The sequence below is a fragment of the Syngnathus scovelli genome, chromosome 3 (genome assembly GCF_024217435.2).
Source record: "Syngnathus scovelli strain Florida chromosome 3, RoL_Ssco_1.2, whole genome shotgun sequence".
NCBI lineage: Eukaryota > Metazoa > Chordata > Actinopteri > Syngnathiformes > Syngnathidae > Syngnathus > Syngnathus scovelli.
Window position 1 is genome coordinate 19,338,702 of NC_090849.1, and position 244,254 is coordinate 19,582,955.

The 244,254-nt window shown below is 41.7% G+C and overlaps 16 protein-coding genes across 37 annotated transcripts; 8 read left to right on the forward strand and 8 right to left on the reverse strand.

The window, feature by feature from the left end:
• Positions 1 to 19,904: 19,904 nt before the first annotated feature.
• On the reverse strand, positions 19,905 to 167,476 carry fbxl17 (F-box and leucine-rich repeat protein 17). The gene is made up of 11 exons (XM_049763597.2): positions 167,097 to 167,476; positions 165,724 to 166,227; positions 165,231 to 165,611; positions 165,036 to 165,158; positions 164,673 to 164,930; positions 164,468 to 164,599; positions 119,014 to 119,121; positions 109,637 to 109,767; positions 68,285 to 68,361; positions 35,106 to 35,248; positions 19,905 to 21,827 (listed from the first exon to the last, which is right to left on the reverse strand). Exons 2-11 carry the CDS (start codon positions 166,204 to 166,206, stop codon positions 21,690 to 21,692), a joined length of 1,974 nt encoding a protein of 657 aa, XP_049619554.1. The 5' UTR covers positions 166,207 to 166,227; positions 167,097 to 167,476; the 3' UTR covers positions 19,905 to 21,689.
• Positions 167,477 to 167,976: 500 nt separating this feature from the next.
• Positions 167,977 to 169,843, forward strand: prxl2c (peroxiredoxin like 2C). Of its 2 annotated transcripts, none has more exons than XM_049763623.2 (6): positions 167,977 to 168,237; positions 168,451 to 168,519; positions 168,925 to 168,978; positions 169,056 to 169,161; positions 169,233 to 169,367; positions 169,575 to 169,843. In XM_049763623.2, the coding sequence occupies exons 1-6, from the start codon at positions 168,052 to 168,054 to the stop codon at positions 169,682 to 169,684; spliced, it is 660 nt and encodes a 219-aa protein (XP_049619580.1). In that variant the 5' UTR covers positions 167,977 to 168,051; the 3' UTR covers positions 169,685 to 169,843. The 2 variants fall into 2 exon arrangements, with proteins under 2 accessions (XP_049619580.1, XP_049619579.1); XM_049763622.2 differs by having other exon boundaries at positions 167,986 to 168,237; positions 169,504 to 169,843.
• A 510-nt stretch (positions 169,844 to 170,353) lies between these two features.
• On the forward strand, positions 170,354 to 180,047 carry cdc14b (cell division cycle 14B). Of its 15 annotated transcripts, none has more exons than XM_049763609.2 (16): positions 170,354 to 170,784; positions 172,044 to 172,134; positions 172,549 to 172,624; positions 172,812 to 172,946; positions 173,027 to 173,103; positions 173,254 to 173,320; positions 173,390 to 173,540; positions 173,616 to 173,846; positions 173,925 to 174,063; positions 174,431 to 174,593; positions 174,672 to 174,766; positions 177,687 to 177,734; positions 177,818 to 177,940; positions 178,491 to 178,626; positions 178,961 to 179,029; positions 179,141 to 180,047. In XM_049763609.2, exons 1-15 carry the CDS (start codon positions 170,673 to 170,675, stop codon positions 178,985 to 178,987), a joined length of 1,671 nt encoding a protein of 556 aa, XP_049619566.1. In that variant the 5' UTR covers positions 170,354 to 170,672; the 3' UTR covers positions 178,988 to 179,029; positions 179,141 to 180,047. The 15 variants fall into 15 exon arrangements, 11 of the variants coding, with proteins under 11 accessions (XP_049619566.1, XP_049619570.1, XP_049619574.1 ...); XM_049763613.2 differs by having other exon boundaries at positions 172,854 to 172,946; XM_049763608.2 differs by having other exon boundaries at positions 170,361 to 170,784; positions 177,815 to 177,940.
• Positions 180,048 to 180,088: 41 nt separating this feature from the next.
• LOC125994331 (intracellular hyaluronan-binding protein 4) lies at positions 180,089 to 184,671 on the reverse strand. 2 transcript variants are annotated; one of them, XM_049763620.1, is made up of 9 exons: positions 184,526 to 184,671; positions 182,709 to 182,949; positions 182,118 to 182,244; positions 181,656 to 181,802; positions 181,515 to 181,586; positions 181,365 to 181,442; positions 181,068 to 181,242; positions 180,573 to 180,761; positions 180,089 to 180,454 (listed from the first exon to the last, which is right to left on the reverse strand). In XM_049763620.1, exons 2-9 carry the CDS (start codon positions 182,941 to 182,943, stop codon positions 180,389 to 180,391), a joined length of 1,089 nt encoding a protein of 362 aa, XP_049619577.1. In that variant the 5' UTR covers positions 182,944 to 182,949; positions 184,526 to 184,671; the 3' UTR covers positions 180,089 to 180,388. The 2 variants fall into 2 exon arrangements, with proteins under 2 accessions (XP_049619577.1, XP_049619576.1); XM_049763619.1 differs by lacking the exon at positions 184,526 to 184,671 and adding an exon at positions 183,046 to 183,195.
• On the forward strand, positions 184,211 to 188,165 carry znf367 (zinc finger protein 367). Its single transcript, XM_049763621.2, has 5 exons — positions 184,211 to 184,752; positions 185,452 to 185,602; positions 185,730 to 185,849; positions 186,035 to 186,173; positions 186,255 to 188,165. Exons 1-5 carry the CDS (start codon positions 184,480 to 184,482, stop codon positions 186,511 to 186,513), a joined length of 942 nt encoding a protein of 313 aa, XP_049619578.1. The 5' UTR covers positions 184,211 to 184,479; the 3' UTR covers positions 186,514 to 188,165.
• A 1,166-nt stretch (positions 188,166 to 189,331) lies between these two features.
• ccl27a (chemokine (C-C motif) ligand 27a) lies at positions 189,332 to 190,560 on the reverse strand. Its single transcript, XM_049763627.1, has 3 exons — positions 190,397 to 190,560; positions 189,802 to 189,919; positions 189,332 to 189,722 (listed from the first exon to the last, which is right to left on the reverse strand). Exons 1-3 carry the CDS (start codon positions 190,458 to 190,460, stop codon positions 189,614 to 189,616), a joined length of 291 nt encoding a protein of 96 aa, XP_049619584.1. The 5' UTR covers positions 190,461 to 190,560; the 3' UTR covers positions 189,332 to 189,613.
• A 955-nt stretch (positions 190,561 to 191,515) lies between these two features.
• LOC125994335 (vasotocin-neurophysin VT 1) lies at positions 191,516 to 193,594 on the reverse strand. Its single transcript, XM_049763624.2, has 3 exons — positions 193,237 to 193,594; positions 192,185 to 192,389; positions 191,516 to 192,086 (listed from the first exon to the last, which is right to left on the reverse strand). The coding sequence occupies exons 1-3, from the start codon at positions 193,510 to 193,512 to the stop codon at positions 191,950 to 191,952; spliced, it is 618 nt and encodes a 205-aa protein (XP_049619581.1). The 5' UTR covers positions 193,513 to 193,594; the 3' UTR covers positions 191,516 to 191,949.
• A 658-nt stretch (positions 193,595 to 194,252) lies between these two features.
• ubox5 (U-box domain containing 5) lies at positions 194,253 to 198,715 on the reverse strand. Of its 2 annotated transcripts, none has more exons than XM_049763607.1 (7): positions 198,474 to 198,715; positions 198,098 to 198,161; positions 197,220 to 197,321; positions 196,469 to 197,163; positions 195,792 to 196,318; positions 195,488 to 195,661; positions 194,253 to 195,163 (listed from the first exon to the last, which is right to left on the reverse strand). In XM_049763607.1, the coding sequence occupies exons 2-7, from the start codon at positions 198,149 to 198,151 to the stop codon at positions 194,937 to 194,939; spliced, it is 1,779 nt and encodes a 592-aa protein (XP_049619564.1). In that variant the 5' UTR covers positions 198,152 to 198,161; positions 198,474 to 198,715; the 3' UTR covers positions 194,253 to 194,936. The 2 variants fall into 2 exon arrangements, with proteins under 2 accessions (XP_049619564.1, XP_049619563.1); XM_049763606.1 differs by having other exon boundaries at positions 198,290 to 198,715.
• Positions 198,716 to 199,109: 394 nt separating this feature from the next.
• lzts3b (leucine zipper, putative tumor suppressor family member 3b) lies at positions 199,110 to 208,503 on the reverse strand. Of its 4 annotated transcripts, none has more exons than XM_049763632.2 (10): positions 208,357 to 208,503; positions 207,005 to 207,104; positions 206,820 to 206,949; positions 204,469 to 205,394; positions 203,715 to 204,185; positions 203,479 to 203,646; positions 203,286 to 203,414; positions 202,918 to 203,109; positions 202,339 to 202,569; positions 199,110 to 201,685 (listed from the first exon to the last, which is right to left on the reverse strand). In XM_049763632.2, the coding sequence occupies exons 4-10, from the start codon at positions 205,273 to 205,275 to the stop codon at positions 200,759 to 200,761; spliced, it is 2,925 nt and encodes a 974-aa protein (XP_049619589.1). In that variant the 5' UTR covers positions 205,276 to 205,394; positions 206,820 to 206,949; positions 207,005 to 207,104; positions 208,357 to 208,503; the 3' UTR covers positions 199,110 to 200,758. The 4 variants fall into 4 exon arrangements, with proteins under 4 accessions (XP_049619589.1, XP_049619590.1, XP_068506300.1 ...); XM_049763633.2 differs by having other exon boundaries at positions 208,333 to 208,475; XM_068650199.1 differs by lacking the exon at positions 208,357 to 208,503 and adding an exon at positions 208,112 to 208,260.
• sprb (sepiapterin reductase b) lies at positions 208,146 to 209,472 on the forward strand. Its single transcript, XM_068650200.1, has 4 exons — positions 208,146 to 208,282; positions 208,345 to 208,576; positions 208,889 to 209,176; positions 209,318 to 209,472. The coding sequence occupies exons 1-4, from the start codon at positions 208,184 to 208,186 to the stop codon at positions 209,470 to 209,472; spliced, it is 774 nt and encodes a 257-aa protein (XP_068506301.1). The 5' UTR covers positions 208,146 to 208,183.
• Positions 209,473 to 210,236: 764 nt separating this feature from the next.
• On the forward strand, positions 210,237 to 213,988 carry smyd1b (SET and MYND domain containing 1b). Of its 2 annotated transcripts, XM_049763637.1 has the most exons (10): positions 210,237 to 210,380; positions 210,930 to 211,106; positions 211,174 to 211,387; positions 211,703 to 211,833; positions 211,940 to 211,978; positions 212,357 to 212,552; positions 212,942 to 213,034; positions 213,105 to 213,268; positions 213,428 to 213,596; positions 213,812 to 213,988. In XM_049763637.1, the coding sequence occupies exons 1-10, from the start codon at positions 210,259 to 210,261 to the stop codon at positions 213,974 to 213,976; spliced, it is 1,470 nt and encodes a 489-aa protein (XP_049619594.1). In that variant the 5' UTR covers positions 210,237 to 210,258; the 3' UTR covers positions 213,977 to 213,988. The 2 variants fall into 2 exon arrangements, with proteins under 2 accessions (XP_049619594.1, XP_049619595.1); XM_049763638.1 differs by lacking the exon at positions 211,940 to 211,978.
• Positions 213,989 to 214,759: 771 nt separating this feature from the next.
• LOC125994340 (fatty acid-binding protein, liver-type-like) lies at positions 214,760 to 216,118 on the reverse strand. Its single transcript, XM_049763639.1, has 4 exons — positions 215,961 to 216,118; positions 215,717 to 215,889; positions 214,933 to 215,022; positions 214,760 to 214,844 (listed from the first exon to the last, which is right to left on the reverse strand). Exons 1-4 carry the CDS (start codon positions 216,025 to 216,027, stop codon positions 214,794 to 214,796), a joined length of 381 nt encoding a protein of 126 aa, XP_049619596.1. The 5' UTR covers positions 216,028 to 216,118; the 3' UTR covers positions 214,760 to 214,793.
• A 1,554-nt stretch (positions 216,119 to 217,672) lies between these two features.
• Positions 217,673 to 218,977, reverse strand: LOC125994541 (isotocin-neurophysin IT 1). Its single transcript, XM_049763885.1, has 4 exons — positions 218,824 to 218,977; positions 218,633 to 218,757; positions 218,277 to 218,481; positions 217,673 to 217,993 (listed from the first exon to the last, which is right to left on the reverse strand). Exons 2-4 carry the CDS (start codon positions 218,750 to 218,752, stop codon positions 217,848 to 217,850), a joined length of 471 nt encoding a protein of 156 aa, XP_049619842.1. The 5' UTR covers positions 218,753 to 218,757; positions 218,824 to 218,977; the 3' UTR covers positions 217,673 to 217,847.
• A 1,414-nt stretch (positions 218,978 to 220,391) lies between these two features.
• On the forward strand, positions 220,392 to 226,369 carry znf366 (zinc finger protein 366). The gene is made up of 7 exons (XM_049763823.1): positions 220,392 to 220,558; positions 221,650 to 222,573; positions 222,681 to 222,848; positions 223,208 to 223,358; positions 223,439 to 223,630; positions 224,826 to 225,000; positions 225,432 to 226,369. The coding sequence occupies exons 2-7, from the start codon at positions 221,657 to 221,659 to the stop codon at positions 225,899 to 225,901; spliced, it is 2,073 nt and encodes a 690-aa protein (XP_049619780.1). The 5' UTR covers positions 220,392 to 220,558; positions 221,650 to 221,656; the 3' UTR covers positions 225,902 to 226,369.
• Positions 226,370 to 228,330: 1,961 nt separating this feature from the next.
• Positions 228,331 to 232,769, forward strand: mrps27 (mitochondrial ribosomal protein S27). Its single transcript, XM_049763816.1, has 11 exons — positions 228,331 to 228,464; positions 228,718 to 228,795; positions 229,180 to 229,250; positions 229,338 to 229,396; positions 230,003 to 230,117; positions 230,354 to 230,432; positions 230,850 to 230,965; positions 231,073 to 231,175; positions 231,273 to 231,415; positions 232,119 to 232,280; positions 232,357 to 232,769. The coding sequence occupies exons 1-11, from the start codon at positions 228,392 to 228,394 to the stop codon at positions 232,606 to 232,608; spliced, it is 1,251 nt and encodes a 416-aa protein (XP_049619773.1). The 5' UTR covers positions 228,331 to 228,391; the 3' UTR covers positions 232,609 to 232,769.
• Positions 232,770 to 237,723: 4,954 nt separating this feature from the next.
• On the forward strand, positions 237,724 to 242,203 carry ptger4a (prostaglandin E receptor 4 (subtype EP4) a). Its single transcript, XM_049763807.2, has 2 exons — positions 237,724 to 238,767; positions 239,473 to 242,203. Exons 1-2 carry the CDS (start codon positions 237,964 to 237,966, stop codon positions 240,007 to 240,009), a joined length of 1,341 nt encoding a protein of 446 aa, XP_049619764.1. The 5' UTR covers positions 237,724 to 237,963; the 3' UTR covers positions 240,010 to 242,203.
• Positions 242,204 to 244,254: the final 2,051 nt, after the last annotated feature.

Genomic DNA, 244,254 nt, shown 5'->3' on the forward strand with positions numbered 1-244,254 from the left:
TTCTGTTTTCCGACAATAATTAGCTGTGAGAATTAAATTTTGGTCCGCTTAAGATCATCAAACAGACTGGGAAAGAAGCAAAATGAGTGCACAAGTAAGTGGCTTTGATATGTGATATGAAGTGGTGACTAATACAGATCAATTATAAACTAAAATAATCAAGGAACAGCAAGAAGATTAACTATTTTATTTAAAGTCAAAAATAAATTTTTTATAATATGACTTAAAGGTTCCATTATGTGATTTTGTATAGGTGGGCATTGTTGAATCGAAAAACCTTGTTTACATTTTATCGTAGGACTACAATAAAATGTAAACAAGGTTTTTTCGATAGCTTGAAGAAAGCTCGACTCGTGCTTAGGGAAAACTGCATATAAAAAGCGCTGCATTTTGTTTGTTTGTCTTTGATTGACTTGATTAACATCAAAAACACAAGCAAGGAAAAGCTGTGGAACGACATAACCGCACTCTCTAACTGTGAAAATGAGCACCACTTCATATAGCCGCGGGCACTTACTGTAGATGCCACTCAGGATAAACAAAAAGAGGCAATAAAACATCACAAGATTTTTAAAAAAATCAAAAAAACTATATGATATTGTCATACGCTGCAACACTGACTCACCATGGCACTAAAATTGCCACCAGAGAGAAAATACGTGCTATTGGAGTCATTATTTCCATTGCATGCAACTTAAGATGGAGTCAAAGTGAGCACAAGCCTGTTGACATCCATTTGCCTCGAGGGCCATACGTTAGCGCTCTTGTATACGCCAAGTCGGAACTAGCCTGAGTGTTATTAGCAAGCCTGCGATGTTTGCTCCGAGCGGAATAAACACTATAGGCTTGTGGATAAATCGTGAAGCTTTTATATCCCAACTCAACTCATCCCGCACAGTTTCAGCGTCTCTGGGAGATCAGTTTGTTATTCTGTAGGAAGAAAATGCTTCACTCTGTCTATTCGGTCATCTTTTCAACACACGGCATTTCATTAAAATAGCAACAAAAAAAATAGTTCTTGCTCATTTGAATAATATGAAAAAAGCCAGAGTGAGGGCCCCCACTCTTACAGTGCTGTATTAACCCTGGGGTCAAAACATGTGTGTCATATTAGTGTTGGTGTGTGTGAGCTCTGTTTTCATCATTGGTGTCCCTATTATTTAAAAAGAAACATGATTATCCCAAGCACCACATGAAATCCAATGCAAAAAAAAAAAAAAAAGAAATCCACATCCAAGTTTACTGCAACTAATCCATTCAAATGGAAAACAAAAGGCCGGAAAATAAAAAGTCTTTTGAATGTGTGTGTCTGGTGAGTGTTAATGTTTCTGCATGAGTGCGTGAGTGTGCATGTGTCTGTTTATTAACCTTACGCCCTCATCTCTGCTTTATGTCTTTAAGGTCCCAGAAGCCCAACGGTTGGCCAATACACACACCCTCACGCACACACACACAAAACAACACAACGCCTGCAGAATTCTTTTACATAAAGTCTGTTGTAATTTTATCCAATCAACTTTCCAGACAAAAGTGTAGGAAAGGAAAGAAAATATAGAGGTGTTCCTTCACTTTGAGGCTACGATATTGTGTAGTTTTTTGTTGTTGACAAATGTTCCGCAAGACATTGGAGTATGTGTGGGAATTTTTGCCCATTCATCAACCTTTGTGAGGTCTGAGTTCACCCTAAATGGGCGTGATGGTACAGTTTGGGTGGTTTGGGGGTTAAGGTTTAGAGGTGAGGTGTTAGATCACGGGTTAGATTAAGGTTAGCGTTCCATTGTAGAAGTTAGTTTCAGGACTTTGGGTAAAATGGTTTAGAGTGGGTGGAGGAGTTTGTACAATGTTATGGGTTATGTGAAAGGATGAGGTCAGTGTTCGGATTAAATTCAAGGTTTGGGGTTAGGGGTTGGGCTGGGTTATGAATGTGGTATTGGATAAGTGTTAAATTACTGTAGGGTTCGGAATTAGGGTTTGGATCATGTGTTTGGGATGGCGTGACGATAAAGGTCAGTGCTTAAGTGTTAGAGGTTTGCTAGATTCAAACCATACAAATAACTACCGAATGTTTGTCCTAGAATATCCAAACAACAATTTGTATGTGTGTGTGAGTGTGTGTACATGTGTGTGTATACACAACACAACGCAGTGGAAATACAAGTGTAGTGTACTGGAAGTTGAGCGATCGACGAGTGAAACAATATGAACAGATGGAAACACACAGATGTCTATAGATTCAGAGGTTACCATCAAAGCATCCACTCCATCGTGCCCACTCCCCTACTGGCAAGGCAGATGGTCTTAAATGGCTTTTGTTTGTTAGACTGACAAACACCCACCGACAAACTGTTGCGTTTGCCCCCACCCACATCCGGACCAGGTAACGTCGATTCACATCCATATGTGGCACTTTTACCTGGCACTTCAGTCACGCATGCTAATGACACTTTGTCTTAGTCGGGAAAAAAAAACATTGAATGTCAAGCACATAACGTGATGGAAAGTTGGAAAATTATACATGTGCTGTCAAGAAAAGTTTCACGCAAATTGATTTTCCAGGTACTGCTTTGAAATGAGGAACACGCATTTTATTCACAATGGCAATCTGTAAAAAAAGAAACCGATTATGTAGATTGACAATGTGCTTACAATTCCCGGTATTGCATGCTCGTACTGCGAACTTCTCCTCACTTGCATCTCAAGGTAAACTAATTGAACCGCAGTTGATTTTGTGTTCTGTCAGAAGGGTTTGCAAAACAGTTCAGAACGTTGCTGCAATAAAAATACTACAGCCCAGGACTGTTTTGTGGGAATGTGCATCCAAGCGCACAAAGCAGATCAAGGCTGAATGAGTTGGAAAGGCTTTAGAAACATCAAGATAGCAGAATCACAAATCTTCTGTCGGTAAATGTTGACTTCAGTATGGGCTATCGTACGAGAGACATGCACGTTAAGGTATGTTCAGTGAGCTCAGGCTTGGCTGGTCGGGGGTGAGTGGCGAGTTCAGGGACAAATGCCAAAACTCATTGTGATTTCTTCCAGACAATCACATGAGCAGAATCACGTTGCCAAACAAAACTGCAACTGGATTGCATCAGAACGAATCAACAGATTATGCTTTATGAGAATGTTAAAATTCATTTTTCGGAAACTAACGGTGATGACAGTTAGCAGCAGGTCAGCTTTGGTCAGTATCACAAGGCAGATCTCGATGACCTTTGACACACTGCTTCCTTAAATTGTCGTCTATGATTAGGTTGGTGGAGAAGAAGTAACAGGAGGGGTGAAGGACTGAATTGTTGCAAGTGAAAATGTGTTATGTTAAGCTCGGAATCTCCCATTAGGTGGGAGGTAAAAGGGCAATGGGGGCGGAGCTTGGCATTTGCTCTATGTGGCAGCATGTCAGGTTACTGCGCCATTCTATATTCTGGGAAATTTCTCTCCCCGTTGGAGTAGTGACCTGAAGCCACTGGAACCAGTGTCACATGGTAGCACGGGACACGGCGGCGACGGGGCATAAGTGGAGCGAGACGGACGGGCATTGACTCAGCAGAAGTTTTTCCAGGGAAGAGGCGGGATTACACAGTTTGAACAAGAAAGTTAAAAGAAAAACAGCATTCACTGCAATCCTCTACTCAAGCTCAGGTTCTGTTTTCATAAATGCTTGTTTGGATGGTTATGCAAACGCTGCTGAACTTTTCTTAGCACTGCGTGAAACTGAAAGACTAAATCAAATTTGTCCAAAGTAGCAAGAATCATTTGTGTCGTGCTACCCCGAAAGCCAACGCAAGTTGTTCTTCGGCATAAGGCCGTGCCTTTGAAAGCAATTTGAGTAAATCAAAGTTTTATGACTGTGTCGGCGTTACAAGCGAGAAGTAGTGTAGGCTCACCTTGCGAGGTGGCCTCTGTGAACCTCTCACCTTCTTCTCTTCTTCACTTTCACCTGCCTTCCTGCTTTCCTATGCTCATAAATATTACAGCTGCCAGATGGCGTCTGTCGCTTGCACAACAACAGCGAGGCAGGCCGTTCTCTCGCTACCTGCAATTACGACCTAGCCGCAGAGTGAAAATCTATATTAGGACAGACCAAACTTTTAGTAGTTAGCCTGTCGAGCTCCTGGCGTCGTTTCAAAATGAGTTCCTGCAGCTGAGCCCTTCATCATTTTTCATAAGCTAAACAAAGATATGACTTTACAGGATTAGTTTGTTTTCTGCCCCCTTGGCTTACATGGCAGATGGGAAGTGGGACTGTTGCGTATACGGACTAATACCCACGCATACAACCTGTAGGATAACTTTTATGGAAAAAAATGGCAAAACTTTCAAATCAAAACTTTCAACGTGCACAAGCTTTTGAGGTGGAATACGCACTGCAGCAATTTTGGAAACCTTGGCAGTTTCTTAAAAAATTATAATACCATCTAACATCCATGCTAATTTCTATTTGCCAGTCTATGGTGTTTCCCATTTTATTTTAGCAATAAGCTAGTAGACTTTGATTGAACAATTTGTTGTCTAAATGTTCAATGTTTAATTTCCTTTACTCTTATTTGTAGAACGATGTGAGTGAGAGTCTTCTTTTCATTTCCTGAAAGTCATGTTATATTATCTCCCATATCTTGACAACGAGAGAGTGAGAACAGATGCTAAAGAATACTTTTAATAATGTGTTCTAATACGTTGAGGGTAGATTGACATGTCTACAAAACGTGTTCACGGAGAAGAGCTGGATACATTTACACTTTTAGTAATTTTGTTTGAAGAGATCTCAGATTTTCACAGTTGGTAAGTCCATGACGGAAGGTGATTCAGTGTCCATAAATAAAGTCATGCAGATGAAAACATTCAAAATATACTACTTAAAGAATAAAAGAAGAGGGAAGGCCGAAATAAGAGTGGCATTAAATAAAACCTGGTTCAAAATAAAGAACTGTTTAGCTAGCGTCCAGTCACCATACAGGAAGTGTTGAGACAAGGTGATTGAGTAGTTTTCGACTAACAATGTTCCTCCCCCAGATAAGCCCAAGACTCATCCTTCAACTCGCTCGACTTCCCCCTAAGACGGAGGCATTATGAACGATGATGTTATAATTATGAATGCGAGTATTTTTACACAAAGGGACAAGGGCAGAGCGGATCATTAGCGCCCATGTGCAGGTTGCGGGCACTTCGATGCTGTGATGCAAAAGTGGAGCAGACAGATGGGCAACGCCGCATCAGCAGCAGATGAGAGTCGATTGCAGCTCAGATAGTCGCTGTCATTAATCAAACAATGGTCGATAGCTCGCTGCACGGCCTTGATGGATCAGACGCATCTTCAAGTCTGCAGCGTTGGCCAACTCTACCAATTTTATCTACGCTGCATAATAGTGTAATTTTCCGCATTCATTTTTAGACCAAACATCTAAGGGTTATTCCTCCATTTTTATTTTTAAATCCTTGTCACAAGCTTTTTTTTCCTCAAGTGTGTGGTGGTTGTCAAATAATTTCGAAGCGCCCGGCATGTTTCGCTCATTGATTTTTGAGGAAGGGGATCAAGACCAGAGCGATACTCTTCAATGTGTGACGGATGGACTTGTTTGCGTTTGCTGGTGTTATCCTGACCCTGCACAGCTTGTTCACGTTGCAAGTGAACACACTTGCTATGATGCTCGCTCACAAGAATTGTTGGACTCACATACTGTAAACGTCTGGAGGGTCAGACCAGTGTCATCCTCCCCATCTTGTTTTCTTTCTCTCAACTTCCTGTCTTGAACCTCCCCTCAATCTCTGGCCTAAAGCTGCAGGTCAGTTTCCCCTCATCTCATATTCTCCCTCTCCGCTACTCCTGACCTGAAGGCCTGAACTTCCGCTGCTACTCGCCATCGCTTCTCAGAGACACCAGCTGCGGTTTTAACAATGGCAGTACTGATGAGAGCCCATAAAGAGATTCCCCACAGAGGCACTGTAAAGGGGAATTCCTCTTTTATTTAAAGCTATTTCCCATATCCTAAATTCCATGGTACAACAACTTTTCATTATTCTCAAATCTCGTGCAGCACAAATTCCGCTCACACACTATATCAAACATAGTAACCCGCCCGATTATCACTGACGATATGTTCCAGAGTGGACCCACCTGTAATCAGTGAGAATCTGCAATGGAGACCATAAAAAAAACATGCCGTTTATCCTTCTTTTCCTCCGTTTTCCGTTGAAGAGGCCATGTGTGCTCGTTTCAAGCTGTATTTGTCATTCCTAGTTGAAGTTTGCTGTAAAACAGACAGAAAACAAAAGTTAATCAAACATTCGACCGGATCATAAACTGCAATTTAGTCTAATGAAAGTCTGATAGCTTAACGCTGACGTATAAAATGAATGCCATTAATCAATAACTGCAGTTTTTGAGATCAGAGACAACTTGGTTTTTGCTGATTTGATTCTAATAATTTTATAACTACATTTATACAAGTTGCAGTACAAGTATGTAAATATATTGGTGAGTAATCATAAAATATTGGTGAGTAGTAGTGAGTAGCACTTGACTATTTTTGAGTTTCGAGGACTTAAAGCATCTCTATAGTAAATGACACAAGACTTTTTTTCCTGTTTACTTCGTGTTTCTTCTCCAGCTGCGCCGCGCATTTGTCTCGCTGAGTGTTTTTCACGCTCTGACTCCAGCAGCGGTCCGGTCAGGCCTCGACCAGGCAAACTTATCACCCGGGCCGAACCATCTCCTCTCCATTACGCCACAAACAAATGGTTCTGTTACACCCATGTCTGGGCCCTGATTGCATTTCTCTTCTCATCCCTCACAGCGCCAACATGTGCCCTACTCCACCGTGATGTCCTCAGCTCCTCCGTTTTGTTCACCTCACTTTCTCTTCTACTTAGCCCTCCACCCCCTTGCTTGACTGCCTTTACTTGACAAATGAAATCTCTCTTTAACACATCTCTACCAAACATGTCTAATATTGTAATTGATCACGAACCTACACAGGAAATTGCTTCCAGACTTTTTTGTTTCGACATTCCTGTGGACAGGGAAAACCTTCTCCACAATGTCTTCGGGTAGGAATAGGACATATTTGATCCAACGGATTGCATTAAAATTAATAATGTAACCACAGGATATGCTTTTTAAGCAGAAACATGATGATAGAGAAGCAACATATATGTCTAAATGGACTTGTTTACTCACAAACTAAAGGTCCACTGAGTTTGAAAAGCAGAGATTTGTTCCTGTTGACACAAATCCGTCGATAGGGCCTTTTAATCAAACATTCTTTCTAGCTACTTTGAATGCCGTAAAAACAAACATATTGACTCAAATGTCTCCCAGCAAAGGACAAGGTGGAAGGCGATGACAGACGTGTACAGTCAATTTAAGGGATGTGTGCTGAGCTCCACATTGGATCAGTCTCGGTTCTGTGAGGCTGCATTAATGATCGGGCAACGACGAGGATTACGATCCGTGTGCCCCCCCAAATTTCTTTGTGTAGGTACATCGATGTGTGCGTGCAGCAAACACAGAGGTTCAATCACGGCTATGTTTTGTACGCTCTTCGCCTCTCAAAGGAGACGGACAACCTCCACAAGCACGGACGAGAGTGGTAGAAAAGCATTGTGGGAGGTCACCAGGGTTAATACAATATGGGACTGAGAGTTCTAAGGGAGGAATGTAAATGTTGTCTCCAAATGTCCTTCAAGTACACGTCTTCTGAAAAAATGCATGTTCCTTGCAAAGCGTAACATAAACTACTCAACACTTGTTTTATACATTTAACTGAATTGCAACAAGTTTAAATTTATACAAATAAGATCAGAGCAATGCAAGGAAATAAAGATCTGAAGGTCTGAAAAAAAACAACCGTCCATCCGTCTGTCCGTCCGTCCGTCCGTCCGTCCATCCATCCATCCATCCATCCATCCATCCATCGAGTTTGTTTGAATAAACTGGATGAAGGTATTAAAGTGACTGAAAGAAATACATTTGCTTCTCAAGCGCCAAGTCAGAAAAGAACAGTGGGCTATGAAATAATCTCCATTTTTTTCATCAGTGCGCTATTCATACTGCTCACAGCGGCCGTCTATAGCCTGCGGCAGGATTCCAATGGACTTGCCACACCACGCCAGGGAACTGCAAGTTCATAACTCCAATGACGCACGACCTGTGCGAGGTTACACTGGCTTTCCATCCAGCCATCCATTCTATATCCCCTACAATCTTTCCGGTTGCGGGCAGCTGATGTCTACACAACAGTGACAATACCTATCCAGAGATATTTTTTAATTAATATTAATTGATTTTTCGGTATTGGAGCCATTCAATACTGTCTCAGTCGGAAATTGAAGAAGAAACCCCAGCTGTAATATTCTGCTAACTTGTCAAGATAGGTTATAAAGTAGATGCAATTTTACTTTCAGTTCTGAGATAAGTCTATAATTTCATCTTTTTTAAATTGTGTGTCAGGTCGTCAGGTCAGCGCTTGGCCAAAACATGGATTTATGACAAATCCAGTAAACCTCAATTATTTGTAAGTTTTCCAGGTGCTGTTAATAAAACGTTGTTACCTCATCACAAAAGCATCCTTCACTCTTAGTGAAGTGAAAGCAGCCCACATTGCTACATTTACATTTGACACACTGGAGAACCACATTGATTCCCCCATACGACTCTTGGCGTGCAAATAAAAGGGGCCGTTTCCAAAACAAGAATGTTTTTTTTAAATAAGGACATGTTTGAATTCATCAATATGCAGCTTTAACACCACAACACGGCTGCTGCCTCGCAGGAGAGGTCACTTTGAAGTGATTATTGTGGAACACGCTGTGTTTTATCTCCACACCAGCATGCCCGCATCACGTAACCACAATCCGCCGGGGTGACCAATTTGCAGGTCGAAACACGGCACAAGAAACACGCAAGTTATTTCCACTGAAGCATCGGTTTCACTGGGACTTCGTTGAAAAGTGCAAAAGAAAATCTGATTGCTATCCGGGATGATCCATGAATCTTCTGAGTAATACGTTGGGAGGAGCCCTTCTCCTTCAAACACGACTGTGAAATTGTTAAAATAAGAATGAAACAAATTTGTTATGTATATGAACTGAATTCCCCCAAAAATATCTGCCCGAGTTCAAACAGTCCACTTCATCATTGCGATGATGTCCCCTGGCACACACTTGGCAATGATGACGATGGACATGATGGTAATGATCTTGATGATCATGAGCTTTTATCGGCGCTACTAATAATGGCGCGTCCTTTACGCCCGAAGAACATCATTGAAGAACCAGCGGCGGTATCAGGTTGACACCGGGGGTTCGAACCAGCGTGCGGCCGAGTGCGACGTGAAATCACATCAAGTGGAATGGATGCAATTGTGCTCATCCGTGCACGGGCTTCCCGCCGCGTTCCCTCGTGAAGGGCATCTCCGAGTGTTAGGCGCCGAGTGTCAAAAAGAGTCGATGACTTTGTCTCTTTTGAGTGATGAAACTCGCCGGGGTTTTCGAAGGAGAAGCGTCAATTTAAACCTGGCTAATTCTGTCCGAAAGTGAAACATCCACTTCAGTAGATGTCTTTGTGTCATTTTGTTTGTGACGACTTCTTTTCTTGGCATTATTCAGTGGATGGAACCAATTTCCTCATCCATCAGGCGCCGGCAGACAGGGAAAAGAGTAACAGTGGTGGGAAGCAAGCTCTACCTTGTCTCCTTAATTAAAATAGCACCTTTTTGGAATGTGAGTCAGAATCCGGTCGATGGCGGTCCACCGCGGCCGAATATGAAAATTATTGATCTGCTTTTTCCGTCCATCGCCTTTGAGCACAACCGCACTGATGTTTTCTGTTGCACGCCGTCAAAGTCGATACATTTCTCCTTTCATCACTCGGACTCTTGCAAAGAGAGAAAAAGTCACTCCTGTCATCATGGAGAGAGATTTGTTATCCCGCCAGCTTGTCGGGGGAGGTCAGGCGGATCATTGCGTGGAGGGAAAAGAAAAAGGAAGCAAAAAAAAAAAAAAATGGGGAGGCGGTGAGGTTTCGGGTTAGACGGCCAGAGGTGAGAGCCAGTTTGCGGTAGGAAGGAAGGGCCGAGAGAGCGCTGGAGTCCAAAGAAGTACAAGCCGTGGCCGCAACCTCAACAGTCTGGCCAGAAAAGGTCACCCTCAAATTTGTAAAAAAAGAAATAGACAAATGTTTTAGCTAAGCTTGCTTTCCAGGAAGGAGGAACTATATTTGGTCATTAAAGTGCAAATCACCTGACCATTCAGCAAAGGGCAAAATAAAAATGTATAATTCAGTGTAGTAGAATTTAAAAGAGCCAAATGATAAAATGCTTCAGCAAAACAGACCAAAGTTGTGTTTTCCTCTATTGACTCATCTCACTTTCCAGCTCATTCTGTCTCTCTTGGCAGCAGCTCGATCCCAGAAAACAACGGCGTCCTCACTGTGTGATGTCACAAAGTGAAGACACACCCCCGTACCGCCCCTGCAGACTAAACACACGGCCACTTTCTCGGGGCAACTATCCCCGCAACTTGAGTTCACATGGCCTGTTTTAATTTTGCTGCAGCAAATAAATCACAAAATGTTTCACATACTCGTCATTGCCGGTAAATGATTGAATTTTCGATTTCGTTTTGGCTTCTTTGTGAGTGGTCACTGAATGCATCTCGAGTGTGCAGCGGCAGGATTTTAGTGAACCAGACATCTTATTTCCAGCTTTGAAAAATAGCCACAAAGACAAATCATATTTTTAAAAGTATGAGAGTCTTAAAGGTTGAGAAACTTTTCTTCTGTATGATTCTAAACTATTAAACAAAACAAGTCAAAGACCCACAAGATGCACAACTTGTACTACTTTGCACAATCCCCCTGCTGAACCTGGCCGATCTTGGATCAGAGTGAGCGTGTGTCCACAGGGGAGTCCCTCTGAAAGAAAGGAAGCAAGAATACAAAATACTGGCAGATCACGAGGAAGCTGCTTGCAAAAGAAAATTGGAAAAAAATTGGAAAAAAATCACTTGGCTGTACAAATGCTGCATTGTTTTCACCCACGCTCACTGCCAGCAACCACTCTAGCTTTAATACAGCCTGATTATTCTTTGCGGTCTATCAGGTCTTAGCGAGTCGGGGTGGTGATCAGAAGAGAGGTGCGTTTGTGTGGACAGTTAAGTATCTGGATTAACCAACAGCCACAGGTCTATCGATGCCATTGGACTGATGAATGGAGTCCTGCACAAAGCTGTGTGCGCAACAGCCTTCTCGCGGCCTTTGCACAAGACACACTTTGATTAATTATCGGAGTCTAAGTTGGCTTGATTTTCAGGAAATGTGACCTGGAAAATAACCTATTATCTTTCAAAAGTGATAAATCTTCACTAGATTATAGGTTAAATCAAGACGAATTGTTCGGGTAGGAGTTTATAATCCTTGTGTCACATTTTTTGCTCTTGCAAAGGTATTTTTGTTCTAGAATTGCTGAATGATTTGAGTGGTTGACGATAATGATTAAAAAAAAAAGAGGGAAATTCGAAATACGGAAAATCTAAACTATGAGGGAGCCAGAAAAAAAAATCAATAGAAATAATTTAAAAGTGAGTCCTTTGATGATCATTTAAAGAAAAGCACTACTGATTCCCGTAATTTCACTGGATGTTTCCTCCAACATCCCGTACTTAAATGCAATTGTCTTTTTTTTTTTTGTAACCTCAGTCAGCAACCCGAAAACAAGGCTCGGATTACAAATGTTTGTTTCCATGTTGCTCACCTTTTGCCTGAACTCAAGTGCAATCCACTTCCCACTCACCACCAACCGCGGCTTCCCAACCAGCAAACTTGCTCAACCTCACGCAGCGACCTCTCTTCTGACCTGCCTTATCTGTTGATTAATTGGTTAAAGGAGAGATGAAATGCCAAGCAGCCATCCTGGAAACAACGAGGACAAGCCAATGAGATAAGAGACCGGAACGTTCCGTAAAGCTGAAATAATGAGCTGGTGAATGACAGCCAGATGGGATGAATTCATCTTCGTTCATGGAAACATTCTGTGACTGTCCATCTCGGGAAGTTACCGTAAACATTCCACATGAACAGCACCTGCCAAGCAAAACCATCAGGCCCGTCAGATAATGATAGTTTAATGACTCCAGATTTTGTATAGATCTTAAATTCAAACAGTGGAACGTAGCTTGCTCCTCAGTTCCTATTCCACTTATTTGTGGTCCAAAAGGTAATTTCCAATATTCCTGCACACATCCATTTCGAGCTGTATTGTGGAGCGCTCATTCAACCGTAATGATTCAATATCAAAGACCTACTCAGGAGTTTAATATCCTTATAATTCTCATTAATAGAAATTAAAGCCATTCGATTTTGTAATCAATGTTGGTTTGCTCATGATGGTAGAACCCAAATCCTCCCCAATTAGGTTCCAACTCAGATGACTTTAATCGGACATTTTCCCTATAAGGAAAAAAAAAAATGCTCACATTATAATACAAGATTAAATTTGAGATTGAAAGTACAAATAAATACGAACGTGATCCCCAAAAAATGCTGACCTGTATTTTGTACATGGACAAAAAAAAATCTCTAATCTGCAAACGTCTTTCACCACGCTGGATATAATTATGCGTACAAACCGGTTCCTAAAATTTACAACCTCAGCTTTTTTGTATCAGACATCTTTCAGAAGAAATAGTTATTCATTAAAGATATGACAGTGGCAACTGTTTTTATTTTAATAAATGATTACAATCACTATAATGTAAGAACCAAAGGGAAGTAATAAAGTGACGATAGCAATGACCTCAAAACGGAAAAAAATCCCCTCAAGTTTCCCTTTCCTATTGTTGTCTGTTATTGAGCTACAAACAACAGGATCTTTAAAAATCCGTAAGAATAACTGTGAGGAGATACGCTGTCAGTTTTTCACCACCAAATTAACTCCCTAGTTTTTTTTCTTTTAAATGCTTTTACAATGGCGGTCTTCTCGACACTAGTCACGTTGACACTAAACTCGGAGCCAGCATATTATTGGCCATGGAGAAAAACAGTGCAGCCTTCTTTTGATCGAGTTCTTTCCTGCTATAAATGGACACCATTAGACGGGAGTAAAAATAAGTTGGATGTCACGTAGATCAGCGCTACAGTCACCAGGCCATGCACCTACAGTACAAACAATACACCAACGTAACGACTTTCCTATTAAGCAGACAGAGGCAACGTTGAGAAAGAATGAGCTCAGCTGTCACAAAAGATTTTTTTTTTTTCTGGCTATTTCTGCACCACGTCGCTCTGGGAAAATGGGGCTTTTGACTGGAAGGCTGTTCCTTCAACTCCCTCGGCTGAGTACATGAGGGCAGAGAGAAAAGAAAAGCACCAGCACATTCCCATGTAGCTTTGGTGGAAGTGACCCTGAGTGAGGCAATTAACACCCGGCTGGCCAAGTATAGGAATGCTCTGTGAACAGCAGCCGGGGAACCTTGGCTCCCGGAGGCGTGAACGCGTGGAACTAAATGTGGGTGAAAAGGGGCCTCTCTGAAAAGCAGTCACACGTGTTATTCGGCCAAAGCAGACAGCCAAAATAAAGGTAAATTATTTTTTTTTCAAAGCACATGATTGCTATAGACGCATGCTAAAAGCCTTGAACATGGTCAAAAAGATTTATTTAAAATTGTCTGGCAATTAACATTATTTTCCAAATGGAGAATGTAGGGAAATGAAATTCTTCCATTAGCCTCACAGCATAATTGTCACTGTTAACAATCTGTTTTGAAAATTCTCAGAAATACAAATCTAATCTAGTTCTCAGAAAAACAAATCTTTGTCCACAGTCAATTCTCTAAATTAAAAAATAAATAAATAACATTTTCATGAACTTTACACAGAGAAAAATTTCTTCAGCAAACATCTTCAAATTTTTTAAGTTATAATGGCAATTATGCTAAAAGTGAATCATCAATCAATGACTCATATTCCTTTCAGCGACTAAATTTTAACCTAATATTTGAGGGCATGAATTATTTTAATTTCAATCTAAGTCACATGATGAACCATAAAAACACTAATATTAAACAAACTACAAAGTGATTTTTTTCCCCTCAAAATGCAAACAAACTATTTTCTTTCTTCTGACGAGGTCCTTGTGAACGGTGATCATTAAGTACGTGAAACTTTGGAAAAATCCCGTTCTCACAAGGTTGCGCACAAAGAGGGAAGCCGCAAGTTTCACATGACGTGCAGTTGGATCGCTGACATTTTCGTCTGGATTTCTGCATATTAGCCACCTTGGTCTCATAATGTTTCCAACATAAGCCAAAAAGGCGCATAGCAATGAGCCTCATTATTGCACAGGTCAGAGGAAAGAGCAGAGAATCGTACAGCTTGTTAATTCCACACCTCTGTTTTTTTCCGTCTGATTTTTGAGTTGTTGCCGCTCTGATTTTCATAGCGAAATTTCACACAAATGTCCAACTCACGGTTGTATCATCAGCAGACAGCCGTGGCTTCTTCCTAACCTTCAGCCCCCACCTTGGGAAATCACCCCGAGCCTGTCCAGCCAACAGGCCGTGAAATACACACCCCTGGAAAAAAAAAAAGCGAGGTGGGTGTTTGGGGGCGTTCAGAGAGGTGGTGAGTTGTGAGCTTTTGGTGATGGAAAAGGAGCAGGGAATTCTGGGAGGCAAATGAAAAGTGGAATGTGTGCGTGATTGTTGTGCGAGCAGCGAGCCGGGTCGATTGGATGCTTTGAGTGGCGAGAGATGGAATTGAAGTGGAATTAAACGGACACTGGGACCGGAGAAAGGAAGGAAAGGGGGAGGCTGGGCAGGCTTTGAAAGGAGGTCCACTGGGGTGGGTGGGAGGCGCACGCTTGGCCTTGAGGCTGGAGCCCCGTCACGCCTCACGTCCCGGCGAGCCACTTGGGCCCGTCGCTCCAGAGGGGAGTTGGCCCGACCTTTGTTACGCCGGAGAAGTGGGGAGTGACGAGGCATACCGGCATGTCTGACATGTCAGAGCAGTTGGCCGGGAGACCCCGACGCCACTCGGGTCTCGACCTGACCATCTGTAGCTCCTGAACAGGCAAGGATTGTTTTAATTGATGAAAACCACACGGAGGATGTAAGATCCACGGAGCAGACAAAGAGACGTCAGTGAAATCATGTTGAAGAAATGTGCGTCATGTTTTTCCAGACAACATACGGGGCAGACACCGTGTCCTTGAGGGAACGCAATTGGGATTGTTAACGTCTGTGTGCAATGAAAAACATCCATCCATTCATTTTCTTTACCGCCTCTCCTGTTCGGTCGGGGTCGCAGGGGAGCCGGAGCAGATGCCAGCTGACTTGAGGCAAAAGGGCGACTACATCCTGGACGGGATGCCAGTCACTCAAAATCAACGTTAAAACACTTGCACAGAGCATGGAGCAGATGCAACCACCTTTACGTCACTCACCAGACCATTCCCTTAACAGGCACATGTGTCTTTTGGTTGAATTACAGTTAATAAAACCAGGTCGTATTGATTTGATTGGAGGATTTACCCTTCCGTTACGGGAGTTACGAATCATGCCCAAAGATGTACATTATAAAACATACAGCCGTCACTTTCTGTGGGCATTAAAAGCAGGATTGCAGCAGATGACTTGCAAAAATCTAAACTAGGCTGTCCTCAAATTCTTTACTTGTGCTTTCAAACTTACACTAGAGAAGAAGGGTGGAATTACACCTGATACAATTGTGAATTTGATAGAGGAAAACGATTTGGGAAAGAGTGGAAACAAAACTTAGTAATTCTTAACATTCTATCGTCACGTTTTGGGACACCTTGTCTTTTTATCCAACGCAAAGAAAAATGTGTTCCTTAAAAAATCGATAACAAATGTAGTAGTATGGTAGCTCTACGAAAAAACGAAAGATTCTTCTTTGGTTGGGGAGCTGAAAGACAAAACAAATTAAATGAAAATATGATCATACCCGAATTTTGCACTGCTCACATCCCTGCTCGGATGTATTCTGTTCCCAAAACAAGTTCTCTTTAATGACATCAAGCCAGAGGGGAAGTGATGAAATGGTGCAATTACGGAGCCATTAGGGCTATTCAGGAGAAGGCAGGTGTAAAATTTCCAATCTGTGCACCTGCTGAATCCTCAATGTGCTCTTGCGGGAGTTTCCTGTTGGGAGGTAGGACCAAAAATATCGACAAAAGACAACATGCAATTCATCTCCAGCATTCATCCAATTTCCTTGAGTCAGTTTACAGTGCAAAACTGTATAGACGCTTAGTAATTCCAGGCAAATGTGATGGACTAGATGTTTAGAGATTGGGAGGAGGAATCCCAAGATATTCTTTATTTGATACGGACGCAGTTAGGAATTTGCAAACAATGGCGTAGGGGAGTGTGGGAATTCTTAAGTCATCTCCTGTTGGGCTGAAGATTCATTTTCATTTCCCAAACAGTTTGTGCATATTAATATTCATGAAGTGCTTTGAAAAGCGATGGCGGTCAGTGATGAAAATGGGTTGGCACCCCCCTGCAGATATGGGAGGGGGTGGGTGTGATGAGGGAGGGGGGGGGGGGGGGGGGGACTTTGTTGGATGATGAAATACTCCCAATCCACGACCTTTCCGTTCTAAAGCAAAGATTTGCACAATTAACTACTTTTAAATGTCATCCTCCTGCCACATCTGCATATCGACGGTGAAGCTCGCATGGAAATGAGGCTGTTGCTAAAGAAAGCTTTTGTCTTCCTGTCCCATGTCGGGATTTCTTTTTACATTTTTTTTGCCAGGATGTAAATGTAAAAGTGTGGATATCCTTCTCATTAACCTTTGCCTCAAAGAAACTAGTCGGAGCTCCACCCTAAACGCTGCAATTAACTCCCTTGAGGGTGACAGAAAGAGCCGGACAATGAACGAGAAAGTGGGCAACGTGGGGAATCACAGGGACTTCATTATTCTCGTGGACACATTCGAACATTTTCTGCAGTCGGCGGATCTTATTGGGAGGATGTTAAAAATGGAGTGGATTAACAAAGCTCATTTATTTTTTATCTTCAGGAGGATGAATCGGAGCCCGGCTTTCATCGGGGGCCTCGGGTCAGAAGGCAAACCGGGTCCCGGTCTGTCACGTTCCAGTCCAATTTCCAGATGCAGTTACTGGGAGGCAAAGTCATTCCCAAACTTCCTCTCCCCAAAAAGCAAGCAGCTGATGTAATTCAAACAAACTCCAACCGAGCACTCTGTGGGTCCCCTCGAGGGCCGGAACAGCACACGCTCCTTGAGAGTCATGAATATCTTCTCTGGGTTGGCTCTTGCAGTGTCAGTTACAAAGTCAACCCATTAACATCTTCACAATTCCACGCTGCACTTTGCCCGATGCAGAAAAAACAAGAGGCAATATGCGAGAAGGTGAGTACCAGGGAGCGAAAATACCTCATGGTCCTCTGGGGACTGAGGGTGAGAACAGTTTATGATGATAGACAGGAAATATTTTTCCTTTATATGTTGCAATATTGAGGCTCTCGGAGCACTGAGGCGAGACTCACCCCCACGCAAAAAAATGATTGACATAATTTCCAAGAGAGATGAAGAATCTGTTGGGAGGGGTCAAGGGTGACGCGGTGGAGCTGCCAAAGGAAAGTTCAGTCAGTGCGGAGTGATGAGGATGAAGGGAAAGTCTTGGCGTATCGGGCCCGCCACAGTCGGCCGATGGGACGGTTAACGTAACAATGACGGCCAGGAAGGTATGGAGAGAAAACAGACGTATTGCTGTGGAATCACATGGGAAGAAACATGAGAACTGCTGATGAAACGTAAGGCCCAATGTCTTAAACCGTCTTCTATACCACCATGATCAATTCTCAGACCAAAAACTGTTCATCTCCAATTTCCCATCAGGACAATCCACTAGTGAGAGAATACACAATTTAGCACCCATAGTATTCGGGATCTTACCTCAAGACTACAATTCATGTACATATTTTATTTTACAGTACTCTAACATCCTTACAGGTCCAACATGATACCCATGGACCTGCGTGGTCAGTGTCAGTTCATTAAAAATGCAACAAGCCCATGTATATTTACACAGCTTAATTACAACTCCCGCTCGCATTTCTACCTCGCCATGTGACATTTCCTCCGTTACACTCGCAGTCCCTCAAAGCGTCCGACGCCTCCTTCCACCTTGATGAATATTGCAGAGGTCCGAGGAGTGCGAAGCATTGATGGAATCCACCTCAATCAGCCAGGGGAATCGATGGCATACACTCACATTTGCAGTGGGGCTAATTGGCAGCATTAAAATTCACCAAGCTGCATAATTTACCCAAGAGAGAAATGGGAATGTGGTGCAGGGAGATCAGCTCATTTGTGGCAGAGACATTAAAAGCCCTGTCGCGGTGAAAGGAGAAGGCCTTAAACAGATGAGGAGGCAAAGCCAAAGGCCAGATTATTCATGTCTCAGCTTGTCACGCCTAATGAATGTACAAGCCATCCTAAGAGTTTTTTTTTTTTTCTTTTTGCAGAAAAGACATTAAACCCTCTTTAACAGGGGGGGAACATATTTGACCGTGACTGTCAATGACTGCCGATTTTCTTTTATACACCACTGACATTATTGCATTACCACACGGAACTAATACACTAATTCAGCATTTACTTGTGGACTGGATCTAAAATGAAACATTCATTGCTGGGAAGATACAAGTTCCTCATCGTGTCTGATGCCATACCTCCCATTTTGTCGGCGTAATACACGAGTATGGACGAAACAAACAAAACAAAACAACTGTGATTGAACAGCAGTTTTTTTTTTTTTTTTAATCTTTTATGTGGACTGATTGTGCTCTCCATTTCATTTTAGAAGTGAAGCAGATTGAAGGAGACAAGAGATTTTGTTTTGTCAATTCAACAAAAGGAACCAGGAACGTTTAGGAGCCCATTGTGCATTTCAATCACTGTGAAGTCGGGTTTAAATTTAGCTCCAGAATTGTTTAACTAACTTTGAGAAGAAAAAGCCTATAGTCACGGGGGAGTGCTTTAAAAGGTCTGGCATGGTTTGAAAAGTTTTGTTTGTATATGTACAACTGTCATGATTGATTTTCAAAAGAAAATAATTCCATTAAGAGACTAAAAATCATAAAAATTAGACTGCAAGCGTCAGGGTTGTTGAAGCTTTTTTCTGTTTTCCCCGAGCACTAGTAGATGGTGAAAAAGTAAAGCAAGACTGCAAAGACAAAAAAAAAAAAGACAGCTGGAGCAGCTCTGACCAGTGACCACATAAACAGCAAATGGTTGGACCGGCTCAATGTTGTAACGCACCAGTGGCCTAATTTGTATAATTTCCTCGGAGGTCTTCATTTGTGGCACAAACAGAACCAGAACAGAACATTTTAATCCACTCTCGATTGAGACATCTGTTTAGTCTACTGTACTACCCAAGGACTTATTCTGGTAATTTGCTAAACTAAATTCGGCATTAGCTTAGCAGTTAGCAAAGCATCTCGTTTATTTCCGTTCGTTTTTTTGCTTAAGGCATATTCTTAGCTAGTCTATCACATAATATAATGATTGGTTGGTAGATTTATACAATCTTCTGCTGAAATTGTACAACAGAAACTTTGTTGAGTGCTATTTGTATATTAAGTGACCTTTGGATGTAATGGCCGACATGCTGGTGTCCTCATTAGCATTTTATCTGCTAACACTGAATCCTAATGTTAGCGTGTCGCCCATCATGCTCATTATGGTCAAAAAATGTAATTGGAATAACGAGTCAAGGGGAAGGCTGCAGCCAAGAGCTGTCACCACTTTATGGAAAATAAGAGGGAAAACATTTTCCTGCTGTTTTAGATATTTGGCGTCACCTCAATTTCACACGTAAAGAAGAGGAATGGGTGGTGGGTGCAGGGGCAGGGCTTGAAGTTGTAGTGTTTTATTCATCTTTATGCAAATCCAGTCATTTACGCTTGCCTTAACAAATCAAGAATCAAGTATGTCAACATCTAGCGAAGGAGAAAGTGCAGATGGGGATTACAAAAGAACAAAACCAGACACAGGGAGCAGAGCCCTGCGACTGCTACGTCTACAAATCCTGACAAGGGGAAAATCAACTTTTTAGTTGTGTGAAATCTTCTTATGCTGTACAAAGTGTTGCTGTATTCAAACTACATTGTACTGTACATTTTTATACTCTGGAAAAAAAGAAGAAGCTATTGTTGCAAGCTGGGTGACTCATTGGAGAGGAGGCCAGGGCCAACGCTAAAAAAAAATACCCTGCTTGTCTGCACTGAACTTGTTTGATGAACAGTAATCCACTCTCCACTACCAACTTTGGGTCCTCTATCGCTCGGAGGAAATCCCTCACCGAACTGCTACATAGCTAATGTTACAAGTATATGCTAAAAATCGATATAACACTAATAAGTAAACTGCATGTATATGAATATACCGGGCCATACAATGGGCGCCATATGATATTTGAAAACTCGTGAACGATAAAGATTTTTCTAACACTTCATGAGTCAACTGACTTAATTGGGTGTTTGTTAAGGCATTTCCCTTCCTGGTGCTTTTGGGGTACACAGTGAAACCTCCAAAGTCCGACAATTCAGAATTAGACTAACGTGTTCGGATTGTCATCATGCAAGATGCCACAATGGAATACAAAATAAATGGTGACATATCCTGAAACAGATTGATTCAATTTCTATTTGCTTTTGAACTCCGAGTCCAAATAGTCATGCGACAGATTGCGTTTGAATTTAGAGGTTCCACTGTAACCCTCAAACTTGACGTTATAATACTTTTATCCTGCTTTTCTAATTCAATTCATGTGAATAAAACTAAAGCACCGTTCCCATGTCATGCAGAGAGGTTCGGTCCAATTTGAGATGGTTTTCAGACAGTCAACTCAGTCAGACGCCAATCTTGATCTAAGATCTAATCATGCACTTTTAGAGAAATAATAAATGTGGTTTCCTGCTATTCAATGGCCTAGGAGGGAAGGAGGATTGGGCCGCAACCCAAGCCGGCGTGTGCCGCATCAGGACAACGTTTACATGTAGCCTCGATAACCATCTAAACACAACGAAATCCACAAATCCTTTCACATCAAACTGCACGAGCAAGAAAGTCAAGATAAACATCACGTGTTTGTCAAAAAACCTCAAGTGAGCTGGAGGAGGATGTTGTCGTCACGGTCGTTGTCCGTATTCGCTCAGTCTGTCTCGCCGCCGCCGCCGCTGCAGTGGGCGTCGCCTCGTAGGAAATGAACGCGTCGCTAGACTCGACTTGGCGGGATAATTGTTCTTTTCTAAACCGCCACTTTTATCAGTCATCTTTGTGTTTGCTGCGCTCAATCTTAAACGTGCAAAGTTCAGAAATCCTTAAGCCCGGTAAGACATCCCATGGAGCTTGACTAACTCCTTGTCGCTTTCTGACTTGAGAACGATGGTACATAGTACGTTTCATTCAGTTGATGGATTGATTATATGCAAGAGTTCATTGTGTGTGCATGTGCGTGTGTCCGCATGCATATTTGAACAGTAAATGAAAACCAAATAGGATTGAGCTGAAAATATGGTGCATGTGTCAACGTTTGGAAGAAAAATGCTGCTTTTTTTTCAATATATGTGTGTGTGTGTGTGTGTACACTTGTGTGTGCGTCATTATGCATACATTATGTGTCTAATCCAGCCACAGCTACAAGGCGTTGGAAGCACTTGGGCTCCAGCCCATCTGATAAGCTCTCTCCAGGGTCCTCTTGCAGTCCTGCATTACGGTGCTGAATACAATGTGAGGGTACTGGACCACCAGCCTCTCCACTGTCTCCTCGTTCACCTGCAAACACGGCGACGACTCCAGTTAAACAATGGGTAGTGATAAGAAATGCCATTCAAATCCTGTAGTTTGCTCGTGATGGCAGTTCATAACAGTCTTTGTGGTATCAATATTTTTTTATTAATCATTTTTTTTGTCACCAAAAAAACCACCTTCATGGATTACAACCTAAATGCGGAACAGATTACTTGATTAATTGATCATTGAGATTTCTTGGCTTATCTGTCTTGTCAGAAGTGGCTAGATGGTATATACATGAATGTAGTATTAGCAGTTGCTCGCCAAAAGACGTTTATAATAAGATCCATGTCCCAGTTACACACTCTGCGGTAAATGGTTCTGTAGTACGGCTCTAATGAAGCCTTCATGCTCTCAGCGGCTAAAAATCAGCACATCAGTTCTGTGCCAGTCAGAAAATCAGCAAGAGGAAGGAACACTGCGAGAAACTGACAAAGAGCAGAGGCACGGTAACCCCGGAGACCTCGAGAGGTTAACCTTAAACCACCCGGAACCAAGCCCTGCCCGCCAGCCAGCATGACACTGTCCAGGGAAAATGATGTATAAATACTCACACACATGTTGAGCACAAAGTCATCCGTTGTTAGCAAAGCACCACCGCTGGACACATTCTCACTGCCCCCCCAAACACCATTGTTTCATTAACAATAATAATAGAAAATCACCATCAAAATAAATAAATAAATACACCAATGAATAAATAAATAAATAGATAAATAAGCTAATGGAAATGAGCATATATATATATATATATATATATATATATATATATATATATATATTTTTTTTTTTTTTTTTTTTTTTTTTTTTCCGGGCTTAAGTTAGATTTTTGTACGTACGTAGTATAGTCTGTACGTACGTATGTGAGTGACGTCAGGGGCTGGAGCTTGGTCGGTATGTTAGTTGGTAAAAAAAAATGAGCCACATACTGTATGTTCTACTGTCAGCAGTTTCGACACCCTTTCCAGAGCAATTTTAAGATTAAATGTCAAACTTTTGCAGCAACATGACATCAGCGAGGTTGCTAAAGTCAAATTTTTCCTTTTCAGTGATGGTGCATCTATTATCAAAACCATACACTTATTGATTTTCAAGACACAAAAAGTCATTTATAATGTGTCGTATGCGTGGGAGAAACTGAAAAACAGAAGACAACTGAAGTACATTCCAATGATGAATAATTAAAGCTTTTCTTTCCAACTTTTAGACGCTGGTTTTGGGTGTCTTGAATTTTCACTGAGCTTGTCATTGATGTGGAGCCACTTGGATCCCATTTATCAAATGCAGCAACCGTCTTTAATACGCCGCAGTAATGGAGAGACGGAAAAAGAAACACAAGCGAAGCAAAAGGCTGAATTTTAACACCAGCCAAAGAACTTTCGTTTATTATGACAATTGGCTAAGCCTCATTAGCAGCTCACATGACAACCTGATTGCCTTCATAACATATTATACTGTAGTCCCCCAAACCCTCCCCGGTTTGTTAATCAGGGCTTCATTACAATTAAAACACATTTGAAGAATAGACATGTCAAACTGATGGGAGGCCAAAACATTCATTAATGTTCATTGCCAACAAGACTCCCACTAAATGTCTCCCAATCAAAACCCAGAACCGTTTCACTAATTACGGGTTACGGAGATGTTAAATGTTGATTGAAACCATGAAATGTTGATGAAAGTGCAATTGCGCTAAAACACAAGTCTGAAATTTTGCCCGACCAAAGCTCGGGATTTTATTTCATATTTAGGTTGTTTTTTTTTAAATATACAATTTGAAGACTTTTCACTTTCATACTATCGTATATGTATATATATATATATATATGTGTGTGTGCACACACACATGTATAAATATATGCATAGTAAAAGCTGGCGTAGTATTGCACAGACTTGCTTAGAAAATGATGACTCAGCGGATTCTTTTCAATTTTGTTAACAGGCAAAAGTGCTCTCAGTGATATTTTGTTGCTTGGCAACTTTAAGCTGAAAACCAAAGTAATAGGGGTCTCTGGTGCATCTCTCTGACAGATATTTTTCCCCCCTCCTGATCCCGTACTGTACAGTCCTTCAAAGTCTGCTGCCAAGTCTGAAGGCAAGACACATGATCCAGCATATCCCTACTCAGGCATCTGGAAGTATAGCCACGGCTATGTGGAGCGAGGCCTATACTTATGATATTTTCCCCCATTTTAACTTCAAAGATGGAAGTACGTAGATCTGAGTCGTGCGTAATGCGTGCTGATGGGTAATGTGATGTTGTCAGAGTTTACAAGACGGCGGGAGAGGGATGGAACAAGACTTGTCAAGGTCTGCTATGCGAAAAGCCGACTTCCGTCTTCTTTCAAGGTGATGGACGCCTCCTTTCTGATATGACCTCTACCCATGAGCAATCTCTTCCCTGGCAACCTTGTAGTTCTTTTAAGACTACTCCTGATGCAGATGCACTCCATCACCACATAAAATCTGCATTTAGCAAAACCGCCGGACGGTGCCTGGATGCTTGCTGCAGTAAAAAACTTGTCGTAAAGCTGACTAATGTAGCAGCAGTTTGCATTCTCACAGGGGGGGGGGGGGGGGGGGTAGAATATAGACCTAAATATAATCAATCGGTTACACAAACACTAAGTTGAATATCATATTAGCATGCCTCCGAATGAGCCTTTCAGAAATAAGAGAATTGGGAATTAAGACGTATATAGGAGTTGTAGTAAAGTGTTTTTCCAATTTATAAAAATCTTTTTCATATTTATCCATAGAATGGTAGTCAGAAAGACTACTTTCCAATACTTTATAATGTTACACAAGGTTGTGGTGAACCACACAATGTGTATCCAAATAGAAACATTTCAAGCACAAATTGAACTGTTCTAAACGGTTATTTTACTATGGGAACAAAAATATGCCTATGTAGTGGAAACAGCTGTGCAGTTGCTATTGATATTGACATAGATATTGCCCCTTGTTGCGAAATTGACTTTTTTTTGGAGGGGGGTAGAATCTTGTTAGAAATGCAATCGAGAAGATGGCCTCCTTTAAATACTGTCCTCTGGGTCACTTTGTTCTGTGTAAATCACAGTTGAAACTGGTTTGTGTGGCAGGTCAAAGGGTCAACCACAAGCTGAGACCACATGCGGGGATCACAGTTTGGATGCTACCAAAGTGTCAAGGCCTCTGCTTTTACTGAATTCATTATGTTTTCAATTAGGCAGCTCTTTGTAGAAGATCTTTTATTGTGCTTTGAATAGCTTCGAAGATAATGAATGGCAAGCTCACACCATACGACTAAAACTAAAATATTGGCTTTTGTGTGATTTTCAAAGCAGAGGTGCTGCTGACTTTGTAAAGACGGCAATGTCTATTATACAAAGTGTGCTAGATTTGATTTAAAGTGATGAGCAAAGTCCTGTTGCTAACAACCTGACATCTGATAAGCAAAATGTCAGTCACAATCCCAGCACCTAACCACAAAGTAAAACTGCTCTTATTTTATCATTCATCGTACTTTTGTTTTGGTTCATCTTCCTGAGCCACCTGGCAGCTATTGCTAGCCCTGGGCAAAAATAAAGAGAGATGAATGCCCCCTGGCCTCTGCCCACTTCAGTGCAGAGAATGTATTAGTCAGCCAGAAAATACATTTGGGGGTGAATGTTTAGGGAAGCCCGTTTAGGGAGCAGATTGTGGAGCGGGTCAAATTTAGAGCTTTCTTTAAACTGCTAAGAAGAAAAGCTCCAGTTGAACACTTTGCAAATCAGTAACAGAACAAATGAGAAGATAGTTCTTTGTTTAAGATAAGGGAAGCAAATGGTAAACAATGTAAAGAGAGATAAAAATGTTGCTGGAAGTTTAAGGAGTTCTTGGATATATTAACTATCACTGCATTGGCTGAGAGTCTGTTTGGAAAAGTCTGAATGAAACCAATTTGAGTTTGTCTCAGAAGGCTGAGCAAGCCTCACAACAATGGCTGTTAAAAAGCAGGTCAGGTGCTGCTGGGGACACCCGGGATGGGATCTGGGACCTTTCAACACATTCATAATATCATCAGACTGCTGAACCAAAAAGCAGAAACATGGTGGAAGAAAGAGCTTCTGGAGCACGGGTTTGTCAAACCACTACTCCATCACACGTGACAATAGGAACAAAAGGAATGCGGCTAAGGCAAGGTCCAATTCCTCATTAAGCTTGCTTTCGCGTGAAATCCAATTAAAAAAAAAATACACAACACAACTTCAATCAAAGAAATTAGACATGCCAGCATTTGTTGTCAAGTTAAAACACTTCCTGGCTGGATTTAGAAGATTAAAAGACACAAAGGGCAAAAGAAAAATATGTTTTCACATGTGCGTGCATGATGTCAAGTATAACAAAAAGAGGTCGCGGTATGTCCATTTGGCTTCCATTAACCAAAACCGACCATCTGATTGCTGTCGGCTTCTATTTATACACGTACATGTTGACTTAGGGTATGTTTTGACCGAGACTTGTTTCAACTGGGTTCAACATTTCATAACAAAATTTAGGGGCTCATGATTATGCTATGATAAAAATGGACACATTAAATTGCTGTCAAAGGACGACATAGCGTGGAAGATGTATGTTGACAGCGACATTCAAATTGGTGAAACAGGACGGTGTAGTTCAGTTTTTGAGTCTTATACGCGATGATGTGATTGGCACTACAACAAGGTCATAATCAGCCTGTTAAATTCCGTCAACTGAGGGTGAGCACACGAAAAAAAAGTGAACCAGGAGCAAAAATTCCTTGGAGGCTTATACTGAGGTTGGACACGAATGGAATTTCTTAAAGACAATCACAACAGAGCTACTGTTTAATTTTTACCTCGAAGGAACGGCTCGTTCTCTGGAGTAAATAAAGAACAAGGACAAATCGACCCTCGCCTTACAAAGAGACGCCATGATAAAAAATTCATGCTGTCTCTTTAGAGAGAGGAGAGCTCTGATTAGATTGGACCAGTCAAAGTTAAAACAAGGTGGGGTGCAATCATTATTGTGTCAATATTTTGATGAGTCTACCTGAGGAATGCGAGATGATCAAATGAAAAAAAAAAAAAAAAGGAGCTAAATTCCCAACTTTATGTTTTTGGGGTTAAACTGTTCCCTTTTCCAAATGCCAGCTGCGTAGTCATGGGTTCTATTCTAACTTTTTTTGCACACGCATCTTTTTGCCTCTAGACGGCCATTCATAATGCAAGGAATCAAACGAAGGCTGACAAGTTGCTTGCCTGAAAAGTTTCTGGAAGCCCCCCTGGATGTATGAAATATGTACGGACACTGTTTCCAGAGGGGGACTGCTATGGCCATTAGCATTAAAAAGCTAATTCATCACCAACGCAGTAGGACGCGACATTGGGAGTCTAAGGTTGCCTGCCGCCTCTTGTCTGAAACAAGGCAAACTTCAGTTATCGTCCACAACCAAATTGAGATTGGCGAGACTCCTAACCGCACTGAGCCGTGTCTCCTTTCTGGCCATGACGCTGTGAGATTACGATGGCCTCTGTGGAGATGAGTATACAGCGATAGATGAGGAAGAAAATGAGGTGCCAGAGAAGGAAAAAGCTTAATTGAATGAATAAATGATGTGGGCGGAAAGCAACAGGCCAACAACCTCGAATGTCATTGCATGAGCTTAAGGGGAAATACGGTGATGGAATTACACAGGTGTGTCAGGAAAGGCTCTGGACGTTATTTGTTGAAGGGCAATTCCCTGTGTGTGAACCCCGTCTTATTTTATTTCACCCTCTCTGCACTTGCCCTTTAGAAACAAGATGACTGGATGATCAGGAGGAGGCTTCAGTTAAAACCGACACTCAATACAGTTCCTCCGTGCGGGATGAAATTCAAAGATTACAAGGAAAATCATAAATGGCAAATGACCGCCTCAAACTGTGAAGTCTGTTTTGAAAAAAAAAAAATGGTTTGAGCGGAAAATAGGAAAGCGAAAAGCCCGTCGTCCAAATTCACTACCTTTGCTCAATTTCCCTCGGTTTCACAAGCCTAATACTCGGCACCCCTGCTGTTCGCAATAACAACACTCATCAAAGAAAGTTTGGCCTAACTCTCATTTCCTAAACGAGAGTTGAAATGGCTTCTAACTCTTCACAATGCTTCATCTTTGTTTTTCTCGCTACAAACCTCCAGGCCCCGAACAATTAGGCCCTTGTTTATGTCTGCAAATTGCTATGTCGTGCCTATCTGTGTGGAGTCCCTGGCAGCTGGATGCTCCACTGGAACAACCATATTGATTGGGATGTCTGCTCTTTTAACAAGCTCTGTCTGCTTTGCCCATCTGGGGAAGAAAGGGAGGGCAGATATGCTCATACCTGTTCCCCAAACACTGCTCCGCCTCCGTTCAGGTAATGGCAACATACTTCCAAAGTGCTTACGCAAAACACTTAAGGGGGACGAGTCAGCTTATACGCTATCGTTTGCTTTTACTTGATTTACTTTTTCTTGATTTCTGTCATCTGCCAACTCCCTCCGCCCCCTCATTTGACTTTCTATCTCCCTTCTTCATCATTCCCATTAAGGTGACAACTCATAGTACTGGTCCACCCCGATGGTCCCGGCACTAGTCAGTGCTATTATTTTACTTGTTCACATTCATGCTGACTCGGCGAGTCCGTTTCCTAACCCAAGCTCCTCATTTGTTTTCACTCTAATGAAGTAGTGGAAAACGGGGGGTAACAGCGAGGGAGAGAGTGTTAAAAGAATGAGAGGGAAGAGCGGAGCGAAAGTTGACAGGCAAAAGAAGGGGTGGAGAAGAAGCGGACACCGGAGGGAAAGAAGATATGGGGGAGAAAAAAATAACTACAGTACATATATGCGCAAGCTGCAAAAACATTTCGAAAGAAAACATTCCTCTGAGGCCGAATGAGATCAAAATCCCTAAAGTGATACATCAGCAGACAATGAAAGCTCCACATGTTCCCAGGATAGCCACAAGAGTCTGTTAGAGGAAACAGAAACTCATATTCACTTGCCGACGTTGGACTTTCAACTTTGTTCCATCGGAATGCAACTCGATGCTAATAATTTACGTTGGATACCCGCAAGTTGAATGTTAACATTGGATTCAATCTGAAAAGTGGAAAATTAAACTTTTGCCATCATGAAAACAAAAAAGAAAAATTCATGTGAATGCAAAAAAGATAATGCTGTAACGTTGTCATCAGTATGGGTATAAATGATTACATGTCCAATCACCATTTTGAAGGTGGATTTAAAAAAACAAATTTTGTTTGTGTGTATTCAACAAATCATCTGGATGGTCCAAAGCTAGCTCTGTTCCAAATTAAAATCTTCCATTTTAATGTGCATGTGACCTTGCAAGACATGCAGCACAGTGAGCCCTTTCGGGACTAAAGTGAATTTTCTCTGATCACATAGATCCAATTTTGCACTGAGACTTTTTTTATGAGAAGACCATTTTTCAAATGCTGTGATATACTTTTGATAGATTTCTTTAACACACGCCTCGAGGCATATAAAACAACCCGTGTCGATTTGAGGAGTGCGGTGACAGAATTTACAGGACTGGCCTGCACTCAATGTGACTTTGCAGAACATCAACCAAACTCACCTGGAAACGTGTCATTGTGAGTGGACGTGTCAATTTCCTGCTAGCCAAAAAGTTCTATGCTATTTACCATGATGACATGTGATGGTGTCTCAGTACTTTGAGCTAATGTTGAAATAATTACCCCAAAAGTATCGTTGAGACAAAAACACAAGTTCATGTGTATATGTGGAAGTGCAGACAGATGAATTCCGCCCACACAAAAGACCTAACAAAAAAATATAAAGAAAAATCTGTTTTCCAGAACATTATGCCTCGTTTTTGTGAAGTCTTAGTTGAACGACATCAAAAGAGCGGGACCAATTTACAGCTGCGAGTAGACCAAATGAATTTATTTGATTCTGTTCGGGTGGATCAATGGCATTCTTGTCAGTGCACGGTGGTTGGGGGGCCCTGGAGGCAGAGGTGTAATCATCGGAGCACGCCATGTGCAAAAGCCTGAAGGGTGCCTCTAATTTCAATGCGCCATTATGAGCTGTGTTCACAGCAAAGAGCGCAAATTCCTCACACGCTCGCTCACACAAACGTCACATTTGTGCACGTTGCGGCACAAAAGGAAATCACTCTGATGGGCAAGTGTGTGTATGTGTGAGGGGTGGGAGGGCAGTAGAAAAATATCAGAGGCTGCATTAACACCGTATATGGTCAGCTACGGCAAGGAGCGAGACAAATTAGCTACATAGTCTGACAATCAAATAGACTTGTGGCTTGTGCTTGGTCAGTTTTGAAGGGAAAGGGGTGGGGGTGGGGGTCTTCATATGAGTCCTTCACAATTCCGACTGCCTGGGAGGCAAACATATACAGTACGGAAGCACGTTTGTATAAAGTGTGACGGTTGGAAATCGATCCTTCACACTGCTCGGCGCAAGGAGCGCCAGCTGGATCCTGTTAGCAGTTCCTAAATGAATTCTACACTCTCGAGGTCCTGTGACATTCAGCTGGTGCATTAAAATTCCCGGCCATTTGACAATTCCAAACAAATTTGGGGGTAGGCCCGAGCAAGGAGCTGACTTGGCTTGTCGGCACTGCGCGTCAAGGTTATCGCAAGATTGTATTTGTCCAAGACTGACAGGACCCACTCGGAAACTTTACTCCACTTAAGGTGGGAGGGAAAACGGTGAGAGAGACTGCGAGAGCCACGCGGAACTTGCAAAGAAATGCTGAGCTTGTTTTTGCGAGTTCATTCCATTTTGTAACATTTATTTATCCTACATTCATGCAGCTTACACTTCCTGACAGGAAACCTCGCAAAGATAAACGTTAGTTTAAGATTATTTCGAAATTTCCCAAACAGTGTCAACATTGTTTTGGGGAGAAATAACGATCTGCCAGGCAAGGCTGCAACAAATACGCAAAGTGTTTATAACATTTTTTTTTTTTTGCCGTACAAACACTTATGTTTGGCACGCAGGCTGATATTGTTTACGATGTATGTTGGTTTCGACAGTGACGGCGGAAGGATAAATAAATCGGTGCTTCCTCAAGTGCGGCGAGCTAAACAAATTTGTGCCGCCCGACCTGTTCCCTGTCATACGTTGGACCATTTAGAAGAAGATTCACATTCAATTATATCCGCATTGTATCTAAATCTAATGCCATCACCATTTTAAAGAAATGATCCAAAGTGAGGCTGTTTTTGCTGGCCTCGCTCCATGCATGTTTAATCTCGTATGATGTAGCATAAGAGCTTGCAGGAAATATGAATTTCACCAAAGGGAAACTGTTGGCATCACAAGCTGCTTATTTATGCGTCCACCTCAGGGCTATGAAGAGAAAAGACAAATGGAAAGCCCGCATGCAGCTCGGCCGCACTTATTTGAAACAATGCTGAGTTAAATAAGTACGGGTGGGGGTAAATTGATTTGTCAACATGAATAAGAGACACTGTGGCTGAGATAAATGTAACGTCACGTAATTTGCACAAGACTTTCATTCCGTGAGAACCTTGTGGAATTGAGCGTGAGGCGGCAGCTTTGGTGAGGTCTTTTTTTCCCCCAGAAGGAAATTAAGTGCAGAGATGAGATTAGTTAGCCTCGCCATCTGATTGGACATGTCTCTGCTGTGATGCACTGGCAGCGTGAGCAATGTGTTCCCATGAACATCTTGTTTGCTACAAAACCGTTAAAATATTAAGATGGACTATTTTCTGGTGATAATGCTTATCAGCTACTGTTAATTGAATTTGCAATGAAATTAAATTAAAGTGCATTATATACAAGCGTGAATATCTGTCGAATGGAAGGAAAGTCTTATACCGCTTGATAATTTCATGTGAGTAGGAGTAACAATTTTTTGTGGATTTGGGATGATATGTAGGGTAAACGTTACACTTGGTGAGTTGATTTTCTGTGAAAAAAAAAATACAAAAGGAATTCTTGCACTTGATGCTGGTTTTACATTTAATATGTATGCAACTAATGGTTGGATTTTGGCTCTAAAATGTGAATTTTTTATCCACTTACTAATGCAAATGTGATTGATTCTTTTTTTTTTCTTTTTGTCAATAGTAAATCAGTTTTAACCAGTCCCCGATTATTTCTGGGTAAGAATACACTAAAGCATGATGCAAACCCTTCCAGAATAAGGATGAGTGATTTTGTTAATTTGTTATCTCAACAAAAGCAAATGGCAATCTAAGTTATTCTCCCAAAGCTTATTTATCTTCTTCACAAACCAGAATGGCCAAACGAACCCAGTCAATTGAACAAAAAAACTTTGTTTAATTCATTTCTGTCGTTTGTGCTTCTGTGTGGTTTTACAATAAAAAGCACTCATTTCCATCGACTGACCTCTTCAGAAACGAGTGCTCACCACAATGTGGTGGAAAAAAAGTCCTAACATACTGTAATTAAATACTTTTTGACTCTTAACAGTTCGCTCTTGACGGTGCAAGAGAAATCCTTGTGATTGTACAATTAAAAATATTGGCTTGGCCTTGAATATGAGCTCAGCCAAATGCTGTTATTTGTGAAAAACGTCTTCGACTTTTTATTCGGGCAAAAATGAATGGCAACATTCAAATAAGAATTTACACAAAAAGTTGAAAGGCTCAAGTCGGGTGATTGAATGGACTTCTGGTAGGAGGATGAGGAAAGCGGGGAATTGAGGAATGAGAGTAGGAGTTGAAGGCACACAGGGCGAGAAAACCTCAAGCTCCCACCTCGCTCGGACTCTGGCTCTCACCTATTTACCTCTTTTATTCGCTCTCTAACTCTTCGCTCTCTGGGTGACCTCGCTTTAACAACAAGCCATTTCTGTTTATTTGTTTGCCAACAAGAGCGAACAGCAGTTCGGTCTTTTCTCTCCGCAAACTTTCCCTCAATCTTTCCTTCAACTCCTACTCGCTTTCCTCATATTGCAAACCTACAATACAAGTGGGCTTGATCTTTTCCCACACGGGTCAGCCCTCACCGGTATTAGAGGCATACTTATAGCTCTAAATTTTATTTTAGGATGTGAGAATGAGGATAAACTGGGCAAGAGGGCCATTGAACACTTAATTCATTTGGTTAATTTGGAGAAGGTAACGTACCTGACCTTGGAAACTGTCAAACTCTTCTCTCGGCTCAATTCACACTCCATTACGACTCTAATAGCACCAATTACCGCTTTGCTTAGCCGAGTCATCCCCAAATTCCCCCCTCGGAGCATTGGGAGCGCAATCGTTTATCTTTCCATCCTCCGGGCTACAGTACGAGTACCACGGGAAGACTGGTACGCAGGTAAATACGTATTGCGGGGGTAGGCGCACAAAATGAGAAGACATTGTTGTCCCGCTGGAGATGTAGGTCATTCCACAACAGATTTTTTTATTAGCAAGGCTGCGTATATCGATTGTTGGGTCACGCAGTTGGCCGAGCAGGAGGGAAGTAAATGAAAATGGAATCTAAGTAATCACCAGCTATGTAATGCGGTTAGTCTTTATTACTGCGAGATAAATATGATAGATACACATTTCTGTCTGCAATAATGTGAAGTGAGCGCATCGCTTCACCGCTACACGCCAGGTCACTGTCAGACTCTCGTATGTTTCATTTTATTACCATATAAATAGATAAACGCGAGCGGTGTACTTGTCTCGCTTGATGATCGCGGGGTGGGAATGTTTATCTGAGAAATCCATAAGGTCAAGCTCAAGGCTGCACCACACATGGTCTTGATATTATAATGATGGAATAAAAATGATGAGTTGCTAACCGTGTGAAAAGATTGCACTGTAAGTCAACTTCCTGCCCGAACCGCACCGTATTCGTCCTCGGGAACTTCTACCGACACTGCACAATAGCTCGCAAAGGTGGTCCGGAAAACAAGTCGTTGCGCCGCAAGAAGAAAACAAAAATTAATACAGCTTATCGTACTGACGGTCAATTTGTGTGAGGAATTTAGAGTGCGTTACAAACGATTGTGTTTTAATTTAGAAATTTTAAATCAGGACAGCTGTTCACCTCCATGTCTGTCTTGTATTTATTGCACAGAAACGGTAATTTTTGTGGCTATGCAATCATGACAATATACACCAACCAGTCACAACATGTGACAACATTTTAGAAACTACCAAGGGCGCTATAAGTAATGTTAATATTATTATTTCAAGGTCAAGCATTTATTTAATTTCTTTGCATAGTTGTGTGCATTCTGATCCTGATGATTTTGGAAAGGTTGGAGGGTTGCACCCATGGCCGAGTGACTTAAACTGTAAAAATTAATTCCCGTGTCCACCCTTTTAACCAGGCCCTTGCTTGTCCTTGGCTGTAATTTTGGGAAAACAGTTTTGATTTTTTTGTTTTTGCATAATCCTGCTACTTGTATGAATTTAACATATGAAAATGAATGCTGTGGACAACTCATTAAAAGAACAAAGCAAGCGGTAGACTTCTTTTTGTGCAGAACTGTTTGATGCGTTGGGTTCCAAATGAGACCAAGGAGATGAGGAAAAAGAAGATCTAAAGGTTGCTGTTTCATAAATAGGATAGTTTATATTTTGACAAATTACCCCAACCTCACAAGTTTTCTACGTAGTTCTCTGGGTTCTATTTTTTAGAAGACAAATGTTAGCCATCCTTCTTATAGCGGTTGTCCTCATTAAGGGGAGCTGGAGTCTATCCCAGCAGACTAAGAGTCCACATTTGCATCCAAAAACAAAGTAGCAGTTCTTTGAAGGTTAATTAATACCGTAATAGCTAAGTTGGCCATCTATCGTGATTCGTATTATACCTTAGCATTAAGATAGTCGACTTTATAAACTTCAACAAACAAGACTCTTATTTGGAGAAGTGTGCCAGTGACTCTGATTTTCCAAAGTAATTGTACAGAACAGCTTCCTAATACTTGACAACAGCAGACTGACAAGTGGCGCTAGGATACAATTTAAAAACTGTTTTAACAAATCTATTTATTTATTATTTATTTATTTATTTATTTATTTATTTATTATCTATCTATCTATTCATTTATTTATTTATTTATTTATTTATTTATACTAAGCCTAAATCATTTTACGTGTGAGGGAGTGGTACATGGGCTCTTATATTGTGATTTTTCACCTATGCTGGAAGGTCTCCAAAATAAACGCCAGTTCACTGTACAGTAAAATACTGTGCCTGTATCCCCACACTGCAATGATAAGCGACAGTGTCGGACATTTTTGTGTTGAACATTGTTACCTTGTCACATCTCATGAGGCCCAGGTAGCGCAGGGACTTGCTGCTCTCTGCGATTTGCATGGCGCCCTGGTCTGTGATGTCGTTACACCAACCGGCATCCACGGTCTCGATGGTGCTGCTATACTGGCCTATGGCTATCAGAGCTGCAGGAACGGGGAGGGAAAGGTCGGGGGAGATAGCAGGCACAGAAATGAGAAAAGGTGTTAGTCTGACAACCTTTCTCATGCAAATGTAACAGCATCATGTTCCCGCAGGGATGGATTGAAATTCAAGATGAAAACAGGGCAAGTGCTGTGGCCAGATGTGACACATTATTTTAGTGTTTACACAACACCTTGCGATCCCGCACACACCGCACACATTTCACAGCACAAATCTCTCACACACCCGCGTTTGTTTAGACTGCTGCAAGATGAATGCATTACGGTGTTAACATTGGTCCCAACGCTGAAGCAATGGAATCCTGCCAATTTATGATTTAAAGAGCTCAACATAAATGGAACACACACAAGCTTTAGTTTTGCAGTTTCTCAGTAAATAAAAATTATTTCCAAATTCTGATGACGATTAAAATAACCTAAAATAAGGAGTCTATATAAAAGAGTTGTCAAGATTAATCGGTAGTAATCGATTGTCAAATGAATCAACAACTTTTTTAATAATCAACGAATCATTCAGAGACATTTTTCGACTTATAATTGTCCAAGTCCTCTAAACAGCAATTATTCATTAATTTTTGAAGTCATTCATGAAAACAGCTTATCCTTTGTGTTTACTAAAATCAAGACATCTGCAAACATCTGCTTTTACTTTGGAGAACATTCACTGCACCAGTAACTGAATCAGTTTCAAAATGAGTGCTGTCATGAATCTCTCTCGTTGTTATACCTGATATTGCTTTAATTGTTATTTAGTTGTTTTTATTACTAAACAAGAAAAAATAACAGACAATGGGGAAAATATTGAATCATTCTGTATTCAATGTAGATAGAATAATTGATTCTAAAAGTAGTGACATAACCAATATCGAGTCCTATTTTTACAACATTAGAAACTAAATATAATTTGAAATTTGTGCACAGTTGTGGGGTTCAATATATAAACCCGCCTCTTGTCTAAAGTCAGCAGGGATAGGGCGGCGAAGTTATGCATTCATGTAAACATTCCCTTTATGAGAGATATTAAAAATGTAACAGTGCCATCAACTAGGGAGCTGCTCCTGTATTCCAATACGCAGAGATAAACAACCACCATCTTGATTATTGGTCCAACAGAGAGAGATACGTGCTTCGACAGCCGATTGATAGAGCTTCTAGGTGATTGATTGTCTGGGGCTGATCTTTGTTCCCCCCACTTTCTCACAACATCCACTCATTAGAGCGAGAAGGTAGGTGGAGCAGGGATGGGAAAGAGATGAAAGGAGGATGCTAAAGACAGAACAAGTCTTTGACAGAACCTTTAAATAGTCACTTAGCCTTGTGATGTCGTCTTCTCATTTCCAGCACTGAATCAATTTACCGTAAGAGAAAGTCAAGTTGGCAAACATCCTGATAATTAATTCCTACGTATATCATCAGGTCAAACTACATAGTCAGAAAATGTTGTAAAATAAAGTCCAACTAAGAGTAGCTAAATTTATATAATGTATGAATGCATGTAATCATCCATCCTTCCTCACATTCATTGATCATGTGTATAGTATGTAACGTATCGAATGGCTCTGGGCAAGCACTTCACATCTGGTTCCTTTTGTGCTTCAGCATGCCAAGAGTAAAAGCAATTATAGCTAAACAGGCAGTAAAAAGACTTTGAAGTTGCAGCATGTTTCATGTATAGCGTTACCGTTGGGACACTCACTCCAGATGGGTGCGCAGTATAGATCTGTGCATACGCGTGACGTGAATGCGCGTTTGGGTGTGTTAGACCCTTCTTGTAATGTCCAACCACATTATCCTAAATGTAATTACCTGTGCTCTCCACTCGTGTTAATTGCATTCCCACAGAGCTTCGATTAGAATTTCAATGAAAAAGTTCGTACGTGAGATGAAGAAAGGCAAATTGTGCAGCGAAACTTTGTTTTGGCAGTCGAACCTTAAATACGAACAAAATGAAGGTGCAATAGTGACAGAATGAGAAAAACAGGATAGGAGAAGACAGCAACTATGGTTTGAGCAAAAACATCAACCCTGGTTAATTAAACGAGATGCCCTTTATTATCATGCTAGGTGGCTAAATGTTAGCATAACTAATATTACATATTTTATTTTTGAAGCTACCAGTACATCAGGCTTAAGACGATTTTGAAAAAGAAAAAGAAAAAACTTGAAAAACTCACCACACACCTACTCACATTTAAACAGATTAAATTCCATTAATTCATGAGGAAAATTTATTTTAAATCTGTCAATGGATTTTAAGGCTCACGACTTTGCTTGAGTTCCTCTTTTCCAGACTCAGTTTCTTCCGATTCAACTTAGACTAACCAGCCCAAAAAAAAGAGAATCGAGGCAGACAGGTGCTTAATGCATTGAATTAAAGGATGTGCAAGTCAATACATTGCCCGTGCATTTGGTGATTGCCGCGCTGCACTCACGTGCGCACCGTTGAATTTCAATTACACGAGACTTCACAGGGAGAGCATAAGGAAGCCAACCAAGCTCAAGATCATTTTGTGTGAGTCTGTCGCAAACTGAAAGGAGTCAGATAATGCATCGGTCAGAACAAACTAAGCGTCGGGCAATCAGACTTGTGGCCATTAGAGCCTAATATCCCTGAGTGCGCTCTTGTCCTCCCTGCTCCTGCCATCACCCTCCATCGGTGGACTGTAAACTGCAACCACTCCCTCGGGGGGGTAAATGGAAATCGTTGGCTGCTTTTGCGAGGGAGAAAAGGCTTTTCTCTGAAAAAGCTTTTTGCTATAGCAAAATCACTTTTGTTCACCTAGGTGATGGCGGTGGAGTGCAGTCGATGGATGGAGACTTCAGTGCATTTCGCTTTCCAATACAGTCAAAGCGGCAGTTAAGATATCGACAGAACCGCCGTCCCATATGAATACATACACGTGGGGAAAATGTTGAGGCGTTAACTTCCTGGGTAACATGAATCAAAAAATGTTTTCAACTTTGTTTGCATTTTATTTCATTCTTCATACTTCATTTGAAAAATAACATCTGGCAACTCTGCCGAGAAATCAACTTTCATTGCCTTCGGCGTGATACTGCCGTGGCAGTTTCGATATTTAATTGTCAAGGACTGAGACGATCCTGATATTAAAGAAAATTGTTCATATGTGAGCCCCCCCCAAAAAAAAAAATTGTGAGTGGCAGAGTCTAAGTGACCAAGGGAGCAGGAAATTGTCTTTGCTGACTGGTAATGATTTTCTGTCTACAAAAAGTGATGAAGCGATATGCAAGAAGAGCTCATGTAGTTAGCGGGGAAAAAAAGAGGAGAGGTGGTTGGGTTGAAGGAGAAAAGAGAAGGAACATCGCATTTTGGCAGTCGGAGCTTTGACTGAGTGGTGCTACACACTCACTGACCGTAATGAGGACACACTCGGCTGGCCAGCCTGAAAATGGTTTTGAGCGTGTGTGTGTGAGTGTGTGTGTCTGTGTGCATCAAAGATTGTTTAAATGTGATGGAAGCAAAATACAGTGCAACTTTAAACTTGCATAAAAAGATATGAAAAGATTTACAAAGCTATTTACCTCCTACTGTTTTAGCAAAATAAGTCAGTGTTTTTAGAGAAAAGAAAATAACATGAAAGCTTTTCTTAATTTACTACGTGACGCACGATGCTGAAAAGTTTGCGTTTTTCGTGTGATGAAAGCAAGAAGCGAGTGGAAACTTGTAAAGCCAGCTGTAAAGCTCAGCCCTGATGTTTCATCAGAACTCAAAGAACATCACAGAAGGCATTTTTTCCCCCCCTTTTTTGCTTGAACGGTTGTGAAAGACGGAATATTTATCCAATCACGTTTTAAATTTTATCTGCAAAGCATCAGCTCGAGACACACCGTCGGCCATGTCGGATGAACAGCTGCAGGTTTCCCAATACAAAGTCAGCCTGTTTGAATTTTACCACAACTCATGAGCTGTCCGAATTCAAAAAGTGACTAACAGAATGACCCCTTAAATCTTTAGTGTTCCATTAACTCCTCCTCCGGTTATCTCCAAAGCCGGACAAGCTCAACCTATTAGTTATTCCAAGCGCCATAAACGCTGACTTGAGTTCTTGACGATGCAAACTGCTCTCGCAACAGCGGGGTCAGGAATTGGTCAATCCAAAGATGACCGCAACGTGAGAAGGAACCTTCCGTAATCAGTTTACTCTCCTATCTGAGAGCTTGACCTCAGAGCTCCAGGGGTTAAGCATCTTTTTACGGCCTTATTAGATATTCACTTATTACATTGTCCTAAATGATGGTGTGCCATTACAGCTATCTCGTTGCGTCCAAGCCATCCCGGTGCCTGTCGGACGTAACCTTATACACCATACTTTAGCCGCTGATTAAGACAGAGCGTTTACTAACTACATGATGTTACAGCGCTGAGATTTACGTGATGGACAATGTGCTGGTGCGGAGAGAGGGGGGGAAAAAAATAAAAACAGGAAAAGAGGGTCTCATTATGGTTGATGCATCCCAGAGTGCACAACTGTCAAGTCTAATGTGGAAGACATTTGATTTCTTTGTCTTTTGTTTGGGATACTCTAGATGGCCGTTACCACAACGACGAAGCTGTGTTCAACCACACGACAATGTTTGCACAGTTGCAGCAAATGTGAAACAAAAAAAAAAGCAGCCATTTTGATTTTTAATGGAGTCAGTGCAAAGCCACACTTGATATAAGGGTTGTCTTAAAAAGTCCAACTGATCTTTAACAGTCAACAAGTCTCCTCTGATAAATGTCTGATACTCTCCAGTTGAGTAAAAGACCCCTGGCCACTATTTGAGATATCACAGGATATGGTGACATCCTCCACCCTATTCAAAATTATTTTACAAGACAACTTAAAGCACTCCAGTCTTGATGACCATTACAGCGTCCATCTCACGCTTATTGGACGATTTGTCAGCACTGGCGAATATTTGTCAGTTTCATTCATCGTCCCAAAAGCGGAAACCCTGTGAAAGGTTAACTTGACAAGTATCATGTGGATGTTGCTCCTGTGATGTGCGCTTGACCGGGCCAAGAGTTGTGTTTGTCTCATGGTCGCAGTGACTGATTGAATGATACACAACGTGCTCGTCTTCAAAGCGAGGAAAGGGTCACGCTAAAGGACCACAGCTAATGTTATTAAGAATTAAGCATTTAAGACAAACACGCAATCGTTTAGAGAAGTTCCAGCCTTTTTTTTTCCCAGAAAGTAACCATCTTTTCTGCTGCCACTAGTCTACACCGATTGTACCTGAACCAGTGCAACAAACTACTTTTCTGCTCATTTTATGAACACAGTGTTTTGCTTCGGTCTCTGGATCTGGACACTTTTCAAGATGACCCTTTCCCGTTCAAATGAAGGAGAAAAACCAAAGTCCAAAAAGAGCAAAGCAAAACAAGTGACCGTGATGTTTATGGTGGGACATGTATTTGAAAATAAAATACTCACAAAGCACACCACAAAACAACACACCTCAGTGAGACTCTGAGTAGCTGATACGTGATAACCTTCCAGAAAGAGACGCCGATTGAAAAGTGGGAAGGCAGATTGCGGAGGTGGCAGAGTGAGTGACAGCGGGCGGCGCAGATAGAGGAAGAGTGATGGGCAAGGACAGATAGACGGAGTGAAGGGCCGATAGGGAGAGATGGAGCTGTCGCCGAGGTGACCTACAACAAGGTTCCTTTCAGCGCTCATCAGCCACTTTGCGCGACAATGGGACACTTAACAGGTTGACTTTATTCGTCGAGGCTCAATTGGGCTGAACATCCTCAGCGCCCGCGGGATGAAAGCACCGACGTGTGTTGCGTTAAGCGTATTCAATGAGACTTCAGACGGGCAAGCGCACTCAATTTGAAGAATCCTAACAGGAAGAAAGTTCAATGAGGAAAAGATGGAAGACGACGGCGCAGAACGGCCGAGTGATTACTGACGGCGTTGAAAAGAAACGCTGAAACAAAGCTTTTGAAAATGTGAAAGATGTTGAAGTCTTTTCAGACGTCTGTCACATACTTTTGATACAATAGTGATGTCCTCTTGAGATTCTTGTAAATATTCCATTATATATTTCAAAGGGACATACAAAGCCACTTTGCTTGAATATAAAAAATATATATATTTACCGTATTTTCCGCACTATAAAGTGCACCGGATTATAAGGCGCACCTTCAATGAATGGTCCATTTTAAAACTTTGTCCATATATAAGACATACAGACTTTGGACACGCCTGCTATAGTGGCTCAATATTGGTCCATATATAAGGCGCACCTGATTATAAGGCGCACTGTCAGCTTTTGAGAAAATCGTAGGTTTCTAGGTGCGCCTTATAGTGCGGAAAATACGGTAATACCCTCGCAAAATGACCCAACACACAATTTCCCATCTAAAATGAATAAATTTGTTGTGACACCAAATACTGTATCAAGCCCTCAAGTGCTGTCGAGATTGTTGGACAACTCAAGCACTAACAATATAAAGCTTTATTTCAAACTGACAGCCACTCTGCTCCAGTGCATCATCCCCTTTGAAGACATTAATCATCTTCACCTTTTCTACTCTACTTTTGACAGATCTGAATCTGTTCATCCAAATAGGCACGAGTGGAAGACTCTCTGATGCAAACAGGCGAAGAAGCCCCATTGAGAAAGAGACAGAAGCCGGAGCGCTTTACGCTGTATATACACGACTTGAACGAGTCTAACTGGAATTATGTTAGCAGTAGTTATGCTTTTGCTGCTGGATTATGGCTAATCCTTTAGCAAAGGGAACAGGTCTTAAGGGTAATTACACGCTACTATTGGATCCAGAGCCGAGAAATGTTCCCCTCTCGCTCTCCTATGCTTATTTAGTTCCACGAGAAAACGGATGCATTTTACACGCTGCTTAGACAGAACATTCTAAAGTCTGGACTATTTTTGAAGATCACTAGGTCTAAGCCAAAAGGTGTTCAGGGTATCACTATATTTGAAAAAGGTTGACAGCAACACAATTTCTCTTTGTTAGTATCTTATCTTGAGCCTTTAAACAATTTGTTTTAAACCAGCAAGAATCGTTAACAAGGCTACCCCAGTCCAAATTTCCCAAAGATTACGAAAATGTGTGTATGTGAGAAACAGACAGAAGAGTCAGAGGGGGTAATGCGATGTTTTCAGTGTTGGGGGTCCACTTAGCCCTAAACCAAATGAGCAAATTGCGATAAGTTGCACGACGATTAGGTTAGTAGAGCGTTTAGAGCAGACAGACCCGCCCAAACATGTAATGCCTTTTTCCTCCCATTAATGGGGAACCTGTGTGGTTAAAAGCAGACAGACAATTTGTTACAGTTCTGCTGCGTCCATGCAAATGTTGAAGCTGCAGGTCTCTCTTCAAATGTGATTTTAATACCGTCAGAAATGTACAACAATGGGCCCTTCGTTATTCATTTCCTCAATGCACGTGGATTTTAATAAAATGACTACATGCTATTTGTGTTAAAAAAAAAAAACTAGAGGATGGGCAATGAGAGAAAATGAAAAATTGGGACCAGAAAAAGAAGAGCGAGAGAGTGTACAATACAGTTAAAATCTTGTGAGAAAGTATTTATAAAAAGCAAAACAAATCTTACAAATTTATAAAGCAGACAAGATTATAGATTAAACCCACCGTTTTACAAGAAAAACCGTAAACAGAAAAAAATAATCGACAACATCTTACCAGGAAAAAGAAAATTGAGAAAAAATAATGATAATTATTAATCATAAAAAATGAAGCCACAATTTTACAAGCATAATGGATATCATAAGGTCTACTACTTGAATATAAGAAGAACAATAATTTTGACAAATAAAAACAACACTGTCATCAGTTTTCCAGTGATTGTGTAACCCCGGAGTCCAGTGCCACCAAAAATGTTCCTCAAAAAAATTGGAAGCTGCTGTGATCTTAAACGTTGTGGTCAATCCTTGGCCACAACTCAAATCGCACTTCCATTGTCCTTACTAATGAGTCTGGGCAAGGCGAACACATTGAGAATATTTTCACGATCTAAGACGGTGTTTTTGATCAATACCTGGCCACAGATCAACTATCTGTACATTTCCAGACGCTCATTTCAACCACACGTACGCACAGAAAACGACTGCTCTGATTTGACAACTCCGCTTCGACTGCTTCCATGATAAAATCTCCGGAATGTAAAAGTTCCATCTTATAAATCTCATTTTTGTTCTGCTTCATATCCAGATATGCCTCACGAAAAACTGAAAACAAAAAACACATTTATTGCCTCGGAGGAAGTTAGTCACCAATACGATATAATCAAAGTCATAAGCTGAGACGTTTTCTGCACAAAAGTCCGTTTGTGAAAAACAAACAAGAGACTAGTTTTTGCCTGCTGGTCCAACTGACTAAACGGATTGTTTTGTTACAACAGAAACTTTTATTCAATAACTATCATTTCAATCATCTGCTGTGAACTGCAGAAATAGCAAAGCAGTCCAAATTGGTTCATCACATCAAATTTAGTTGAAGTAATTGGAAACACTTTGCCGCTGACAGTGGAAAGTTCCCGACAAGTCAATAAAAAGGGGGACACACAATTACATCTATAAATTCTACGTACTACGATCTTCTGGGAAAAACAACAATTAAAAAAGTGAACATGACTTCACTTGACCTGATCTAAAATGGTTTATTTGGATTGGGAAGATTAGAAAAGAGACATTCCATGTTCTATCATCTCTCCAGAGGTTGTTCCAAGGGTCAGGGTCACCATCATCCTCTTACACAAACGCTCAGGTGAACTTTAACCTCTTTACAACGAAGGTCAGCCCTCGTCGCCACAGTGTTTAACATCCATATGCGGGCGGCTGCCGTAGACTTCCCGTTATTTATGAGACATACAACGTTGACCTTTTACGTCCACTTTAATCTTCCGCTCAGGTTACAAGCAGAAACAACCACCTGACCTCGCAAATATTATTTATTATTTATTATATTTCCTCTGACAATGCAGTGAGCACATTGTGGAGGGTTGAGCTATTTGGCCAAAGATCTAAACAGGCCCCCGCTTTCTGCTCAGACGCTCAACCCTCCGCGAGAGTTATTTAGCTCCCCACCACACAAAGAGAAAACATCCCAGCATGACAATCACTCTGCGAGGCGAAGGCGGCGGCGGCGACCTGCGCCAAGCAACCGAGGAAACAAACATTTATGGGAACCACTAAATCCCGCTGGCATAAAGAAACAGATTTTTTTTCTGCCCGCTCCGAGTTAACAGCCTTCATTTGTAAATGATGTGAACATGTGTTTATTTTCCTTTTTGCTTCCTTGCCGTAATGTTTTCCATTTTATAAGATGGTAGAATGGCCGATCTGCAGGCTGATATTATTTATTAATTTCCTTTGTTTTCTGTTGAATTAATTTCTATTTGAAGTGTCATGTAGGCTCAGACTTTGTCAAATCAAATATGATGGAAATCTGGACAACAAGGTGTTTATTTTGTATTTATTTGTCATCTTATTTTGAATCTATTGCGGGGAATTGATTCCATTTTTTTATTTTCAGCGGCTCATCGGATTTGTTTTTAAGTAAATTGTTCTGATGTCAGAGCTTTTTATATTCCATCCGTCCCTTTGTATACAAAATCCATTTTGTGACATTTTATTGATTATCATCCTCCAATGTGTTATCTTCATTATTTTTGCAGGAGGCTTCAACAGAGATTTGAGTGTCGATTATTATCCAGTTTAATTCCTTTTTACTTTGTATAGATTGCCTGCGAGTACTTAACTATTTGCGCTCATTATTGTAACAATTTGACGTTTTCTACATGGGCGCATCGATCCGACCGACGTTTGTGCCGACATAAGAGCCACAGCTGTTGCATATCCTAACGCTGCTGTATACAAGCTGTCCATACAGAGTCCAATCGAATGGATATGAATGTGTTCCCAAAGGGAATAGGGGCGGGCGTAGACCAAACATTGGACGGACACTCTTGCACTCGTCCATAAATTGCCAGCTCATTACAGTAATGCAGCCCATTTAGCATAGGAACAAGGTGGGGATGAAAGGGGACAGTGGGCCAAATGTAAAAAAGGCTTGGGGAGGGGGGAGAGTTGTTAGCGTCACAACGTCGAGAGGGAGACACACTTTGCCCTGTTTTTTTCTATTCTGACACGACACACTTTTCATTAGGTTAAAATCTCTAATCTGTGCTGCACCAGGCAAAAAAAACAATGTGAGTAATATTAATAGAGACAGCACAGCAGCCATAGCAGGAAATGTGGAGATGGACAGAGAGAGAGAGATTTAAGTGTTGTAATTGAATACAGGAAGAGAGGTCCTGAGTGCTTGCACTGATTAATATTATTCAAAATGATTGTCCCCTGGACTCTCTGCTACTTTTCTGACTTTTATTTCAATGTTCTGCATGCTCATCGAAAGGTGCATGTGGGTTCTGGAGGGGAGGGGGGGCATTTTTTTTAAGGGTAGGGAGGGGTAGAGAGTGCCCTCTAGTGCTTGATGCTTCTTTTACCCCCAAATTTAGAACTGGCTGTTCTCCCACATTGGAAAGTTTCATGTTGCAGGTTGAATCATCCAATAAAGACGGAAATTGCGGCTTTTAGATGCACCAAAAATGAATTAAAAGATCAAATTCAGGGATTATCTGTGATTTTATTTTTATTTTAGCAACGCAGGCAGTGAGGTAGTTTCTTTAAATATAACCAAGTGCTGTGCCCTCATTGAAGCATTGGAAACATGTTGAATTATGTTAAAAGTTATATTTTCAGGCACTGCAAATGCACACTATAAAGAAATGAAGAAAATAGTAACTATGGATTTGTAAACTTTGAACTTCCACATCATTAAATGGGCTTAAACAAGCAACAGTACTAAACGCTTTATAATTTGGACCAAGGCAGCAAAAGCGAGAAAAAAAAAACTTTGGGGAATGTTCATATATATACAGAGTAGGCTGTGATAAATAGTCTTTTACTAAATGTTTTTCCAAACTTTATTGGTCTTATTTCAGCAGAAATGCCAAACGCAGAGGCGGAGGTGGGTGAGACTGGAGAAGATTCAGGTTTCATTTGCACCTCTGGAGTAAACGAGAAGGATTTATAGTCGGGGTGTGAAACCATCATTCATGTTCGCGGGCCGGGTCAACGTTTAGATTTAAGTGGCTCACGTCTCACACTGACTCCATCTGCTCCAACACACAGCGCTCAAGCCACGGCAATTCCTGCACGTCATTGTTGTTCTGCCAACTTGCCAGCAGTGGGCAGCTACTAAGATACACATAAAAACGTTGAATTGGATTGTGCAAAACCATATTAGTAAAAAAAATATAGATGATGGGGTTTGTATTTGCAATCACATCAAAATCAGTGAAGCCTCTATTTAAAAGAAAAAAAAAAATGTTGCAGTTAATACTGTTTGGATTGTCTTTCTCTGTGGTATATTATTTACAATGTGCCTTTAAAAGTGTGTGGTATTTTTTTTTTTGCGAACTTCAACTCTATGCTATATCGTTATTTTCTCTTTATATCATCCTTTTTTTTTTCACCACAAAAACCAGATTACGACCAGTATATTATCAGCAAAAGATGCCAGGGGAAATGATCATGTTTTACCCATACTTATGAGTTGGCTACAACAATAAAACTAAAGTATCTTTTTTTTTTCTCTTTGACTAGAGCTGCAATAAAACTATTATTGTTGTGATATTTTGATTTTTACCGGCATGAAAAGACAGCCATCAAAATTCACATAAATGCAAACTAATCATTTCTACCTCAAAATCTCATATTAGCTGTAAACAAACCCTCACGCTCCATATGGAATATATGAAAGGGCCTTGGGGTTAGGAGTCGAGAGGGTTCAAACTTTGAGTGTGCGCGAGGTACTGATTGAGCGCCTTTATTTTATACGGCCAAACAGGACAGAGGCCAAGGTTGCCTTCTTATAAATGATGTAGAAAGCACTTGTGTCTACAGCTAAAATACTGCATGCTTGGCGGGAAGGGAAATAACAGCAATCAATGTTGGGGAAAAAGAAAACCTCGACCAAAAATGCGTGTGAAAAAGTCTAGACACCCACATAATGGTTTTTTGTTATCAGCAGTATAAAAACATGATTATAACAAACATGTGCCCAGAAAGTTTGCAAGATTGAAAAAATAAAACAACATAATCACTTTCCAAAAACTCAAACTCAAAAGAAAACTGACATTGGAGCGCCAATCCGAATCAAGGTATTAATCTCCACTTTGGTGCCGGTACATTCCGTTTTGAGGTCAAGTGGAGCACAACCATGGAAATATTTGAGAAAATGTTTCCTATGTTGGCACTAAGCACAAGATTACATACATTTTCAGTCAGACAAAATACATTTATACGCGACCGGTACGTTGTACCAACATAAAACACACTGCAAATGCATTGCTGCTGCAAAGTTGACCCAGATAAACCCAAAAAATGATTTCACTAACTTTCTTGCTTTAAAAAACAATGTTGGTTTGATCCACCTCGCCAATAACCAGCTGGTTCTGATTTTCCTTCCATGTCCGACTTGACTTCACGAGGCTGCGCTGGCATCCGCTCCGCGTCAGTCAGACAAGCCAGTGAAAGAGTCTCAAAGTTGGTCTCAATTATTTCTTTCACTCTTTATCCTTTTTATGGTGGGGAAATTGGCTCATCAGTGCCAACCTGCTTTTCACTAACTGGAAAGTCCACAAACATTTATTGGGTCAGCACAGGATCTGACCCTTAAAAAAAAACCTCAACCGTATTGTAAAATCCCAAAAAAAAAAAATCAGTTCTCCATGTTTAATGACCTTATGCATGCTCACTAAGTCTCTTATGCTAACGAATGAACTAGATAAAGAAAAAGGCTTAATGCAATGTGCTCCAGACCAGTCAGCAATGTTGGATGGACTCTGGCTCAATACAACCTAATGGCCAATTAGCCTGCATGTACACTAATGGCTCACATTAACTGGCAGGCGAATGGGACTGGATTGGAGGTGGATTATTTAGATGTTTTGCTGCACTGCAAACGTAGGTCTATATATTTATATACACTGTCTAGGCAACTTGGGTACACATAAGGTTGAGTTGGATTGTAAAAGCTGCAACAGTTTTGTTATGCCTCAAAGACATTTTAAGTATTTACAAAACAAACAACATAACGTTCCTGCGTGGGTCTCAAAATGTTTTGGTTTAAATTCTCCAAGTGACAGAATTATTTTTTTCGCAACAGATTGATGGTTGCGTCAAACAACAACTACGCTGGCATGAATTGATCAAATTATGAAAGGACAAGAAGAAAGGCTTTGTACTTCATGTCCTACTCTGTAAATAGGGAGCGCTGTGGGGAGCCTTGATTGAGGGTGTTCTATCACATGTTCTATTAGCGCAAAGGTACAATGATGGCTTTCACTTCTCATTATTTGTAATCGATGGCAACGCCGAAACAGAACAGTGCATGTGCCTCCGCCTCCAAAATGCAAAACAGGCTATTTCCTTAGACTGAGTTAGAAAAAGACTGCACAATGTCCAACATGCACGGAGTTTGTCTGGTGAAAAACAACAGCGACAATTTCGGTGCTATTGTTAGTACACATAACAGGAGACATCTCATTAGAATTGAGGGAACTGAATTGCTCATGTTTATTAAAGTGACTTAATGTGTGTCGTAGTAACAGCATCTTTTACATTTGGCAATACAAACACAAATTCGAGCTTGTCAAAAAAGGCCTCTCGGCACACACTTTCTATTGCGGAACATGTTCACCCACAGCGTCTGCCTTCCCAATCACCTCCGCTGCAATTAATCAAACCTTGTTCTATTTCCTCTACAAGTTAAGCCTGTCACAGTTACCTTTCACACTTTCATCATCCCTCGCTCCTTAAAAAGCCACGCGCCGGATGGCGAGCCCTGCGGGGGCCGCCGTATGACACGTCGACACAAAGCGGCGGCCACACTTTAAATCATACTGACATGCAGATTTATCACTGTTTAACTTGTCCGAAGTGTCTCCTCTAGTTGCGGCAGATCTGACTGCGAAAGTTGTTTGTCGTTCCTCTGGGGAACACCTGAAGCCTTGGCAAGGACTCTCTTCATTTGTACTGCAACATACTGACAACAATAGCGACAACATGCACATGCGTGGAACAGCTTCAAGTTTGCTTTATCACAACTGTTACATAATAATTGTACTAAGTTCATTTTGTTTTTCCTTATTTAATCACTTCACAGGTTTCTTTTATATCAAACAAATGGTTTTAGGTTATTCACCTGACATGTTTCGGCGGTTTCTTCCGCCTTCATCAGAGTGTCACAGATGTGATGGTGACGCGTCTTTATCAGCTGATCGATCGACGAAGGCGCGGCTCACCTGTCAGATTTGACAGGTGAGCCACGCCCTCCGCTGTCCATTCACCTCTCCAGAATGCTGTTCCAGGTTTGAGAGAGCATATAGGCTCCCTCATCCCTGTTGATGGTTCTCGGGCCCCGCTTGCGGATCTCGATAGCCTCCCTGATCCAACGCTGATGTTTATTTTCTTCAGTGCGGATGACTCTGGCCTTCTCCCAGTCCATGATGTGGTTTTCTCTTTTACAGTGATCGGTTATGGCTGACTTGTAGATGTGCCGTATGTGAGAGGAATTACGGAACGCATCAAAAGAGCCATGAATAAACACAACATAACCACACCTATTAAACCACATACAACACTCCGTCAAATACTGGTCCACCCAAAAGACAAAGTCAACCCGGATAACAAATGCAATTCCATATACGAAATTCCATGCAAATCATGCAATAAATCATACATTGGAGAGACAGGGAGAAACTTCATCACAAGAAAAATAGAACACAAGAAGGAGTGTGAGAAGGAGACGGCAACAAGACAAACAAGAGCAATAAAACTACAAGCAGAACAGGAGCACTACAAGTCAGCCATAACCGATCACTGTAAAAGAGAAAACCACATCATGGACTGGGAGAAGGCCAGAGTCATCCGCACTGAAGAAAATAAACATCAGCGTTGGATCAGGGAGGCTATCGAGATCCGCAAGCGGGGCCCGAGAACCATCAACAGGGATGAGGGAGCCTATATGCTCTCTCAAACCTGGAACAGCATTCTGGAGAGGTGAATGGACAGCGGAGGGCGTGGCTCACCTGTCAAATCTGACAGGTGAGCCGCGCCTTCGTCGATCGATCAGCTGATAAAGACGCGTCACCATCACATCTGTGACACTCTGATGAAGGCGGAAGAAACCGCCGAAACATGTCAGGTGAATAACCTAAAACCATTTGTTTGATATAAAAGAAACCTGTGAAGTGACAACTGTTACATATAGTTGAGTTTTCGTTGCTATCCTATTTTTGTATAGTTATATATGGAATGTATCTACAGCTACTCTATTCTTTGCCTTGCCCATCAAGAAGAATTCCAGATTCCATTGTTCTTGGTTCTCTGACAATTATACATAATTCACTGGAAATGCAAAGCACATTTTTACATGCAACAGCACATGTGTGAGGTCACACGAATGGACGTAATGTATAAGGGCCGCCAGACTGTTATGTGTGTATGATGGATGTGCTTTTAAACTGGATCCCACAGGATATAACCTGGAGGATTGTTGAAAGAATGATGATGGGGAAAGTAAAGTGTAGTATAATGAAATGAAAGGATTTCAAAGGTTATCAATGAGGGACAAAAAGGAAGGAATTGAGGTACCAAGATGCGTAGTGATGCTCGGACCTTACCCTTTCAATGCATGAAATATTTAAAAGGTTACAAAAATTAGATGTTGGGAAAAGTATGAATTCCTCCAATTTTGGTAAAGTAGGGATGACCGCGATAGGATCATGGAGAAAATAATAACACAGCGCCCGCAATAGATCTACTTGAAAAGCTGCCAAACCCCAGTAGCGACATGCATTTCAATCTATCACAACATATAACAGTCAAAATCAAGTGGAGTCTGATAAATTGTAGCTTATAGATGGACAGACAAACAATCAGGTGTAGCTCAATTCACTGTCCAAAGCATAAAAGGAAGAAAAGCGCAGAGTGGGGAATAGCTGGCTGGGGAAAGAGTGAAAGGGAGCGGCGAGGGGAGGGGGGGGAGGTAAGCCGCCCGCCGTGTTTCACCAGGAGACAGGGGGTCTGCTTTTAGATGGATGGGCCCCGGCTATTGATAAGGTCAGACCTCATTTGCGCCAGACCTTTTACATTTCGTGAAATGTTGCCCTGGCCGTTGGGCTGTCGGGGGCAATTCGTCGCCGTGAAAAATGGACTGGCTCGGCGAAAAACGGTGACTTCATGGCAAAAGCACGATCGCCGTGCCTGTCATTCCAAGTCGTCATATAAAATAGAGGCAGCCCATTTCAAATCTCCCAAGCACCTCCATCTACAATCAGCCGCTTGCTCCTTCTTACTGTGCACTCTATAGAATAGAAAAACTGCAAACCATTTCTTCCAAACACTAAATCACACGTAGGCAATCAGGCACGCCCTTTTCTTTTTTTTCTAGCCACTTCACTGCTGTAGCAACATACTTTGCCACTGTTTTCTGATCACAGAATTGAAAACCAGAAAGATAAATGTACAAAAAGAAAAATCTGAAGGACTCCTTTCATTACCATGACAAAGCTCATATGGCAAAATGGCCATGTTCTGTATCATAGCGAAGGTTGGATTCTAAGAACAGGGGGGAAAGCGTAATAGTGCAATTAGTGAAGTAGGATATATTCTCAAAGAGAGGCAACTCTTCATTTAACCCTTATTGACCCCTTCTGGGAGAGACTCATCAATCGTGCCTTTAAGGAAGGTCAGTTCCCATTATTGTTAAATAATGTAAGAACATAACCTTGGCAGGGATCTGGATTCATGAGGTGTTCATAGGTGTGCAATACGGCATGTCCTTTCTAACAAGCTTCAAGACCCAGGGACGGTCAGAAAATAAAGCGACAAGAGGTAGCAGTTAGGGGTGTGGCTTGAATATGACAAGTGAGAAATGACAGTCAATATTATGATTAGCATGGATAGATTAATTCCGTACACGATTTTCATGTCGTTTCTAGCGTCTCTTTCTCAGATGGATTATTTGTCAAAGAAACCACCATGCATATATTGCAAAATGCATATACTACAAAATGACGGAAGACCTCAAATCTTGTAGAAAAAATGGGGCAAATGTAGAATAATACAAAACCTGTTTTGCATTTCCTCAGGCTGTGAATATCATTTAAAAAAAGTATCAGTGAGAAGCCACAGTGGAATGACAAAGAGCAAAAAGCATTGAACTAAAAATGGAGCGATACAATTAAGAAACATTTAGCTTTGCTATTAATTTGCAGTGGGCCAACACAGTTACTTGTAAAACACATTCAATGACTTATACAACAATGACGTATGATTAAAACATGACCTAATGTAAATTCCATGGCCATATCTGGAAAATAATTGAAAACAGGACTTGCTATAACTCTGCTTGGATCATCATTGAATAAGCTGCATTCTGCGAGGGTTCTTTTTGGGTGTACTAAAATTAACTACTGTAGGTAAATGTATAACCTTACTTAATACAAGGATCAATTTATTTACCGAGCAGATTCTTGTACCAGCAAAGGCACACTCAGACTGCCCTGTACGTGATCCGGAGGAAGTAGCTATCTAATTGGCTTAAGGAGCAGCTGATCCATGTCAGCTTTTAAAATAAGTTACTGCCAATGTTGATTAAATTGGACTTGCATCACAAACAACGCCGTACATCAGAGTATGGAGCTCACTTTATTTTCATTCGTTTAGCATTAAAGTACATAAAATTGTGACCCCTTCCGCTCTTCTGAACAAGGACGCATAACTCCAGCCCACTGGACTGTAACTCTATGATGAAGACACACTTATGGCAATTGTCCAAAAGGCAATAAAAGCAGCTTCCATAAAAAGATCTACCATCCGTGCTTCAAATATACGTTGCAGATGAATTTCAGCGGCCACTTTCATTAGAGCGAACGCCAGCATTTATATAAGAACATTTCTGCGAGTTTAAAGCGCAACAGAGGGGACGGCCTCATAAAAAATGAGAGGAACATGAGTCTTCCTCCAAGCATCAGTTCTGACAAAATGAATAAGATGACTGGCCTGGCTTCTACATCAAGACATTCCAATCCATTCAATCTCCATCGAAAATATTTTTAGCTTTGATATGCACCACTAAGAAGCGTATTGTGCACTTGCCAAAATACTGGCCCCGGCCGGCACTGCATGAACAATAAAAACCAGCCCGCTGTGATAGCTAACTGTCCACCCAGCAGTTGCTTCCCACTGCACAAAAACGGTTCAGCTCACCTCAGCTTACTTCCGCTTCAAAATTGTATCGTGGAAAACCGCTAAAATCACGCATGAGTGCATCAGTCAGAATGAGACAATAATGGAGGACAACTAGGGTCCCCCGGTATTTACTTCTCGGCATGTGGCTGTCGGCCACAGTGAGAGGAAACGTTTTATTGGACAGCAGACGAGAAAACGGTAGTTGAGAACGGAGTATAATACTGCAGTGTGCAGAGCAAAGGCAAAGCAACTTGCTAAGCTAACGTGAGCAACCTTGGCTCAGCAAGCTTTAAACCCCGGCTCACCAGGTACTTGAAATGTTGGCTTTTGCCAATGGCGTCAAGTCAACCGCAGTGAGCCAAATGGGCTCTATCTTGCCAGGTAAAGAAAAGAAGTCTCATGACAGCACTGTGCATTTTCAGACAGCTATGACTCCAGTAGAGACCTCAAGCAAATTGGCATAGAGAGTCGGGTTTTTTTGTTTGGGCCCCTCGGCCTCCCCGCGTTTATCATTTGGAGCACAAGGACAAAGAAAAACCTGAATTGATCAGTTGCCATGGATTCATAGAAATAGAAGAAATGAAAGCTGCAGGGATTATGGTTACTGTGGTGTCAATTAGAAATGCTTTTCACAATATCTCAATATGTTGCCTAAATAATATTCATGCCTAAACACTATTTAGGTACCTTGACTTAGAGAAACAAAAGTTTGATTCATTCTGTGACAAAGCTTTATTGAAAAATGTATTCACGTCAAATCTATATTTCCTATTGAAATGAAATCTCATTCATCTAGGCATCAAAAAAATCGCCACATTTATGTGACGTGTGAAGGAAAAAAAAAGCACTGCACTGAACAATAACAGCAATTTTACTTTAGTATTCGTGGATTGGATGTGTCTTTAAGAGGCGTGGCCAAGTGACATCACGAGCTGGAGGCGAGGTGATTGGATGATTTGGGCTTGACTTCTGGCTAAAAGCAACTCCTTGAGTCTTCTCATTTTGCACGTGTTTAAATTTTTCTCCCGTTCAGGTATAACTGAGCCTCTCCTTGCCCACCTGTCAGGCAACCGCATCATATTTATTGCTCCAGTTTCCATTTTTTACTCGAGCTGCGATTGATGTGAAGCTCACTTGTAGTAAAACAAAGAAAAAAAAAAAGATCCACAAAATGACGGCTCATAAATTGAGGAACTCATAAGTCAAGGTACGACTTTATGGAGAATATCAAGCCCAATAGTGCACCTGGAAAAAGACAAGTCAGAGAGCCCCTGTGGTTTTAATGCTATAGCTAGCGACCACTACCCTTTGGCAAACACTACAGGATAAAGTGATTGGCATCTGAAAATTCTCATTCTTCCAGGCACCAGGCTGTATGCACATCACAACGCAACCAGTTATTCTACAAGTCCATCTACAGTACAATCAATTTCTATTGTGTACGGAACAGAACACTTTGCACTGCTTACTGCTTAATATGGCCCTGGTTATCGCAAAAGCGCAGTGCACCGGCGTCTCAACTCTGCAGCTGACCGTGATGATAAAATTGTCTGCTCCCCCGTCTCCCTTTCCAGGCTAACGGCCCCACTAGCTCCGGTGTGGGCTGCTGACTGACCCTGACTGCTGCCATTTCAAGCGGAGACCTCTGAGCTGAAATCAATAGCTAGCGCTGAGGATGGAGCTTGTTTGTCACCCCGTCCCTGGTCTGTCAGTCACCATTCTTCATGTCCTTCCTCTACCCGGCTGCCGATACACAACCGGGCTGAGGGTCTGTCCATGGGAGGGCCCTTGGGGAGATGGAATGAGAATTATCTATTGGGATACCTATTAATGCAATTGATAAAAAGAGTGTGACCTCTAAAAGCAATGGGGGTGTTTCATGGGGTCTTTTGTAACAATATTCATTAAATTTGAAAAGGCTGATGAGCAAGTGGATTTGTAATGATCACTTATTCCATGGTTTGTCATTGTTGATTTTTGGAACCCTGCTGGTTGGTGAGCTAAAATAGGATTGGCAACTTATCCATTAGCAGAAAAAACATGTTTGCATTGAAAGCAAACTATGAAAACCGCTCAACTCCTAACACTGCAGTAATTGGCACTCGTGTAATAAATGCAAGCAAAATGTAGCACTTTATATTGAAGCTGTTCGCAATTTAAGGCGAGGTTTTCCACGAAAAAATGACACAAACACTTTTTCAGTATTTTTGGCCGTCGCTACCGCACTTTGAGGCTATTTCTCTGAAGTACGCTACATGGCTAAACAGCTTTAACGGTTCATTTGAAAGAATGTCAAGAACCAGCAGCAACTCCAGCGATCACTGCATGCTGGCACTTTATTCCTTGTATTGAAAGCTTCGGCAAAGGGTGGATAAAAAAGCAATCTCCTTTCAAACACCACATCAGAACAGTTTCTTGGCACGTGAGAAACGACAGCAGAATGCAAAAGGTGTTGTTGGTTTTGTTTTTTTACACAGGGCCTCTCAAACACTTCTGGGCTAAACAATCCATGAAATTAAATCGTTTTATACTCTATGGTTTTTAACTAGCGGGACTGTCATTCAAAAAAACAACTTTAGGTACAGGACCCCACCTCCAAACTCCAACTCAGGTGAAGTTAAAGTGGACTGTGAAGTTAAGACAACAATCTTAAGTTTTAAACCTCAGCAGTTGTGCAAATAAGAAATTCAGTTCATAATTCCTTATGAGAAGTGGCTTCCATTAAGGTCTGAATCAGTGGAGGAACAATCATCTAATGGGACCAATGCAGTGACCAAAAAAAAAAATTAAAAAAATCTAATGATCCGGAGCAGCTATTGAATTGTTGAAGCCTTTTAAAAAGACGCTGAAGTTTATGTGGGGTTAATCAAAGGCATTTTAAATGTACATGCTGACTCCTATTTACAGTCATTTAAATGTGAATGTGAATTATTCATTCTGAACACAGCCAGCCCCAGTTAGAACACAAACACTCACGCTTGTGCAACCACATTACATCAATCGTTTATTTTATTACTATAATGCATTATTTGTCATTATGACTTGTCGCTCACAATGGTGGAACATATTTTGAAAACATCTATGTTGGTCTCATAGAAGGAAAACCTGCCATTTGAACATGGGTGTGTAGACTTTTGATATCCACTCAAGACACACACACACACACACACTCGCTCTCTCCCTGCCTATAGCATGCATTCATTTCACTAAGCCTTCAATTTCTGTAGCCACCAGAAACATTTCAATAAAGTCTCTTAATTAACATTCACACCGATTAGAATGTCATGTTTCGGAATGAGCAGCAATCTGTCATCCTGTCAGTCTCCCTCTCATAAACACACACGGACAAATGCGTATGCACGCACGCACGCACACACACACGCCTCCCTTCCAGCGACTTAATAGCTTTTTTCACTTGCACTTAGCAATGGACTATGGTCTGCGCATAGTAAGTAGTGAGAGAGTGTTAAGCACGACCGGATGAGGCCAAGATAGGTGCGTTTGAAAGAGAATAAGCTCTATTTCATGCTTGGACTGTCAATGTAAACGCCATATGCTACTGAAGATTTCATATTCCTGCATCAATTTCCATTCATTTCACTTTATTGATGTGTGTACCGGAACAGTGGAATCTGCTGGGATTTACAATAAAAGTTGTTTCTGCGGCGGCCCCTTTATTTTTTTTCGTTTAAATAATTGGTTGAGTAGCAGCTCAAATAAAGAAGATGCTGAAAAGTCCATTACAGTTTACAACAACAATAAAGAAGAAAACCATAAGCCACTTCGCACACATTCTCTTCAATACACAATAAAGCCGGCGGCACTCTATTCCAACTCTTTATGCCCGATCGCAGGGATGAGGACTTTGAAAGCCGGGGAGTGATTGTATATTTGTGCATATGCAGGTTATGTCGGCATTGATTGCTCGCCAGGAGCCAAGGCCACTTAGGCATCTTTTATTGTGCTCAGAAGACAGGAGGAGGTGTTTACAAAATGCCGCACAGGATCCGCATTATGGCGGAGGCCCCTTTGTGGACGACCCACGGCGCAACGCAGTCGTAGAGAATGGAGAGGCACTCGAATCAATCCCGGGGCCCTCTTGTCTCGCAAACATGGTCCTTTTGCGACAAGAAAAATGCACACATGCAGTCACAGATGAGAAATCGAGCGCCAAAAATCCGATGTCGGAGGTGGAAGAGTGTCTGGCTTTTGACTTTGTCTACGCTTATGTCCAAACAATAAACACAAAAACACAGAGTCAATGTCGAGCCGAGCTCCCCGGGGTGTGTCTCCTTGGCGTGAGGCAGGATGCCAATTGCCATTTCACTGTGTATTTATGTAAAAATTCCCATGAGGTCTCGCGTCCACTAATAAGAAATAATAAAGGTAACATTGACCTTATAATAGCCGCTTTCCTGCCAAAGCGGGGGCTCTGAAAGCAAGCCTTTGTGTAATAGAGGCTGCTTTTCGGCAGATTACTGGGAAGGTTAACTAAACCCAACACAACCTTTTTAGCAAAGCAGTCTGACATTATTTTCAAAATGCAAACACAAAATGACACACGTGGCACGTGAGCACAAAGATCATATTGATATTGATTTCTGTGAATACGTTTCGGCCAGTCGGTTTAGATCAAATCTGATGTGTTGACAGTTTGTTTTTCCTTGGACCTAAAAGGCACAAGGCTTGGTTTCACACTATGGGAAACAAGAGTTAACAGATGAACCCAACAGCTATGCACAATTAGTTTCACGCAGATAAGCTACAAGTTACACAAACTGATTATAGCGCTACCAGAAATGATAAAAATAAACACACGCTAACACTCTGTAGCGCACTTGCTAGCCTCAGTCGCCTATTTAAAGCATTGTTGTCTTGTTCAGACTGATGCGTTTAACCAGGCTAAACTTAAGCGGGCAGAGCTGAGATGGCCATTATGGCATTAGTCCAATTAAAATAAAAAATAAGGTCTCACATCCCCTATTTCATAATGGTATTTCATCATTTCATAAAGGTCAGAAAATATTGGTAATGATGATGCTGATGATTACTTAAGCAAGGACTGGTCACATCCCCTTGAGGCTTTGAGACACAACCTTCCCCCGGTTGTAAGAAGCTTTCTTATGGGCAGTAAAATGATTTAAAGGTGCGGTCAGATTTTACAGGTCAAGACGTAGCCGTATTTTAAGTGGCAAGAAATATCATATGGCTGTCAGCACTGGAGACTTCAGTAACGGCAGTGCGGAAAAGCAAGGTCAAGCTGTGTTCCTCATACACGGCACTCCATGGCCAAACTGTAACGTAGTGCACTGGCGTCTGCGAAAACTTTTCATTTGCGGCCGACAGTCAGCAGCCGTTTGGCTGAAATTCAAAATTTGAATCATCTGTGAACTGTGTAGCAACTCGTTGTTTTTGCTATCCGAGCTCACCTTTTCATGCTTCATTTGATTTAAACCTTGCATCTCGCTTCTACAAATTCTAAATGGCCTTATAAGGAGAATAGAATAGAAAGCTCCTTTCTTTTTGTATTCTAGCAGACACCTGCAGATGATGCTAACATTCAATATAGCAGGTGAAATGTTAATGGACTGAATATTCAGGACATTTGTTGTGTCGTCTCAATTAACTATCCACAAGTGCTCAAGGACAATTCCCGCTGCCTCTGATCCAGTACTTGAAACACATCCTCAGGCAACTTCTGGGTTATTAGCTAAAACATTCAAATACTCGAAACCTTATAAAGTTCCAATCAGAGAGAAATTATTGAAATACTATTACAAGGATTAGTTGATGGCAACTTCTGCCAAGGTTGAGTATTTTCTTTGTATGACAAAGCATCAAAAGATGAATCATTTGATGGAGTGGTTGTAACAGACACGTTAATTTGGTTATACAGTTTGACCTTCTGGAACCTTTCTAGCGGAACAATCAAAGCACCTTAAGCTTGTCAACATCTTAGAATGTGGAAATTCATTTAAAACACACATCTCAGCCTTGTCAGTTGTACTGCCCCGCCAGCGCTTGCACATATTTACAAGTCGGACTGATTTTGCTGAGGTTTCTTGTTATGGCATGACAGCTGTAGCTATGATAAGGCTGAACCTATTGTTGTTTTGCTAGGTTTTGCAATATACAATAGTTCACGTTAGGTTATGCCTATCAGAAGGTTTTTGGTTAAAAACATATATAGTATATTTAGGTTTTTCAAATCTTACATGATGATCGTGTTGTATTGACAGGAGAAAAAATTTAAACAGTTAGCTGTCACTAACGTCTATTCAGCTATACATGGAGTCTTACGTGAAATTCTTTAGATGAATAGCTGAATAAAAATTGTCTGTTCCGACAGCATTTTAAGTGTAATTATTTATTTTAAAGAATATCACTCCCCAAATCAATGTTAATTTCCTGTTAACGTCAAAAGGATTTTATATTGACTTTAGCATTAACGATGTTTTAAAAACAAATCGTGTATTTATTGTCGTCTAATTCTTTTTGTGTCCTTTGGGTGTCATTCAACAGATCAGAGCACTCTCGGCGAGGGCAGAATCACATACGCTGCATTAGAACTAAAGGAAAGCTTAAATTGTACATTAGCAGGCTTAGGGTTAGGTCTCGAATTAAAAACACTGGGGGTCAAGCTTGATTGAGTTGCGAAAGACAGATACACATTGACAAGAATAACAGAAACCTTCTTCATAAGCCACAGAAAGTGCATGAAACCATGCATGCATGCGCCTCCGCCGTGCGTTTGGGCGTCAGGCATATAATTGAGAGCTTAAGACGCGCACCCCTTCTGATAAGCCGTCCTATCTATCAGGCTGCATGCTGCTCTCACAAACTGCCCTCCACTGGTACACATCTGATTAGGGCTGCTCTGTAAATGAAGCTTTACAGGACACACTGATAACACAAGGAGGGAGGACAGCAGGAGAGTGCCGAGAAAGATTAGAATATGTAAAGGTGAAACCAGGCGAGTACCTCCAGCAAGATGGCGGGACAAGTGAGACAAGAGGAGTGAAGTAAAACCTTTTAACAGGGAGATTTAATGAAATTACATCATTTGGAAAATATCCTTGAGGAATCAATAGTACTGACCTTTACAAATTATTCAGTATATTAAATCAAAATGAATTTGAATGTCAGAGAGGAATTAAAAACATCTTACTATAGCTAACTAGTAAATTGAACACTTACAGTACAGTAATTAAGGAGCAGTCAACAAGCACTGAAGCCCCGCAGTCCTTTTAGACCACTTAATTTATTTTCAGGAACAATATTAATTAAATTTGCCTCAACAGGATTTATCACGTTGCAAACTTAATGTAGTGGGATAATTTTGGCGATTGCTCAGCAAGAAAAAAAAACTTAAGTACAGGGTGGGTGCAAGCCATGAACATGTTTTTGTTTGGTTTGTTTGATAATAAAACCTATTTTATTTTATAAATACAGTAGTATAGTGTCAAAATTATGTGTTGAACTTGACATTTGAGATGCTGTGTATTAGTCAAAAAACTAAAACAAGACTCAAACCTTTCCTTCTGTTTCATTTGTTTTCGTGGAGCACAACTGAAATAAATAAAAGATGCATTTTCCACACAAAAGGTGAGAACTAAAATGACTGCCAAAATAAGAACTGATTTGATATGAGTTGGCAAATGAGTCGCAAAAATATTGAGTTATAAAATTTAAGTGGCCACGTGAATCTCAAACTAACAAGGTCACTGCTGTGGAAAAAAAAAAAAATTGGCGGAAGAATGATTTCAGCTTCAAGGTGGAAGCGACAACCTTGCTGCCAGTCAAGCACACGTAGTCTTTCACTAAATCACGAGTACGACCCCCCGCTGCGCGTTATGTTTAAAGAGGAGCAATTTCCAAAAGCCTTTTATCATACAATCGTGTACATAGACAAACACAAGTCGGGGGGGGGGGGGCCTCCGTGAATGCGCCTGATCAAATGATGAGCGGCTCGCTGTTTGACTCTGAGGCTATTTGCCAGAGCTGCTGCTGCTACAACGGCAACGCGTTTAAGAGTCACGCGCTAAGATATTCAAACAGCGCTGATGTGCTGCACATTATTGCCACTGCCAAGTCACCTGAATGATTTAAAGCTCCGCTGTCATACGAACAGCGGGAAGCTGTACACAATGTGGGTAGGAGAGAGTCGAAAAGCGACTTTCCACAAGGTGACGACAAGAGCGCAAGAAGAGATGATGAAAGATGAGATTAGAGCACAACAGGCAAAAAATGGCCTTTAAGTAGATATACGCTTTGCATTTAAATCCCTCAATAAGCTTTCTGTAAGCAGGGACAATCCCACTGAGATAAAGAGGAGGATGCTGGCGTGGACAGCGGCCTCCAAGGTGGACCCAAAACAAGGCAACAATAGACGGTAAATGACAGGTCAATGGTCAGAGGCAGCAGGAGGAAATGGCATCAGCGGGAATTATGAATAAACAGTGGGGGATAATCACCCAATACAAGTGCTGACCTTGTGAGGGATTAGCAACAGTATTATCTCACAAATTTCTACACATGCAGAAAAATCAAGCCGAGAGTGACCTTCTGCTAAGTTTGTAGGCTGGGCTTTAACATAGAAACCAAACAACTTTAAAGTAACATATTTAGGACCGTAAACTGAAAATCTAATAGTTTACTTTGATATAGTACCGTATTTTTCTGCACTATAAGGCGCACCTAAATTTTCTCAAAAGCCAACAGTGCGCCTTGTAATCCGGTGCGCCTTACATATGGACAAAGTTTTAAAATGGGCCATTCATTGAAGGTGCGCCTTATAATCCAGTGCGCTTTATAGTGCGGAAAATACGGTAAGCTATATATACTTGGGCTGGGATTCTTTCAGGTAACAGTGGGACAAACTTTGCAACTAGTGCGTCATATAATGGCAGACAGACAGACAAAAAAGTAACTTTCTCTCCAAAGGATTCAGTAAAACATTATCAGAGGTAAATATAGAACAGGCAACGGGGTGCTTTAACTATTAAACACTCCTAAATGTGGCCACCAACACACATCAACGCTCTCGTAACCTGGAGGACAGCTCCATTCGCACCTGCGAGAAAGGAGGAGGCGAGAGACGAGAGAGTGAGATGGCGAGGTAAGAAGACGCTAGGAAACAAAAAGGAGATCACCACAGAAAGACGACAAAACCGCAAAGTCATTACGACACTTTTACACCTGCCTGGAGGCGAAGCGAGCATGCGAGGTCGCAGGAGCTAATCAGGGGATGGGGACAAAAAAAAAAACAACTACTAACAAAAACAACCTCTACTTCACTTCCCTAACAAAAGCAAAAAAATAAAAAACCTTATGAGAAACAATAACAGGGACACTTTGTGTTATTGAGTCCCACGGGCAGATTTTTACAGCTCAGCGTTATTAGAAGCTGACAGGAAGTGAGGGAGTGAGCCAGAAGACAGCGTGGGGAGAACAAATTGAGCTGCTATATCATGCAAGCCCTGGCCAACGCACGTGGGGGCCCATGGTTAGGAAGGCCCTTACGGCCATTGTTTACATCACATGCATGGAGACTCTCATGCGTAGGATTGAACGGAACGGTGCTAAACATATGAATGGTAAAATGGTAACAGCTTTGGCAAGCCTGGAACCCACACGGCCCATCCTCATCCCCTTCCCGCCCCTCCATGAGACAAACAGATAGAGCTGCGAAAGCTTAAGGTGGAGTGAGAAGCGGGGAGGACAATATATGGAAACTAATTCAATTTCCACCTCTTCTTCGCACCGCTCGCCCATGCGCAAATAGCTGCACATTGATGTAAGGAAATGGGAAATATATAAACCCAGCCTATGGAAGCGGACTTATTATACCCTTGAGCAGGGGTCATGTCGCTAAATGTTTTTTACCCTGCGGTTATTCAAACTCCAGCTTTCTAGGGTTCCCGAGCACCGGCATCCTCACGGGTCAGCCACTCGATGCCTTAATAAACTTTGCATTTTGACAAACAGGAGGTTCTGATTAATGGTCATTCGGTTTTCCAATAGAGTTGCAGAAACTTAAGCTAAAGGCAAGATTATATCCAAGATTATAAAAAAAAATCTATGTCAAAGTCTCTAGCATCTTAAATTATGCATAAATTATTTCCTGCATATAAACTATACAAAAAAAAAATTCCAGTCTGTCTCTATAGATACTAAAGGTCATTAAAATTGATGGAGCCACCAAAACATTAGTGAGAAGCCAAGAAAGTTCTTTTCTTTTTTTTTTTTTTTTATCCAGAACACACGCAATTACACACGCAACTACCCCTGCAGCAGTGATACAGACACAGATTGTCTATTGACCCGTTCCCCTTAGAAGACAGCATAAATCTGCCGCGCCGCTCGCCCACATTTTAATCGACTGCTTTTGAGAGTTACATTATTTACCAACTGAAAGCCCGCACGAAAGCAGGGCAAACAAGCCATTATGCTATCCGAGTTTACATCACAAGATGTTTCACGGCACTTTCATTGCACGCCGGCGAACAACTGCATTGTAAACAAATGAGACGGAAGGAAAACAACGGTGAAACTTGACAGGACGTAAAAGCTCAAAGAGAGACGGCCGCAGTGTTTTAAGCACACCGTTGAGGAAATACTGTAAGCATCACGTCCTTAAATCAACATTTTCATTACGCGTCCTCACATACTCTATGATAACCGCATGCCAAACAAAAACAAAAAAAACACCTGCAGAAAACATTGAATCTAAAATGCTACATTTACATTAACAACGTATTTAAATTAAAGCATGGCAGTGGATCAGCGCTTTTGTTTTCTCATCAACTTCTCAGGCCATCCAAGCAAGGAAGACAAAACACGAAAATACCCAGGTATTGACTTTTTGTGTCGTTCAATCAATCAAACAATACATTAGCTTAGCCTCGAGCCATAATAAGTAACACACATACTGTATGACACATGCATACAGAACAATATTTCATTTTTGAGCTTTCCTGACCAAAGAGGCGTGGCTAAGAATGTCATCCATCATTGTTCGGGCCATTTAGAAGAAACCGCCTCTGATGAAAGCGCGTGATGAAAGACGGAGAGAGAGACAAAGCGTGATCATCAACACAAAAAAACAAAACAGATCCACTGTAAATTTCACCTGAAGTGGTAATTTGGTTCTTAGGCTGCATATTGGAGAGATGCAAGTGAATATGATGTCAAAATGCTTTACAGTAAAAACTGGGAAGGGCATTCTCAACTCACACAAGGGGGTTGCGGACCCATTTTGGGTTTGTCACAGACAGGTGGTAATTACAAGGAGCACTGATTTCTGACAGAAGCAACATATGTGGATTTGCGGTCATAACCAGCGTGCAAAAATCTAGTTGACACAGCAATTAAGAAGATGTAGTCATGCGGCCCAAGATGGCAGGTTAGTCCGAGACGGCGCCATTTTCCAATTCACGGACAAATGTGGGTTACGTCTGTCGCCGCGCGTTCAGAACCTCGATCGAAAACAAACCCGAGAACCAGCTTTGGAAAATAACCTTATTTTGATAGGCATTTTTGAGGTGGCATAAGAGGTTCAATCAAAAATACAAAACATAGCAATTTGACAAATATAATGTATGGTAACTCACTTTTATACAACCAAGAGACATTATAGATTGAAAGGTCAATCCTACAATTAGAAAGTCTCCAGATGGTGGTCGCGTCACCGTGTCAATACGAGAAATGAAAAAGGATTTATAAGGGACTTTGTGTTACAGCTCTCTGCGAGCGCAATGTAATTATTCCCACTTTTCCAAGAGCCTCGCAGGTTTCTTTTCTCTCATTCATGGCTTCTCCCACAGGTGCTTCACTCCATCTTGCATTCGCACAGATGTACATGAGAGGCCGCGACTGACAAGCTAAGAGGTTGTCGGCAGCCATGCGGGTGAAAAGGAATTACCATATGTAAAGAACAGAGGTGGCGAGGTCGCTCTTTTTGTACCCCCCTCGCATAAAGCAGGTGGGCAACTGTGGATAAGATGAGTGCGCTGAGACGAATACATAGCGCACGCACGTGGATGCGCATGAATGTTAGTCATGCAAACAATTGAGTGTAATACTGTAGTGGTTCCAGATGACACAGCGGGTCTCGGCTTGTGCCGGGATCTCACTTGCTGAGGTATGATTAGCGCTGAAAGAGAGAGCGGCCCAGCAGGTTTCCTCATCAGGATCGGTGATGTGGTGCTTTTATTTCAAATGCAAATTAAGGTGTGTGTGGAAAATAATAACAATAGGCAAGATAAGTAAAAAAATAAAAACTTAAAAGGCATACAATAACCTATTTATGTATACGCATTATTATTACACAATCAAAAGACAAAGGTTGACCAATGTTATGAACCCTACAAATAAAAGCTTCTTTTTTTTTTAGTATCCAAATCATTGTCTGGTTCTGCAACTCTTTCTAACATTTTAACTCAAAGTAGAATAAAGACAAATTCTAGTTTATTATTATTTTTCCTCATTTGGTCACTTGTTGCTAGGCAGCTCTCATTAGGGCTCAATAATAACTGCCCCAGGGAGTGATGAGAAAATATGTCTGTCACACGCACTTGACTGTTTTCTACAAAGTAAAAGCTGGCACAGAGAGAAACGGGAAGTCATCACGATAAAGTGCTCAGAACTAAAAGACCACATGCATGACTGAAGGAAAAACTTGCCGATGGGGGTCGAGTGTGTATTCAAATGATTCCAGAAAATATGAGCCCAAAAACACATGTGGAAACTTGAGTAGCACTCTTTTTTTTTTTGAAAGAACGACAATGACAAAGAAATTAGAGGTTAGATTTCAGAAGAAGTCAAACCCAGAATGCACGTGTTTAACAAGACTGCCCAGATTGCAACATAAAGTCACGTTCATGCTAATTGTTTTGCATGTTTTTGACGAATGGGAGCCAGCATGGAAGAAGGCTGTTTTCATGCCACTAATAGGGCTTTCAGCAAGATCATTACCTCCCAAAAAGGCTCTGTCTTGACTTTTCCATTTATTCCTTGCAAAATAATCGCTAAGAACCATCTGCAGCCGGGCTAAGATTACATGTTTCGTAGCTTTCTGCTGGCGTCATCTAACAATGTCTCCACGTTTCTCTCCAGCCTGCGATCAACTGACACAGGAAGTCGACGCTTGGAAAAGGCTACAAAGCAAATGTAAGAAGCTTGCGGACATCTCAAATGCACTCAGAGAGGCCATTAATAAAAATAATTAGCACAGGAGATGAGCTGGGAAAAAAAAGTAGGGAGCAGCAAACAAGCAGGGAGCAGCTTGGCAGATGTAAAATCTCATTTCTGTTATTCAATTTATCAGCGAGTGAAGCAGGAAACCCACCAATCATTTTCGCAGCGCCTACAGCAGCAAGCTTTGCGACTGTGGATGGACATGCAAAAAAAAACAACAAGGCCACGCTTGCTAGGGCCAAAGGGGTCATTAGCCAAGGAAGAAGATCAGATATCATCAATTCATCTTGTTCGAAAGGATTAGAGATGGAGAGCGAAAAGGAAAAGGGCGGCTGGCTGCGCAAGCTGCTGCAGCTTCAATGTACTTTAAGGATGTGGGAGTCATTCGTCAACCCACACAGGACGCACGCCCACGCTGTTGGAGGTTCAGGTTCAGGGAGGCCAAGGTGATTATTGCCACGGTAACTCACGTGAGTCACCGTGTTGTCGAGTAATCACACGGGTCGCCACCCTGTGGCTACATGGAGGACACAACAAGCAAAACCCGGAAGACGATATTCCTACTATTGCTGCACACCATCCCCCGTGTCGCCTTGCTATCGTGTATCGCAGGAAGCCCCCTCACTGCTCAGTCATGACAAAGCAAGCGCTATAAAGTCATGCTGGATGTGTTTAGTCATGGTTTGAATTAAAACAGAAAGTGCGACTCGGAAGGAGCTTGCGAATGGACAACAATTCCCACATACACGTTCCCACGGACGCACTCCAACATCTGGTTGAAAGTCTTCCCAGATAAGTAGAAGCTGTTATCGCTGCAAAAGATACGCATCGACTCCATATTTTTCTTCTATTTTCAGTTCCAGACAGTAATAAAGTGTGTCTATAAATATCAGCAAAGTTGTGTTTTTGTTTTGGTTAGAAAGGAAACTAGAATGAACAAAGCCAAGCGTCACTAAGCTAACCAAAAATGATTATAATATAATTTTGAAATTAATTTATGCCACTGAAATAATGGTGGGGATACTAACAAATTTATACATATCTGAGAAACTACACCATTTATTTAGCTGTTTGCTACTATGGGAATGCAAAATGGCTGAGTGAAAGGAGGAGGGGGGGTATATAAATATGACCCCTCGAAAAAAAATGTGTTCAAGGACAAACAAATTTGGATTGATTCCAGTTCCCACAATACCAAACTGCTAATGTACTTCATGAAAAAGGTGCCTCGGCGATGCCGATTTCCAAAACTGCACTTAAAAGTTTCATGCTGCAACTGCAGTGGGAAGCAAGTAGGAGGGGACCACAGAGGAGATCCGACACCGTCCTGCATAAAACTTTTCAATCATAATTTTACTGTTTGCGAGCCTCACGTGGGCCAAGCTGTAAAAGTAAAAATGAACCCCGGATCGCGCGGTGTCGGCGGGTAATAACGGTTACGATAATGATGTCGGAGGCCGGCGGCAGCAAAGGGACGGCGAGGGGAAAGTAGCCTACCGTGGTCTGTGATTTTACAGGAGACCAGATAGAGCTCCTTCAGGCTCCTCCCCTCCTTGGCGATGATTTCCACGCACCTAAAGCAAAGCAAAGAAAGAATATTTAAAGCATCTGCAACCAGGCCATCCGCTACACCCAGTTATGTGCTTGGAGAGAGGGGGGGTGGGATTTTATTCTTCAGCAGTCGAGGTTAAAAAGAACATCTGGGGGTCACATCACGATACATATTCCGCCATTCATTATTTAACACCTGATCTGATTAAATCAATGCGATGGAACAACTGGACTGGACGTGCACGTGTCGGCAAGTGAGTGCACACATGCACGCGCACACACATTCTTGTTCACTTCAAAGAGGGCGATCTACATTCAGCACACTGGCGAGCCCACAGGAGCAGTGTGTGTGTGTGTGTGTGTGTGTGCGTCTGTGTAAAGGTAAAATGAAAGTATACACTAGGGAGGGCCAAGGGGAAGATCAGAGTGTGTGTATCAAGCAATTCTCTTTAAATGTCTCTAATGAGAAGTGTGTGTGCTACAACGGGATTTTGATCAACACGTTTGACCTATTAACCTTCAGCAGAAAATGTTTTGATCGTGTTCTCTCATAAATATGTATGAGCCGAAGAGGGAAAACACACCGCTCACACATTCAAATTAACATAGACGCCCAAGAAGACAAAAAAAAGGCCTTTTCCATGTGAGAAGGGAAAAATACAGTCGAGGTATTTGTCTATTCAAAGATGATTCAATGCTTTTGGGTGACAATCTATTTTTTTTCTTTGACCTCTGGATGGGTTGTTGTTGCAGTCTTGGAGTAATTTTGGTTGGCTGCCCCCTCCTGGGTAGTTTCACCCCTGTTCCCAATTTTCTCCCATTTGTGAATAATAGCCATGTTTCCCAAAGCCTTGGAAATGGATTTATAATTTTTTCCAGATTGATGGACTTCACTCAACGTTGTTTCTCATTTGTTCTTGAATTATTTTTTTTTTTTGTCTTGTGACGTTTTTGAGATCTTTATTTTTTCTGACAGGGACTGTTTAAGCGATATTTTGAGTCAACAAATTGTGAAATAATCAAGCCTGTGTGTGGCCATTAATGCTATAATGCTAATGAAGTAGTTGTCGAGTGTCCTCCTGTATTATATTATTTACTAATTCTTTGTTTTGGGCCACATACACGTGAGGCAAAACAGTGATTAAAAAATACGTATTCAAGTGTTGTCAAAAATTATTCACTGCAGCAATCGAGAGGCAAATAATGGCAACTTGATGATAAATGCTAAGTGGCAGTTTGTTTTGTGCCAGCTGATTATCATCATTGCTACTGTAACAAATTGTGACTTTGGTCATATTTACTAAACTGAATATTATTGCAGTAATGTATTAGTCAATAAAGTAAAAAAAAAAAAAAAAAGTTGGACGCTTTGACTGACAGCTTTGCTTAGCTGGAAATGCATCGTGTATGTTCCAGGACTACTCATCTTCATCTGGCCACAGGGCAAACAAAAATCTGCATGCTTACTATAATTTCTAGTGAACTGAAATCAACTGGGAATCTAATAAAGAAACATTTCCTTTTGAAAGATGGGATTTTTAAGGCTGGGCTTGTAAGCGCAGCCCTTCCATGTGTGACATATTGCATTGTGGAATCAGGGAGAGACAGATGTGTGAGTAAAGTTCAAATGTGTAGCATATTTCTAAAATTCTTATTTTCAGGGCAAAGCCAAAGCTGTTCAAATGTGCACTGGCCTATCTGCTTTAGTTCACTGGGCTGCATCTTTATATTTCCCTTTTTCTATTACATTCCAGTTGCCGAGGTCCAGGGAGGCTTTTCAATGTTATCAGGCCATGCTTTCTATTCTGTCTTCCCATTTTGTCCTGTTTATGTTTGTCCCTTTTTTTTTCTGATACGGCTTTCTTTTGTACAGTCACTGATTTATTCACATTTGGTTAAAAATAAAAAGGCTTTCTTTTGTACAGTCACTGATTTATTCACATTTGTTTAAAAAAAAAAAAAAACACGTATTTTGCTGCTTTTAGACATTGGCTGGTGATACTGTATTTAAGCATCCGTATAAATCGTCTTTTTAAATTTAAGATTTTGTATGGCCATGGTCTTTAAAGGCAGAAAAATACCTGACAAGCCCGACCCACCAATGTACGATAACAGGCCCACGCTCGAGATTCAATCGAGCCAGCTGAGCCGAAATACCGAACCGCGTTTCTCGGGGGCAGCTGCATTGGAGCTACTAATGAATAAATGCGCCAGAGAGAGCCCCCAACAAAGGGATGAGAAGAAAGGAGAGATTTAGGAATGCAGCGACGGTGGCCGAGCCACAGTTGCATCCAGTGGGAGCTTGTTACTCTGTGCTCCCGGGGTCCCGAGGGTCACTGCAAAAGCAATTAGATCAGACATCAGTGACTGAGGAGTGGGAGCCGGAGAAGATGGAAAGACAGCACAGCGGGAAAGAGCGCAAGTTGGAATTTCCATTCGGTGGCTAAAGGGAACAACAGTAAGAGAGCAACGGGAGAGGAAGAGGAGAAGAAAAAATAGCATTAATAAGGTGAGAGTGAGCACGAATGAAATGGAGGAAGGATAAATTGAGGAGAAAGCGGCGGTCAGGAGTCCGCAGGTCAAGCCACATGAAAGAGCCGAGACATGCAACAAACGCTCGCCCACCCATTCCCACCGATGTCAGCTGACATGAATTAGTGATCCGCTGGCTTTCAATAATGGACAAAAGTTGGGATTAGCAGTGTAGCAATACTGACGCCAATCTTAGTATAGGTGCTGATATTCTATGTCGTCAATCGGATCAGTAAATATGCTGCGATACTAAAACGCAGATACTTTATCGGTTTGGGTGCAGTTTGGATTTCAAGTGAATAGGGAAAGCAAGAAGTGTATAAAACAATAAAGATGTCATTTACACGACATATGTTGTCAGCTCATTTTCACCTCGGTCTCATTTTGCGGACAAAAACGACAATATCAGAGTTCCCATGACAACCTAAGGAACGTTCGTGTAATTGGCGCAGGCGGCAGGCGACAGAAGCAAGGTGGCGAGCCTCACCGGGGGGGTCACCGAGTGTCACCACGCTGTCGGCACAAATGGCTTGTGGGGCTCCATAAATGTCACTTGATCTTACTTCTACATTTCCACACAAGCGGAAATTAAACACGGTTTAGTTCACAGAAAAATATCGGTTTGGGACGCACTTTGTCACTTGTGAAGTTATACGTTTTATGTATTAGAATGCGATAAGTGCATCTTGATAAGTGGCCTTGCTGAATCTGTCCGTCAAATTCATCCACATGAGAAATTTGGAAGGTACAAATGCGTAAGGTAGTTCAAGAGAAATATATCTAGTAGGGATTGGGGATAGTCTATTAAAATCACAAAGTGGCTAACAAACCTAAGTAAAATTAGGATGTGAATGAGCTCCACGTCTGATTCTGATTGGGAGAACTCATTTTCTTTGTTTTAATTCCCTATTTACAACCAAACATCGTGTCGAAATTTATTTCCTTGGGATATTTCCCTCGGGTTCGGTTGGATTTCCGTTTTCATAACGATTCCAATGCCCTTGGAGATTTTCAGTGTTTCCAGTTTGTTGTTAGAGTGTATTTTGAAGATAAGGTTATGTTGATATGCGCATGGAGCCAGGTTGTGAAATCATCACAAAGAACGCAGGCAAACAACAAGCGCAGCGTTTCTCTTAAGTAAGAACGCAAAAACGGCTCAGGGACAAAAGCATAATGGCGATCGGGGAAGGTACACAAGCACGGCGCCCACCACCGCAAGGCCTCGTGTCTCATTGGGCCCTTCACACGACGGGCCAACAATTACACGGCCGTCTGGATATACAAAAGAAGCAAGGGAATTGTAACGGGTGATTTTGAAGAGAAGAGAAGCATGACATGCAGAAAAGGGAAAGCGACTGAAGGTCCAGCGAGAGGTTGAAAACATAAAAACGGCAGCAAGAGAAGGAGGAGGAGGTGACGGACGAGGCTTCAGACTTCCGCGGCTGTCTTTGGACTTAATGAAATGGATGGGCGGAGCGGCCGAGAGCAAGGCTTTACATTTCTTAGGAAAATGCTCTCGCAAAATGATTCTCGTAGTAAATTTTCTTTATACCGGCTATAAATCCCAGACCGAGCGTAGGGAAGCAAGGTTCTGCTTCCTCAAGAGTTTCTCTCACGTTCGGGGCTTTGAACAAAAGAAACTTTTTTTCATTGCAGTCCAATAAACGGACGTGGAAAAAAAAGATTTAATATCTGAAAAGGGGGCAGTTCAAGGAGGAGAATTTTCAAACAGGAAAACAGCAGAAATCTTCAAATAAAGGCAATACAGATATTAGTCAATAAGAAAATGTTTTGTAATGTAATAAAACAATGAAAAATCTTTGTTGCTTTCATGTGCTTCAATTAAAACTGTATCGTAATTAATGTTTCCAGTCAATGCTGCAATGAAACCTCATTTTATTTTATGTTTTGCCTTTCATATAAATTGCAAAGTTAAAAATACAAAAACACCCCCACAGACGTCTATCTCATAGATTTCAAAAACAGGACCTCATTATTCCACTCACAATCACAGAGCGCTGTAAATTATTTATTATTGTCACAATATTACTAATCATTAAATCCAGAAGCCAATGTTGCAAGATACATATTTTATCGCTATTTGTTTGAGCCTTCCAATCGTCTAAATGGGGGTCTGCAGCAGCAATTAGGGTCTGGCTGATTTCCCAGGCCGCCCCGCTGTACCCACCACACAAATAAGAAAGAATCCTGTTCCTATTTTGTTCCGCAGCCGTTCATCATGTTTTAAACCAATTTTGCGAATTATGGCAGGGCAGCCCAGCAGGTTGTCATTGGTCAGCTCCAAAATGTGCCACAGGGGTCATAACGGCAACTATAAATGTCCGTCACTGTGGCTTTCCTGTTAACGCTGAGGTTTTCAACATGGAAAAAAAAAAGACAAAAAGCTGAATGGGCATCTTTGCAAGCCTTCGGAGCTAGTAACAGAATGAAAAGTCAAGTCTTATCATGTAAGTTTGGCTCGAAAATACTTGCTAAGCCTTAGGAGGGTGTAAAAGCTGGCTAATTCGACAAGACTTCAACTTCACCTCTTAACTCGCGGGACCGACTACATCGTGTCAAAAACAAGTGTCGGTGAAAAAGAGGCTGATTATCTTGATCAAAAAAAGACTTAGTGGGGTTAAGTGGCAGTTACCCACTTGAAGCTGACCCAAATGGACAGACAGCCTGTTGCCGTGCCAACTCACACGGGCCTGCGTGATGTCCATGCTCAAGAAGCTTTGAGGCAGCCTTGTGGGAATGACAGTAATAATATAACAGGAGGGGGAGGGGGGAGGGGGATTGTTGCTCAACTTCATATGACAGTTTTGCTGTTCTCACCGTCTCCGGTTTAATATTGTGAGATAAAATACGATTTGTAAATATCAATATAACAATGTCTTTGTATTCAGAATTGGGGCGAGTGTGTGGGAGAACAAAATAGTTCTTATTTTGTCAAAAACAAAGCATTTGAAAAATCACAACAGGGTCAATCGTCGAAATTCAGAAAAAAAGTACGACGCAACAGCTGCTCGGACCATCGTGGAAAAAAACGGGTTGATGAAAGGCCTATAACTATCAAATCTCTTTAGAATGAATTTTCCTTTTGACTTTTCCAACATATAAAACAGGAATCGGATGGAAGAGTAACAATTCACATTCCATATAGGTTCCATGTTGTCTTATTTACAAGGTGAATTGATAACTTCCCTAATACAGACAGTCCCTTTCACAAAGGGAATATTTCTTTTTTCTATCACAGTTCTGAAAATGTAGCATTTTAAATTACCCCCACATTTCTCTGTCTACAATGTTCTAAAAATGAATTTTAGCTGTCTTTGCCAGTGGATTTGTTACATGTTGTAAATGACTCACTTCTTCCCAGGCATCCTTCCAACGTCACTAAAACCGTGGTTGTCAGGCCCGTCCTTCAATGAAAGCAATATAAGACGGAGCAAGGTCTTTTTGGCAGCAAAGACGCAGCGCTAGCCAGGGTCCACCTGGACTCTTCTACTAAAACACTAAATCATAAGAAATTTACAGATTCACTGTAAAATGAATCATGTATATATAAGGATATGTGTGTCTGTTTATTTTACTTTTTTACAAATACCGCAATGTCACTTACATTTAAATAAACGATTTACAGTATCATTTTATGATTTTCAACCGGCACTAATTACAAAACACCTCAATTAATTAAGAGTAAATAACAAAACCTTGCTCCAGGCCCAGAAGTAATCAGCTGGTAGCCTGTACAAAATGGAGAACTCCTCAGTCCGGTGACTTTGCAGGGACAGCTGATGTACGTCGTGGTGATGGCGTACGAAACTAACGGCGCGCTACACTTTGTCCGCTCAGCCGTGGCTAATTGCTTTGCGGTTTGATTACTGCCGTTCGTTTTAATGAGTGCTTACCAACACATACTGTCCCTCTCACTTTGGACAAGAAGATGCAAGAGACACATGAGGCACAATGTTTATGCTATGTTCGGAAAGTGAAACGTGTCATGGTTATGACTGACAATGGGAGATGGTGTAGAGCTTAGAATGAATCATTATCTTGTGTTTAAAGAATAAAAGCTCCTAATTGTTTTGTCTGTTGGATGGATGCGGCTTCATTAGGATTAGCAGCACGCACGTCAGGGTGGCAAAACCGGATCAATGGACTCCTACCGTTCCCATAATAAGAAGACTGGTCTGTCATCACAAGTGTGGTGAGCTATTAAGAGGACCTTGATTACCGTTTTTTTCTCGTTCCCCCAAAAATATGAGGCTGAATCTGTTTTATTTCAATGATGTAGCTCCTTACTCAATGCAATTTCCAATCAATCTATAATTTTAGGAATTTCTGACCTTCCAGGGAGTTCTGAGTCATAATCAGAACGACAATCATTTTCACGATTCCGCAGCCAAGCAAGTCAAGGTCCAAAGCAAAATAAATACAACAGATAAGTTTGTAACGCTGACAGTTTCACATTTGAGCAAAATGAATTAGTTCCTCATGTCACAAATGGTAATTGACAATATAAAAAAGACTCCTAACCTCAGTAGGAAATCACTGGATTGTTTAAAGGATATCAGAATTTTGAGTGAGCCAGGCCAACGGTACTTTCTTGTCAACACTCAACAGGTTGCAATTTTAAACCAATCACTGTTACTCACTGAACCCCCTTGAAGGGGAAAGTAAAACAGCCATCTAGATTTGAGGTTTTCTCCAAAACCTCCACAACTTGAATGTGTTTCATTTAAGAGCCAAATGACAGGCGTTGAATGACACCACAGACGCTATTGACTACAAGCATGTCTCTCAAAAAAGTTATCTGGACATGATAAACCAGAGAAAGTACAGGGAGAGGCTCCAAAGACGACCACATTCAAACCGCAGTCAAGCTGCCAGATGACAGCCCAGCGAGCAGTTCCGTCATTGCGAAAGACGCAAGGTCGTCCATCTAACTCATCCAACATGTTTATTGTAGCTGTGCCACGCTGGAACACATGGATCCAAGGCCTCATCAAGTCGAAAGTGATTTGAAGCTGCACGTAATGGCGCTATCCATGAACCCTTTATTCTTGGCTGCTCATCAATATTTGGTGACTTCACGTCAGTGGATGGAGAACAAGATTAGTATGAATGATAATTTGAGGAAAAATGATGTGGCAAATTTCCCACAGGACATTTGATTATCCTTCGTAGCACACAGTGGTTGGGAATCACCGGCTTAAGGTCAAACGTGGGATTCTATCAGCGGTTTAAAATTGCTATCACGTGAAAAAGATTACGCCGAAGGTAGAATATATGCAGCGGCATAAACACGACGCCTACTCCAACTGGATGTTATCACTGAATAGCATCGCTTCAATTACATCACGCAACACCTTCGATTCCCTCGGTGCTGTTATCCTAACATGAAAATGTCACGCCTTGCCAGAATATAGTAAACAATGTGAGCAAAACAAATAAAACCGGCATGCGAAAAAATGTTTAATATTGGAATGGAGCTCAGGCATAAAAAACTATAAACACACTACTGATCCAATTGTTGCCTCCACTAGGAACAGAGGGAAGAAACTAATTAGAAATTGGGAGCTTAACGATGGTAATAACGACGGGGGCGTTTGACTCTGGTGACATGCAGACATTAGGTATTCAAAAAAACATGGCTCCTTGAACCTAACACCCTTTGAAAAAGCCCATCTGCCAATTTGGAATGGATTTCCAAAATGCAAAATTGTGGGATTTTAGAATGATTAGCAAGATGGCTAAGAAGAGAGCGGAAGGTTTATCTTTGTTGAAGATGCTCGACTCTACGTTTGCCTGTCCAAAGATGCCATCTCAAGCACAAGATAATCCAATAAAGTTGATAGCTAAGTGAATTTTGTTGAATCAGCCTGAAGCGGGCAAAAGCTTGAGATGCGTAAGAAGAGAGTGAAACGGAATGACTGAGAGGACAGGTTTCAGAAATGAGACTGAAATCATAATTTAGAACCATTCTTTTTTTTTTTTCTGATATGCATATGACATCATTATTGTCAGGTTTTGTTTAAGGAACACAATTTGAAAATATCTACAACGACTCAACACAAACAAAATAAAATATTCTCGTCACCACGTGGCATTAGAGTGAGACCAATTTTTACTCAAAGAACTAAAAATCTAAATTCCTTATTTGGATTATGTTCCTCCCTTTGTGGCTATTCCGTTTAGAAAAGTAAACGCCCGAATTGATTGAATTCTGCTTGTTGAATTTTATCTCCCTAACCTTCAGCTCCTAACCCAAATGAAATGGAAAGAATTTGCTTGCCGGCCGACATAGTGCCTTTGATCCCCGTCTCTTTCCCACAGCAGTGGATATTAGAACCTGCATCCTTAAAAAGAGATATTTAGTCAGCTGGTGAACTATTTGGACAGACAGGATGGAGAATACAGAGTCGGAACAGCAACAGCGGTGCAGCTTTTATGAGACAGTGTGTGATGTATGGGACTATATCTTCTTCTGCCCATCAATTCTCTATAGATTCCAGATGATAAGAGTCCTTGCTCTCTACTTTCTTCCTCGTTCTCTCTTCTGTCTCAATGTTGCTCTGTGATCTACCCCTTTCAACAACCAGACATCTTTTGGACCTTTATTCTCATGTTTATCCTTCTTTTCCTAGTCAGTCTTTTCTTTCTCCTCTGTTCTGGTTCCTTTGATTCCTCGTCTCTGCCCCGCTGCCCTCTTCTTGTGCTTCAAACCATCACATAGTCCTTTCTCCTTACAGCCAAAGCTGCTTCTATCACTTCTTCTTTAGTCTTCACGTCTACCCGTTATGCTTTTACAGTAATGCGTCTCTGTATAGTCCAGAGTGTCGAGTTCCTGCATGAGAAACCACCCCCTGAAGGGCGATACGTGTTAGCCGGGAAACACATTAGCAGCGTTGAGTAAAAGGCTATGACAAATGACAGGAGACGAACAGTAGGGAGGCCGGCGGTCACCCGGCCTGCAAAAAGAGCTCAAGCGCACTCCATCGCGAGGCTCGGCGTCAAATCGAAGCAAATCCTTCCCAAACGCCATATCGTATTCGAGCGTAATCTCGTGCTAGCTATGCTCATTACAAACTCAGCGTGGGCCCTAAATGGGTAGCACGGGAGGGGGCGCTTTTGGGCCGGGATTTTTTTCCACCAAATGTTTTGTGTGCGTAACTAGATGGGAAGATGCGCTACGGCTATCACAATGAGACAAAAGCCAAGGTATAAGGGTGTGTAATGCGTCATGACACTTCACGCAAGCTCAAGCGGATTTACAGTGTGAATCATTCTCTCCCATAGGAGACAAAAAAGCCAGGGAGAATGTTAATTTCCGCAGCCATAAACCAACATAATAGGCAACGCGCTGACATGCGAACATGTTTGCATGCCTCGCAATCAGCACGCTGTGATGCATGGAGATTGTCGACATGACGAGCACTGGCATGTGTGCGAGCGTGTCTGCGGGTTCCAAGCGGACCCATACTTTGACCATTCCTACTGTCACGCTAGGTGATTTCAATCGGCGTGAATTCAGACTGTCGTAATTGTGCAGGGTGATAAAACGCCTGCATAAAAATACACATTTCAACCTCTGAAAGATACGCTTGGAGATCCAAACACCTTTCAGCACCTCCCAGCACCCAGCTGACATTTAAGGAGGCCGAACCGATGGAGAAAACCACGCTGCCAAAACTCGGGGAGTTGATTGAAAAAACAGAAGCATGAATTGGAATAAAAAATAACTTGCAGAAAGACGGCGGAGGAAAAAAAAAAAAGATCATTTCCTTGCATACATCATTTTTCTTGCACGCTTAAACAAACATGTGCATATAGACACACAGACACACACATGCACAGCAGAAGTAGACTTGGACCCGTTTGCGCCCCAGTCTGCCAACTCTGTTTTATGTCTGGGCTTTGATACAAATCCGCTCAGCATGAGAGCTCCGTCCACCACCTGAGGTATATGTGTTTATGTATGCGTATGTATGTTTGACTACGAATGTCCACCACCTGTTTCGTAGTGACACAAGCCAACCTCCGTCCACTTTCCACATGAAGCTGGTCCTCATTAATCAATACAAAGAGGGGGGGAGAGAGAGAGAGAGAGAGAGAGAGAGCGAGAGAGAGAGAGAGAGAGAGAGAGAGAGAGGATGAATATTCCAAAAAAAATGGGTTCTACCAACAACGATATATATGGAGAATATGAATGTTAAAGTTGAGAGAGGAAAAAGAGAAAAGGAGACAAAGTGAGAAAGAGAAAAACAAAGAAAAAAAGAGGGAGGAGGAGAGAGCGAGAGAGAGAAAAAGAGAGCAAGAGAGCAAGAGAGAGAGAGAGAAAAACAAAGAGAAAAAGAGGGAGGGAGAGGGAGAGAGAGCGAGAGCGAGAGTGAGAGAGAGAGAGAGCGAGAGCGAGAGTGCGAGAGAGCGAGAGAGCGAGAGCGAGAGCGAGAGAGCGAGAGAGAGCGAGAGAGAGCGAGAGAGAGAGAGCGAGAGAGAGAGAGAGAGAGAGCGAGAGAGCGAGAGAGAGCGAGAGAGAGAGAGAGAGAGAGAGAGAGAGAGAGAGATTTCCATGAGTCTTGTGTGTGTTTGCCTAAAAATATCTAGGTAATGTTTCCAGTAAAAGATTAAGTAAACTTAGTCGCGTAACTATCAATAGAATCACAAAAATCGTTAAAGAAAAAAAAGATTAAGTAAAGTTACTAATTTACCAGAATTTTGCCCTTATCCACATTGTGGCCATATCTTTTTTGGATACTGTCAAATGAGGAAATGGTTATTGCACTGATATGAGGATCAACGCTTGAAGTGGTTCATTAGCTGACAATCGGGATGGGATCAATTCCCACTCAGCAATTAATTGACAACTCGCCCAGCAATTCACTAGCCGCCATCCCAGCGTTGCACCCCAAAGCCATTTCGGATCGGCTCAGTGTCTCACGATGTGAAATACATAAATCGAAGGGGGGGGAGTGAAGGTGGGCGGCGACTTTCAACCAACTTAAACTACTTTAAATGCTCTAAATGAAACCCGCGGTGAAAACATGACAATGCGGCGGAACAATGTTTTATCTCATCCGACATCCTGACAACAAGGAAATAAACATGAGTTGACAGCCAATCAGACCTTCCATCTGCCGGTCTGCCTCACAGTGGTTGGCTCGCATGACAAGTGCTGAAGGAATAATTTTGTTGGAGGACACACACCAGGGAAGAGGGGGGGAAAAAAAGCTAGGGGCAATTCAGAGTGAGAGGGTTGGCCAGCTACATGGCAACTCCGGGGCAACTTGATTGGTGGAGGCTTGCGGAGGAGAGAGCCAGGCAGGAATAAATTTCGGGGGTTGCGGGATGCTGTCTCGATATGACATCTTTGGAAGCTATTCAATCTGCAGCCAAATTCTCCAGTTGCTTCTCGCCTGGCACATGTGGCAGGGAGGTTACAAGTGTGAGCTCACCGCCTGTCAAAGTCACCCTCTGGATAAGGTGGATTTCTAGCGAGGAGGGCAGGAGAAGGGAAAGGAGGGAAGAGCAGATGAGAAATATGAAGCAAAAAAAGGAGCAGAAACAGAAGCATCTGGTGGTTGTCAGATGAAAAAAAACATGAATGTCCAATTATTGTTTTTTTTTAACAAGGAAAAGATTTTGCAAAAACTAAATCAACTTAGTTATCACAGCACACCAGTTTTAAAACAAAAATATTGATCACAACAGATAAAATAAAAATGAATGAAGAGAAGAATGAATGAACAGATGGATGAATGAAATTCGACTGTTTTTATCTATCTCAGGCGCCGGCCATTTTGCCACTTGCTGTCGACTGACAATAATATCACAATTGCTCCTTAATGACCCCATGGCTCACCCGTATTCCGATTTTGGTCATAAAATGTCCATCCCCTGAGATGGATAAAAATAGGTGGCTTTTACTGGTTAATAAAGCAAAAGAAAACAAGAGCCTTTAGAAACTCAAGTCATGGAAGCATGAATGAAAGAAAATGGAATGGCAAGAGGTGGCGACATAATAGGACGAAGCAGGAGAAGGCCTGTGGAACAAACAGCAGGCAGAGTGACTCACTTCCATCAAGCACCGTTCACAGAACCAAGTGGTGATTGTGGCTGAGGTTCATAACAAGACCAGAACATTCCACCCACAGCCCCTCGTTGAAGTACATTAAGCAATACAAGTACACTGAAGTGTTTGTGAACTGAGCCAGTGAAAAAAAGAATGACTCAAGTGAGAATAAAAAAAATTTAAAAAATTGCTTCGAGTCTATAGTGGCCATGTTCACGCAAAAAAATAAAAAAAATGCAATTTTAATGCCATTACAGCGTCTTTCCTAAGCCAATTTCATTACCACACATCTTGTGTTCAAACAATGCAATACCAGCTACGTATTAATACTGCATTTACAAAAGCATGGCGCTCAAGTAGGCTCAATATTTGCTCTTTGCATTATTTATTATTTGCATTATTTATATGCGGTACCCGCAGACAAATGAGCCAAACGTCGCAGCAGGAGAAAAGTAATTTAACATTCTGTTGAAAACGGCCCATCGTACGGGCGGTGTTGCCTCTCCACCACTCGGGCAAAAAAGTCAAGAAAACCAGGATGAATAGAAACACTCAAATGTCACAAAGCAAGACAAAATAATGAAATTATATTCTGTTTACTGTATGGAGGTAACAATTCCACATAATTGTGATTTTGACTTTTTTTCCCAACAGGACATCCTCGTTGCCAAAAATATTGAAAAGATGTTTTATAGGCAGTCAGAACTGTCCCTCAAACGCTAATATTTATGTATACAATATTATATTATGTCATGAAAAATGAATATTTTTGTTATATATTTATTTTATTAGTATTGTTTTCTTTTTTTATTATTATTTGTTTTACGTCATTTTTATATGCAGTATGTACCGCACTGTTGCAGCAGCAGGTGATTTTTTTTCAAGTGCTATATAAATAGAGTTTTGAACAGATGGTTGCCAATCAACAATATATAATTCTGAATCTATAAAAGCTTCAAGGCGGAGTAAGTCACCTACCTCTTAAAATACAAATCATTCTCATGTCAATATAAATGTAAAGCTATGCTTTAACATCATAATGACCTTTGGCAGTGAGGTAAGTTTTACAGTACCTTGCAGTTTATGATATCTTGAAGTTTATTATATCTTGCCTTTATTCATATAAAAATGCTTGACAGAATTACAAAAAGTAATACACCACAATTTCCAAAATCAATGCCTCTGAAAATAAAACTATTCATACGGCTTTCAGAAGCTTGTTACTATTGTGGCTTGCACGTCTGCCTCAAAGATCTGATCTGAGTTCTACACTAACATCTTCCTCCAGTATCCCGAAGACGGTTTATTTGAATAGTGTCATTAGATTGTCCAGGTGCACCAAATGAAGTGTCGTAACACAGGAGGAAAATTGCAACATTTCAACAGCATGTACAGAATATTCATGTCGTGTATAGTGCATTCAGCAGAAGGCACCTGGATTAGAGCAATGACATCATGGGAGGAAATGAGAGAACACCGGCGCGGCTACGTTTGCTTCAAGTACCCTGCTGTCTGCTAATCGTATTTCCTCAAGAGGCTTTATCTGCCAACCGGTGACATCACAACTGTAGCGACTGCCAGTTGGCATCCGACAACTTCGACGACACGATGACAGCCCGACGCGGACTACCGAGTCCAAAAACCTTTTATCGCTCCCTTTCATTCAGATGGAGAAACTCAGAGAGGCACAAACACAATCCGTCGTCGTCCTTCATCCATCCTCTCCTCCCGGACGCACACTCATCTTCTAGCGTTTCATCCAAGAGACCGAACAGAGTCAAACCAACGGGGAGGACGGGTATTGTCCGAGCGCAATTATCGTGTACTGCCCGTCTGCTCGGCTGTTGAGGGACAAAGGGGCCTTCTCTGTTGATGAGCCGAGCAGCGTGTGAATAGGAGGTTAGACATCTTAGCCTTTTCCGTACTCGTCGACATTCAATCTGCCATATACGCATCCCGGCGGATCTGATAACATGAAACAAAGCCCCGAGAGAGCGGGAGGAGAGTTAAAGTCCGACGCTAATGGCTTCAGCATTGTGTGTAAATTTCGGCTTATCTGCCTGCTCTCTGTGTTAAGAGACCGGTCAAGGGCGGAGGGAAGAATAAAGTGCGCGACCGCAACATGGCTGGCCGACCGCTGCTCATCTTAGTGTAAAAGGTTACAAGTGGGGCATGACGGTGTAAAGATCCACGGATAAAAGACGTGAACGCCAGGACATGTTTGATTCATGTGCTGACCAAAATGAAAGGACTGAATTTTGTTTGGGGAATGGTTACATTTTCCCTGGCAATGACAAAAGTGAAACTATCTTGCTAAGAGATCAAATTTTCCATCATTATGTTTTGTATTTTAACAAAACGTTTGACCATCCAAATGATGTCAAATCGTCAAGAAAATAACAACAGAGGTTGTCAAATTTTGGTACCATGAAAAATCACACTGAGCTCTCCATCACGGTCCAATCCGTCTCTGTTGGTGAGAAGAGTAGAACGAGTTCAGTGAGAAAGTCGCTAAAACAGCAAAATTGGAGGTAAAAAGAAATGACATGGCGGATTATCCTTTTAATCCCCCAATCCATTTGCGAGGGGGCTTAACGTCTAATATGTTGCTAGTACAGTAGTTACCTGCATGGCTTTCTTTGTTAACCTCTTTCAAGTCTTATTGTACCCATTTAAATGTCATTTGCACTTTTAGACAAACAACGGCAAATTCATTTGGAGGTGAGACTAATCAATCATCCAAGAAAGGGCTTCTAGATTTTCCTCGGCAATCCTCAATAAATTCTGAGAATAACCTCAACATTTTACTCAAGATTTCACTTCAACATATGGATTACTACTTTCCTCATCACATTCACTTACAGAGTCATTACTGCCCAGTCTCACTACTAAAGAAGTCTTGAACGCAGACGGTTGCGGGTAAATTACAGCGAGTTCACCTTGTTGACTTGAATCGGCGCGTCCTCGCCGCGCACACACTTACACACCCTCGGGGTAGGTAAGGGGAGCAGGTGTTGGATGTAATGAGTTTGTCTACAAGCTGTTGTAAAATGACAACTGGGAGTGTGGGCCGCCATCATTGGCAGATAGACTGTTTTTTTGTACACAAAACACAAGCACGCACAATAACCGCACTCAACTTTCTTGAGTGTGAAGGCAATGGGGTGCTCACCCCCCCCTACATGTACACGTAAGTTGTTATTAATATTTTATATATATATATATATATATATATATATATATATATATATATATATATATATATATATATATATATATATATATATATAACCTTTCTTTTTTCTTATTAACCAATAACTTCTACTTGTTCATAATAATAATAATTAAGGATAAAATCAAAGATTTTAGCCTGCAATTAATGTATTTAATCAATCCCCGGCTGGACTGATATCAAACCCAAACGTCAGTCTAAAAGCCTGCCTTGTCTCTGGGCACTTTGTTATTCACCTGAAAGCACCGCGACCGGGACATTTATTAGATGAAGAACCAAGTAAGAGCTCGAAGTCCAAACAGACTGTACTGCAGGTGCACTTACTTGCATCGCTGTCTTTTAATTTTTCTCCCTAACCACGTCCGTCCTCACCTCGCTCCAGTGTTTCAGTGGCGGACCAAAAAGCTCTCTGGGAAAAAACCTACATTTGCATTTATCAATCCATTAATCTGTCTAAAAGCAGCTCCTTCACTTCCTCCATTGCTCCGTCCCTCAATGCTCATTAGTCTCCCACATAGCCTTTCTTTTCTCATTACTGTTTGCAGTCCAGCTTCTTCACCCAAGAAAAAAAAAAAGGATGATGTTAGAATAAATTATGGATTTTTTTTTTTTTAATAGAGACAAGCTCTACAGTGTCAAACATGGGAAATCATGAGGGCTTAATAGCAGAGACCTTACTATGAATGAACCACGGGAAGATAGCGCCATTATTTCTGCAGTATCAAATTAATTGAGTGAAATTCCAGTAGACAAATGAGCGGGAGAGAAAGAATCTCAACGGTTGACTCCAAACCCAGATAATTAACCTCATTCATTAAGCACACTTTAACAGTTATACAGAGGATTTAGAGGGAGACCAAATTAATTATTACCAAAATACTTCTGATTACTGCATAAATGCATTGTTTAAGAGTTGAAGGGCATTGGTCTAAAGGAGGAAGATTTGCAAGCATATTCGGCCAAACTCAGAATGTTGAGACTATCGATTGTCAAACGTTAGAATGACAATGTCAGATGATGGCAAAACTGCTCAGCCAATGAGTGACCAGGAGTGATTTACGTTATCGATATTGTATTGACGCAGCTGCAGCTACAAAAGGTGTGATGGCTAAAATAGCTTTCAAAAAGCTGATCATCTTCAAATGGGAACATCTATTTCACTGAAAACTAATTTGGGTGTGAAAATTTAAGTCTTCCAAGATTCCTTGTGTGTATATTCAGATGAGGTAATTCCAACACAGATAGAAAATGAAGCTTATTTCATTCTCACAAGGCTTTTTTCCAATCTGATTTCCATTACGATGCCGAAGAAAGAAGGGGAGGGGGAGTTGATTGTTTTGTTTGGCTCCTAAGGCCACAAAGAACAACTTCACTAATACAATGCAACCGGTAGTAGAAGTGAAAACATTTCAAGTTTGATAAATGTCAGTCAGTCATCTTTTCGCTCAGCCAAAACAACAACCGTGACACAAGGGAGGATCTTCATAATGGCTCTCGGAGGGAAAGCAAAACTGTAATGTGGCTGTGATCAAAATTATTTTGACCCCCGTGGCCTCAACTGTCACCTTTCTCCAAATTGTTGCACTATTTAAACACAATTTGCATTTGAACACATTGAAAGAAATATATCATACAACAGTCATATTAGATGTCCAGAAAAAATGTCACGACAATGACTCCAAGCCAGCAAATAAAAAAACACAAGCGAGTGGGAAAAGTTAGAAAGACTGAAATTAAAGAACATAAAATGACTTTGGCTATAAGCACTACAATGTGAGAAAAAAAAAAAAAACTGAAGATAGAGGGTGCAGAAGGGGTATCATCGTAATTGCTGGCACTAATGACTATAATAACATACCTTCACACTGGGCCGCCTCTGTTGATTGCAATCATTGTTAAGTGCACACGTTTGAGCCAATTAAGAGCAACATCAACTTCATTGTAATAAGTTTAGCCAATACAGCAAACACTGGGACATTACATTTGAAAACTTTAGAGGAAGTATAATTATACAAATACACAAAGACTGTATTTAGTTAGGAATGAGACGCAAACGAAATCCGAGTCATTAAGTTCTCGACGGGCCGAGCATGCACGATGTAGCTGAACGGCGCTGGCTTCGCCTGCAGCCGTAGCAGTTATGGATTCATGTATCTCTCCAGGGGGGCGGGCGAGTAGGCTATAATGTTCACGTGCGGCACATGATGAATGTGTCGAGGGAATTTCCAGCGGGGATTTTCCCTCATATGGATAAATATGTATACTTATGAAAACACACATTTGAAGATGATACCTGGAGCACATACATACATTTATATGGAGGATGTGTGTGGTCAACTAATAACGTGAAAACACAGTAAGCAAAAAAAAAAAAAAAAGCATCTGGGCATATTATTATACATTTATGTGCAGTATTTGTGCATGTATAGGAACGTTAATGATAGGAAGCCACATAGTAATAATATGCATAATGCATTTACGGCTCTAGTAAAGTCAACATAAAACCTTGCTTGGTAGAAGCAATTCTTTAATGCTCCTTTTATATTCGGTTGAAATTGCAACCTAAGTCAAAAAGTAAGCAACATTTGCTTTTTACTGTCTTTATGACTGTCATATTTGAAAAGTAGAAAAAAATATATATATTAAATGGTTGTGATAAAAGTGAGCAATTTGTCAAACATGTCTAGAGTTATTGTTTTGGAGTCTTTGTGTCTTTTTATAAATTAAATTTAAGTGGAAGAAGGCTGGCAACCAGTCCAGGGTGCACCCCGCCTCACAACCTCAGTCTTATATGAATGAAAGTAGAAATAGAAAAATTAGTTGGACCAATTAAAAATCTGGTCTCTTTGGTCGCCCACTATGATCCAAACCGATGACTCCGTTGGATGGGAAAACAAGTCACACGGTCATCATCCACCAAATGTGCGTGAACAACTGATTGGCATCCTCCAGAGACAAAAATCGGAACCAGATCTGCCACCCACACAAATTTGCCGGCAGCCATTTCACCCGGCTGCCGACTGGCATAATTTCGAGTGCCACATCTCCTTAGGTGAGAAGCTGGTGACAGAAGCAAACCTTAGTCAGTTTCTTCCCTCCCGCTGCATCACCATAGCGCTCCATTCTTTCCACACATCCATATTCAGTAGATCCTGACATGCGGAATGAAGAGGAGGAGGAGGGGGAGGAGGCAGATTGGAAGTTGATGGTGGAAATGGTGGGGAGTGATTGTAAATGCAGCACCGATGCCTCTTGTTGCATGAAAATGACCCACCATTTCACACTGGGCCAAATGGTATGAATTCATAAATATAAATAATAACAGCACACTGTTTTGGGTATTTACATGGGGCCACATTAGAATAAAGACTCCTCTATGACCCATCACACATACAAACACAAACAAAAACTTTAGCGCCTTTGCTATCAACTTTCACAAGTCTTTTTTCTTTCCCCTCCGGATATTCCATCCAAATCATTGCTCATTTCTCTGGCTCTTTGCACGCCGTTGCGTGGTAGCACTAAAAAGCAAGGGCAGATATAACTGATTATTTCAACCGCAACCTCTCAACACCACCGACGCTAATGGCCGCTGCGCTGTAGTCAGAGATAAATACGAACAATCAGAGACAATCAGGACTGAAGAGGCAGGTGAGCTAATGACGAGGATGAAGCACAACAAGGAGAGTTGCTCCCATAGGGTGACGGATACTTGGCAAATGTTTAAAAATGAAAAAATAAAAAGAGGTGTTTTTGTCATGCATGCAGCAAAAGCGAATGACACCCACAAGCAGCTCTTTCCAAACTCCCCTTAGTTTTCTCAAAAAGCCATTTACCACTTTGCAGTAATAGAAAGTCAAACCGGTTCAAATGAATGTAAATGCAGGAAAAGCACAGAGACAAATAGCACAGTACTAGAAAGTCAACTGTACAAAGCTGTATCATACAGAAAGACAAGTATTGCGCAATGCTGGCTTTTGCTTTTTCTTTGGCTTTTTGCGGTGGACTTATTTTTGCAAAAGCATTATCAAACATTTTTCGGTGCACCTTGTTTCACTGTCTGCCATACTAGTAAAACGACTCGCAGCACAGATGGCTCCTTTTATGGCGCTCCTTACAAGCAGTGGAGTTCTTGTTCGAGGAAATTTGTCAAAATCAAAATGGTATATAGCTCTAAGCTTGTATTTCTTTTACCATTCAATTTTCATCTAAAATGTTGGTCTCTCATGTCCCACTATTTAAGGCGTCTGGAGCCCAATACCAATTGAATAGACAGTTATTTTCCTTGTGGATTTAAAACTTTTAAGCGGTTCTTCGAATAATAACGGTCCTGATAGGCTCAAAGATGTATGTCTCACCTGGGAGACTGAATTACTGCATATTGTCTTCAGCACAGGACAGTAACATAGATCTTAACACTCTTTGCAACATATGACCTTTCTATTTTACTGCATTTTTTTTTCATCCTCATCCACTTTCCTATTTTTCCCTGCGCAATTTATGTTCTCTCTCGTTGCACGGTGTTGCTGTAACATGCTTTTATGGGAAATGAGCGCGCTGTTGCATGTCAAACAAAGGTCAACATGTGATAGCGGAGCACGGAGGGGGTATGCGCTTTGCCTTTTGTGCAAAATGCACTCATGTCAGATTGTCAACAAAGGTCAATGTGACGTATTTCTCGATGAGACTGCTGTGAGAGTGGCCGGAGCCTTTTAGTATTAGGTTGTATACACAGGATCAAAACAGACGCATCAAGCAGGAATATTCTCTTTGGTTTGAACGTGACTTATTTTACGAACTTATACCTGCTGATTTCTAATGCCACCACTAAAGCAAAACTAAATTAAATTGTTTTGTAATCCGCACTCATCATTTCACAAGTTCATAATCACGAGAAAGCTTATTGCGCTTGGGTCCGGTATTTCCGAACTTCAATGAGATGCTCAAAACAAAAACATAGGTAGCAAGACTGTAAATGTAGAAAGTGTCCAGAAAAACACATTTGGCAATTAGTGAAGTTCAAATCTATGTTGCATATTAATAAAAACTTTGTGCCAGCCTTCCATCATTTCTTGCATCCATCCTCAGCCGTCAGCGGTCTATTGCAGCATGATGGAGTGCGAGGTAGAGTATGACAGTTGGATCGTTGGCTGTCACTCTGACTGATGTCTATTCCCGACTCGCGCTTAATACTTAACGTACACTCACGCGTTGATTGACAGGATGTGCTACCGACAACAAATGTTGCGGCCCACTCTGACCAGTCATGGGCATCTCGACAGCAAGGCGATATGAAAAGCACCCTTTCTTGGAAATGATCATGGATGTTTTTTTTTTTTTTTTTGTGGTGGGTCAGCGGCCAGAAAACAGCTTTTTGTGCCCACTTCTGCCAAGAAAAACCACAAAAACTGCCAAGCGGAATCCACACTAGACAACTTAATGTCTTCAAAACATTCGCTGTTTCATGCCAACAAAACAGCACTTCAACTGAGACATAAAACTTAGGACCTAAAAAAAAAAAAATCCCCTCTAGCATTAAGTGTCGTACGTCACCACTCCAGAATCATCCACTCAATCGTACGCACTTGAAATACTTCCTGTAATCCCAGCAGCCGTCTCATTGTTCTCTGTGGCTACAAAACTGTTTATCTTCGCCTTCGCTCCAAATTCGCCCAGTTGACTTTGGCTCGAGCCGAACCCGCTTAAGACTGCTCATTCCTCACTCTGAAAGGAGTCGTTGGCAAAACAATCTAACAGCGGAGTACATTTAATAGCTGCTGCTTACAGCTGTATCGCCAGATCTTGCTGAGCAGATGGAGTTCGCTCAGTTCTCATGGAAGAGTGACCATTGTGTCGTAGGAAGCCGGATTTGACACTTTTAATGGATGCTTTGTCATAGGACCATGAGCAACATTGCCGATTTGACCTAAGTGTCTGGGTCAGCTGCTTTCACCCCCCTCAAGGTTAAAAAGACATTTCCAGTCCGTGTTCTTGGAATGGAACTAGACCATCTACTATTCCATATCAGCTGACAACAACAGATTGGTTTTGTTCGGTCTTGGAAATAAACCACATATTTGGGTTTTAGTTTGAGAGCACACATGGCAATCCAGAAAGCCATCTGGAAAACAGCTGATGAAATTCGAAGGAGTAAGACGACATCCTTACCAAAAACAAAGGTCATCATCAATTTTCTTAGCTTTTTTTAAAGACTAATAGTTAATACCTTTGGATGGTAAACATTTATTTTTTTATCTGAAAGCTAAAATCGAGAATATATTTCAGACTAAGGAATAGATCTACAGGGTGTCTCTAAAATACACATTGATTTATGGTTGAGTCACTCCGTCTGACCAGCCGCTAAATTTGTACATTGCAAAATAAAATTCCCAATGATGGATTAAGCTACTTTAATTCGTATTATTCCAGCTCCTTTGCTAGGTTACCGTGTAACGGCAGGTAATAAAAATGCCCGGCAATATTGAAAATTTACTTTCCCTGTGCTTCCATCTCGAGTATTAACAGGCAAGAGAGGTTTGGTCGAATCTTCTCTAATAAAGAATATGCTGCCGTGCTATCTTTAAGTTGGTGAATGTGGTCTCGTGAAGGGTTCTCCATAAATATACTGTCTATTTACGGACGCACACGTACACAAAAGCGTGCATGGATGCCCGTCTTCCACATTTCAGCCAGGCACTCCTCCCCTCTCTCTCCCCTCCCGGCTGCCCTATTAAACCGAAGAATCTCGGGAAGCGAAATGAAACTAGTAAATCTTGCCCGCTTTTATGATTGACCTGATATGATTTGTATTATAATTTGGACCGAGTGCTCCCTTGCTCCGTGCTGCTTCCTCCGAACGATGCGCGTTCCCTCTCTCCTTTTCACTCCTTTCATTACTTAGATTGGCTCTCATCAAAAAGGCCGCAGGGTCTTCCCAACACACATATGTCTGCATATACAGTATAAACAAGAATCTTGCTCTTAGTCGCAAGTACAGTTCAATGGAAAAATCTTCATTCGTAAAACCTTTATCATAAATCTGCAAGCGAAATTTTGGCCAACATTTTCACATTTCTTACGACCGTAATAATATTTAAGTGTACAATAAGACTTAAACACTTCCAAATTCATCACTTTCTTTAACGTCTCAGCTCACAACCAATAGTGGCTCAGCTTCAGAAAACTGCTGAGCTGTGATTGGTTGTGACTTGTGGCAACTGTGATATAATTTTCAGTCGCCAGCAAGTGGCAAAATCAGAACACCATGTTTCAACCAGTTGGGCTCCACGGAACATATTAGTACAAAGAAATTTGGGGGTTGGCTTCCCTTTTAAACATGACGGTCTCTACCTACCACTTTTGGACTTGTTGCCAACTGGCACGATTCAGCAGCCTCTATTTTTGTACCAGTTATTAACGTGACACAATCTTAATTGGTGGCCAGATCTACGATCCTGCAGTGATCATCAACATGTTGGCAATAGTTCAAACTTCCCCCAAAGTTCACAAAGCAAAATGAAAACACAGGTGGGATGCGGTGATGAGCTGAGCCAACATTGAATAAATTTGATCTGAACAGCTCATAAAAATGCATGTATGAGAACGCCTGCTGAAATAACCGATGGCTCTTGGGGCCTGAGAGAGATAGAGGGAATCGTTATATTGACTAAGTGATGGACGGACTGACAGACTGATGAAGTGACTGTTTGAATGGGGGGTCTTTGAAATGCAGCCAGTTTGAAGTCGCGCGTCTCAGGGTCTTTGGCCATTCGAGTCTCGGCTGACAAAAAGGCGGGAGAGGGCAAGTCGTTCGCCCGTGAGCCTTTTAGCCTTCTACGACGGCATGAAAAGCAGTAAGAAACCGCATCTCCATCTCGGCTGGTGCCCTTGGGGGACACTTTGCTCTCTGACGCTTGTTTGTGAGCGCCACTGTTGAAAAAGGAAAGGCCAAGTCTCAGGCGCTCAGCCGGGCGTCTGTACTTGACACTCTGACTGGGCGCCAACGCACCTGCCACATCCACTCTGTGCAAGAACTCCTTCTCTTTGACACGTTGCCAGCAAGATGTTGGTACAATCTGCAGAAAGTTGGCCTGCGGGCCGGTTTGCGCCCTTCTAGGAAGACAGCATTTATTTTTCACAAACGGGGTCATGCGCAGACCACGAGAGGGATTAAGTATCTCGGCAAGTCGCTGCCATGCTCGATTGGCCTCAGTCTTGGCAGGCTTCATCTAATTTTCAAGCATCTGACCATCGGGTTTTTTTTTTTTTTGTGTTAAAATCCTAAAAAGCAAGCTAATCTCTCAGAACCTTGAGAACCAAGGCTGGCTAAGCTTCTGACAACCACAAAAAGGCCTGCAGACACCAAGCAGCACATTTTTCTCTAAAGCCAAAGGCACGCAAACAAACCTGGGCCGGTTACCTGCTGGGGCCTTGAGCCTGTCCCAGTTGCCGACCGCAGGGATACAAACAAGTACATGCATAAGGACACAAGGCAGGGTGACAAATCCACATGCAGACGCACACACTTATTTCCAGTCTCCCGCGGATGTCATATATTCTTTTGCCATCCTATCCTGCCAATGTCAGCTCATTGTGAGGGAACAGAGGCAAATGATTCAGTCTATATTCTGCAGGGGGAGGCCAAGTCCAACTGTGCCAGTGGAAAGACTTGGCAGGGGAGAAGAGGACATGAGAAAAGAAAGAGCTGATAAAGGTGTGAAAGGGAAAGCAAAGGAAGGTTGGAGAAGAAGGAATAAACAAAGAAAAGAAACGGGAAGAAAGGGAAAAGAAAAGGAAAGGGAAGGCCAGGAGGAGGCTCTATCTGTATGGTAATGCCATTACTTCCCTTCTGATCAGCATGGCGCCCTACGTTCGCTGGCTACCTCCTAGCTTTCATTAGCAACATGAATTATGGATCTGCCCTTGCATCTAAATGATAAGCATTATGCCACCTCCTCCTCTCTTTCTCTCTCTTCTTCCTCTTCTCTCTTACTTCCCTGTCTATCTCCCACCACTTCACGCTCGCAGTCTTTTTCCATAGCCGCTAGAATACGATTTCGGGCAAAACTATTAGCGGCCGTGCTGAGCAAATTTCCATACCATCATGTGCCTCTTGAGATGCTGATAGTGAGGAATTTGCTGATTGGGCATGCTTTTCCCTCACACACGCACACTCAAACAACAAGATCAACAAACGGCCAATCAGAAACAACGAACTTTTTGAGTTCCCTTGCTTCCCCCCTCTCGACTTTGTACTGACCTCAACATGATAATTGTATAGCAACTCTTAACCACACAATGCATGACTTAGCGAACATGTTTTAAAATCAAAGTGAATTGGTAAATAGATGATTATGCACATTTCGAGTCGAAGTCCAACAACTGGAACTTCTCGTCATACGCAGTCAGGACCGAAGCCACATCCATTAGTGTGATGCGGTGAAGCTTTTTCAAATGACATAGCAGAGAGTCTGTCCAGTGGGTTCAAAAGCTCACTGACAAAACATTACAGGGACACATAAAGAGGCCAAGCTCATTTTAATAGCCGCTGTGTTGTTTCCTTTGGCTCAGGGAGAAATGTCAGATCAGAGAAGAAGCGAAAGAGGCTGCGTGTGCTCTAATACAGGTCAACAGATCTGTCCTCAGCTGGACGGTTTTCCTGCAAAACCCCAAAACCAAGTTCATCGGTCAAGCCGTCTTTTGGTTAGCGAGGTCCCAAATTGCTTGGGTGGATGACATCAACCTCTCTTTGGATGTTTTATGAGATCCTCTGACCAGCGTGAGAAACCACGGCAGGCACATAGAGAGGATGAACCTGCACACACGCGCACGTACGCACGCCACAAAAGAACAGCAAAAGGCCAAGACCGCACATACTTTCCCATGTTGACGGTGGAGCTGCTGTTCTAAAAGTTGAGCTTCTCCTCCTGGCCGCCTTTCTGGTTCAAAGCTAGGATCTTTTTGTAAACGTAGCCCTTCAGATTCAGATTGTTATGATTGGACGGCGTACTGAGCGCCAACACACATCACAGAGAACATTAGCTCTCTCGCCCACAGTGTCTCTTTTACCCCTGCAAACTCTGCAAAAGCATCATCCGATTACAACAAAGAACAGGGTCAGTCCAAAGGCAGAAAATAGTCACACGTCATACTTAATAGCAAGCAAATTAAGGGGAGCAAATCAATCACTACAATCTTGGTAATAACACACTGCTGGCCTGCTTGATGACTCATTATGTGCAAAAAATGGGTACATTTCTTTCATTGGAAAACTAAATCTTGGTGCCATTGTCCCTTGTCCTCGAAACGCAATGGGGCAACCAGCAGGGATATGGTTTCTTCTTCTTCCTCTTCCATCTTTTGATAATCCCATTTTTTTGTGTTTGATTATCCTCTCTATGCTCTCCGAACAAATCCTCGGTCCCTCCCCGCTAATCGCATTACCCCCTTAGGTGCAGTGCGCTCTGAGTAACTGGACGTTATCGGTGCCAAAGCACATCTCAAGCACAAGCGAGACACGACGGCCCGATATGTTTAATCATGCACTTATCACTCCCGCATGCAAACAAACAAACAAACACTGGCATGCTCTCTGAAACACGAACCTGTACAACACGGTCATGTCACTGCTGGGTCAAACAAGAACATGACGAGATGTAACTTTGAGAAAGAAACATTAATTGTCTGCCCGAGCTTGACAGCACAAAAAAGCAAGAGAGTGATCGGGAAGAAGTTAAGAGGTATTATGTTAAAAGACATGCAGAACCTATTACATTGTATTTTCATGAGAAGCCAACAGACATAAGTGAAGCACGAAATATGGAGTCTATCAGAGCTGGGTCAGAGAAAACGCAAGTAAGGGCGGGTTGGGGGAGAGAAAACACAATGAGAGCGGTGTTTAATTTCCATAGCAACACCCAAATGTTTGTCAAATAGATTTCAGGGCAGTCATATTCTGAGATTTTTTTTTTCTGTGCACAGCAACAGGAAACATTCAAATGACACTGGTCCGTGTCTTTGGTTTGGGCAATGTTTCAGCTGACTGGATCCCAAAAAAATTCAAGAATAGGTGTGTAGCCATGCCCATCTCTTCTAGCATTCTCCGTCCACTCCTTTGGTGAGCACTGTGGTTCTTTTAATGAACTGAACACATGTGACACCTAAAGTCAAAAACTTCTCTGAAGTACAGAAAGCGATACTGGAAAAATCAAGCTGCTGACAGCTCAGAGAGCAACATGGAGAAAGGGGTATTAAAAACAAAAAAACACGGAGGCAAACCCACATGAGCAAAGATGCAAAACACAACTCTCGACTGGCTTTCAAAACAAAGGTATTAATCATCATTACGCTCACACACAAACAGCCATCACAGGTGGGCCGGGGGCTGGAAAGCCTACGGGACACGTCAACAGATACACTGATATGCGACCTTTAGCGAGGTTGTCATAGCAACCAAGGTCAAGTGGTCTAAAGCCCGCGCATGTGAGGGAACTGTGTCCTGCTCCCTGAAGAGTTGATGGGAAATAATGAGCTAGTCATTGTCAGGATGGAACTGCGACGGAACACGTCCGTGTTTGGCAAAGATGTAAAGTCTTAACATTTGGACCTCCACGATTGAAACCAACTGGTGAGAGATAACATGTTGACTTTCATGTGCACCTCTCACAAGGCACACGGCAAGTTAGATAAGCAACAAGTACCAGTCGAGTAAAATGCTGATTAAATGGCACGCTAACCTTCCAGTCAAGAAGAATCCTTGACAGAAAAAGAACTGATTTTAACATCCTTCATGTGCACGGCAGGCACAATATCAGAGAAGGATTCGAGGAGGGAGACTTGTGAAGTGTTTCTCGACGGTTTGAAGTTCAGCCCGCTCTTCCATCTGGTCCAATTTATTCTCATCTCTGTCATCGAGGCATTCGTATCTTGACTACGCCTGTCAAAAAGTGCTCCAATTTTTTATTGGTGTAGTGACACACCTGACACAATCTGTCACAGTCCTCAGATGAGGAGAAAGAGAACAAAACAAAATGTTTCTTGGCTCTCACGCGTGATTAAAAACACAAGCCAGGAAATGTCATCAGAAGAAAAAATGTATATGACGTGAATCGGTGGGGAGCATATTTTGCCGATTGATTTGCAACTTCAAAAACATCAAAAGTTCTTCAGATGCATGGGACATACTTGACTCTAGCTCAGTTGTGTGTATGCAAACATAACATATATATATATATATATTGTTCTTTTTACGATGCTTTCGGAATAATTAATCAATAATGACTTTTTATACAGAGACTTAACGCTACCAGTTGCTATTTGAGTTTAGCAACAACTTCTGATTTGCTATCATTTCATTGTGACACATCACAGTCCGACAATTTTCCGGGAAATCTGTGAGGAAAAATGACCATTCTTGAAACGTCCCATGACAGGATAATCGCCCAGGATCACGCTGAAATTTGGACCGATTGGTTGTACAGTCACACTGAGAATTGTCAGGTGTGAGGCAGTAGTGCGAACGGTTGGAACACATCCATCTTCGAACAAAGGCAATTATTCGCTACTTGTGAAAGAAATACACACAGAAAGAGGACGAATGTAGATTTTGCCACTAACTGTCAAAGTTTGGGGCATAAGAAAAAAAAATGAGAAAGTTGGCTAGTGAAACGGCATATATTAGCCTAAGCCACTAACAGTTAATGATATGACGTAAACACAAACACACGCACACACTGGTGAATAAATCCACATCCTCATTGGTAGGCAGACAGTAATTCACATGTCGTCAACACACACCATTAAAACGTGAATATATATGCAGGCAAGCACACACAAACATCGATTAAGGAAGCAGCATCAGTGTTTACCATGTAGCCACCCTCGCTGAGATGACACTTACAGATGGGAGGTTCTTTTAACGTTTTTAATTTGGGATTACAAAGAACGACTGCGTAATTAAGACATGGTATGAATCCAACTTAGCGCAGTTTGTCCATTTCCTCCCTCGCCATTCTTTCAAAAGCTCTTTATCAGGGGAGGCTCAGTTTTAAATCATATCATACAGCCACAAAGAACAGATAGTTGATTATTTATGGCAGCAAAACCGGGAAGAACAACTACGATTCTGGGATGGGCTCAACATTTTAAGTCTTCAAAGTCATAGTCTTGTGCCCATACGATTCATAAGTCAAAAAAATAACTCTGAAATTCCACATAACATGAGTAATCTAACTGTAGTCATGAATAACGTCAGGAAAGATGTCAGTGTTCTGTTTATCCATCAAAAAATTAACTGCCGGCTTTGCTTTGTTTTGGCTTATTTCAAAATGAAGGAACCATAACTTCTTATACTTGAAAGCTCTTCAAATGTTATGTAAAACACTTTGGGTTATGTAAAAAAAAAAAAAAAAAAAATACTGCTGGCCAACCAGCTTCCCGGAACATATTAACTATCGCGGTTCCACTTTATTCTAAGAAAAAAAAATACAGAATGACGTTCATCCTGTAAGCATCTTTCAGAAGTATGGGTGGGGTGCAGATTTATGTCATCCAAAGTGACACTGCGGTAAAATGTTCCTATTTTTTTTCTCCAACTTCCACTTACTGAGTTTGTTACCTCAACGTATTACGTTCGATGCAGCCAAACAATCAAGGCCCAATCAATTAAGTCCCCATCTGTGATTCACATCTGACATATTTCCCAAATTCATACAGGACACGCCCGTTGCAAACTTATTATGAAATGTCACAAGCGCTATACATTAGTTTCTGAAAGTTTGAATATAACGGCAAACTTATTTTTACTCTTCATAGTGAAGGGGGGAAAAAAATTCAGCTTGTTTTGCATGCATGTACTCTCCCCCCCCCCCATGCGAGGACAGACAGACACCGTGCGATAGTGTCAACTCTGTAATAACGCAGCACAGTGCAGCTTTTAGGGGTGTTTGCATAAATTCCGTGGGAAGACGAGCAGGGAAAACAAGTTTGGCTGGCAGGTTGGAGAACAAATTGACAGCCATTAAGTTGCTGCAACTATGCTAACCTTTCTGTAATCGCATGCTGCATGTAGCTTTGAAGCTCCCAATGCGTTTTCGCAACGATTCATTCTCGGAATTGAGTCTTCATGGCGTGATGGGAAAAATGCATTGACATCAATCAATTGCTGACATTTCCGGCATCGGAAAATGGACTCCTATTTGAAATTTGTGAATATGAAAGTACAGCGGAACCTCTTAAATCAAACAATCTATTCTGGAAAATTATTTGCTCCTGCAAGGAATAAGGTAAAGTGAAAAAAAATCAGGAGAATTGTTTTTTCTCAAAGCGCAGAACACATTTTAAGCAACATTGTAACATTCCTAGCTCTCATAAAAGTGGAGGGAGAATCAAACCGTTCACATTATTGAGTGCTCCTTTTAAAACTAATCTTTGTCACAAGCACAAAGATATTTTGATAAAAACAGTAAAATCCGCTCTTTGTACAATTAAGTGGGTTTTTTTTTTTAAATAAGAAAATTTACAAGCTTCTTAAAATGAAGATGAACTATATATTTCACAAGTTGGTAAAAACAGATTAGTTCAGGGGTGTCAAACTCATTTTTATTGTGGGGCCACTTCGTAATTGCAGTTTCCCTCATACATATTCACAATAAATAAACAGATGACTAGTTTCGGAATAAAAATAATATTTTCTTCAATTATTGGTAAAAGTGTAAGTGTAAAAATGGTGACAAAAAAATCTTGCTAAACGTTACGTTTTATTACATGCATACTTGAAACCTTTTCAGAAAGGATCATGGGAGTTGACATGATTTGCTTTCATGGGCCATATAAAATGACATAGCGGGCCGGATCTGGCCCCCGGACTTTGAGTTTGACACCAGCACTCTCATTGTAAAGTCCAAGTCTACTGCAACTTTATATCATGGCTGAAAATGCTATTCAGCATTTTTGATGTCTGAAAATAAATTTCTGAGTTACTGTAAAATATATTTGCCAGGGGGCAGATCACTGTTGGGTTCATTTGTTAAAAATGACTGGTAAAAAATAGGATAGGATGAATGGCAGAAGCAAAGTAGTTTTTCATCAAATGCAAATTCCTCCATAGAATTCGAGCATACCGGCCTTCCAGCAAACACTTTTAAAAAGAGAAAATGGAAGCGATTAAAGTCAAGTAAAATTTGAATTATTCAAGCTTCGGCACCGCCACCTTATCAATTTGGATGAAAGTGTGAAACGGAAATGAAGTGTTAGTATATTCAAGCACTATACAAATCCCAAAGTCATCCTTATTCAATCTAATTTATTCTGCCCTCTTTTCTCTTTACCCATCTATGCTGATCAAGATGAAGACTTCAGATCAAATGAAAAGCCCGAAAAGAAAGCACCTAACAAGCCCCGCAGAGTCTCTCCGCTCGTGCCGTGACATGACGGCCACAAACCGTGACATTTTTTAAATTAAGCAGACAAGGTGCTGACAAACGCCCAAAACTGATGTGCCCGGAACAAGGCAGGAAGAAAAAAAGAAAAAGGCATATACATCTAATCAAATACGTCATTCCTAACCCGCATAAGATCAGCATGAATTCCTCGTGTGATCGAAGAGGGGTTTTGCACGATTGCATTTTCCATACCGTGTAGACCGCGGCTGAATAGCTAATGGCCCGTCATATTTAAGTAGCCATGCCAAGCAGCCGTCACATTAAAGCTAATTTAATCTGCTAATGAGACAGGTCTCTCGCTCTCTGTTTAACTCGCACGCACTTAATGATGCAATGCTCACGGCGTCTGCCATGAAAGAAACAAAAATAAATTTGCAATATTGACTTCTTTTGCAACTCCATGGGTAATATTTTTTTTTGAGAGACAGAGAGAGTTTACTGACATCCAAACATGATTATAATTTTACATTCAGTGAAAGATGATGTTAGGGAAAATACAATCGATTTTTTTTCTGAAAATTGCCAAGTCCCGCTTTAAAAGCAATCTCTGTCTCTCTAAAATAAGAGGGAACTGCAATGCGTGTCTTGGAAATATTGTCAATATAAAAAGATAAAGGAAAAGAAAAAGGAAAGGAAAAAACACAATGAGTTCTTTTTTTTTTTTTAAGGCTGACCAGGTGAGGGCAGTGCACAAGCGAGAGCTGCAACTGCAAAAAAATAAAGAACACACACAAGCGCACTATTTTCTTGCCACCATTTTCTTTGGAAGCAAAGTATCAGCTCATGCAGTAATGGCTGCCTCAGGAATGTCGAGGCTTCCCATCCTGGAAGGCCACGAGTAAGTCCGAGAAATCCCAAAGTGGGAAAATCCCTTGTCTAGCAACTTGCACTTTTGCATCACCATAAATGTTTTTTCCTCAGGGAAAAAGCTGGAAGATATGTAGAACAAAAAAAACAAAAAAGAGTGTGTTCATTAGTTCAGTTTGCTCCAGTCTATAATTTTGTATGTGCACACCACAAGGTGACTGGAGCCAGGTTCTTCATTTTTCCACTATCTACATGCTGCAACGAGCTCTTGCATTGCCTCCCGTGCTTCAGCTGAATATCCATGAGCTTCTGTTGAGCATGCCGCCCGCTGGATTTGCCCAACCGAGTCCAAGCTCTTACAGAAGACCAAAAAAGGAGATAACCTGGACACCGACGTGAATGCATCAACATTTTCCCCCACATAGCTGTGGCTTCACACTTAAATACACCAGCAAAGAGCCACACTTACTGTACATACACACACGGACAGCCCGGGCTCTCCAGCTGAGCTCTAGAGACCTTCTTTAATAGTGTTTGGCTTCGAGGGGATCTGACGGGACCTTGGAGCAAAGGAGGATTTAAACAGTCATTGGCTTAACGAAGGGAAAAATGATGCCATCGAGGACGGACGGGAAAGATGGAGTGAGAGGGGGGAAAAACGTGAAAGAAAATATGGATTCAGAAAGATCTACGGGGTGAGAGGGAAAAAATTAAGTCAGCGGGGGTGAGAATGTATAAGTCTGAGCAAATAGTTATTACAAGTCTGTGAAGGGTGGCGGCGGCATGAGCTGAATAGACTGAAAGTCGGAGAGCGGCGCTACCAGCGGCGACCGGTGCCCGCTTCACAGCGCCGCAATCCGACAAAGGCTTAATAGGTAATGGAAGTGGACATAAAATATAGAAGCTTTGGCACGCTTGAAGAACCCGGGTCTTAGATAAGTCCAAGCCCACTTCAGGTCCTACACGGTAAACACTGAAGCTCTGACACATTTAGCACTCCATTTGTCAAATATGAACTAATATTAATCCAAGGCAGAGGATAACATACTTTTACTTTTAGCGGGTTAAGAGCCGTGATCACGCTGCCAAAAGCCCCGGTAAGACTTGTAGATCAAACGCACAGACAAACAAAGTTCTTTGGCGGGATAACTGTCGCGACAGTGCTTTTCTTCACACCACCTCTTGCTCACCCTTAAACAGGAGGTCTGCTTGTCCCCCAAAAAAAATTACAACTTCAATAAAAAGAGGTGGTTACAACTTAGAAGGTGGAGGGAAGTTTCCAGGGAGGGTCCAGAGAATGTCTGGTCAAAAAAATAGTCATGCTTAGTGTTTCTATGCGTTGCCGTCGCGTTGTCTAATGTGAAAAGATCTTTGTATGTTTGACCCCTAGAATAAAATGGCTCATTTCAAGCGGTGGATCCAAATAAATAAAATAATATTAAGAAGTTGAGTCAAAATCAGGATAATGCAGCACTATCTTAGAATAAGGAGATTCATTTTATGTTTCAAGTCCACTTAGCATAATGCTAACAAACAATAAAGAACACTGCCTAGCAAAAAGCATAAACATGCCATTGTTCTTTGTTACAATTATTTGAGCAATGAACATTTCAACATAAACACAAATGGACAGAAAATAATACACACTGGAATATATTCTTCATACTCTGCAAAAAAAATACTGATATTACTGCAGCTCACCAAGGGACTTAAAGTAGTTGTGAAACTCCTCTTTATTTATTTCTGCATAACTGTAATGCAATGCCACCCTGTGGCCAAGTACTGCATAATAGGAGCTCCTGCAATGAATTAGTTTGATTTAACAACCATGGCGGAAATCAAAATAGATTTTAATTGTCTCACCGCTATTTTCTATTTAATTTTTAGCATTCGTGTTTAGTTTATCAAAGCTACATTTGGTAACGCGGAACTAGTTTGCAAACTTCCTCAGAGTTTGCTAATTATTTACCACTACTGCAGAGTTCCTTTAAAACTGGAGGGGTTACAAACTACCAGCTGACTCGCAGGTTTCGTGAGACCACACAGACACACACACACACACACACACACACACACACACACACACACACACACACACACACACACACACATGCTAGGAATAGCAATCAGCACAGTATTTGTCCCCAGGACCGTCTAATACAAACCAGGTGAGCAACAACAGCAGTTAATAATAAGTCCAATTTACTTTCAAACTGCCATCACAGAGCGCTGTTTAAAACAGCAATTTGAAACAGTAAATCAGTCTCGGAGCAAAGACATTCTCTCTGTTTATCCCCTGAGATTTGTATACAAATATCCCAGTGAACAAATCTAAGCAGACGTCCTCCATCCGTTTAATGACAGACACAATTTCCTTTCTTCGTCGTAGGCAGAAAATGACCTGCGTGTATTTTTTTTCAGCACTCGACACCATGGGTAATTTTCTTCATTTGGGCCTTGATTTGGAAACATTTGCATGAAAATGTTCGCTTTAGAGGCTCCCATAACAGAGCGTGGCTTTAAAATGCAATTACTCTCCTCAATAGCGGCAGCTAATTACAGAGGTGTGACAAACAGGTAGCAGAACGGAGCGAGCGGCCCGAAACACAACGGCAGGGTCGGCCGCTTGGGAGCCAGCGGCTCAATGGGAAGCAGTAAATTCATTTAGGCCGGCTTCATTAAACCCTGCTCCTTGGGCCTTGCATCATGCGCTCCCTTTGGCTCACGCACTCTCATTTGCGGGGCGGCGGATGTGCCGTGGGTAAGAAAGCAGAGATCATGCCGATGAGAGCGACGCGCGGCAACCGGGAGAACGCTGCGGGGAGGTACGTGGGGTTAATAGATGAGGAGGGAACTGCAGTGAGAGGATGCGAAGGAAGAAGGGAAGTGAGCGGAGGAAGGAAGACAAAGGAGAGGGATGGTACCAATAAAAGCGCTACGATAATAAAGAAGGAGAGCAAGGAAAATTCATACCACATGCAAGCAGGACAGAACAAGGGCACGTGGAAATGCACGCAATTGATGATTAGGAAAGAGGACATGAAAGGATAAGCTTATAAAAGAAGACTTTTCGACATGGCTTTTCCAAAGGGCTCCCCCAAGAGAACCGAGGAAGAAGGAAAATTACAGCTTTGGTCCTCGAACCCGGGCCAAATGCCAGGGCTCCAACATGGTGGAACAAGGGCAATGCTCTCTTTACCATTTAGATTACACAGGCGGCGCTCTGACCTCACGGTATGGACGAGCATAATAAGCCGCAGAATCTTGTGCCTGCCTGCACCTGCAAGCCATACAACCTGGCCACGACAATACCAACCATGGTTGCATGTGAACACAAACTTAATTCATTCAGAGACCTAGCTCGCGACAATTTCTGTATTTTGTCCCTACTGACTGAATAGAAATAAAAATTATTTGATTCCAGACACAGAACTGGCTTTTCCATTATGTTGAAAAATATCGGAATAAACTCCTTTTGTTAATTTGTTCTGAAGAAAAGCACAGATAATGGCATTGCAAACCCAAATATAAATGTTCAACTGTATTCTTCAGATTATCCGACTAAAAATCTGTTGATCATCACAAAATGTGCACCGCTGCCTTCTGCTGGTGGATCGACTCACCACTCCTCAAAGCAATTGAAATTCAAAGGTCGGAGATCCCTACGACTGGACAGCTTAAGATCAGGGGATGCTTTGAGAATAATTGTCAATTTTTGTCTATGTGAAGACCTTTGAGACTGCTTGTGATTTTAGGGCTATACAAATAAACTTGACTTGACTTGACTTGACTTGGACTAGCGAAAGCACACCTTACAAACGGTTTGGGAAACTCATTTTAGGCTTGTATTTTGTGTTTTCATTGTGGCCCGGTGACCATGCACGTCCATTGCTGATCGCTGGAGCACTTCACAAGAACACGATGATATTAGCTGCCGACACACTGATTCTAGGCGACTCCAATCGGTTTTAACATACAGAAGGAACCATCTGCAGGGTGAGTGGATGCAGTCTTGACTTTCACAGGGTTGAGGAATGAAGCCAAGCTCCTTGGCGGCACTCACACAGAGTCTTGTGGCCATGTGTACTTAAAACCACACACACAGGCAAGTGTCTAGAAATATACATAGAGATGCATGCCTACTGCGGCCTGGACAGAAACCAGAGTATCTACACATTTGCTCAAATAGATGTACTGGGAGACATGCACTGCTGATTTTGGGTGGTAAATTGAAACTAGTTTTAACGTTGGACCACGCACCGAAATAAATAAAAATCAGGGAGGGCACAATCGAAAGGAATCGTGGCCTTCGGATTCCTGAAAAAAATTGCCACCCCAAAATGGAATACTAGTCTGAAAATTAGGCAGTGGAACATTTTAGAATTGTTTTTTACAAACCCAGTGGTTGGAAGAAAAATCTGTTTAACAGGAAAGTCACCTTGAGAGTGGAAGTAAATGAAAACCATAATACCTCCAAAAAGCGGCGAAGCTGGATAAAAGCAAAAATATCTAATAAGAGAAAATCACTTTCAGCAGTGATCTTCTTTTGGGAAAAACATTTTGCATCTTTAAATCACGTCCTTTATTGCTATCCTGTCTTTTCTCTTGCACTGGTAATCGACCAAAGCAATGACAATTTAGAGAACATGACCAAAAACAGCGGAGCGTTGTAAAATTACATCCAGGGGAAAAAAATGCATTTGGACAAAATTGAGACAATAATTCTTAGCGTCGTGGGTGAACAATTCAGTTAATATGGATTTCAGCATCAAGCTTCCGACTCATTTTTTTAGATGAGAACGCGTACATGTCACAGCTATGCTGCTGCATAAGTGTCTAAACCGAAGAAAATGAAGAAAATTCACAACAGACAGAACTTAAAATGATGTTAAATTAAGCAATACCGCAAGTTTAAAAAAAAAAAAAGTCCTTGCCTTTATTTAGTCTCCATCCTGAATACTTATCAAGGCATCAGAGTTTGACGCCACCATTACTCAAAATTAAGCATCGCGGCAGCGTGTTTGTCATCACGTACCTTCACACGCAACCTGCCAAAAATAATCACTTCAGTGTTTGTGTGCTTGACAGCGAGAGGGGGTAAAGAACTGAGCGAAGCAACTGGAGTGTGAGAATAAAACAGCCAGAAACTAAGATGGAGAAAACAACGCATGGTGACGTGCTGATTGGCCGTATGAGGTTCACTGAACAAGTGTTTTGCTGTTATGTCTAACAACCGAGCAACACAACTGCTTCTCTGAGTCCCCCCCCCCCCTCCTCCCCTATCCCGTTGCAGCATCACTCCACACATAAGTAATTAAACAATGACTTATATTTGTAATATGGTCCATGCCATGACTTGTCGCACGGAACGCTGAGGATCAGAAAGCACTGATGCAAGCATGAAGGTTTCAGAGGAACCCGAAAAAAGAAGTGACAAGGACATGAGAACGCCCCTCAGCACCTCTCCTCAAATCTGGAGAGACAGATGGCAGAGTAACAAGACGAAGACAAATGTCTGTCGCTCCCTGGTAAGGGCTCGGTTGACATTTTGCTTGGCATTTAGAAAACAAGTCGGGGAAAAAAAAACACAAAGAAACTCAAATAAAGAAGTTGACTGAACTAAGTAAGTGAGTACATTGGAGTTTTTAGCACTTGACTCACAAAGTGCTTGGTTAAAAATAGGAAATAAATACAAGAAAAAAGATTTTTACAAAATGACTGCTCTTTTTTAAAATCTCACAAAACTTCTTAGCTCAAGTGCATTCCACAATTTGCGAGCAAGGCTCACCTTGAATGAGTTTTGCAAAGTACTGACTTTATAATAGCTTACTTCTAATTGTTGTTTTCCTATTTGAAAATAATACAAACAAACAAGTTAGGACGAGCCATGCTAATTTCATAAAAAATATGAAATTTAAAAACAAATGCAAGACTGTCTGACTATATTGACTCTATTGTTTGCTTTATTGTGAAGGTCTTACACTCACACGTACATGCAAACACAGGTATTTAACATTATTGGCATTTTAACAACAGCAATGATTACACAGAAGGAAAAATCATTAAAAATGTCTCTCAGCTTGTTTTAAATCACTTCTTTCTTACGGCGTAATAATGAGAAAGAACTGCTCGTACAAATCAAATTTTAATATCTCTGAGAATAATTCAGGTCTCTGGACAAATAAAACCGTTGTAAAGAACACAAAAGCAAACAGTGTGAACAGCGAAAACAATGAATCCATTATGGGCCCGACACAAAGGCTCGAAGATGGCATAAAAACACCAATCGTGAAAAGTCAGCCATTTATTCAGCTAGTCCAATTTAATCATGGCTCCCTCCCAATTTTCAAACTGTGAAATTTGAAAAACGTCCCCTCCATTTTGGCCCGCTATCAAGGCTCGAGACGATGCCGGGAAATGACGGGCCCGCCCGCTCGCCCGACACCACCGCATGCTGCCTATTCTATCCTCTCACGCCGAGAAATGACAGTGACCAAAAATTGACGTCCCACTGTCGCAATCTGCCCATTGGCCCGCGACGCTTGCAAAGTCTTGATTTGTTCATCTCGCTTTCTTACATGGATGCCATTCGCCACCATTACCCGAAAGCGTGGGGGGGGGGATCATCCGGAGTGCACAGTGTTTCTTTTGGCAAGAAATGAAAGATGAGTGGAGAAGGGAAAGGGAAAAAAAAAAACAAGAGGCGGCAAAAGAAAAATGAGCAAGTACTTTACCACCCACAGGGCTGTATCTCTCCAATGGCCTCTTATCAGGGGACAAATTGATCCTGGAAATAAGGGGTCATTTCCTGCGCCTGTTTACCTGCCTCTGGCCAAGCGCCACCCCACTGAAGCATTCACACTACTTCTGACCCCGCTGTGCCCTCAGAGGACCATTGTGAAGAGGGCTCCAGTCATTTCGGTCTTTACTCTGACGCCAAAGTGAGAGATGTCGGTATGCATCACGACAACTGTGTGTAGAGAACCTCGAAAAGCTTGAGAGAGCTAACCCACTTTGTATCGGTTTGTAGCCTCTTTGGTGGGTGAGCGTGCAGGGGTCTGCAGTTTGCGACGGCCTTAACTTACAACCTTTAGTCTGTTTATTAATTTGCTCATCTTCTGTTTCATTTTTAATAATGATCAAATCCTTAAAATGTATGTGATGATCATTTTTCCGCCTTTTTGCTAGTTTAGCCGAGTAGATTGTTGTGAGAGCAATAAAAAATAATTGATCTACATTAAAGGTTGATTTTTAGCAACAACAAAAAATAATTTTATTTGTACTTTTGTGGAAAATACATCCATGTGTTTAATATTCATTACTGGGTGAAACTGGGATATTGTGCTTGTACATTCAAGTGTCAGTCCAACTTAGTTCCAGAGGTGTTTCTAAAAGGTGTTTCATCGAATCTGTTGTTGTGCATTGTGAGTCATCACACAGTAGCTTACAAGCTCTAACCATGCATGATGCAACCATGCAGACCTGACAGCACTGGCAAGTGAAAAAAAAATGAAAATAAAAAGAAAATTTCTTTAAAAAAACACCCCCTTTCCTCCAACACTATTTACTTGACTGGGTTTGAACATTCAAACACATTTTTAGGATGATGCAAGCAGGCGCCACAAAATATATAGCCCGATCTGGTGTGGCGGTTTATACTTATGGAACCTTTAAATCCACACGCGCACTCACACACACACATACACACCCTTTAAATATGAGCACCCCCACCCCCAACCCGCCACCGCTTTCACGCTTCGAGCCGTGCGACTGTAAAGAGTAACAATAAAGTATCTTACGACTGGAAGGCTTTTATTTGCTTTCAGTCCTTGAGCAGCAGTGGGCATGTACACAATATACACAACCACATACACACGTCGGTGTATTCGCAACAATAACCACACGGAAAAAAGGCAGGAGGCACAAAGAGTAAACTGCACCTACAACTTGAGGATTTTCAAAAATTCCTCCTTTGGGGGATGGCGGGTGGAAGATTCATCAAGAATGGCTGACCGGCTCAGTCACCCTCAAAGCTAAGACACGCAATAGCACGTTAGGCTACACAAACACACACACTAAACCAATTATAAATTCCAATATTCCCACAGGTGATCCGGGCAGCTCCTGTCAGACACACGCACATCTTGAGCCCACGGGCCAGTTCAGTAAATATCATTACGGCATCAAGGCACCATGTTATGTGTGTGCGCGTGTGAGGGCGCCTGTGTGGAACCCTTTCGCCAAACTTCATGTTTTGTTGATTGAAAGGAGGTAGAGGTAGCGTCACATTCCCCATCACATGTCTACCGCAAACTTAATGCAAGAATGATTCGGCACACACACACACGTTATGCGCACCACGTTAAAATTCAATATTGTGTTCACACTCCCGAGTCGGAGTGGGAGCGCAGTCGGCGGGAGGAGCAACAACCGTAGCTGCAAATCAATAGATTAAATTGAAACATATGAATAAAACACAGCGTGATAAATAAAAGAGGAGATGGTTTACTCTTGTTGCTACAATACTGCGCAGCCCCCCGACTCCCAAAGCAGATGGCAGGAGCAGAGGAGACTGATGACCAGAGGGACAAAGAAACAAAAAAAATGTGCTTTGGAACATTTTTTTTTTTTTAAATCAGTTCTTAGATGGATTCTTGTGTGTGTTTGTGCGATGATCTTCCATTAAGCGGGTATGTTAAAAAGGTTAATTAGCCAAATGAAACATCCATGTTATCATTAAGGAAACATTTTGTGTAATGTGACCATATAAAGCGATCGATCAGGATGAAATGTGTCTTCAAACAACCAACAGTAAAAAAAAAACAAATTTGGATTTTAGCGTGGTGATGCAATTAGAATATTTTAATAATGGCTTAAATCTGTCAGCTCGTAGAAAATACCATCAAAAATTTATCAAGCATTATTTGTCAATCATGACACTAATGAGTCATTAAAAGAACATTAGGGAAAATCCTCTCGATCCATTTACTTTTCTTAATTGGATTTATTACAATTTATTTTAAAAAATGGCTTCCTTGCTTTAGCTGCAAGGCAGCTAGTTTGCTTTTTTATGGTTTGTTTTTGCCATGCTATGGTTGCATGGCCTCATCTCAGCCATATTATTTTTCTTTTACTCTTAGTGCTTACATGATTATCAGTCGGCATCGACGTGATCCAAAGCAAGACTGTCAAGAACTGTCTGAACATACCTGTCATTGATGCTCCAGTTGAGGCAGAGGTTGAGAGAGCTGAGTTTGCGACACTTCTTCACCACCTCCATTACTGTCTCATTGTTCAGCTCTGAGATGTGCCGCAAGTCCAGCACGGTCAGGTTGCGTAGCTGAAAACATAAAAGTAGCATAAACTACGGGTTTGGTGGTGATGGTCAGTCATTTATTTATTTATTAAAAAGACAAATGTGTGACTAAGAGTAGGACTGGAGACTTAACTACTGGAGCGCTGATATAAAAAAAAAAATCATCCATTTGAAAATTGGTCATTGTGTTTCTTCTGTGATGTTAAGCATAGAGAAACCAATTAAATATAACATGATGGCTAGATGGGTGCTCCAAACACTTCCACCCTAAGCCATCAAAGCATAAGAATTAGACTCATACGACTTTGTTAGTTTTCCAATATGTGCTTCCATAACTGCTGTGAGGACTTCTGAGCCAATACTATGTATGCATACGCTCCCTTTCCTTTCATCTCCCCAATTTTAAATCGCTCCTATCTGAATACTCCCAAAGAGGTCTCAGGATTAAAAAATAAAAAAAATAAGTCAATATCTTGGCTTCCTGACACCCACCATGTGTGAAAAAAACAGACTTTGGGAAAATGAATGAAGCACATTTAACTGCACGCATGTTGGAGGGGGGTCAGAGGAGTGATATTCCAGGCGGCCTCCGGGGAGGGCGGGCGGGGGTGCTAAATGTCACGGCCGCGGCTAAAAAGAAAACAAGCTCACGTAGCGTGTTTAGATCACTGAGCACTACTGTTGGCTCCATAGGTTTGACATATAAAGCAGCAGCGTGAACGCACAGGGTTCTAAAGGTCTTCTTCACCATGAAATAAACATGAAGGAATGTTGTGATAACACGGAGACGTCTGTATGTATATGCTGAATAGATGTGAGGTAAACAAACAGCTTGTGTGTTTGCATGTGTGGACAAATAAGTGTGTATGTGACAAATAAGAAGGTCAAGCGGGTGAGCGGATGGTGTTTGATGGAAGGCCAGCGTAGGTGAATGCGGACAAGCAAACACAAAAAAATCAAAGTTTTAATGTTCCCCTGTGGCCAATGCTGAATCAAATAACAAATTATTCATGCCCAATAAGCCCGATCCATGTGTGCGTGTCATTTATATCCGATCAGATTTATCACGTGACCATTACATCTCCTCACACATGCATATTTATTAACGTGATTAAACCTTCAGGAAATCCCCCCCGAGGACAAAAATCGTATTTGCTCACCGAATTTAAAACTGCTTATGTCGGCTAAACTGAGCTCTGAATCCAGCCAATAGAGTAGATTTCATTGATGTGGCTAACCAATGGGAAATGGGGCCAACCGCAGTCGGATTGGATTGGACCGTAGTGGAGCTAGGTGGGCGAAAATAGAAAATGTATGTGTTGGTGAAAGGGAGGAGGCAGCCAAGACTGGAACTTTGTTCATCCATCTCTGCAAGTTGATGTATGAAAAAAGAACAAGCTTTCAGTAATTACTCAGAGCCACATCAGGTGACGGGACGCAAAGCCGGCGTTTGTTTTCCCATAGTTGACAGATTACATTAATTTGACTCGAAACGTTTTAACGGCTCCAATCGTATTTAATCACTTCCACTCGCGAAATAGTTCATTTTGTGTGTCACAGGAATGTACGCGCAGGGGAAGAAAAACAAACTAACGGTGAGCGAGCGTGGCGGTGAAGGGAAACAAAGCCGGTGATTTAGGTAGAAAGAAAAATCGACTTTATAAAAAATTTAAAAAAATGAGGAAAGGGGGTGAAGGTAGATTCAGAGTTTTTCTTTTTTTTTTTTTTCTACCGCCTGTGACCACGCAGACTTCATCACGTCTCCCCCGAGTTGGCAGCTACACCTGGATAATTATTCATGCCATTCATAAAAACAGCCAAACCTGCAAAATCCAGCTGCTCTGAGGCCAGCCTGGTGTCCCCACCCATGAATATACGCAGGCTGGCGCTCAAATTAATGCACGCATTGATTTTTATGAATATTCCGAGTTCGGCGCGTGGACCCACGCTCAAGTGCACAAACACAATGAAGATTCTCAGAACACAATCGCGCATTATGAACTCACGCTGCTCCAATGAATCAACCCTTCTGCCAAAAATAATTTCATCTCCAATCAGTAAATTAACAACCAATACTCCTATGTCTTAAAGGCATGATTTTAATTTAAATTTAGATTGAAAAGAACAGGGGGGGGAAATTATTATGCTGAGTACAATGTGCGCCAAAGCACTATTAAATCTGCTAAATTGGATATAAATTATGGACAATTTCTCCGTTGTTTCCGGCCCAAAAACATGCAATGGATTCACACGCAGAGACGGATGAGAAAACGTCTCATACATGAGACAACGGGTGTAGCGGCACATGTTTTTCTGAAATGAGTATTATTTAATGTGGCCCGCGTGACAGGAGGGGGTGCGCCTCCTGGCTCGGCTTCAATTAGAGGCTCTCTCAGGCAGGAAGAATGAGAGTCTGAGGTCAAACGCAACGCGCCGTTTGAAATTAAAGAAAAATAACATACGCTTTTAAAAATACACCCTCTCTTGGCTACAAGCGTGGGGAGTTCAATATTAGAGGCGGGTGATTTGACACTTTATTGCATTAAACGGTGTTATAGGGCCAAGTAGTCCACGCTCACTTACAACTCTTGCGTTATTACAGCATTTATTTACACAACCTCAAGCGTCAAGGCAGGAAGCTAGGAGACCTCATGCAGAGGATGTGATGTCATAACCGCAAGGCTACAGCGAGCGTTGCTTTTGGAACCATTAGTTTGGTTCATTCAAATTGTGATTTAATGGGGATGTTTGAGCTGTTCTTTGATAAAAGATTTTTTTTTTGGGGTATATGTTTACATGACCACAGTGGTTTAGAAGCTTTAAATCATAAAGCCTTTGAGTATTGGGGCTTATATTATAGTGTAGCAAAAAGTATATGTACATCCATTTGATACTTAGTATTCTAAATATGGCCACAAAAGATTCTATTCAAGAGCTGGCTGGTAAAACAAGCGCTTGTTGTATTTGCAGTGTTCACCAACATGATGCCTGTGAATACATCAAGATGGAGCTTATCAAAATAACTCCTGAAAAGTAAACACCATTTTGTTGCGTTATAGAAAACCTTAGAATAACTAAGAATGCGACACTCTTGGCAAAAGAAAATTAAGACGTGGGAGTTAAAGATGGGTATAAAACAATGACAATAAAAATGTTATGTTCGAAAAAAGACGTTGTGGAAGAGACGCTTTTGCTCAAAACTTTGTGCACAGCAAATGCCAGACTTAAGTTTCCGACAGTCAGTAACATCCAAAGTTCTGAAGAGGAAGTCAAAGTCACAACAAGCGCGACTGTTTTGTTGTAGCGGCGGCGGCCCGGCCGCCATTACGCATTCCGCTCAGACGCCCTCATGTGTTGCAGATGGTGTCAGGCAGGACGCGACAAAGGCCAAAGAGGTGAGATGAGTGTAGCCGTGTCACTACGTGGCTACAAGTGGGCACTCATGCATACACACTTTTGTTTTCTTCTTAACCATGTCCTGCAGAGTTCTGTGACACAAGATTAAATCACTGTTACCCACGTGATAAATTATTATTGCATATTGATCAGAGTTGCATCACCTGAATGAGTCATAGTTGGGGTATTTGTGAATTGAGCCACTGAGCAATTCTAAAAACCTAAATCTTCAGTTGACTGTCAAAAGTCAAATATAATTTGAGTGGATTTCCAACAAACTCCAATCCAATGTTCAGCATTGTGATATTAATATGAAGAGAGTGAGAGACAGAAATGCATGAACTGGAAAAGTCATATTTTTATTATATGTTTAATATCAAGCAATAAATTCTATTGTCTGGTTCGGGATGGATGGATGGATGGATGTGTGTACGTGTGTGTTTTTATCTGTCATACACCCATCTACAGTACTGTCTATCACTTATTTCCTCCGCCACAGTCCTTTTTTCTCCCTTTCAGCCACTAATCCCACATGTGCAAGTGTTGATAACAAACTCAGTCGTGAGGAAAGGCTCGAGGAGGAGATAGCGAGCACTGTTTCGTGCGGGGCTCGGCGTACACTTGTATGTGCGCTCACAAACGCGCAGACAACAAAGAGCGCTGGTTGGCAGCCAGACAGTACAGTGGCACCAGCTTGGCCAGTAACCAGACAAGAAGCAACACACCCGCCCAACCCCACTGGAGGTCAACAACCCCTTCATTGCGTCACCCCTCCGTCTGTGGATTAAAACGTCTGACAGCTAAATGAATTATTCTTCAATTACTCTTGCAACACACACACACACAAAAAAAAAAACATCATCCTCAGGCTCTTCTTTACTCATTATATATATAAATCCCCCAATCTCCTTCTTACAGGAGCAGAGAAAATTATTATTTCCATTTTCAGCGCCTCCCCCCCTTCCCCCCCGCCAACCTCTATAACCTTTCTTGCTCCAAAAGCTCCTCTTAGTCCTCAAATTGCCCCCCTCACTCCAGTCAGTTATCCCCAATTCCACCTCTGGGACAAGTATGCAATCGCTCAGACACACACACACGCACACACACATTTTATTTCATATAGCAATAGGTACAGACATGTATTTAGTTCATTCGCTTGTTTCCAGGCGGGGTTATCGGTGTAACACAGGTCACTGCGGTGATGTATTTCCAGTGCACCAATAGGGAGGGGGACGGGAGATAAGGTGTCGACAGACTACAGCAAAGCCAGACATCACTCTTCCATTGTAGGAGGGCAACTGAAGGCGAGGCGCATGTCACAGTGAAAGACCTCCAAAGCAATTACAATGAGACTTGTGGAAAATAAAAAAGTTTGGAAGTCAAACAACTTGGGAGTTCAAATTTTAAGGAACAAAATTTCACCGTGACCCGAATAGGATGAGGAGTAGAAAATGGATGGATAGATAGTAGAGTACGTAAAGTACAAGAAATGGAAGACATCTGGGTTAGAGTGTGTCAACGTGGCTTGGCATGCGTTGATTTGCCTCAATCCCTCGCTTCCCCCATGTGGTTTGTGTTTTCTTTGGCTTTTTCTTTGTTTATCCACATTCAAAAGGGAATCTGGGATGATAAGCCAAAAGAAAAAAAAATGGTAATGACAACGATAGAACTAAAAAAAGAAACCGCAAAAAAAAAAAGGTTCGCTCTACTTTTTGTGTTTACGTTAAGGTGCTTACTCAAGGAGAGCGTCTGGTATAATAACCGAGCCGAACATATCATGCGAGTTGGAAAAATGACTCGATGTGGGGGGGGTCCTGATGGCAGAAGCTTCAAGACAACAACAACAAGCAGTTATGATGACATTGACGCTAAATAGACAGCCGGAGAAATCTCTCGTTCCAAGTGCGGATGAATGGGAGAGTTGCATCATTCAATATAACGGCGGCATACAAAAGACTCAAAAGAGATCCTGAACAATAGGGAGCATCCAAAGATCCTCTGGAATCTGTATCTCTTACATTTCGAACACTACCACAGAATTTCAAAAATTGCTGTGTCGACATTCCACGTCAATGGTATTCATACAAAAGCGGGAAAAGTTCTGCAGAGGGGACAACTGTACAGAAGAAGCCCAAAAGAGTATTTAACAGTTTGATGATGGTGGACATTTGACCCCCCTTGGGCCGGATTACATCTATTTCAATTATTACTTATGGAGAAAATAAATTCAATATATTGATATTACCATTGCACCGCCACCACAAAGAATAAAACCTATAATTATGGTTCTGAAATTAAATAGCCTCCCCGTCCCACAGCAGACCGTTTTATACGCTCGAAAAGCACATCGAAAGCTGGAGGTATTGTGGTCCGGTTGTTTCACATTTAGAGAATATTTATCAAAGGTCCCAACTTTCTGTGGCGCGGAACAACAAAACCACCGAGGCAGCACGGCTGAATGGAGCTACAAGGCCCCAAATTAAGACCAGAAAAATCCCAGTTGTGCACATCAGAGAGACGACACAAAGCTATCGCAGCCTCAAAATATATGTCGTTTCATCTCTGACACATTCTTCAACAGCCTCGTCATTTGTTATGTCCCAGGGCGGCTCTCATTCGCCCAGACATTAAGACTTTTTCACAGGAGGGGGGGAAAAAAACAAGTATAAGTCCCACATTGTCTTGGGGCAATGATAGGTTGATGTATGAGGAGGCAGAGGGGAAGTCATCTCAGAGCGACGGGAGGAACGCTCGCCGCCACCAAGAGCGGGCAGCTCTCCTGACATCAACTCTCCAATAGAGTCGACCTTGGACTTAATCACTGGCAGAAGAAAAGAGCCGCGCTTGACAGGAAGATGGAGAGACACTGAGGGACTGTTTGTGAGCGTAACAAACACAGCACATATGCAAGAGGGAGGCAATGTCTTAAGACTGATTGATGGAAAAGCTCACAAACGAAAAGACGGTTAACGGAAACAAGGTGATTTCAATACTTTTCAATCAGGAGAATGCGAGTTAGAAGAGGCGTGCTAGCGTAAGCGGGCCACACACATAACAGGGTCTAATTTGAGGTTTTTGGAGTTTGAGTTCAGCCAATCCACAGACAATCAAAGCCAAATACGAAATTTGTTGCGTTCAGAAGTACTTTCACAGTAATGTATCACGTCTTTTCTACAGACAACTTTGTTTGGGACTTTGAAAGAGTGTCACGATGGGATAGAATCATCGAAAAAACAACAAAAAATTCCCATTTTACAGTACATGCTCAAAATAGCAGCTAGCTTTTGATAAGTGCATGTTTATAATTGTCAAAGGCACCGCTTCAGCATCTACATATTGCTGTAATAATAATCTTCAACTAACAAAATGGCAACTTCTTGAATCTTGAATCTTGAATCTTGAACTTAAGTGAAATGGTGTAAAACTTCTCCCAGACTGAAGAGCTCAATTGTTTTTCTTGTTGAAACCAACTAGACAATAGCTTAGCAAGCAGATCCGTGCTACAGATATCGAGTTTTGCCGCACAGTCGCAGGGGAGCCGCACAGCCCGCGTGGAATTAACCACGGCCGAACCATTAAAGGATCATAAATGCCAAGTCTTTATAGTTACTCGGCACACCATCGGCATTAGCGCCGTGGGAGGCCCGTTGCGAGAATCAGATCGCGTGATTAGGAGAATACCGTTTCCAATTGATTTCCTCGTCCCCTCATTTGTGTGAAGTCGGTTTAAAAAAAGAATATCAATCTGATATGAGGGTGCCATAAATGAGAACTTCATAAAATATAATGGATTTTGTCCAGTTCTCTTTTGCGCTAACAGGGTGGCGAGTAAGGGGAATGGGTAGCTTATCAAAGAGACAGCGTGCAATTGAGGAGGCAAATAAGAGGGAGGGAAGGTAATAATTGAGCAAGGGGGGAGGGGGAGGGCAGCCTTGCGCTCGCATGGATAGTCTACGGAGTCATCAGGAAATGCAACGATTCCTTATGCGGGAATACGATTTTCAATCGACAATGGGAGGGGCCAAGTGGGAATAAATGAGGCGGAATCACCTGCTAAGGAGAAGATTACCGAGAGAGTCAGTAAAAAGAGCAAACAAGCAATATGGGAAGCCTTGAAACACAAAAAATAGCAGTGGAAATAACAAAAATAAGACCCTGAGAGGAGCTTCGATGTGATCCATGGCAACGACAACAGATTCTCTTAGGTGCGTTGTTTCTAAATCCTCAGGTTCATTCGAGTGCAAGCTTTCCAGCAGGAATTGGTGCAGAGTTGTAATCCATGCTGTCTTAGCTTTGGCTGAACAAGTCTGACATTGTTCCTTTACAGTTGGCAAGACAATTTGGAGGCATTCACTCCACTGGCGTTTGCATCGCTGCCGTATCTTTTCGCCTTTGAATCTTTACAATGATATTGGCAGTTTCCAGGTCTTCCGAGAGAGATCTTGCCGTAGTCTTCCAGGATTTCAGTCCTTTGCATGTTTGTGGTCAACTTGTAAATGTAGCAAGGAGACTCTGTGGCTGTTAATATTTTTCAGATCGTTTCTTCTGACGGCGGTGTGTGAATTCAGCCCCCACTTGAATATTTGGATAAAAATCCATCGTGTGATTTAATAATGCGGTCATCACATCTCAAAAGTTGAGAGTATAATTGAAATAAACAATCGATAACCAATCAGCAACTAACTTTGGAAAAAAAATCTAGAAATCAAGATTATGCACAGCTAAAACTCTCCACGGGTTAACATGGTAATAAATAATAATGAAGTAAGCCAGACCGTGCATGTTCGCCTTCACCTCGCTGTTATGATTGGCTGGCTTCATTACGGTCTGTCTACAACACCATGGCCAAGGTCACCAGAGGCCACTGAGATGATAGGGAGGCCAAAACCATAAGTGCAAATTAATCTGCTGTTTAATCTAATAATGTAGGGCGGTATCGGCTGTCTCAGTCCTATTAACACAACAGTAATTGCATTTGAGAGGGAACGGCCGCCCAAGCCCCACGTGGGTGCGTTCACACTCGTGCGTGAGCCCGAGTTCATCAGAAATAAATCGAATTGTATTACAAGGGCACATATGTGGATGTACAATACACATCGGTCCCGAAGAGCGACTGTGCATTCTAGATGGATTGTTATGACAAAAGTGCTGAATGCCATCTGAGGATTCGCCTTTGTGTGTCCATGTTTATATGGCGCCGAGCTTCTTTAACCACGGGGCCCCGACTCATTAGGATGCTAATATACAAACAGCGGGGTGCACTTAGACAAGTGGCATATTATTGGGATTCATCTCATTAGGCTTTCATGAGATTTAAAAGGGAACACATAACTTGAAGTCGGAGATACAAGACACAGTCGGGTTCTGGGATTCTTTTTAAAAAGTACAATTTACCACTTGGAGACACTGCACGGCCTGCAGGCGCTAGGATTAAACCCGAATCAAACATCCACGCACAAAGAAAATGGAGTCACATTTGTAAGATACAGCTCTTACAGGATTAATTTACTGTTTTGACAAATTTAAGAAAAATAATTAAAATTAAAACAATTAAAATAAAAAAGGTAAAAATCTATTTTGTCACTCAGTGCTACATTATTATTATATTTTTTTGTCTATAAAGTAGATTTAGAACTAACTTTACTAAATTCACCATCTCACCTCGTTGTTTAAACGAAGAACCTTGAATGACTTTGGGGTAGTTAAGGTCGCAATGTTCGTGTTGAAACACTTCGAGCTGTCTCATCTTAGTTCTGTTTATTTTAGATTTTTGCACATCTAGGAATGAAATACAGCTAATCTTTGAATATTGATCTTTGAAAAACGCCATTCACCATCATGGTCCAGGTATGACCAAAGCTGTATGACACTTACAGCGGTGAGATGGATGACTCCTTGAGATGTCACGGGGCATCCCATGAAGCCGACAAACTGCAGCTCTGGGCAATGCTCGGCAACCGCTCGCATGGACTGGTCAGTGACCTGCAGGAGACAAGAGGAGATGAAATTTAGTTGACTCAAGTTACAATTTGTTTTGTCGCGGCGGTGAAACACAAATGAGCATTACAGCGGGGAGGGTACAATCATCTTGTAAACAAGTATTGTGGAGAAATTCTACAAGCAAGTGGGTGCAGACAGCTGTTGTCAAATTCATGACTAAATGTCAGCTCCATCTGCGCTGCATTCTGGATTGTTTTATGCTTGATGAGCAGCTGAAGTGAGGAGGAGGAGGAGGAAAGAGGCTAATAGGCAAAACGAGACTCGTCTGCCAAGCGGCATCGACTTATGATGGATGGACCACTCCCCTTCATTCACCCGGCCGTCCACGAGCAGCCTCAGAATGGATCGGCTGGGATCAATGGGGAAGCGAAACATTTCCACCACCTTATATTGTGCTCATCAATACAGGTATTGATACTGTAGCAACGTTCACTCTCAGAAACACCCGAGAAAGATGTGGGAGATTGTCCTCTCCGTGCTTCTCAAAGTCTTCTCATCAATCACCACAAGCAAATAAGATGAGAAGAAATGAGAGCGGATCGACTTTTTAGGCTGATTAATTGACGACGGAACACTGAAGGACTTTAGATGGCAAAAAAAAAAAGCTTTTTTAATCACGTCTAGGTAAATTATTTTTTGGAGGTCCCCAAGAAACTCTAGAACAGCTTAGTGTACTTAAATATGAATAAAACAAAACATAATCCCTTGTCATGAATCTAAAATAAAACAAATAAAATTAACCACACAATTAAATCTTGCAAATTTCAAATGACAAACACTTTGGCTCCGGGACTCACAACAACAAAGACAGAGTCCATTTCTTTTTTGCCGAAGTCACTTATGTGGGTGAAAACACCTCCTGGAGCACCACTCAAGCTTTACGGAGAATTTCTCGAGCTTAACGGTATGGAGCCAACTTGGTTGAAAAGGTTTGAAATGGCTCATAATAGAATGTGACCGCAAGGTCTAGCAGACTAGATGTAGCACCGCACCACCAATTACATTATGTCCAAAAGAATTGAGTTCTTATTTGCTACTCCACAAAATAAACCTGCTCCTCATACTCGACTATTTTTTTTCTATCAATTGGAGAGATGTTGAAATATGCTTTGAGTTTGTGTTTTACGCCAGAGGTATTTTGCTTTTTTAGTACAGTGGAACCTCTTGAGTATAGTCAATAGTGCTGGCCATCTTTCAGGTTGCAACTTGAAATAATCTGATCCAAGGTCGACCTTGAGTGTTGTCAGCCTTCATAAGAGCTTTAGAAGCAGGACAGGCGACATGTGGTGTCTTAATTAACAGAGCCATTGGAAGAAAAATCAAATAAATGTAATACTTTGATGGAATCTGGATTTAGCAACATGCCCTGAGGCCTTATGTGAGTGAGATGTTTCGTGACTCATGCACTGAAATTTGTTTGAATTCAAAAGTGCATTGTTTTCCAAATTTAATTTATAAGACTTCAAGGGTGTTCAATCCCCACTATAGAAATGTGTAAATCAGCTCAATTCTCACTTTAATTTTTTTTAAATAGACTTTTTGTGGTAATGAACACAAATTGTCTTGCAGATTAACTCGCAATTATAATTTCAATTAAAAAAAAGACTTTCTCTGGGTGTGTGCAAAACATTTAAAAAATTAACAGCCCTTGATCATTTCAACTAAGAAAAAGCAGTTGAGTGAACTCCACAGATTCATAAAATGGCGGCAAAGTTGTGAGGATGGACATTTCTTCCAGTGCTTACATCACGTGGCTAAATAAATCAACCCCCCAGAGGAGAACGCTTCATCCCGGACGGCGGTGTTCGTAACAGTTGACTGTACTTGACAACCTTGTACTGATGAAATCGATAAGATGGAGCCACTTAAAAATTCTCCACCTCAGATTTGGACCCGCCGATCTGGCTCTCGCTCCAGTCAGAAGTGATTATCTGAAGGGGAGTCGGTGCTCCCAACTGGAAAACCTGATGCATACGGAACATGATCTTGCAGGGCCAGGTAGAGACAAGTGTGTGGATGCAACTCCAAAAGAGAAAAAAAAAAAGCTGAGCTCCACAAGCATGAACAAAAAAAACTAGCAGCAATGAAAAAGTCAAGCGCTTCAATAAAAAAATGCAGACTCTCAACTCCAAGGCTGTATCTGTGTAGCGAGTCTCATTTGCCAAAGAAAGAATATTACACCGCTACAATTATTTTCAGCAAGCGAGAAAGTACGGGGGAAAAAAATAAAGAGCAGCGCACAACAGGCCAGGTGGGCATGTACCGTATCAAATTAAGACTTGTACCCGTGTGGATCCATCAATGTGGATTACTCGGTAAAATTCTGAATCTAAAAAAAAACAAAAAAACATGCTCCTCTTCAGCCATGAAAGGACTTTGATTTAAAAACATAAATATAGCGATGGCAAGCATTTGTTTAGAAGCCTTGTGGCCCGCCAAGAGAGGCCTTCAAACCTTTCAGCCTTCCACTATCTGATTTAATACTCTCCTAGTGAAGCAAGAAAAGCAGACTGCAATTGCACAACGCTGCAATCATAAAGATGGCTTTTGTGTGGGTCTTGTTGCAAGGTAATTGTTGAGAGTGCTGTGGTTGCCCAAAAAAAAAAACAAAAAAAACAGGTAATGTTGCGTGTGAGAGTGTGTTTCATGTTCTTGCCTACGCTAATGCTGGGGAAGCACCCAGGGGCCACATCTACTCCAATATGGACATCGATATGGTCCATCATACGACTCATTTGACTCCATCAGACCAGAGTGGTGTTTGTCTTTTTTTTTTTTTTTTTTTTTTGTCCAATGCGCCGTTATTTCCTGCCTGATGCACCTCTCATTTAGCATTTAGCTGTTCTGGACCAATAGAAACAAAGCATCAGTGATTAAGAACACGAGCATGTAGAGTAGAGCCTTAAAACGATGTCAAATACGAATTAAAAAGTCATACTTTCCATTTATCAAGCTCGTCTACATTGCCAAAAGAACTCACGGTCAGTGTTGCGCTATTAAGTGTTTCCTGCGTGTGTTTGACAATGAATGCTTTCGACTTCCCAAATTACCATTCAGAGAGATTTTGGGACAAAAGAAAACATCATTAGAAAGACATATTTTTGGCAAGTCATGTGACTTACACAAAATGCTTTAATGAATAAAATTGCCATCTGGTATAACTCCATTTTAGGACTGACAAAAGTTAAGCATTTATAAATGCTTGAAAGTCAGTTTGATTCAGGAGACTGTTGGACTTTGAAAGTTTCCTTTTATCGTAATAAAAAGAAAATGGCCAGTACGTGTTTTAAGTAACATATAACTGACACTGGGCCGAAAATCCCAATGCCAAAATTTGACAAATTGCATTATTTTCCCCAAAAATCAGTTCTATTGATTATCCCACACAATATTATTTTTAAAATAATTTGGCCATTCAAAAGTGTTGAAAACGGCTTTAAAAATGGCTTATAAATAATGTTTTGATTTTATTTTTGTTCTTCTATCAGCAAAGTCTTGAGATTCCAGGGGTCCACTGCATAGTTAATATTCCTTGGCATGTATTTACCCAAGATTTAAAGATTAAAATTGGAAAAAAAAAATCATGTCTAGACTTACAAAACAATCAGTAATGCAAGCTAGCGTTCCAAAAACGATTAATTACGAGTAAATGATATCTTAATCTTTAAGTGACATGACTGAGGTTAGATAAATAAAAGCTTCCAAACACTGGGGAAAAAAAAAAACATTTGTACTATATGTATTTCAATGGCGATGTGCCTTTCGAACAACTTTAGATGTGTGTGGTTCTATTGTTGCTCCCTGAAGTACAATTCCACACAAAATAAAAGCATCAGAGCAGTCTCAATCCAAAAACCCCTCGAGATGAAAATTCTGCAACTCAATCAGAGGCCGCTGAATATAACGACGTCTTGATGAAAGCACTTTGTTACGAAAACGCTCTTGTACAATTTTACACATTTCCAATATGATGCGAAAACATGGACACCGCATGCATGCCCGCGAGGTGCAAATTGGAGTGGGGTGATTTTCATCAAAGTTGGGTTCTTTTCCAAGGTAATCATTTCCCTCACAAATACTCTCTTGGGGGTGATCCTGCAGTGGTCTCATCACGGCCTTGGAGAGGGAACACACACTTAAAGACCCATGCTTGATCTCTCTCACACACACACACACACACACATACATAGACAAAACATTGTCTACTTTTAAAGGCCTGTGTTGGGCTGTATAGATTTGAAGGAGTGGTGATCTTGCAAAAAATCTAAATGCATACTTATTATGTTCTGTAATATCCGCTGCCTGGAGACAAAGGCAACACGGAAAGTCGTTAAGTTTTACTACAGCGAGGGAGAGTCTCTTTACTGTGCTTCCTCTGTGCTGATGAGCTGTTGTGCACTAAGTACAAGGTTTGCCTGGGTATCGATCAGAGAAGCGAGATGAGAAGGTCTAACACACACACACACACACACAGATTGCATACGTTTCACTGAGTCCGGACAGATTACAGAGGCAAGCGAGATAAACAAGAAGAAATTTTCAATCTTTTCCGATTACTATAATGAAGCTTGTGATCTTGGGCGTATTTGTTTAGCGGCTTTAGCCCGGCAAATCCTGTCTGGATCCGGACGTGACAGGCAGGGCGGTAGGACGGGCCGCCAAAAACGACTGGTGTGCACAGAGGCAGGCGCATGAATATGAAAGCGGTCTGATCTTATTAAAGGCCTGATGGGATGGAGGCGGAGGCAGGGGGATGTGAGAGCTCTGAATCACCACTTTCTAATCAATCAATCTAATTAAGCAAGCTTTATGAACGCGGCGGCAAGCCGAGAAAGGATCTGCCGACACACAGATTAATAATGATTACTGAATAGCCAGCAACACATTCTATTAAGCATCCATCTTCATGCCTGTCTGAATGCATTGCAGAAGAACTCAACTCAGGGCCGTTTGCGGGGCATTGGCAGAATTAGTCTTCAATGAAAATAATGTTTTTATTATTGCTGGGTGTTTTTTTTTCGAGCATAATGTTAGGAGCTAACTCTTGTTACTGCACTGTGCATTGTATACAGTCGTACATTTTTTTTTTGTATGGATGAAAGCAGCTCTCCTTGCCCATTTGTGAGGGCATTACATCACATTAATGGCTCAATTTTTTTGGAAGTATTTGAAGCTCACTAGTAACTCAAAATTTCATAACACAAAAAGCTAATAAATTAAGTGAGCAGTGGGGAACGCTCATAAATCAAGGTAGCACTTAAATAAATTCGGCTATATCAAGATTGTAGAATCAGATTTTCCGCGATAGACACCAACACAAAGTCCCCTTCAAGGACACTAACAGTAACGAGCCCACATTGCCTATGACAATATTTTTTATTTGTTTTATATCATATATCTAAACCGGACCAAAACACTCATTTGCCAATTTACTAGATCAGGTGCATCAATAAACGTAATCCTTTACAATACTAATGACCAGCAATAAACTCCGCTTCCATGACTCTGACAATTTAAATAAATTTTTACTGACACTCTTTGGGAGAGATTTATGTTAATTCATCCGCCAGATGCTTTTACTCGTGATGCAGGTGAGCTAGGTCACACTATCGATTTTGTTCTTCCCATTTAGAGTTTATGACAAAGGGTTGACAAGATATAAAAAATAAAACTCAAGTGAGGCCCGGCAGTTTTTACAGCCTCTAATATGAACATAAAAAAAATTAACTGGAACCTACTTTCAAATGGTTTTGGAAATATCGTATGTATATGCAGAACGTATGTTCATTATTTTTGGGTTACCTGAACTGCTGAAATTCAGCATTAATGTGCTTTGAGTGTATCTTTTCCATTCATCTACAAACCCGAGCATGGTGAATACCAGCTAGAATTCAAACGCAGAAGTAACCTAGGTGAAGAACTGCCGCAGTCCCCACCGAGCATCCGACCCACCACTGCACAGCACCGCACTCCAACTCACAGCATGACAAAAAAAAAAGTCCATAAACTTTGTAGAAAAGCACTATGTATGCTTTTCAAAAATCGAAGGAACAACTGTGAAAGATGACCGTGTTTGAAAAATGAAACTCCCAGGATCAATAGATCTACTTTTCTCCTGCTGTGACCATGCCAGACCCATTTTGGATAGAAGGGATAAAAGATCCATAAAAAGATTGCAATATCATTTCACATATCTTCCAAAGCGTTTCTGGTCCGACTTGGTACAAAAGATACCCCGGCGGAACAATGACGCTTTTTCAAGGGAAATCTATGCGTCATTTCCACATGCACGTCAATGCCACGTTCCCCACGCACTTGTCAAGCATCTCGTCTCGTTTCATCGACGTCGTCTGCCTTGATGACGCCAGGACGACTAGAATCTGCACGGGTGATCGCCTGACTGATTGATCGCCTCGCTCGTCTGCATACGCCGCTCTCAACTGAAAATTACCTGTCATTTATTCAATCGCTAAAGCTCTCGCTTCCCTCAAGAGCTTCACGCACTTGTGTAAACGTGCCATTATGGGATGCAGGTGCTCTGGCTTCTGGAGGACCTATGAAGTAACAACTTGGAAAGATGAAGATGTGTTGTTCACAAGCAGTTTCCCCCCCAAAGATCAATACGAGTGAAATCAGAAGCAACTGTGAGCGGGGGGTCAAAAGAGCAGCTTTGCTTCTCTAAATGTAAAGCCGTTACTGTACATCAGCTTGTAAAAAGTCTCAGATAGCTCTCTCGAGGCTTTAGTTCCTTATGTGTTCTTTTTGCAATTCAACAGTTCTTTGTTGCGCATCAGACATAAAAAGTGAAGGCACCACAGAGGGCGCCCAGTGACACTTCTTTTCCCTTTAAATGTAAAGTGGTCGCCGTCATTGCGGTCAACGTCAGTGATGGATTTTCAAATCCCACTAGTGTGTTGGTTTCCTCCACGCATATTCACGGAGGGGTCTCCCTTCAACGTCAACCTGCTATATTATTTATACGGCTCGCTGATTTTAATACATAGTCAAGGATAAGAGTGTAACCAAAAGTGCACATTACTACGAAGGCTCTTCTTTTGAAGAAGTTGGTAAGGTTTTCTATGGCAGAAAATTGGCAAAGGCCAAAAGACACGGTTGCTGATTATTAGACTTCAAGCTTTAGCCGATACTGTAAAAAGGGAAATGCACAATATTGACAGTTCACATTAAAACATCTTCCTAATGACAATGTATGACAAATCATGTCATAACTGTTAAAGCGATACAATTTTTGTCCCTAACCCTTAAGTATGCATAAAAAAACAAAATTAATGGTATCCTAATAAAACATTTTCTGCACACAAAAACCCTTCAATAATTAAAAAAAAATATGATCAATATTATTTATCTTGAAAGTATATCAAAGTGCTTTTCCAAAACTCTTGTGAGCCCATATTAAAACATATTTCAAAAAACAGCCTATACTGTACATTTCTTATCCTCTTTTAGAAAAGACAAATATGTGAACCATACCAAGTCCATCTTACCATCAGGTTGTGTTTGCAAGAACAAAAATATGGCATCCATATGCACATTCTGGTTCTTTTACAATTACATGTGACATATCATCCGGTCTACCAAAGTTTAATAGAATGCAGGCTTCTAACTGGCACTGGAGCCGATTTTTTTTTTTTTAACTCAACATTTCCAGCACTCGGGGCCGGGCCGTATTTATAAGGTGTTGATATGTAAAGACAATAGCAGAATAGTGTGGAATCTAACACAAAATATGTCACGAGTGCCAAAAGCATGAACACACACACTCAGTCGTTGCCTAATTTCATAGCACTATACACTCAAAGTATTTCAGACCATCGAGATTGATTTTTTAGAAACTTGCTGTGGGCGCATTCGCAATCAACCTGATTGTCCCTACACAAAATGGATGCAGAGTTGAATGGAGGTGTTCTTAAAAGAAAAAGCCAGTACTTGGCCACAAGGTCGATCTATTTTGCAATAGACTAAGACCACCTTGCTGAACTGGAAAAAGGCCCCGTGACAAACTTCAGTCTGCACAACGGTGAACCTCTTAACCCTTCACTGTTCCCATGGTAACAGGTCCGGTCCAATCTATCAATGCGTGCCCGAAATTGACTTAACATTTAAGCTTTACTTAGAGATCAGTTTTATGTCCCCAGCTAATGATGACAAATGGGACTTAAAGAAGTCAAGTGGATCATGTGTCTGGACCAGAGAAACCTGCTCATTGATGGGAGGCATTACAGTGAGGGTCCATATTGGTTTATTACAGCAAACCATGAACTCTTCTTCTGACAAACAATATTAAACATATGGAACAACAGCTTCTATAAACAGGCGACCAATGGGTAACCAATCGGTAACTCAATTGGTTGCAGCACAGATAACTTGGTCAACCTAGCTTCAACAAATGAGGTACACTGTAAGCAGTTCTTCAATTCAAAATGAGGAGCCATATCAACTCAGTTCTGAAACTAAATGTTTTATGTGTTCCTTGAATATGTTTATGTAACTCTCACAAAGTGGGGAAAAAGAGATTATTCAACTTGCTGGCATTTCCCGAGCAGTTATTAAAGATAAAATACCTTTTGAAAAGGCAACTTGACGCAGACTGACATTAAAAGGTTATAAAAACAAATTGCTGCCTTGTTGAGTTGCAGCAACATCTGGCTTTTGCTGTTTACAGATGACGCTCTCGATTTCAGATGTGCATAATCTTTGTATGTCAGGTGTTAATAGCAATCCTTATGGATCCAATATAAAAAAAAAAGTGCTTGATTGTTTTTGGTAGCAATAGTTTTCAACTTGTTCTTCTCTGCCAGCATGGACTTTTATCAAATCTCTCGTGGACTTCTCTGAATCATTCTCCAGTCAGTAGTAAAAGTACATTTTCAGTTTTCGAGGGTATTCTGGTACAATCTTTTACGCAGCAGAAACCCATCCGTCATTCTTTCCACCTTTCCAGCGTCATGGGCCAGAAAGACCCGAGGCTGGCCTGTGGGTACTGGCCTCCTCTGCCCTCATGGCCTCCAGGCATGTAGCCTCTGCCTGCGAGGGATTTATGATTAGAGCTTGAGGAACGTTATGGAGACAGCTGACATCCTAAATACTCGTGAGGCGCGCACACCTCAGTATTCGGGGAGTTCTGTAATGCAGATGATGGCCGGGCAGGTGACAGTGCCCCGGGCAGGGAAATTAGAAGGCTGTTACATGTTACGGGTATGTGCAGAGCTCATTCAGGGGGGCATTATTCATACGGATGGTGAGAGTAGTGACAGGGACAGATATTTGCTGTCAGAGGGCTGGAACGGAGCTTCAAGTAAAGTGCTAGCAATGAGCGGCAATGCTTATTCCATACATCGACTTCTGTGGTCCCCCGCAATGTAAGGAAATCACATTGTCCTGCAGCCATTCTGTCACAGTTCTGAAAAAGGCTTTTAAAGGGAGCAGGGAAGGACAAGCGGAACATTCTTGACATAGAATACAATAACTCCCATATGTCACACATACTGAGGGAGAATACGTCAATAGCTCCGTGAAGTAAAGTTTGAAGGAAAAAAAAATAAATAGGGGCGGGTATTGGACAAAATTTGACACTGTGGAAAATGAACAATTAATTGTTATTTAATTAATGTATGAAAACGTCTCCTAATATGATGAAATCAAGTTTACAGGCCAGAATCATGCTGAGCTAAAGAATGAGCTGCATACTTTACCACAGCTTTAAAAATCAGTTCCAAATAATCAACAATTAATCAAATTCATGATCAAACCCACTAAGAAAAAAACCCATCAGGAAGACAATGAACCAAACAAAAGCAATTGTTGAAATGAGCCAAAGACTTCCAAAGTTGAAAAACAATCCCAAATCAATTTTCATGATTAAAAACATGCTGGGGCTTCTTGTGAGAGGTCTACAGCACACTCGCTTTATTTTGTGTAGCTGTAAACAAGAGGACCATTATCTTTCCCATTACAGTTCAGCTTGACAATTAATGACCAGGGGACCCAACTCATTAACAAGCTAATAGCTAAATCTAATGTGGGTGCGTGCGTGTGCGCGCTATATGTGTGTCACGATGGATCGGTATCAAGAGATAAAAGGTGAAGCGTTCTGCTTCCATCATTGCACTAATTAAATGAACTCCTATCACAGATGGCTAAAGTGTCACGATTACACTTTTATTCACTGCCACATTAGCCACACGCAGACTAATTGTACACGAGCCAGGTCAGATTTAACATGGTGTTGATAAGAATAATAAAATACAAGGAGGGAACCTGAAAAGCTTGCCCGTGGAAAATTGACCTTTTGTGCCGCGTGATGTTGGCAATAGCGCTCGATCATTAAGTCCACGGGCCTTCAGTAAAAGGTTGTTAGAGAATCATTGCTCCCCAGGGAGCAATGGGACTCGCAAAGACAGAGGGAATGATCGAGGGAAATCAAAGGGAAGCAAACAAATCTCGGGAAAGACCGAGGATGTAAACGGAAATGACAAAAAAAACGGCACAGACGTGGCAGCGAGGAGCTACAAATTGTTCTCATTGTAGAAAATGACAGCCTTTGGTCGTAGGCGTCTAAACACACGCAAGACAAGTGTGTCACAACATGAGCTGTACAGCGTTGCCATGTGACTGTTAAAAGCTGAAGAAAAATGTTTTTACATGTTCAGAACACAGCATGAAAAAAATCGGCATGGTTTTTGGTTCGAAAATCCAAGTAATAAATGGCAACGTGTCAATGAACGGGAACAGCAATTTGTTTAAGAATAATGACATAGATTAAAAACAATGAGAATGTTGTGGGAAGAAAACAAACTACTTCTATTGTGCTGTTGACATAAGCATCTGCGATTGTTTATTGAGGTCGATGTGAAATTTAGCAAAACGTCGAAGGACATATGAAGCGGAGCCATAAAAGGTTGTTTTTAATTTATAAAGTCATTTAGGGTGTTGAATAGTTCTTTCTTTGTCCATTCATAGTCACAAAGAGCTGCTCATTGATCATCTCAACCAAACATCATCAATCTTTCTAAAACATCATCCATCTCATCTTCCCGAGCATACATCATAAAATGTCACAAGATTCTTTTAACGATAAAAGAGGCCGGCGCGGCAGATGCTGCGAGCGAGAACTTGAGCGCAAACAATCAAACGCGACAACATTCCGCTGTCACGCAAACCGCACAACAATCTCAGAACTTGGTACTTGGCAGCTAAGAAAGTGTTTCGCCGATCCAAACAGATGTTGGGTTGGCTAATTTTAAACATGTTTGGTATTCTAGACAGACAGATCTCTTTTTGTTATGTGTGGTCAGACTTTGATCATGATGATTTGGATCGTTTGAGCGGTTGGAATTCCCCCACTTAAAAAAAAAAAAAAAAAAGCAGTTTAAACATTTTATATTTTTAGAAGGATTTACTGATTAATGGTGTCCAAGTGACGAACTGAATGAGTAACTCTAGCAAGTGAAGAACCAAGAACACATTAATTTTTGTTTCCTGTCCTTTGATCATTGAAGTCGAACATTAACAATGGACTTTAACAATGGTTTTATCCCTAAAACAACTTCTTAAACACAAGTCAGTTATTTTTGAGTGTCTATTTTGATCTTATCAATGGGAAAATTAATTAAGTGCCACTATGAAAAATGGTGGTGTGTTTTCAAGGGTTATTTAGTGTAGTGTTAGTCAAATCAGTTCTGGACTGGTCATATGACAATCCGATGACTTTCTAGTACGTCAGACACGTCTGCTCTGGCACGACTTCATTTCTCAAACTCTGGGGAATTTTTTTTCCCCCGGTGGCCCTGCCCAAATTTGCTGAATAACTTGTGTTGTTACCAGTTTCTATTCCAAGCTGAGTCTTTTTTATTATTATTTTTTGATGATCAGCAACAGTTTAAAAAGGGCCTGATGAACATCAGCAAGAAGATTCACCCAGAATACAAGGCGACAACATCGCAACGGGGTATGAACATCAGAAATGAATGAGTGCCGAAGGTGCGGAAGGAAACACTCGCTTCTTTGGCGTTCCCCTGTGAACAGGCATGCAAATGATAAAAGAAAGCAGAGGGGAGTATAACATAGTGATGCGTTTATGGGGGCATTAGAGGGGAGCATAAAAATGTGATATTACGGCCAGCCTGCTGCGGAGTCAGCGTGGCAGGGGTTGACACGGAGATATGCTAGCTTAAGCAATCTTTGCCATGAGGCGCAGTCAGGAAAGAGTGTACAGTTCCAGAACAAGATGTACAGTATCTCATTCACACTGGCTTGTTCAAATTTAAGGAGCATCATAAAAAAAAGAACCATGTTCAGGTTGGAGATATTGCCAGTAGAAAAAAACATTCAGGTTTGAGACAAAATGCAATATGGAGTATTTGAAGGTGTAGGACCGGGTGAAAGAAAACTAATCTGATGAGTCAGTACGAAAAATTGATGAGGCCGTTTGCTTACTGAGCCCTATTCAATGTTTAGGCACAACAGGATGGAGGTGGGGCTGGATGAGGGAGCGAGGGACCCGGAGGGTACGGCATCCCATGTCAGGATGGACGTAGCAAAAAGATTTACATACATTATTAACACGCAATCCTGGTTGATCAGGGTATCAACGCTCACACAAGCGGAAGCTGCAGGGGTTCCCCGCATGTTAGATTAGATTTAATGTAGTGAGGTTAAGACTTTGATACGGCGCTACCGTACAACTGTGAACATCAAATAATTCTCATCCGTAGAAACACACTTGGCGCACAAATGGCAGAGGATAAAATCTTTGCTTTTGTCTTACAAGAAACAGGAAGCCAAACGTGACAATCCAACTAAAACGGACTTCTCACACATCAAACGAAGCACTCCCTTTGAGAGCTTCCGAGCCGGAGCGGGCTGGATATTGCCGGAGCGGGCTGGATATTGCCCTGCGGTGAAAACAGGCATTGGGGAATTGAACAGACGATTCTGCGCACTCAGTGGTGTTGGAGACGGAAGGGGTCAGCTTCTTCCGATGATGGCCAATTTAGAATGCCATAACTGTCCGGAGGCATTATCAACATCTGAGTCGGTAGCTCTACCAACGTGAGAGTTTCGAAGTACTCCCCGTTGAAAAGATTTATCCAATACCTATTAAGAAAAAGCTCCAGCGTGATTATTTCAAATTGCCGTGCAAGCTTTAGAGTGCCTCGTTGTCACGATGCGGAAAAGCCAAGTGACAATCCAAAGGGATGGACCGTATTTTAGATTTCAAGAACAAATCAAACGGATTGATTTTTTTGTGATTTTGACACCTCGTTATATAAACATTTTTTAATCATTCAAATTTTGTCAGGATTGTTAACACGGAAAAAAATCTTTGTCCTGACAACAACAAACTCATTGAGACCAGTTCCCCCCCCCCTTCTATTACATGGGCATCTCGGGGGCTCCTAATCACCATGGCAACAGGAGCGAATCTAACAGAGCCTCTGTCCCTATTGAGGTGATGAGTGGAGTGAAGAGTGACGAGCGGAGAAAATATGAATTATCAATGTGCCGTGAGCAAATGGAAAATTATTTTTTCATGGTGATTGTCTGATGTCTGATTCAGGATTGTAATATTGAATTATTAATCCCTTCAACGGGATGAATATTTGATGTGAGCAATAAAAAAAGAACAAGAGTTTAGGGTAATTTTGAGGGATGTGGAGGAAGGTCAGTGTTCAGTCACAAGACAAAAGTCATTTGAAGTGCAGATAATTAAACTGACAATATGAAAACAAAGCCAACGATTAACAGATATTCCATTTGGGGAATATAAGCAGCTTTGTCTTTATCTAAGGGTGAGCGATTTTTAAGTTTTATTTCAATTAGAAACTTTGAAGTAGACCATTAGGCATTACTATTTAGTATTTATTTGAACAAATAAGTACAGATGGGGCTCTGTAACAAAAATACCTTAGTGGCAACATTAAATGCAGAAGCGCAAAGCCTTGCAAAGGATCTTTTTTTTTTTGTTGTTGTTCGAGTTACAAGAAAGCAACAACAGCTCTTTTGTGACAAAGCCTCTTGAAGAGCTCAAGTTGATCAAGTAGGATCAAATAGGTAACACGAGTGTGTGCGGGGGCGTCGCAGTTTGTGAAGAATAGCGCTGATAAGCACTAACAAGGTCATTCTTTTCATAACAGACTAATGAGAGAGTAATACATGGCTGAAATTAAGACCTACACTGACAAAACAGAATGAAGGCTTCTTTAAAAATTTTGACAAGCTCCTAGCTTAATTGTCAATATTTTTAAAAAACTAGAAAAAACATATTTAGAACACAAATTGGTATTTTTTGATTGGGTCTTTTTTTATATGACTGACTCGTTCAGATGTATTTTTTGGTATAGTATAAAAATGTGTTTGCTAATAAATTTGTTTTTTACGTGTCTTTGAAAAATATTGAAACATGACAAGCCACAGCAAAAACAAATATTTGGCTGAATAAAAAGTAATAAAGTAGGCTGTTTAAAAGGATCAAATTTCACCATACCGATAAAGAACAAGGTTGTCCTGCTCATTTCACCTTGTCGAAAAAACGAAATGTAGGACATTACAGTGCTCCCTCCAGCTACAGGTTACCCAAAAATAACATTAAAAAAAAAAAAAATCCTTTATAAAGCACCCTAAGCCTATTGAGACATACAGGGAGATGGACTCAACTGAAATTATCTCCCATCCCATGTTGCTATATCTAATCTATAATTATCCAACACGAAATGTTAGACAACCAACACACAGCAGAATGTGAGCTTTTCTTCAACACATCAATGGGCTAAAGTGCATTTGCAGTTGAAGAGCAAAGGGGTCGTAATAAGAGGGGGGGGAAATATGAAGGAAAAAAAGACAGGCACAAGAAAACACAGAGAAATTACCATGTAAGAGTAATCAGTGGCTAAAAGCTTCCCCCCGCTGACTCTAAGTGCTTTTGGGAAAGGCCAGAATTGTAGGAATAAAAGGATTTGAAAAATGCGAGGGGTAACATTGGGTTCCTATCGGAGACTGAGGAGGCAGAACCACACTGTTGAAGAGGGTGGGGGGGACGAAAAGGTAAAAATGAGTGAGTGATTGAAGAGACTCGTAGGAGGGGGAATTCAGAGAACTCCAGCAGGGGCTTTCTGTCCATTTCGACGTCGTCCTGTCCTATTAGTGCTTCACTTCCGGCTGTCCAAACACCACTGAAGCCTAATAAAGCCTGAACTCAGTCACACACACTTGATGGTTGAAAATGGGTGGAAAAGGGGTATTTCCTCTGGGCTTTTAACAATGACCTCCAAACACCACCGCTTCACTCTGCCAGCAAGCCGGAAACTTTAATGGAGACCATTTGGAATGTTTTTTTGCGTTTTTGAACGATTTGGTGAACGGGCTATTTGGTTCCGGGACCTCATTTTTTCCACCCATTTTGAGGGGATTGGGCAAGCGCAACGTGAACCTGGACGTGTGTGTATGTGCATGCGTGTTGTGGGGGGCAGGTTGCTGTGCCGGTGCAGTCTAGCGTCGGAAGAATTTTAGCATAAAGATTGAAATGCGGTTGAGTGAGTACTTCTGCCGGAATACCGGTAGCCAAAACGTCACACGGGAAAAGGTGGCGTTGTTTGATGGAGCATGAAACAATTAGGTATCATCCAAAAAAAATAACTCATGCGAGGGTTCAGACCGAAAAACGTCAAAAACCAGAACACTTTGGCAGACAAAACATACGGAAAAAAAAAATAATAAAGAGCTGTGTAGTGAAGGGCTCTGACAGTTACTACCTCAAGTAAACCCTCAACTTTCAACAGTGAGTTGAAAATTGGGCATTTTTAGAGGTAACCTGAACTTTGGCCTTGAGAATATCTTCGGTTAAACTGGCTTCCAAAAGACGTTTGCTTTGACCGCAGAAAAATACAGCAACCCCCGAGGGAAGTTAAATGACGGAGAAATGGTGGGTGCATATCGAAGACTACAGGAAGTGAGAGTCATTCTCAACTGTTACAAAAACTCGTCTATGTTTTTCAGTTCAAGACTGTCTTGACTTGTCACTATGATGGCAGAAGTAGCACCAGTAGAAAAAGACAAAGGTGCTTCAAGTAAAAGAAAGCAAAGCAGTAAAAGCCATGTCGGGTAAAAGGATTTAGTACTCTATTAGTTCCTGTTACGCTGATATCAATTTCTATCGGGAGCATTTATTTTAAATAAATATAAATCTTGACTGTATTTTGCAAACTTTGCACCTTTTGCACCTGCAGGTTAACACAAACCAAAAAGGCACTGAGTGGAATGTTAATTCAAACCAAATTATATTCAAGGAAAGGATACGAAATGGGATTCTGAGAATGAGCCTTTATTCCCTATGCACATCTTCCTTTCCAAATCAATTATCCAGAAGTGGCTGGAGAGGCACTCGAATGATATAGGCAGAAAGGAGCATATACTGAAGCTGCAGCTCAAGCAATAAAATCAAACTTGCCATCATTTTTAGTGAAGTAGTGATTAGTGACGATTGATTGAAGCCAAAAGTGATGAGGACATGAAGAACATGCGATGAGCAAATCTAAATCAAAGATCTAATTCTATGAAGAATACGACTAAAATGGGAAAATTGCCTTTGCCGTCTACAATAAGATCACCTAAAAACTCTGCAGAAGAGACCACTGGGGCTGCTGAAACCCCAAATGATGAAAGATGAAGTTATCAAAAAAGGTCAGAGGGGTGATGTGAGAAATGATGTCAAACTATAAATACAGAAAGCTCACAGTCATAGCGCAGACACCGAAAATACAGCCGGTGCCACCGAGACCAGAAAGAGTCTAATTGAGCCTTAAGGGTCCGTGACATGTGGGGATGTGCTAACGTTAGCAAAAGTGTGGGTGCGCATTTAGAAATGGAAATTTGGTTCGAATTATGTCAGCAAACATGAGGCAAAAAACCAATAGAGGAAGTCAATATTTAAAATTGGTTCACGTGTGTATAAAAACAAGCATGTGAGCATATTAACTTTGTGGTCAGTCATTTCCAGAAAACAGGAAAGGAGGGGGGGAGTTAATGAGACAGCCCTGCTAGGGCAAAGATGACGAAACTTCATTTAGCAGTCTGTCAAGGTCTGTATCCTTGAAGGAAACCTAATTTTTCCTTCCAAAAAATAATAGCTGCTTACGAAATGTCACTGGGCTTGTTCACTGAGTGGTTCTTTATTCTCACCAGCCATCTGTGAAAAAGAATCTGGTATGCCAAACTCACCTCCTTTCAGCCATGCGTGTTTTTTTTTTTTGCTTTTATTCTAACGAAGGTTCAATTAACATAGTAAATTGACGACACGTGAAAACAAGACTGTACATGAAGAGCAAGGCGCAAACTACTTGCACAATACATAAACGGGTCCATTATACAATAATCCCCCAAACACATCAAACTATAAAAGCTAGTTCATAAAACTAAGATGGTACTTAAAGACTTGGAATCAATCCTGTCAGGTCTGGTTGCTAAACTTTATTTCACTCACAGTCGACAAATCCAAGGATTCCATAATCTGTCACTGAAGAGGAAAATAACCCTCAAAAATCAACAATCCAATATTTACCACTGCACTATAGAAGCAACGTTTTCTATATTACTGTAATAAATATTGTGGAAGTTGTTTTTCCCCAAGGCGCAAACACACACAGACAAAATGCAGAATACACGGTTTTATGATTAATGTGTCTCCCCTCTAAACACTGAGTCGTGTCATGATCACAAACATTTATTAAAAAAAATAAAAAATAGGAGTCACGGCTTCACCATTGGTTGTTTGGAGCCTTAAGATACAGGTTTAATTCATTCAAATTATCTTCCCTGATTGAAATAAATGGGAATTCCATTAATCGGTTGCGGCCTCCCAAAATAATTTCTGCCGTAAATCAAATGTCCAGAAAGAGATTAGCCGACAATATTGAGTATTTATTGTTATCTCCTTTAAAAATTAATCGCGTTTCCTAGTTTGAAGTGACGCCAGGCTGTTTTTGCCAAGCGGCACAGTATGCCCATTCCAGTGTTGCTCTCGAAAACTCATAGACTTGATGCCGCAGGCTGAATTGCTGTAACAATATCGATTAATGGCAGCAGGTGAGGTCTGCTCACACACACAAAAGCAACGACGACACTCTGTCTGCCTTTCACGTGAAGTCTTGTGAAATACGCAGTTACCTCGTTGTGCGTCATGAGGGGGAAGTGTCAAAATATTATATACAAAAATGCTTCCCTACAGACTTCTCCAAATTTAAAGAATTTAAATAATACATTTACACAGCAAAGTGAGAAGCAAAAATTAAAATTGTATTATATCGTAATCTAAAAACGTAAAGTCTGCACGAGTTTAACAGACTGTGGCTAACTCACCAAAATCCATCCTTTCAACAAGACACATAACAAATGGAGAGAATATTGTAACGAATTATTCAATGTGACAATTAGTTTTGTTTTATGCTTGCACCCTACTGACAGAAAAATGAACGGCCACCTTGAGGAAGACAACACAAACACACACAGTTACATTAGAAACCATTACACATTGGAAGATTGTTGCGTCGTTAAATGCCAGAGAAGCAATTGTTGACAGGGGCAACAGACTGCGGAGCGATTAGTGTTTGAACAAAAGCCAAACAATTCATGACAAGGTTTTCTATTATGAATTAGACTCCAGCGGGTAGATTGGAGAAAATTACAGGCAGCATCCACAAGGGGAAAAAAAATTGCCTAAATAATTTTGCCATTTCTCGCGGGCTCGTAAATCAAATGAGAATGAAACAAAGTAAAAGCACATTGCAGATGAATCGCAGGCTTTTAGTGCAGTCTCCTGTTGTAATTCTCACACCAAATGTGTCCATTATTCCGCCCAGGTGGCGTGACTCAACTGGCACGCTCGCCCATTCATCTAATTTAATTTTTGAACCCATCAAGCGGTGAAAACGCCTTTGTGTTTTCACAAAGTGGCTCCAGTGGATTAGCCGCATCGACTGCAAGACAGAGCCACCTGGGCTTCCGTACAGGGTGCCAGGAGAAACGAGTGATCCAGAGAGAGGATGACAGACAAAAGTGAGCACGCCAGATGCAGGTGTTGCTCCCACACAACGGAGGAATGCATGACTAAATTATTCAGGGGGGAGGTCAATACTTGTGGGTCCCTTCTCGGACTTCCAGGTTGGAATCGCTGGACCGGCAGCAATCTTTGGAAAAATACACTGAATGGAAAAAGTGTAAAGAAACAACCTGGGCCGTATACTCGTCTCCCTGCATGTTTTTCCATAAAATCCAACTGTCTTAATATTTTTATTGTCAATACATTTCAAGAAAAATTAAAAAAATTAGGGCAGCTATCGAAAATGGTATCTTAGATCTAAAAGGAGGCGGGGCCTGGACTGGTGAATGACGTGGGTGCCTGGCAATAAGTTTTTATATTTGGCTGGATGAATTGGCTAACCCGTTAGCCAGTATTTACGTTTATCTGTTTAGTTTTATCATTATACTAGCAGTGTTTGAATTTAGTTTTCCGCATTCTTTGACAACTGAAAAATGCATTTCCTCCAGGTTGTCCGTCTTCCTCCCACAGTCACATATATCATCGGAACGAGCACAAACCAGTACAGTATAAAAACATTAACTAGTGACCGTAACATTTCACAGCCTGAGTCTAATCTATATCATTGAAGTCACACAGCCTCCTCCCGACCCCGCAGGAGCCTCGTGTTCAGAGTTTAATTTCATTTTTACTGCGTGGCTCGCCACAGACCGGGGTCCCACAGTATTAATGAACTTAGCCAATATAAACGCAATCATGCCCGAGGAGTAATTACAAATCTAATTGAGCATCTAAACAGAATATTAAATTCCCGTTAAGCCGTGCCTCTAATTTGGAAGACCCTTAAAAAGTCCAATCTTTGCCTGTAAAAAAGAAAGGCTAGATCACCAGGCGGGCGCTTTGAAAGAGCTTGAGGATGAGCAGGGGATTTTCTTCTTTCATTCCAGAACTTGCACGACTACACAGCTTCAATGAGCTCAAAGGGAGAGACAGACAAGCCGAGTGTAGTAGCCAAATATGCAGAAGTTGCACACACACAAAAAAAAACACAAATATATAAAATGTATGTTTAAAGTAAGGTAAACACTGCGGTGCTACAGCAATGCCCCAACCAATAAATCATATCCTCCAGACATAAGGGAATATATGTCTGTCTGCTACTAAGATCCCAGAAATGTACGGGAAATGATTTAGCCCAGCCTCATTTTTTTGTGTTACTATAAAGAAACCATTCTACAAGTGTCTCCAAGATGGAAAACAAAAAAAATAAAAAAATGTTGCACATACTGTGGCTTGAGTAAAATGACAAATTTGACATACTATTCTAAATTAGTAATGCACATCCAATGAGTTTATGTACGTAGATTGACATGGAGTAACTAAAGATCATAAAAGGTAGTGATGAGGCTTGATTAGTTAATAGCTTAAGACACCAAACTAGAAATGCTCAGAGGTAGAGGTTCAACAACTAAAAAGTAATGAAAGTAGAGTCTAAATCGATTAATCAGCGACATCTTAGATATTTTTTGACACATTTTGGGTCAAATATTTCCACATTTCCAGTACATTACCGCTCTTGTCTAAAACCGTCATATAATTCAAAATTAGCTCTCTTTTAAACTCTCAGCAGTTATCAGGCCTCTCTCAAAACATAAAGTCTTCTTTGCTTGCCAGCAGACCAAAGTCATCATTTTAACAAACCACAAGAGCCAGCTTTGTCATTTGAAATAAAAAAAAAAAAAACATGTTGTTTTAGGGTGGTGCCTTAGGTGACTAGCTGCTGATGCTGCTTTCTTCTTTTGATTTGATGTTGGGGCCAATGGTGGCGATGGTTTAAAGGCTCAGTCATAACAATATTGTGGAAAGGATTACCGCTTTAAAAAGGAGAGTGATGTGTTTTAAATCATAAGTCCGCGCCAAGAACAGGTCAGGTTTGTTGATGCTTAGCTATGTCACACTGGCCACGACCGATGAGGAGGTAACTCGCTGGAGGCTTCAAGTTCGCGCCAAATGGCACCGTGGCCAAAAACAATCAGCTTGCCTGGCTGCCGCTTTGCCAGCTTGTGTTATTAAAAGCGAGAAGAAAAAAAAAAAACTTTGTCCTGAATCAGATTCTTTGAACAAAATCCACTGTAGAATGAACAAAGAGGAAAATCTTCATTAAAAGTTTCCAAAAAGTTGCATTTTGAAAGGCAGCGGCGGGCTAAACAAAGTCGTTTGTCCTCGAAGGCGCAGAGGTCAGAAGTGCGATGAAAGAGATTTCAAAGAGGTTTTAGTGCCCCAGTGCCTTCTGTCTCAACCGAGGCAGTTGCGACTTGGAGAGGAAAAGCTTGGCTCCATGTCTCAGGGCAAGAGAGAGAAAAGAAGGGTAACGGAGAGCAAAGTGGCGCTGAGGAGCTGAGGAGCGCGACACACAGCGTCAGGCCTTGGGAGAGGCCTGGGGCAAGGTTAGCCTGCCACTTGGTCCCCTACCAGAACTTACTAAGGATATGTTTAGATGTGAACAATGCTTCTTAGGGTTTTGAAAAGTTTCACTTATAAACCACAATATTAAAAGATCAGCGGTCAGATACTTGAATAAAATCACACTGTAATACACATCCCAGGTCAAAAAATTTTCTCAATCAAGTTTCACACGTCTGATGACGTATTTTATACGTCACACCACTGGCGCTAAAATTGTCATTTCGTCGTGAACGGACAAATTCATGAAAGCTAAAATTAAACAAACTGAAATTACACATTACGTTCCCCAAATTAACCAAAATCGACTATAAATGTAGCGAGAATGCCTTTGGTTCCGATCTTTGTCAATTAATTAGTGATTCAAAATGTTTCTGTGTGGCTATTATCTGAAAGAAGCAAGGTCCAACAGTCATCTGGGAGTTGTAGTCCTTTTACGGCGTGTCGCCTCATCATGACATCAATAAGAATGTCAACTCTCCTCTGCGACATACTTGCGTATTGGCTATGGCTTGGCTGACTCCTCCATTTCTTTCCCCAAAAGAAAGCATTGCTTGCATCCAACAAAGCATACCTTAATGCATCCCAGCGCCTCACAATACATCGTCTGGCCTTTAGCCATTGTCAGCAAAGGCAATGTGAAAACATAATGATGATAAATAATAAAGAAGGAACATAAAGAGCCGGTGCAGATGCCAGACCCTGCGGGGCTGCGGAGTGACACTAAGTAGGTTGCCTGTCTATGCAGAGCCTCACTGGCCTGAGGGGAAGTACTGATTTACCGCCTCTTGCTAAGAACAAATAAATCAACCATCACGCTGAGCCAGACACAGACCTCAAGAGATGCCTCAATACCGCTGTTTATCGATTCTCGCCTGTTTGTTTGCGCGTGTGTGTGCGGGCATATATACGTGTGAGGAAACGAACCCGAATGGCACGTTATTTATTTTGCTGTTTATTCATCTGTTGGCAAGAGGTGCTTTATCTACCCTAGTGTTGGAAAAAGTTAATGTGCTTACTTTTAAATTAAAGAGCCACTTAGGTAAGGTTGGAGGGCACATGAGTGAGGTAGAAAGAGGAAAAGAGGAGGAGGACTGCTTGGCTGACGAGAAGGGTATTGAATTTCAATTAATGCACACTTACATTTACATACGGCCTACACGGCGATGCTTGGCTAAGCTATTTAGCGCTCCAGTTCAAACAACCATGCACGCTAAGTTAAAAGGGCAAATGACAATTTTATGGTGTCTGCGCATTATTCCGGCCGCTCTCTTTTTAAAAGAGGCAACAAATATACAGACAGTACAAGACACTGAGTTAGGCCAACTGATTTGCAAATTAGGGTGTAAATGGCGCACACAAGTCACTGATGGTCTTTTAATCTGCTGACCTCCCCGGGTCACTCTAGGTAAAATCCAAAAAGGCTGAAAATACATACACGCGTACAAAATATCAATATTGGGATATTAAATGTTGTCTATCTACCTTCATGGTAGAACAGAGAAGGGCCTTCCCAGAACGCATACAAGAATTTTTGGTAGCATAGAGGATCAACATTCATCTAACTGATTTATTAAGTCACAGCAAAAGCCCAAAGTTGAATTAATATCAGGAGAGCAGAAAAAGCCATAATTGTATCAAGGTGCAGGCAGTACAGCCACGGTTCAAATATAAGGGTTAAATTTTCCTTGAACCTGAAACAGCTTTGCAAAAAGAGCAACGCAGCTGCTAGAAATCTTAATGAAAACATTCAGAACAGTCTGAGAGTAACACGGGCCAGACTGCATGGAAAATCCAGATGAAGAGAAGACGGAAGAACAACAGGGAGAGCGCAGGCATGTGCGGCTCAACCAAAGAATCGTGGATCCCTGGAGGTATTGCCCCCTGGTGGTTCTTGACGCAACTGACGGTTCCGTCCTATCTTCTACATCCACAGTGTCCTTCACTCTCAGACTCTTCAGAAGCATAACTGGACTGTGACTGAGTCATTTCAAAAGCCCCCCGGGATGCACACACACGCATAGTTCTTAATTAGCTTGTTAAGAGAGAAGGGAAGCACAGAAATTCATTTCTCATTTTTCCTCACTTGGGAACCCCCCCTGCAGTGTGACCAGGTGTAGGCCTGTAAAGACTCGCCTCGTGGTTCTCTCAAGAGGCAGCGAGGCCGGCGCCAGGGTGGATGCGCTCACCGCGGGCATCTTCTTGTCATCATTTAGAACCCCGTTCCAAATTAACAAACACACCCGGGCCAGCGCAAATACACCGTACTCAATCACATAATGAGGCGGTCCAAATGGGACGGCTCCATCCTTCTGAGGCCAAGTGATCCGCCACCATTAGTCTTGCTTTGCTGCCTAATTGGTCTGACGCTGCACAGGGTTTGCTGTCCACTGGAATAGCGTCGCGGCAGGCACCACACCACTGGCACATTAAGGAGTGATAGTAAACAAGCGAGTGTCCTTCACACAGCTTACTAACAAATTGGGGAAAAATTGTAACGCAGTCTGGTGTATTCTAAACCCACTCGGACCATCACATTCAGCAATTGCAATTTAGAGTGGAGACCAAGACAAACTGTCAAGGGGATGCTGGTTCCATTTGTGAAGGTATCAATTTTTTCAGGATTTTTTCAACGTATTGTTAAAAAGAGCAAACTAGTTTCAAGCTTCGTTTGATCATAATAACAAGCACACATGAGGACTGAGCAAGAGCATTGATTTGTGGAAAAATATGGAATAGGATATCAGATTATGTTATCAGTTCCACCTACGATCGCGTGAAACTTGATACAACACAGCATTTTTAACCTCAAAGTGCAACTGTAAGCCAAACTTAAGAAGTTTCATCCTGGCCACGTACTTTTGGAAAAAAAATTCAAATTGATCTTGGACACTCCAAACCAAAGTAGTGACCCTGACAAGATTTCGAAAAAATCTTAACGAAGGCCAAACACAAAAAGCAACTGAATGAACACAATGGAGTCATTATAAATAATTCCTTCACAACATTACGCTAAAACTCGGGCTTGACGAAACCCACAGACAGACTTATTAACGAAAAAAAATGACAAGGTAAGCGGCATCCTATCCGTCGCGACACTGGAGTCTCTGACAATGTCAACTCATCTAGCATATGAGACAACACATTAGGAGGGAAAGTAAAGACCCTCGGAGACGGCGCTATCAGCTGTAAGTGGAGTCAAGTCTCAGTGCTAAAACCCCGCATTGATATTGCGCCGGTAATTGGAGCCCTCCAACGTCGCCACTCCGTCTCCGGGAGTTACACAAACAAGTACGATGGGGATATTCCATTTGTCTTACCTTGAGCCTAAGCAGGACGCATCATTATACACACACACACACACACATAGGAGCGTTAAGTGCCGTGGTTTAACAAGGCCTGTATATTCGTGAAATGGATGGAGCCGAAGCGGGGACGTGCTTTCTCCTCGGAAGATCTCAGTACTTATGTACTTTTTTCCTGTATTCAACTTTAAAATGAGTCAAGGCTTGTGATACTAAAGACTGGCCAGCAGGACTTGTTACTTACAGGAGAAGATTTACATTTTCTCACATAAGTAAACCCCGATTTCGATTATATTCACTCATTTTTAATTCACCCAAGAAGGAGGGGAAAAGCCAGACGGCCATTTGAGGTTATTGAGGCCCTGAATAGAGAAAAGTGAGACTGTCGGTCCAGTTCGGCGTCCACAAAAAGCGCAAGTTGACAGCGAAATGCAGACAAAGGTGAGAGGCCAACAATGGCGCCAGTATAAACGTACATGGCGCATGATAATCACATTGTTGGGGCCAGTCCACACTCAAATGGGAGAATTTTCTCTGGGTAACTGAAGGTTGTCACACTCCAGTAAACGTCCCCTTTAGTGTGACACAACGGGGGGGGCAAGTATACGGCTGCAAGCAATTGGGCCATGCAAGAGCCGGGATGCCATTGTACTGAAGGAGGTCGCTCCATATTCTGGAATCATTTTTACCTCCCCTGTGGATTATGTTTTTATGGTTTTCGATGGGAGGACAAAAAATAAAAAGTTAAATGCTAAAAATAAATATAACAGATATAATGAAATATACAATATAATAAATATTTTCTAAAATTTGAGGGTTTTTTTATTAAAAAGAAGAAAACCTTTCTGTTCTTCAAACATAAATTTAAAAAAAAGAACTCAATTATAAAAACAAGCATTTTGTTGGACAGTGAAGCGAAGTCTTGCTGAACTAACAAAATCCCAACACGTGTGATAACATACCTCAGTCAAATGTCACAGGATCAGGCTCTAATTTATTTGTGCTTATGTGGGATCTTGATAGCTAAAGGGAAGTCAACTTTTAATCACAGCTACGATTCATTCCAGCGATCGAAATGTCAAGACAGTGGGGGCTGTTTGCTCATTAATTTCTTATATGAAAAAAGGTTTGAGCCTTCACAGAGGTCGGCAGAAAACACTTATGCCAGGATTATTTTCTATGCTTTACATTATTCAAAGATAATTCAAACTGTATGAATTTGCAAATTCTGCATTTGTTGACCGTTTGTTAAATATTGATCACCCCCTTGACCTTGTCTTAAATCGTAACAGTGGAATCAATGCATAATTCACGTTGGTTGTGCCCCGACTCAAAAGTATAACTGAATGAATTTTTATTTCACAAGAAGCGTCCAATTGTCAACACAGATTTGCCTCAAGAGTCTATTCATATCCGAAATCGACTTGGTTTAGTCTGAACACGTTCCCACAATAAAAAAAAAATGGGAATGAACATAAATTAGCTCTTTGAATAACATATTTTTCAATATTCTGTCTTTTTTATTAACATTGTTTGCCATCAACCCTCACAACAAAAGTGTCTGCTGAGCTGTTTTTTTGGGGTTTTTTTTACGATTTGCTGGTCTTTTCACTTAAACAACATAAACAAAAAGCCGCCTTCTGTCGATCCCAGCGGCCGGGGAGCCGGTCACACGGGTCACAGTTCCCGGGCCAGACTGGTCCCAGACAGTACGCTGGAGCTCAGTGTCACTCCGGCTTACACCGTGTCAGCGTGACGTGACAGCTCAGACAAGACGGCCCCCCTCCGTCTCCAACGACTCGCGTTGGTTCTTACAGTAATTCCCTATTGGTCCAGCATGCGTGGGATGCTGAGCATGAGTCGGGATGAAAAGGCGGGAGCAGGGGTCTCGCCAAATGACAATAGACAGGGCAGAAGGCCAAGGAAGCAAGGGAGGTGCACCCGCTGGCCTGAGTTCCTGTCTCCTCTGATCAGAGACATTTTAGATCTGTTTCCACTGCCCGTGACTGACCTAAAGTGACAAAGATCAGGGTTAAAGGTCGCTGGCTTGAGCTGCCCTTATTGACCCAAATCCATATATGAATTTAAAAGTCACCCACATGCAGTCGGTTTAAACTTTACACGACCAGGAAGTGGAAAAGACAATTCAAACCCCATTAATAGGAAATAAAAGCAGTTCCACGAGTACTATGAGATGTAATCTCTTCCTGGTTTCGACCAGGAGAGCTGTCAAAAGAGCAGAATGGGTATCAAGTGTGCCCCTTGAAATGGGTGACACCAACCAAAGACCATGACCCTGGCTTTCGGACAAAAAAATGGTCAAAGGGAAATGTGTCGTGGAAGTGGAGGTGACATACAGAAAGGGGCAACCAGTTGACAAGAAGGCCCAAAAGCTGGAGATGTGAAAGAAAGTATTTGGCTTTTACAAGGATGCTATGCATCAACCCCGGGGCCCAATTTACTCAAAGTTCGTCATTGGCAAAATGAGAGGCAATCAGAATCGATATTTTCCGCCCGTGTAATCATTTTTGAAATGCCTGAAGTAGTAGACATCTTGTCTATTTAGCAATTTTGGAGATACTGAATGATCAAAAGGCTGACTTGGATTCTAGTCATAAGAAGGAGTCATGCGCTGGGGTCATTTCAGTGCACTGTGTTTGCTGCTGGCCAATCGGAGAGCAGTATTTCTGATACGGCATTTCAAACAATTCAAACTTTATTTTGCTCTTTGGTACTCTGTCAAAAAAAAAAAAAAAAAAAACATAGTGAAATACTATTTGCACTACCTGAAGTGAGTGAATGCACATTTTAGCACCACCTATTTGGGATATTCATAAATTGGGCCCTTGGTGTAGTTTGTCATTTTATGCAGTGTTCACACTTGAACAGTTGTGAAGTGGACCACACCAGAGTTAACTGAAGAGGCCCAAAATCCATCACTTCAAGTGATGTGTTTGGTAAGCAGGAGAGTTCAGAGCAAACGAACGATGAATCACATTCACAGAGTAATTGCACCAGAGTTCCTTCAGAGTGTCTCGGAGTCAAAGCTGTGAACATAACTGCAGCCATTTCTAATTTCTGCTTCCTTAGGTCATCCATGAGGATAAAATGGAGGAGAAGTGAGTCCAAGTTGAATGGCGACAGTGGTAAGACAAAACAAAGGAGAGCAAAAAAGACAGACCAGAGAGCGGATTAGAGGAGTGTCTCATCTTTGAGAGTTCTCCATGCATCTCAGTCCAATATCCTCGGCTCTCACCCGAGATAATAGAGCGACTGCAAGGGGAGCCACAGGAGGCAAGAGAGAGACGGCAACACGACAAGCAGATGTGTCATCTGGTCGGTGCTCAAATTAATCCTCCACCGTCGTCCCGCTTTCCTCCTTTTATCAGTCCAAACAAAAGGGACCTGCTTGTGCTTCAGGTCCAGACAAGAGAGGTGGCTGGATGGTAGATTTGAGTTTTTGTTGAGGAGGGAGAGTCAAGGGTGGTTGGTGCGGAGGTGGTGGGGGTCCATCAGGGAAATCGGGGAGAGGTAGGGGGGGAGATGCTGGTAAGTATGTCTACGTGCCAGGTTAGTTGGGGTCTTATGGCAGAGGGGAGGTGGGAGATGGGAAGGCTTAGGGAGGCGATCTGGGCCACCGACAGAATCAAACATTTACAGGCTTAGTCAAGCATTTGAACTGAAATTTGTGTGAGCGCCTTCACAGGCAGCCATGGCCTGAGATTTGTTAAGATTCATGCGTGACTCAGAGAGGACAAATGTTGAAGAATACACTCTGGCTATGATATCAGAAGTGAAATGCAAGGGACCTTAGCTTTAAATATATTTGCTTCTCCCAATCAAACAATACCCCTCCATGAGTACAACGTGGCCCAAAAAAATAAATGACACCACTGTCTTGTTGACTTTTTTAGACAGCAACCTAGTTTTGCGTGAATCAACAGTGCCAGCACTCCATTAGCCTCGTTTGCTTCAAGATACCATTAATCAACGATCAATTAGACACCAAGACAGAATTCTTAACGATCCATTAAGCGATTATTATCCCTAGTTTATAAATATTTTAGGATCATTAAGCAAACATGATTTAGCAAAGAATAATGGAGAGTAACGAAAAAAAGGACAGCATTTATCTTAAAGACAATCACTAAATTCTAATTGGAATACAAACACACACACACATGGGTTTTCATTCAGAGTAGAAATCAGCCCTCGATGAAAGTACAAGTGTGTTCTGAAGCAGGTACAACAGCTAACCTGTTACCAACTCATGACAGAGGAACCCATGCATCAAAAGACAATCTTGATTGGTCCCTGAGAGACAAGGACTGCAAACCCTTCTTGGGGGCAAATTGGAACAAGCCCCTTCCCACGATTGAGGTGGGAGCTGCCCAAAGCCAGACGGCGGGTAGGAATGGACACAAACTGAGCAGGGAAGTCACAGGAGTCTCGTCTCCACAGTCTCCAAACCTTGAGAAAGGCCATGGCCCAAAGCAACATGAGACAAAAAGCGCTACCCTCTGGTACGGAAATTCTTGGATCAATATCATTCACTATTACTCGGCTTCCTTCTTTTTATTATTACTGAAGGTTTTAAAAGAAGCTAACAACATGAAACTTTCTGCCATGCATTGGATCTCAGTTAAATTAGACCAAAAAAATAAATCAATGCTTGTCCTTTAAATTGCAGCAATTGTCAATGGGATCATGAGGATGATATGAAGAGATTTGAACATGGTTTGCCATTTAAAATTAGCAATATATATAATTATTAACTTAAAAGTGGAAATGTATCTTATTTTGACACTGAACAAAACCACCTAAAAGTTGATTTATGCAGCACTGATATGGAGCAATAATTATAACTCCTAATCCTTTCAATCTTGTACCGCAGATCAAGAGAAATTAATTAGGCAATGAATTTGATTAGATGTAATTTTATTAACAAAAATGCAGGAATAAACTGCGAAAAAAATACTCAAATGAATTTAAGTACAGGAAATTCAGTGGACCTTATCGATCAACTCGTGCAAGATGATTGAATAACTGGGCTTACAATTAGAAGAAAAAAAGGAGGGAACGAGAAAACTGCTACGTACTAAAAACAACAACACAGAGGATGAGCTTTCCTTTGTGGCTAGCGGAAAACTTTGATGAAACTTATTTGTCCTCATCCATCTCTGACTCTCCTGGCCACTCATAAATCATCCACTGTGCCAACTGTCAGCCACAATCCCATAAGTGCGAAGTGCTAACTCACGGGCAGAAAGAAAAAAAAAAAAACTCGAAACAAGTCTCTGTTCTGCTGGCTTTGGACAAAAAAAATAAATCATGGCATCAAATTGTCTCAATCAATATTATCAACCAGAAATTCTTTTTCCAGTGGAACATCTAAAGACGGATACAATCAATTCCAAGACTCAAAACTGCGCCTCAAACTCTGCTCAAATCTATGTTCAAATCAGATTGCAACTTTTTAGATCCTTTGTATTTTCTGTAAGTATCGGTAGCTGGTATCGGTACTCTTCTATCCCTATAAGAAGGCGTTGACTTGAATTGGCCTAGAAATAAAACGCTTTAATAGCAGTTATATCTGAAAGTCAGAATAACTGACTCCAAAGCAATCTAAAAGGTTGCTCATACACTTAAAAAATGTCCAACCCTGCATGTCTTGTTTACAGGAAACGGACAAACCTTTTTAGCCTGTAACTCCCAGGCGGACCGGTGTCATATAATTATTTGCTTGGCTGCACCGAGGCGCTGCGACGGTGCATCTGCAAGGCTAATAAACCCTGTCGACGCTGGCAGGTAATAGCGGGCTACCGTAACTTTTTCTACCTCAGCTCAGCACAGCTCAATCAGCCCCCGCCAGAGGCCTCTCCTCCACGAGTCCCCGTGGCTCGGAATCAGCAACTTTCAATCTCTGTGTTAGCACGCGAGCAGACACAACTGTACGTCTGGGATGGGTGATGAGACAAGCAGACGTGCTCGAGCATGTGCGCGCGCTCACGCGGACACGCATACCGTCTAATATCACCACGGTCTCCGACAGCCTTTAAGAGAGACCTGAGAGCCGGCCGGATAGGGTAAAATAAATACTCGACTTTATTACAGAGAAACAAAGAAAGGGGAGGGGCGCAGGAAGAAGTGAAATAAAAGCTCAAACACACACTAGTGTGCGACGTGATCTTCCATCACGGGGAGGAGAACTCTTGATTCCCCAAGTCAGCAAAGCTCCCGCACCCCTCTCCTCATATAATACTGTCAGCTGACAAAGGAGAACCTCCACCCAGTGTGGGATAATATACTCACCATATACTGCACGTATACTATGCCGCTGGCAGTCAGGAGTACATGCAAAGGCAGACAAAAGCATTGAAGGAGATCTCAGGTAACATTCAATACAAAGATGCTCTTAGATTGATATTGTCCAGCAGGTACAACGAATTTCATTTCCGTGTAGAACTACAACATATATTTCACAATTGAATGGAATACAAAATATACAATAACACTTATAAGAGTGGATTAAATACAGATCTTTGTTTGGCCTTGGTGGAGATTTTTTGGTTAAATTGCCATTCAAAAGGTTTTATTTCTGTCATCAGTGAACAATCACGGAATTTTCTCATGATGTTTTTCCTCGAATAGTGACCTCCCGTTTATTGCATTTTTTTTACTGTCAAATCAGCCGTGAGATAGAATTTTATACATTTTATAACCGTAGCGGCCCCGGCTGGCGTTTGTTTTCATTACTCATGGAAGTAATGTCGAAGCGTTTTGGTCACACGGGCCGGTCAGTCAATCAGCGGTAGAGTTTTCGTGGTTAGTTACGAGGTCACTTGAATTACTGTATCGTGAATACTGGCACTCGGTCTAGTTCCTGATTTGAATTAAAGTGTGGAGTCTAACCACATTTGTTAATTAGTTCTCAGTGTGATTGGTCATTACATGGACATGGCGACTTGGTGTTTGGCCATTTTTATATTTCAGAATGTTAGCCAACTCGGTTCTTGATGTTTCTTTTTTCCTTTTAATAGTTACTCTGTTTTGTTTTAACCTCCACTTTCAGTTGACATGAACTGTAATCCACCAGTAACATAGTTTAATATTATTCCAGAAAATGTGTTTGTACAAATAATGGCTTGCTTCCTCCTATCTGAAGTTGAGTAAATAAACTCCCCAGGCCACTATTTGCGGAAATACAGAATGTCCCACGGGAAGGCCCTGCGGTACAGCAGGAGCGTTCCCACAAGTGTACACTGTATATTGGCTGTGTATTGCTGTGTTTGCACTGGGGATTCATCATGTTGCCAGGACATAAATCTGTTTGTCTCCCGCCATCCTAATCCCACGTTACGATGGCACGGTTCCAGCATGGGCGGGAAGGCCCGCACTCAGACACTCAGAGCTCATCAGTTTACGATTATCAATAAAGGTGATCGATAAAGAGAAATGGGGAGCTCCGTCGAACATCTGCTGGATTAAAAACTCTTCTCATGACTCAGCAGACGTATGCTTTCCACTAGAAGATCTTGTCCGATCTCATCACATTTAAGGCACTTACATGGCCATAAATAATAGTTTTTTGTGGTGGTTTTTATCGTGAGGATTGCATGTCCCAATGATGCTAGGAGCTAAGTTGTCTGGTGCCAAAAATGTTCTTTGTAATAATATGGGCAAAACTTTTCTTTGTAATAATATGTTCTTAATGTTAATGTCTTAATGATTCGTTTGTGGAATATGAATTAAACAGGCAAAATCCTGTTTTTATCCATCTCGCCGGGCGGCCATTTTGCTGTCGACTGAAAATGACATCACAGTTGCCAGGTCTCAGGTCACAACCAATCACGGCTCACCGGTTTTCTGACGCTGAGCTGTGATTGGTTGTGATTGGTATTAATCCGAATATCGTGTTTAGACTCGTAGGAGCAAAATTTTAGGGGTGTCTTCCTTTTAAAACATACAGGACCGAAATAAAAATGTAGTAGATGAGGCGAGGCACAATAAAGACTCACCAGTACCATATACCCAAAAATACCCAGCTGTTAAAAGCTTTTTTCTCCTTTTCCACACACGCAAACTGACCTTCACCTGTCACGCTGGCCTCATATTTACAGCCACTGCAGCCTTACTGCCCACAGTCAGCAATCGCTGTCAATCACCAGTGGCCTCTCCACACTTGCACTCCATCTCCGGGCCCAAAGCACAAAAACCACAACGGATGCTACGCTAACCAGAACGTTAGCTTAATTTATAACTCAACGCCTCCACTGGGCGCAAAGCAATAGGAAGGAATTTAGGATGTTTTCTAACATAAACTACAGTATGTGAAATAGACTTAGTAAAGATTGTGAAAAGCTGGCCTACAGAAGCGCAGTGGAACATTGCCCACCGCAACTTAAAACTGTTAAATTCTACAACCACTCTTGCTTGTTTCCTGCTCTGCTTTTTTCACATATAAATTATGACAGTAACCACTAAGCCAGAAAAGAGGAATTTTATCTGGCATTATTTTTCGCGGCTTGGCAGATGCAAGCACCCTACTGAGTGCTAAAAAGATGTGAGAATTAAGATATTGTGCTTTGCCATATTTTGCAGGAAAAAGCAGTAAACTTAAGCACTCACTCGAGAAGAATCAAATTTGAGGAGGCTTGGGAAGGCCATAAAAATCAAACTAATGGAAGCTTTTGGACACAATGTACTGGACAATATTTCTGTGTCATTACTCATAATGAGAGACGAAGGACAGATGTAAAAATTCAATAAACGGCATCCGGAGTGGTTCGGCGACGTCTAACAAAATCAACGACCGTACGTAGCCGACTGCAATCGGTAGCCACCAGTCCCGTGCAGTCGCTTCATATTAGTCATTATTTGCGCCTGGTGTTTTGATATAAAGCTCTGTCACACACTTTATTTTCCGCAGACAAACACATTTACTTTCAGGGAATAGCTCATGTTTTCATCTCGGACAGAACACACACACACACACATGCACATCCTGCAGTGCAGGAAGCAGGGTCCGAGTAGGGGGTCGCTATGTGCGTCTCTCACATCTCCGGCGATTTATCTAAATGCAAATCAAGTGCTTTCACTCACACCTTCAGTTTACTTTCTAAAGAACGTGTTGCTAGTCGGGCAGCCGTTTTGAGTCCGCCTCGCCATTTTAAGAGGAGCATTTCTTTCTACCAAGAGAAAGAAGGGGGGGGGGGGGGGGGGTACAGTGTCTCCTCTCAGAGAAAGCAAGCAATTTGGAAGACAAGGAGAAAACGTCTACACAATTTTTAATTAGTTACAAAAACATAACACCAAGCTGAAAAGCCTTTGTTGTCCCCATCTAGACTAGCATTGTTTGTGGTTCGAAGTAATCACAAAGGCGCTTTGTTACAAACAATTTACGCAAGACTAAAAAGAAGATATCTATAAGCAATTACGCAATTTTCAAATGTCAAATTGCAAATGTGAACGCTAATTCCAAGTTTAGCATCTTTCCAGGAAACACTAATGAATAGACCCCTCATATACATAAATGGCGATTCATCCTACAAAATAATAACGTTAACGTGATTTTTGCGAGAAAGCCTCGGCAATGCCCGAAAACTCCGCCATGTGGCCCAGTGACAGGAAGTGAGTTACGCATCAGAGGTTGTCGAGGGTCACCTGACGCTTTCTGCACGTCTACATATTGTGCTAATTAGTGCTGGCTAAGTGCACCATTAATCGACCGGCTGTCTACAGGCAACATTTCATAACAGGCTAGCACTCCAGCGACGCCGGGCAAATATATAAGCTGCGGGAAGACACACAATTTTGGTGTTAACGCTAATGGGGAAGTGGTGTCTTTTTACAAAAATAAAATAAAACGCAATTTCACTCTATGTACTTTTAATAATTCTAGAACGCCACTCTATATTTCTTTAATTTGCTTTGTAATTTTGTCAACTTTTCTGAATGCTTTCAAATGTCATCACTTTTGATTGATTGTCTGGCCCCGTGGAAAAAAATTCAAATTAGATGATGTCGTGCACATCCAAGAATGTGCTTAAACGTGACTGTGGATTTTTAACTGTCTTGCTTTCTTCGGCCTTGGCGCTGTCGGACTTTTCTACTGGAGGTTCTGGCGGTTGGTCTCCAGGTCGTACTCAAAGATCCATGACTCATCTCGGGTAATGACTTTCCCTAGCTAGTCTTTTCTCATTGGTCTCATCATCACTCACTCCAGTCATTGCTTGACAACTTGACGCAGAATATGTATATAAAAGCATGTGGGGAAAAAAAGTTCAATGGCTGCAGAGAGCTGAGGTCACACTCCAGGGTGATTACATTGAAGGGGGAAACTCGTAGTTTGCGGTTTGGATTTGAAATATAGCTTTTGTGACACCCATCCTGGAACTTTTCTGACGTTCTTCACATATAACAAAAAGGAAAACTTGAGGTAAAAAAAACAAAAAATTTCTAGTCAACCGTGGGGGAAAAAAAAAATGTTTAGAATTGATTTTGATATGAATATAATCAAGGATAGTAATTCATTGACTGCAATCGTCAGTAAACCACAAAGACGGGACGCACATTACACATTGTAAATATTATACTATACACCATAAAACACTAATTACAGCAGCAGCTAGAGAAAGTCAGTGTGACATAATCACTCTGCAAAAATCTTCCTCTTCCCCCTCCATTATTCATGTCTGTCAGGCGTCTTAAAAAAGTGAATAGCTTTACTTTATTTTAGTCATTTTATACAGTGCTAATCCTTTATGATAGTTAAGAGTGATAAAATATTAAGAAATTGCCTTTACATTTAATAACGGTTTTATGCGAGCCTTTGTTTTAAGCGTGGAACGAATTAATTCTCATTGGTTTTTTTTTTTTTTATTTCCTCTACTTCCAGGATATGTCAGTGAAGTATCATAGACTGCATCAACATTGAGTATTTTGGTGCTTTTATTTATTTATTTTTTATGTGAAGCTAATGAAAGTGATACGGAAATACATCTTGAATAAGGGGACAATATACAACTTTTATGCCTCTGTTTGAATTTGGAACTGAGCAGTGTGGATTCAGAGGGGCAGATTTCTTTCTTCACTCAGGGTAAGTCGAACTCGACGACAAAGTCCATCAGCTGAGCATGCAAAAAAGCCACATCACTAAAACTGTGAAACAACTCACCTTACCAAAGTTACACATTGAGTTAAAAAAAAAAAATTAAAAAAAAAACATTCTACCCCAGAGCAAACCCAAACCAGACCAACTTGGAAATGTGCACATTCTTGTGCGTGTGTGCGAGTGTTGCAGGCGGACAAATGTGCAGAGAAGAAAAAAAAAAACACGAATAAATCACAAAACTCTCCTGTGAGTTCTGTGAGAAACTCAGTTGGGCCGGTTTCACTTTCATATTTTTTCTTTTGTTTGTTGCTTTTTTTTTTCATGCAACTTAATATTAAAACCATCTGTCCAGTACTACCACATCAAGCGGAAAAAAAAATATAAAAACAAAGTGTATTGTATTCAAATTCAAAATGTATTGTATTCAAATATAAGCAGGCTGTAAACTACACACAGAAAAGGAAAAAAAAAAAATCACTCTCACTTGTTACCAGATGACATGCAAAATGAAAATGTTAACGTGACTATTCTCACATCTTCATCATTACAATTATTTTTGCTGTGGTTGCAAAAAATGCTTGCAGTATTTCAGCTTTTTGGCCTCACTCGGGAATAAACTACAAAACACTGTGCCAGGCTTGCACGGCCATAAGTCCTCAAAATTCTGCAGAAGCACACAAACACAATGTGATGCTGCACGCCAACGCAAACACGAGGAAATAAAACAAAGACGTCACGGACCAAATGTTTTACTGTTTGAACCGCTTATTCTTTGTTCTGTTTATTTTTTTATTTCTGCCCACCCGAATAAAGAACATAAAATGGAGACTATTCAGCCAAGCCCACCTACTGTCGCTAAAACATGTGGTAAACAATTCAAAGGTCTCCAGGTACCAAAATCAAGAGCTGCTATTTTCTTCTTTGTATTAAAACGACGACAGACATCAACCAGGCTGAAAATAATATAATGAAGCAATTGAGCTAAATCTTAAAGTTTTTTTTTTTTTTTTCAAAAAAAGTTGCCCAAGGACAAAAATTATTTAATTAAATAATTCACTATTTCATTTTCTTTATATTTATTTCAATTTCCCTCAAAATTTGGACTTAATTAAAAAAATAAAAGCTGTGAATCGCGACAGCGATAGCATTTAGCATTAGCCAAGGGTTTGTCAAAACCATCAATGTTCGTAATTTTTTTTTTTTTCCTGTCAGAAGAGGAGCCCCCTCTTCTCGGTTATGACAAAGCGCAAAAATCTATTATCTATTTTGTATGAAGGACAAAGAAACAGTTAATACTCTCCAAAATCTAGATGGAATATGGCGTCCCAGCCATGAGAGCCTGAACATGGATGGACAGACCATAATTAGGATCCCCCTCACCAATCCGGTTTTTGACCTCGTTAACCCCAGAGGCTCGTTAAAGTCTCGTTACAGGAGCGCTCTGTGAGCCCCGTCTTCTGTCACGCCTTCAATTAAGCCCATTGACCCACTGCGCTTATTAAACACATTCATTACCCCGAGTATTGAACCCCTGTTGCCGGCCAGCCCCTGAAAGCATCACGACAGAGGGCGGCGGTAATACAGCGCAGCGTGGAAACCCAAAAAAGACAATGGAGAGGTAAAAATAGTATTAAACGTATATAAATAAACGGGCATTAAACTAGGCTTGCCTTCTTGCAGCTTATCAATCATCACTAATGAAGTCAGCGATTAGAGCGGCTTTGGCCTCTCAATCACACAGACGGGGAGGTGACAGGTGGAAGACCTGGGAGTGATTGAACGAGGGGTGGCGGACGTGAGCGTGAAAATAGCTGGAAACTATAAAAGTGGAGCTCAGACATCTGATGAAGAAAATGAAGGGGGGAAAGAATTGGCTAATGACATTTTCTGCAGAAATGTGAACTCTGATAAGATGTTGCTTATTTTGAAGCCACACATGAGATAGCGTTTCCTATCCTGCTAATTCCTCAAACAACAGGTTCAAAATTAAAACATGAATTAATACATGCAATAATGAACTCAAAAATAAATATGAAATTAATGTAAGAAATATCAATAAATACCAAAGTAAAAGATGAACAGGCACTCTCCAGTTTTTCTTTTCACTTTTCTCTCTTTTCTCGCTTTTTATTTTTCCTGTTCTGCTTTATTCCTCATAAAACAGGTTCCAAATGAAAACATTAATTAAGACAAGCACTAATAAACTCAAAAATAAATATGAAATTAAATATCAATAAATATCAACGTAAAAGATGAACAGGCACTCTCCAGTTTTTCGTTTTACTTTTCTCTCCTCTTTGTCATGTTTTTTGTTTTGCATGTTTTTTCCTCCCAACATCATACACGAACACAACTGGATAATCAAGGACAACTATTCATCACAGTACATTTTGTACTTTGTCCACAGAACTCAAAAGGCTCTCCACTCAATTCCGTTTGAAACCATGACATCATCACTGCCCTTCTCAAAACAAAAGAGCGGCTCATCATCCGGGAGGGAAGTGAAGAGGGGGCAGTGAGTAGACAAAAGAAGAGATAGACGCAATGGGATTAAGAGGAGTCACATGGCAAGGTGTCACACGGAGCCATGAATCAGGGTGACAGCCCCTGGCCAGGTGTCAGGAGCTGCCTCCATGGAGCGGGATACGCAATGCTCTTTAAACACTCGAGGTCCCGCAGGTTGTTTGGTCAGAAATGGAAAAATTATTAGATGTGTGCTAACAAATCAGTTGAAGGCGGCAGAGCACCAAGCTCTCAGGGGGATGTAATACAGTAATGGTGGCGCGAGATGTGAAAGAAAGCTAACAAGTCAAAGATCGGATTTGCAAGCTTGGACCTTCATGGCCTTCAGTACACTCAGCATCCACAAAATTAGGTACATCTGTCACAAGAATTAGCCAGCTGAAATTAGGCGAGAGGTGGAAAAGAGTTCTGAAATTAGGCGAGAGATGGAAAAGAGTTAACAGTTGCAAGGTACGCGTTTAGGTTGGACAGACAACAGACTAGTTTACAAATCTAGTAGTAGGCCCAAAAAAAATCCACCATAAAAGGACAAATAATTCACAGGTTCTATTTTTATTTGTATTTAAAGTATTTTTTATTTCATTTTTATTTTATTTATTTTAAGTATTTAAAATAAAACCTATACAAAATTATAATCTTCAGTAGATTTACTTAGTACATCATTTTTGGTTGTTTGCTGTAACAGTCAACTGCACTCAACATTATACTGAGCGATGTAATTTTGTGTTGCTTGTGTCATTTATCACGTAAAAAAAGTGTGATTCTTTACACTTTTACTTAATTACAAACACAGCATTAATAAAAACTGAGGAGTATTAAATTTCTGAAGGCAGATTTTTTTTAATCAGCTCTTCTCATGAATTGTGCAAATGTCTACATGCAACAAGACAGTATTAATTTATTTATTTTGTATAGTAAAAGCAACAGACAGCATTGCCTTTTTTTCCCCAGAGTAGTTTGAGAATGATTTTATCCAAACATATATGTAGAAAGCTCCTGTTACTATGTGGTCTTAACACGCCCTCTGCAGGGCACAGTCAAAAACTGCACACACAAAGACCTTGACTGGTTCTGGTGTCATATGAAAAGACAACTTCCCAAAAAAAAAAAAATTTCTTTTTTTTTGACAGTATCAAATAAAGCCATTTTCAGTTGCGAGTGAACGACTTTGAATGAATAAACCACAGTGATAGTTAATAAAAACTTTCAGGATTCCAAAAGATTACTTGTTTACTTGTTTGTCTGTTGTGAGCCATGTCTTGTCACCGTGGGATAGGGGGGAACGAAATTTCGGTTTCTTTGTGTGTCTTTGGCATGTGGAGAAATTGACAATAAAGCTGACTTTGACTTTGACTTTGACTTTTGATTATTCACGTCATTACTGAGCCTTTATTTTTTTAACTACGTGTTTGAGCACATATTGATCATTAATCTTTTCCCGGTATAGAGAAGGCCAAAACAAAACCATCACGGAAAAATATCCCTTTTGTGGCAAAGGTCAAAAAAGGTTTTCCAATTCTCCTCTTTGTTTCTCTCTCCCTCCCTCTACTTAAAAGCGCGTATTGTTCACGAACGGACCGGCGGAGGGAATTTATCGACGGTGTCCTTGTCTGAGTGCAGCCGGGTGTCCAAGTCAGAGCTCATTAATGTATCTTATTACTCTTAGGGCAAAAAAAAAAGCGGCAACAGCTACAAACACACAAGCATGCACACACCGGCGTTTTGGAAGGAACGGATCGATCCAGAAGTACTTGAAGGAGGAAAGCGCTGTTGCCTCCAAATAGACGGTCGGAATTTTAAGCGTGGCGTCGGCTCAAGTAAAAACTCAAGTGTGATAAAGTTCAAGAGCTTGGTGGAAGGTCCAGAACAATGATGGTACCGGTACCTCAAAATGCAAATACACTGAAGTTGCACATTTCAGAATTGCATCAAAAGTTTCTGGGGAAAAGTTAGCTACTAAAGTTGCTCAAAACTTGAAAGGTCAAACTGATGAGAGTTGAGAATGTTGAAAAGCAATGACGCGTGACGTCGACCGCCTTCAGCAGTTCTCTCTCTCTCTGCCCTTCCACTGTACACCCGTCATCATGTTTTCGTTTTAATTAGTTGAACAAATGCTTTTTGTACAAGTCAATCTTAACGTGTGTGTAAAATGAAAGCGTTAGAATGGCAACAAAGGGTGAATGAATGGATGAAGTCACAATTCAATTTATGTACAGTGTTTTGTGTTAATTTGATCATCTCGGGCCAGATATGGTCACTTTGATATTTTAGTTCAAAAATGTGACGGTGATTGAAATGTGTGCTATCTGTGAAAATACAAAAGAGGTTTTTTTTTTTTTTTTTTACTATATGGGGGCTTGTGGCCTCAATTCACATGCACACTTTTAAATTTGGGGCTTCACACGTAGCGCCGCCGCTAACCGTCATAAGGAACAAAGAATGTACTTTGTGTGGGTGCACATTGGCTCATTTGCAACAGACAGGACCGCCCCCTTAAAATGGGCTTTTTTTTTTAGGAGGATGAAAAGTGTGCTATAATTCTTGATCATTGGGGAATTCTGACATATGCAAGAAGACGTTGTTAGAACACCTGGGAACTGGGGCGAAAAAAAGCATGACCTTTCATTTAAGTGAATGGGCCTGACTTTCTCGGGCTGGTTTTAAATTTGAAGCAGTTAGCCGACCGACACTGTGTCACGTCTTTGAAGACTGTATGGGTGGAGAGTTGCGGCGCGACACAATGCACTGTTTGTGCGGACAAGTGTGTGAGCTCAGAGTGGCTCTATTTATGTGTAATTACAGTGAAATATGTGAATAAAGTTTCCACGGGACATTCCAGTGCAGCTGGCAGCTGTTCACTTCATCAGCTCCTGAAAGTGTGTGTTAGTCTGACTTTTTTTTTTTTTTTTTAAACAAGGCCCTTCTGTGTGTTGGTGTATGTCAAAAGGGCGATCCCATAACAAGCGACAGCTATCATTAGCACTTTTTTGTCTCTGCTGGCCCTATAATCTTCTTAATTAAATCTGAAAGTGTCAATATACAATTTAATCGGCCTGATTGGATCGTCAGGGGGTTGGCTGTCATTCCGACGCCCACGGAAAACAGATCGCTGACAGGCCGCCGTCGGACCGGAGGTGGCCAAGAAACACGCTTGCCACTCGTTTGCGCTAAGAGAAATAAATTCCATTCGTCCTGGTCTGTCGGAAAATGATGGAAAAACGTGGCAAGAGCAGCACAGGGGCTCTGATTGAAAATGCAAAGTAGTAATTAGCCCCAAATTGAGGGCACATGCTAATCTAGGTTAGGGGGCTTCTGCAATTCCACTCACATTTCCACATTCGAGACTGATTGAAATTGTAAATAATCAGTGTGTGTGCGAGCGTGTGTTAAAAAAAAAAAAATCTTTCAATGCTATCGCAAGAAAATGAGGCACACGCTCTGTGATTTTAACAAGACAGGAAGGCAGATAAAGCACATTTAAGAGTGTTACAAAAGCAAAAGTGCTTTCCGGGCAAAAATGTCCACCCATTTCAAAGGGCGCTTAATTGAAAAAGAACAGTCGAGCAAAGCCGCCAACACGGCAAGAGGGTTAAATTGTGCAATTTTTAATTCGTCCGCCAAAAGTTTCATTTTTGTCTGCCCTCTGTTGTCTAAGTATACTGAAGAAACGAGAAATTTATTATTCTCTCAGCCTTTTGCCCTTCCAGGTGATGCGAGACAACAGAATAAGAATGGGCGAGAGAGAGCGAGAAACTCTCACTTTAGAGGACGAAAACAAGACTTGAAAGGCAAGCAATGGCATAAAAAGCAAGTGTGACATAAATAGTGGATGAGCAGCAATCAGGAATGCAGGGACACTGCCAAAAAAAGCATCCGAGACGTCGTACAGCCACCAGCTGTAGCATCTAATAAACTTGGAGACATCAACGTTGCAATACAACAAGAAAGCTGAAATTACCGTAATTTCCGGACTATAAGCCGCGACTTTTTTCCAAAATTTTGAACCCTGCGGCTTATAGTCAGGTGCGGCTTATATAAGATTTTTTTCGTGATTTTTGTGATGACTTGATCACTTTTATACACTCGTAAAAAGGCTGTGGACCATTGTTGTGCGGTATCTTGAAGAAAAAAACAACAACAAAAATACTATTTTGAAACTACTATTATGAGCTTTAGTAGGAATGCACGCTAGGTGACCTGCGTCAAAGGGCTAAACCCTTTCTCTTACTCTGCCATGTGACTCAGAGATTACACAAAGCAGTGGCGCTGTTTGGACCATCTGCATTGTATTAAAACCCAATCAATCAGCATTTAAATTCAATTCTTTTGACATTTTGCTCACCAAAAACAAGTTGTAATGAATGTGAACTTTTAATGCATTTTATTCAGAAGGTTACCTTGAACCCTGAGGCTTAAATGGCGGCGCGGCGTATTTATGGATTTTACGGCTTTCTGTGTACTGTCTTTCTTTGTAAAAAAACTCATGTGCACATGCGGCTTATAGTCCGGTGCGGCTTATGTAAGAAAAATACTAAAATATCCCTGAATTTTAGCTGGTGCGGCTTATAGTCCGGTGCGGCTTATAGTCCAGAAATTACGGTAAGTTTCGAAAATCAACAAGCAACATCGAGTTCCAGTCGTTCATTTACCGTATTTTCTGCACTATAAGGCGCACCTAAAAACCTCCAATTTTCTCAAAGGCCGACAGTGCGCCTTATAATCAGGTGCGCCTTATATATGGACCAATATTGAGCCACTATAGCAGGTGTGTCCAAAGTCCGGCCCGCGGGCCAAATGTATATTTTTTATATATGAACAAAGTTTTAAAATGGGCCATTCATTGAAGGTACGCCTTATAATCCGGTTCGCCTTATATGTGGACAAAGTTTTAAAATGGGCCATTCATTGAAGGTGCGCCTTATAGTGCGGAAAATACGGTACTTGTCTGCATTATGGTCCGACGCCAGCGATATGGATATTTTTTAAAAAAAAACAGCCTTATATTAAAAAATATACAAATACAAAAAATAAATTATATGTGCAAATAAATAAATAAATAAGAAATAAAATATATTTTAAAAATATATTTTAAAAAAATATTCCACTGTTCCTATCCTCACTTGTGCTTTTACTGTAGTTTCAAATAAATGTACTTCTTTTACAAGTGACCACACAACCAGCATGTTTACAAGAGTTACAACAGTGATGTGAAGCAGCAAGTATTTTCAAGACTAGCTGCCATTGGACTAGCCGAAGTTCGAGAGGCTAACCTAACCGCTACTCACGTTCACAGCGCCAGACAACAACACAGACTTCAATTAACTTCCCATGCGTGTTTTGGGGAAATGGGAGGCAAACAAATCCCCTCATCAAATTACACACATTCAATCCAGTACAGGTGTACCTAATAATGTGACCAGTGATTAGAGGTAGCGCGGTTATTAGTGGTATGGCGTATTTCTTTTAAGGATACATGAGCAAACAGAACTGGACACGCTTGCTAAACACAAAAAGAAGACCCTCCAGCGTGGAAAAGAAAACGCACAAACGACAAGAGGAAAGAGAAGAACGGCAAGGAAGAAGGGGGGATGATTGAAAGACCTCACGAAAAACATCCTCTGGCGCTTTGCTTAATCAAGTTTAGAGGAAGCGAAAGAAAACATTAATCCATATTAAAAGCAGATCACCAGAAGAAGATGATCTCATATTAGGTTCCTCTACTACTTTGAATTCTTTTAATTGTCTGGGACCGTAGTAGAAACTGAGTAACCAGAGAGCCTCGACATAATAATCCCCACTTGGACTTCTTATCTTAAACACCAAATGAATGTGACAATCTCACATCTGAAAAACGACTGTGACGCAAGCGGCTTTGCTGAGATGTTAACAGAAGCAATATTCATCTCTCGGCTAATATGTTGTACAATGAACTTGATGAATGGGCTTTTAACAAACTGAGCTATTGTTAACAATTGTGAGTGGGCTAATTCATCAAGATCTTTATGGTTTTACTTTGGAAAGACGAGACAAATGAAAGGGATTCGGGAGCCGACATGACAAATGAGCAGTTCTATTCGATTTCTATGCGAGGGTCCGGAGACAAGAAGCCAAATGACCAATAAAAGAGGGTTCGTGATAGCCGGTTGGCAAAGAAAGACTCAAATCTGCGCCGTTCTGCTATGAATACAATCTGTGATGTGAGGAAGAAAGCAACTGGCTGCGTTTTGGGTCCCCCCCCTCCCCAAAATTAAATATTTTTTTTCCCAGTCAAATAGCGTCACTTAGTGGTAAATTGAGGAATAGCACATACAGTATTGAGGATATACGTATTGGTATGAAATGTACTGCCAAATTTGCCATTAAAGGTCTTAAATGTATTTTCCCCTGCAATATTTAAGCTGGGATATATGACCAAAAGAAAGTAATAAACTTTTATATGAATATTTATTTACATAGATAGAAAACATTTTCTATGGAATGTGTCGTATTACCATAAAATTGTCAAATCACTATATTGAGTCGTAGGGTAAGCATAAGATATATTTTTTTAAAATCTTCAAATAAGATCAATAATTCCAAGCTCTGGTAAGCCGCCCAGCAAGTGAGTGAAAAATTGCCTTTCAAAAAAAAAATGTCCCTGCTGCTCGATTGCATAAACATGTTGCTTAATAACCTCAAAGATGAAAGTAAAAAAAAAAAACGGATTCAAAAGTCCAGCAGAAACAGATCAAGGAACTTTTAAAAGGCGTTCAGTGCAACGGAGGACATCAATGATGGAAAAAAACTAACACACACACACGTACACACTGTGGGCTCTTCTCTCCATGCACGACAACAAATGCAAACAGCATCGAGACAAACAATAGGACTGACCAGTTTGTTCTCCTGCAAGTAGAGTTTCTCCAATTTGGGGCATCCTTTGGCCAAGGCCACCATGCCTTCATCGCTGATCCCGTAACACTGACCCAAGTGAATGTCCTTCAGTTCGCCGCAGCACTCTCCAAGCTGACGGAAACAGACAAAGCAAATAATCAGGCGCTTATGTTCTTCTACAAAATGGGCTCCAGATGAGTAATACCTTTTTAAGCGCTCTGTCCGTCAGTCTGTCCTGGTTTCCCACGTGCACTTTGATCAGCTGAGGACAATGTGCGGCCAAGGAGGCTAGAGATATGTCCCCCAGCTGCTTGCACCTATAAGCCGTGTACTTCTGCAAGCCGGGACACTGCGAGGCCAAGGAGAACACGCCGTGGTCGTGGACGCCCCTGCAGTCTGAGATGTTGATCTCGGTCACATTCTGCCTTCGAGAGGCTATTTTTGCCAGGAGATCATCGTTTACCTGAAAAGGGAAGGCAGCAATACAGTTTGTGAACCTAGCTTCTGTTATTGGATGAAAAATGTGCTTAAGCAATGAAAATGATGACTTTTTGCTGTTGTGACTTACTTGTTGTAGGCCACTGAGGTCGATTTGCTTCCAGAATTGGAAGTCCAAGCAGAGATCCCTCCAGTACTTGCAGACTAAAGAGGCACACAAGCAACGCTCCTTCACCGTCAAATGTGAGAGAACCTGTGATGAGACAGAAGATATTTAATAACAAAGACGCATCTAAAAATAGAATTTCGCCACATGATTGCTGACCTTAAGAAGAATGGAAGAAGGCAGGTGGTTAATGCTTAAATGATCCGCAACGTCAGAGCCTCTGGCCTGGCAGTCATCAAGGTGCTGCAGACCGGCGGGGGACGAGTCAGAGCTTTGGGGCAGATCGGCCTGAGGAGCCGACCCGAGGCAACCGTCGGCCACTGTTGAGGAAGAGGAGGATGACGGAGAAGAGGAGGAGGAAGAGGCCAATGGGCAGATGGGAAGATGGCAGTGGCCAGTTTGGGAGTTTGAGGACGCCTCCCCCACGCTTCCGCCCACGCCTCCGTTTTCGATGCTACCATCAGGGGCAGAAAAGGCACAGCGTGGCTGCTTGTTGCAAGGTGTGCACCTCTGCACCTCGGAACACTTTCTCTTACACACCTGCATGGAGGGAGACACACACCGATTACATGAGGAAAACCGAATTGGGAAACTTGAGGAGAACAAGTTTTAGGCCATATTGCCCTAGGTGAATGTTTCACCAGCATCTCACCATCTCGGCGTAGTCGCTGGTGCAACCGGGTACAGGCACAGGAATGGGCACAGTCACAGACACGCCGGCGGTCCGAAAAAGAGCCGGCGGTGGAATGAGTTTGGCCGGGACAGCTGACAACAGGCTCCTCCCCTGCCCTTCCCAAATAGCTAACTCTGGTGGCGAGAGCAAGAACTTGGAGCAGTCCTCAGGAGAGGCGAGTAATGCGTAGCGCTCGGCGAGTTTGGAGGCAGCCGCCGCGCCGACGCCCGGGACGGTAATGCCGGTGACGCTGCTGTGACGGCACCCGCTGCCGTTGACGCCGGCCTCCGGAGGGTCGCTGTCCTCGCTCAAAGTGCCGCTGCCGCCGCTGCTGCTGTGGATGATGAAACACAGCATGCAAGGCCCCTGCAGGAAGCAGTTCCTCTTCTTCTTTGTCCTGTGATGCTGCTTGCGTGTCTTCTTCTTCAAACCGTAACCATTTTTCGAGAGAAGATGGCCCATATAGAAGACTCAGAAAAAACTCTGGAAGGGAATCAGATACCATACGTTTAGTATCAAATAATAATGACCACATCTGTGGTCAATGTTGAAACACAGTGGAGCCATTTTTCATTCTGTCGGTGTTCATTAGGGTGAGAGGTGAGCTGGAGGCCTGGTCTGCACACCAGCCAATCACAGGGCACTTGGGAAATATAAAGACTGTGCTTATTTTATAGGTTTCAATATGGCTTTTAATTACATCATTTTAAATTCAATATTTTTACATGATACCTTTAGTATTCATTTGGATTTCAGTTGAGTCATTTGAAGAAAAGCACTCAGCCGAACATCAATAACATGCAATGATGCAAATATGCAAGATTCAAACCCTGAACCTCAGAATGTAGAGGCAGACGTATCTAACCACTATTCCACTGTGCTGCGCATCTCTGCAAACCATGATAACGAACACAGTCAACGCCTCTGTCAGTAAACTCCAAAGTGAGCTTTATTGACTTTGAAAAGCTAGATTGTTTAAGTATTTCGCTGCACTATGCAAGCTGCACCTAATGTTTAAGCAGACGACTTTACGTAGATGTTTGACTCAATTCACGAGCACATTACGATACTACAGTTTGGTAAAGAAATAGTCGCATGGTGGCTATCGAACGAAAACAAAAGATGTAAACAAGAGAAAAGGTTGTCAAATGAGGGATCTAAAAACAAAGCAACACTGCAATGGGGTGCAAATATTTGCAACCTGAACGAAGCGTCATGCATTGACATTGTCTGTATCTTTGCAAGCTTTAATGAGTGATAAAGAGGCGACTAAGAGCTATGCTGCAAGGCTAGATCGCTCCATCTTTGGATGCTAAAAACTAGCTGTAGCAACGGCATGAAACATTCCTCACCGGATCGCACGGTGCTCCCACACTTGGCCACCGAGCTCACATAATAGACTTCTTCTGGTTGGTCGAGATGAACGCTGACACCGTCTCGTCGAGAGAAACGAGAACGCGGAAAAGCACCGTTAGCCTAGGGGCAACCCAGCACTAAACAGTGGCAGATCTGACTGTGCTCCTCAGAACACTTCCGCACCGTGGGGGCAAAGTACGGAAGCTGAAGAGGAAGAACGTACACGCGCAAGCACTGTAAAACTTCAAAACGGCTGTAATTTTATTTTTCTTCATTATTGTTTCTTTATTATTTCAGCAGCACGGTGGGTGGGTGGGGATTTACCACGTACGTCTGCCTTGCAGTTCTTGATTCGAAATTGGATACTAGACTCAGGCCTGTTATTATCTCCCATCTTCAAAGCACAGTCTTCCACTACATGCAAATTAGGTACAGACTCGTCCGTGCTCTCCCACTTAAAGATGCTTGATCCCTTTTATTCAGTGTTTATTTCTACTGCAGACTCCCGTTGTCGAACTGAGTAATTAGTCCGTTCGAACCGATTTTTAAGCGCATCAGCCGTATTGGCTTCCACACCGATCCACAGTCATTCCAAAACGAAACCTCACTTACCAAAGCATGTCCGTCAACTTTGGGACAGTTTGTTTATCAATACAGTCTCACGGGCCGAAAAACAAGTACACACTGTATTTAAAAATAAATTAAATGCAGATTATTTTTATTTTTTATAAAAAGAAATATGTCACGCACACTCACACCGTCACTTGCTGGAATCGAATTCACGCTGTCGGTATACAAGACAGGCAAGAGCATCATTAGCGGACGCCTTTAACACACACAAATAAAGAGGAATATTTTTTTAAAGCTTTAGCAAGTGGTCGAGTGACGCGCAAAAGTTGGGCGCGGCTTCCCAGCCTGCTGAACGTCTAAAAATACCCCCAAGAGGGGAAAATGGCAGAAGTTAAGTTGCCCATAACTCGGCAAATCGAAAGAGAAAATACTCGAGAAAGTGGATCTTTTCCGATTAACGTGCACCTCCGAGACGTGGACGATTGTTTCATTTACGACCGTCACGGAACGCCCATCCCGTTCAAGAGTTTGTATCAAGATAGGAAGTCGATCATTATTTTTGTACGGGTAGGGGAAACTTGATTTATCAGCCATTATTTGGTAGTAGCGTTTAAATGCGTGTTTGAAAGTTGCCTTTAGTAACCCTGGGGCTTTCTGAGATATCCCACATATCTTAATTGTGCATAAGCGGAAACGAAACTGAACAGAATGCACAAGGTGACAGTTTATTTGTAACCAATGTGTTGTGGTTTTTAAGCTCTCCCAAAAATGTCCCTGCAGAATTTCTTATGTTACAGCTGTAAAGACTATGTGGATGATCTGAGCAAAGTACCCAAAGAGGTACTGGAGGTGAGTCCTGACTCCTAAACACTACTACTAATATTAATATAAATATAATAATGTAAAGAAAACACGGTGCATTTTTTTCCATAAGTTCCTTGTTGTCTTAAAACTGTAAAAATGTGCCTGTCACGTGTTGTTATCAAAATACACCAAAAAGATGCCTCCTTCACACACCACATTTCTTGTCTAGTTGAAATTAGCTAAATGAGTTTCTTGTCTAGTTGAAATTAGCTAAATGAGTATGTAAGTGGCAGTTATGTAATAAAGATAATGTGTACAATCTGGATTTATAGCTACAAGTTACTTAGATGCATCTTCTATTTAACAAAAAATAGACAAAATACTTAGTTATAAAGATTATTTTTAAAAAGAAAAATATTTTTTTACAATCCTTTTTCTTTGTTGTTGCAGGATGCAAAGGTTGGTCTAGTTGTCATTGGCCAATCCGCTCATCATCACATACAGGTAAACGCTTATTTTTATATTTTTTTTTAAGTACTGTGTTAATGTAGCACCGAGGCAGGTTTTGATTTCTCGTCCAGCCTTTCTGCTCACTAACAGGATACGCTCATGAGATCTACGTGGACCCCAAGAGGGTCATTTACCATAAGCTCGGAATGAAACGAGAAGAGAAGTTTACAGTCTCAGGTAAACTCAGTCAATGCAGGTTAATGCCACATTAATGCCGTGACTGAAGATCCTTTCGTCTACGTGTGAAGCCCAACCGAGTCCTCATGTCAAGTCTGGTATCTTCATGGGTCAAATGAAGAGTATCTGGAGAGCCATGACGAGTCCTGTATTCGATTTCCAGGGTGATCTTCATCAGCAAGGTGGTGCTGTCATTGCTGGACCGGGTAAGATTTCCTCTCTTGAAGGAGTTCTGCAAGATTATCTGCAAATGTATTACACTCAACCCTACTTCGGTACTGTAGTACTTACGTTTTTGAAAACCAACTCCTGTAGCTCACTCATGCGCAAAGATCTTTGCAGGTTCTCAATTGCACTTCTGTCATTTTGACATGAACCATCTGGACCACATGCCAATTAACTGGCTGCTGCAGCTTGCCGGAGTTCATCACACCCTGAACTTCAGCAAAGAACCAAAGGTCATCCATGTGTAACGGGCTCACCTGCCCAAAGTGGAACCATTTGCTTTGGATTTGCAACATAGAAGTTAGCAGTACTGTGATGAAAAAAAAAAAAAACATTCTGGCAGTACTCACCAATGTTCCAATCCCAACTTGGCTGCGAAATACCTGATTAAGTTGTACATGTCTTTGTGCCTCACTGCTGAATGAATGAATGAAAATATACTATATACACATTTGAATGATGTGCTTGAGTGTTGAGTGCTATTGAGTGTTCACTCACATCAATAGGTCATTTAGTCGTCATGCATGTTTTAAGAATGTGGGAGGAAGCAAGAGAAAACTCACACAGCCATGAGGATCACGAGACTCCACGCAAACCCAACACAAACCGAGATTTGAACTTGAATCCTGATGACTGTGACGCAGACACGTTAAGTGTGACATTGAAAAACAACAGGCGATTCATTCATGAAAAAAGTCGTTGAAGAACATGTAACAAAGTGAGATGGTCCAGTTTTGCTTATGGATGAAGAGTTGTGTTGGACTGACCAGACAACCATTATTCCTCAGACCACCAAAAGGCAATGTTGCGATGAAAAGGAGAAGTTAGGAATTATTTTATCAGAGCAAATATGCAAATTTAGCGTTGACAGCTGCAGTGATAGATGATGGCTTGGTTGGGCGTTTTTTTTTTTTTCCTCTTCTTTACTCTCATCTCTCCAGTACAATATTTGAACGTGTCTCCATGCTGCACATATGCTACGGCAGATGACGTCACCGCCCTTCCAATGGTCGCGGAGATAGGGCAGGCTTTATTCGAGCAGCACGATCACTTCTCACACGCTGTGCAGGTTCGCCGACAGCACATTACACACCACGTCACATGCAGGGGGCCTCTGGCTGCACAGAACCTGCCCCTGCTTAGTTTGCACGCCACCAACAGAGGACAGGGGGCTTGCGCGCACATTTTTGGTGCACCGTGAACACGCAAATCCAGGGGACAACGACAAAGCCGTGCAGGAGGAGGAATCCTCATCATGCCTGCAGTGCTCCAGCCGTGAAGTCGACATGAAGCGCAAGAGCGAGAGGAGGCGAGCGGAATCGAGGAGGAAGAAGTGCTGCGCTGCCCATGACTGCTCAGAGGCGGAGCCAAACTCGGATATTTACATTGAGATTTCAGGTAACGGTGGTCGCACACGATCAACCCGGCCAACCGAGTTGGGAAATTGCAGCGTATATGCAAAATGGCCCTTTTAGAATGAGGTGCTGTGATTTTTTTTTCTTCTCATGTGGCGACACCGTCCGCTCTGTTAATGCACTGCACGTTTTGACTGCACCGTTGTAAACACCCACAATTATCATCGTCATCAAATTAGGTTCTCCACTGTTGTTTTGACATAGTGGATTTCGAAAGGGTGACGTTTAACAACACAAATATTCTTGCACTGACGTCCTTCTTCCGTTTTGACCTGATATCATATGCAGCTAGATGTCGCGTAAGCGCGGAATCCTCCAGCTCGTGTTTGCCCTTTTGGATGTGGAAAGTAACCCTTTGAAAGGCCTTTTTATTTGCTGCTTGAATAGGTGACATGTATTTTAATCCCAGAAAAAAAATCTGACATATATTGGTTGGAGTAAACACTCTTGACATTACAGAAATACACGTGACAGTCTTGTACTTTCTTCTATTTTATTTTAGGAGTAAACATTAAGTCATCAGAATAATCTAATTGTCTGTTCATGCCTGCATGATTCCAAAAATACGACTATATGTAAGAGACGCATATGCATATGAAGTTAATGCAAATGACGCATTAGTTGTAGGGCAGATTGACACATCCAATATGGCGGACACGCTGACATATGAAGCAAAGCGCAAACGTTAAAGGCTGGGTCTGGCAAAAGTGTATGTTTTTGACGATTACAGTTGGAAGAGGCGGTCGCCCAAGTGGCGGTGATTGGGCCTTGTTAGCTTTCTCGCAGCCTATGGCGTGTCACAAAAGGAAAACTTTAAACTCAAATGGGAGGGATCGATGGCACCTCCTCGAATAATGTCAAGCATCAGATCTCTTTCGACCAATGGCGTTACGTGGTGGCCGAGGGGCGGAGCCAGAGGGGCGAGTTCACTTTTAGCATAGTGCGCACTTTCTTCATATGAAACTCACCCATCGGAGACTTTAACACTTAACAACAAAACGGGAACTTTGTTGCACGATTGTTCTATTTTTTTTTATTTGAGCATGTGCACGTTTTTGTGAGGAGAAATCGGGTTGTACCATGTTTAAAACAGCTCGGTTCAACATGACCGCGGACGATGTGTCGTCTCTATGCGTTGAGCTTCTCAAGGGTAAGATTGCACGGGGGGGGGTAAATCTAATTTGAGAAAGTGGAGACTGCAAAGCCAAAATGTAACCTTCTTTTTGCTTGTGCAATTTGTAGATCAATTATATTTCGCCATCCTTCATCAAAAAATCAAAAGCACGGCAGAACGACACTGCTTCTGCATAGACGAAGAGCTGGCATATGAAAAGTAAGTCAACAGTGTCATCCAATTAAATGTTTGCCTCTGTGCTTTACCTATTGCATGTACTTAAACAGTAACAAAGGTCATTGTAAATGGGCGGACCTCACCGCCTTTTTTTTTCTTTTCATGCATTACAACAAAATCGAATTTTTTTCCACATTGATTCGGCGATCTTTTTATTTTTAAAGTGGTAGCCTTTGCATATTTACATTTTACAGCCCCCCAAATGTATAATCTTTCAGAGATATCCAATAATTGGGCCTTTGACATTTTAATTAAAAGGGGGAGTGCTGAAATTCAGCACAAACTGTGCCCTGCCTAAGGGAGGACACAAGTGAAGGAAAAGTACAAAAGTGTCGCAGAGGCTATCATTGAAATGATAGTCATCATTCTAATGCTTCTAGTCTTGTTCTCTTGCAGCTTTTACGCAGACTTTGGCCCCCTCAACCTGGCCATGTTGTATCGCTTCTCGTGCAAGCTAACAAAGAAGCTCAAGGTAATTAGGACACCAAGAGACACACACTGGAACTTAAGCACATACTCAAGTCCAACAGTTATCTTCCCCCATAAACAATGGAAAAAGAAATAATCAGATTTTGTGTTAAAAGTTTCAAACATCTGATCTATTTGTAATAAAAGCCTCTCATGTCATATTAATTATGCAATTAAAATATTCTTGTCAGGTAAACAGATGGCCTCGTATGTCTCTTAATGTCTCCGCACAGTCCTTTACGCTTTCAAAGAAGAAGATTGTATTTTACACCTGTGGTGACCAGAAAAAGCAAGCCAATGCCGCCTACCTGATTGGCTCCTATGCAGTGAGTACAAACTGCTTCTATGCATTATGTAAAAAATATTCTATTATTTCATGTATGTATGCATATATCTGTGTGTGCAGGTAATGTACCTTAACATGATGCCAGAGGAAGCCTACAGTCTCTTGATGTCAAAGAACCGCACATATATTCCATTCAGGTAAAAGCAGTGGATTCAACTTCTGAAATATGATTATGGCTAGTGAGAGCATGGCACAATGCTGAATCACATGGAGAGAAATAAAATCAATTTTCAAAATGTTAAAAAAGAAGTAGAAATTGAAACGCTGCTTAAAATCTATATTTTTAGAGATGCCTCATTTGGAACCTGCATGTACAATCTGGACATCCTGGATTGCCTGCGTGCTGTCCACAAGGTAAGCCTTTCTCGACACTGCCCACAATTGCCGAGTCATGTTGCCGCTTATGAAATTATCTTCTACCAGGCCCTGCATTACGGCTGGCTCGACTTCTCCGACTTTGACGTGGAGGAATACGAGCACTATGAGAGGGCAGAAAATGGAGATCTGAACTGGATCATTCCAGGAAAGTTCCTCGCGTTTAGCGGGCCTCATCCCAAAACCAAAATTGAGAACGGCAAGTTCTAGTCCAGACTCTTTCCAAACGGTGTTACGTCTACCTCGCGCTCATGTCTCTTGTTTCTAACTTCAGGCTACCCTCTGCACGCACCTGAGACCTACATCCCTTACTTTAGAAAACACAACGTCACGAGTGTCATCCGACTCAACAAAAAAATGTATGACGCCAAGCGCTTCACCGACTCGGGCTTTGAACATCATGACCTCTTTTTTGTGGACGGGAGCACGCCCAATGACGCCATTGTCCGAAAGTTCCTCAATATTTGTGAGAACGCGGAGGGAGCCATTGCCGTCCACTGCAAAGGTAAAACCGCAATTAGGCTTACTGAAAAAATTATTGTGGATTGGAAGTCATCACTACAACTGTAATGTTTGATTTCAGCTGGACTGGGGCGAACTGGCACTCTGATTGGCTGTTACATGATGAAGCATTACTCCATGACAGCGGCAGAGGTCATTGCTTGGATTCGGATCTGCCGCCCGGGATCTATCATTGGACCTCAGCAGAACTTTGTTGAAGAGTAGGTGCAAAAAGTTAAATGAAATAAAATACCTGGTCTGGGAAAAAAACATATTTGGACACAATTAAGTTTTCCTCTTTTACAAGCACAGGCTTTTAGATTTGACAAATGTGTTTAGGATTTTTCCGTAGTAAACTTTTTTTTTTTTATGCCAGAAATTTGTGGCTTTTAAATTGACTGAAAACGCATTCCACCGTCACTGTGGCCTGTTTTTCCACGTCAATCTATTAGTCTCAACTGCTTTGGACTTTCTATTGCGCTTCAAGATGCAATTAATAAACTATCATTTGAGTGCCAGTCAAAGTTTTTTAATAATTATCTATTTTAATCTTAATAGGTAACGTGTTGTTCTGTTTTGTTTTTTTAGGAAGCAGAATAGTCTATGGGCGGAGGGAGATGTTTTCCGAGAGAAGATAAACGAAAAGAAGACTGGTAAACTGGCCGTAACCAGAATCCTCTCTGGAGTCGATGACATAACCATTAACGGAAGCAACAAGAACAGGCCATCCAAGAAAGGAGAAATGGAATTGGTATGTTTTTCTAAATCATTTCTACTGTAATATTTGTTCCTGTATATATTTATTTATTTTTTTGTCAAATCCCCACAGTACAGTGACGACGAGGACCGGAACGGCTTGACACAGGGTGACAAACTGCGAGCACTGAAGAGCAAGAGGCAGGCCAGATCCTCAAGCTCATTATCGTAAGTATCCAAATAAACCTCCACTCTTGAGTGCCATCTCAATCAACTCAAATGTGATTATTTTCCTATCAAAAATGTGACCCCACGCCCCTCCCTCAAGTGAGCGATGTTGCTGCCATTTTTGATTTAATTGGACGGGCACCCGAGGACGATATTAGATTTTGGGCACAGTACTGTTTGCTACTTGATGAGCTATGGGGGCCCTGTAGTATTCTTGCAATAGACCTCAGCTGGTTCTTTGGCGTAAATAGCATTTAGGGCTACAAGGAATGTACGCCACTCTATAATCTAGAAGTGGCAATTGCTAATATGTCAGGAAAGAGTGGCGTTAAATATGATGAGTGATTTGGGAAGGAATTTGTGTTGTTTAGTTAGGCAAGCACAGCTGTGTGGAAAGTAGGAGACCAAATGAATGGATGGATGGGTTGATATAATATTCTACAAGGTAATCTTACATGTTAAGATGCAATAACTTGCATACTAGTAGCTGTGAAGTGGCACTTTAATTCGATACTTAGCAGGTGCTTCGAGTCACTGGCGGAGCTAGAGGGGGGACTTTAGGGGCACTAGCCAAGCCAGATAGTTCACTTTTGGGTATTTTCTGATTTTAAATTAATTTCCTGCATATTTTCACCCGTTCCTCAAAGGGAACATACAATGAATCTTTATCAGAAGTATTTTTGGGGGGGTTGTAAGAAAATCTTAGATCTCCTTGCCCCCACTCCATTGATATCGAGCATGATTGGCTTCCTACTGCCAATCTTCCCATGTGGCTGTGTTGTCCCTGTGCCAGGCAGGTGGTAGTGCTCTGCTGCGGCCTCTCAGGCACGCTCTGGCCAGTGAGTTGCCTGTCATTTCAAAGATAGCTGAGGGAGAGTGGTGGTGTGGACAGGAATGAAATGGATGTGAGGTTTGAAGGAGGTAAGAGCACGTCACTTGCCGCGTTTAAAGCTAGATACTCCTGTTGAAATGGATGGCTGATTGAATTTTTCTTTCCTTTGGCTTTGCTGCGACATGGATGTGCTAGAAGTACAGTAGATGCACCACATTTACTTCGGCCTCTCGTGGACTTGCTGTTCTGCTGTGCAATATTTGCTAACAGCTATCCATTGGACTGCAGCATAGCAAATTTCAAAGTTTGGCGCTCGGATTCCGTTGATTAATGCTCCCGATGAAGATGAGCTATTAGTGAAGGCTTGTTCAATCAATTGTTGAGATTTTCCCTGATCCTTATTTTACCATAATGGATTCTAATTCCATTTAGCGATCAAGGAGTATTAACGCCACATTGAAACAACGGTTATGTTGGTCAATTTTGATATTTTTTGTGAACGGTTCAATTCGGGTTTTTTTCAGGATGATTTTCTTGCGCTTTCAGCCCAGTTGTTTGTCAGCCATGCTGTCTAACTATTTAACGCCTCGACTGAGCGCTCACCATCTGGCTTCACTGTTTAACACTGAAAAGCATGTCATATTTCCCTGCAAATAATGTAAAAGCACCTTTTCTGCCTTTTCCCCTCCATGCATGGCAACGGGCACGACATCCTCCGGACATGCACGCTCACACACTCCTCTAGATGTCTTCGATCTGTCTTTGTGTTTAACGGTCACTAAATGTTGGGCAGAGTTCACATGGCTTTAATGTCTGCTTTTTTTTTTTTTTTTTTTTGCTTTAATTGAGACTGGATCAGTATTATCGTAGCGGAGCTTGGTTACTCGTGATAATCGCTTTTACACACTTTATTAGGTATACCTTCAATATCAAGATGCTAATTCATCTCGATATTGGGGGGTTATGCTGAATGAGTCACTAAATGTTACATTTTGTCGTTTGCCTTATTTTAATACCGTCTGGGGTAATAATTGATTTTGCTAGCTGCTAATCCATATAAAGAAGCTATCAGACACCGATGAAGCTAACCTTGAGAAAAAAACTGGCATCATTTGGTTTTGGTCGTTATGCTTTTCAGCCATAATAGCTAAAGAGGGTTGTTTTATTGATCCAGTCCCATTGTAAAAGCAGAGATTTGTAGACCTTGTGTTCCGCCCAGTCGTCTCTTGTCTCTCCTTCCTTTTTATTATTATTATTCCCTTCTTTTTTTGTTTGCTCTTGATGGATTTGTCCTCCTTCTAGATGGCTGGTACTGGTAGCCATGCTGCTCTCCTCCCTGTGTAGCCTTGCCCTGTGGTGGATTGTGTATGGCTTCCCTTCTACCATCCTGCATTTCTGTATAGACGGGTTAGGATTTCTATGAGTTCCACCGGCCCGTGAACCCCCTCAAAAAATGTGCTGCCCCCCCATTCTGGATCAATCACTGAGAATGCTGTAAGTGAGCCCCATCTTTAACTGCCAAGCCAAATCAGATGTACAGTCATTGGAAAAAATATTTGACCAACATGTTTTCTTCAGTTTCTCATTCATTTTTATTCCAAGTGCCTTTAAAGGTGTATTTTGTGATTGTCAAGAGGAAAACCGAGAATGCCTAAAAGCAGTTTTTGGCAGTGTAATGAAATAATGTAAAATGGCTAAATATTAGCTCTTAAATGAATTCTTACGAGCTATTTTGTTAGCATTAAATGCTCTGGTTGAATATCAAGAGAAGCGCCTGTGTTTTTAGTGCAGAGCATTTTTTTTTCATAGTTCCATTAACTGTGAATATCTGTCTTCTGTCTTTCTGATGATTCAAGTTCCTCACCGTTAAGTGGTTAATTCACTCAGACATTTTTACATGATATTGCAGGCTTGACGACAACTACATGAATAACTTTAATGTAAAGCGTTGTTCAGCGTCGCATTATGAGCCTCCCCTACTAGTTTTTTGCTTTGCTAATCTTTTGTCTAACGAGCGCAACATAAGTCTTAAGTCAAGTCTGTATAGCTTCGACCACCTCTAGATTTATGTCAATCATGTTTTCACAGGCAAGAAGAGAATAAGATTCACACAAGGTCAGCATCGCAGTCTCTCAAGTAAGCTTTGCTATCTATAGACAATTTCCCTATTACGCACCCACCAATCAACCAACTTTGGTCATTCATCTCCTTTGCAGCAGAGCCATCCTTCAGACCAGCGCACAGAGCTGTAAGACTGGCGCCAACTCGGTGGCTCTGTCAGACCACTCCGACACCAGAAAGAGGACCAGAACCTCACTGCCTGACAGTGGAATAGCATGCAGGTGGGAGACCAACGTGGCACTAATCCAGAGTATAGTAGAGTACAAGCACAGAGCCACCGATTAGTACAGTTTGGTTTGGTTTAGTATGGTACGTAGTTTTTCCGTAATCTGTCCAATTTATTCCTGCCATTCAGTCAACTGTTATGTTCGTAATTACGAAATGAATAACGCTTTTTTTTGTATTAAAATATGGAGGGTGTAATTTTTCCATAATAAAAGTCTCGGAATGCGCCTTAGTCTCTTTGACCTACATTAATAAAATGGTAAAGTCATAACCATAAATATTTGCATGAAGCAAGAACATGAAAAAGAGTAGTTAGGGCAAAAAAATGGCTGCGCTTTCTTTTCTTATGTAACATGTTTTCGTAACTGAAAACTTCCTTCAGGAGATAATACTAAAAGGCAACAAATTGTACTTCCTACCAAACTGAACCAAACTGAAGCAGGACTGTGTTGTTACTGCCTAACATGTGGTGAAGAAGGCAACCCAGAGGCTATAGCCACTCATGAAGCCCAATTTAAAGGCCTCCTCTCTCTGCCTATGTCGCAGCCCATTGATCGGCTCCCTAGACAACTTGCATGTAGCGGCCAACGACAGGGAACTGGTGTTTTGTGAGCCATGTGGCGGCCACAGAGATGCAGCCAGCGCGTGCACTCCCGTCAACTTAAACATGGCGCACTTGCAGGCAAGCTCCCCTCAGACCAACCCACATGAAGATTTATGGACAATGCATTTCCCTTGGACAAGCTCTCTTTCACACTAGTCAGGGGTTGGGTATTTTTGAGTCTCGAAATGATCTTTCCTGCCAAGTATCCGAGTCTGTCTGCATTTCCTTCCTTCCAATGCCACCGCTTGTTGCATGTCCTCCAAAGACGAGAGTTACTTGGAGTATGACTGGCTATAGCTTCCCTGGTTCCTTCGCTTGCCCGTTACTGTCACTATTCTCCACAATGCTGTTTCTGCTCGTCTGGGGCATTCATCTCATTTTTTCCTTGCCTCTTGTGTTTCGCACACAACAGAGCCGCCACCGCCTCCAGAGGACGTAAAGCTCGCCGTGCTTTGCAATCTGAGCAATTTTCTAAGCTGTGGTATCTATCTATCTTTTGTTCATGTAATCTTATTATCTTTGTGATGTGAGACGGAAAATGATTTCAAGTGTTTTCCTCAGTCAGTTGAGTCTTTCTCTCTGTTCTTTACAGTCACTCCATACCTAAAGCACGAGCTCCTTTACTCCGGTGAGCCTGTGGATGTGGAAACCCTGAAGACTGACTTTTGAGAGTTTTTTTTTTTTTTTACATTTTTACAACCAGCTTCAAGCGGTATGATTCTTCCTAAAATTACATGGTATTTAAGTGTTTAAAACTTTTATATTCAACACATGGTCCTAGACATTTTTAACTGTTAATCCTCAGTGGCAGGCTGAAAGTCAGATAATTTTAATCATTTAGTTAAAGGGACAGTGTCAAGAATGTTTACAATTTTCAATGCTCCATTTAAAATTCTACCCATTTCAATATGCAACAAAATATGTTCTGTCAACATGTAGTACATTTCTTGAATATAATTGTAGTATGGGAATTACTAATTACATGGGTCACACCTTACGGTACAGGACGCTGACGTGTGTTGCCATATTTCTGCTCGGGATTCCCCAAGGAGACAATCACAAATTTGCATGGGTAACAAATGTAATGCACTGACTTGACCAAATTGGTGGTAGGCCTGCAAAGTGTCACTTTGGCAGTGTCGTGTGTGTGCGCTTCAAAATGCACAGGCTTTGAACTTGGGTCATTGTGTTCTATTAGTTCACCACTAGATGGCAGAAACAAAACAATCTACACTGTCCCTTTAAATAGCTTGAATGTTCATGGTCAATATTATGCACATTTGTCTAGTCACAATACTATTGTGCACTTGTGAGTTATTCAGTTGTTGTATTTCATAACTGTAAATATTTACTTTAAAAAAACGTGTAAATATTTTGTACTTACAGTTTTAATCAAAACCGCCCTACTGGGACGTATCCACTATATGAATACTGATTTTAAGCATATACTATACAATCCTTTTTTTTTTTTTTTAAGTAAAAAAAAAAAAAGTAATTAACCCCGTGTTTCCTCTTCATTTATATACCTGAACAAACATACTGCTATAAATTGCTGTTTATTTTGTGGTTTTGCTGATGAACATTTTGTAAGGGGGAGCAAATTACAACCAAGTGAAACCGATCAACCCAATCTTTGATACTGCATATATTTAAAGAAAAAACATCAGTAATCTTTGCAAAATTCTTTAAGCTCGGTGCCATCGGCGACTAGAAACAAAAACCCAGAGGAATAAAACACCAAACCTTGAGAACAGCAGATCCATGAAAGCTTGTATCCTGGTTGGCTAGTGCTTAAGTGCAACCCATTTCCCCACACCAGCAACATGAGGCGTGAACTTGTTCATTTGCCTGCTGATAATTCTGGGAAATCTTCTGGGTTGTCAGGGTCTGGAGCCACTTCACCCACCTGTGAACAAGCAGTACAACTGTCAGGCATCAGTTAACTCAAAAAAAAAAAAAAAAAAAAAAATTCAAACTAATATTTTGTTTACACAAAGCGAGGAAACGTGCAATTCATTCCTTACCTTCTCCAGTGTGGCTTGGTCTCTCTCAGAGTAACTGGACAGGCCTCCACGGGCCCCCCTGCCTCTACCCCCCCGAGGCGGGCGTCCCAGACTACCAAAGTTGATGTCCAGAAGGGAGGTGATGTCATTCACAGATCGGCGTAGGAATGTTCCTTCGTCCTCCATTCCTTCTACATGCCCCTTTAGATGCTGAAGATTGGATTGTAAATAACACCTAGCTGATTAAATGGTCACGCACACAGCAGGGTTTGACCTCTGCCTTGTTGGCCGCCGCGTATTACGATCAACTTAAATGAACTGACGGTGGCTGTAGTGAAGGCATTGTTTGAGCAGCAGATGACTGCCTGAAATTTTATGGAGTAGATACTACAGTTATGCTTTTATCCTTCATTGTCTCTTAAAATAAAGTTCTAGCAATGCATCTTGGGGCTGATGCAAACTTGGGTTTTTTTGGCCATGGAGTGTCTGCCTGAAATGGAGTATTTGCAGACTCACCTCCACATGTTTGGACTTGTGGATGACTTTGGCCTTTGATGGAATCTTGTTGTCTGGTTTGCGGATATTAAACTCTGCCTTTGGACGACTGACCTCCTGCAAGGCCTTCCATTCATCAAGCGTCATCTCCACAGCAACCTGAACCAACATTTCTTCTTCCTCCTCTGGCACTGCACTAGTGGGAGAAAAATATTTTACAGCAACTTTCACACTGAGGGGAAACAGGTTAACAATGAAACATGCTTTTCAAAAGACAAAAACAGATATTTTCATCTTAGATCAGTCAGGGCCACTTACATGTTTTGGTTCTCTTCCACTGGTGCTTGAGGCTCCTCAGAATGTACTTGAGCATCAGGCATCACATCCATTAACTCACTTCAAGAACAAAAACTGTTGTAACAAATTTGGCAATACAACTTGTGGACAGCCAGTCTGACACACACATACCCGGCTGGTTCTTCAACACAACCCCAATTCCAGGGACCTCTACCACCCCGCTTCTCATCCGGTGAGATGCCGCTACAGCGAGAGTGGGAACAATGAAAGTGCTCTTAAAAATCACCAAACGTGGAAATAAAAAAGACTTACGTTCCATTGTGTCGGTCATATTCTCTTTTGCCCCTTAAGGCAAAATAATCAGAGTTCCTTGTGTATCCTCCTCTCCCACCTCTGCCACCTCTGCCACCTCTGCCTCCCCCTCGACTCTTGAAGTCGGTATCGCGATTGTTGGAAGGCCTTTGACAAAATTACAGTTACTTTACCATTGCTCAGATTAAGTACAGTTCAATTATATTTAACTTTAACCATTTAGTAACCATTTTAATCATTTAATTTATGCACACAATATTTAATTAAATCAGGTAAGTAGTGACTTGCTGCTCCTATATTTAAGCAGTGTACTTGTTCAATATGCAGTATCTTATAAAAAAAGGTATAAAAACATTCAGATAATTCCTCAAAACATTGATTTAAGCGGCATTTGGTATAAAAGGTTGTGCATAATTGCTGAATTGAAATGAATGATTGGTAACTAAACATTTGAAAACATACTTTGCGACAGAGAATTCCTGTGGATAAACAGCTGGGTTGGCCCTACGCTCCCCACAGACGGCCATCTTGGAGCCTCTTTTTCCCTCTGCTCTGTCATCCCTTCTGTCACGAGCTGGCTGCTTGCAAACTAGGGGGGGGAAGCCATTAAAAAAAACAGATTGACATGCACACATATACAGTACATATAAGTGATTGCAACCAACGGGATAAGGTTGGCCTTACTGTCATACTTTCACCTTGTGTTTATTCAATGATGACGTGATACACATTTATATAGCCATAACAGCTCATCTATGATGAGGAAAATGTGTCTGATGGATCTGGTTAAAACTACATAGGTAATGAAACATTATTTGCTTGACCCTTTAATGTGACAGCGCTCAGAGGACAAGCTTTGGACACTTTGGATGTATAGGTGCTTTTTTTTTGGACTATCAAAACAACACTGGCCTGGAAAAGCCTGCCAGCATTCACAATCAGCAGCTGACAAAGCAAAGTGGCCAGTAACTCTTGGCAGTGCGTTCCAGTCCAGAAATGAATTTGTTCTGTGGCACAATGAGGAGATGGCATTGTTTGTCGACTGTCACGTACCTGCATCAGGTTCTGGAAGGGCTGTTTTAATAATGGGCATGCGTCTGTCCCTCTGGGATTCTTTCTGGCCAGATTTCTTCTGCTTGGCTTTTTGTTCATCCTCCTCCTTCTTTTTCTTCCTCTTTCTCTCCTGTTCGCGCTCCACCTCGCTTATTAAGTCCAAAGGGTCGCTGTCGTCGTCGGGAAGATTCCCGAACCTGTTGGCCACAACGCAGCCGTAGACGTCCGGCAACATCTTAATCTGGAGGGGGAATTTGCGTCGTCAACTTTCATTAATAATTCAATTTAACAAAGACAAACACGCACATTAAACAAACAAACCAAAAAGTACACAAACCAGTTTTCCTCCTTCACTGGTGACGGTCAAACATTCCAATGAGCTTCGAACGAGAGCGCGACCGTCTCTATCCAATTTTATGAATATTTTGCACCTGCGGTAAACTCAGTCACGCCCCCTCATGAATATCCATGGTGTCGATTTGGGATGACGTCACCAGCGTTTGTTTGTTTATTGTTTTGTTTATTTTGTTATTTCGAACATTTAAAGAAATACAAGAAAAGAAAGTAAAAATACTGAAAATAATAACTCCATAGTACAATAGAAAAGAAAGAAAAGAAAAAAAAGACATTCCGTTATAAATTTTCACTTTATCATAAAATAATATGAAGCGAAATATTTCTTCGTCCAAATATTTGTTAATCCATAATCATTTATTTAACAATTATGTACCAATTATTATTATTATTTATTAATGCGATTAATATGTTCTCATTTGCATTGCCGACCTGAATCACCTAAAGCCCACAGTAATACCTATTTAAAAAGTATGCGCGTATTGTGCAGGTTATATTTTACAAATCATACAGATTTTAGCAAGAACAATGAAATTTGACACATGATTTGTTTTCGTAGCTTGTAGATGCGGTCATGCAGACCTCAAAGGAGACTCTTTCATCTCTCTCATCTACAAACAGTTTGTGTGAAGGAAGCTACGACATAAATACGTCTTGATTTGAGAATATTTTGTCTGGTTATTTATTGTTATTTTGGTATTTACGTTTTGATTTGTGTACGGTAGTGCACACGGTACACAGTGGGTCCTTTGTTCTGAAAATTTCCGGTTTAAAATGATTACGTAACACCGGGGGAGCCAACGCTTTAAACTGACCCCAAAACGTACTTGTGCGCGGGAAAAGGGCGCCATCTGCTCATCGGCGCTGTAAAATTAACCGCCTTTCACTCTCATTGGATCCGCCCAAGGCGCGCGTACGGCGGCATCCGCTTCCTTGGCCAATCCGGATGGCCAAAATCAACCACTGTTCAAACTTGATTGGACATAAGGTCTCGACCAATCATACCCGCTGAGCGCCATAACTTCCTTGCCCCTGGCCTGCCATTCGCGAAGTCAGCGAGCTTGACGCGTCCTATTGGTAGCATTTGTCACATGGGTAGAATTTGCCGTAGCCGATTGGTGCATTTACTGCTCGGGCGCGATTTTGCAACGCGGTGTAATAACTTGTGGGCGCAGACTGCCAGACAGGACTCGCAACGACACAAGTCGTTATTGTTGGTTCGTAACTTTTAAGGACACCCGGTTGATAACAACGGAGTTATTTTTTCCGCCTACTGGAAATGAAGGACATATTTAGCCCGGATTGACACGGTGCGCCGTTTGTTTGATTTTAAATAACTACTTTTAACTACTGGAGGGGGAAAACAGCGCAGCCGTCCGTATTTTTCGCCATTTCGAGTAGTTTTGACTTGTAAACAATGACTGACAGCAAGCACCCTCACGTTATCTTTTGCAACGACTCACCCAAGAGGGTCCTGGTTTCCGTCATCAAGACCACTCCGATCAAGCCCCAGAAGGTGGAGGCCATGACTCCCGCGAGCCCGGGATTCAGCGACTTCATGGTTTACCCGTGGAAATGGGGGGAGAACGCCCACAATGTGACACTGAGCCCAGGCTCACTAAGCGGGCCTTCGTCTCCAGGCAGGACGGCCGGAGACGGCGACGCGGCTTCTTCGCCTGACCAGAACAAGGTACGACATTCGGTCGTTCTCAAATAGCCGTTAATGACGCAACTGTTGAGCACGTAATAACATGTGCTAAGACAAAACATGATTTACAGTGACAGGGACGTTTAATAAAATTGTTTAAATAGTAAAATACTCAAAGAAAACGCTCGCGAGTTTGGGTGTGCCTTGGTGGGTTTAAACCCCTTCCTGGTTTATGAAGCAGCTGCTCGCATCTATGACGTCTCGCCTGGCGCCAAAAAAGTAACCGGAAGTGAGTTATGTTGGAACTCTCGCGATATTATGACCACGCGAGATAATATCAGAGTGGCAATTCGAGTGGACTTAGATGTTTTGATGTTTACTATGATATTTTTTCTATTTCTATTACATCGTAATGACGTCAAATATGCTGTGCATCTTGGCCAGATCACTGTTGAAAAAGATTGTCATTATACATTACATTTCACATCATATATTTGTAATCATTTTGAAATCTTAAAATAATTTTCGACCGGTAAATGAAACTGTGTGCAACAGCAGTAGTTTCGACTAAGTAAAGCTTTTGCAGCTATAATAAAAAACATAATTTAATACCTCTCTAACCTAATCTTTGATGAGCATTATTGTCTTTCCTCATATTTTTTAATAGCGCTCTTGAATTTGATTTCTATCTTGTGCTTTGTCTGAGTGCATGACTTGATGTGTATTTGTCGTTGCGGTCAGGATGGCATCCGCAGAGGGCGCCCTCGAGCCGACACTGTCCGGGAGCTAATCAGCGAGGGTGAGACGTCCTCCAGCCGCATCCGCTGCAACATCTGCAACCGGGTGTTCCCCAGGGAGAAGTCTCTCCAGGCCCATAAAAGAACACACACGGGTGAGTTATGGCAGCCAAAATGCATGCATGAAGCTAATTTTGGAAGGCAGACGTTATTTGTTATATACATGTGACTATCATAAATCTAATTGACAACACTGACAGCCCTATGCTTATCCCCCTCCAGGTGAGCGACCATATTTGTGCGACTACCCTAACTGCAGCAAGGCATTCGTCCAGAGTGGTCAGCTGAAGACCCACCAGCGTCTCCACACTGGAGAGAAACCCTTTGTCTGCTCAGAGAAAGGTGCCTCTTTTTTTTTTTTTGTGAGGGTGTGTGTGGGTGCTTTCCCAGTGGCCAAATGCATGCACAGTCATTACTGCTGCTTTGATACTAGCTAATGTAAGCCTATTAACCGGACCATTGCTGCCTCACACCAACTTTGGGAACTCAAACGCCTCCATTTATTTAATATGTCATTTCGTCATCAGAGTGCGGCAATCGATTCACGCACGCCAACCGTCACTGCCCTAAGCATCCATTCTCCCGCCTGAGGAGGGAGGAGCCAAAGGAGGGCACGGCCAAGGCGCAGTCTGTGGACAACAAGGCAGTAGCGGAGTGGCTGGCAAAGTAAGACAACTTCCGCTTGACAAATGATGCCTTCAAGGTGATGTTGGGGGGTTCAAATGCCGGTGGTTCTGTTCCTCTCAGGTACTGGCAGACCCGAGAGCAGCGGGCTCCCACCGCCTCCACTGCCAAGGCGCAGGGTAAAGTCAGAGCGCAGGACCAGGAGCAACGAGACCCCATGGAGTTCCTCCAGTCAGACGAGGAGAACGACGAAGAGGAGGAGATGGCAGAGGACGAGAAGGGCTGCCAGGGTGGAGCCGCCAAGCGTCGCCTCCAGGAGCAGCGGGAGCGTCTCCATGGCGCTCTAGCACTCATTGAGTTGGCCAACAATCTGTCCGCCTGAGCGCCTCCCCCTCCCCGTATTATTTCTGGCCAGCTCCAGTCTGCCTTCTTTACTTTCGTAGTGTGCTGTAGCTCGACCACCATCAATCAAGTACAGATCTACCTACTCATTTCTTGTTGGCTTTCAAGAATTGACCTGAGATTAGTGCTCACAAGCTCCCGCACAGCATCAGTCCCTCTCCACCCTAAGAAGGCACAAGCTAAAGCACCTTATTCAGCTTCCATTTATCCTTTTAGGCTGCTATTGTAGATGTAACTATATGAAGAATGTCGCTCTTCTTTTTGACCTTTTGAAGGCGATCAAAGAGCACTTGTGTTTTTGTTTTCTTTTGCACTTTGACGGTAATACGTTTTCAAACGAGTGACTGTAAATATGGTTGTAAGTTTTGCTAACAGCGGCCTCGTGGTGTCAAACGATGGGCAGGGTTGTTCTTTTGGAGATTAGGGCGGGGCGGGGTTACCTTCTCGTGAGAGTGACAGGTGATCATTGCAAGCCTAATCCACTTTTCACAGCGTTGTTTCCTCTCACCGCATTGGATCTGCGCCCCCATCGAGCGCGTGCACTTCAAATCGTTTTCCACCAAGCAGTGTAGTAAAGGCAAACGTTTTTTTAAAGACATTTTGTTTGGATGCGGTACTTTAAACCCAAATGAGGCTTGTCATTCCACTGCAGGTGGCAGCATGCTGTTGTCCACTGTATTTAATTTTATATTTTTTTTTATTCCCTCATTTGACTCATCACATTTAAGAGGACAAATGGACAGCAACGTCAAGTGGCGCCCTCAACCACTGCTTGGTAGAAATCCGGTTTACCAAAAGGCAGTGGTGCGGCATCGAAAGGGTAGAGGTTGCACGTCCCTTGATCAGGGTTTAGTTTCTCAAACTGTGCTGCTTGATGGAAAAAGAGGGTCAGGATATTATATTTTACTTTTTGTCATCTTTTATATTAAAAGACAGCAAATTGGTTCAAAAAGGCTAATTGAATATCAGCGCTGACATCCAGATGATACCTTTTTGGGATAGTTTGGTCAGTATTTAAAGGATACATTAAGCACTTGTGTTGTAAAATATATGTTGGATTATGCTTGCAATGTTGAGGATAATTTTGGGATAAACGTCTCCTGTTTGTCTCGCATTTTTGTAGTGCTTGCTGGGTTTTGTATGTCTTAAGCTACACTACACAAAAAACACTGTACCAAATTTTGTCACAGCCCTACTTGAGCTTTTATGGTATATTTTCAGAAGGAAACCTGCCGCCAAACCTGTTTGAAATTTTTATTATTGGATTCGGAAATGTCCTGTGAGGTGAAACTGGAAATTGTTAATGTTAAAAGTCACCAAATGTTTATTGTACCCGATTATAGCCTGTCCTGAAGCGTTTCTAACCCATAGTCGTTTTTTTTTTTGTGTGTGTTTTGACAAAATGATGGCATTTAATATATACAGATTGTTAGAATAATATTGATTATGCGCAATTTACCAACAGTTTGGATGTGGAATTCTAGTATCATTTTCTTTCATATGTTAACATACTCCTGACAGTCTTGTATAGAGTGATTCTTGCTTGCTTGTTGTAAAAATCTCGGGCTTCTCCTAACAAGCTGTACACTCTTATAACTTTTTGGGTTTTCAATAAACATACACATCTCCTGACACGGCCGTTTTGTGGGTGTGTTTGTGTGCTATTTACTTTATATTTTCATAATAAATAAACGTCACTCAAATATAGAGGAAAACAGCACCTCCGAGTGGCAGATAATGGTATAGCATCCGTTTTCTGGTTATCCTTCCGTAGTCCTTCCGGATGCCTGTAAATATCAAATTGCAAGGTAAAAATTCTCAAAAGCCTAGAAAAATAATGAGTCAGACTGGTTTAACGCCATACCAAGTGTGTTTTGTAACTACAGCTCTCATAGCTTTATATTTAACTTGAATAGAATTGGGAGAACACAACAAATGCAGAGGCCAAGAGAACACATGGTGTCCATCCACATTGATGACGATAAAAACTCGTGCCACATTCTGACGGAAATGAGGAGAATTTTTTTTTAGAAGTGGGAATGTGAATGAACATGTGGCAAGTTATTAAATTTACAAAAAGTGAAGCATTGTTCACCTACTCATTATCCAACACCAGATGTATGATGAGCTTATATTGTGCTCATTAAATACATCACCAATGTGTTCTTCTGTATTTGCCACGACTGGTGGAGGGTGCAGAATTAGAACGACAGCACATGACTGAAAAAAAAAAACATTATTATACATGTAGAGGAATTTTTTTTGTCAGTTTAATGTTACCTCAGTGGCAGAATTTTTGCTTGGTGCAAACCCAGCGCTTAAGAGATCATTGATCAAGAAGACTATGTAACCTTCTGCTCTGAAGGTTCGGTCCGAACTGCGACGAAAACATTCTGCCACTTTTTTTTTCACTTAAAAAAACTTGTTTTCAGACTCAGTTTACCTTGTGCCTATCATGCCTCCGAGGACAATGATCACAAGGCTGAACATGAGTCATTTGGGAAACATTCTGAGAAATAATAGATGTAAAATCCTAATAATTTGACAGTCATGTTTTTTTGTGATGTCACACTACAAAGGATTTGGTTCATATGACCTTCAGGTCATTAGCAGCTGCCCCAAGCACCTAGAATATTTAAATGGGCTGAGGTTGTACATATTTGCTCCTTTTTAATCTGTCAATTTGAAATTAATATTTGAAACCAATTTTATAACTGTTTTCACTCGTGGCTTTTCCCTGATGTAACAAGGGTTCACTATAAACAGGTGAAAAGCTGCTACTGACTCATCAAAAGATATTTAAATATAAGAAATTATTTTTATTTTCATGTTTCAAGTTGATCAACAAAATGTAGTCAAATACTACACGCCTAATATTCAATACAACATGGCTGACATTATTTGTAGGTGAAATGATTCCCGGAATGAGTTTGGCTTCATAAAAATAGAAATGAGACAAGTGACACACACACACACAAAAAAAAAAAAAGTACCACAAGCCCCAGGCGAATTGATCAGGAGCAGTCATGATTAGGAATGTACCAAAACTGCAAGTCAAAATCAGATGCTCACGCCGCTGATCAGCGTACTTTTCCCAGCATCATCTCCTGGATCTTCTGAACCCTGTTCAGATCTTTCTCCATGCTGGGGTCAGCACAAATGGGCTTTTTCCAGCCCCCCACGTACATGCTGTGGAGCCATGAAGAAATAAAGATATTCATAATAGAATACAGCATCAACACACTTTCACAGTCATGGTGGAGCTTACACGAGAGCGTCGATGTCACAAGGTCCGGTGCTGTCTTGCAAGTACCACGAGTGGACCTTCATGAGTACTGGCTTGGGGATGGTCTTTCTGGTTTTCACACAGCATTTAATGATGCCACCTATAACGGAAGGACAAATGAATTGCATTCAATCTGATTTATTGTTACCATTGGCTAGATTTGTGTGAAAAATATAAATCAACATTTCACTGCACCACTATCATCACTGATGTATGACATTGAATATTGGACTCAAATTGGTCACTTTATTAAAGTGGTACAATTTAATGAAAGTAATTCAAAAGGCCTGAGGTAAGAATGCTAACTTGATTGACACTGTCAGAAAGTTATCAATTTGATTATGTTTATTATTGTAAATAGTCAGTTCTCTTTTTATAGTCAAAATAGCCCATACAAATATATATGTTAGCGACTATCAAATATCTGTGAGCCATTAATAGACCTCACAATTAGGTTCTTGAATTATGACGACTAATTGACTACACCAAATTTGTTAATTATGCTAATTTATTTTAACGTTGACCCAAGCAAATGTTTTTAATTTCCCCTACTATTCCATAGCAATGTGGTGTTTACCTTCAGTAGAGTGGATGGCCAAAGCAACGAGGCACAAAGTCACAACAATCGTTTTCAGCTCCATGATGGCAACAAACGACGGGTGAAGAAAACACGCTCTTCTCCTCTTTATATATATATCCACATTGCCTGCGTACCTGCCCACACACAGTGGCGGGGGAACACTCAAACAGGCTCTGACAAGTTGCAGCTTAATTGATGAACGGTTTCACATTCACAGCATTCTTATGAATTGGCAAGAAGGTGACATATGAGCTGTATCCAAAACCCTGCCAGAAATTGATGTTTATACATGATCACGATCGTATCTGAAAATAAATATATCCTTGTAAGCGGTCTGGAAGAGGAATGAATGAACTTCACCTCTCCAGCAAGCGGTGTACTTTTGACCTCTGTTTAGTCTGTAGCAAGACTTAAACCAATCAACTAGCATGCCTGGTCCCCGAAGTTGAGTCTTTTACGCACGACCAGTTTAAACCAGGTTTGCCTTTGAAGCAACCATTGTGCAAGGATTTTTGGACTCAGTACAAATGCAGTTACTCTTGGCAATAAAGTCTTTTGGAACGTTTACCAGCTGCCAGTCAGCGGCATAAAAGCCGGTTATGTGAATTAGTGTACTCTGAGTAGCTCTGATTCAATAATTTAACTGACAAAATCCAACAGGTGCCGCATTGTAATCGAGCTGGAATGGATACAAAACACACGCACGCACACTTTCACCCGTGAACATGCTGAAACGCGTCTGCGAGCAGATTTTCATTATTCACATCCTTTTACAAGAAACAGAATCTTAAGATTTATTCACATTCATATATCCACTTTTCTGTAGTGCTTGTTTTTGTTACAGTCTGGAGCCTTTCCAATGAGCTTTCTGGGAATTTATAATAAGACAAATATTCACTCTTTTTTTTTTTAACATACTCTATATTGTTTTATTCTATTTTCACTCAAAAGTCACATACACGTACTTGGTCAAGCATTGTTGTTTAACTTACTATGGCATCTTATTTAATTGCATTTTTGGTTGGCTACTATGCATGATCAGATACCTGAAGACTGGGTAAAATTAATTTACAATATGTGCATCGATTTGTACATTAATGAACACAGTGGCAAATCTCAAATGCACATAATTTATTTATTATTTCAAAGAGTGACGGAAGGGCATTTTCTTCACTCAGAGAGTACAAGGCGTCATAACACTATTTGTGTTACATTAAATAGAAGTGATTGTCACTTAAGTCATCGATCCTCAAACACCCCCTATCTGGTTTCACTTATTTAGGCTCAAAATAATTTATTTACTCCAAATAATGATTATCTCTTTTTGCCTGTGGCTTATAGTGACAAGCAGAGCAATTCTGTGCTCTTCCGCTAGATGGCGGAAATTGAGGCAAGATCATCAATATTTCATCTTTTTTTTTTTCTTTCCTTGAAGTTTTTCAAATGTAAAATATGTGCACTTGGCTTAAATAAAGGTTGAGGAAACACCGACTTAAGTGAGTGTTGGGAGTCTCAAAGGCATTTAAGTGAGTAAGAGTGACAACAGCGTTTTAGTACTCAGTCTGTCCCCTGGTAGCTACATGGAGAAGGCGCATGAGCAGCTCTGCAGGTGAGCTCCCTGCAGAGGTTTGGGCAGGATTCTCCAACTCAACCTCCCCCAGGCAGGAGGAGTCCACAGCACAGCTCTCTGCAAGGGAAACCCAAAACCAGTTCAAACAAGTGAACACACGTACAGTCGCTGACATTTTATGTTGGAAAATGAGTGGATGGAGATTGATTTATCACCAGAGTTACAGCAGAATCCCGAAGCGGCGCAGTGGCCCCCCTCGAGTCCGCAGGGTCGCCCGCCAGCTTGGCAGGGGGTAAGCAGGTAGTTCTCCTCCACGCAGTGAGTCGTTTCCGGGGAGCCCAGAAGGCAGCCAAAGTCATCTATGCAGCAGATGTTGGGGCCGTAGCAGCGGCCTCTTTCCCCTGGGCCGCATGACATGCACTGCAAGGCAAAAATAGGACATTCTTTCACAAATATTAATTTTAAAGTGCCACAGAACTAGAGTGGGGTAACTCCATTGGTGTCATTTTGAAGTTAAAGTCCGTCACCTCAAATTTCTTTTTACATTAGTACTTTGTTTGCTCATTACGATTAAAAGAAAAAGTCCTAATCGTGTTGCTAGTTCTTATCCCCAATCTGATACAGCACATCATAATGTTAAAACTATAAAGATGTGCAAAATAATGAAACACATTTCAGTACTCAAGTTTAAACAAAAATGTTTTTTGTAATGTTGAAAAAATATATAATATATTGCAATTTTTTTAATCAAAGTTAGCAATGTACTCCATTTTCGAATGTTACATATTTTAATTATTAAATTTTAAACTTGAATTAAATATTTCTGAAAAAAAAGAGTACGACAGTGTTTTTTTTCATGTTATCATGAAGTTTAATGCAACATTTGGAAAGTAACAAATAACCTTGATATGTATTTGAATATATTTTTTAATTTATTAATGAATAAATTTGTTAGATTAGAAAAATATGAATCTATGAGAACATTCTTTTTTAAAATTTGAGGGTGCCAATGACCTACGTATTTCAGAAAGGTTAGTTATATTATCAATTTAAAGATATTTTGTTAATGAATTAGATTTTTAAAATGTATATTATTTAACTCCAATTATATTCTGCAAATATAAAATATGAGGATTTTAAAAATCAAAAAACGTCACATATATTATGTACAGTACCCAAATTCATGTCTATTTAGGAATTCTATTAAAAAGATATTTTTACAGTAAAATTGTGCAGTATAAGGAAGAAGAAGAAAGATGTTGCCCACCTGTCGGAGTGCAGTCTCGGCCAAGGCACGCTTGCCTCCCCGGGGGCAGTTCTGGATGTAGCAGGCGGAGGAGAGTGCGGTGGAGAAGGCGAGGAGTCCCAGGACGCACAGGGGGAGCACAGAAGAGCGAGCCATTGCTGCTGATCGATCAATGCTGAGCTTTCGTTTGCTGCGGGCTGCTTCACCGCCCGCTACCTCGCTTTTAACTGCTTGATTGACACTTGTACGTGACGTCACAGGCGCACCAGAGAGGTCGAGGCGAATGTGTTTGCGCATCACTTATCCGCACCAACGGCAACAAATGTTTTTGTCTGTATTCCACATGCGACAATAATCAGGCTGCTGGCAAAAGGACAAACTGTAAAAAAGAAACAAGTCCAAAAAGGCAAACCTTTAACACAATTAATCAAGCGTTTGTCAGCCATTATTGAGCACTTCGTGCTCGAGCAGTCCAATCAACATCTAAAACTACTTATGGCGCAACCTCAAGGTTACTTTGATTAACCTTCTTTGCTTTCTTTTTATGATTCGATGATCCAAACAAAATTAGCATTTTAAATCCACTAATGTTGCATGTGCTGCATTTTAGCTCATCTATTAGATGTTGTCTTGCTTATTAGCAGTTAAGTGCATTTATTTATATCATCGGGAATCTTGCAGAGGTGTCCTCAATAGTGGAAGTTGAAAAAAGTAACAAGCCTAGTTTGAAGATTAAGGAGTGACATGCTTCAAATGTAGGGAGTAAAATTTAAAGGCATTAAAAAGTCAAGTACCGATATCTAAAAAATATTTCACAGCATCTATACTTTATCCTCTGCAAAGATCAACTTATAGTGTACAACCGTTTGCACCTACTATATGTTATTATTATACTTTTATATTACACTGCCCGACATGTGGACAAGCTGCAAATACCAGAATCAAGAATTGTGACATAGGAGTCTCACCATACCAACTTGTTTTCTCCAATCATCTCAGACAGGCTCCAGCTCACCGTAATGACGACATGCGCTGTATAAAATATAAAAAGGTTGAATATTTATTTACTACACTGAACAAAAGAAAGCTCAGGTTACTATTATTGTTCCTGTAAGACAACATTTTGCATGCAGCTCTCCAAGAGCGGATGCAAGATCACAACCTTGATTATACTTGTTGTCATGGAGACCAACATGTTTGTCAACGTGGTTGTAATATACGTCTTTTGTGACTTTGCATCTTTTTGCTCTGAATACCTGTGGAGTGGTTGTCAGCACACAACGCTGGCTAAAATCATTCGATCTTAAAATTGGATTTAATTTCTGCAATTGACCTAAATTGCGCATTTATTTTTCCAACTGTCCAAAATAGCAGTTGCAATGTCCAATGGAGGATGTGCAGCACGAGAAGGTCAACATCTTGTGAAGCCTCAGCCTCCGTGCTTTCATCTTTGTGCATTTAGACCCTGGTGACGCTTCACTATCCTCAAGCCCCTTTGTGTGTCCACAAGGTGTCTGAACCAAGGCTGCAGTGTTCAATGAATAGACGAGAAAAAGAGAGAGAAGAGGACAATCTTCTATTTTTTTTTGCCTAAACAGTTTTACGCAATACTTCTTGACGTCCTCTGTATGCCTGAGAACGTAGCGATAAACAAGGACAAACACCGTTTCCGAGCCTCCGCCTTGGGAACAGATTGTTTCCTTGTACTGTCTCCGGGCAGGCTAGTGATGCACGCGGAGGATGTCGCTACGAGACGAGGGAGTTCGGCAGGTTGCGCACAGGAAGCGGGCGGAGGATGTCATGGTGGTGATGGAGTTGAGCGCAGGTGCCGAGTAACTTTGGAGGCAGGGGCGGCACAGCAAGTGGCCGCAGAGCAGCCGGTAAACTGGGGATGCCGGCATCGAGTATGGGGAGAGCGCGCAGGAACAAGATGAACACGTCCTCTCGCCTGGGAAGGGGGGGGAGAAAAAAAATGCGAAGGGTTGCTACAAACTGAGGCAGGGGTGGTACTGTAGAATCCATATTAAAATTCTGCTAATGGTGTATAAATCACTGAATGGTTTTGCTCCTGAATACATTAAAAAATGCAAAGTGAATATAAAGCTGACAGAGCTTTGATCAATTAGCCGATCCCCCGTTTCAAAGCAAACATGGTGAAGAGGCATTTTGCTATTATGCCGACACCTGTTGTGATTGTCTTGGTCCTTTGTTGTGAAACCAAAATGATGTGACTGTGATTGTCTTGATGTTTTTTCATTTTTCCAGTGCCCACCTGCAGCAGTAGCCTGTCGTACAGTTGAGGGCTCCACTGACCCGGTGAGAGGAGCGGCAGTCCCCCGCGTGGATAAGTTTGACGTAAAGGAGGGTCTCCCCTTTAAGACGGCTATGAGAGCATCGTCCAGGCTGGCTGACAGATGTTGCTCATGCGAGCCACCGCTGCTTGGCCCTGAGGAAGACAAGACACAGCAAGGATGGAAGTATCGCAATAGCTATTTTTTGGTTTTAGTTTGTATTTATTTTTGTTTGTTCATAATGGGTCACTTATTTTCCAGATGTTTGATGCTGCTATGACTTACCTGGTGTTGTGTGACTTCTTGGTTGTTTCGCTTGAGGTAGTAGCTGTGGCACATCTGCCTCTGATCCACTCAGGTGTCGTTTCCTCCCGCCGTTAAGATTTAGCGTTGTGTTTTTGTTGCAAAGCTTCGAGTCGTGTGGAATGTTTCCAGAATCTGACGACTGTCCCGTTACGTTGTCCTCTACTATATTTGCCGCCAAAGAGCCAATTAACCTGGAGGCGTTTGGCTTTTCTGACTCCCCACTTCTCCCTGTCATCCCGTCCCTCCTCGCGCCGCCGTTCTGCAGGACGAAGTGGTCGATTCGTCTTTTCAGCTGAGGATTGGGGAGTGGCTGGGAGGTGGCGGTGAAGGGGACGCCGGTGAAGGGGTCGCTCGTTGGTCTCCCCCACGAGGCTTCCCGTTTCTGGTGCTCCTCCAGGGTGGTGCTGTCCACTGACACGCCGCTTGGAAGCAGCATGGGGAGCGACATTACTTCCTGGGTGATGGGGTCAAGGAACTCCTCTGGGATTGAATTTAGACATTCTGCGCTAGGATCAGAAGTGAAGCACAAAGTGAAGTCAAATTGTAGTGAGTTATTTTATACCAATAATTAAAGCAAGCTTAAGACCTTTTTTTTAATCAAGCATGGTATTAATATAAGCTAGGATGATTGCTCGGTATAAAGGCAGCATATTTACCTTGGTGTGTCTGAGCAGGACTGCTTAATTTGATTGACAGTTGCTTTGACATGGCCACATCGTGACCTTTGACTGGCTTTTTGAGCGTGCTCAATCTTCTCAACTTCCTCTGGGGGGCAGGAATGAGCCGGCAGCCCCCAAACCGCCAAAGCCTTGAGACCCAGAGCGGATGCCGAGCCGCCGAAAGGCAGTGTCACGCGGAGCTGCGTGACGGATGTCAAGGAAAGGTGTCCTCGGCTCCACAGTTCTTCTTGCCGACTGTCGCTGGGGCGAGGAGGAGGCGGGCACACAAAGGGGGGCCGCAGGTGAAAAGGAGGACGGGAGAAACTAACTTTGGTTTCCTCCTTGAGCTCACAACGGCCCACCAGTTTAAAGTCTTGCTCAAAACTGCCTGATTGAGTCTGAGGCTTTTGCTGAGACACATCTGAAGCCTTCCCACCCCACTTCTGAGCCTGGAGACTACACTGATGGCCATTCGACTGACGAGCTTGACGTGGTTCTTCTTGCTTTCTGCTCTTCTGCTCCTCCCGGAGGCCATTTTTAAACTGATCCTGGCCAAAATTCGGAGGAGGAAGCGGATCAGAGCTGGTGCTGATCTCCAGTCTCTTGCTGCACTGTCCTCGGTCCATGCCCCAAGGCCATAGCTCCACATCTACTCTGCACAGCTCCACCCGGAAGCCGAACCTTAACGTTACCTGTTGAACGTTGACAGTTGAACAAAAATACACCTCTGAACTAAGCAACATCTCACCTGCACAGGAGGACGTAAAAAGTACTCCAGCTTGAAGCCCCGCCTTTGCACAGTAGGATCCGCTGATATAAGGTTTGTGACATCATAACCATCTGCACACAACTGCAGAGGGACATGAAAGAAACGATCAGAAACTGGAAAACAATAAAAGCAAGCCAATGTGACTGGAAAGACGTATTAGAAATAAATTTTAGGAAACAAGTCACCTCCAAAAAAAAGCTTCTTTGCACTAAAATCAATTTATATAAAGGCATTTGTATAAAAACATGTACCACATTGAAATCCATATGTCCGTTGTCCTCCAACAAACTACTTGTCAAGACAAGGGCGCATTCAATTCAAAGGATTGAAGACCTTTGAACTTGAGAGGAGCGCTCAAGGATGAGGTGAAAAATTCTTTGAAATGAATTTAAGCAGAAGCTGCGAGTGTGTAGAAAATGCATCTTTTCTTATATGACAAAACGACTATAAAAGAGCATAAGGCCAACGATGATTCAGGCTCCCACACACCACTGTGGCCCTCGGCGTCTTTATTTTCAAGCCTTTTGTCCCCCACTCTTCAGTTTTTTTCACTCTTTCCAAGTCTATCACATTTCATCTACCCTTTCACAAGACACGCTGAATGATTAACTGGATAAAGTAGAGAAAATAACGTAATAGTGGTCATGTGTCACCACTCAAGAGTGTAACTGCATAAAGTAAGAGTTGTGATTTGAGGCATAATTACAATGGATGGCAAGAATGAAGAACCTTTGGTCTGAAAGAGGATTTCCCCCAAAAGTCATACTCTAATTAAACACATTTCATGGGCCCTGATGCAATTTCTATTGTGATTTGGCACAAAAGACAATCTTCCATGATGAATAGGTGGATAATACCTTATTGCAACATATGCTCGTATTGAAGTGTGGCAGGCAAAGATTGACAACCATGTTTTCCAACCTGAGAGGAAAAAACACATTCCAATTCAGATACAAGGAACTCTAATAGGTCAAGGAAGAAGCACAATTAAAAAGCTCAACAACATAATGACAAATGACATGCAACTGCAACTTCTGTGACTGTCTCACTTTTCATTAACGCAGGTCAAGGTAACAACAATGCACAAAGACGTTCAGATAACAAATAAAGGAGCGATAATTCAGTAAAGTCGCGTTTATAAGTGCATTTGAATGAATGTGTCATCGAGCAATTGTTGTCGAAGAAAATATAATTTACGCAAGCGATCTAACAATATAAATTGGGAAAACGAACTATTGTCTGTTGTTTCGTTGCTGTAAAGTGTAAACACAGTAAGCTAGCTTGAGTGCGAATAAATACGGAATGCGAGAAGGAGCAAACCGCCGTATTTAAGCGTTTGCATATGTTGCGGGGTATATGCGAAGTGAATGACTTTCATAAATTAAAACAAAAATTCTGAAAAATACTTAAAGCGTTTTTAATTTGTTTTGCCAGTTTACAGCACTTTAAGTCTCAGTGTACCAAGCCTATAAAGTTTCATTCATAGTTAGTATTCAGCACAAGTGCAAACAACTACGGAATGCAAAATGGTACAAATTTAACATAATGGCCACATGAGTGACATCCTCACCATTTTTTAATTTTTTTTTTTTATCATCAAGTGACACCACCAGTACGTTTATTATTATTATTATGGTCTTTTCTTGAATTATTTTTCTTGAATTTCTTGAAATTTTTGCAAGCCAGTATCTGGACAAGTTCGTGGCCGTGATAATCCCCTCAGAAAAGTATTGAAAGACAATTTAGACTCATGTTGAGTAGCAAAAAATATTTCACCAGTTCCAATCTTCTTTGAACCAATTTCAATACTTGATCTCCTTAATTTAAATAAATAAAAAACACAATAAAAAGGAATACAATGTCCCACAATTAGAGCTGAATTATTCACGTTTATTCAGTCATCTGATCTTAACAAAGATGTGGTTTTAATCAAGCCAGAACAATACTAATAACATAACTATAAACAATAAACTTGAAACATGTATAAAATTGATTTTGCTCTCTAAACAGTTATGCAATATGGCAACTACATTTATCACCTACATCAAAAGGAGCATCTTTTCTCTTTTTTGGGGACAAGGTTGCTATGGTTACACCTCCATATGATAGGCCAATAGGCTATCTACACAGTTAAAAAAAAACACAAAGGAAAACTCAATGGCACATTTTCTTTGTCATTTATAATAACAGTAATAAAGATGATCATACTATATGTGATACCCTAGCGATACGTTAATATTCTTGAGCAACATCTTTGTATGCTGGCATGTACACCACATATAAAAGCCATGATATTCACACTGGATTCTAATGTACATGTCAACTGCATGGACATGATGTAGTGCAGTTAGGCTGAATTCTCCCATTGTTCAGTCCAAATAAACTATGCAATCAGATGCACAAACTCTAACACCTACTTCCCTCCATGTTCATTCTACTGTCCTAAAAAAAAAAAAGAAATAATTCTTTCTTAATATAGATTTACTTGCAGTATTGCCACTAGTCCCTCTATCGTCTTTAGAAACTGGCACACACGCACACATTCCCTCATTCACACACACACATGTACAATCTAGAACTATAAGAATTTATTTCTTGTTTATCATACATTCTCTATTTTTTTTCACTTTGGGATTTATTTCCTGACTAATTGAGATGGTGTGCTTTCCATTCATTTCTTTCCACTGTCTTACAGTTTAAGGAGGAAAGAAAGTCATCTCGGAGCACCATTATGGATCAACACTGACCACTAGCGTTCAGTTTTAGTCACCGCAGGTGAAGGTAAACGCTTCAAACTCATTATTTGGATTGGGTTGATTATCAGCTCAACATATATTCAATTTATTATTAATAGTATTATTTGAGAAAATATAAGCTCTGTTGTATCTGAGGATATGTTTGATTCATGCATGTTGGACATTGTGCATGAAATGAAAACTGACTTCAATGATAAAAGTCCAGTGTGATGTCACCGAATGAGGAATAAGTGATTGACCTATATAGACATATATATAATCAAAGCACTGAAAATTGAATTCACACTTGTATTTTTTTTTTTTTTAACCCCAGCACGACTATTTTCGTACACATGCTGGAAACGATGGAGTAAGGCGCTCTCTGGCCAAAAATGCAGGTTAACGTCACACACTCTGACCACTAGTTCTACTTGTACATTATACGACTGACACAGACTTACAATGAATAATAAATATCGCATGATAATAATAATGATAATACTGTTGTTGCAATTTCTGACAATATCCCTGATTGTCTTGGTCCTTTTTTTTTTCCTGGCACGGGAATGAAATAAACGACCGCTGTGTTAGTGCTGTCACCTATACATTGTCAGTTTGTTGTCCTGGAGGAAGGCTGTCTAAAAATGGATATACTTTGTGTTTTGATCGATTCAAATATTCTGCGTTTTTTTTGTGTGTGGTCAGTTGAAATGCTCTTACAGTACGATGTGATGTGGTCTTGGGTCAGTGGGCATTTTGAGGAGCGTTTCCCTGAATGTGTTCTTAAATTTCAGTGGACTCTATCCTCTCCAGGCGTGAAGGTCCTGCCCAAGGAGGGGCAAGCTGGTGGAGAGAAGGCGGACCCTTCTGGTCTTCGCAGGGCGGGGACAGGGTGAGGGTGAGGGATGGAGGCGGTTGGGGAGACAGAGCCGAGAGGGATTGCGGTGGTGGCGAACCGGAGGAGGAGGACGGGGAGGTGTTGGTGACAGTGGTGGTGGGAACGGTGCACGCGACGCTGGGTTTGTTCCCCAGTTGGCTCATGCGTTTCTCCAAAGCCTGATTCTTCTGCAGGGTCTCCACGTAGCTCAGCTGCAGTTGGGCTTGGTATTTCAGCACCCGCTCTTTCTCGTCCTGCCAGGTGTGTCGCTCCTGGTCGAAGTTGAGGGCTTGGCGCTCGCGTTGCTGTCGCTCGAGCCGCAAGGCGGCTTGAAGCTGCTCCAGCTGTCTGCGCAGCTCGCCCGCTTCGTCCCAGTGAGCTTCCTGCTGCCGCTGCTGGGCTTCCTGACAGAGCTGGGCTTCGTGGCGCAACTGGGCCTCGTGGCGGAGGTGAGCGTCCTGGCGGAGTTGGGCTTCGTGGCGTAAGTGAGCGTCCTGCCGCATCTGCATTTCCTGCTGCGCGTGCGCGTCCTGACGCTGCTGCTGTTGCCACTGCGCTTCTTCTCGTTGCTGCCTCTGAGCCTCCTGCCTCTGAGCTTTGGCTTCATCACTCTGAAGACTCAGCAGGGTGTCGGCCGTAGGGGGGAGCGAGTTGGTCGATTGATCACCGGGAGTTCGCGGGCAGTGGACCATTCCCCAGGGTGGCAAAAGGCCCGCGGCGGCTAAATTTGGGCTCATGACGACCTCGGCTCCTCTGCTGACTTCATTCAGGGCTCGTTTTAGACTCAAGACCTCTGCCTCGAAAACACCAAGCTTCTCTCGGAGGATGGAAACCTGGAGGAAAAAAAAAAAATCAAACACATTGTTTATTAATTTTTGGGGCCACGTGTGATTTGAAGGTGCTTTGTTTGTGTTGAAATGGCAAAAAGCATTTAATTGTTCTGCCTATCACTTGTGCGTTTCTCACTGGCACAGATTAATGAACAAAAATGTTATTTGTAAAAAATTTGGAAATAATTTTTTTGAAACTTTTTGTATGATGTTTGTAGTTTCTCTCTGTTAAAAAAAACTGCTGAAAATTGATGGATTTTTAAGACACTCTTTCTTAATTTCCATGAACCTCAAGCCATTACATAAAATATGCATATTTTATCTACGTAAGCTTCTTATAAGCTCATCCGGCACAAAAACCTGAAATTGTTTTGGCTTTTCCTGAATGTTGTTCATCCCCCACTTCGACATACTCCCGATACTCCTTCCCAACATGGATTTTGCGGATTAGAATTTCACTTATTTGGATTTACTGGAACCCTTCTACATCTAGCAGTTGCACTTATTGGAAATTATATTTCTGTGCTTTATTCTCTTCACTCTTTTTCAGTATCTTCATAGTTGATAACTTGCTATTAAATTCAATTTTGCACATAAAGAGCTCAAATTATATGCTTGTTTTCCATGCCAGAAGAGGAAACAAATTTGGAACTGGCCTCGGACAGAGTCCTCCTCAGGTCCGCCTCGCACTTCTCCAACTCCAGACTCTTGGAGCTGTAGGACTCTTTCAGTCCGAGCATGGCCTCCTCCTGCTCCCTCAGCTGGGCGTTGAGCTCCTTGAGCTGGCCCCTGAGAGCCACCATCTCTCCGGCCCGCTGCGTCACCTCAGCTTGACTTTCTCTCAGCTGCTGCTTCAGCAAGGAGATCTCGCCGGCCTTCTGACACACCTGCGTCAAGGGTGAGTTTTTATGTTACTGTCTAATTCTATATAGTTTTTAAAATGTAAAACATTCTGCAGTGCAGTTTTCTTTATAAAAAACAAAACAATTTTTTTTTTTTTAATTATTTTTTGAGGTGGAGTGGAACATATTAATGGCATTTCCATTTGTTTTAATTATGAAGGATGATTTGAGAAATGTTAAGCATGGTAACGAAACCAATTAAAATTATATCTCAATTTAAAATTGTATATCAATTTAAAATGATATCTAACAAATTAAACCGTACAGACTGTGACTGCATTCAACTTTGCAGGTTGCACTTCATTTGGTTCAAGTGCTCATACTGTATCTCACCTCCCACTTGGTCTCCTCCAGACGTGGCAATATGTCAGCCTGCTCCTTCCTGTAATCCAGACACTTTCTCTCCAGCTCCTCTCGCTGGGCAAGTAGGGCTGCCATCTCCTCCTGGAGTCTTCTCTTGTCTTGGGACAAACGGGTTATCTGGGCTTGCAGGGCGGTCTGCGAACGCTGTGCACGCCGCGTAACCTGTCGATAAATATTCATTTTATGTGCGTGATATTGATGAAGTGGAGTTTGGGTTTTCATGACATTAGCATGTACAGCTAGCAAGTCAACATGTTCAATAGTTTGCACATGTGGATTAGAAGAAAACATGCAGCAATATTTTACAGACAATGGTTGGAAATCAGAAATCAGGTCACCTGCTGCAAGCGCGAGGCATAGTTCTGTCTCAGCTCGTCCATTTGTCGCTCCCATACTCGCTGCTTCTCCTCAAACACCTGAATGATGGCAGCTTCGCTTTGGTCCAGGTTGCGGCGCATGTGCTGCACCTAGTGGTCGCGGAAGAAATTGGGAAATATTATAAAGTGTAAAATAAGTCATGCAAATACTGACCTCTTGCTCTTTCTCCCATAAGCGGTCCTCCAGGTCCTGGATGATGTCATCCGAGGATGGGGAGGGGCGTAACGGTCCGGGTGCGTCACTCATGTGACTCAGCCTCTGATAGGACGAGGAGCTCTTCCCTGATGAAGATCGACCACTGTCTGAGGCACAAAGCCCGTTCTGGAGACAAAATCAAAAAGTGCATTTTATAGTGATGCCGCATCATGCATGTATGTAGGAGTGTCTACCTGGTAGCCGGGCTTCTCCATCTTGTCCAAGCCCGCTGCCGCACCGGCCATGCCCAACCTGTTGATGTGGCTTGTGGAAGCACTAAGCGGCCCAAGTACGGCCGGAGGTCCACAACCAGAGCCCGAACCCGTGTAGGTGGGCAGGCTGGTCAAAGAGTTCCTGCCTGAGTCGGACATCCCCCCCGGAACCACCTCATTAGGGTTTCCCACTCCCTCACCTCTGGTGACCCTCACCGGGCTTTCCTGGTCCAGGAGCAGGGCCTCCGGGACTTCTCCTGACTCCCCCCCTCCACCATCCCTGCCTCTCCTGCCACCTCTCCCCTCACAGAAGCCTTCGGCCCTCGCCTCGCTTTTGCCCTCGCTCCCAGCCCCGCCTGCCTGGCCCACGAGGTTCTGCATGGAGTGGAAACTCTTCGGAACCACCGGTTTGAAGGCGGAGGGACGGACAAGACCGGTGTCTCGCTGCATTGCCTGGGAAATAGATAGTGGGAGGATGAAATTAATATATTCATCAGCGACTAAAAGATAAGACATTTTTTGACTACTGGACTTCCATTTTAAGAATTCTTGCCAAGTCCAATTTTCCTGCTGTACCGGCCTACAATTTTGCCAAAACGAAGTGATATACATAAATTCCGCATGCCATTGCTTTGTTCCTGTTTCTCAAGGCTGTTTTTTGCAGTGTGGCAGAGAAATGGATGGACGAAGCTTCAGTTGAATCAAGAGCGAGAGAAAAGAGGGTATTCGCAAGTACCTGCTCCAGTTTTCCCGACACCGCCATGATTTTGGGCGGGTTGTGTCCCGCCTGGTTATTTTCACCGTCGGTTCTGGCGGCTACCATCTCTCTGTGCTGATGCTGGTTCACCCCAACACTGTTCTTCTCGTTGGCTCCTCGGCCCACGACGTTCCCGCAGACATCCAGACCCGCGGCCTGCATCTCTCTCTCCCGTTCCAGTCGTTCCCCCTCCAGCCTCTCTCGTTCCCTCTCCCTCTCTCGTTCCCGTTCTCGCTCCCGCTCCCTTTCGATCTTCTCCCTCTCGATCCGCTCCCTCTCCCTCTCTCGGGCTCTCTCCCGTTCCCTCTCCCGCTCTCGCTCCAGTCTTTCTCTCTCCACCCGCTCCCGCTCTCTCTCCCGGTTCCTCTCCCGCTCTCGTTCCCTATCCAACCTCTCCCGGTCCCAGTCTCGGTCCCGGTCCCTGTCTCTACCCCGTTCTCGTTGCCTTTCCCTCTCCCACTCCCTCCTGAGGGCTGCGTTGCCGCACTCCAGCTGGCTGTTGTTGTTGGGCGCCGCCATGGTACATTCCGTGTTGGTGGTGGAGGCCGTTTCAGTGGGCCGGTCGGTACAGGTGGCGGTGCCGATACTAACGCTCCCTCGCTCGTCGCTAGAGGCCGTCCCGTCAGATATAGTCGCGGGGGGCCGGGGCAGACGCTCTGCGCTGCAGCTGCGGTCGCCGGGGCAACGGCGCGAAAGAGGTGGAGCGCGGGGCAGCGTGGTCCTCGTGCCTACGGACTTCATGGCAAATTCCTGCTCTCCTGCCACCCCACTGCCAACACTGCCCATAGTGAGGGGGTCAAAGGTCAGGGGTTAGAGGTTAGGAGTCAGGTTTGGGGAGGGTCACAGAAACATTTGGATGCAGTGTGGGTCATCACAACCTAATGCAGGTAGTGGGGGCACACACACTAGAGGAACACAGAGAAATGAGAGGTGTTATACAATATTGTTATTGCATTAATAGGATTCCACTAAATGGTGAGCAGAGAAAATTCGCTTGGTGTCGACCGAATGAAACTAAACTGCATCCTTATAGGTTCCAAGTTATCATGTGACATTTGATGGAAATTTTACTCAAAACATGTTTTTGCCACGACACAGGCAGTCCTGCAGATATTTGGCAACGGGGCAAAAAATCTTAGCCACATTCTCACTCATAGCAGCGTGCTAACATACTAAACTAAGATGAATATTAGCCAGTTTTTCCTAGGATCATTTACTATCATCTGTAGCATCGGAATCAAAAAATCAATCTATCTTCAAATGAACAAGCCATGACAGATGCCATCTAAAGTTTCCATGAAATGGGGGCCCATTGGCATGCTAAGAAGTTAGCGACCCAAGTTACAATGTGCTATGTATATAACACAAATAATGTTCATGAACAGCTGTGCTAACAACAATTGCTGTTGATAAACATGACAACCATAAAACCGCCAATATTCCACAAATTCTGCCAGCAAACTTATTGGCACAACTGTAAACATACAACAACATCTATATAATCATACGCTTCAGCACTTTTTCATAAAACAAAAAGTAAAACAATGATCCACATTCAATGCATTTACAATCCAGTCTTACCAAAATGGCCGTTTTAGTAACTCTGCCTATGCAAAAATAATAAAACACAAATTTATTTCATTCTATCTAAGAGCCATCATTTTCAATAACATGCTTATTCTTATGATTATAGTTTGCAGTGGTGTCCAACAGCACTGCATCATCCTGAGATGTGCTTCCAATAGATAATAACACCTTATTTTCCTACGTGAGGGGGATGCAGGTGTACCTAATATTATGATAGCTGAGTGGAACTCACACACAAACATGGACAGTTTATAAACAAGTATGAATGTTAGATGCATTACTTCCTCTCGGGTGACTGTAGCAGTAGTAGCAGTAGAACGAGTAGTAGTAGTCGTCGTAGTAGTCGAATGTGTGTCTTATAGGTAGGTGCCTCTGTGGCCCTCTCCCCTCACGACCCCTCCACCCCCCCACCCCGCCCCCTCTCTCACTCCCTCTTTTCTCTGCATCCCTGGGCGGCAAGGGCGGCTTTATAGCAGCATCCGCATCGAGCCCTCATTGCACCGCGCTTCCACGCACTCACTAGGCCCCGTGGCTGCAGCCGCGCGTGGAATCCTCCTCGCCATCCTAAACCCCGACTCAAATCCACGGGCCTCGTTAACATGGGCGGACGTTCAAACGCAGCACCTTTTGATTACCATGATTATAATCCAAATTTTTTTTGTTTTGTTTTACCCCTCCCCACCTCCAAGCGACTGTGCACAGCAACCCTCGCGATGCGTTCCGTCGTCATAGACGATACTCACTATTTTCTGCAGGCTCCGCGTTGTTGTTCCGCTGTCAGTGCCGCATCTCGCGGGCCGCGATCATCGTGCGATGCCGCCGCGCGTCGGTGCAGCTGGGGATGCCGTCTTCGACCGCTGTCAGCGTCGGATGCTGATGATGGAGTCGCTCGGTTGATACGCGCATCAGCTGAGAGACACACACCCACCTCTGGACCCGCCCCTCTGGCTGCATGATGCAAACGCCCCCTTTTGGCATCCGGCCAGTCGGTGCTCTCCCTCGGGAGAATTGCCTGGATGGACGTGGAGCTGGATGGATTGGATGGAGATAGAAATCGGTTCGAGGGAAGATTAGGGAGCTCTACCTGAATTTCATCTGCAGTGGCGACAACGTTTTGTCTTTGAGGCTGCAATGAGACATTTACTAATCAAAACAGTTTTTATTTTGATTAAGGGCTCCCCTGGACTGAATGGCTCAGGACTTAGGTTCCCCATTTCTGTATTAAATGTTACGAGTTTAGCTCATGAAAAGTTCAGAAGTGTGGAGGTCGTGAAAAAATATTGTGCAGAAATGAGTGATTATTGAAAACATAACAAAACAAATATTACATCTGCACTCTTACAGAAATGTAACCAGAATGACGTAATAGCAAATTTGCATAGAAAATGCTGCATACTTTCAACACGGGTGTTTTTGTTTCAGTTGGCCACAAGAGGGCGCCGTGATCTTTAAAATCCGGCTATTTAGGGATCTGAGTCCTTGTCATGTGAGTTTCTGCATGTTTCAGAGAATATATTCTTTCGATTTAATTTGTAATTTCCCTCACTTTTTAGAATTCTCGTGGTTCATTTCAGGATATAATTACCAGATAATGCTGCCGCGTGATAGAAAGAAAGAGATACAATAGATATGTGATCTTAGGCTATATTATACTGTGTTTTTCTGTTTTGATAATTTTGTTCGTTTGGCTCTTTTGTTTTGCTGAAAAATTTCCAAAATTTTTTCAGAATTTTATTGCTCTCCCACTCAACAAAGTCCCGATTGTTGGATATTGGGGGAAAAACGTCCAGAGTGATTATCCATTGTGGTGTGGGTTGTTATTTTCTTCCTTGATATGCATGAAAAATTGTGTATTTGCATGTAGTTCAACTCAGGACCCTGCAAATGCTGCCCCTTGCTTTGCATTTAACGTGAAATATTACATTAGTTCCCGATGTAAAAACTAGCCAAGACTATTTTCACTGGCAAATGGAGAGCATGAAATCCCTTCGTGCGGCCTGTTCTTGGGAGCTTATAAAAGTACCGCAAGGCTCACATTCAGCACGAGTATTTCTCCTCTCCCGAATCCACTCTTTCATTTCAGCTTTAGCAATTCAGCTTGGGAGTAATGTCTGGAGTTCTTCACGCAAATGGAACCACTTTGGGAAGGTGCATGTGCATCATCACAGGAGCTTCCAAAGGATTCGGACGGGCACTTGCGAATCTTGTAAGTAGTCAGCATGTTGGTTGGAAAGAAAACAAGAAGGACAATGTCACCTGTTTCCCCAGGTGGCAGACTACCTCAAGCCGGGTTCCGTGTTACTGCTGGTGGCTCGCTCCACGCTTTTGCTCCAGCAGTTGAAGGATGAACTGCTGCAAAACCTCAAGGACATCCAGGACGTGACCATTCACTGTACGGCAGCAGATCTGGGCACAAAAGACGGCGTGGAAATCACTGTGGACATGGCAAGACAGCAGAGTCTCAAAGAAATAGACCACGTGCTTCTTATCAATAACGCCGGTGAGACCCCACGCACGTTTTCTGTACTGTCGTTTTCAATGCATTTTTCTTTATAACAGAAAGGATTTTGACCCACTTCTTCTTAGAAAAACTCTTGAAAGTTTCAGCCGTCTCTACAGGTTTTATACTGTCTTGAGGTCTGGATTTTGAACCCATCCATGACCTTACTATGCTTTTTCTTGAGCTATTTTGTTTCCTCTCACAGTAAGTTTTGAGTCACTACCATGCGGAAAGCTCAATCATGACCTAGTTTGAATGTTTTTTGCTGAGAAGATAACAATTCAGTACAGAGATGTTTCTTCTCTCCACCAGCCTCATTGGGTGACATCTCCCCGTTTGAGAACTTCACTGACCTCGACCGGGTCAATTCCTACCTGGCCTTGAACATTAGCTCCGTGCTGGCGCTGACCGCGGGAGTGTTGCAGGCCTTTCCACCGCGAGCTGGACTGCGGTGGAGCGTGGTCAACTGCTCCTCAACCTTTGCTGTGCAGCCCTTGCCCTCCTGGGTGCTCTACTGCACCGCCAAAGCAGCCAGGGAGATGATGTTCAAGGTGCTGGCAGCTGAGAATCCCAACGTCAAAGTGCTCAGCTACTCGCCAGGTATGTGCGCACATGAATTTGGCCAGTAAGAAAAAAAAATGCAATGTTTCTCCTCTATTTTGATTTATCATTTCATTGTGTTTTTTTTTAAGGTTTCTATCGTTTAATGCGTTTTAAGAAGTTTGTCTTTTCTTCTTCCAGGGCCAATGGACACAGAGATGCAGGAGGATATTCGAAGATTGACCGGCATCCAGTATCATCTGCACCCATGTCATGAATCTGCAACCAAGCTAATGAGACTTCTTTTAGACAATGATTTTGCCACAGGCTCACAAATTGACTTCTTTCAATTGTAATCGCAACAGAATATATCTTTGGCTTCATTTTCCGGCTATTTACGCGACATACATAAAATGCTTTGGCTCATGTCTGTATAGCTAAACATGAAGCATGGCGGGCCCTTGAGCATGCTAACCATTGCTAACAATAAAATAAGTTTTATGCACAGCGAAAAAGTCTTATGAGTGGAGTAGTTAAAAATAGTTCATGCTTTTGAGTGTGTGTGTGTGTGTCTGTGTGTGTTAGAAAGCACAAACAGTGAAGTCAAACTTTTTGGAGGGCGGGTCTACAAGATGTGTGTTCGTGAATTTTCTCGCAGCTGTCCAACATCACCTCGGATTCTTGACAGACAGAAACAAGTGAGGGCCAAAAATAACCCTGTGGGACATGGCACCTACCAAGTCATGGGAGCCATGGGGGTCTTCCTGCCTGTTAAGTTGACACATGCATCCATCCATGAATAAAACAAACTAACCTGAATGTTTTTTAGAGTGAGAGCGAATTACAGAGGAATTCTGATTCGATTTGAAGCTACGTTGACAAACCTTTCCGACCGAGATGTCGCATTTGTACTGCAACCCACGTTCTGTGCATTGGTGGTCCAGCTCAACAAGTTGCTGGCTATTTTCGTACCTTTGCCAGGCAATGTGCAGTTGTCCTTCTAAAAGAAGACGATTGGTGTTTGGGATTATGATGCAAGCCAGCCCCTAACTGACCACTTAGTCAGCCGCCAGCAGCAAGACGCTCCTGTTGTCCTCCTCCTCCGTCTGTGCTCAAGCATTCCAGGAAACAGTGCCACAGCTATGGAGAATATGACAATATTTGACTCACCTGGAAAGGGGAGGGGCCTGAAAGCTAACAAGGAATTTTGGGCCGGGGACGTTATTTTTTCCGAGCCCAGCCTCGCAGCTGTTGTCTTTGACAGGTAAGAGCTTTGGGGGAGGGAGTCATACAGTATATTTTATTAATTTAACTTGTGTTCTAGAATAAGGTCTTCCACTGCATTTGGAGAGACAATGTCAAGTTTTTAAAAAAATTTCAGATCACTTTCAGATTAATGCATAAATGTTGATACCGGTAGAGATGAATATATGTGGACCTGAACTAACGTTATGAATAAATGAATAGATTCAGTTAATTTTAATTATTTTCTAGACCAGGCTTGTTAGTTTATATTAGTTTTTCTTTTTTGTTTATTTTTGAAATTTATTTTTAAATTAGTTTTAGTATTAGTTTTAGTTTTTTTTAAGTCACACAATGGAAAACAAATTATTTTATTGCTAAAATTATAGTTGCAGTTAGTTTCATATACTTAACATGGAATTTTAGTTAGTTTCTTTAAAAAAAAATGCATTTTGGTTTTTATTTTATTTTGTAAATGCTTTTTCTATTTTACTTTGAGTTATTTAGTCTTTGTTTCTCTAATACCCTCAACCTGAACACATTCTAAAACTATCCGTACTGTACTACTCAGTCTTGCAGAGCGCATCTGCCACAGCTGTTTCCGCAGACAAGACAAACTGCAGCGATGCGGCCAATGCAAGTTCTCTCATTACTGCGACCGTACTTGCCAGCGAGCCGGCTGGGCTGAACACAAGCAAGAATGTTCCGCCATCAAAAACTTCGGCAAAGCGCCCAACGAGAACATCCGGTGAGTTGAGAACACTGAATTAACATAGGTGAGGATGTCAATGTGTATGGTTGTCCCCTCGGTACAGCTTGGTAGCTCGCATCATGTGGCGTCTGGACAAAGACGGCGACGTGGTGTCCGACATGCAGCTGACCACGCTGGACCAGCTGGAGGACCACATTGAAGACATGCCAGAAGACGATCTGAAGGAGTTCAAAGTGGATGTCCACAATTTCCTGGACTACTGGCCTCGTAATTGCAAGCAGCACACTAGCGAAGTCATCTCGCATGTTTTTGGACTGGTGAGCGCTGATGTGTATTTTATTTCACCTTTGACACAACTCCAAGATTGTTTTGATGATGTGTGCCGATGGAGTGATAACTGTACAGAAGTTGGCAATCATAAAAAGCAATGTGAAAGTAATTTCCATACAGACAGACCAACAGAATAAACTCACCCGTAAACTTTTAATAGCTGTTAAGTGCTGGTTCAAAGAACCATAAATGTGAACTATTTACAACATGCAAACAAGCACGATTAGGAGGCAACGCTGCTAAGTGCTAACGGGATAATAATAAATATGTTAAAAAATATACTTTGACTGTTCTACGTACAGATTAACTGTAACGGCTTCACTGTGAGCGACCAGCGGGGCCTTCAGGCCGTGGGGGTGGGCCTGTTCCCCAATTTGTGCCTAGTCAATCACGATTGCTGGCCCAACTGCAGCGTCATCCTCAACCACGGCAAGTGAGTCAATCCGTCTGGTGCCTCTGCTTAACACTTGCTGGGACTGTCCGGTTTCAACGTGACCTTGTGTTATGTGTGCGCGTGTGTCTGTAAAACTGTCTTTCAGTCAGTCAGCTGTGAATACTTTGTATCATTCTCAACGGAGGTGCGTTACCTCTTAGTACAAATTGTGTGTGTGGTTTGTCTATGAACAACTTTGTGTTCAATTTCTTCCATTGCAGCTTACCTTTGTCATTTTGAAGTGACCTCCAACTTTTCTGCTAACACACGTAAAGATGCTAACCTTTTTCTATGCATCTATAAATATATCAGTGGATCATATTTGCTGACTTTTATCTTCCTAATTTGTCTGCTAATATGTTTACTCATCCACACGAAAGCTGCTTTGTGTCCACTTTGTGTCCACTTTGTGTATTTGGGTTTATCCTCACACCAATAATAAGATCATCCGCTAAAACAGTAATACAAATAAAACCTTGTGCACTGACCGACGCTTTGACAGAACTTCTTTGTCGCCCCTCAGGATTGAGCTGCGCTCATTAGGGAAGATCGCAGAGGGCGAGGAGCTGACCGTCTCCTACGTGGACTTCATCAACGTGTCGGAGGAGAGACGGAGGCTACTGAAGACGCAGTATTTCTTCGATTGCACGTGCCACCACTGCAAGGAACGCATCAAGGATGACCTGAAGATGGGAGGCAGGGAACAGGATGGCGTCAAGGTTGGCCTTTCCATTTGTCTCCTCTAAGAATGCAGGATGTACACTTGGTTGAAACAGTCACACTATGTTTAGAGGCAGCACACTCACCTCTGATAAGGGAAACATGAGAAGAGACACGGAGGCTATTTAAAGCAAAGAATATTCCAGATGGGTTAACCTTTTTATCTGTGAATGCAAACAGCTAAATATGGCAGCTGACGCTGGAGAAAGGTATTTATTGTAAATCACTCAGTGGCGTGTTTTGTATTTAAATAAAACAAAAATGAATACAAAAACAGGTTAAAGGTCAAAAGTACAAACTACCGGGTGGGTCGATCGTAATAATAGAAGTTTTGTCCAATGCTTGTTTTGTCACATTACATTTACATGGGCATCCCTCCTCTGCAAAGCCGTCAGAGGAGCAAGTGAAAGAATCCACAGATTACTGTTATCAGATGCTGGACAAGATGGATCAGGCCCGATTAAAGGGCGACTATCACGAGGTGAGTTGACACATCAAGGCTTTGAGATGGAAGCCACTCAATTGTCATCCTGTATTGTGTCTTCCTTCAGGTGGTGAAGATCTGCAAGGAGTGCATAGAGAAGACGGAGCCCATCCTGGCCGACACGCACATTTACCTCCTGAGGATGTGGAGCACCATGAGCGAGGTGCAGGCCTACCTGCAGTACTTTGAGGAAGCTGCCGAATACGCACGCAAAATGGTGGATGGCTACACGTATGTAGAGATTTTATTTATTTATTAATTGCACCAAGTAGTACGGGTTGATTCAAAATGATGCAGCTTGTTTCAATAAGCTTATATATTTCAAAATATGCAACAAGAAATCAAATTTACTCCAAGAATAGACAAAATATTTTGTAAAATGTTGGGTAGGAAGCTGTACCACCCCAACAACGCGACCCTCGGTATGGCGGCCATGCGAGCGGGAGTCACCCACTGGCAAGCCGGCCTGATCGAGGTAGGCCACGGGATGATCTGCAAGGCCTACGCCATTCTCATGGTCACGCACGGCCCCACGCATCCCATCACCAAGGACTTGGAGGTACGAAAGGAATGAGGTCACCTTGTGATGTTGATCTTAAATTTAATTATTGGTGATATCAGATGATTCAATCTAGCAATGTTTTTTTTCCATCAATATTAGTTTGTGTAACCTGTTACATTTAGCAACAAGTCTATCAGAAAAGAGAAGAAAAATTAGGATTAAAGTAGTGCTGTGACGCACCTACCTTCATACACCTCTCCCCCACCTTTCAGTCAATGCGCGTGCAGACTGAGATGGAACTGAGGATGTTCAAGCAGAACGAGTACGTCTACCACAGCATGAGAGAGGCAGCGCTGAAGAACAAACCCATGACCATGATGCATGAACCCAAGTCCATGGAGGAAGGGATCAAGAATCTTTTCCACAGGAGAAAATAAACCACAACAGAATGTTGTGTGCTCCTCTCTCTTAGTTCCACAGACACACGCCTCATGCAGAAAATTACACAATACTGAAGTGTATCCTTAGCGCATTCCAGTTTAACAGCATGACAGCAAGTGAATCACAGGTCATTTTAAATTCACTCAGAAGTTTTTAGAGTTAGGCAAATAAATTATTTTTAGTCAAGTTAGTCTTCATTAGGGTGACAGGTGGGGTGCACTCCAAACCAGTCCAGCAGTTAAAAATCAGGGAACTGAGGCAGCCAGCCATTCACTCATGCCAAGATAATTTGTGACTCCAGCTCAAACTTTTTTGTGTGTGAAAATATCCGGTCATAATTTATTTTAACTTGGTAATAAATTTTGACAGTAATTATTCTAATGTGGATGTATAGGCTTAATCTAGATTTGCACAGAAGTACTAGAAGAATAACAATATTTCAATGTAGCCTCACTTTAATATACCGCACTAAAAATCCCACAGTAATGGCTGCTACGTTTTACTGCAATAGCTTATTTGGAAAATTTACTTTCCAGGTGAGAAAAAAATCCCTGCACCAACTAAGATACCATTTTGATGTTATTCCATGGTAGTTGGCAAAGTAGGAAAACCACCAACTTTGAAAATGTACAAAAGTTTGGTTCAATTCATTTTGTGTGAAAGCACAAATTGTAGCACTCTAGAAAACTGAAATCCTACAAATGCATTTTTGGTTAATGGGGAGGGTGTGATATTTAGCGAACAGTCTTGACCTTTACCACTGGACAAAAACACAAATGTGCCTTCAATACTTTTATTATGCCAGGCGCACACTTAAACGCGTTTGCTTGTCCTCTTGTATACAATGTCACCAAGCGTCATCGTCTGAAAAAAAAACAGGAGCGCAAGGTTGACATTTAAGTGTGCAGAGAATTGTTGAACTTTAGTGGAATTGCAAAGCAACAACACTCACATTGACAATTGTGTCGCCTTCCAGCCGCGTGACTGACTCAATTCCTTTCAGGCTAACTTTCAGTGTGTTGCCTTCACGCTGAACCACCGCCTTTGTAAAAGAAATATGCAACACTCAAGACAATGAACACTTACATAAACATTTATATAAAATAAAAAAAATAAACATACCAGCCACTTGCTGAACAAGTTTGTGCTCAAGAGCTGCATTTGAGTTACCAGACTGATGTTCAGAACATCTGCAGGTATTTATTTTTTTTAAACAAATAAAATCTATTTTTTATTTTAAAATACCAACTACCATCACCACTGCTCTTGACCGACATTGACAATGTGCCTTCAGGCTGACTTCACAGCTCACCTGTTTTCTGGTTTTGGTCAGAGAACAAGGCTGAAGGCATTTTGACATCAATTTAAGCTGACAGCAGAGGGCGCTACAGGACAAAACGGCAGCTCCCTAATTAATCTGCTTTTCATTCCAGAAATGCAATTTGCAATTTCAAATTTGAATATTTACACATTGAATAAAACATTGCATTCATAAAAACAGAATTGTTGAATCAATTGCAAATATGTTCATTTTTTCATACCCATTTCATTGCAAGAAAAAAAAAAAGACAAAAACTGAGCTTTTTTTTTTAAAATGACTACCTCATCTACCAATAACCAATCCCACCCAAAGAAAGTACCAGTACAAAAGTCAGTCTACCACTATTAAACACTGAAAAGTGTGACCAATCTATTAAAATTCCCCACATTTTTGTTAATCCATTCTTCGTTCTTACCTTGACCTTTTCGCCAGTGACAGTTTCCAGTTCAGCTTCCTGTCCGATGGTGAAAGAGTTGACGAGGACGTTTGTGCCGGTTGTGACCGTCACCTTAAAATTGTTGCCGTTTTCCTCGATCTCAGAGATACTCTTGACATCTTTTCCTTTCTGGATGAGGTCATCAGGAAGACCTGAAAGAAAGAAATAGCTGACCCAAACCAAACTATGTAAATGCTTAAGTCACAAAAGAACAAATCTTTACCAATGGCCTTCATGAAAGGCTCAAAGTTCTCCTGAGACTCAAGCTGGTACTTTCCAGAGAAAGACATGGTGTCAGGCAAGTGAAGGTAAAGGGCCAAGAAGCTATCGCATGGACTTAAATACTCACACACACATGCACACACACATGCACACACACACACACACACACACACACACACACACACACACACACACACACACACACACACACACACACTCCGTGGCAATCATTAATTTCAGCTGCCTCCAATTACAGGGTCTGCAGGCCGCTTGCGGATGACAAGAAGACACAAGTCGGGATGATGTTCCTAATATTTTGTCCTTTTCCTGGAGCTAACCAAAATAAAGTCACAACAATGTTGAATGTGTAGTTTTGCTATATGTAATGTTGTGGCCCGTACCTAAAAATTGGTCTTTGCTAGTAGATACTAAGATTTTATTGATCTACATATATTTTTAAATAGATAAATGAACTCTTTTTTTTCAAATAATTATTATTACTAATATCTACTAAAGTCAAAACACTATTACTATGTTTTTAATTTTTTTAAATGAATTTCATTATTTTGAAATGATAAATAATACTCAGGTCAGTAAAATTGGTAATAAATTCTTTTTTTAAATTAAAATGATCATATTTTTTTAAGAACGCCACTAATATACATAATACTAATGCTGTCAATCAAAATGACCTTTTTGCTGATAAATGAATATTAAGTTTTCTACAATTTGTGGCAATGTATAAACTGTAAATTTCCACAAGCTTTAATAATATGAAGTGCAGGCGAGATAATGAGTGCACCTTCTTGTGTGTGAACTTTACTCAGGTGATGAGGTCACTAATGGAGATAAGCTGTGTGAGGATGTTTCTGTTGTCACAGCAAGATTCAATCACTGCAGGCCAATACTGCGACGGCCATCATTGTGCTCCAATGTGCTCCAATGTGCTCTGTGCATGGGCGTGTTTAAAATCTCTGTTGTAAGAGATAATGACTGATATTTTTACTATACTAACATTCACGCACACACGTATGCATGCACACACACACACAAGATGGTTGGTAGATAAAAAGATGAATGTACATTTGGTGAAGTAGTGCAGTCAGATAAGGCTTTTGCTAAGTCAGCCTTTAAAGGAAATAAGATTTCTGATGGGCAGTGTGGAGCAAGTGGGATTCAATATCGACTCCCTCTGTAAGATTGCATTTCCGGGGTTGCTGATGGTGTAGGGGTACACTTGCCCGTCTTGTGTGCAGGCATCGTGAGTTTGATTCCTGCAATGAGAGTGTGTGACAATAAAAAAAAGATTGCATGTCCTCCCCTTTCTTCCCAGTTGCTAGGTAGAGTTTCATTCAAGGGAAGTCAACTTTTTTTTTTCTCGATTTTTAGTATGCAGCGCACTAGTCTAAACACGAACGATGAATATCGTGTAGCATAAATTAAGCTGCAAAATCCACCCATTTTTATCCATTTCAGGGGGCGGCCATTTTGCCACATGCTGTCCACTGAAGATGACATCACAGTTGCTCAGGTAACAACCAATCATATGTGACATTTGCAAGCCAAGCCATGATTGGTTGGTTACACAATCTGAAGCAGGAAGCTGTTTTTATACTAGTTACACAAATCAGAGCGATCATGTCATTGTGAATAATTTTTTGACTTGACTTCTTCTTGAATGTTTTTCTCTAAAGTTAATGCAAGAAACACAACTTTTTTTGTCTTCCTCAAAACTTTATTTCAACATGCAAGATAGATGGACGACTGTCAGTATCCACCTCGTGTTTTCATACTTAAAAAAATATGTAGACAAGAGGTTCAAATGGGCAACTAATAATATTAATATGCACTAAAGGTCTACGGGGCGCTTCCGTCCCTCAGCGTCAACTCACTGACCGAGTCGATGAGGAGTTGCATGAGCGGCCAGATGGAGGAGCCTCACGATGATGTCACCGGTGTCACCGCCATCGTATTGGCCCAATTGATCATCCGCCTCCTCATCCGTGAGGCACGACTGGTCTGCGCTGCAGCTCTCTTTAAACAAGGCCAAGGGGGGAAAGTACTTGTGAGTACAATCACTCTGTGTTCTTATCAGCCCCCCCCCCCCACCCCTCTAGCTTTTTACGCTGTGAACCTTTTTACAAGAAGAAATGCAGCTCACGAGGTCACAGAGGTTATTCACGCTACACAGAATAAGTGTTGCTTTTAAATTTAGGGCTTAAATTTCCATTTTCTTTATTGTTGACATTAAGATCTCTTTATTCCGTATTATTTTATCATACTTAATGATAAAGCTTGTGTGTCATAAATGACATACCTGCATCACAACAAAGACCCGAAGCGGCGCAGCGGCCACCCTCAGATCCGCAGGATCTCCCTCCAGCCTGGCAGGGGGTGAGCAGATAGCTCTCCTCCAGGCAGTGGGCAGATTCCGGGGAGCCCAGCAGACAACCGAAGCCGTCACCGCAACAGATGTTGGGGCCGAAGCAGCGGCCCCTGTCCCCAGGACCGCATGACATGCACTGAAAGCAAAACAATAAGATAAAATAAAACTAGTATTCATGTGAGCCATAAAGCCTTGTCAATATTAATTTCTGAACTAACAATAAAATAACAAGTTAGCCCTCAAGCTCTTATTAGCTCAGTACCCTGCGATACATCAAAAAAGCAAACCTTGCGCAAGGGGGCATCCATGATGGAACGTTTCCCGCCAATGGGACAGTTGGAGATGTAGCACGCCGAGCATACAGACAGGAGGAAATACAGGCACATGGACACGGTTGCTCCGCTCATCTTTGCTGAAAGAAGAACGATTATTTATTAGAAAATATGAAACACTAGTCGCACAAAACCAAATGTCCTACCTGTTGTTGAATGGTAAATTCGCCAAAGTCTGATTTCGATGCGTCTTCTTGCTGGTCCACTTCACCAATGCCTATATATACTCCTCTGGTCGCTTTTTTAAGAGTGGCGCAGAAAGCCAAAAGCCACTTAGGATCTCTTAATGAGTCGCTTGTGGTTGGCTGGTAGGGCTGTCCAGCACTCAGGTCAACGGTCAGCACGGGTCTGCAACACCATTTGTCTCATGAATCATTCAAGTGCGTGACTGTGCATGCTCTACATGATCGCGAGTCAAACAGGTCACCAAGGTGAAATTATGAGAAGGTGGGAAAGTGCAAGATGAGAGTACAATGGTCGTCTTTTTTTAGTACCTGTTATGACATTAATAGGATTTAGTCACACTGGGAGAGATCATCAAGTGTGCCACAGGAAATCATCTGATTTTAATCAATTAATCTGAAAATTGATGTGACACAAAATCTAGTCAGGTAACATGGTGGATGACTTATTAGCATGTCCACTTCACAGTTCAGAGGTCGCAGGTTCGTATCCAGACTCTCGGCTTTGCATGGAAGGTCAATTGAAGATTGTAAATTATTCTTAAGCATCAATGGGAGTGTGAATGCGACTTTAAATGTGTCCTGTGATTGGCTGGTTTCAAGTCCAGGGGTGTTTCTCGCCGCTTGCAGCATGGATAGGCTTTAAAACATCGATGTCAATGAGGAAAATCATTTTTTACTCCAATTTGAGTAGAAAATACTGATCTGATGCTTGGCAATGCAAGCAACTGTAAGAATTGTGTTCATTTTATTTTATTCAGCCATTTTGTATGGGCTACATTTGGATACACACACGCAACACCAATTTGCTAATCTCTCGCATGGATTGAAGCCCACATTGTCCAGGTCCTTAGGTTAATTGACCTCATGAGTTAATTAACACAGCTAATGACAGTCCACAAACCAAAGAGGACAGTTTGCCTCTTTCAATGATATGAGTTCAATTACTCACGCTTGACTCACTCTGATTAATGACCTAAGTTAGCTGACGACATTTCTTCCTTTACTAATTTTTATTACACTGTCATGTGACTTCGGGAAATGTTTTATGGTGGCTTTGATAATCTACCTCTTTGCATATACGATTTTATTTCAGTGCTTATTTCATCCTAAATAAATCCCTAGAATGTCTTTTTTCTTGAAAATGCATGATAATATTAGCACAGCATTAGATTCCATTTAAGATTCAATTTAACTGTGCAGGTGTACCTAATGATCTACGCAATTGGCATTTTCCTTGTACACTTTTGAGGTCACTCCAAACACCGGCGCTGATTTTTTTTTCCACTCTTTTCTCTAATTAAAGAGATGAGTGTTTACAGTACATCCTCCATGCTTGCTGTTCCACATTCAAAGTGCATTGTTTTCTCTTGGAAACATCCACCCGGGCCCTCCCTGCATTCCTCCATAAACTCTGCAGATCCCCATTTCATCGACAAACGGAGATGTCTATCTAGTGTTTCCTTATTTTTCTGCAGGAAGGCACTCGACTTGTTGACTTCCTCTCCCCTCCCTTCCTTCCTTCACTCCGAAGGTACTCATCTGAAAAATGAGAACAAAGTGATTGTTCCTGTTCTCTTTCTTAAGTCCCTCCAAAAAAAGGCTCATCTGTGGAACGGCCCGCGCATTGTCAGGAGGGAGCGGGAGGGAGAACGGCCGCACGGAGCCACGGCGACACAGCAAAACAACTCTTGGCCAGGTATGAACACACATTTACACATTGGAGTAGACTCACAAAAGGGGTCAAGGAGGGGCTTGTTTTAAATTGAATTTGTATTTGTTTGTAGATTATGTTTACAGGTGGAAGAATCACACACATACTACTTATATTCAAGCAATGTTGTTGTTTTTTTTTTGCTTTCCTTTCTTGCACAAATGAGCATGCATCTGTCACAACTGGTCATAATAATAGGTACACCTGCATAGTCTGATGAGATCCAAATCTGCCTTGACTAAGACAACAATACTCACTCTCAGATATTCATTAGGTGATGATTATGCATGCTACTGATAGTTTTTTTTTTTTTTTTGTTTTCTATTCTTGAGTAAGGGAGCGGGCAACCGATACAAACTATAGTTCAATAAGAAAATTACAAATAAATTCTTGTCTGGAAGTCTCAATCAAAGTTGACCATCGTTATCTTTGTTAAGGTAAAAAAAATGTAATGCAGGTCTTGTATTGAATTGTGTTAGCTATTGTACCTAATGAAATGGCCATTGGGAATATACAGTATGAATGTGAGCTCATCGGTGCATTCTGTGTGTGATGACTTTACATATTTACTCATAATTTGTGCAACTTTAATGAGCTTTTCTTTATATATGTGTGATTATTTAAATGATTGTTATCAAGTGTCACATTTTGATAATGCACTGATTTTCAAATACTGGAAAAACTGTCACAACAGGACACAAACGACAAATGATGAATGCAATCTCCATAATCAGGATTTTATCATCAATTAAAGTTATGCAGTGCTGTCAAAATGTAATTGCCAATTAGTTAGGTTGTAAAAGTGAGTGTATGGGTGGAAGAGAAAAAAGGAAGTTCTTGCGTTCAAAGCAAAAAACATGAACAGAGACAAGTAAAAGGTGATGGAGAAGTGAAAAGGTGACAGGTGATCTTTTGACAAAGTTCCTAATTTCTGGATAGAGGATCTTTGAGAAATTAAGAAGTGAAAGACGTATAGAATTGAAACCATGTGGTTTTGAGTTGTAAAGGTTCCACAAATTCGATCCCGACCTAACATGGTAAGAGTCAAGGGCTGATCGTTCGTTCTCCTTCTGCAGGGCCGTGATGGAAACGATCCATTTGTCACCATCCACAAGTCCTCGATTCAGAGAAGATCAGCACAGGTTCTATGTGACCCCACCTCCCATCCTTATAAATGCCCCGAAATGTTCTCCATCCACAGGAGAGAGGGCTAGCCCTCTGCAGGGTCCGCGTGACTTCCCCCCCATGTTGAGCCCCAGTCGTACCTACAAAGGAGCCTCCCCAAAAGGCAAACGGACTTCCTTCAAAATGTGGAGTGAGGGTGGTGAAGAGGAAGAAAGCAGCAGCGCCAAACCGGTCCCCCTCTCCTATCTCTCTTCATCTCATCCCATCCCTCCCTCACCCACACGGCCCGGTATGATCGAGCTAAGCAGGCTGCAGCTTCATCGGCGGACCGCCGCCATCGATGCCCCAGTTCAGGTGAAACGGGAGCCTCTCAGTCCCCCTCCAATGTGGCCCCCACCTCCGTTCCTCATCCACCCATCATACTTCCCACCTCTCCACCACAGCCTCATCCCGTATCCCTTTTTCATGCCCGGCCCCGTCATGCCCTTCCCGCCCAGGGAGGACGTCAGGCCGGCGCATCGCGACGTCCCCCCTCGAGGCGGGCTGAGCGAGAAGCCCACGTTCAACGTTCACGTTGACGACAGCTACTACGTGGACGTGGGCGGCGAGCAGAAGCGGTGGAAGTGCCGAATGTGCGACAAGTCCTACACTTCCAAGTACAACCTGGTCACGCACATCCTGGGCCACAAGGGCATCAAGCCCCATGGCTGTCATCTGTGTGGGAAGTTATTCAAGCAGTTGAGCCACCTGCACACTCACCTGCTCACCCATCAGGGCATGAGGCCACACAAGTGCCAGGTCTGCCACAAGGCCTTCACCCAGACTAGCCACTTGAAGAGGCACATGATGCAGCACAGCGACGTCAAGCCTTACAGGTACATGCTGGGTTGTGTTCTTATATGGGAGTGGAGTTGGGATGAGAATCTCTTAGGAGGGGAACATCACAGATCAGGTTCTCAGCTACTTGTTACCCACCCGCCAGCTGCAACGTGTGTGGCCGAGGCTTCGCCTACCCGAGTGAGCTTCGCGCTCACGAGTTGAAGCACGAGAAAGGCCAGGACAACGTATGCGTCGAGTGCGGTCTGGACTTCCCCACACTGGCCCAGCTCAAGAGACACTTGACTGCCCACCGCGGCCCCACTTCATACAGGTGAAACCCTGAGACTACCTGACGTGACTCGTCTGAACTAGATTTCATGAGAGGATGAATGTCAGTCTTGGAAATTTGATCGCCAATTATAAAAGCCACATGAAATTTGACAACATAAATTTCTGAGTATGACATGAGATCCAGCTGGTGACCACCAAGTATGTAAATACAGTTTTTTGTTTTACAATAATACTTAAAAAGTAAAGCGTAGGGAGTCTCTGTCACCAAAATGCACGAGTGCAGTTAATGAATGGCCCATTACATTTCTTTCTGGCTTTGGTCAATTACTATAATTATATCGATTGGACAATTATTACGTGAAATTGTGCATAAAGAGACAACAGCTGTTGTTCATGCAGGTGCTCTGACTGCCAGAAGACATTCCAGTACCCGAGTCAGCTGCAGAATCACATGATGAAGCACAAAGACATCCGTCCATATATCTGCAGCGAGTGCGGGATGGAGTTCATCCAGTCGCACCACCTCAAGCAGCACACGCTTACCCACAAAGTATTTGAGTTTTAAAATGGTCCAAGTATGATGATGATGTTGATTTAGGAAATATGTGGGTTTATTTCCTCTGCCACCAGGGCGTGAAGGAGCACAAGTGTGGCATCTGTGGCCGCGAGTTCACGCTGCTGGCCAACATGAAGCGCCACGTGCTCATCCACACCAACGTGAGGGCCTATCAATGCCCCAAGTGCTTCAAGAGCTTCGTGCAGAAGCAGACACTCAAGGCCCACATGATCGTCCACTCCGATATCAAGCCTTACAAGTGCAAGGTGCGTGGAACAAAGGCTGGGAAAAGTATGTGTAAAGTATTGTAGAACGTAGTTGTAGTATAAAATAATTGGGCCATGAAATAAATAAATAAATAAATAAATAAATAAATAAATAAATAAATAAATAAATAAATAAATAGAGACAGACACACACATATTTTACCTGCACGTTTTTTATACCCTTATCTCTGAAAGGCTCGGCACAGCTCGGTTTTAAAAATGTAACACACATCCACTTCTGGTGTAAACTCTAGAAAGTACCTGAAAAGTGTTAAGTGGAGCCAGCTCTGGCAGAGTGATGGACCCTTTTCTGGAGCTTGACCTTGGTGTTTAGAAGAAGCATGACCAGATAGCAGGGAGGCTTTTGGCAGCGGCGGCCTCCTCGCTCATAGGAAGGATATCGGCGCACAAAACCGCCTCTCTAACAATGGCCTCCCGCCTCCCCCGAGAACGAGGCCCGCAAATAGATTTCATCTCGCTTTCTCTGCTGCTCGGAGTGGATGGGGGGGGGGCTTCCTGTTTTCTCACGGTCCTCTCGGACAGTCCCGAGTCCCTCTCTCCTCCTGAAGGAAAGGACCACCCTAATAAAAGAGAATGGAGAGGAAGGACGACGGAGGAGTTGCCCTTCCCTGTTCTGTTGCTTCCTCTCGTTCTGTCCTTCTGTTTTCCTTCTGTTTGTGTGTGAGCGTGTCTGAGATTATGTGTTTGAGTGCTGATGAGAGAGAGAGAGAGAGAGAGAGAGAGAAGAGAAGAGGAGAGGAAATCAAGGATGGCGGGGGATCGCATTGGGTGTATTGGAGGGGAAACGCCTGCACATTCATTCACCATTAGGTGTAGTCATTAGAGATGCAGAATCTGGACATTTCATTAGGTACACTTAGGCAACATTGAAACGGTGTGCAGAAGCTTCTTGGCACATCCCCCTTTGTCCCTTTATCTCTTTTTGTGTGTGAAAGGTCGGCCGTGGCTTTTCAAGAGTAAAATATGATGTAACTTAGTCTAAAGGTCAAGATAAAACTAATTGAGGTATCAATAAAGTTAGGTGTTTGACTTTGTGAGTGAGTGATTGGTAGATGTGGGGGCAAAGGCTGGCAACCAATCTTGGGTATCGTGTTCTGCCTCTTACCCAGTCGAGGCCCAAACACGATAGAAAATGGACAGATGGATAATTGCCGTTTGTTTGTTTGCCTTTCAGCTCTGCGGCAAGGAGTTCAACAGGATGCACAACCTCATGGGCCACATGCACCTCCACTCAGACAGCAAACCCTTTAAGTGTCTCTACTGTCCCAGCAAGTTCACACTGAAGGGAAATCTCACTAGACATATGAAGGTGAAGCATGGTGTCATGGACAGAGGACTGGATGAAAGATGTAAGCACGTCCACCATGTGGACCCTCTGTCAGTATGAATGCAGTACAGAATTCTTTTGATATGTAATTTTCAAAGGGGTGCGTTGGCTCCCTCTAGTGGCATGCAAAAGTACAGTTCAGTTGTATTTAACTTTTTAGGTTGGTACATTTGTGTTGAATCAATTAGAACTGCTGGATTTTAATTTGATATATTTAAAAAATATATTCAATTTTCATTGTGTATTTTCAATAGTTTGAACTTGCAATTTTTTGGGGTTTTATCCAAATGCCAAATTTTTCCCAATTTAGTAATTTCCGCTATATCGTAGTTGAATTACCATGGATTGTTCTTTTAAACCTATCAAAGCTGATTTTTTTTTTTTTAAAACTGTATACATGTTCAAGTATGAGGGCCTATATGAATACATCACAACTTCACTGTGTCATTTCAGTGTTCCGACAGCGAGGGCACTTCTGCCTTACCTCTCCCATGAACCTCCTGGGCCGTTTCAACCAAAAAGAGCCCTTTGACCTTTCTCAGAAGCCCCCTGGCCTGCCCGGTCTTCCGCAGTCTGATGGCGAAAGCGTGCCCGGTAGCTCTTGCCAGGAGGAAGATGAGGAGAGTTTGTACAGACACAGTCAGTACAGCCCTGACGAGGATTTAAATGAGCCCTCGGCCAGTGTGGAGGTGAGAGGGCGGGGGTCTCCGGCTGGACAGAGACGCTTTCATGCAACCTGGAAACGGATTGAGTCCTGCTCTCGGGTGGGCGACAGAAGTCACAGAGAATCGAGTGACCATGCTGATGAGTCGGAGCAGGAAGAGGAGCTTGACAATGTGACTAGAGTACAGACCGATATTGTTAGGGAATCGACAGGGCCGCCAGAAAGGAAAGAAAAAGCGAAGGAGGACGATGAAGAGTGAGAAGTGGATGCAGACATTTCAGTGTAAGCATCTAACTGTTCAATGTTTGCAAGTGAGATAAAGAAACTGGAAGAGTCACAGAAAGGTGTAGAAGTAGACATTACTGCGGCTCAAAAACATGTTCTCCATTTTTCTTTTCAGCTGATTGGTAGACAAAAGTATTGAAACAATACTTGAGAATGAATTCACCTGTAAAGTTTAGTACGGTTGATAATGAAATTATACCCAAAATTAACAATAACAACACAAGCTGTGAAGAATTAATTTTGTACATAGGTAACATTTTAGAATGGCTCTCAGGTTTAAAATACATGGCTATTTGGGAATTGTTGATTAAAATCGTATTTCTTCTTTATATGAGGAATTACGGTATTTCTTGCAATAATCTTGTAAATCACTGTACATATGGTGGAAATGATTTAACATGTGAGCTCCTGGAATCTTTGTGAAATAAACTGTGATTTTGCATTTGGTCTCATGTTGTTAATGGACAACACAGTGCATATGAAACCAAGCATGATTCTGTTAAAAGCAGAAACGCACTTAGCATCTTTATTGTATGCCCGGAGGCTGAATACATGTCCAGATATTAAAAACTTGATTTCTGTGCTTTTTTTCCTCCCGCTGCTTCCCTTTCAAAGCAGAGGAAGAGGAAGAGAAAACACCTTGCTGTCTTTTTGCTTGTGCAAAAACAAGCAGCGGGTGTCCCTCACAAAGACTTCATATGAGTCACAACATAAGCATTCATTGTGCTCAGCGAATCAATGGAGACAATAGTGGTGGAATCCTCCATTAAAAAGAACTGCGACTTTGTATTACGTCAATGTAAATCTCTTACATGTGACTAGTATTTTTGCTTTTAACTATCTACTTAATATTTATTTTATGTTCAGAGGTGTTCAGGATAATAGTAGTTCCTGTGAGTAAAGCTCAAGTCCTCATAATAATTTTAGTTTCCATACAAACTAATGTATTGGGGGCAATGTACATTTAAAAAAATGCTTTTCAGTTGGATACGCAGTTTCAGAGAAATATGTCACATCCGTGTCGGCATGGAGTCGACCAACTATCTGTGCTCTGCTATTCCAGCCCAAAAGAGGACCATGAGAAAATATTATTCAACAATAATTTCCCCCAAATGTTCCAACACGTTCACAGTCAGAAGACATTCCAGGCAAGTAGCGTGTCACCACCTATTCTCATCAGATGAAATACAGAAGAGCAGCTTCTCTTTTCCGCACACTGTCAACCACTGTGCCCCGCAAGGTGAAACTGTAGTTGGAGGAACTTCTCACATCCTCCTTTCCTTTCCTCACCTTTGCGTTTCAATCCCAACCGCTGGCTCGGAGAGAAACCACACTGGAGAACATTGTTTTTCTCTACGAAGGCTGCAGCGTTGGGGTCTGCAGACTCAGGTCAATTAGTTCAAAACAAACATGGTGAAGCTACATTTGGCTGATATGCTGCATGCAAATGGAGTAAAGTAAAAACATGAGTGAAGTCAGCCCTGATTGTAAATGCTTTTAAATCTAGATAAAAAAAAATGCTTTCTTTTTACTCTCGATTGTGTTGATTATGATTATGTAATCGTGCCCAAGCTGTATTTATCTTTTATGCTTCCAAACATTGATTCCTTTGACTTATGTCCTACGACGGTAAGAGCTTCCTGTTTAGGGTGGTCGGCATGCAAGCGAGAGCGTGGTAAAAGTCTTCCATGTTTTGTTTAACTAAAGCGTCTCCACCCCTGATTCAACCTGTCACCTCCATTGACACGCAGCCAAAGTGCTGCATTGTATATTTATAGTCAAGGGCCAGTCATGGCTCGGCATCCCCATTACATGCAGAAACATGTAAAAAAATATATATATAATTGTAAGAAAAGAGTAGAAAGTCACTTGATTAGACTATTTTCATGTCCTGATATTTTTCTGACAGCCGTCATACCTAAGAGTGAACTTTGCACTGCATTTTCAAGCGGACTTCATGTACACAGCTCCCTCATTTTTTATCAATATCTAGGTAACTCATACAAATACAGTCATTTTTCATATACAACAGACTTGAATGACCACTGCACAATCTGCAAAAGATTGGACGCATGGATGATAATAATAGTAGGAATACTTCTATATAATTTTTCTCATTGGGTGAATGAAGTTAGTCTTTCTCTGTTATTATTTGAGTGACAGTTTACCATACAAGACAAATAAAGGGCACATCATTTTTGTTTTACATTTTCTACATGTTTACAGTTAATCTGCACAAATGAAAAAAGCGCAACATTATATTTTTTGTAAAAATACATTTTTCATTTATTGTGCAATGAGACTTGTCAGTGAACTCAATTGTACTGTAACAGTACTTTTTTTTCCTAACATTGCTCTGAGTGAATAACTATGCGCACGCATAACTAAGATTTTAGTTTAAACCGGAAGTACGATTCCTTCTTGCAATCGCTCCCCTCCAAGTTACAATTGGTATCGTCCAAAGATGGCAGCCTCCGTGTTGAGAAGATGCATGACTGCTGCTGTCAAAGTTAAACGTTTCTCTCCGTCTGTGTCAGGTGAGTCCCCTTCCAAGAGCATTTAGGCAATGGTGGTTCATGTTTTATGCAGAATAGTTTATATTAATATGTGAACTGGAATTGTCTTCTGATTTGACGTTGGATCAAGAAGAGCTAAATGTCCGCTACTCTTGTTGTTAGCTAGAAGGAGCTCATAGTAGTCAGTCCATCTGGTTGTCTTTCATTGCAGAAATGGCAAAATTGGCCTTTTAAACCCTGTTAACAGTAATAACTCGTATGAATGTGTCTACAGCCAGAAGATGTTTACTGTCATCAGCTTATTCAGACACTACGCGGTGGGAGGCAAGAGAAAAGGACCCACAGAATTTGGGTAAGAACAACATAGCTCCCATTGATTGGGTTGTCACATTCCCCTCTTGAAAAGATTCGAGAAAACATCACAGTTAAGTCTGACAGGTTATAAGTCGCATTACTGTAATGGTGAAAAAAGAAATAACTTTTTCTTTGTCTCGTTTTCTATGTGCTTATTTCTTATCCACTGCACCATAATGGAATATGGGAACTGCATATCACGTTTGGTGTGTGGTTTTGCAGGACTTGCAAAGACCACAAGGTGGAAGTGTAGCTCCACTTTTGTTATTGTGCTTGTCAGCATGGACTCCTATCATATTAAAAAGATGATTACGTTTGACAGTTGTTTACACCCAAGATTTTATTTGTTGTTATTTATTTATTTATTTTTTTTAACTTGAAGCTTTGCTGGCCAACAACATGGACAGGTTATATGACAGGAATCTTCCTGTTAGCTCCCTGACTGTCTCACAGGTGAGTTTTGACATTTATGTAACATGTATTTGAAGTGATCATTGGCTTAGCTTTTATTGGTTCAATTTATGTGTATTTTTCTCCCAGTTTGTAGACAATATATCATGCCGAGAAGAGGTGGACCAAGCCGAGTACTATCTTTACAAGTCAGTCAAATTTGCCACTGTGAAGCTCACAGTTATATTTTTGTCACTGTTTTTTTTTCTTCCTCTATGTTTTCCTGGAATGTATTGTCTGTTTGCTTTGTCTGTTTTGCTTTTCTCTTGCTTACTCGCTTTGCATTGTTCCCACCTTTCCTGTTTATTCCTTCCAATGGAAGTCTGATTACAGCATTTAGGACATTTTACGATGAACAACGGGCTGGGGGGAAAAGCACGTTTTGGTAGTTAACAGTATTGCACTAAAACTACTCATCTGATTTCCACAAAATATTATAGGTGGGTTAGCAAAGGCATATAATTATTACTTTTCAGTTGCCGTATTTTGTTTTGACTTTTGCATTTATCATCAGCGATAGTTTACAGTAATGCAAAAGCCCTGAGCAGCATGGTGACTAGTGGTTAGCACGGTTCACAGTCAGGAAATTGTGGCTTTGAATTTTGCGTCAGCTGGCCTGCTGAAGGCTCAAAAATTTCCATTTGTGTTTACGTGAGTGTGAGTTGTTTGTTTGTCAATGCGTACATTAAGATTGGTTGGCAAACTGAATTCAATTAGAATTTGAAGTCACATGAAAACACTTTGTCAACCTCCAGGTTCCGTCACAGTCCAAATTGTTGGTACCTTCGAGACTGGACCGTTCATAGTTGGATTAGGCAGTGTCTGAAATACGGCGCTAGAGACAAGGCTCTGCACACGCTACAAAACAAGGTACGTGTCCTTTCAAAAGGCCCTGAAACAACACTGTTGAAATTAGCCACGCACATAACATGGAATAATTCAATATTAGAATCCCTCAGTATGTTACAGTGCAGATTTACACCACAATACTAAATGGATTAGTTCAACCAAAACTTTTAAATATCATACCTCATACCTGCAGCTGTCTGTGGACTTCAACATTGTGTGGAAGGAAATAAATGGACACCAAAATGTGTTTGTTGTAGGTCCAGTATGGAATCTTCCCAGACAACTTCACTTTCAACCTGCTCATCGATTCTTTCCTGAAGGACAAAGACTACAAGAGTAAGTCATTGAGATGAGATTGCACAGAATACACACAATGTATTTCTCTAGCCTTTAATCACATAAACGTCTCGAAGGGCCCACATGCCCACACTTGACGCATATTAACGGTCACAAATGCACAATAGTTTACTGTCTCAGATTCTGGAGGCAGTTGCAAGCCCCGATTTAACATGGATTTGAACGGTTGCGTCATTCATTTTAGTTGAATTATAATTACAGTATTGCATTTTAAATAAGCTTAAATTATCGTCAATTATTAAAGCAAACAAATGTAACAATCAATAAATCAACCTCTTTCAAATTCAAACGTGGCACTTGAGCTCAAACGTTTGCCCGCCCCTTAAGGACTATTTAAGGTTTACAATGTTTACATATTATTGCTAATAGGTCCTCTTGTGCTGAATCTATTTCCAGGTGCGTCCTCCGTGGTGGAGGAGGTGATGCTCCAAGAAGCCTTTGACCTTGAGTCAACGCAGGTTCTGTCTCTCCATACGCTGGCCAGTTACCTAGCAAGCAGACCTCAACTCACTGTGAGTGCAACCAAAGATGCGGTTACAAAAAGGCAATCAAAGATGGAAGCTGTGGATACAAAAAGGGCCGTCTTCTCGAGTGACGTAAAGCATGTATGTGCGCTCAGGTGTCGCAGGAGCGAGCGCTGGGCGCCTCGCTGCTTATCTGCGGCCTCAAGCAAGACAACAGCGTAGGCCTCACAGCTAGATTCTTGGGAAACCTTCTGCTAGGTGAGAGTATGAGAGGACAGGATGGAACAAAAACTATATCCAGTATTATCCTCACCTAGATGTCTGTGGCTACCCGTTTTTTTTTTTTTTTTGTCAGGCAAGGTAGAGATGCAGGAGGGCATCCATGCTGTGTTCAAAGGCATGCCCCTCTTTTGGGAACGAGGATATATGAGTCGAGCACTGGCCGTCATGGAGAGCGTTGCTGCCTCGCCCGCTGACGTCAAACTGTCCAAAGACTCGGTAAGGACCAAACCTTTCTCAAGCACGACCTCTCGTTCATGCAAATTGTATAAAAGAGACAGAGTCGACTGTTTTCAGGTATCTTATTAAAACGTCTCAGATATTTGATTTTTTTTTTTTTTGATGATGAGAAATAAAAGAAAACCTGGCATAAAAGACCCCTGATCTAGGACATCCTGGGTCACCATAGCAACCACAGAGGTGCCATTTATAACAATACAATTCACTGTGTTATTTTTATTATCAATTATATGCTGTTTATTTTCAAATCTTACACCTTAATCCCCTCCAACTCTCCTGTTTATCTTCCCAAACAACATCCTCACCTGGTCAGGAACACAGCACACTCGTCATCAACTGAGATGGAACACACACACACAGTCATATTTTCATTAACCCGCAGTCAGGTCCAGTTTGATAATTCAGCCTTATTCTAACAAGATCTCGAGAGGGCCCCGGAGCCCCCGGCGTGGCTCTAACCATTCCTGACACAAACACTCTGTGACAGATATAAATGGTAAGCGTGCATGTAGGACCACGGGATGTATTATATCAACATGTCACAGTACCTGCCTGGGGTCAACGCAAAGATTGCATTGATGCGGAGGTCACCTGTCAAATCTCACACACGACTAACTGTAGCTTATTATGTTTGTGGTATAGCATTTCCTGAAGGTTAATTTGATTACTTTGTTCATTGCAGTTGGTTTATCTAGAGGACACACTGCACGAATTGTCCTCCACCTCGTCCGACTCTTCTGATTCGTCTGGAGAGGAGTCATCAGAGGAGGAAGAGCGGAAGGAAGTTGATGAAGAAGACCAGGCGGAGAGAGAAAAGCTTTCTGAATATGAGAGCAAATTGAAGGTGTCGTGAAATTTGTTAGAATTCTTTAAAGTCTGTATTGGACCTGCCGTGTAAATCCAGCCTTCTGTTTTTCCAGGCGATGGGCAGCCAGCTGGAGACTCAGGGAAAAGTCGACACGGCCGACTTTCAGACGTTGGCGACTGGTCTGGCCCAGCAACTTCTGCCCTCGGTGGAGAGACCAGACCTGGATCAGTATCAGACTCTGCTGGTGGCCTGGGAGGCCGAGAGGAAGCAGCTGATCCAGAGGGAGCAGGAGAACAGGAAGAAGGCCCAAAAGGAGAAGGAGGAGCGACTCGCTGCCAAGGCGGCACTCCAGCAGCAGGCTTAAAGGTTCCTCACTGCAGCTATCACTTAGTCTGTTAATATTGTACATGTTTCTTTTTTGGGTTAAGTCCAACATTCAAATGGCTTCACTTGTGCAAGTCTCGTCATGTGAACTTTTGTGATTAAAGAAGGACGGAATGTTGTGATCACATCCTCCCATTCCTATTTCTGTTCCTGTTTGTGCTTTGGTGCGTCTTGGGGAGTTTGGGTAAAGAAAGGGTTATTGCGTTGAAGAATTTGCTGATAACTAATCTGGAGAAAATGGATTCTTTGCTGGAAAAAGGGAATTCACTTGTGAGCTTTCAACACAATGAATGCATTATATCGTCCTGAGCCGTGTGCTATGTTTTCTCGAAAAGCCGACGCTGCCCATATCAAACATGAAGCGCTTGACTACATGTGCAATGCCGTTTGGATGTGGGCAAGATAATAAATCCCCGGGGGTGGAAGGGGTGGGGGTGTTGTACAATATCAAATGGTGGGGCTGTTACCGTGGAGTCCACAACAAATGTGAATCCAGAAGAAAGCATCAGATTTATTTATTTATTTATTTAAGGGTTAAATCATTTATGTTAGTTCTTGAAAAGCGAACGATTTATTTTGGTGGTGCATGGAGTCAAAATTCTGTGGAAGACTGTGTGTTTGTACTTTCTGATGGACAAATAATGATTTACTATGTTGGCGTGGCACCTTTGCTCATGACTCTCTAGGAAATAAGAGGTTATTGGATCCACTAATAGATGTGGGCCTTAGGGAACGAGGCGGCTTTCTGCAGGCGCTTCATTTAAGCCACATAAATACAAGCAAGCGGATGTTTTATCAATGCAACTTGGAAAGCCGACCCAATGCTGCAGGAAATTGTATTGCCAGTTGAGATTCTAGCTGGTGAGAGATATTAACCAGACACCGGCACGTCCTTATCAAGGCGTGTTTTTTTTTTTTTTTTGGGGGGGGGGCAAACATCATGTTCTTTTCACGGGACCTTATGACCACAAACATCACTGGCATGCACTTTTATTTCTATGCAAACAAAAACAAAAGTTCCTCATCAGGACTTTTTTTTTGAGGCGTTGCAAAATGTGCTTTACTCTCTACCAAATCGCCACAAGATATTTCATTATTCATCGAGATCAACGGCTTCATCGGTAAGCGGATTACAAATGGTGTCTAATATGTCTGCCTGTTTGATTGCAAGAAGGTGAGCGCAGCATTTGTTCTGACAGACAATTTGCTCATTACGTCAAAGGTAATATTCAATAATTTCCAAATTCAATTTGGATGCTGTCTCCTTTATTTGTGCGCTCTTTTGAAAACTCAATGTGATTTGTATGAAATGAATCTTTTATCCAATATTCAATGTTGTGATACGGGTTTCTTTGTGAACATTTTTTAATAATATCGCACGTTAACTTGTCTATTCCTTCTAAGTGAATAATAATTCACCATCCTTCAATTGTTTGGTTACAACAAGATGCTTTTGGAAATTGTCCACACAAACTGTACACGTCCCACTAATTCGAAGGAACAGCACTCCCACTAAATCCAATGACTCATCAAGTGACTGAATTGGACTGGAATTTCATAATTTAATCATAATATTTTCAAAAGAGTCCGCCCTTTCTCAAGAACAACCAGTCAGAACATTTGGAAGATCTTGAGGAACACTGATGACTAAACTGAAGGTGAGACTGAACTCCTTTGCTTTGAGATAAGAGTGTCACATGGTGATTCTTCACGATGACTTCTAACTTGTTTGTTTGTTTTTCAGCAAGAAGCAGAAGAAAAAAAATCAAATATTAAAGTTTTAAAAATTTCCATTCATCTATTCATTTTATTTCATGCTAATTTGACGTTATACTGTATAAAGTCACCCAGTGTCATTCAATAGAATTTGAAAATAAATCTTTATAGATCAACCAAAATTGTTGGAGAGACTATTTCGCTCTTAGAGCCTTTTATACAAGCATCATGGAAAACTTGTGTTTATTCATCAGCATGCTTTTGACCTATTTAGCACCACTAAAGTCTACCTTTATGTAGCCGCTGTTTAAAAAAAAAAAAAAAAAGCTACGCTAATGCTGAGTTAAGTTAATGATTAGCACACATAACGGACTTTTACTTATAGACAAGTGCAGGAATTTAAATAGTTACACCAGATGTGTTCTCCATTGTCATCGGCGGTTATCTCGGCAAATGTTGACTTACGCTCTGGTGCATCAATTGTTGACTATAAACATGGAAGAATCCAATTTGACATTTGACCCATGTCAATAATCTGGGGAAAAAAACGTGCTGATTCTGTTCGTGTGAAAGTCTAAACGGTTGACATACGAAATGCTGAACTTGCATTTTGTTTGGTTGACAATGATCACGTTACCAGAAAATCGACAAGAGTAGACCAAAGTACGCTATGGATTATTTTCCCATTTCTGAATTGTTGTCAGAGTTGTTCTGTACTTGCCTTCCATTGTTTCTCAACAGTAGACCTGATTTCCACTTTCCATTCATCAGAATACGCTGCCTGCTCGAGAGCATTGGTGTTCTTCATCAACACGTGTTGTTCCATTTTCTTTATTTATACCTTTTGAGAATTCAAAACATTTTGTACTCATCTCTTAAATGGACAAATTAAAAATCGAGGACATGATTTCTGTGCCATGCGTCAGACGTTGATTATGGCAAAGCAGGTTCTGAGGCGTGCACGTTGTCCTCTTGGCGGGAAATCTTGCTTGTCTGTGCCTGCCCCGGTACTCCATGATGGTTTACTCGTTGACTGTTTGATGCCGACAATGATATTTTCCCACCCGTCAAAAAAACCCTGCGGCCAAAACATGATATCAGGTGATATTTCGACGGGCGGTTCACACCTAGCTTCGAAACCCAAACAAACATGTACACTCAGGGCTTCAAAAACAAGCCTTAACTGAAGTTGTACCCCCTTTGCTCATGCAAAAAAAGGTGACTTAACACCTCCAGTCGTTTTTTTTCTTCTGTTATTGCAGTCAAGGCAACAAAACCTCAAAGGTTTCAAGCTAAACCTCAAAGATTTCAAACAAAACGTGATGTTTTCATCTTATTCACAAAGTGTTCCACAATGCAAAACCTAGCAGGATAAAAATCATCTGATTGTCGAGTGTTACAGACAGGAACACAGATTGTGACTTTTTTTTTTTTAGCTCTACTATAGCCAGTGCCAGCTTGCCGCAGGTTATCTGACTGCGGCACACAAATCCAGGAAAAGTGCATTCTTAAGATGCCTAATCAGACAAATCTGCTTTCAGTACATTCTGCAGAGGCCCAGAACGAGACCGACGTACAGGATTCTGACGTCATACGCTATTTCGCCCATACACCCACGTTATGTAACAATCGTGTTTAGAAAAGAAAGAACACTTTTTTTTTTGGCCATTTGTCCTTTATGGAGCCGACCGACACCCAGAGATGGCAAAACACTCAAGAAGTTTAGAATCCTAGTAATTATTTTGAGCCATTTACCCAAATGAAATAAAAAAAGAACAGACTCTTAAAATGCAAATATCTGTGTTTAAATGTAAAGGGACTAACTATACATAAAAACCAGATACTCAAAAGTAGAAAAACTTAATAGTAACAGTTTTTGTTTTCGTTTCCTTCCCAAAAATAATTTTCACAATTATTCAAACAAAAGCTTTTTTTTTTTTCCTCCCCTGTTTTGAACGTGGCAACAAGGAGCATAACAAATCTGCTTTCCAAGCACGCAGTCTCAATCAGTGTGATGACGTCAAGCGCTGCCACTCTGAGGCCAACATGTTCTTCTGCAAGCTCAGGGAAGGCCTCAAGCAGAACACACAAATTGCCTGCTTTAGTAGTGGAGATCGAGCATCGGGGGGTGGGGCACTCGCCCTTTTGTATTAACTGTGCGTTAAAAAGTGATTGAACTCGGCCGTCGGGGCATGGAAGCTATTTGCTCCTCTTAATTTGTGGCCATACCGGCATACTTTTTTTCTGTTAGATAAGGCGTTCCGTCTAGCCACCCGACCCTTTAGCCCACGCTTGAACATGACGGGAGATATCTATCTCTTAAAGACCAGTGAACAGCCAGCACTTGCCATAAATTTTTGCAGCTCTTTCAGTGTTGCTGACTACGTCTTAGCAAGCTGCTCGATCAATTTTCTTCTTGCCTTTTCATCAATTTTGATGGGATATCCCATTTTTTGGCCATATTGTCTCTGATGAATGATGATTGTCTTCCCTGTGTTTCGTGCTATGCCTTGGAAATCTTTTTATCCCCTTAGTCTGATTGATACCATTTGTCCCCTATCAAAGTTTATTTTTTTATTGAGTTATATAGAGGTCATGTAATGCCGTGTATATTTTTTATATGCATTGTAAGTTGGTGTTTAACATTAGCTCCTCCTTTCACCTACAAATATGAAAAATCTTTGATCAAGTTACTTTGTATAACGTGCCCTCTCTTGTTAGAATTTTATTTTGAGGGACTTGCAAGTTAAGAGAAAGTGTAGTAACAGGCTTTGGCATCCTTCCAAGTAAGCCTTGCCCGGTTAATGACTGAGGTATTTTATTTGCGAGGGGACGGGCACGTACGAGACAAGAAGGCTTTGCCGGGCGGGAAATGAGGCGTTTGTGGCTGAAATGATGTCAGGTGATGTGCCTCATGAATAAATATGTGCAACACGTCAAATGCATCTCATTACATGAGACTAATACAAGCTGTTTATTCACTCGACTCTTCAGTTGTGTGTGCCAAGTCAAATAGAACTTGAAAGTCTGAAGACTGTTGCTCACTTGCACAGTCCAAAGTCAGCTAAGCGGTTCAGTGGTCAACCGTGGCGGTCATATTGGATGTAGCTCAAGCCAGGCCATATGAAAACTTAACCAAAAACAACAAGTCTGTACTCAAGGGCCACATTTGAATTTTAAAATAAGCAGTGGCACCAGTGCATTTGTTAATGAAGACAGAAAAAGAAAAAATGTTCAAAAAGTATGTTACAAAAAAATGCATTAAATAATTATTTATAATTAATTATGTAATATAATGCATCCTAATTTATTTTTAATGAATTTGAATAATTAATGCACCACTTAATTAAAATTCACTCGTGGTGGCTTCTTTCCACTGAGAGGTGTTTTGTAAATTTTTGACAGTTGCTGTGAGAGAACCCCAAGTGGGAGGGACTCGAGTGTTTGAATGAAGTCACCGCAGTGTGGAGCCTGACTTATCTCGACACTCACTCCTGCTCGGAACAGATGCTCGCCTCCTGCGTTGGGTCTTTGAAAACAATGCCATCAAGGTGTTCTGAGCGGAGGTTCCAGCGCGTGGAGAAAGTTCTTCTATAAGTCAGACTGGAGCTTCCGGAGGATGGAGAGCACGACGTCGACGAGCGAGCAGTCCATGACGGGCCGCACGATGATCCCCACCATCCCGTCCATCATGTTCATCTTCGGGGTGGTGGGCAACGTCATCGCCATCGCAGTGCTGTGTCGGTCTCGCAAGGAGCAGAAGGAAACCACCTTCTACACGCTGGTGTGCGGTCTGGCCGTCACCGACCTGTTGGGCACGCTGCTGGCAAGCCCGGTCACCATCGCCACTTACGTAAAGGGCGCCTGGCCCGGCGGGGAACCCCTGTGTCAGTACTTCGGCTTCACCCTAATCTTCTTCTCCCTGGCCGGCCTCAGCATCATCTGCGCCATGTCCGTGGAGAGATACATGGCCATCAACCACGCGTATTTCTACAACGACTACGTGGACCAGAAGCTGGCCGGCTTGACCCTCTTGGCCATCTACGTGTCCAACGCGCTGTTTTGCGCGCTGCCGGTGCTGGGCTTCGGCCGCGTCCAGAAACAGTACCCGCAGACGTGGTGCTTCTTGGAGTGGCGGAGCGACGAGACGAGCGACGCGGCGTTCAACTTTATGTACGCTGGCTTAAGCTCGGTGCTGATCCTGGCGACGGTGCTGTGCAACGTGCTGGTGTGCGGGGCTCTCATCCGGATGCACCGGCGCTACGTGCGTAGGACGTCGCTGGGCACTGACCTGAGCCGCGGCAACGTGGACTCGCGCAAGAAAGGCCGAAGTTTCGGACGCCTCGCCGGTGCCGAGATCCAGATGGTCATCCTGCTCATAGGCACCTCGGCAGTGGTGCTCATCTGCTCTATTCCGCTTGTTGTGAGTCTTTACGCACACTTTACGCACGGTCGAGCGAACGTTCGCCTTCCCACTCAGAAACCTGGGCTTGTTTAATTGAACGCAACGCTGATTTATTTACAGAAAATCTTGAGGACTTAAAGGCAGCAGGTGGATTGTACGTTCTGCCATCTAATTGAAGAGCATTCAATTTTCTGCCAGTCAATATGACCTGGGCTGATATATTACTTTATAAATATTTTTTAAATAATTAAAATAGTGTTTGTTACTGAACACATTGGGTTTTCAGTGACGCTAAAAGATGTTCTTCTTTCAATGCTACTGCGGTTGAAGTGTGTTTCCTGTTCTTAGATTGAACCTTTTGTGTTGAGCATAAATTCACATTATTGTTGTCACCCGCTCATAATCGACACATCACTTGTCTTGCCCTATGCAACGTCAACGACATATTGTCTGAAATTCATAGAAAAATTCACAACTCAAATAAAACAGAAGATTCTGCTGCAATGTAGGTGAATAATTTGGCAGATTTTTTTTCCAGATCATGTTATGTGGACACTGGTTGCCAGGCAGCTAGAAACCGATGCAGGAACACAACAAGATATTTCAAGTTTTGCTGTTGTGGAATTTGACTTATCCCCATTTCATTAAAAAAAGTTCTTTTTGGGCTGTTTTATTTAACTTCCTAGAGTTTTGAAATGTCTCATCGCCGTGCTCTAATTGCAGGCTCAGGTGTTTCTGAACCAGCTCTACAAGACGCCGGTAGAACTACGCTTGGACAAAAACCCCGACCTGACGGCCATTCGCTTTGCCTCCTTCAACCCCATCCTGGACCCGTGGATCTACATTCTGCTGCGCAAGGCCGTCTTCCGCCAGCTCGTGGAGAACATCAAGTGCCTCTTCTGCAAGATGGGCATCAGGGGGCAGAGGACTAATGGCAACGGGAGCTGCCACTGCATGGATGTGTCGCCCCATCCTCCCTCCTCGACCGTCTCCAAACGGGACTCGCGCTCGTTGGTGTTCGGCGACGTTCCGGATATCAGCTCCCAGACTTTCTTGGATCACACCCAGGGAAGAATATCGCCTGCCGGGAGCTGCTGTGACAATCACAAAGTGGAAAATATATCATGGGCTTCATCGTGTGAGCATGGCGACGTGGCCCCAAGGACAGAAGGGGACCATGTGCTCAGGGGCCCCCAAGCTAAGGACCCTGGACTACAAATGTCACTCAGCTCAGTAACTATGGATGAAAAATGCATCTGAACTTACACTGACTCGGAAATGGAGCCCACGTGGAAGGAAAAACTGAGTCCTATCTCACAGGCAATCAGTCAGGAAAAATAATGCTACCAGTGAAGAGTTTTGCACTGTTGCCTCATGACAAGAATGTCTGGAATGCTGAATTTCCAAGCATTTCAAACAGCGTCCAGTAAATGGTTCAACTTTCACCAAAACCTGGATGTACATGAGCTACAAACTATTACGATTAAAGATATGGACTCTGGCCAAAAGGAAAAATAATTTTTGTTTGTCCGTCCATTTGTGAGCTCACAGTTACTTCCTGGTTCAGAGGTTAGCATTGGACTTACGAGACTCTATCGTTTAAATTCTAGGACAGAATCATTTTAACTCTGATACAGTGGTTGAATTGTTCTGTTTTGACTGTAGCAAAAAAAAAAAAAAAAATATCGTATGTGCCATATGTTTGTCCGTCCATGTGTCAGATAGCAGCTAGCTCAAGGTTGAGAAGTGAGTCTACCATTTGAAATCAGAGGAACAGTTCTTTTTGAAAAAAAATCACAAAAAGTAAATTCCTCGACTTGAATATGGTGGCACATTGTAATTTTGTCTGTCTGTATATGAGCAAGCTGCTCCTTTAGGATTGCTAATGAAAACGGTTTCATTGTGACTCAAAATGCAAGAAGTGAAATAAACATTCCTCCAAGAAAAGTGAACATTTTATTTGTATGCATATTTGTGAAAGACCTTCTTCATGACAAAAAATGAAATAAAGTACTGAATTGCCATCTATCCATCTATTTCAAATCCTAGCACTGTGAGGCGGACATGCGAACCACTAGTGCACCGTGCTGCTTGTAGAGTGCCATATTTATTATTTTTTGGGTCCATCAATGAGTTTTACTTGTATCTACTTATTGAGGTAAACAGAGAAACAACTTGTATTTACTCACTAAATCTCTGATTTTGTTATTAGGTAGACATTTGGTAGTATTCCAACAAAAATGACTTCTTTGTGACTCAAGCAACGGGAAAAGACACCCTGTTTTATTTTTGGGTCACCTTGTGATAAAAACTTTTGGACAGCTTTTTAAATTAAATAGCAGAGCTCAAACATCGAAATAACAGTTGGGACTAGCTGATTCATGAATTTGTGGTCAGCAGAAGCAGCAGCAGCAGCAGCAGCAGCAAATGTGAGCCTGCTGGGAACTTTCTTTGTTTTGGATTCTATTGTACAGACCTTTTTTTTTTTAAAAGACATGTTATTTCAGCCTCATGACTAATGTGCAGTGTGCAGTTTTATTTTTGTGGTGAATGGTAACTGTTCCTTTTTTTTGTCAGTTCTGGAATCCACGTGAACATTTCATCTCAAATATCTGAAGAAGGTACAAAAGATTCCAGTTTGTGACATCTAATTATTTACATGTGACTGCTGGGAATGTTTTTCCACATGTGGTGCGTTTATGCTTAGTGTCGAGTTTTCAAGGGTTTTTATCACGTTCATGTGCTGAAAGATGATGTTCTCTTGCCAATCCCAACTCCAAAGGCAACAATAAGCCCAAACATGATGTCCATTTCCAAATTTTGGTATTCATAATAATATACAAGAAATCTTTGTGTAAATACTTAAAATTTGGAGCTAGGCTGCTTTTTGTTGGACAGTTGCTGTATCTTCTAACCAATACATGCCCTGGAATTCCTGCTTTGAGAAAATCCAAACTACAAGAGATGTCAACTTGTATTATTTGGGCTAACTTAATTACTTTTTGTAAGACCAAAATATTTCAAAACCAAATTGAATACAGCTGAAAATGACAAGAAAGTTCTGATCGTTTGCCCCCCTCCATGCCTTGACAATTTTATTTTGATTAACTGCAAAAGTTTGCCATTCTATGGACAATGCTGGCCTTAACTGCATCTTTTAAAATATGACAAAGAAGGATATTCATTTAAATATTTGAGTGTCAAACAAGATCTTGAGTTTCACCCTAGAGTGCCCTTAGTTGTATCATTTTTTTCGATACAGGCCTTTTATAATGTTGTTCGATTGTTTTCGTGCTTAGCCTTTTACAATGTTACCGTTAAATTACCTTTTCAACTTAATGTCACACTTTTTACTCCTTTGAATTGTGAACATGTGCAAAGATAGTCATCGCCATCCTATTTGTACAGAATATTTCATTTGTTTGCTTATTAAAGACGTACAAGATGTAATTTATTCACTTAGTAGTATGCTTTAAGATCATTTCCCAAATTGTTTTTGATGCTTTATAAATATATAACATTTGTCATCTCATATTGTCAACATGAAGAGGAAGCACTAAAGTTTCTCACATAACATTTGCTGCTTATAAGCTCATCTCTAGGCCTTCATTAGCAATCTGACGGATAACCCTGACAAGAGCAAGCAAACATATTTAAGATTAAATCCACAAATAGACAAACAGGCCTATCGTTGCTCATTACGGCTCATGCCTGATGCGTCACGCAGATAAAGCAAAAAGCGGACTATTGGAAAAGCATGGAAACATCTGAGGGGAAGTTTCTGCGTTGGAATAATAAACTGAGTCTAAAGCTCAGCGTCCTTGCAATTAAGCTTAAACAAGCAATGGTTGTCTTAAAAAAATACCGCAGAGTCTGGGAAGCCACCACGAGTTAAATTAAAGTATCATGCAGTGATGTAAAGGAGGAAGACACTATGTCTCATCCACTTCTGAGTAATTAGATCTGTTCGGTAAATTGACTGACCAAATGGGCGTGCGTTTACCGTCTGTGTGAGCAGGTGCAAATTCGCATGCGCAGTTGGAACACAGACAGAAATTTGCAGTGATCCCTCGCTACTTAGCGTTTCGTTTATCGCGGCTTCACTACATCGCGGATTTTTTTTCCAAATTAAAAAAAACACATTTAAAAGTCAAAATAAAACTTCTAAATTGAGGAAACGTGTCTAACCTTTAGGACAATGTAGTATTGCTCCAAATTTTCGTTTACGTTCCTTTAGAAGTCCGTTTTCACCTGTTAGCACAATCGCGGATTAGCATCTTTCCGCTAAGTCGTTAGCCTGCCCAGTACTTCTTGTTGGTACTTCCTGGATTTCACTTTAAGTGAGTGGTTTTTGTGACCAATTATCCGCGATAAGCGAGGGATTACAGTAATTCATCTATTGGCACACGCTGAGCTGATGCTACAGAAAACAAGCTCAAGTGATGCGCGACGAGACGGGAAACAGCTCACGGCAGGAAAATATCTTTCTGTCACTTTTACTGCACGTTGACAAACTGCAGAGCGCACCTGCATATCAACTGCCGACTGTGACCAGATACAAGATGAACGCAGACTGGTCAACAACACAATACTTAATATTATTAAATGACAGAAATTACAAGGGAAACGTGTGGTGAAAGTTAAAAAAAAAAAAAAAAACAGACAGACTGCCTAACCAAAACAGAACTGGCAAAGACAGGAACCACAAGAAACAAGAACGACATCAAACGTGAAGACATCACGACATGCACGATCCGAAAGGGGAGTGAGGGGCAGACAGGACTTAAATACAAGACAGGTAACAAGAGGCAGGTGTATTGATTGTGAGGTAACACAGGAGGGGAGGGGCGACGCCAACAGAAACCATGGTAACAGACATAATAAAGCAACCAGGGACAAGTGGTGACAAATACATTTTGTAATTAGCATCCCTCCGCCCATCCATCTGTCAAATCGACATGCTCCTGTTAAAGTGTCGTTCTTTTGCGATGTGAAAAATTAGATAAATCATCTGGAAACTTTTTCCCACCATCATTTTGACGTATAAATTGTTCAACTCATTTGAACCTTTTTTTTTCCTGTAAGGGGCGGGGCTTCAGAATTAAGCATCCTCTTCAGCACTCACTATAGCTACCTTTCAGATTGTTTATTTGTTGTAGTAGGCTTTCAATGACTTTTTAAAATGCAAATGGAGATTGTTTATTTGTTGTAGTAGGCTTTCAATGACTTTTTAAAATGCAAATGGACTGTTTTCAATGACGATTTTCTATTCCTTTCAGATCTGTTTTTGTGTTTTTAAGTATGCTCGCACGTACTGGAAGCAAAGTTACGATTCCCAGCTAACTTTGCTTTCTCTGCCAACCCTGCTGATGTTTTTAATAAACCATCCCCGAATATCATATGTCCCTCCATTATGTTCCAAACAATCATTATCCCCTGTGATCACCTATTAGACGCTGACTTCGCCCACATCATTTCTCTGGAATACTCGTTAATCATTCAGTC

Excerpts from the sequence above, each read along its gene's own strand:
- fbxl17 (XM_049763597.2), bottom strand. The coding sequence starts at position 166,206 with ATGGGCCATCTTCTCTCGAAAAATGGTTACGGTTTGAAGAAGAAGACA. Across the intron at positions 165,612-165,723 it reads CCAGCGACTACGCCGAGATG|GTGTGTAAGAGAAAGTGTTC; the intron begins GTGAGATGCTGG and ends CCCTCCATGCAG. Across the intron at positions 21,828-35,105 it reads GCCTCATGAGATGTGACAAG|GTGAACGAGGAGACAGTGGA; the intron begins GTAACAATGTTC and ends CCGTGTTTGCAG.
- prxl2c (XM_049763622.2), top strand. The coding sequence starts at position 168,052 with ATGGCAGAAGTTAAGTTGCCCATAACTCGGCAAATCGAAAGAGAAAAT. Across the intron at positions 168,520-168,924 it reads TACCCAAAGAGGTACTGGAG|GATGCAAAGGTTGGTCTAGT; the intron begins GTGAGTCCTGAC and ends TTGTTGTTGCAG. Across the intron at positions 168,979-169,055 it reads CCGCTCATCATCACATACAG|CCTTTCTGCTCACTAACAGG; the intron begins GTAAACGCTTAT and ends TTTCTCGTCCAG.
- cdc14b (XM_049763608.2), top strand. The coding sequence starts at position 170,673 with ATGAAGCGCAAGAGCGAGAGGAGGCGAGCGGAATCGAGGAGGAAGAAG. Across the intron at positions 172,135-172,548 it reads GAAGAGCTGGCATATGAAAA|CTTTTACGCAGACTTTGGCC; the intron begins GTAAGTCAACAG and ends GTTCTCTTGCAG. Across the intron at positions 174,767-177,686 it reads AGATCCTCAAGCTCATTATC|GCAAGAAGAGAATAAGATTC; the intron begins GTAAGTATCCAA and ends ATGTTTTCACAG.
- LOC125994331 (XM_049763620.1), bottom strand. The coding sequence starts at position 182,943 with ATGTTGCCGGACGTCTACGGCTGCGTTGTGGCCAACAGGTTCGGGAAT. Across the intron at positions 181,443-181,514 it reads TGTGTTGAAGAACCAGCCGG|TGAGTTAATGGATGTGATGC; the intron begins GTATGTGTGTGT and ends TTGTTCTTGAAG. Across the intron at positions 181,243-181,364 it reads GTGGAAGAGAACCAAAACAT|TGCAGTGCCAGAGGAGGAAG; the intron begins GTAAGTGGCCCT and ends TTCTCCCACTAG.
- znf367 (XM_049763621.2), top strand. The coding sequence starts at position 184,480 with ATGACTGACAGCAAGCACCCTCACGTTATCTTTTGCAACGACTCACCC. Across the intron at positions 184,753-185,451 it reads CTTCGCCTGACCAGAACAAG|GATGGCATCCGCAGAGGGCG; the intron begins GTACGACATTCG and ends CGTTGCGGTCAG. Across the intron at positions 185,850-186,034 it reads CTTTGTCTGCTCAGAGAAAG|AGTGCGGCAATCGATTCACG; the intron begins GTGCCTCTTTTT and ends TTTCGTCATCAG.
- ccl27a (XM_049763627.1), bottom strand. The coding sequence starts at position 190,460 with ATGGAGCTGAAAACGATTGTTGTGACTTTGTGCCTCGTTGCTTTGGCC. Across the intron at positions 189,920-190,396 it reads GGCCATCCACTCTACTGAAG|GTGGCATCATTAAATGCTGT; the intron begins GTAAACACCACA and ends CTTCCGTTATAG. Across the intron at positions 189,723-189,801 it reads TGTGACATCGACGCTCTCGT|CATGTACGTGGGGGGCTGGA; the intron begins GTAAGCTCCACC and ends ATGGCTCCACAG.
- LOC125994335 (XM_049763624.2), bottom strand. The coding sequence starts at position 193,512 with ATGCGCAAACACATTCGCCTCGACCTCTCTGGTGCGCCTGTGACGTCA. Across the intron at positions 192,390-193,236 it reads CCGAGACTGCACTCCGACAG|TGCATGTCATGCGGCCCAGG; the intron begins GTGGGCAACATC and ends TTTGCCTTGCAG. Across the intron at positions 192,087-192,184 it reads GGGATTCTGCTGTAACTCTG|AGAGCTGTGCTGTGGACTCC; the intron begins GTGATAAATCAA and ends TTTCCCTTGCAG.
- ubox5 (XM_049763607.1), bottom strand. The coding sequence starts at position 198,151 with ATGGTTGTCAATCTTTGCCTGCCACACTTCAATACGAGCATATGTTGC. Across the intron at positions 197,322-198,097 it reads CGAGCATATGTTGCAATAAG|TTGTGTGCAGATGGTTATGA; the intron begins GTATTATCCACC and ends GTCCCTCTGCAG. Across the intron at positions 197,164-197,219 it reads TTTTACGTCCTCCTGTGCAG|GTAACGTTAAGGTTCGGCTT; the intron begins GTGAGATGTTGC and ends AACGTTCAACAG.
- lzts3b (XM_049763632.2), bottom strand. The coding sequence starts at position 205,275 with ATGGGCAGTGTTGGCAGTGGGGTGGCAGGAGAGCAGGAATTTGCCATG. Across the intron at positions 204,186-204,468 it reads TGTCGGGAAAACTGGAGCAG|GCAATGCAGCGAGACACCGG; the intron begins GTACTTGCGAAT and ends TCTATTTCCCAG. Across the intron at positions 203,647-203,714 it reads TGGAGAAGCCCGGCTACCAG|AACGGGCTTTGTGCCTCAGA; the intron begins GTAGACACTCCT and ends TTTTGTCTCCAG.
- sprb (XM_068650200.1), top strand. The coding sequence starts at position 208,184 with ATGTCTGGAGTTCTTCACGCAAATGGAACCACTTTGGGAAGGTGCATG. Across the intron at positions 208,577-208,888 it reads GCTTCTTATCAATAACGCCG|CCTCATTGGGTGACATCTCC; the intron begins GTGAGACCCCAC and ends TCTCTCCACCAG. Across the intron at positions 209,177-209,317 it reads AGTGCTCAGCTACTCGCCAG|GGCCAATGGACACAGAGATG; the intron begins GTATGTGCGCAC and ends TTCTTCTTCCAG.
- smyd1b (XM_049763637.1), top strand. The coding sequence starts at position 210,259 with ATGGAGAATATGACAATATTTGACTCACCTGGAAAGGGGAGGGGCCTG. Across the intron at positions 211,107-211,173 it reads GCGCCCAACGAGAACATCCG|CTTGGTAGCTCGCATCATGT; the intron begins GTGAGTTGAGAA and ends CCCTCGGTACAG. Across the intron at positions 211,834-211,939 it reads GTCATCCTCAACCACGGCAA|TCAGTCAGCTGTGAATACTT; the intron begins GTGAGTCAATCC and ends ACTGTCTTTCAG.
- LOC125994340 (XM_049763639.1), bottom strand. The coding sequence starts at position 216,027 with ATGTCTTTCTCTGGAAAGTACCAGCTTGAGTCTCAGGAGAACTTTGAG. Across the intron at positions 215,890-215,960 it reads GCCTTTCATGAAGGCCATTG|GTCTTCCTGATGACCTCATC; the intron begins GTAAAGATTTGT and ends TCTTTCTTTCAG. Across the intron at positions 214,845-214,932 it reads AAGGCGACACAATTGTCAAT|ACGATGACGCTTGGTGACAT; the intron begins GTGAGTGTTGTT and ends TTTTTTTTTCAG.
- LOC125994541 (XM_049763885.1), bottom strand. The coding sequence starts at position 218,752 with ATGAGCGGAGCAACCGTGTCCATGTGCCTGTATTTCCTCCTGTCTGTA. Across the intron at positions 218,482-218,632 it reads TGGATGCCCCCTTGCGCAAG|TGCATGTCATGCGGTCCTGG; the intron begins GTTTGCTTTTTT and ends TTTTGCTTTCAG. Across the intron at positions 217,994-218,276 it reads GGGTCTTTGTTGTGATGCAG|AGAGCTGCAGCGCAGACCAG; the intron begins GTATGTCATTTA and ends CCTTGTTTAAAG.
- znf366 (XM_049763823.1), top strand. The coding sequence starts at position 221,657 with ATGGAAACGATCCATTTGTCACCATCCACAAGTCCTCGATTCAGAGAA. Across the intron at positions 222,574-222,680 it reads AGCGACGTCAAGCCTTACAG|CTGCAACGTGTGTGGCCGAG; the intron begins GTACATGCTGGG and ends CCCACCCGCCAG. Across the intron at positions 223,631-224,825 it reads TCAAGCCTTACAAGTGCAAG|CTCTGCGGCAAGGAGTTCAA; the intron begins GTGCGTGGAACA and ends TTTGCCTTTCAG.
- mrps27 (XM_049763816.1), top strand. The coding sequence starts at position 228,392 with ATGGCAGCCTCCGTGTTGAGAAGATGCATGACTGCTGCTGTCAAAGTT. Across the intron at positions 230,433-230,849 it reads GAAGGACAAAGACTACAAGA|GTGCGTCCTCCGTGGTGGAG; the intron begins GTAAGTCATTGA and ends ATCTATTTCCAG. Across the intron at positions 231,416-232,118 it reads TCAAACTGTCCAAAGACTCG|TTGGTTTATCTAGAGGACAC; the intron begins GTAAGGACCAAA and ends TGTTCATTGCAG.
- ptger4a (XM_049763807.2), top strand. The coding sequence starts at position 237,964 with ATGGAGAGCACGACGTCGACGAGCGAGCAGTCCATGACGGGCCGCACG. Across the intron at positions 238,768-239,472 it reads TCTGCTCTATTCCGCTTGTT|GCTCAGGTGTTTCTGAACCA; the intron begins GTGAGTCTTTAC and ends CTCTAATTGCAG.